The sequence below is a fragment of the Delphinus delphis genome, chromosome 7 (genome assembly GCF_949987515.2).
Source record: "Delphinus delphis chromosome 7, mDelDel1.2, whole genome shotgun sequence".
Lineage (NCBI taxonomy): Eukaryota > Metazoa > Chordata > Mammalia > Artiodactyla > Delphinidae > Delphinus > Delphinus delphis.
Genome location: NC_082689.1, coordinates 23,853,461 through 24,141,818, shown reverse-complemented (window position 1 = coordinate 24,141,818; position 288,358 = coordinate 23,853,461). Strand labels below are relative to the sequence as shown.

At 36.6% G+C, this 288,358-nt stretch overlaps 1 protein-coding gene across 1 annotated transcript; it reads right to left on the bottom strand.

Moving 5' to 3' along the window:
• Positions 1 to 107,763: 107,763 nt before the first annotated feature.
• Positions 107,764 to 278,243, bottom strand: IKZF2 (IKAROS family zinc finger 2). The gene is made up of 8 exons (XM_060016163.1): positions 278,220 to 278,243; positions 275,418 to 275,466; positions 274,514 to 274,618; positions 174,767 to 175,033; positions 168,239 to 168,406; positions 122,712 to 122,849; positions 114,492 to 114,635; positions 107,764 to 108,574 (listed from the first exon to the last, which is right to left on the bottom strand). Exons 2-8 carry the CDS (start codon positions 275,449 to 275,451, stop codon positions 107,850 to 107,852), a joined length of 1,581 nt encoding a protein of 526 aa, XP_059872146.1. The 5' UTR covers positions 275,452 to 275,466; positions 278,220 to 278,243; the 3' UTR covers positions 107,764 to 107,849.
• Between the last annotated feature and the right edge of the window lie 10,115 nt (positions 278,244 to 288,358).

The following is a 288,358-nucleotide window of genomic DNA, read 5'->3' as shown; positions in this document are numbered from 1 at the left end:
ACCACAGAGCTCTTCAAGGATGACAGAGTTCTCCTTATGAATGTATTTCTTTCAGCCTTGGACAGCCTTGGTAGAAGGAATGTCCTCTGGGCCTTCCCAAGTCTAAGGGGTGTGTGAGAAGATCTTACATAAAATCATTCCACTCTGGCATTCTGATCTCCCTAAGCCTTTGGATACCTTTCTCTGAAGTACACCAAGAAAGCTCTAGCATTACAATTTTATTTAATATAAGTTAAATTTGGGTCTAGATTTCAGTCAACCAGTCAACAAAATTGTTGAACTCTTTCCTTGCTGCTCAAGGTGTCACCATGAACCCAGAATTTATACACAGTGCATGCTTATCAACAAATTCAGCTTGATTCAACATTATTTTTTTCCACCCTCACCCAATTTACTTATCTGGGAATTTAAAACTCCAACCACATCATTTTCTTTTTCTAAGTTTTCTAGTGCATTGAAAAGCGAACAATCTACCCCATTATGCACCTTATTTTCACTAAAATGTTCTATAGCAGAAACTTGGTCTTCCCAATCCTTGTCTCCTATAAGCACTAGAATACAGGTGTCAAAAATGAACACTGAAAAAATTGTTTGTCAGCGGATTACCAGTATCCCTTTTACCACTGGCCACAGTAATACAGATGCCTTTAAATCGAATAAGATCAGATACTCATCTTTAAATTTTTGTTGCCCTGGAAACTTAAAGATCCCATTACCAATGACTTCAGCAATCAATGTTTAATCAGGGAAGCAGAACAACTATGATATTATAAAATAAAGAATTTATTATAGAAATTACACCTTGTATAGTTGTGGAAGAAGCTGAGTAAGAAAAGGTCTAAAAAAATCAGAAAGAAGTCATTAACCATCCCTGGCATTAGTAAAACAGTTGAGTTTTCAGGAAGCTAAGCATGGCCATCTGCTGGTGTAGACCATGAAGTAGGCTAGTGGAAAAATCCATTGGAGGTTTGTGGTCCTTTTTGGCTTTTGCTTCTGTGATTTAGCAGCAAAGCATCAGGTGATGGACCTGGCGTAGTTCTTGTTCAGAAGTGCCAGGAGTTGAAAAGAACTGGATGCAGAATTGGAAAAGACAAGAACACATTGAAGGACTTCCCTGGTGGTACAGTAGATAAGAATCCACCTGCCAATGCAGGAGACATGGGTTCGATCCCTGGTTCTGGAAGATCCCACATGCCATGGAGCAACTAAACCCTTGTGCCACAACTACTGAGCCCGCACGCCACAACTACTGAGCCCATGCACCACAACTACTGAAGCCCGCATGCCTAGAGCCCATGTTCTGTAACAAGAGAAGCCACCACGATGAGAAGCCCATGCACTGCAATGAAGAGTAGCCCCCGCTCGCCACAACTAGAGAAAGCCTGCGTGCAGCAATGAAGACCCAATGCGGCCAAAAATAAGTAAAATTAAATCTTTAAAACACACACACACACACACAAAGAACTCACTGAAAGAAGTAGGTGCAAAGGTCCTGAGGCAGGAAATGGTTTGGTTTACTTAAGACAGTGAAGGAGAGCAGTGTGGCAAGAGGTAGCAGAAAAGAAAAGAAGGTTAATTCAAGATGAGGTTGGAAAGATAGAAACGAGTCAAATTATGTAGGGCCTTATAGGAATTTGCAAGTTATTCTAAGTGCATTGGGAAACCATTAAAAAGATTCCTAAAGCTCCTAAGTGTGATCATTATCACTATCATCATATTTACTTATTTTGTGCCAGGGACTATGATACACATTTTACATAATTATTCACCTAACATTTATTGAGCATCTGCTGTGTGCTAGACACTCTGTTGGGTACCAGGACTGTGAACATAGTCACTCTTTTCAAGAAATTTATGATCTAGTAAGCACTGATGCATTTAATCTTTATGATAGCCCTGTGAGAGAAGAAACTGAGGCACGGGAGGAAAGTGGTAAATTAAATTGCCTAAGGATATCCAGCTAGAAATTGACATGGCCAGTGTTTGTATCCTGCTCAGTCGTATTCCCAAAACTTTCCTTTAAGCAGTGGTCTATGTGCTTCCCATGCTGTTATGTAAACACTCAGATAAACCTAAGGAATAAATCACTGGGATATGATTAATTTCTTATCTCTTCATGGTCCTCAGTTCTCTATGCCTCTGTCAATGTGTATATCTTAGGTTATAAATTTCACTTGATCAAGGAAATGAGACAGCCTTGAGTATATGAAGTGTCCTTTACAGAATTCAGAGCGATTAAGTTTACCAGCTCTCTCGGTTTATCATGGGCATGGTATATGCTGAGCAGGTGCTTGGCTGTCCATCATGAGACTTGAAGTTCTGCATCACATTGGACATGTTCACTGGGATGACACATCTAATTTGATGCCTTCTTCTGGGAATCACATCGTTTTGTCATGTTCTCTTTCCTTAAACAGGAAATGTAATCATAAGTATTTTTTTTAAGTTTTAAAAAATAGCTTCCCACTGACTCTAAGAAAAAAGAGTTAATTTAATGCTGAATACATTGAACCAGCATTAGGCAGATAAAAATCTAAATTTGGTTGTCATAACTGTCAGGCCATTTAGAAACCAAATAACTCACATCCTGCTAATTGCTTTTATGTTCATTTATCCAAGAGACATGAGTCATCACTCACAGAATCCTAATTATGAATGACTTACACCTTGTTGATGACAGATCTCTGTGTTATCCTTACAGAAACTTCGCAAGATGTATTTTTTCAAAATAATTTTAACTTTCTCTGATTTAATTTATCTGATAAACTGGATTTTTTTTTTCTCAGAAATATGTGACCTAGGGGCCTACCTTGCCTGCCCTTCTTTCCTGTAGCCAAAGGATTTTTCAGAAACCAGGAAAACTGAGTTTCTGAACTTTTTGCTGTGAAGAGTGTTGATGCTATGATGACAGATTAATCCAGGCATATGATCGCTGAAGCTCTGTTTTAGAAGCACTGATTCTTTTTAGTAGAGAATCCAAAAAACACCATGAAAGACAACATAGACATGAAAATCCATGTACTGCACGTTTGGGTCACCACATTCCAGAGTGATCAAGAAGTTATTACATCATTATTAAGATTCTAGGTATACTTTTCTTAACTGGGTATTAATTATAAGGAATTATTGAAGATTGAGGAGGGAGAATTAATATAAATGTAACTTACAGAATATAACATTTTATATATTCATTGACATAAAAAGTCTGCTGATTCAGATTCAAATGTTATCAACAGGTTTACGTAGTCATATGTTTTGGGTATTTCTTTGGTCTAACTTTCTTTTACACCATCAGCTGTCCATTATAGGGACCATGTTGGATTGTCCATATGAAATATTAGGTACAAGGGTGGCTTTACAAGAACTAGAATATAGGGACTAATTCTTGATTCCTCTGAAATAACTCTCAAAGTCATTGTATCCCACATATCTGAGAATTTCACATTAAGGAAAGATTGACATAATTAAAACAATTTATGTATTTATTCAGCATAGGGAGTGGTAGTACAAACTGTCTGGGACATCATTCCAAATGGGAGGATCCAGCAATAGGGATCAATCTTTCTACTGAGTCAGATGTTGGCTTCTCCTCTGAGAATTCTGATATATGGACATCAAGGAGTATTAAGTATGATGGTAGCTTTTGTTATGTGCAGATCATGCCAGTAGATGCTAGTAAAAAATATTAAATCATTTTTTCTTTAAATCAGCAAACTTTCTGATATTTTTCCATTAATACTTATAAATTAGCATAAACGTGGTACTTCAAAATACCCCGAGTTTTGATAAAATAAATGAAAGGATTTCTGTTTTTCATAGTGGAAATAAGAGCACAGATAGGTAGCTTAAGTTCACATGTTTACCAGCAGGCAGAACCAGTGAAAAAACAACACCTGGCCTATTATTTTAAACTGACCACAATAAATCACACCCTTTTGAAAATAGTCATAAAATAGGACTTGAACTCAAGGCCTGATGTGATTTCTTTATCATAGTAAGAGTTCCTTGGAGTTTAATCAGTTTCTCCCAGTTTAAGCCTCCCTATACTCTGCAACAAATACAAGTTAATTTTTGGTTGATACTACATTTGGACTCCCTGGAATTAAACTATCTCTACAGGGAGAAGGCTAAATTCTCTAAACTTGGAAATTTATCAGAAATATTTTATTAATGGGTCTTATGAGAAGAGAATAATTTCTATCTCTCTCTCCATCTCCCCCCTTCCTCTAACCCTCTTACCCTTCCTCCATCTCTCCCTTCCTTCCTTCCTTTTCTTCTTCTTTTCGGTCTTATTGCTTATTGAGACAGGGAATCTCATTACATTTCTAAAAAGTGGATGTCATATCAAACTACCACATTATTATAAATTGCTCTGTACACCGTAATATAGATCCCTTCCCTCAGATTCCTACTCATCCTCTTCCTGCTTTTCTCTCATTCTTAACCAAGGAAAAAGTACATTACAACACAGATAATAATTCTCCTATAAGTCAGGGATTATCAATGCCAATCTAAGTCACTCGAAGCCAGTGTAAATTCCACACAGAAAAGGGGTGATTATTATGAAAAGACACACAAAATACTGTCTGTTTTACTGATACATATGTCCATTGCCGTAGGAAGAATCCACACTGCAACTCTGGTTGATAGTTTTATTTCTGCATTAATAAGGAAATTAAGATCTTACTCTTGGGATCATCTTATTACAGAAAGTTCACTTCCTAGAGCAAAAGTTTATTCGGAATTTTTCAAAAACCAGTTTGTAGCTAGGATCAGGAACCAGGAAGCATGGGGTAAAGTAGACCACAATCATTAAAGAAGGACTTAGTTACCAAGCAGCGGGGCAGGATCAGACAGGTTGGGACCCTGCTGGGCATTGTGCTTCCCAGTTGAAAGAATACAGGCCAATTGTAGGAGCTCAGAGCTGGGCCCAGAGCAGGATGAAGAGGCAGAAGAGGCAGGAGCTAAGCTGGAAAACTAATGCAGAAAAATAATTTTATTCGTGATTTTGTCAAGAGGCCACAGGTACAAGGAGATCATGAACGTGATAAATTTTGACCACTGTGTATGAAATAGCCTAGATCAATAATTCCAATTAATTAAACATTTTTAAGCATGGGCTGAAAATGTATTGGTGATGATTGACATCAGAGATAATTGTTTTCGTAGATCAAAAAATTACAGAATTGGGGCTTCCCTGGTGGCGCGGTGGCTGGGAGTCCGCCTGCCGATGCAGGGGATGCGGGTTCGTGCCCCGGTCTGGGAGGATCCCACATGCCGCGGAGCGGCTGGGCCCGTGAGCCATGGCTGCTGGGCCTGCGCGTCCGGGGCCTGTGCTCCGCAACGGGAGAGGCCACAGCAGTGAGAGGCCTGCGTACCGCAGGAAAAAAAAAAAAAAATTACAGAATTGGCATGGCACAATATTTATCTATACAGGTACAACTTTGTGTTTCTGAAGCATAAGGATAAAATGGTAGTGTTTTATTATTGCCAATAAAGTAACTTCACCCAGAGAAAGAAGACCATATTTCAGAATCTTATCAACAAATTTGTAACAAGGAAATATTTGCTCTACTTTTTCCTTACATTTAGTAATACTCTTGGTATAACACATAAAGCGATGTATAGAAAAAGTAATTCATTTATTCATCCATCCATGTCGCCAACAAATATCAGGTCTGGAGTGGAGAAGTAGATTTGTGGGTCATCAGCCAATAAGAGGTAGTTGAAGCTGTGGATGCTAGAAATGGTGCATCATAATTTCAAGTCAGATAAATTTTAGATCCAATAGTGTTAAATGATACTAACAGGTGAAGTAAAATACGGATTGAGAATTGACCTTTGGATTTAGCAACATGAGGAACACCAGTGGCCTTGACAAGAGTCGTCATTTCCTTGGAGTGGTGGGAGCAAAAGACTAGTTGGCCTAAGTTCAAGAGAGAGTGACAGAATTTAGAGGCTGTAAATGGACTCATTACTTGCAAAGACTTTGTCTAAAAAGGAAGGAGAGAAAGGGGGTGTTAGTTGGGGGTGCATCAATTCCCAAGAGGACTTTTTAAACAGCATGTTTGTATGTAGATGAGAAAGATCCAGAAGAGAGGGGGAAATTGTTAATGCAAGCAAAAGAGAGAAGAACTGCTGGGACGATATCCCTCAGGAAGCAAGAGGGAATGGGCTCTAGATCCTGAGGGGGGGGAATTAGCCCCTCCTTGGAGACCAGATAGTGATAGCCGAGAAGGTTCTCAATAAATAGTCATGAATGAGTTTTAAAATGCTTAGTATGTTCTTTCTCAAAATTTTATTTCTCATATATATGTGTGTATATGTGTATATATATGTATATATATATATATATATATAATCTGACTTGTCCATTTATAAAAGGGGATATTTAAAATGTAGTTCAGAATTCATGTGGGGGAAAATAATCATCTCAAAAGAATGAACTTTCACCCATTAATGTTTATGGGAAAGATACTGCTGTAGACTATCCTCAAACTAAGACATGGTTAATGAAATATCCTACAACATAAGGATATGGAGAATTAACTCTTTCTTGAGATATTCTTCACAATAGCTCAGGGCATCAAGAAGTAGGTAGTAAAAGCAAGGGCCACAGAAAATACTTTTCCCCCAATATTATACATTCCTTATACCTTTTATCCCATAGACTGCTTGGCTACATGCAGACTGAAAATGTGATGATGATAAGCACGAAGTGCATTATTACCAAAAAAAGATAAGCATCGTGCCATTTCATGAGAGAAAACATCTTACATCTTTGAGCTTTTCAATGAGAAGTGTAGGATCAGTTCCTCCCATGTGAATCACTTTGACATTTAAAGAGTTCTTGGAACCAAGAGAAAGGTAAGGACCATTATTGTAAAAGGAAAATGTTGTAACCCTCATGCAATGTTCCTGGGTTTCTGCCATACAGAGGAAGTGACTTGTAGTGGATGGCAAGAAGGAATAATAGTCATCCAGGTGATGAGTAGCCAATCTAACCACTTGAGGTTTTCAATCATCAAGGCAATAAAGTGTCAGTCTCTGCCCAGGTTGGGCTCCAGTGCTAGTAGCCCTGACTACATTTTATCATCAACCACACAATGTGTGATCCAAAAGTGTTAAGAGACTCAAGCCCTTCCTTTGCTCACTCCTCCAAAGAGTGAAACAGACGTTGGTAAATATTTGTTTAAGAAAGATTCTTTCTGAACCAAACTGGATGCTTTTTCAGAGTAACCACAGAGGTAGGATTAGAATTGTCTGGGTGAGCTAAGAAGAGGTGCTTGGAGAAGGGAAGTTGGGTGTTACCATGAAAAGCTGGAATCCTGCTCTACTGGTGCGTTAGCCTCTGCCACTTTGGAATCTTTTAATTGCCACAAAGCCCCATTTCTGGGTAAACACAATGAGACTCAGTTTGAAAGGAGGAGGGGGAAAGCACAAAGAACAGAGAAGCAGCCTTCCTATTCAGGGAAAATGGTAGGTAACTAGCACTTCATCTGCTGGGAAAAAGAATGAAAATATTGTATCTGAAACCTCCATATGGCATGAAAAAGACCCAATATGTTCAGAATTACCGATTCTAAAGCTCAAGCCCTTGCATTAAGAGAAGAAGGAGGGAGGAGGGAAGGTCTCAAGTTCCTTAGTTACCCAAAAAATCATCAACTTCTCTCCCCTCCATTTTACTGGGATCATATCAGAGAAGGAAACTAACTGTCCACAGGCCAGGCTAGACAGCTTGGGCTTAGCTGAGTGCCACTGGCTAAATTTAACACCGTGGCTTTCTTGTTCTTGAGTGTTAAGGCGAACAGTAATCAGAGGTGCTATGCTCTAGTTCTTTTTAATCCATTTTTAATTATAGCATAAACACAATACACACAGCAATAGAGTGATTTCCATGGATTGTTTTGGCAGGTATTTGCTTGTTTCCAACTGAATGACTAACTTTCTTCCTTTTTTCCTACTACTCTTTTTTTTTTCTTTTTTCCCCTGAAGTAACATCTTATTTGAAAGGCCAATTGTCCATCGTTTTAAATTAATTACTTTTCTAAAGTAGTAAAAAAGTGTGAGATTTAGAGCAAGCAAGGCAAAGCAAGGTCTATCTCTTTCTGTAAAAATGATTCAAAGTTAGAGAAATAAGTAAAAATTTTATACTTTTTCAGAAAATAACTTTTTGAAATAATTTACATCTTGTGTTTGGTAAACTTGTATTTCATAATGAAGGTGAGGAAAAATTAAACTCTAATATTAAACAAGTACAGTAAACGTGTTCAAACTCAATTTCATTTTAGGTAGAGACTTCCTCATTTTCTCTCTATTATTGTAATTGCTATTATTATTTCACATGTGTATAGTAATGACCTCTATAAGTCAAAAGGCTAACAATAAGTGGAAGAGTCCGAATTTGAATGCAAGACTTCCAGCTCCAAATTTAGTCATCTTTATTCTACAAACACTGTAAAATTCTCAGTATTCCTCATTTTCATATTTTTCCCCAAGTCCCATTCTCTTAGTACCATACACAAAAGTAAATAGATTAAACTTGGGTTAGTATTTCTTCGGGGCTAAATTTATTAGCTATCTCGCTTTTACCTGTTTCTCATCAAGTATTTCTAAAGTGTTCCAGGCAAAGTTTAGCTGATTCAGTTAAGATGTGCTTTCACAGCCTACTTAGTCTGTCTGAACCTTGATTTCTAACTCTATTAAATGAGAATAATAATTGCAACTCTTAGTAGAATTATTCAAATATGATTGAAGCAAAAATGTATCTTCCTCATTATGCTTTGTTTTTAATTAGAAATGCATCATAAGCATTTATTAATTTTAAAAAAAAAAAAGAGATGACAAGATTTTATTGCAAATGTCATTAATAGACTAGGCTCTTATCCAGCATAACTTGGTGGTAAATTTAGAGAGACACATAGGCAAACAGTTTTCAAAAATAAAAAGGAACAAAAATGTGAGAGAATAAAGGAATTTCTTATTTTTTTTACCATGTGATAATAAGCAAGAGGGATTAGCAAACATTTAAATTATCTTAGAATAATTACATTTTTGGATGTTGCAAAATTTCAAACTTAGCTTGACCTTTTGGTGACCTTTTGAGTTTGTCTACTTTTGACATAAGATAGTTTCCTGACTTTAAAGGCATCAGGCAGCTCTTACCAATGAAAGTTTTAATTATTCAAGTTGCATAAATGACTTGAAAACATATGGAATCAATTTCCCACACAATATTCCTTGGTTAAAATATTGTGAGAAAAGTGGCTTTACTGTACATGAATTCAATTTTCTTCAACTTCAGATTTCATGGGGTTCAAGGTAGAAAGATTCCTGTTAAATCTCAAGCAAATCAGAATCGACCACAATGCCAGGGCCCTTCTGAACCGTTTCAAGTATTATTAGCTTACATCGCAATCAGTTTTTATCTACACAGTATATTTATCACTGCCCTTCCCCTGCCCCTTAACACACACTCATATTACCCTTTAAAACGATGCCAAACCTCTGCAGGATAAACCTGGCCTGCTACAATCCACGGAATATCAAAGAAAGCCAAAATATATGATTTGTGGCAATATTCATTTTGCATGGACTTTTGATGAAAAAAACAAGCCCATTTAATGACAAAATCATATTGGAAAGGCCATCGTTTATCAACTCAGCAGTGTTTACCGTGCTCCAAACATCTCCATTATATGATTTTCACTACTTGTTTTCTAAGTCTGAATTCCAGGCCATGGGGAGATACAGCTCTGCTGTTCTATTACTTATTTTTCTATCACTTCACTTAACAGCACTGAGCATCATGTGGACTGTGTGGGATTATAACACATGGTATGAAAAACTAGTGGGAGGACATTATAGCAACAGTTATGTTGAATGAAAATCTGGCATACACACAAAACCATCTTCCAATTCTTTCCCATTTCCAATTTTGGCCCTACTATCTTTTATTATTACTAACATTATTTTGTTATCCCTCTGAGTGATTTAATTTTGTGTTACAGTAACTATAAAATTCATTATATTTCAGTTGGTTTATCCTTAAAACTTTAGTACAAAATGCATTATTAGATTTGAAATGGTACAGACTGAAGCAAGGTTGATCATTACCCTAATAACTGGTCCCCAAACTCCCAGTGTGAAAATTAGGTCCATTGATTTCTCAGTGTGGATAGGAATGTAAGTGGCCACAGGTTGAAAACTAGTTTTGTATGGTTTGTTTGCATTTACAGTTGAATGCCTTTGTTCTCAGATTCTGTATTTGTGAGTTCACCTACTCACTAAAACTTATTTGCAACCCCCAAATCGCAGTGCTTTGAGGTCATTCATAGACAAGCCCAGAGCAGCAACGAATTTGTGTCACCCAACAAGCATATGTCCAGCTGAGGTAGAACAAAGGGATGCTCTCATACTGTAAATATGTCCTTTTCACGGTCTCTTTAGTGTCACATTTTTTGCATGTTTTTGCTTTTTGTTGTGATTCGATGTTTAAAATGAACTCCAAGCACAGTGATGAAGTGCTGTCTATTGTTCCTAAGTACAGGACAGCTGTGATGTGTCTTCTGGAGAAAATATGTGTGTTAGATAAAGTTTACTCCAGCAAGAGTTATAGTGCTGTCAGCTGTGAGGTCAGTGTAATGAATCAACAATAATAGTAAATAAAGTGCTTTTAAACAGAAACGTACACAAAACAAGGTTTGTATTAATCAGTTGATGAAAATGTGATGAATTGTAGGAACCTAACCCTTTATGTCCTCTAGGAGCAGTGGTTTAGTATTCAAGGCAATTTTATAGAACAGAACTACCACAAATAAGGAGAATTGACGGTATGTGTGGTATTTTCATCATCTTCAGAAACGGTCAGATGGAGGGTTTAGAGGAAGGTATTAATACGCAGGGTTTATGTTAATGAGATGCTGTGTTTTACCATATGTCTCATGCTCATCATATCCTCTTTTATTATGGCTTTTAATTCCTTTTTTAAAAATCTTGCTCTTAGTTGTTTTTTTTTTTTTCTTAGTATTGTTTGGGTGTCATTGAAGATATTTCCAAATCTAAAGCTCGACAAAGAGTGAGTTGCTCAGAGTTCCCTGGAAGTAACCTGGCGGTTGTGCCCACTTGGCCATGCAGAACGTCTCTGCAGTCTTCCAGGTGGCCCCATCACTTCTTCGACAAGATACATACAGCAGAAAAGAGTACTTCCTTTAAACATAAATGGATCCAAATTCAAGCTTTACCAATGCATGCTTATTTAACCTAGAATGAGCTATTTACCTTTGAGTTTCTTTCTCTCTCCTCCTCTGTAAAATAAAGATAATAATACAGCTAACAAAGAAAACTTTTACTTTACTAAAACCAAACCTAGAAACCCCTAGCCATGGAAGAAGAAGCTTGGTGTTGATTTGGGTGGGGAACCAAGTTGCTTTGGCATTTCCCCCAGTTTTATCTTTCTGTGTGGTTGTCTAGATTTTACTACCCCTGCTAGCATCAGGAGGGACCCTCCCAGGCTTGCTGTTCTCTTTAACTGATCTGAAGGTCATTATAGCCTCCAAGAGACTTTGCTAACTATCAAGGTATACAAGAGCTCTGGGTAAGCATGTGAGGCCTATACTACAGATTGTTCAAAATGGCATTTGGAATCTCATGAGGGCTGAGTTCTAGTTAGCAGTAGCTGAATCAGGAATCTGCACTGTGTAAACTCGGCTTTTTGTCTTTTCTATATTTGTGTCCTTTTAATTTTTTTCTTATTATTTAGTTAAATCCCTTTAAAAAGAGGTGCCTAGAAAAAAGGTTCCAGTTTTGCTAATGAATGCTTTTGGTATTTCTGGCCATGCATTAGCTATAGCTTTAAAAGGGGTATAACTGGAGATGGAAGGTAAACATAGTATGCAGGACAGCAGTCTTATCAAGAAACACCCAAGAGGGCTTCCCTGGTGGCGCAGTGGTTGAGAGTCCGCCTGCCGGTGCAGGGGTCACGGGTTCGTGCCCCGGTCCGGGAAGATCCCACATGCCGCGGAGTGGCTGGGCCCATGAGCCATGGCCGCTGAGCCTGTGCGTCCGGAGCCTGTGCTCCGCAACGGGAGAGGCCACAGCAGTGAGAGGCCCGCGTACCACCAAAAAGAAAAAAAAAAAAAAACACCCAAGAAACTTTAGGGAACAGAGTTGAGTTTATTTGGTTAGGTGTAAGTCCCTACTAGGAAGGTAGCAAAGTGGTTGTCACAAGGACCAAGTGTGACAGTATATGTAAATGTTTAGTACAATAATATGGTACATTCTTCTGAAGTATTTTGACAAGTATAAACACATATGTTAAAATTAGATAATATTTTTAAAACTTTTTCATAAGAAAGCTACCAAAGTTCAACTAGAAAAGGGGAGGGCGATATGATGTTTTAAAAAATTGTAATTCCGTCTATTCAGCTCAAAACATATCATGTAATAAAATCATATAACTTTTTTAATGAAATCTGTGTTAGGGATAATTATCGCTATTTTACCAAAGGTAAAAAGACATTACATACATATTTCCAAATCACGGATAGAGTTTAAATTAGGACTGAAAACCTTTGGCCCCTGTACAAAATCAATGCTCGATAAAATTTGTTGCCTGAGTTAATGTTTTTAGTTGAACTCTACTGCTCTCTAGAATATGTCACATTTCATGATTTTTAAGTCTCAGAAAATCTGTTCGGTGCGCATTGCAAGACAATAAAGAAAAATACTTCTGTAAATAGTGTTAAATGACCCTGCCAGCTGGTAGAATCAGGGAAAAGGGAATCATAGCCACTAATTTATTTCCTGATTCAGAAAATGACTCACAGTGTAACTTTGTGAACATTGTTTAACCTTTCAGCATTCCAGTTTCTACAGCTGAAAAACAAGGGTAATATTTGTCCACCTTACAATGGTAAATGCTCTAGAAATACACACACAAAAAGTAATCTCATATTAAGGGACAGTAAAGCTGGTTTTTCATGTACTTGAGATATCACTGACACATTCACAAAACAGTTTCTGCCACAGTTGTGTGGTTACTGCTTCCAGATCACCTCCCTAAACACCACACTGTGCACTGAACTCTCTTTATCCTGCCCTGAATCAGAATGGTAATCGCCGCGGGGTGTGTTCAACATGACTGATGAGGCAAGACGTGCAGCCTTATCACCCGCTTGTGCCAGAGTGCTTTCTGCATGGTTGTCAAGGAAAACAACACTCAACAGAAGGAAGAAGATCCATACGATGGGAAGAAACTTTCTCCTTGAATTCTCATTCTGTGAAATATGACTAAAATTATGAATGAGCCAATTTCATTTGCAGTCTTCCTGCTACAGTACACAACTGTTCAGTTTCCCTCATATTCTGGATATCACACTTTAAGAAAGATATGTGTGTGTCCTCTCTGGTGCTTGCCTTATTATCTTCTTCCCCTCCTTGCATGCTTTGTTTTCTTTTGTTTTTAAAGAAGAGTTATTTACAAAGGTTAAATCAGAATCTCCAAGATCTGTTGCTTGACGTAGCTAAAGCTTGCCCCATTATTCCCACAGCTGGCAACAATTACAGTTCATTCAACTAAAGTCACTTTAAATGGCTTTCTCCTCAATCATCTATTGCTGACATGGAGCGTTATTTTTAAGTGGCAAATTCAAATATACCTTAACTAGATAGGGTCAAAATGTTATTACCACAAAGAGTTAATGAGCAGGCAGTATCAAAGTACATGGCTACCTTGACCAAAGTTCTTCTGTCACAGAATAGGTACGGGATTGACATCAAAAAGCCCATGGGGTTGTCACATACAACTAGACAAAAGCAGGGCTCCAAACTGAGAAGGAGTGGAGAGAAACTGGGCTGTTTAGAAAATAATTAAGATTTTACATCACGAAAGAAGATTTGTTTTTCAACGTAAACACTTTGGGAGGGAAAAAAAAATAACATGACTCTTCTCAAACACCGTGTTCCCATTGTAAATACAAAAGAACATCTTCTAACTGTATTGAGCTGCAATTTGAAGCCATTGCTTTCAGTGCTCACTGACTGGCCTCCTCTCTAAAACTAAACTTGGATTGTTTTTTTTTTCCTTTGGCTTTAACTATCCACCACTGCACATCAGAATAGGGTCATTAATGTTCACATTTACGTCAAGAAGTATGGATGTCTGAGCATAAATACTAAATCCACACATAACCGGAAGTAAGTAAAATGGACTGCCACTGTGTATTGGGCACGCTATCAAGATGTTTAGATTTGACAACATGATATAACCTAACCAGAAAACTTAGACCAATGTTCAAGTGCTACTTCGTTCTCTGCCAGTATTTTCCAACCTGCTTTCCTTAAAATATGTGAGATATTTTATACTGCCAAAAAGCTTTATGGTTGAGAATTCTTGCTTATCACATACATCCCTCTCTTGAAAATTCATAATATGTATCAGCCTACCAAATACTCCAAAGTTATGTAGAAGGCAATAACTTTCTTTAACTCAGCCTTTCCGAAAATTCTTTAACCAAGGAACACCTTCTGTATTTTAATTTTTGTGGGAGTTATAATAGAAGATCTCAGACCCTCTGCTGGAGTTTGGAAAATAATAGTCTATACTTTCTATACTTTTCAATCCCTTTAATGTGGAATTGAACTTCTGGCTCTACTCTTTCATCCATGATTCCTTCAACATATTCTTAAATGTGTATTTATATTTAAAATACAAATAACTTCCCTATTAGCAGAGACCTATTTTAGGTGTGACCTGGGAAAGGATTAACTACAATTCCTTTTTCTTCTGAATCTTCCTGTAGAGCATTTGTGGGCAAGCAGCTTCCTCATTTTGATGGTGAGCAAGCAGAAAGTATTTGTTTAATTGAATCAGAGTATACCAACATCAGAAAATTCTGTTTCCTACAATAAAAATTATCCCAAAGGGCAAAAAAAGAGAGATTATTTTTTTCCTTCACTTTTGCATATTTAAAGAGCATCTGCCAAGACAAAAAAGACAAAGACAGTGAGACATTTTATGTGTTAATCATTTTTATTTGCAAGTCCCTGTAATTTGAATGCTGAACTGTCCCGACCACACAGGTGTCTCCAGAGACATGAATTAACAGTGAATTTAGGCAACAGACACTGCAATGGGATCTAGCCTTTCTCTTGGGAAAAAAAAGAGAAGTACATGAAGTTCATACATACGTTCCTTGATAAATATTAGCGTTTTTTCTTTTCTTCTCCCCACCTCTTCCTCCATTCCACTGTCTTCCCTTTTCAATGTAACTTGAATTTCTCTTTTAGTTTTGCTGTTAAGTATGATTTTGCTTTCACTTTTTCAGATAGCATCATAGAATCACAGAGTCCCCGAAACGCAGACCTTTCCTTCTAATGATGCATGCACTTTATTACAAGAGTCTCATGTATCTTGAAGATACTTTTTGTTAAGTAGTGACATTCTCAAGTATTCCAGTCTACCTTTTAAAGGTAGAGGACAGAACATGGAGACTAGGTGACATGCATTGTCACCTAGTTGGTGACTCACCCACTTGCCTGGAAGAGGGAACCATTTTCTCTATCCATTCAGACAAACTTTTTTTTCCTTCTGTTTTCGCCCTGAGCCTTGTTTCCACTGTCTAATACATTTAGATGCTTTAGGCATGCGCGCGCGCGCGCGCACACACACACACACACACACACACACACACACACACACCCTTTTACATCATTGCAGCATTATCCTTGACTTTTTTTTTTAACATTTAATTAGCATTTGTACCAGGTCAATGCTAGTTTCCCTGTTATGCAAACCCACACCCATGCTAAGAGTCTCTAAGGTTAGGAACACAGTGATGATATGACTATTTGGTTTCGGTGTTTGTGTACAAGGAGCCCCAGGTCATTTCCAGAGAGAATGAAAGATTCTGAGGACAGCCTCACCATTGAAAATGACAGGTCTTTTTTTCTTTTTTTTTTTGGTGACGAAGAAAAAGAGCAACCATGATAGAGGGTCAAGGTAATATGGAATATCAAAAATAGACAATGAATCAACTCTCCGTTCAGTCAAGAGAGTTGTAAAGCTAACTCTGGAGTGCACTGAAGAAGTGGCCTTATGAGAACTCTAGATGCTTAGGGAGAGGGGGTACACCCAGATGAGGAGACATATGATCTGGATGACAGCTCCTTGAAATTTAGATATTTGTGTAAAACTCCCCCAGTTCCAAGAGCTGCTTCTGTGACTTCTGCAAATTTCCTCAGGGCGAGAGCTCCCATGAGCTCCTCTGCTTCTGGGATCCTGTGTCCCTACTTCTGCCCCTGCTAAGCACAGAGATGATTTTCACCCCTTCCCAGATTCCCACCAAACATCTCCTCCCATCCTAAGAGATGCATGGATGGGACCCAGCGTATGGGTGGGGCTGGGGAATGGTTTAATAGGGTTTACATTGAAGCAGTACAAACACTTCCAAATAAAACTTTAAGAAAGGCCCAACTTAAATACTTAAATATCCTTTATTGTACACAGACAACCTCCTCCTCTGAGCCCCACCCTGCCCCAGAAATCCCAGGGGCATTTTCACTTGCCCTTTCAGCCACGTAGTTCCCGAACACTTACATTGTCACTGTTTCCCTTTTGCACTAGTCTCATCCCACTACCTGCGCTCTCCTCACAAGCAAAAACAACTACTTTTCGCTTTCTCAAGCTGACGGAGAGAGCCCTTTCTTAGATGCCCACGCCCTCACTTTCTATCCCAAGCAGCTGACAGTGGGTTTTCCCTAAACAGTGGGATTCTCGGGCCATCTCATTACAGATAGAATCTCACCCATGTCACAGTTTTGCCCAGGACTACTCACGGCTTCTTCTCCCTCAGAGGCATTGCCGCTTAGAGACCAACTTTGTGAAAAGTTATTATCAAATTCAGGTGCTCAGTTAGAGTGAGTCTTTCTCTATTCTCCTAAAAATTTGAAACTTTATTGAATTAGATGAAAAAATTAGGATATGAAAGCTTGCCCCCTCCTGCCCTCCCCACCCCCAGTGAATCTGTTATCTCCACTGAGACCACTCACTGCCTTGTAGCAGCATAACAAGGGGGTTAAGAGACCAGAAGCTCAGCAGCTACTAGTCCAATTGGCTCCACTCCTTTTTTAAAAAATAAATTTATTTATTTTTGGCTGTGTTGGGTGTTCATTGCTGCACACTGGCTTTCTCTAGTTTCAGCGAATGGGGGCCACTCTTTGTTGTGGTGCATGGGCTTCTCATTGCAGTGGCTTCTCTTGTTGCAGAGCACAGGCTCTAGGCATGCGGGCTTCAGTAGTTGTGGCTTGCGGGCTCTAGAGCACAGGCTCAGCGGGAATGGCTCACGGACTTAGTTGCTCCGCGGCATGTGGGATCTTCCTGGACCAGGGCTCGAACCCGTGTCCCCTGCACTGGCAGGCAGATTCTTAACCACTGTGCCACCAGGGAAGCCCCTGGTTCCACTCAATCTCTGGGTTCCTCAGTTTCCTCATCTGTAAAATAGTAGAACCACCTTGTTATACAGGCAAAATGAGTTAACATGTACAGACCATTTTGAAAAATACTTGACACCTGTAAATGTGAGCTGGTTTTGTTTGAACTTGGCCAGATGACAAAGGCTAGGGAAGGGCTGGGCAGAGCACAGACAGATGGTGGCAACAGAGCTCATTCTGCAGAAGTTTTCCCCACGGGAGGCAGAAGAGATTGTTGATGTTGCTATTGTAAGAGTTTGGAAAACTCTACTCAGGAATTAGTCCTTTTGGCAGGCTTTTGGCTATAAACTTTTGTAGGTGGAAATCCTAAAGAAAAGCTAGGTGTCTCTCTGGCCCCAGTATTTTACAACCATCTGGGCTTTTTTTCTGGAGAAGGCTTTATTTTATGAGCAAATCTGGGTATTTTCACAAGTAGACCCTAGTTTCCATTGAAATGGATTTCTGTTGCTCTCATGTAATATTCCTTCATTTTCTGAACAAAGTGCACTTAAAAGTCTCTGAGGGAAAAAATAAAAAGAATGAATTGCATATGCTTAACATAGGGCTTGCTCACTGTCTCTCTGAAGAATCCCTATCTTATAATCTCATATCCATAAAGTGCCTTGTATATAGCACATGCTCAATAATTACCAGTTGGTTTGATTTTAATCATTAAAGAGAAAAACAACACTGAAAGATCATTTTAAAAGACTGGCAACTTCCACACAGGTTTAGCAGCAGCAACAGCAATTTAGATAAGTTTTCCATCCAATTCTAAAGGGACTTAATCACTTGGGTTTGTATGTTAACTTGCTGCACTTTAACCACATAGGAGTCTTAGATCTGGGAGTAACCAAGGAGAAAAGAATACACTTGTTCTCATTTTCAAGTGTCCTAGGATAAATTGCATTCTACTCACTGGTGCCAGAAAAAATCAATACAGACCAATATTCATTATTCGTGAAGAAGAAAGAAGCAAAAAACAAAAGAAAAAACCCATGATGCCGGGAAACCGCAGAGAGAAATTTTCAAAGCATACCAGTATCATCAAGTGACACAGTTCTAGGAGCTGTATTTGCAAAAACTATGTGAAATGTCACCTGGAATTGCTCAAAAGGTGGCCTTGAAGAACACCTTTGGTGTCTACAATTTTAAGTGACTTGCATTATGGTCACAAATGGGTCATTCGTTTTCTGTTTACATGGGGTGATCACATTTAAAAGGATAAGAACAACATTTTTTGAGTACTTACTATGTGCACAGTATAGCCTAAGTTTACGCATATTAATTCATTTGATTTAAAGATAAAAAACATGAGCTAGGTACTCTTATGTCCATTTTAAAGATGAGAAACCTGAAGCCAGAAATGTAACTCACCCAAGGTTATACAGTTACTAAGTAGTGGAGAAAGGGTTCAAATGTATTTGGTCAGGTTGTTCTAGGGTCTGAGGTTCTGCAATGCTGCCTTATTTATCTGGCCTTAGTGCCTGCCAGGGCACCTTGGTATTCATGGCTATCATGGCTGATGCCAACATTTTCTGGCTGGGTACACTGAGCATGAGCTTTTTTTTTTTTTTTTTTTGTGGTACGCGGGCCTCTCCCGTTGCGGAGCACAGGCTCCGGATGCGCAGGCTCAGCGGCCATGGCTCACGGGCCCAGCCGCTCCGTGGCACGTGGGATCCTCCCGGACCGGGGCACGAACCTGTGTCTCCTGCATGGGCAGGCGGACTCTCAACCACTGCGCCACCAGGGAAGCCCCAGCATGAGCTTTTTGATTAGAATTTTAGAGAGAATATGCAAGAGACTCATCTCTTCCCTAAGACTATGGGGATGTCTGACTGATTACAGAGACCTCCGAAAAAACACTCACTGAACAAATTCAGAAAAATTGGATGTCAAACCTTCTGAACATCCCACTGGGAATTCATGGAAACCAGGGACAAAAAGTCTTCCTACTTAATTGGTGAGAGTGGGGGACTCTCTTAAGGCCTGGAGTGCTTCTTGTCTCCAGCAGGAAGAAAGTGAGCCAATGTCTACATGGTCTTCTCTAAGTAGGAGGACCCAGATGCTTTTGGACTCTAGCAGGAGGCCTCATTCATACCCTGGATTTTAAGACATCATACCTCATGTCTCATCTCCCATGTCTCCTTTGTGGGGAAATTAGAAAAAATCACCATGATTGTTAGGTGCTTTGAGTTTTTAAGTTGGATGCGTCCTTGTGAATGTAAGGCAGTCATTTTCCTTTGAAGTCATTTGATTATTCCCAGATCAGCAATTCTGTCTCATGACAAAATCTTTGATAGTCACTTTTTATCTTTGAAGAGAATAATTTCCAAAAGAAAGTAGGTCAGGGAATTACCATAAGAGGATAGACAGTAGGCCCTCTGTATTCACAGGTTCCCCATCCTTGGATTCAACCAACTGCAGATCAAAAATATTTGGAAAAAAATTCCAGAAGCTTCCAAAAAGCAAATCTTGAACTTGCCGCAATCCAGCAACTATTTACCTAGCATTTACATTGTATTTACAACTATTTACATAGCATTCACATTGTACTAAGTATTATAAGTAATCTAGAGATGATTTTAGTGTATGCAGGAAGATGTACATAGCTTATATGCAAATACTGCACCATTTAATATATAAAGGACTTGAATGCTTGAGCATCTGTGGATTTTAGTATTTAGTAGGGGGGCAGTCCTGGAACCAATTCCCTGCAGATACTGAGGGATGACTACAAAATATTTGGGATTACTAGATGGTTATTTTAGGCAAAAGGAATAGGGAAGTCAAAAGAAAGGGAGATTTTAGTTTTCTCAAAAACTAACAAAGTCCCACCTTAGGCAGTATCAGGTTAGAGCAGTTCTGAAAGGATTACCTGGCCCTCAGCCCTTGGGAATTCTCAGCTCTGTGGTGTTTGCTTTTGTCTCCCAACAGAGGTGTGGTATGAAGGGGTCACACAGAAGGTGAGCAAGACGTGGAATGCTTCGCTTCCCCACAGTAAAGTAACACTCTTCAGTCAAACCAGGTGAGTTGAAATAACTGGATATTCTCCCTGAAGCTAATACATTTCTATCAGATACTTCTTCAACAATTCTTATTCCCTGACTGGAGCATTCTTTGCTGATACTAATTATAGGAGGATGGAAGTAGTCAAAACACCTCCAAAAAGAAAATGGCAAAGAAATAGAATGATATTTTATGTTGTCTACAAAAGAGATAATTCATAGTACACTATCTATACTTGAATGAGTTAGAGATTTGCAGCTTGGTCTAATAAAGAAATAACATGGTAAGCTTTTAGTTTTTCTTTTTAAATCAGATTGGCTTAACAAGCATTGCTGGTATAGAGCCAACTGAGGATATTTGAGGGAAAACAACTGTTTAGGAAATCAGGCAATGAGGCTGACTAGATTCTAAGCCAATCTGAGTCTCAGTTCCCTAGTGTATGAAATAGTAGACTGGACTAAATTATCTCTAAGAACAATTCTTGCTCTGAAAACTCCTTGGCTATTTGTTAATTTATAAACATATGCTACACAGTTAGTCACTGTGAACAAAAGCAATTGAACAGTATTATTTGTATTTCACTGAATCTGCTGTGAGAAACTGTCCTTGGCTTGTAGACAAAATACAGGAATAAGGGACTTTGAACACAAGCAGTACATATAGGCAATGAAAGATAAGACACCAAAACTTTCTTGAAGCTCTCCTACATTGCCTATCTACCTTACTAGAACTTTCTTAATGGCTATTTATCCTTTAGAAGTTCTCATGTGAATTACCAGCTACCTGTAAAAATAAATCATCATTTATTTCCAGTGGAACTTTTATTTCCTCCTTGAAGATGAATGCAGAAACTCAAAGAATCAAGGAAATTGGGACTACTTGGAGTTGCCAATGTAATCAAACTCCCCTCAATAAAAGAAAACCTGTATGTTCTGAAAGGATTATATTAGTGGGCTGACAAGTTCTTGAACATAGGAATCCACTTAAGCAGATCTACGTAGAGTGGAGTCTATTGCTGAAAGGAATTGGCTCACTCAACACTTTCACTCCTACCTAGTACACCTCCTACTCTTGCCGCACGCTTTTACCTTTTTTTTTTTTTTTTGAGGCTTCTCCAGTTCTCGTTAGGTTTCAAATAAAGTTTGGCATCCTCATCCAACAGTTAGTGCTGAGCATAACTAGAAGACAGTCTGTTCCACTGGAAAGAACATGGGCTTTGTAGTAAAATAGATCTCCCTTTGAGCTCTTTGCTAGTTTTATTAGCTAGGTGATTTGGGGCAAATTATGGACCCTCTCTGAGTTCAGTTTCCTCTCTAAATAACTGGAAGGATAGCATCAACTTTTCAGGGTTATTATGAATAATAATAATTTAATGTAAGTGAAGTATTTAGTATCATAATAACATTAAATAAATGAACTAATTTTAACTAAAATTAAGAAAGTAACTTTGATAGGATTTTTGAGTGAACATATAATCTGATCGTGTTGCTTCCTACTTTTAAATTTTAATGAGCCCGTCTTGCTCTGAAAATTCCAAGCTTCTTCATATAGCTTACAATGTCCTTCCTGCTCTGATTCTGACCTCTCTTGTCCTGTTATCTGTCCCCACACCTTTCACTGCACTCTGCTTCAACCCTACTGAGGGCTTTGTTGTGGCTCTTGTATCATGCCCAGAGAAAATTCATTCTTCTGCCTGAAACTCATGTTTCCCTCCTTGACCTACAGCTAACTCTTAGCCAACTCTCAGCTTCGTTTAGTCACTGCTACATCCAATGTCTTCAACAGACTTCCTCAACCAGCCTAAATTATGAGTTGCCATAACAGTCTGCATTTTTTCTGTCTTAGTACTTACCACGCTATCCTTGGATTTCCTAGTCAGGTAACTGTGTCGTCCTTACACTGAGTTCATTGAGAACTGGATTGTGTCTGTCTTGTTATCTCACCATAGCCTAGCAACATGCCTGGCACATACTATGCAATCACTAAGTAAGTCACAGTAGACAAATAAATGAATGTAGTCTTTCAATTTCATTTCTCCCTGTTGCCAGTTACACAACTTTGGACATCCATGAGAAAGATATGAGCTTCCTGTTTCCTGCTTACTACTCCCTGTTCTAATAGGAAAGGAACATGTGGATTAGTCAGAATGCTTAATTGTTAAGGGAAATTCTGCTGATTAGCGCAAAACTGGTTAAGATATTCTGTCTCAAGAGGTCAGTCTTGGAGAAACAGCCTTGATCAGTAGAAAGAGGTGATTTTTTGTAAAGTTAACTATTAAAAATATGTAGTGTACTGCACATATGGTGTGATTCCAATTACATAAATATATGTATTCATACTTATGCAAAGGAAAAATACCAGAAAGAAAAGGAAAGTTTCAGTTAGGCATCTCTAGGTGTTTTTATTTTCTTCCTCATGTTTTTCTGTATAGTCAAATGTGCCGCAATGCCCATGCATTAATGACATAATTTTAAAAGGATTAATGCAGATAAAATCTTTGAAAAGAGACTTGTTTTTATTTGTGCTAGATACAAGAAGAGAATTCTAGGAAACTGCTAATTTTTTTGCTCACCTGTATCTATTACTTGCTTAAGTCACTATTTCTCACGGATGTTAGACTCTCCCAGGCTTTACACTATCCCCTCTACCTAGAACCCCTGTCAGGTAATGTACATTTCACTATGTCTTCAGAATTCACTTCCTTTGCAAAGTCTTTCCAGATAAGACACTTGTCAAATGAGAAAGGTCTTCCTTCCCCTTCAAGGGAAATCCTGTAGCAATTATTCTCAGGTCTATTTTCTCTATTCCTTTACTGTTTTCTTAGTTTTTTTGTTGTTGTGGTTGTTCCCTAATTTCCCAATTATATTTCTCGCTCCCTAAAGTTAGAAGCTTGCTTTTCACAGATTTAATGGTTTTTAGGATGACACTGGTTACACAGAAGATTCTTCCAAAATACTATTGATGTAATGAATATTGCATAAGAAGATGCATTCTGCAACAACTTAGCAAGTAAGAGTGCAGGTCCAGCAGTTCCTGGCATATAGGTGATCGGTTCCTGACATTTTAGGCCATTATGAGATTTGGATCTCTGGTATGTCCTCTTTTAATTTTTAATTTTTCCCCAATATGTTCTTATATCAAGTGCAATGAATGACAAATTTTTAATTAGACAAAGTTTTCCTTTCTTCTAAAAAAACCAAAATTACCTAGCTTTGGAAATCATTGAGAAGTTGTATCTGTAAAGTATGTTGTCTTTAAAGACAAATGAAAAATACAATCAAATGATAATGTTATGTTACTAGATCATTAATCGTTCTTACCTGTCCACTAAAGGAAATTTTAAAAGGATGCATGAATAACTCTGAAATAATCACAGCAAACTTCCTGCTCAATATTATGACAAGAATTGTTTAAAAATGAGAAAGTCAGTAAAGATTTCTTCCTTTTAAGAAACTCCAATTTGTTAGAACTATGAAATTAAGATAGATCTTTTAAAACTGTATGAAGTTTAATATATTAAGGTTTTGTACATCATCAGCTATTGTGCATCATCAGATTGATATGTTTTGCTGATTGGTGTTGCTTGTCAACAATTCCCCTAGTTCATACCAATTGCTCTTGAGAAGAATAAAAATCAATTTTTAGTATTACCAGGAAGAGAAGTTCTCAGTTTTAGGAACCTCTCCCCCTGCCAACCCTGCCCCAAGGAGGAAAGAAAGCATTTCATGGATATCTGAAAATGGTCAACCAGCTACCTCCAGAACCCTTTGGAAATGATCAACATTCCTTGGTGCTGGACCTGGTGTCCTGAATTAACCCAAAAAGACAGGATCATATTTTCTGAGTCTTAATATGCTCTTTTACCTGAGCAAACCTGCAAGAATAGGAAAGGAAGGAAGTTAATGCCAGTACTCTGACCCTCTATAAAACCTCAAGGTTCCGGGACTTGCAAAGATTCAGAGTAAAAGTGCATTGTGCCCTGCACATAGTAGACATATCACTGTTTATTTATGTCATACTTTAATAATTGAAATGCCAGCCACAGGAATCCAGCTAATGCTTACTTCACTGCAGCATGAGGTTACATTCAGCAACACCACTCAGAATAACCAGGAGAAGACAAAGGAAAATGGTATGACAGTAACGTCAAAGGCTCTGATTTCTAGATATAGTTGTGCTCTGAGTTTTTTATGTTTGCCCTTTTCCCACTGAAAAATGGGAATAATACCCTTTTCACTGACCATTGGAATGTTGAGGAGACAATAAGTTAGTAACTGGAAAGAATTTGTGGTGAAAGGTGCTATGTGAGTTCATGGTATTTGTTAATGTTATTACTCAATCAGTTCTGGCCCAATGTGGAACCAGAAGCAACTTCTATTACAAACAATGTAAGTTGCTAAAATAACCTTGGGAAAGAGAGAATAAATGAATCTACAAAGACAAATAGGTACCAGCTGGATTATTGAGACCTCATGTTGAGGCTGCAGGCTTTTAACACTAAAAACAATGTCCTTTTAATTTCAAGGAAGAATCATTTGGGGAAGAAAAGTAGGCAACCTATTAATAAATGAAAGAGTGACATTTCTAGGTGCATATTAACAAATATGTTTATAAAAACAATTTCTATTACAAGACTGTACTAAGCAGAAGTCTCCTTTAGCAGATTTTTAAAAACGGGATATGTAACAATGTGAACTCTGGAAACACTCAGGACTTAACCAGACTTCAGCAGGTTCATTAGGGTCTTAGAAACAGTACAAAGGGAAATATATATATATATATATTTAATTTATTAAAATTTGTATTAAAATTTATAAATATTAATATATATGTAAATTCAAACTGACAACAGCTATGACTTTACCATCTGCCTTTAAGCTTCTTCCAGTCAATTTCTAAAGGATAGAATGCTATTTTTCCTGCCCGTGGATAGCTATTAATCCTGGGGTAGAGCCATCAGAAACGTCTCATCCCCACTCCTAATATTTCCTTCCGTGTAGAGGGATCTACATTAGCATAGTGGTGCTGACGTCTTTGCCCTCGTGGTAAGAAGGAATCAGTTAATTTTATTGAGCCCCTTTATCTCCTCATTCTCCTGGGAGTGGGGTTCCTACAGAAAGCACACATTACACCTTCCTATTTCAGACCCCAAGTTTTTCAGACCCCAAGTTTTAAAGGAGGACTATGTTTTCAATGCTGGGCAGAGGGCAGGTAAGTCTCTCTAAATCTGAGGTTCAGCATTCGTAAACTCATTCTCCAAAATCAGCTTTACTGGTAAGAAAATTGATAATGTTCTCTATCTTACTGTCTTATTTTTCAGGGGTTCAGAATCAGCTAAGGAAAGAGATGCCCCTAGTCTTGAGCTCCCTACTGACCGAACAACCCACATTACAATGGGAGTTACACCTGCCTTTTCTAGGCTAACGGAAAGAAAGACAAACCTAGGTCTCCAGAGGCTTGGGAATAATGATCATAGATATAAACTCACCAAAGTTAAACTCAGCCATTAAAAAATGGACTTTGGGTTTTTTTCCTTTGGCTGTTGTCAAATCACCACAAATTAAGTGACTTAAAAGCACAGAAATGTATCCTCCCACCGATCTAGAGGACAGAAGTCCAAAATCACAGCAGGGCCATGCTCCCTCTCGATGCTCTAAGTGAGAATCTGGTCCTTGGCTCTCCCAGCTTCTGGTGTCTGCCTGCGTTCCCTGGCTGTGGCTGCATCCCTGCAACCTGCCTCTGTGATCACATTGCCTCTCTTCTTTGTGTGTCAAATCTCCCTCTGCCTCCCACTTATAAGGATATATGCAACCGCATTTAGGGCCCACTTTGGTAATCTGGGATAATCTCCTCATCTCAAAATCCTTAATCACACCTACAAAGACCACTTTTCTACTTAAGGTAACATTTATAGACCCTAAGGATTAAGACCTGATAGCTTTGGGAAATGATTTTTTAGCGTACCACACAAATTTAATAGTCACAAACAAGTATCATTTTTCCTCCTTCCTCTATATTCTGAAATTTTGCAATTTAAGACACAAAAGTATGTGGTCTAAAAACACAGCCTTAGAGAATCAAGAAGGTGAATTCATCCTAGACTTAAACCAACCAAATGATATTTATAAGGAATATATCATAAAGTGATCAGCTTTTCTATGCATGTATCACCACATTTTCAAAGACATAGCATATAAGTTTCTACCAGAAATGTGGCAAAGTAGAAATAAAAAACGTAAATAATCCCTACATATGTTATTGATATTAAAAATTCAGGATCACTGTTCCCTATAAAGCTACTGTTTAAAATCTTGGTTGAAGCATTTGCCAAAATAGCTCAGGAATTAAGAATAAAATCTTTTGTTCTTTCTGTATATAAAGCATATGATGGAATTATTCACGTCACTGATATGAACTTGGCATTTTACTATTATAGACAACATTCACCTTTTATCTAAGATCTGTTGCCTTCTTAGGCACACTGAATTTCATTTTACTTTTTAAACCAACAATAGCGGTTTCCTTTGTATTGTCATGTTCCGTCCACATTCAAAAGATATGCCACTTGGCAAGTTACTGCTTACACTAAGGTGAGTTGGAGACAGCAAGTCATGATGAAGGGTAGGCGCTCACCTTCTGCTAAGTACTCTCACTAGCTAAGAATCGTGTACTCAAGACCACACGTGCACTGGTTCAGTTAGGATAGGCTATGCTGTAATAACAAAGAGATCTCCAAATTCAGTGTCTCAGGGAATAAGACATTTATTTCTCTTTCAGATAAAAGTCAGGAGGAGAGTTTCAGGTCAGTGGCAGTCATTCAGTGGGCCAGGATGACAGAGTTCTGTCATCCTGTCAAGGTGGCTATTGGGTCCACGTCAGGAAGCCAGACAGTGAAGAGGCATGTAAGAGCACACCAGCGCCAGAACTCTAGCACCTGGCCACTCTAGCCTTGCCTGACCGCAAGGGAGACCGGGAAATATAGTTCAGCTGTGCTCTCGGGAAAACGAGGAGAAGGGATTTTTGTGAGCAGCTTGCAACCTTTACCACATTCACTATACAAATTTCTGCCTCAGCAAAATAAAAGATACTGTATAAATGGTGATCATGGCATTTGGGGTTGTCACAAGCATTCACACCTGCAAACTGCAAGAATTCATTCTACCCAAGCATCTATTTATACTTAATCTCAGTTAAGGAGGGGAAAAGGAAAGGAATGGTTTATGGGGGGGGCGGTGATAATATAGGAGGTAATATTAGCTTGTATAAATTGTCTCCAATGATGGTAATGCAAGGCTAAAGTCTTTTTTTAAAGTACATTTTAGTATTATATAGTATATGTTGAGAAGCTTTTCTCTCTTCAGTTCTTCAATCTATTGAGGAGGGAAATAGGCCAAGGAAGTTAAACTTCTCTTCTCAGGGGGCCTAACTGTTGGCCCAGGCTGGTTTCCAAGAGCTGAAACAAGGGATGGTAACTGGTGGGGCTGTTCTTTTGCTGAATAAAGAGAAGAAAAGAAGAAGTCCATGTCTGTTTCCCAGGCACAGGGAGGACCAGGAAGCAAGGAAATCTCCAATTTTCAAGTCCACTGAGCAGAATACAAGAACAGGGTCCAAGACAAAGAGTTCTGCACTGAGAACCACCAAGATGGAGCAATCGAGTCCTGTGCGCAGGCTGAGCCTGGAAAGAAGCCCAGAGGCCACAGCTTTCTTGGGAGGGAGGTTTCTCTGGACCCTTAAGGAACTGAGACTTTGACATTCCAACCCTGCCGCTAGTTTGAGGGTGGTCCACTCCCTCCATTTGGAGAAGAAGAATCTTGAAGCTAAATCAGCACGTTATGATCACGCTGATCCATGGCAAATCATGAAGCGAAAACAAAAGTTCACAAACAAAATTAGTAGAACCACCTGTAGGACCTGTGTGGAAAGAGAAACTAGCTTTCGTGGAGAAGAGGTGTTAATAGCATGGGAATTAAACACACTGACTTTGGATTTAAAAGGTTTGATTCAATTCCTGTTCCTGCCACTAAGTAGCCTGTGACTTTGGGTGGGTAGTCTATACTCTTCAAATCTTAGTTTCCTATCTGTAAAATGGGAGATAAAAATAATACCTAACTCATATGTTTTCTTTAAGATTTAAATGAATGTTCAACTGTATTTAATAAGGTATAGGAAGGAACTCAACAAATATTAGCTAAAAGTATTTCCAAAAATGGAGTTTTTCTTTACTTTCTTTCTTGGTATAAAATTTGTCCCTTATATCTAAAAACCAATCAGTCAATCAAACCTCACCCCCATGACCTCATAGGCTCTATTGAGTACAAGGTGAGGGTTAAGTTATGACAGCTGACACATCTAGCAAAAATATATGTTAATTTAAGACATTTCCTTTCAGACATGAGTGTTCCACTGCAAACCTAGGTATATTTCTAAGATCTTAAGGAAATAAATACTATAAAACATGACATAGTTCAAGTAATGTAAAAAAAAATGTCCACAGGGATATCTCTGAGCATTCTTTCATATGAGATGTCCCATATACTAAGAATTCATGATTCTCCGCAATTTATTTAATATTTCCCAAACAGGCCATCTTTCCAATCATTACTCTTTCCAGATCAGTATAAATTCTATTTTCAAGGACTCCCAGTACTTTCGTAGGAACCCATCATCACTGGGCATGCCAGTACATCTGCTGGCAAACTGTGAGAACAGTATTAGTTGACAATTGTGAGAACTAAAGGTTTTTCTAAAGGTGATGAGGCAGAAAGGGAAAGCAGATGCTTCTGAGGAACAGGGAGAAATGTCAAGAGAATTGGTCTATCTTCTTGGCACCCTGAAGCCTGAAGATGAGGGGGGTATGCCAGTTCATGGCCTAATGAAGGCCGAGAGGGAAGGATCCAGCTGACTGCTCACTAAAGGTGACTTGGAAAAGGAACTTGACCACAGTCATAGAGAAGAAGAGTTGCAACATAGATTGGAGGCATAGAAAATTCACTGGTGTGGCATATGTGCTGGAAAAATGAGTGGAATCTTTAGATTATTTCAAAACTGTTTCATAATAGTGATATGAATTAATATTTATTAAGCATCTGTTATGTATCCTATACTGTGCTAAGTACATTACATGCTTTACTAGAGTTAATATCCCACCCCTAAGGGTAACCACCAATATTGTCCCCAGTATCCAGATTGGGAAGCTGAGGTTCACAGAGGTTATGTCCTTAGTCTTAAGTAACTTTAAGGAATGAATGCAAAGTGCAGAGCAAAAATTTACTCAGAACCTAGCTAGGGAAAGAGTTCTGCTCATAAACATACTTTTCAGTGATACTTAAATTCTAAGAAAACTTTGCTCACATCCTCCTGGATGAATTGATAACTAGTTTTTGTGTCAGGAAAGGCATGTTTCTCTGAGGTCATGTTGCAACACTTTCAAAAGGGTTTCCCTCAAAGGTGTTTCATCTATTAGTATCAGCAAAGATCTCATGGAATGACTAATTTTTAGTAGTTGTGGCCGGCAAGTCTTTATTGAGTCATTCTCTTTAGAAATAACATGCTGATTCATCAGATCTTTTTTTAATGTTAATTATATTTAACATCTGACATCTTCTTTACCCTTTATCCAAATCACTGAATACCAGGGAAAAAATAAGCCAAACCCAGATATAGGTTAAAATAATACTCGATTATTAGTGATTTAAAATGAAAATTGAGTAACTTCAACATCCCATTAAAAAGAAAAGCTTACATTTCATAAAGTAAAAAGGAACATTAAGTATTTTTTCTTAATATTTAATGTTAATTTCATCCATAAGTTACATGATACAAATTGTATGCTTTTACATACAAAAGATTTTTTTTAATGCGATCATTCTAAGAAATGCAATAATCAGCAAGAAAGCATCTACTAAAAATTAGCTGCCTTTCTAGATTCTTGTGGAACTGTAAAATGATTTATAATAAATAGCTAAGCCTTCTAAAATTGTCACTAATGTTTGTATAATAAGGTGTGCCCTGGCCTTCAATTGAAAATGGTTAGTATTTGAACTCCCGATGTGCAGAAAGATGTCAGCAACACTGGATCAGATAGACTTAGAGAGAAACTTCTTTTTCCCTTTGATAAAACAAAAGTACCTGTGGTGAACATTTGTTGTTTTTGCCAGTGCAGCATCCCTTCTCCTTGGCTTGATAATGTCCCTCTGACTTTCTGGGGGATCTACCCATCCCCATCATGTACCATTTGGTGGGCTCATTAAATTATGAATCAAAGTGCAGAGGGGTACGTTGGCATTTCTCATCTCTACTCTCACTTTCCAAGACCAATCAGATAGGAGTCCTAGGAATTTGGCCCAAGGACAGAACACAGTCAGAGCTGAGTCTTTTGATTACAACTCCCCAAAGAGATTGTCCTTGTTTCTTCCTGCCACTGTCCTGCTTCTCTCTGGAGGTCTGATTGTGCTTCCATTTCTTAGATCTTAGGAGCTACTCCACATTCTACCACTAAATTCCCCTCTTAAGTTAGTCAGTTTCTGTTGTTTACATTAACTGGTACTGTACATGTTCTTTCTTTTTTTTTACTGAAAATCTTAGTAAACACTTTTGTTGTTTTTAACATCTGAAATGAGATCAAACCTTTCCTGACAGTGTTTCAGTTTTAACAATCGTAGTATTTTCAGTTGGGATGAGCTCTTCTTGATTAAGAGAATCATACCAGAATCTAAACCGTGTCATAACAGATACAAGTAACTACATGTAGTAAAAACAAGAGCTCTCTTTCATTCTTAATTTATTTCTACTAAACACTTACTATTTTGAGTTATCATCACTGGGGGAAACAAACAGAAAATATAACTCTTTTGTTCTTGAGCTTTTTCAAAGCCTGCCTTCTAGTGTGTTGTTAGAGCCAACAAAAGGATGCTGATGGCTCTCTTTTCGGGTATTGAAACAGGTAAGAAACTATCTTTCTGGGTTAGGCTAAATGTCTGTCCAAAGGTATACTATAAAGAATGAAAACAATTTTTTTTAGACATTTCAGGTAAAATTCACTTAGGTCTAAGTTATCTGGCCAATTAGATTTGAAATGGTTAGCAGCTTGAAGTTTGGTTAGATCAGTTGAAGTTTGGTTAGATCAGTTGAAGTTTGGTTAGATCAGTTGAAGTTGGTTAGATCAGTTGAAAATAGATCTATCTGGCCATTCACTGAGGAGTGACAGTTACCAGGCTGGGCATGGGGACGTCCTTCCCCACCAGCCAACATGCCAGCCAGGCTGGGACCACCCTAGATCTCTCATTGTATTCAACACCAACATCCATGATATCTGAGGTTTTTTAATTCATAACATGTACATACAGAGAAGTGCATAAAACATGTAAGTACATGTAAAGAACAATTATAAGGGGAATACATTCAAAACTGTTATTACATTCATTATATTCAGCATTTTATATCTGCCTACTGAAAGCTCCCCTAAACCCCCAAGGCCAAGGTTCCAGGCACCTCATGTGATGACCCTTAGTCCTTGTCTTATCCCTATCAAGGCACTTATCCCACTCTTTCATCTTTTTGTCCAGACATCACCCATACCAGTGTTCACACGTAAAGCTTATTAAAGACACAGATTATGCCTTCTAACCACTGTATTCTCTCAGCTAGGCATGGAGTGCGTCACTTTGTAAATAACTGATAATAAATGAATGAATGAAAATAAATAAATGACCCATCACTGTCTTCAAGTAACGTCAAGGACAGTTGGAGGAGAGAAACCAGTAAAACAAAAATTAAATACAATCTGCTAAGTGTTTTCATAAGAAGAGCCCAAGGGGTGCTGAAATTCAGGAAGTTGGCACCCACTTCAACCAAATCTTCCTGGAAATGGTGTGCTGAGCCTTAGTGGAAGAGCAGGTGTCTCTAGCTGAGACAGCAACAAAGGAGTATGATGCAGGAAGGACAGGAGACCTCATAGCTTGAGATGCTGTTAAGAGACTAAGACACAGCCTAAGTCAAAGTTTCTTAATCCAGAATCTGCAGATCCTGACAGGGTCCATGGATAGAATACGGAAGAGTCATGGACTTGGATGGGAAAAAAAATCTCTGTTTTCATTAACCTCTAACTGAAGTTTAGCATTTTTAAAAAATTAATTAATTTAATTTATTTATTTTGCTGCATTGGGTGTTTGTTGCTCTGCGCAGGCTTTCTCTAGTTGTGACGAGCAGGGGCTACTCTTTGTTGCAGTGCACAGGTTTCTCATTGCAGTGGCTTCTCTTGTTGCAGAGCACGGGCTCTAGGCACATGGGCTTCAGTAGTTGTGGCACACGGGCTCAGTAGTTGTGGCTCTTGGGCTCTAGAGTGCAGGCTCAGTAGTTGTGGTGCACGGGCTTAGTTGCTCTACGGCATGTGGGATCTTCCTGGACCAGGGCTCAAACCCATGTCCCCTGCACTGGCAGGTGGACTCCCAACCACTCTGCCACCAGGGAAGTCCCTCGCATTTCTTTTGATTATAAATGTAGGTGACAACCTATGACCTTTGTTATAAAGACAAATAATAGAAAATTTCATATCATAGTAGCATTGTTGTGGATATCTTGAAATACAGTTTACACTCATTGATAATTTAATATTGTGGCAGTAATTGGATACACTAAAGATCTTTATATTTAATGTTTTAATAAACACAGGTACACATTTACAAATTTGTTTATTAATATTTAGGTGCCTATTTCTCTAAAATTGATTTCCTTTGTTATTCTATATATTGTATTATGTGTTTAAATATTTAAAACTGTTGTTGAGAGGGATCTATAAACTTCTCCAGATTGGCAAAGGGGTCCATTGAAAACAAGAAGGTAAGGAACCCCTGCTCTAAAGTCTTTTCAGGGTGGAAATCATAGAATGGGACTAATGGAAGAATAAAAGGTAACCTTTGAGCCAGTGCTCTCACTAGAGGAACCCACTCAGTCCTAGAGGAATTTTTCCTGCATATCATTATTTTTGTTTTATTCCTTGCATGGGGCTCACACACCATGAAAGCATTATTTGCATTTAATGTTATCCAGAAAAAAAAAATCAAGGCACAAATTTGCTAACTAGTGATTTCATTATACCAAGGACACAGCTTTCAAATTTTGAACCAAGTCAATTTTTTTACAGATTACAAAGAAGAAGGGGCCAAATGTTGAGCTTTAGGAGATGAATACATAAATTATATTTGAAAGTAAATTTATGAAAAGAAAATTATAATTATCATCATCATAATAAATTATCTTGAATTTGTACTTCTTTTCAAAGATGTTTCATATCTACCATGTTTGTCCTCATAAAGTCTTTGAAATAGGTAGAATATGTATACAGGGGAATAAAAAGAGGAAATTGTGGCACGAAGGAAGATGTTAGGGTTGGTTGACTGAAACTTAACAAGTACTTAATGTCTACCATGTACTCTCCATATTGTGTGTGACAGTGGAATGACACAGGGGGTAAAAGACATCATTTCTAACTTCAAAGCATGCCCATTTTATTCCATATATGGAGCCAAACCATGTATCTGTGAAAGAGTATGAGACTGTGTATCAGTATAACTGGGGACAAAACTTCAAAAGTAACCTACCAGAGTAGAGTAATTTTAACACACATAAATTTGGGGATGCTTCATGGAAAAGGCGTTATAAGCTCCACTTTTAAGCTCAAGAGTAGTAGATGAAATAACAATTATTGAGCATTTAGTAAATTCTGGGCACTATGGTAAGCATTTGTCACATTCCTTAGGGTCATACAGTAGGTAGGTGATAGATTCTGCAGTGGAACCCAAGACAATCTGAATTCCAAGTCAGAGCTCTTAAATAATAACCTCCATGGGAACTAGGACTGGGTCTCTTTGTTATGTTGTTTCTGGAGCAGCTAGCACAGTGTTTGGTAGATTTTAGATGTTTGAAAGTTTGCCGTTGAGTGTATTTTAACTAAATCAAGGAGGAATGGCTCCAATCTAGTAAGTGGTTAACACTGAAATTCAACTGAACTGGCTGTTAATTCTTTCCATTAAACCCATTACTCCAAACAACTAACAGCTCAGACATAGACAAAATCACACTTAATCATCCCTTCATTCCTATAGCTCAACACTGGACGACGAAATACATAACTATATATGGAGAGGGAGTGAGGTTGAGCACGTGTATGTGTGTGCGTATATGTGTGTTATTTATGGGAAACTCCTGTTCATCATTCAACTTCTTCTTGGCCTCCATTTCTTTTTATTATCATAAGGCCTATACTTCTTCTTTTCATTATGATGTTCTAACTATTTTAATGTGAGCATACATTGGATTTTAGCCTTATTTATCGTTTCTTTATATTTAATTTTCACTTTGTATCTTATAATATCCCATCTCCACAAATCGTATGGGTAGATGACAAATTGTTTCTTCCTTGTATATATTTCCAAATAGACTATCCTTCCTGAATGTATTACTCACTTGTTCTTTATTCTTTTCTACTGAGGGTCGTGACAGGAAAATCACATGTCTTGATTTTAAAAGGCTTGCCACTCGGTTTCCTTGGAATTCCCACCTCCATGCTACCTCTCCCCATAGAAATCCTAGTTGAACAGTTCTGATTGAATTACCTCAATCCTTTGACACCTTCCTATCAAGGTTTTACACAGGACAATTACCTAAAATGAGCGTTTTATAAATAATTACATCAAATGCTTCTCAGAGTTCAAATTTTAAAATGCCATCTCTTTAAATATTAGCTAAAGAGATGTTCACATTGTCACATTCCTATTTCCAATAACAAACTATATGAATTATTCTGCCGTGCCATAAACACTAGAAATAATCCTTCAGATTTAAATTGAGTCTTTCTTCCAGTAAAAATGCAAAGCATTTCAGGCATATTAAAGGTAATTCTTTCATTTTTTCAGTCTTGAACACGGTTTTCCAAGATCTTCAAGAAAATGCAAACATCTTAAAATAAAATAAGCTCAAAAGTCATTCCTTCCTTACCACCACTATAATATCCTCATTCTCTTTACCTACAAATATGAAGGGAATAGAAAATTACAATATATGTTTGGTCTAGTTCAAGTTTTAAACAAGTCAAGGAGTAGTTTTCTAAAAGGACAACTTTGATTTATGTTGTTGCTCATAATATTAATTCATGTTTAAAGTTATGAGTTTAACATAACCTCCTAAATATTGTCATTCCCATGACAATATTTAGGAGGTCGTATCCACAGAACAATTCAAAAACAGTTCCGGGATGTACTCTCTATTTCCCAGGCTGGACTTCATTTCTTCAGAGGCGAGGTAGTATTTCTTCAGTGGCTCCTTGATTCAAGCAGCAGTAACTAAACACGGGATGTTCCCTACTCGAACTGTGGTCCTTACAGCAGCATCTGCATCACCTGGGACTGCAGAACTCTGGCTCCACCCGGGGCCTGCTGAATCAGAATCTGCATTTTAGACCAGATGCCCAGAAGACGTTTGAAAGGTTTAATCCAGTGCTTCTGCTCTAAAGGATTAGTAGTGAGTATTTAAGGATACAGTATGGAGATGAAATCTTCACTCAAATTTGGGCTCAGTGAGACAGAGTGAGGGAACTGACAAGTGAGAGTATGATTACCTTAGGAGTGGGGTAATTGCATCGCCATTACAAACCCTTCCTAACTCTTCTTCATCTTCTCCTTCTCTACCAAATTTATATCATCTTGAATTTTTTTTTTTTTTTTTTTTTTTTTTTTTTTTGCGGTACGCGGGCCTCTCACTGTTGTGGCCTCTCCCGTTGCGGAGCACAGGCTCCGGACGCGCAGGCTCAGCGGCCGTGGCTCATGGGCCTAACCTCTGGGCGGCATGTGGGATCCTCCCGGACCGGGGCACGGACTCGTGTCCCCTGCATCGGCAGGCGGACTCTCAACCACTGCGCCACCAGGGAAGCCCAGGAAGTGCTTTTTCCTACCCAATGGAGTTTCAAATGCCCATTGGTTGGTTGACTTCAACACACCACAGACTGACCGTGGTAGAAGGGATGAGACTAGGGAGACACGAGGGTCTGCAGGAGCCTCCAGTGCCTCCGCCAGGACAGCCATAGCTCTCTTGAGCACACCTGGAGGTGAGTGATGGCCATGTAGAGGGAGAGGTAGGAGGTAAATGAGGAGGGAAAAGTGGGTCTCTGTCCTTAAGACTGCTGCCATTGATGAGTCTCCCTGCTGGTCTGGGGAGTGATGTGTGTCTTCCCAGCAGCCCCCAGGGCTGAGTTGGCCACATTCTCTCTGGTAATGACACTGGGGCATTAGCTTTCTATTTTTTAATAAACTAATTCCCATGCCTGTGCCTCCTTCCCTAAAATGTTTCCCTCTTAAAAACAGCATCCTTCCTTACCTAGACTGTCTGCACTTAAGGAGGAAAAAAGAATACTTTTCTGTTTACCCTGTGGTTTGGGGGTCCTGCCCTCATATTCACAGGGTCAGGATCAAAAGTACAAACGGGGCTTCCCTGGTGGCGCCGTGGTTGGGAGTCCGCCTGCCGATGCGGGGGACGCGTGGTTCGTGCCCCGGTCCGGGAAGATCCCACATGCCGCGCAGCGGCTGGGCCCGTGAGCCATGGCCGCTAAGCCTGCACGTCCAGAGCCTGTGCTCCGCAACGGGAGAGGCCACAACAGTGAGAGGCCCGCGTACCGCAAAAAAAAAAAAAAAGTACAAACGGAGGTCCATATACTCTATGTCTAAATATTTAAAAGCTTAAGCCAACGAATGCTTACATGAAATATGTTCCAACCTACATTCTTGACCTAGAAAGCTAGGCTCAAATTTAGAATACATCATAGCCCTTAGTTCTGTCCACGACAGAAATAAGGGCTAACAATAGCTGCCCTTTATCACAGTCTTGGGCACAGTCTACCCTTTGGAGGATGGACAAGACATAGATGCCAATGCAGATCCAATACAGTCAGTGTCTTTTGGGTGCGGAGTTCTGGGGTCTCTGAAATGCAGGCAGTGGTCTTAGAACCGGGGTCAGCAGAGGGCTAGAGTCAAATCTCTGACACAGGAGTCCAGAGCAGAGGATTCTCTTCCCCAAGCCTAAGGGCAGTACTGAGGCTGGGGGTGGGAGGCAGACAGGGACTCTTGTACATTAGTACAAAAAATTGTCACCGCACAGCAGAGAAAATGCAGAGAATACAACCCAGTGGAAAACTCACACATATACTACTCAGGTCAGAGAGTTAAATGTTGCAGTCTCGGGAACTTTCCACACAAACAAACAGGCATCTGGTATTTTCAGCTGATACTGGAAAGAATTCAAGTCCTTCACACAGGGCAATTGGAAAAATCTCCATACATAAAAAATGTACTTGGTGTCAACTGCATAAATAAGAAGTCGGGCCTTCCTGAGGCTTTACTAAAGCCCCTGAAGCAAGATGCCGACTCCCAGGACAACCAGGTTAAGATACAGAGAAAAGGATTATTGCCAGAATCTAGAAAAGAAGAATCCAGACCATCCTAGGTCAGAAATTATGTTCTTGGTTACAGATCTATGATATATCCTCATGGTTCACTGGACAGCAACATGTACATAGTTCTTTCAGGGTCAGGGCACGATGACCCTGAATATATCCTGTTGTTATCTATATGAGTTCTCTAAGTCATATTATTTATAGATATTTACACCAGCTCAGGAGAACCAGTTGTGCCCTTTCTTCCCATCCCTGCCTGCAGTGACTTCAGGGTGGTTGCTTGAAATTGGCATTGGTGAGGGTATTTTTTTAACATCATAGAAAGCCACAAACGCTATAAATCAGAGCTGTCTTCCCCTGGAGAGCCTTTTGTGATGAATTTACCAGCACACAACTGTACGTAGGCCCAAAGTGGGCAAAAATATCAGGTAAGTAGTTCTCTTCTTAATCATGCTAATTTCTGAGTAGGCTACCTATTTATGACACACAACCATAATTTACATACTTGTAGCTAAACTTTATTTCAAGATATAATTGTCCAAAAACACTTTAGATTTTGTTTTCAAAGTGTTATGAATCAGAAATATCCATATTTTAAAATTGTCAGGGTTATCTCCCAGATTATTTTATCCAAATGTGATTTGAAAAGAATAATTTATTGCACAAGAAGGTAATAAAAACTAGTTCCATGTTTAGGAAAAAGGAAAAAAAAAGATTCTCCTGCACCTAGTCAGAAAGTGCTACTTAGCTTTTGAGAATAATTTTGAACGGCACAAAGGCATTCTCGTGTTGATGGTCTTACTCTGGGGCTTGTTTTCTGAAACTGCCTAGAGCATCAAATCCAAAATAACAGGTGTGCGTGCATTTCCTATGGGAGTCTGTCATTCCTTTGGTTCCCCTCTCCTGTAAGAAATGAAAAAGTCAAGTTTCCTCCTTCGAGTCACGCTTCAACATGCCAAGGGCGGACATGGCACACCTGCTCCACCTTCGCCACACGTCACTCATCATCAGTGGGAAGAGAGGCATTGAGAGAGAAGAGCGTGAAGATGTTCGTCAGCCACCTGAAGAACTGGGCACGGCTTCCTCAGTTGTTTTCTATGTCTGAAGGCATAAAGTTACAAAATTTGGAAAGGTCAGAACTGCAGGGCAAACTAGCTGCATGACTCCTTTACTGGGAATAGGGATGGAAGAGAGTGTTTACGGTTTGTCAGCTTTCAGCAGTTTGGAGAATACTAAACACAGGTGCCATTACTCCAGCCTTATTCTGATTTATTTGCAACATCTGTGGAGAAAACCACAGCCTAGAAAGAAATCACCTTGACAACTTCTTTTACTCAAAGAGCTGTTGTATTTTCTCAATGTTCTAGTCTAACACTCGCTCCAAAAACACATTTGTAGAGCTGAATTGGAAAGTTTTTCATTTGAATTGACTTTACCAGTTCTGAACTGGCTGGAGTTAATTTGTCTCATGAAAAGTAAATATTTTGATTTCTAACAAAATTTTAAAGAATAAGTATCTTCTTTATTAATTTACTATGGTGGGCTTAATGATGGCCCCCAAAGATGTCCACATCCTAATCTCCAGAACCTGTGAATATGTGATGTTACATGGCTAAAGGGGTTTTACAGGTGTGACTAAGTTAAGATCTTGAGATGGGGAGAGCATTCTGAATTACCCAGGTGGGCACAATGTAGTTACAAGGGACCTTATAAGAGGGAGAGGAGAAAGCAGGGAGGTTTGCCGTTGTGCTGCTGTCTTTGAAGGCTGAACAAGGGGTCTGGAGCCACGGAATATAAGTAGTCTCTGCAAGCCGGGAAAGCAGGGAAGTGAATTTGCCCCTAGAGCTCCCAGAAGAAATGCAGCCCTGTTGACACCTCGACTTCAGCCCAGTGGAAGACATTTTGGACTTCAAAGCTCCAGAACTGTAAGAAAATACATTTTTGCTGTTTTTAAACCACTAATTTGTTATAGCACTGGTAGGAAACTAATACTTTTACAGAGTAAAAGTGAAAACTCTGTTCAACTTTTTTGGGGGAATTTGTATCTGAAGCCCACAACGTTAGAGACCGTACGATTACCTTTCACCACACACTGTTACTTGTCACAATTATATGCAAATAACTATCTAGATTTTATACTCAAGATACTTGTGATTCAACAACATTGTTTTTATTTTAAGGCTAAAGGATAATTTCTAGACTTAAGGAAAAACATACGATAGCATCAGTGGAGAGAAACATATTTAAAATACTAACACAGATTCAGCACTGCTGAAGCAGATAGGTTGCCAGTTAATTATGATAACTTGACTTTTTGATGAATAAAATCTCACATTCTGTGGAAATGGAGTTTGGGTGTGTGCGTGCAGTTAGCTGGAAGGATAGAAGGAAGCAGAATAAACCATTTGAAGAAGGCTATCCAAAACTTCAAGGGAAGTCTGTGTTTTATTCCTCACCTTAAAAAAAAAAAAGGGGTAGATGCCAAGGTTTGTGGCAGAGTGGAGTAACCCAACAGTCACTGGCTTATAAACTCTGAGTGAAGCTGATAGGGCACTGGCAGGACAGTGTCTTTAGGAAATCTGTTAAATGGGGCACAGTCCTACAAATGAACCATAAACCCAAAGAAGAATACAGGTTTTTAACCAATTTTTCTCTGACCTAAGAAACCATGAGACAGAAAAAAAAATTCTATAAGGAAGAAGGCTGCCCTGGAGAGAAGCCAGGGTCAGCCAACTGGAGCAAAGCTTATTGTTACTGTTTTCATAAGGTGGATGGATGTGGGTTCACCGGGTGAATGAGGAAGGAACAGTTAAAGGTGGTGATTCAGTTTGGAAAAAAGTATCTCTGATGTTCCCTTGCTGTGAAATAAGCAGAAATAAGAGAACAGAATTAACTTAGATCTTAGATGTTGGATTGCCATTTATGAAATCTGCTACCTTGATGGGATTTGAGGAAACCATTCAGACTTGGGGGTGGAGCAGCAGAATTTCTTATCCAACAGTTCCTCTTTACTCCGCAAATAGAGGGCTGTGTAAAGGTCTCTGGATGCAAATCTCAGAGCTGTGTGATGAGCCAAGCACAACAGCAAATTGGTCCTGAACCCATTTGCACCTGAGGTGGAATTAGTGAGCGAGACCTTTGGAAAAAGCAGTACTTGCTGGCAGTTTCCAATGAATACCAAAAGCTAGAGACTCCTTTCTAGGTGGATGGGATGAGGGTGTCCTGATGCCTTTTCTTCAAGGGTCTACATTAATTTTCTCTCAACTCAACTGCTCTCAACATATTCTAGTTTTACTTTGCAGCAGTGACCAGGGTTTTCTATCTCTTACTTCCATGACTACCTAGATGACCTTGCTTTTAAAAATTGTGTCGCATGTACTATGCCAGCGTCCTCATTCTGCTTCCCCACCCACTTAACTTAGACCCCAAAGGCATAGTTTGTAAACTGTGTTGTTTCACAGACCCCTTTAAAAATCTAATAAAAGATGCGTAACCCTCCCACTCCACCGAAACAGGAGACTATATATGCACATAATTATACACCAAATGCCACATATATTTGCAGGAGTTCATGAACCCCTGAAAGCCCATTTATGGAAACCCATGTAAAAAAAAGAAAAAGGCCTTTGCCCTAAAGGATTGTTTCACCCTGCTTTAGGGTTGCTAAGAGCTTTAAAAAGTGAGAGAGGAGTGCAGTGATGCATGTGCCTTTTCAGATAGCTTGGATAGTTCCGTGAGCTGTGGAAGAGTCAAAAAGCAAATAAACGTCAACAGTTCTGAATCCCAACATTGTTTAATGACAACCTTCCCGTGTTTGCCAACTTGCTGCTTGACAACAATCCTGTTGACACTGTGGAAAAAGCTTTCCAGGTCCTCCCAGGTAAATAACCCACTGCTACCGATCACCTGGCCGCCCAGCTGAACCCTTTAATACACACAGAATTCATGATGGTGAGTCATTCCTTGCCAAATGCACCTTGACATAGCATAGACTTTACTTTTTCATGAGATCTTTTCATATACTAATCCCAGCAAAGATAATTATAAGAAGGCATCAATTTTAAGCAAAACTGTATAACAAGTAAAATGTGTTGTTTCCATATTTGTGAAAAGTCTAAATGTCTAACTTTTCTGAAGCATTCTAGTTCCTGTTGCTCTAATGCCTAGCATGTGACTTTTGGACAAGTGAAAAGATGTTTTTTAGGTTATTTCACTTGCTGGTGAAGTTAAGTCTCACCAATTTATGTGAAATTCAGTGTGTTACTGGGAACAGGGAGGTAAAATTGACGAAAATTATAACATTCATCAATTCATTATAAACAAATGGGAGAAGTGGTAGGTTTCCTGAGGAAGAAAAACAGTAAGAGTCAAGGGAAGCAGAACTTTTGATGTAGAAAAGACAATTGTGGAGGGAACGGCAGATAAACAGCATTGTGCCCTTGCTGGCTCCACAGCAAAAGTAACTTGATCACTCTGCACAACTTGGCAAGAAGCCTCAGGCAGGAGCAGAGAAGTATCCCAGGCAAGCAGGGGGTGGGGTGTGGAAGTTGTTAGATGGGCTAACCAAGCCCTTCCCTAACAGCCAGGAAGGAAACAGATTACCTATGGCTGTGACTAAGGAACCTATGGCCAACAAGACCAGTTGCCTGCATAGAATTCTGCCAAGAAGTCTAATAGCTTCAGCTTTCACAGTGGTTTTACTCAAGTTTGGAAACAGGTGGGAATATCTGGGGGGAAAAAGTCAAGAGGCACTTTTAACTTTAAACAGTAAATGAAGATAAAAAAGATTTCCCCAGTGCGGGGGGGAGGGATAAATTAGGAGTTTGGGATTAACATATACATACTACAGTATATAAAATAGATAACCAACAAGGACCTACTGTATAGCACAGGGAACTCTACTCAGTATTCTGTAATAGCCTATATGGGAAAAGAATCTGAAAAAGAATAGATATATGTATATGTATAACTGAATCAACTTTGCTGTATACGTGAGACTAACACAACATTGTAAGTCAACTATACTCCAGTATAAAATAAAAATTAAAAAAAAAAGATTTCCCCAAATCAAAAGTGATTAAATTACTAGAAACCACCTTAAATGCTAGAGATCAGATTGGAGGTAGACAGATCAGCTAGGACAGGGTTTCTGGTTTAAGATAAGAGGAGCCTGAGTTGGAATTGTAGTACAATGAAATTCTTGAGGACCAACATGTTAGATATAATTTAATCCCTTTCATGCTCCCATTTTACATATGAGAGTGTTCACAGAGCATCTGTGTCACTATATGATTCTACCTAAGGTACTGTAGTTAGTGGAAAACCTAATAGGCTCCAGAGCCCCTGAGGACGAGTTCAGGGACCCTAGAAATAGGGAATTGGATGCAAGAGATACTACAGTGGAAAACCAATTATAGATTAATAACAACTGAAGAAGTTACAAATTAGTGAGAGAGCATCAAATTTAACCAGGTGTTAGCATGATTTAGAATACATTTTAGTGTTTTAGTTCTTTAACTTCTTGGGTTAGGATTCTTAGTTTTTAAAAAGCACACTCTAATCACTCTGTAACTATGCAGAAAGCCAAAAACAATAGTTAAGGGGTTTTACCATTACAAATGTCAAGAAAATGGAATGATCTACACTGTTCCTCTTATTTGAATAGAAAGTTCTTAGAAATGTCATTCAACAATTTGTCCATGTGGCAAATGATTTAAAATGGAGACTTCTAATTATTTCTAGCCATAAATTGAGAACAAATTTTAAGCTAGGCAAAATTATTAGATTCTAATAGTCACATGAACTTTATCTAAGAAGCCGAAGGTCTAAAAACCTGCAGTAAAAAAGGACACCTTGACTTTATTAATAGTGTTTTAAAACTCTAGTACAATCTTTTCCAGAGAGTTATAATAACACACAAAAGTAGGGCAAAGACTTCCAAGAAGTCTTCCTCAGTTTATTAAGGAACTTCATCTACTGGAATTTATTTTATTATTACCGTTATCATTAGTATTACTTTTACTGTTACTGAATTAGGAAAAATTGATCTTTCTAGGCGTAGCCAAAAAATCTCTGTTCTATACACTCAAAATTCACCTTAAATTATCCCAGATGTCATTTACTTGAAATGTGTAGCAGTAAAACCCCTTCACTGAACTATTGTTTTTAGGGTTCTGGATACAGAGTGAATAAGATATACTTAAAAAAATATGGATCTTAACTCAAGCTAAAGAACCATAAAATTAGTTTTAAATCATGTTAATACACAGTTATAATTTGGTGCCTTTTTTTTTGGCTGCATTGGGTCTTCGCTGCTGCGCACGGGCTTTCTCTAGATGTGGCGAGCAGGGGCTACTCTTTGTTGTGGTGCGTGAGCTTCTCATTGTGGTGGCTTCTCTTGTTGCGCAGCATGGGCTCTAGGCGTGTGGCCTTCAGTAGTTGCAGCACGCGGGCTCAGTAGTTGCGGTGCGTGGGCTCTAGGGCATGTGGGCTTCAGTAGTTGTGGCACACAGGCTTAGTTGCTCCACAGCATGTGGGATCTTCCTGGACCAGGGATCAAACCCATGTCCCCTGCTTTGGCAGGCACATTTTTGACCACCACACAATCAGGGAAGTCCCTGGTGCTCTTTTCACTAATTTGTAGTTTCAATTGTCCTTTAATCTACAATTGATTTTTCTTAGCCTTGGCTTAAGACACAGTGTATCTATTTGGCCACCTAATTGGTGATGGCAAGGCCACGACAGAATTTACTGGGGCCCAAAAGTTAAGCACCAATCAAGTGACTCCAAAGAGAATGTAGGAAAGAAGTGAACCCTATCCTTTTTATTTACACAATTTTCTTTTTATAAGAAATTATTTAAAATTTATGACTATGTAGGTATTTCAATGATGAAAATAAACTAGATTAGAAATAAGCCAGGGGTGATACATGAAAGCATTTTGTCATAAAGAAGGAAATGTCTAAAGTAGTTTGGACTCCTCTGAAGAGAAATATGGTAAACAGCAAGTTCTATACCAATATAATTCGTATTACTATTAATCACCAAAGCCCATGTGATAAAACCTTATCCAAACACTAACCTCATAAGAGATGGAACATGCAGAAATGTCAGTGGAATCTTCATAAGCTAGAATCTCAAGAAACTACAAGAGTATTTTCAGCAAAAGGCAAAGCAACCTCTATCACTTCTCTTTTAGAAATATCGTGAATAGAACATTCTGTAGAATTTGAAATGGGAAGCATAAAGAAGGTGTATTGTGGTGGTAAGGATGATGACAGTGGCTATTTAAGGACCAGACCTTGTTTCTTAGGCATGAAAAGGCAACAGCAATGACCAAGAAAGTGCTGAATTCATTCTGCCAGGATTTAGGAATAAACTGATGAAGTTCCAAGCAGAGTGACTCTGCATATCACTCCCATCTCTGGGAAACTGCCATAGCAAAGCTTCTCAGTTATGTTTCCAGTTGAATTATCAGGAAGTGTTGCTCAGAGCACTAACTTACCCTTCAGAGAACTTCCATATTACTCATGGTATTTAGACAATTCTAATTCCAAACAATCCAGAGAAACCAGGAAGGAATCAGAGTTCACCCTTCAGTCACTGGTTCTTGGAACTTACTTGAGCCAACCTACACATGCCGATACCTTTTCTTTTGTTCCTTTATATTAATCTGCATTAATCCTTTAATCTTGAACAGATTGAGTCATTAAAAATTAACACAAATATTTAGGATTTTTGTTTAATTTAGTTATTGAAATTATCAATTCCCAGCCTATGTGTTGTGTATACATTCTAGTCCTATACATCTTAAGCGCATTTGGGTCTTCTGCTCATGTGCCCGTGGCAGCTGCAGCTCCTGCACTCCTCTGCCATCATGATACTTGATGGCAAATGGTCTAATTGCATGTATTTCCATTGTACCAATAGATTGAAAGAAAAGGGCAAAGCCACTCTGGATTGAAAAGGTAGACTTTAACAGAAGTCTCAGTAATTTTCAGGTATTAATAACTTTAACACCTTATTCAGGTAACCAAATGAATATTAACTATTATAATTCCATTAATCTATAGTATCTTCTTTAAAATTGAAGTATAGTTGATTTACAATGTTGTGTTAATTTCTGGTATACAGCAAAGTGATTCAGTTGTACATATATATATATTCTTTTTCATTATAGTTTATTACAAGATATTGAATACAGTTCCCTGTGCTATACAGTGGGACTTTGTTGTTTACTTTATATAGTAGTTTGCATCTGCTAATCCCAAACTCCTATTTGATCCCCCCATTCACCTGTGGTAACTATAAATTTGTTTTCTATGTCTGAGTCTGCTTCTGTTTTGCGGATGAGTTCATTTGTATCATATTTTAGATTCCACATGTGACAGAAGATGATATTTGCCTTTCTCTGTCTGACTTACTTCACTTAGTGTGATGATAATATAGTGTGATAATGATATAGTATCTTTTTATAATCACAAAAATTAAGAAATATTACAAATTCACAACATAATGTGAATTCTAGATTTGGATGGAGTGCTGTAATTGTTCAAACACACATCCATGAAGAAAATAGTTTGTTGAAAGGAGGGAGAAAAGAGAACTTCTATTTGATCTCTAATCAAGTTGCATCAATATAATCTTAAACATCCCTTTCATCAGAAGACAATAATATAATTAAGGGCACATGTCTTATGAAAAAATCAAACTATCCATTTTATACTTCTTTACGAAAATCCTTTGGGGTAGTTGAGAGAGGTCAGATGGAAGAGAGTAGTAGCCTGAATTGAGTATTCACTTATTCTTTGTCAGGGCTCAGTAAACGAAGAGGAAGGCAGTTGAAGGGAAGAGTTTCCTTTTCCTTTCTCAGACTTCAACCTGTAAATCTAAGACCAGTTTTTAGGTACCCACTTACCTAGACAAATATTTATGTCAACATACACACTGATGTGTGTTTATGCTATTAGTGGTGGTAGGGGTGTTGAGAGGGGTAGTACAAAGGGCAGGCAGTGTGGAGCTGATGCCTACATAAGCTATAGGAGCATTTGGCCAGGTCCACTGAAATATAGCCAGCTCTTGATATGTTCGTTAGTTCATTCATTCGTTGCTTCCTTCTTAGATTTCTTCAATATTTAATTTATTTCCTTTAAAGTATTTACTGAGAACCAATTATATTCTAAGCATGTCCCTTATCATAGCTATTTTCCTTTCAAATAGCTAACTAGCAAGCTAGAAAATAAGTTACTGTAATTCCATAGAGGAAATAACTCAAGTACACTGGAGTCCGCTTCACTAATATCAAAATGGTAACCTATTAAAAAAATAAAATGAGTACTGAAACAAAAATGCCATCTAAATTAGATATTCACCTGGGGGTCTGTTAGTCTTAAATGATTTAAGTCAGTGATTAAATTGTAGCAAATTGAAGAAACAAGCTTCTAGGCGGCAGCGGTGGCACCGTGAAAGGGAATAAAATGAACAGGGTAATTAGTCTATCTTTACATTGAAACTGTATCTAAAAGCAAGCCTGTCTTCTTATACACCTTTCCTTGGTCTCCATGAAATAAGACAGGATCTTTAATGAAGTTCTGAATCTCTGTTCCTATTCAAACTGGGAGCTCAAATTTGAAATTTACGTGTCGGCAGCTGACAGATACTTCCAAAAGAAATTCCGATGTATTTTCTCTTGTGAAGTCAGTTCCCTTTAAGAGACCAGAATTATGCTTTATGTGTAAGTATAATACATACCAAAAAACTTGATAGAAAAATAAATCTTTTATCCAGAGATGACTGACCCTTCTTTGTGAGAAGTAGACTGCAGAGTGCTATCTCTGAATTTTGCTCAGGGGACTGTGACGGTATCTGAGCATGCATGGGTACTCTTCTCCTACCTATATCCCAGCCCGGTACTACTGGAGTATCCCAGGCAAGAGTTGAGGTGCGCCATCATTTTCAGTCTAAGTGGAATGGATTTGAACCTTATCCCACAAGTGATGAGAGCCCCACATTGCTCATAGTTGTTCTAGAAATTCCGGTGCGGAAAAGGAGGGAGAGAGTAAAAGGATGGTGTGTGCTTTTTTTGCAGGGGGTCAGTGCTAGCTCTGAACTACTTGTAAACTTGTTATGTTCTTCCCAAGAATTGTGCCTGTACTGTACCACATCACCCCTGAGGCAGTACTTTCTCCTTGATTTCTCCCCTAAAATACCACACTAGTTATGTGAGTGTATAGAACGTTGTATTAAAAGTTTGGGGATAACAAGGGAATTGATGTAGTTAGCTTTATAGTGACTCTTCAAAGCTTTCCTCCAATTTCTATTCCCTCACTTTATTATGCACAGCAGTTAACACACCCTCCACCCTTGTATAACCAAAGACTCTCAGTGTGCCAGCCTAAACAATGGGCTATTGACTCCTCTTTCCCTCTAGCAGCACCACAGAGATGCATTGAGATTCTAGACTTTCCTTTATTCACCCCCTCCATTAGACCCTCCAGGGAAGGCAATAGCGTTGATCTCTACTGATAAGAGTTTCGTCATCCTGCATATGAGCCAAAGTAGCTATAGTTGGGTTTTAAATAACCATTTGCTTTTTCTCCATTATACTACGTGGTCCTTGGTGTTACAGATTTCACTTTTTCTGCCACAGGATCACAGGCAAAATCCTCCCCATATCAACTGGTTTGTGGACCAGCTGTGGGTTGCCCATAATCTCAAGACCCAAACCCTTACTGGTCATACCAAGACACTCTGATTAGGAAAGGGAAAGAAACTTACAACTTCTTGAGTATCTACTCTGTGCCCAGCGTGGTAGATCTACATTCACAAGGACTGAGCAAACAGGTACTAGTATTCCGAATCTTATAGATAAGGAGGTTGAGATCAGAGAAATAACTCTCATAAAAATCACATGGGTATTGGAGGCAGGGCCAGAGACTGGGCCCAGATCTTCCAGCCAGCAAAGCTATGTGCCCTTTCATCATATTGCAGTGCTGGGAAAAAGATGTTAAACTGTATTTTCCAGTATTTGACACTCCCATCCCCACCCCTGGGGACCTTTGTTTCTGAGACTTTCTCCAACAGCTTCTCAGATTCTTCCAGCAGGTGATAGGGGCAAATAGCCTCATGAGTCCAAAAGAGCACTTCCCTATGCCAAGCAGAGGGAAATTCAGGCCTTAATTTCAGGGGTCAATAAGAAACTACTGAAATAAACTGGAAACTAAAATTTTGGTTTGATGATAGGTTTGGAGGAGGTGAGCGGATTATTGTTTGGAGACAGAGGGCATGATCTGGTGGTAAATGTGTACACACATGTGTTTGTATACAAGTGGATACAGACATTTCCCACTTTTACTGCCTGCCTTTAGAAAACCACTTAACCAAGAATGGAGAAATGTACCATTGTAGCCACCCTACTTTGTGTGTGTGTGTGTGTGTGTGTGTGTGTGTTGTAGTAAAATATATAAACATAAAAATGGTTAAAAAGGTAAATTTTAAATGTATAATTCAGTATCATTAAGTATATTCACACTGTTGTATAACCATCACCATTAGCTAGCCAGGATTTTATTCCAAACTCCATACCCATTAAACAGTAACTCTCCATTCCTCCCATCCACCCTTCAGCCCTTGGTCACCACTATTATACTTCTTATCTCTGTGAGTTAGACTGTTCTAGGTACCAGCATGTAAATGGAATCATACAATATTTGTTCTTTTGTGTTAGGCTTGTCTTCAAGGTGTGCCCTGCTAATCTGATTAAGCTAGTAAGGGTAGTTCTCTGCTGCCACTGAAGAGTGGCAACAACTTCTCTGGGGTGAAATGCTTGGTTTGATCATGTCTAGGGATACCTAAGATAGAGGAACTCGATAAATACACAGATTAACCAAGCAAGAATAATGTCTGTGTTCATATACACTGGCACTTGAGCAGATCAGCAAATTTCAAAATGACAAAAGGAAAGCTTTATGTATGCATTCTGCATATGTACGTAGCAATATGTTGACACTAGGAATGAGTATCAAATTTCTGTTCATTAGTTTAGGAAGGTTTACCAAGTTCCTACTGTATTAAAGATATCAAGAGAATGAGATAAAGATCCTGTTCTCAATAAAAATAATGTGAAAATTGTTTATGCCTATCATCAGCCATTATTATGAACATCACTCTGAAATATTATATACAATAAGATAACTAAAGGGTTAAAAATTGTGGCTTTATTTCCCTACAAATAATATTGTTGGGAAGAAAGTCATTCCTACTAAAGGGAAGGCATTGTGGTTTAATATCATGGAGCATATATTAAGAACAATATAATTCTGGCAAAATAATGCTCAGAACTCAGTCAACAAAACAAACTGGATGGCTGTTAAAAGCTAAAATATTACATTTCATCAATTCTAAGACCCACATTTTTCTCCTTTTAGATCTCTCAAACTGAAAGGCATCTTACAATCTATAGATGGAATTGGGTAAATTGAATAAAATAAAAAGTGTCTTCATTTCTTTCCTGAGATTGTTTGCCTTTCCTTTAAGGAAAGGTTTGTTTGATGTGTGTGTGTGTGTGTGTGTGTGTGTGTGTGTGTGTGTGCGCGCGCACGCGTGCGCTTTAAGAACTTGTTTGACTCTTCCAATTTCTAGTGTTGATAATTTTACAAGCTTAGAATTTAAATGGCACAAAACTCTGACCTTTGTTTTTTATTCTCTGTTCTGACCGTCACTGGGGAGTGCAGAAGCTGAAGCAGATACAAGGTCTGAAATTGGTGATACATAACCTGAGCGTTCTCTGTGCAAGACTCTGTAACATATCTAGCTGTGTTTGAATCGTGCCTCTTCCACTTATCTCGCTTTGTGAGCTGACAGGTTACTAAACCTCTCTGTGCCTCGGTTTCCTCACGAAAGGTATCTACCTCATAGCATTGTGAGGGTTGAGTTTAATGTAAGTAAAGCACCTAGAATAATGCCTGGCACATACTAACCACTCTCCACTGTTAGCTGTTAACCCTTGAGCCTCACTTCCTGGATGTTCTCTCTAGGCTCATGTGTTTAACTACAACCCTTATTTGGGACAATTCCCAAAATTATGTCTTCAGTGTGGGGCTTCCCTCTGAACTCCCAAAGTTTATATCCAACTGTTTACTCCACTAGGATATCTAAAGGTATCTCAAAATTAACAGGTTGACAGAAGAACTCAACTTTTTGACTTTCATCAAATTGTCTCTTCAACTTTCTTAAACCACCCTCTTGATCTATCACATCCCTTATCCCAGCTTTCAGCAAAGCCTGTCCCTTCAGCATTCAAGGTATGTCCAGATTTGACCATTTCTCATGACCTCCCCTGCATTTATTTCTGGTTCAAACTATCAACTCTTCCTTGAACAACTGAAGAAGGTTCCCACTAATTTCTCAGCTTCCTTCCCCCTTGCTTCCTGTATTTTATCCAGAGTGGTTCCTTTAAGTTGTGACCCGTTAACATGTTACTCCTTTGCTGAAGACCCTCCAATCATTTCCCATTTCACTCAGTAAAGTCCTAGCACAGCTTTTCAGGTGATCCCTTATTTGGCTCGACTACCCCTTGCATCACCTCTTTTCCCTCTTCTCTGCTCCAATCACTCATGTCTTCAAATGGCTCATGTATCATCCTGCTCTTGCTAGTCTCTTTCCACAAATATCAGGGTGGCTCACCCTACCTCTTTATTTCTTTCAGGTCTCTCATCAAATAGGCCTTCCTTCCCTGTCCACCATGTAGAAACAGCATCCATTTCCCTCTTCACTGTATACTTTTTCTACTTTACTTTTCTTCCTTGCACTTATCACTACACAACATATTATCTATTTGCCTTTCTCCTTGAGATCAGAGATTTTTCATTCAGGCTGTACCCCAAGGGCCCAGAATAGTGTTTGGCACATATTAGGGGCTCAGTAAACATTGAATAAATGAATAAAATAATGTGTCATTTTCTAAGGATGACTTTGTTGGGACCCTCATTTGAGTGATTGGATTTCCCACTGCAAATGGATTTGCATTTATCTTACCGGTCTGTGAAAGATTGGGTTAAAAGGGGCTTTTTTTTTCTATAATATTTTCCCCCCGAGATTTGGACACTTACTCATTTGTTCAGAGCCAATCAGTGTCAGCCTTTAGTCTGCCAATGTGGTTGCTGAGTGATGAGGCATTTCATCCCTCTGGGAGTTTAAAGTACCACCTGTGCAGCATGTACAGTTGCAGCTGGCTATGAGCAAAACTCTGAGATTGATCAAGTCAGAATCTCCTCGTAGGGAGCATAGGCAAGGAATGTTCAGACTCTGGGTCAGCTCACGAAGGGTCTTTCAAGTTCTCTCTTCACTTGTATAGATTTTTAGTGCTCATGAAAGCAAGGCACCCCAGAGAGTTGGCTGTAGTCTAATACACTGAAAGATCCCCACAGAGCTTCAACCACAGCTCTGCAGAGAGAGATCTGGGTCTCTCTGGTGACTAAACTCATCATATACTTTTATAACTTAATTTCTAATAAAATATTATTTGAACCAAGAGAAAAGTCCCTTGTGGATTTTACTTTTAGAGCTGGAGCAGTAAAGAACTTGGCTTTTTCTCATTAAGATGACTTTTCTTTTCGTGCTGTAGAGCTAATATAATGATTGCTTAACAATGTGGTAGTCTTACTCTGCTTGGCTACTGTAACACTATACCAAAGACTGGATGATTTAAACAAGGGAAGTTTATTTTTCACAGTTCTGGAGACTGGGTAGTCCAAGCTCAAGGTGCTCACAGATTTGCTCCTGGTGAGAGCTCACTTCCTGGCTTGTGGATAGCTAACTTCTGGCAGTGTTCTCCTATGGCCTTTCCTCTGATGCAAGTTTCTGGAGAGAGAGAGAGAGAAAAGGGGGAGGGGGGAGATCTATCTTTCTCTTCTTACAAGAGCACTAATTTCATCATGAGGGCCTGACACGCATGACCAAATCTAAACCTAATTATCTCCCAAAGGCCCCCACCTCCAAATATCATCGCATTGGGGGTTAGGGCTTCAATACCTGACATTCAGTCCAAAACAGTGGTTAAGAGGTTTGCAGTCAGAGTGACCTGGATTCAAATCTTGGTTGAGATAATTACTGGGTGCATTTAGGCAAATTACTCAACTTTTCTAAGCCTCAGTTTTTTAAATCTGTAACATGGACCCTCAGCTACCTCACTGAAGTCCTACAGCAAATTCTGCCATCTCTATAGAGCAAATATTTAGATGGTAGCTGTCGTTATTATCTTTTAAATGCCTCCCTTTACCTTATGTAATCACTGAAAATATTTAGAGGAGTATTCTACTTATAATGATATATGGCAATTTTTATTTCTGACAATGCATTTTACATTTTAATACATATATCCCCAGTGCAGAATAGCTTTATAGGTTCTTGAGCTCTTACTAAGCTGTCAATTTTCATATTATGTATGAAATGTATCAAGTATTATTTTACAATCGTAAAATGAAAAGTATTAGATTGCAAAAATTTTACACTTCAATACTATAGCTTGCTTTTAATCTAATATGAAAGTAGAAAGTAAATGTGTTCTGATAAATATGTATACATATATATTTTATTTATGTGAAGTACCTAGCTAAGTTCTAGGCATACAGTAGATGTTTAAGAAATGTTAACTTCCCTTCACCCCAATACCTACATAAAGTTTAACACAAGTTTTATATAGGAACCCATGACCAAAATGTTAGCATTTTAATTTTTTAAATGTTAGTTTCTATTTTAAACATTTTTTAATATTACCATTTTTTCATCTGCCTGACTTCCACAATTTCTAATGCAGGCAATAAGAGCTGTGAAAATTCTGTTGTCCAGATTGATCCCCTTAAATTGTTAATCATTGTTATGCCATTCTTTTGCTAAAATGTTCACTGCCAGATTCACTCATTTATTAATTGAGCCAAAACGTATGAAGAGCCTGCTGTGTACCAGGCACTGCATTAAGCAGTGGGTATATAGAAGTGAATAAGACAGGTAAGGTCTTTCCCCTGAAGCAAATTAAAGTCTAGTGAGGAATGACAGATAATAAGCAAACTTTAAGATTTTCAAGCATACTAGAAAAAGCCAAAGAATAATGAACAAGGGTAGTATATTCCTTTCTATAGCTGGTCAGGGGAGGTCTCCTGGAGGTAGTGCCATCTGAGCTGAAACCTGAAATTTGAAGTAACCAGCCAAGTAAAAAGCCAATGAAGAGCAATGCATTGAGAGGGGAAAGCAAACCCAAGGCCCCCAAGGCAGATAAGAGTTTAGCACCTTAAAAAACCAGTGAGTAGACCACTGCGAACATAACAAGTAAGTGAATCTGGAAGGAGATGATGGTGAAGTAGGCAGGGGCCAGATCAGATGATGTTATGCAGTACAAAGGAAAATGTTTAGATTTTATCCTGAATTCAATCAGAAGCCAAAGAAGGATTTTAAGGAGGGGAGTGACATAATTTTACTACCTATGAAAATGACACACTTGGCAATTGTGAGCTGAATCCACTGCAGAGGGGAACAAAAGTGAAGGCTAGGAGCCCAGGCTGGTGGCTATTTCCATAATCCAGGCTAGACGTAATGGTGGTTTAGATGAAGGTGGTGGTAGTAGAAAGAAGGAGTAAGGGAGAGATCAGACTCTTAGATTTTAAACTTGAGCACATGAGAAAAATTACTGGAGGGGGGAATCTCAGCACAGCGTTTGACAAGATGGGGAGTTATCAGGAGTTCTGTTTTTGATATGTTAAACTTGACATGTTTATAATATACAAGTAGAAATGTCAAATGTTGTTGGATATGGGTCAAGGATAAAGACATATATTTAGGAGCTGTTGGCATCTAGGTGGTATGTAAATTCACTGGGCTAGGAGAAAGTATAGCTAGAAAAGTAGGCACTTGATCAAGCTCTGTAGCACTACAACATTTAGAGGTCTCATAAGAAGGAAATAGGAAAGAAGAATAGAGACGGAGCACTCAGAAGTAGGAGAAAAAAACAACACAAGAATGTGTTGTTGAATAATATCAATGATTGCTAGTAATTCCTGTGCCAAATACTGTTTTAATTGCCTTAAAATAACTTAATCCTCATAATTTCAAGAGGTAGGTACTATTATTACCCCATTCTACAGGTACAAAAACCAAGGCACAGTGAGTTAACCAATTTGCCTGTTTACACAGCTCATAAGTGGCAGATCTAGGAGTCAAAGCTATCCAATTCCAAAGGCAATATTCTTAGTTAGGACCTGATATTAGCTCTCTAATTTGTAAATGAAAAGTTGCTTTTTTTAAATCCCCTTAAATAACAAATCTCCCTGAGACAAAATAAGATGACAGGAAAATATCCATTGGACTTGGAACATGGAGATAGATTGCTTCAATGGAGAAAACTTTTCAAGTGGAACATTGGTAATAGAAGACAGATAGATGGGAGTTAACGAGTTAGCAGGAAGTAGGCAGTAGAAACCACAGTGTTAGATGGCTCTTGTGCAAAGTTCTGTTGCAGAATGAAACAAAGAAATGGGGCTGCAGCTAAAGAGGGATTTGGGACTCAAGGGAGGTGTGCTGGTTAGGTCATCTGAGAAGCAGACCATAATATGGAGATAGAAGTACAAGAGATTAATTGGGATAATGCCTTTCAAGGATAATGAAGAGGGAGCAGGAGTAGGCAGTGAAAGCCTTGAAATAATACAGAGGTTTGAGACCTGTGAAAGGAGAGGAGGAAGGGAAGGAGGATTAGGTCAGAACAGACTACTGTGCAGCTCTGAGAATGTCTCAGGGAGCTGTGTCATAGATTGCCTGTAGAGGAGCCCTTCATGAGGCAGAATGGCCAGGATTTAGGAGTCTTGCCATGGTCAGTCATTGGCTAGGGTTATCTAGGAAACACCTTGCCTTGGCTTAAACGCCACAGTGGATGCTAAAGGTGCTTAGCTCCTTGAAGCTGATCAGCAAGGCCTGTCTTAAGGCAGACCTGAGTGTTTGTCTCCAAAGCCATCCCAGGAGGGTTGTTTTGTATATTGGCTTTATACACTGATGAGAATCAAGGTAAAACAGAGAGAACACAATTACTTAAAATTCACAAAAGCTAGCACAGGACTTAACTTTGCCTCTAACACCATTTTAGGCAAAAAAATTTCCCATTTCCCATTAAGTGTTCATTTAAATGGTCCCAACAAAAGTATTATGTAAAAATCATTATCTTAGGAACTTATCTTATTGAATATCAAGTCTGGACACTTCAACTCCTACAACTCTATAGAATAAAAATCTCATTTTAAAAAACAGGCAAAGGACTTGAGTAGACATTTCTCCAAAGAGGACATAAATGGCCAACAGGTATATGAAAATGAGTTCAATATCACTAATCATCAGGGGCCTGCAAATCAAAACCACAATGAGACATCACCTCATACCTGTTAGGATGGCTATTATCAAAAAATAAAAGATAAGTGTTGGTGAGGATATGGAGAAATTGTAACCCTTGTACACTGTTGGTGTACAAGAGTCAAGATGTAGAAACAAACTAAATGTCCATTAACAGATGAGTGGATAAAGAAAATTGTATGTGCATACCACAAGGAAAATTACTCAGCCTTAAAGAAGGAAATCAGGCCTTATGGGACAACACAGATTAACTCTGAGGATACAAAACAGGCCTCAACAAATTTAAGTGGGTGCTTAATTTTATCTAAAGAGCTCAGAACACTTGGTAAATGTCATTAAAACCGTTTTCTTACTGTTGAATATGTCTGTGAAATGGTGATATAAAGATACAATTGCAAAGTCTGAGTGATAAGGTACTAAGGTGAATTGTGTAAAAGATCACATGTTTAGTGACCTGAAAACTATATTTTTAAAAATCTAGAAACCCTTTTTGGTACTGAAATGATAAAGCAATCAACAAACATGAGTCAAAACTATTGGAAAACTTAACTATGCAAAACACTAGTCTTGTTGCCTTCTTAACTGGATACAAGGTCAACTGCATAGGTTGCAAAAACGTTAGGGATTCATGCTGTGTATGTTGTTTTCACTGGGCTGGAAGACTGAATGCCTTGATTGATGTTTTGAAAACACGTGCGTGCAGGCGCGCGCGCGCGCGCGCACACACACACACACACACACACACACACACACAGCAAAATTTAAAAACCCTCACAGATTACCAAAAAACAGAAGATTTTTCTATACTAGATCAGAGTACATACACATTTTTAAGTCAATACAGCACTTGTGGAACAATACTTTAATGCACTTTCCCTCAGAGTTAACAGGCTTCCTATTAGAAACAGAGTAATTCCTGAGATATCAGTTGCTTGGGGATTCTTGGTAAAATTACTCTAATAATCCGAGGCAGCATGAAGGCAATAATATAGTAGGCGTATAAAAATATTCACAGCTACTCTCTGTTCCCTGGGAATTTAGATGGGTAATCCCACATGGTTAATAGTACTTGTTATGTATGGTTGAGAATGATTCCAAAACAATAGAAATCACCAAGGAATAATAAGAGGGAGTTAAAAATGAAGGGAACCTTGCCTTTCTGAAGAAAATAAAACTGCTGGCTAATTTTGGCCAGTGGTTGCCAAGACCATGTCTTCTTCAAACCCACTTAGATGCTAATTTTGTTCAACAACAGACTATGGAAGAATTTAATTCATTCAACTACCTGTTTTGTAAAAAGACAGCAATGATCTCAGTGCAGACAACTGACTTCTTACTCTTGCTGGGCTGTAGATTGTTCAGCTACTCTAAGGCTATCTCTATGGGAATTACTATGAGTCGTTTTCACGGGGAGAGAGCAAGGATGAAAACTCCTGGAGTGTCATGGTTGCAGGCACATAACTGCTGCCCCCACACTCCTTAGAGAAAAACGACAGTGCACACAGCAGGAACAATATGTTCTCTCTACTGCTCTGTATTTGTGAGGGGATTTCGTTCCCGGAAGGGCAGGGTACTGGGCTTTATGTCAGCTCTAAGCAAGCCCATGAGGGCTTCCTTTACGTGAGGACTCAAGCAGTGAGATATAATAGGTCTCAGACTCATAAATTAGGAATAATAACTCTGCAGAGCAAAACTGACTTTGTGCACTCAGGCAATGGGATTAAGTTAATGCCACAAGCTCTACTCTTTGTGAAAGGTAAACTTCTGGCTGAAGAGAACAGCAATAATTATTCAAAATTCCTGAAGTAGGCCAACCATTTGTCCAGAGGGCAAAGAAATCCTGCTTAACTGGCTTCCACTCGAAACCAGTGTCAAGTTCCTAACCTTATGAACTCCCCAGAATGATATTAGGTGGCAAAGGAGGAGCCGTTCTCTTTAGCTCCTTTCTTCTTTTTCTCTCCTTTTCTAAAAATCAGAGCACGCAATGTGGTTATGTTTATATTGGCACGCACGTATTGTTTCTCAGAGGATTGTCATATTTGATAATGGACTTCCATCCTTTATAAGCTGGAAGATATTTTTCTTTCTTTCTTAAAATGATAGTGTTCCTTAAGGGAATTCTTTTCCTTCAAGTGGGTGGAGCTAGCAGATGAGCATGTACATTATTGTAGATGTACTGTCTCCCTTTAAGAAAACATTATTGTATTGTTAGTGATCTACTGCCTTTTTTTCTAAGTATTTTCTGAGTGGGGCTGGTGACAATTGGTCCAAGAACTGGAGAAAAGTGAGGAATGAGACGTGGCGGTCTAAAGTAGTGGCTCTTAAAATGTGAGATGTCACAGATCTCCTTGAAAATCGGATAAAAATTAGGAAGGTACACTCTTGGTAGAAAAAAAAAAGTTTCTATGCTCACAAAAATTTATATAGAATCTCAGGAATTTCAGAACCCTTCTGGCAGGCATCAATGAACTCTCACCCCAAAGTTTATGAATATCAGCTGAGTCCTGTATAAAAAAGGGGTGGAAATGTTTACCCCTACCAAGTTGTAGAAGACTGTGAATACCCCACCGTCCTTCAACTTAAGGCTAAAGTCTTTAGGTCATCCTAGTCAGCCCCACTGCTCTGAGCACTGCTATCAAGAAATACAGTTGGGTCATCATTGGCAATGACTGGATTCCTCATAAGTGCTGGATGTGCAACAAATGCTCTACCCTATCTTCCTCTAAATGTTGAGTTCTTAAAACTTTAACCACAAACTGTGTTGCAAAACTCACTTGGAGCACTCAGGAGTTCACTTATGAGAAGACACACATGGTTTCAGAACTGGCTCTAGCTGAGTGACTTTGTAGCTGCCTATATGAAATGATCCGTCCATTTTAGCTTTGATCTTAGGGAAAATAGCCACATCTTGATACATTCTTCATAATAAGCAGCTTGGATAATACTCCTACTTCTGAATTAAAGGTTAAAAGTATCTGGAAAAAGAACTAACCTTTTTCTTCTTGAGACATTCCCTCCAGGGCAGGCCGAAGGTGTACTAGCAAAGAAGGAAAGCTTATAATTTTTCTCTCCATAGTATCCTGAGCTGTCAATTCAGCAGCTTTCAGAAGAACTAAACCTACTTTACAAAAAAAAAAAAGGAGAGCTTGAAAGTGTTGTACCATTAGCTATTCTGATTCTAGTCCATGCCAGGAAGCAACAGTTCTTATACCATGTTCCATTTTTGATCTAATCCATTTCAACAGCCTGAAGTCGCAGCATGGTAATGCTGGGGGAATTCTTTGATGATAATTGGAAACTGCACTGCCTTGCCCCTTAAGTTATACAATCTGACTGTCACTAGGAGTGTCATTTGGGCTTTAAAGAGCCAGGGATAAGAAAAGTGGGCATCTGAAGTCTCCGTGGAAGGTACAGCAGCAAGTCAGAGTCTCTTGTGAAAGTTCTCCTGTTGGTTAGGTTGGGATATAGAAGGAAGATGTGTGTCCCTCCCCTGATATTTTAGAGCCTCAAGACAACTCAGTATATCACCATTCAAATACCCAGACTGCACTACCTTTACTTTGGGGGCACACAGCCATGATATGGGATGAAAAGTCACACTACACAGCAGTTATTGATAACAGTTAAATATAACACCAGGCGTTAAAACCTGGTACCTTCTTGCCATGATAAAGATTGTAACAAGAACAGGAAATGGCACGGCACAAATCCGTTTTCATGATAATGATCTCATGAATGTAAAGATCATAGGAAATGGAACAAATGTAACCCATTCCATTACCACTTTCAAACGGTAACCTCCTTGTCCTAGTCACATGCCCTACTTATGGTCCTGATTAAATCACAAAGGAAATCAAAAGGCTGATTGTGACACCGGGGTAGCAACGCAGCCCCCATTTGTGTGTGTGCATATGTGTGTGTGCACACGTCTTTCCTTCTTTTGAACTCTGCTGCACTGTTACAGCTGATTCCCTAACTTTGACCTGAAGAAAGCAGGTCAGACACAGAAGGAACAAAGAAAACTAAAAACCAGGGAGTCAGCTGGGAATAGGCACTCTCCTTACCATCCTTTATCAAGATTAGGAAACCCTGACCTTCCCCTAAACAGAAGCCGTAAACAAAGAAGATGACTGGCTGCCTTTCTTCCTTCTAGCCCTCATAGCTCCTCAGCTTCTTAAGGAAAATGGAGCTTCTGTCTCATTATGTGTTCTCTTTGTCCTATCTAAAGAGGTTGCAACTTGATTAGGGCTCATCGAAAGTACAAAGAAAGGTCTCAGGAACACAAGGAAGCCAGAATTGGTTGAGGGCGATCAGGCCCATTCAGTGTTGCTGCTTCCATTCCTTCCTCTTTGACCTGGCCATGTTTCCCAGGAGGATCTGTTCTCCATGGAAAGCTCTTTAGGTAATGCAATGTGAAATCTATAATAAATCATCTCACCCCAAGATGACTGCTTCAGATATGAGGGGGTGTAGTGAGGAACGATGGCTGAGTTTGCCAAATAAATACTAGAGAAGATGAGAGCCAGATTGCCTGGAGTACTGTGCCCACACCCTTCCCCAACCAAATGTCACTCACTCCGCTCAGCTGGCTAGTAACTCCTTACATGGCATCCAAGTAGCTGCTTTATACATTTTCTTCCACTGGGGGTTTGTCCAGGCAAGCAGGCCTGAATATGCTTTACATTTCAGGCATCCTGAATGTCTGTCCCTTCCAGATGATATCCCAATTATCAAATGGCCCTGGTTGGTTAATGAGGAATGCAATAGTGTTCCTTGCCCTGGTTATATGTCGCTTGTTAAGGGATGTTGGGAGATTCCCAGATGATTTCACATCTTAAGATAGCAATTGGTAACTGCCTTATCAGACATCATGCAAAAAATTTTCTGTGGGTGCAGCAGTTTCCTAAGTGTCCTATCTTGATTCCCAAAACTGATTACATTGGAATTATCTTTTCAAAGAAAAGGAAGCCCTAAGTTTCAAATGGTCTAAAATTTAAGAATGTTGTAAGCCCTGAAAAATAATCATTTGGGGACAGTACGGTGTCAGAAAAAGAATATATTGGAAAACTGCCTATGTAGTTTTGCATCTCTAATTCCTTCCTAGGAGGTATTAACTGATTGTATATGATTGTGGTGAGTCACAATAATGTGTCCTGTTTACTTAAAATCATTCTATAATACTCTATTAAAAAGTGATGTGATTGGAATAACTAGAATCTAGGTCAGGTTATTGAATAGGCTTCCATCCTCCAATTTTTTTTTAAATTTTATTTATTATTTTTGGCTATGTTGGGAGTTTCTCTAGTTGTGGCGAGTTGGGTCTTTGTTGCCTTGCGTGGCCTTCTCATTGTGCTGGCTTCTCTTGTTGCGGAGCACAGGCTGTAGGTGCGTGCGCTTCAGTAGTTGTGGTGCATGGGCTCTAGGGCACAGGCTCAGTAGTTGTGGCGCACGGGCTTAGTTGCTCCGTAGCACGTAGGGTCTTCCCAGACCAGGGATAGAACCCGTGTCCCCTGCACTGACAGGTGGATTCTTAACCACTATGCCACCAGGGAAGTCCCCCCATTTTTTTCTTTTTTTTTTTTTTTTTTTTACTGTTTTTTTAAATTCTCTTTCACTATTCTATGGGAGACTTTGTGGTTGTTTACAAGGAGAACTGAAGTGATAGCAGGATGCGGAGGCAGATCTCACTAGCTGTATAGCCTGGGGATAATCCCTTGGTATTTCTGAGCCTCAGTTCTTTCATTGGTAAGATGAAGAAATGGGTCAACTTGGTACTGAAGGTCCCTTATAGCTCAGAATTCAAAGAGACATTGGGTTTCTATGAAATTTAAACCAGTGACATACACATTCCCTGCATTTGTTGTTGATGTCGTTCTGTGAAGTTTCGATGAACATCACCTTGAGGAGGGTGTTATCTTCTCTTTCCATGAATTTTAAGTCTGTCGCCTATTTCTTGCCTATCATTCTTTATCTTTACCAGTGAGAGGTACTTTGTTGTTTCCAACAGTATTTGTCTCTTTGTTTCCACAGTATTTATTTTTAAGGAATAAAGACATGAGAATAGGAAACAAAATTATGAAGTGAGTTATATGCAAAGTTTGCAAGGCACAACATGGACCTATGATGGAGACAAGGAGGAGGAAGGGTTTTTTTAGTTAGGACACTGCATGTAAAATCTCCAAAGTAACGGAATTATATTTTAAAGAACTACGACTGACTAAATGAAGGAATGAGTTTGTATACATGAAGTTCTTGAGCTCTATTTGGTGAGAAGGAGACTTTTGACTTTTGCTAAACCCTCAGACCTCAGTTTTATTTAAAAAAAAATTATCTGGATGTATAATTAGAAAGAGAATGTTAGAAGTAATTTTCCAAATCAGAAGTATGAGCCAGACCCAACTTTCCTACTATAGATTAATGCCATCATACATAACCCTGAAACATGCCTAACCAGAGCTACTCAACTGGCAGAGCTGCCACTATCCTCTGCCATCCACTCTGTCCCAGCACCCTCTTGGGTAACCCACGTCTGTTTCAAAGGCTTTCATGCTGTAGAACCAGAGATAAGAATTGTCTCAGGCTTGTGCAGACAATTAATCCTGACCACAGCAAGATGGCATTTCCCACCCCGGAAGTGGTATCCGCTGAAAAGGGAACTTTCTTTGATCTTATTCAGGGACTTCATGCCATTTAAAATTACCCCACTTGAGCATCCTATTTCCCAATTCCACGGTCATCTTGGTTGGCTGTTATTTGAACGTTTGAGTTCACCTTACTTGAAATTACTTCACACCTAGGCTAACTTACCAGGGGTCCAAAGCACTCATCGTGTGGTGTGCAGAGGATATAGAGACGGCCTTGTGTGCAAAGACAAACTGGTAACAAGACGGCATCTGTCAGTAGCTTGTGACTAGCATGCCTCTCCGTGAATCAAGTGATATTTTCTAATAAGACTTTAGACTTGTGGTTTTATCCTAAGTTGGGCTCTGGTGCCAAGATGTCTATGGCCAAGCTAATAAACTGGTGATCAAGCAGATGTGACTTTGTTACCAAAGATTAGAAAGACTATGGAAAAAGTAAACCAAACACTACAAGTGATAATACTACTACCTAGTACAGAAGCAACAATAAAAGCAAACAAAAGAATACAGAAAAATGGGCTTCCCTGGTGACGTAGTGGTTGAGAGTCCGCCTGCCGATGCAGGGGACGCGGGTTCGTGCCCTGGTCTGGGAGGATCCCACATGCCGCGGAGCGGCTGGGCCCGTGAGCCATGGCCGCTGAGCCTGCGCGACCGGAGCCTGTGCTCCGCAGCGGGAGAGACCGCAACGGTGAGAGGCCCGTGTACCGCAAAAAAAAAAGAAAAGAAGAAAGAATACAGAAAAACAATTCTTCCAAAGATTGCATTTTCATTGCCCCCCTTGCCAATGCAGAGTGTCATATTCCTACACATCTGGTAATCCTTACCGGTCCTTTAGAAAGATGGGAGACAGAATTAATGAGGTAATTAGAGAGCTGTAGACAAATAAAAGAAGGCTAGTGTTTGAGATCTCAACTATAGATCTATGCACCTGGTTCTAGATCAACATATGTTTTATTTATGAATCACCTAAAATATGTTTGAGAGTTTGTTGCTTATATCCATGCATTTGTGCTATGGAGAGGAGCCTAAGGTATGTGTTATACGGCAGTCTCTACACTTGAGATAATCTAATGAAAGAGGAGTCAAATACATGTGATCGTGTTCATGTGTTTGTATGTAACATATCTCTAAACTCACTTTAGGTAAGGAAAAGGGTGCACTGGTCAAGTTGGAACCAAGTGTGCAATGTTTCCTCTGAAAATGGCCCAAGGGCTTCATTTGCCTTTACTAAAATGAGAAAAGCTTATGAATAAAGTAGATTTTGAGCTGAGTATTGAAAGTTTAGAAATGAATGTAGATGAGAGTATGGCTAAAGGTTTATAGGCAGGTCATGAAGAAGCAAGTAGGAGAAACAGAAGTAGAGCAATAGCCAGGAATAATAATGGGAATGTTGACGGATGACCTCAAAACCCACTTCAGGCACTTAAGGGATTTTCAGAAAAGAATTATGTGATCCCAGCAATGGAAACCAAGATAGGAATAAAGACAAAGACCTACTAGAGAATGGACTTGAGGTAGTAGCATTTAGATGAACATATCTGCAGGAAAAAAGAGTCTTGAATATTAATGGTGGAGCAAGAAATGGTAGCTAAGACCAAAGATATTCAGAACCCAGATGAAAAATGCAACTAAAACAATATAGAATAACAAAATACAATACATAAAATAAACTGACATTATTAGGGAATTTGCTGGGGCCTGATATCCCTTAATTTTCTGGGAATAGGAAAAGACTGCTTAATTTTCTGGGAATAGGAAAAGAATTTCTAAAATTGTTAAGTGTAATTACAAAAAAAAAAAAAGGGAAAAATCATGTACTCTAGCTATATGATCTTCTGCTGCTAGGGTTCAAAGGCTGGCTTAGTCTACTTAACTAAATGAAATGTTCTACCCTTCTTTTTCCTCTTCTCCCCTGCACCTTTGGAAATGGATTTTATGCTGATTTTGCATAAAGTATAACATAAAAATTTATTTGGAATATAATAATCTTGTCTGTTTCAAGAGGGATTTCAATTTCTTATAATGCCTTAAGTTTATTATTAAATATTTTGACAGGGATGAGTGGGGAGAGTATGGAAGAATAATGCTGAACAATTATTGGGTATCTTCAATTCTGGTTACTATGCAGTGGACTTTCCATATGTTTTCCTATATATTCAATTATTTTTCATTATAGTTATTTCAGTTCATATCTTTTTCTGTTTTAAATAAACTTTACTGCACATTATATATAATATTGTTCATCAGCTTAATTATTTGATGGAAGGAATGATTTAGGGAAAAAACCAGTGTGAAGTAGCAGCCACGTGAGTATGAAGGTCTTAAAGTAAAATTAAGGAATTGAGGGTTTGGGGGACAAGTTTAAAATTAAGATATATAGTTAGATAGCTAGATAGCAATTTTACTTTAAAAAAGGAAGAGGAAGAAAAGGATCCAGGAAAGGCAGAGTCTCATTCTGTTAGAACTAGAAAGTTCTGGAGACATTCATAGTTGGACTTTAGGAGAAATACTAAGACAAAGAAGCTAATATTTTGCATTAGTTGCTATAGTTTTGAGGCATTACTGCAATAATTTTAATCTACTCCTGTTTCCATGGGGGCGATGAGCAAATTTTGTGGGTGATTAGGAATCTTGTGCAATATTAGCATAGATGCAAGATACTCTTAAGCAAGACTCATATTTCTGTACCTAATTGGAAAAGCTAGGCCTTTATCTTAAGATATCTTGACTGGGAGATTCATTAGTTATAAAAGAATTTTAACTTTGAATCCACAAACATGTATTGAGGAAATAGATGTTTAGGTCACTATGCACATTCCGAAAGGAGCATCATGTTGAAAGCCCTGAAGATGCATTTTCTTTAAGATGTTTCCCATTAAGATTGAAGATAGTTACTCCAGAAGAGAAATGCCAATGCATTAATAGCACTATGTTCTTCTTGTGGGATCTGTCTATATACATAGGATCAGATATACGTTAATCGGGTAAGAAATGTTTGCTGTCTTTCAAATAATAGAACCACTGCTGCCAAGCACTATTAGGTGTTGCAGCTGAAAAATATGTACTGAATATATAAACTTCTGCCAAATATTGCATTTTATTCTGTCTTAATAAGTGATAGAGTAAATTGGAATTTCTAAAATTGTTAAGTGTAATTACCAAAAAAAAAAAAAAAGGGAAAAATCATCTACTCTAGCTATATGATCTTCTGGTATTGTATTACTATTTGTAGAGTAGGTTTTCTATGCTGCCATTTTATATAACAGAATGAATAATATGGTAAAAGGTGTGTAAGCAGGAAATTCCCCTAAGAGAAGGCTGCAGAGGGATAGGTGTTTACCAAAGTATTCTACATGTGTATAAGAATCAATGGGACAAAAATACAAGGAAACTTTGTAGTTATTTCCTGTAACATCAAATGATATACTGTGTTGAGAATTACAGGGCATATTTACAACAACCAATATAATTCAGCAAAAATAAATAGAAAACTTCTGAAAACTCCGATCAAGCATTATTAATGCTTAGCAGTTAGATGGACAGTCCTTTAAGTTTTTCTTTACTAAAATGCATCTTACCACCTTTTCCATGATATTTCCCATGGCACTTTCAAGTTTAACTGAGCTTAAATATACCAAATATAAGCATATAATTCATGATTTGGAAATGTAGAGAAACAGATGTTCACAATTTGTGGAGGGAATAGAGTATCACTTGGCATTTGAGAAACGTTCTCCTTCAGTATAGTTTCAAATCCATTACCTTGTTTGATTTTAACAACATTCCTATGATACAGGTAAATTTGGCCTTTAGAAGTATTCACATTTTACTGTAGAAAACGAGCTTGCTACCTGCCCAAGGAGAGTCATGGAATTTCTATTCAGACAACTCTATCGCCTTGGTGTTCTTTCCAATAAAGCTTGCTGCCTTTCAGGACTAGAAACAGGATGGACTTAACAAAAAGTTGGAAATGACCCTGAAAAGGAGGAATTATTTTTAAAAGAGAGACAGACAAGTGACTTGCCACTTGTGAAGATTATGCAGTTTTATAATCCTTCAGGTTGGTTTGGTCAGCATTTGTAATCTAACCCCTTACTTATGCTTTGGAGAAATAACATTTCCTCTTACAGTATTTCTTATACATATTACATGCTTTCAAAACTGTTCTTTACCACACATCTCACAGAGAAGCTTAAAAATATCTGAACTGCAATGGGTCATGATGCAAATTCCTACTGACCCCCATTCCTCATTCTTTTCCCCTAAAAGCACATTTTTTTTTATTGCTTCCAACCTGGAGGTGTATAACATTTGACAAAACGAGGTGAGGTGACTCTATTTGTGATTATCTCCTGTTTCCTGCTTAGAAATATTGTCTATGTCTGCCATGACTTCTATGTGGCTGTGTCATGTGAACATATACCATCTTTTCTTAAAAAGTGATGGCCTTTATGTTAGTTAAGACAGATACTACTGTAAACTAGTCATTTTCTATGAAGCTAAAGTTCACTTTTGTTCTTATTTCTCTAGAGGAAAAAGACTTGTTTATTAATCAAAATTTAGTCTAAAAGATTTGTGAGAAAGTGGTATGTCTTACCAATTTTTAAGAGATTTGTTCTATTTTTGGTTATGGGCATGTCAGCTCCTCTAGTGAGAGTTACAGTAAAATTTTCAGTTGGCAACACTTGTTAGTTGTTTATAAAATATCAACTCATTGTTTGAAGTTCTAAAAAATATTGCTTCTTACGTTGTTTAAAAAAAAAAAAACCCAAATAACCCCAAGTTACTGCCTTACTGAATTTTTCTAAAATTTAAAGCAATCCAGACAAGTTAAAACTAAGCTAAACGAGTAAACTTTATAGTTGAGGTTCTAAACCTCCTTTCAAAATTGCTTCACGAGGGCTTCCCTGGTGGCGCAGTGGTTGAGAGTCCGCCTGCCGATGAAGGGGACGCGGGTTCGTGCCCCGGTCCGGGAAGATCCCACATGCCGCGGAGCGGCTGGGCCCGTGAGCCATGGCCGCTGAGCCTGCGCGTCTGGAGCCTGTGCTCCGCAGCGTGAGAAGCCACAACAGTGAGAGGCCCACATACTGCCAAAAAAAAAAATTGCTTCACATAGTAAGACTTTAGATACAGTTGGCCCTCCATATCCTTGGGCTCTGCATCCACGGATTCAACCGATCACAGCTCAAAAATATTCGGAAAAAAAAATCTAGAGAGTACCAACAAGCAAAACTTGAATTTGCTGTGTTCCAGCAACTATTTACAAAACATTTGCATGGTATTTACAACTACCTACATAGCATTTACATTGCATTAGGTATTATAACATATACGGGAGGATACGCCGTACGTTATATGCAAATACTATGCCATTTTATATAAGGGAATTGAGCATTGGATTTTGGTATTTGAGAGGGCTCCTGGAGCCAATACCCTGTGGCTACTGAGGGGTGACTGTACTTTAAGGATTAGTGGTGGTGATATTTTATATTTCTGTCACACCTCCAACATCATCTATTACAATTCTGGACAAATAATAGATGCTTTACAAATGTCTGATTGTTCAAAACAAATGCTTGTATCATCTGTCTCTTCCTTGCCCTTTTACTGATTTCAGCCAAAGCACACTGATAGGAAGTTATTTCAGTGTTTGTCAATTAGAACATTTAAAGATTAAACACTGAGTTTAATAGGGAAGGAGGATGCTAGACCTGGCCAATAGGAATAAGTGATTAATTCTGAAATAATGAAAGGGTGCAGGAGTAGCCGAAACAGTCAGTTTTATGCTTGCAAGGAAATGATGAGTGGGAAATTTGTGACACCTGACTAAAAATCAATGCTCGTGGAAGGTGATATAATAGCTTTAAGCTGGAAAAAAATAAGTACGGGGAAATCAAAGCTGACACGGTGAAACTGCACAGAAAGAAGTGGGTAGAATAATGACAATGTCAAGCAACTAATGGAGCTAATGAGGCATAACGCGATGGCACTAAAGATCTCATGTCCTCTAAAACAACTAGTTAATTCAGCTGACTAATTTCCTTACCTCTCCTACTAAATCTCTTAAGGACACCCTAGTGTGGTCCCCTTATATGATATTTTGTATCATTTCTCAGAATTTTCAAAACAATAATATTAGAAGGATACATTTCAAAAGAGGAAGTAAATGCTAAAAATAAGCCTTTAACTTATTTATTAAAGTGGTGATTATCTAAATCCAAAACAAATCGCAAAGTTGTTTTTCTGTATGAGAGAACATGAGGGAAAGAGAAACGAAAGTAATATGTACACCTCCATTTTTTTCTGGCTCCAAGAGAAAAGTTAAAATGAAATATTTGTGTTAAGAGAAGAAAGCTTAATACTAGATGTAAAAAGTCTATACTTATGCTACATTTACTTTATGTTAAATTATTCCCAATCTCCTGTTTGCTCCTAAGGAGACTAGTCAATAGCTTCCTGCACATTCCTCTGTCTTAGAAATAGTAAGAGAGGGTTGTAGAAGTGGGCTAAAAGAGAACACTAATTAAAAGGGATTCCAGAGACATTTGGACTCAGCCGAGCAAACTCCTTAAAACTGTAGGAGAGATATTGTCTTCAAGGTAGCAGTCAGTGCCTTTCTCTGACTTAACTTGGCTGGGATAGGCTTCTCTGTTGGTGAGTGAAAGGGTCTCAAACAGCAAGAGATGTTTCATCTTGGTTAAGCTGATAATTTGTCCTACTTAAGCAAATGATGCAAATTTCCTTGCAAAGCTCATTGCTCATTAGCTCATAATTAGGGTAATAAATCTGTAATCACCAAACACATCCATGAAAACATCATAGTGCTGTAAAAATGAAAGTGAGCTTATCCTGTCCTGAAGGAACTAGTAGAGAATTTGCGGAAACCTATTCAAATTCTGAATGCAAAGCTACATGAAATTGTTATAAATGTAACCCCTAGGAAGAAGAGAAGGAAACATTCTGGATGGTGTGAAATCACCTTAACAGTCCATGTGAAAACTGAAAGCTTTAATTGAATTTCTTAAAAATATTTTAGAATTATAAGTATTCTTTATGTTATGCATTATTTTTAAGTGGGTCTTTCACACACATTTTCATACACGAACATTTTTGCAAGTAAGCACTTACTCTGCTGCTGGCGGAAACCAGTGGCCTGAAGGTACCAAGCAATTAGTCAAAATTCACATAGTGAGTCAAAATATCAAGTCAAGAAAAAAGCCCAGTAGAGGACTCAGCAAAGCACAAAGCCCACACTCCACGCTTAATATACAGAATTCTGGGGTGGATGGATAACTTGAACTACTCCTGAGACAAGGGAGAACTGTGAAGGCACGAGAAATCAAGCAATGCTGCTTTCTTTTACGTTTAACAGAAAAATGCTAATTCTATGCTGGTTCCTTGTATACTTATAATACATCTTTCATTCTGCATTGCTTGCAAATTATTTACAACCGTTGGTTTGCAGTTTGTTTACAAATATGACCCCTCCTCCCTCAAAGCTCATATTAACTAATGTCAGTCTAGATCATGCCTGTACATGCTCTGGATCTTCTGTTTACTTCTGAGCTCCACCCAACTTGTTCATTTTCCTCATCACTCAAGATTTAGAAAATGTTGATTCATGTCAGTACCATACCATGTAGACTGACTAAAACTAACTTCAGAATTAGGGTAGACATGTCTTCTTTATAGAAGTACATGGAATTGCCCTCAGACTCCATGTGTTTGTCCTAATCCATGTGACACTTAAATTAACAGAACTGAATTTCTTTGTAGTTTATGTTACTACTGAGAATATGTTTCTTCTTGCTCAAAAAGTGGTATGTTGAGACCCTAAATTGTTCCAGTCTTAGCAGAGGAGAGGCAGGATGAACTTTCCCGTGGTCTATTTACTCCTCTGAAGGGGAAACGTTTCTTCAGTTATCCATTTGGATCTCTTTTAGGACTAAAATGCAGACTTTTAGCTAAGATGAAACTATTAGAAATTTAGAAATTAGAAATACATGTCCTTTATTTGAAAAGAAAAGACAACAAAAAAAGCCATATAAAGTGAATGTGACATCTACTTATATTTTATTCTTAGGAGGTAAGTTTCTGGAGACAAGACCACAGTGGAATCTTAGTGTATGCTAATAGGTAACCAGGAAGATGCTTATCATGTAACATTAGCTAAAAGACCAGATGTGCATGGTAGGCTCAAATATATTTTTATTTTGTATTTAACTCCTTAAAGGTCTTTAGTAGTCTGGCTGCAACTAAAAATATTTAGAATGATATACATAGGTATGAGAATTAAATCCAATCATTGTGAATAAGTCATATTGGAACTTAAATACTCCTCTAGGTTTTACCTTAAAAATTTAAATATTTCTTTGCTCCCTTCCCCTTTAATTTATCAAAGACCTACATATCCACTATCCTATCCCTATATGGGGTATTTAACACTAATTTACATTTCACCAATATATTCAAACTTTGCTCCTTGACCTTTTGGTGAAGTCAAAACTTGCTATAAAATATAAGACGTTCATCTACTGCCTAGAAGTCTCTCAGAAAAACTCCATTTAATTATCAGTTTTTCAAACTAACAGAAGTACTCTGACATTTTCCAAAAAGCAGCTGCAAGCAGCATTTCTCCTGGCAGACCTACAGGCCCCATCCAGTGTAAGGGGCTTTAGTCCAGATCGTAGTCACCTCAACTAGAGTGTGAGGCACAACCAGTTTTTTCCAGAGCTAACATAAAGGAAGAGGGGAACTACCTTTAGGTGCATTTAAATACTGAAGGCCGAATCATACAATAGAAACAAAAATAGAAAGGTGAGAGAAATGGTTGAGAATTTTTGTAGATTGCTAGGGGAAAAGAAAAGGATAACAGGAATAAAGAAGAACAAAGGGCAAATACAGAAGACATCAGATATTCTGAAGCTTCTAACTTTAGCACTTCATCAACATTCCATTTTACCCTCTCCTGGAGAGACCAATTTTTCTTCTTGGTCCATCCTTCCCACGTCTCAGAAGAGCATCCCTGAATTCCAAGGCCACGTTCTGACAATACTCAGTCTCTCATCCCTGTGTGTTTTCAGCACTGCTGCTTGAACAAAATGAGGGGCTAAATCCTCCCATTCCCAAATATTCGCCCCTATCTCAAGTTTTTTTTCCCTATATTTTCCTATGATTTATTGTGTATCATAAAAGGAGTAGATCCTGGGTCTTTTTTTTTTTTTTTGTACTAAATTTAGGTGTTTTACATTTATTGTGGGGAACCTGGACAATGAAGTAAAGAATAACCCCTTGGCTTCATGCAGATTCAATCAATGCCTCCTTTGGCTGCCTCTTTATTGTTATTTAAGACAGAAAATAGTAAATGCATGGAATCTTTTAGTTTATTAAACAAAAATAATTAAGTACACAAAACTTGTCTTTAGATGTCAACACCAATTCTGTCTTTTCTCCTTTTGGGATCTCCACTAGAAAACTCTCAGCCCCCTCCTCCATTTACACGTTTCTATGAGCTGAACTATCTGTGTTTCTTTCTTCAGGGGTATTTACATTTTAACCCTTGCATCTAATTCTGGAATGGAAAACTTTGTTCCTAAGACATTTCAGTTATTACACCATGTTTTTACAGGTGACAGGCTCTGAAAGTTAACTTCCCTCATTAAGTTTAAGATGGAGGAGGTGGTGGTGGTGAGTGATTTTTTGCTCTTATCCCATGTCCTCTTCTGCCCTGGAGGCCATGCAAGAGGCTGCAGCAATGGCAGCTGTTGCATACCATTTGCAGGAGACACAGATAATCGTGGAACTCGAAGCTGGTTGAAATTCTTCTAGTCAAAACCAAGACATGGCGAATAAGCAGGTTTTATTCTGCTTCTAAACTAGGCCTCACGTCGCTTCTGTCCTTGTCATGGTGCCCATACTGCCCCATATACTGAGGTGGCTGGGATATGTAGAATATTCATGTGTCCTACAAGGCTGGTGAGACATAGGTCATAAGCTGGTGCAAGGGGGAGAATTGTCTGTTTTATTTAGACCAATTCAGGAAAAACTGTTTATAGTCCACTTAAAATTTCAACATAAGAATAGCTTCATTTGGTCTTTTGTGAGGGTACATATATTCACTCAAACTTAGATTACCCATTAAATGTCAGTGAAAAAAACTGGAACCACTTCTTATTTACTAACGTGTTAAGGATTGTCATAATACAGGACAACATTCTAAACTGAATCCTAAACATAGGTCCTCTATCACTTGGAAAAGTCGGGAAGACTGAAAATCCGAGCCAGAAGTTGCTCATCACGGACCTGAAATCTAATCCTCTTTAGGTCATTCAAAAACCCAGAATAATTAATGTCAAAATTTCTATGAAGGAAGAATTAATTTCTTTGGTAGTGAGGACAGCGAGCCTCAAACTTGAGTCTTAAGAAAAGAGCAGGAATTGAGGATGTGAACCAAACACTTTTAACATGAGGGCAAATGTCAGGATTATCTAATTCAACCTCCCAGATTTTACTGACAAGGAACCAGATCAATTACATAACTTTTCAAGGCATTTAGTGGGAGTCAGTCAACTTCGGTTTGATAACTGACTCCCTCATTTTTCACTTGTGGGATATTAAGTATGTAACTTTACCATAGTTTTCTGTCTACAGAATTGGGATGATTTGATAGTATTGCCTCATAAGGCTGTTGCAAGGAACAAATGGATCTACTCATATATATATAGACCACCAAATCAGTATATGTAACCAGTCTGCACTCAATTATAAACTTTTCTCCATAACTCTCCTTTCACATGAGGGATTTTAATTTTTCCTCATAGCTTTCAGAATAATTTAAAGAATATAGAGAGATCTTCCATTTACACAAAACTTCTGGAAGAAATAGCATCCTTATGAATTTTAGAATTAAAATATAAAATATATTCAATTTTAGTTCTCATTTGAAATTTAAGTGGGTCTTTAACATGAACTTTGGCCAGACTTGAAAACATGTAATAATTCAACACGTCGGACAAGCATTTCAGGTCTGGCTAAGCCTTGAGGAATGGGAAAAAAGGGAGTGGAAGAGCCTCCCGCATTCAGAGGTAACACCTCCCCACCCTGCTTATAACTCAGACAGCTCTGTACTTTGAAGAGCAGAGGAATAAAAGGAAAAGATAAGAAAATTAAGACTTTCTTGCAGCTCTGTCTTTCTTAGAATTTCTCTTTCCATGAATGTCTTCCTTTCTCTTTCCAGCTCTCAGCCTATCATTCAAGTTCATGAAAATTTCCCAAGATACCCAGCCTACAGCCACCTCTTAGTCTCATAAACTTCTGATACTTATCATTCCATTAATTTGGGTATTAATCCCAAGCCACACTCTGATAACTCCTCTGCTGCTTTAATATTTCGCTATTACTTTTCTGGTGTTAATATTTTGTTTCCCAACTAGATTGTAAGTGACTTGAAGTTCCTGGAAGATATCTTTTTTTTTTTTTTTTTTAAATTGGTTGACCAAAGAAAGAAAAGGCAATGCAGAAAAAGAAAGTAAGCGCTGTAATTCAGAAGAATTTGCCAGAACAACTCAAATACCAGCTTTGCTCCACAAGCCCCACCTCAAAACTAAGCAGGACTGAAATGGCCAAAGCAAAGCCATAGCAAAGCTCAGTCAATATTTAGCTTGTATTGCGTATAGCAATAGATTGCTAACTAATCTTTTTGCCTTCAGTCTCTCCCGTCTAATCCATTCTTCACACGACTTCTTGAGTGATCTTACCTATGTTAGGCACTCAATAATCAGTTGTTTAACTGAATTTATTAAGCATATATTTTCTGCAAGGAAAAAATTACCTTGGTGGTTTGACCAACTGTATCAATGTTGTGCTGTAAGTGAAAAGACAAAACTTTGGCAAATTAAAGTGTAAGAAACTCAACTTAGAAAATAAGGTCTTGGTACAATGTATTCAGGTCCTTTCTAAATTCATAAGGACAGCTGCAAACTAGGGCCCGTTTTTTGTTCACTGCTCTCTTAGCAACTATGGCAAAGTAATAACTCCTTAGCTACATCACTCTATACACAACATGCAATTTGACCATTAATGGTCTTAGTGGAATAATACTGATGTTAGAAACCATAATTCAGGAAATCTTACATATTACATAGATTCATACATTCAATCAACAGGTAGATATTCAGTATCTACTGCAATCCACACACCAAGACTGATAAAATTACCACAGAGGTAAAACAAATACTGGGGTGTTATGAGAACCTTGTTTTATTTAACTATGACAAAATAAATGCATATAGGTAAGATCATACCTTTTGAATCAGTAGGGCTGAAGCAGGAAACAGATGGCACATTCAAATTAAGAAAGCTTGAGAGAGTGTAATGTGAGCTTTCATGAGCTGGGTAGAAAGAAACTACAGGGCCAGTATCCGTTTGAAGGCAGGACTCTTCACAACCCTTGTCCTGAAGGAACGGTTGGGGGGAAGGGGTGGTGACAAGAACTGTAGACAGAATACTTGTGAGGAGGCAGCTGGGCAGAGCTGAAACCTTTGACACCCCACGGGGCTGGGGCCTGAGGTATACACACCCGCCCTCATTCTGGGCACTCCCCCCTATGCCTGTCTGAAGGTCAGAGAGCAAGGAGTCTCCCTGGTGGGGTCCACACGGTTCAGCCACCCAGGCCGCAGGGCAGTGCAGAGAACAGAGCACAGACCCAGAGATGATGTTATTCAGCACCCTTTAAAACTTTATCATAAGTATGGATGCAGTCATTATGGGTTGGTTGAACAGCACCAAACCCTTAATGAATGAGTGATTTAAAGTAGTGCATTTTTAAAACAGCACAATAATATTCTACTGAGATCACTAAGGCAAGGTGTCAGAGCAGCTGTCATTACTGATACTTTTTATAGAAAATGGAAAATTAACGAAGCAAGAAGAAGAAAATCTATTCAAATTTGGTTTAGCTGTATAGAACTACTAATTTCAACCATATATATTAATTGCTTACCATTTATGCCTAATTACCATGTAGCACAATAATGTGTATCATTACACGTGTCATATTCATTTTACAATATTAACTTTGCAATGTTAACTTCACACAATTAGCTCAGTTTAAGTCTGGGCAGTTTTTGTAGTTTTTGACTCATGTAGGATGTTCTCTCTTTCAACTCAGAGAAAGTGATTTGCTTCATTGATACTCTGTCCAATCATATGGTCTCCAGAGACCCAGGAAATGAAAAAAAAATTGTAGCAGATCCTTTCAAGATAATATGACTTAATTTAATAGTGCTCAGAGCCAATCCAAAGCCCAGGATTGGGTTATCAACTCATTCCAGTCATGATATCATGAGCAGGGAAAAGCTCATGCCAGACCCTTTGTAACTCTTAAGTCATAAAACTCAGTATGCAGTGAACTGCCACTAGGAGGATCAAATGGGCAAGGGGTGTGCTATCTTTAGCAAGTATATCCTGGTCACTAAGACCACATTCCATTTTTGCACGTGAACTAATTCTTAACTGTAGCGTAAAACTGGAGACAAGATGACCTACCCTCAAACACCAATGATTAGGGTGATTATGATGTGTTAATACTACATATTTGCATTTTCAGTCATGATTCAGACATCTCATTACTGGGTCTGTGAGTTCATTCCAAGGATTTATCATAAAATTTTTCTTTGACCTTGATAAAGGGAGAATAGATTTAGTCCACAAAGTCTAGATCCTTTAAATTCTCAGAGAATGCCTGAAATATACTACAAGCTGTTCTGAAAAGGTTCAGTTTAACTATATCAAAAGCCATAATTCAGCAGTGGGTATAATACTATAATTAAAGTAGGTTCAAGGTACTATGTGGTATGCATTTAAAGGATTAATTTACTTTAAAGAGATGATCCTTTGATCCCAGTGAATAGTTGAGTTGCTTTGCCTCACATCTGGATGAGGATCTATACCCAGAAATGTAAAAGTGTGAGCATATGTTGGGGCATGGGCCGTATTTCACAGCCTTACAAAATACAAGAGTTTCAGCGATTCCACTCCTCCCTGGGGATTTATCTTCTAGGATCACAGGACCCTTCACAGTTACTGTCTCCTCATGTGTGGTAACAGGGGTGGATGGTTATATTAAGTCCCGCTATGCACCAAGAGAGAAAGCAACATGATGTGGGAAAAGGCCAATTGTTTGCATTTTCACGCCATCCTTGCCTGCTGATGTGTTATCTGACCTTTAGACACTTTGCCACCGTTGTACATAGAGGGCCGCTAAATTAACCACTTAAATGTCAACAGGAATGAATTGACCATCTGCGGTAAGCAAATGATGGAAATATGACAGCTGGGGATATTTTTTATGGGTTAAGAACACTTCCTACATAATCATATAGGAAGTATAGCTACCCTATATTGCTTGCCTATTTTCTACTACATACTTAAATCCATCAGGATTTTAATTCTTTGATCAACCATGTGAGGTATACCATATACCTATACCCATTACGTAGATGAGGCAACAAGATGAATGGAAATAGAAATTTACCTATGGTCACAGAGCACATGTAAGAGGAGGAGCCTGGATTGAGACCAAGTCTGTCTAGTTCTAAAACTCATATCCTTCCCACTATTCGGTAAGTCTTAGCAATGCCTTTTAGCATTCCAGTTATGGTTGTTTTTTCTCCATGGAGATTTCCCAATTACCGTATACACAGAAACCCACAGCCTATCCCTGACTCTCATCCCGTTCTCTGTTCCTTCTAAAACATCTGACTCAGAGTAACCTTCCTGAAGCAGCAAGATACTGAGACTAATGAAGCAGAAGTTACTATTATGTCATTTGGGACAACGACCTATGGGCTGTGGTCAGTAGATTACAGCCTGGAAAGGTCACATTTTGGGGGGTCAGAGGTGATGATTCATATGATATCTTCTGTTATCAAGATTAGTTTTAAGAAATGTCAGAATGTCCAGTCATCCAAGTTCTCTAAGAAATCTGCTGGTAAAATAATTGTTTTTTCTCAAAGTTTAAAAAAATCCACTAAGGTGTTCTATAACTCATCATTTTGGGAGGACTGTCAGGGGTTAACAATTACAGATTTCTCCTTCCCTAGGCTCACTCTGGCACCTGTGCCTTACATCCCATCCCTTCCAAATTCCTCAAGAAACTTGTTACCACATGTTTTGCCTTCATCTCTAGAATCTTCAGTTTCTGCTTCATTCCACATTTATTTTCTTCTGCCTTCATACTTCACCAAAAACTTTTAGTTTGCTCTGCTGTCCCCTCCAGCTACCATTACTCTCCTCGTCATTGCTGAGCTTTTTAAATAAGTGGTCTCAGTATGCCGCCATCATCTCTGCCTCATATAGCCTCCCTTCAGCTCCCACCCCACTACCCTTTCATGGACGTGCAGTGGTTTTTTTCTTTGCCAGATACATCAGACAGTCTTTATTCTTGGTATCTCTGTGTCACGTTAATTTAAACAGCTCACTCCTCCTTGAACCACTAGCTTCTTTCTTGGTTTCCTTTAGTCTCTTCCTACAAATTTCAGTAGCTTTTTCTCCCCTATTTTTCCTTTTGTATTTTTATTTACTTATTTTTCTATTTTAGGGTTTCTGTGTAGTGCTGATGTAATCTTTTTTATTAATCTTCGTTAGCAGCTTTATTGAGATATAATGGACATACAGTAAACAGAACATATTTAAAGTGTACAGCTTGATGTTTTGATATATTTATACACCCATGAAACCATCACTGCAAACAAGGTAACGAATATACCCATCACCCCAAAGTTTCTTCATGACCCTCTATATTCCACTCCTCTAACTGCCCCCCACTTCATCCCTAAGCAACCACTTATCTGGTTCCTGCCACTATATTTTTCATTTTCTAGAAGTTTTATAAATGGTATGATACAGTATTCACCCTCTTTTTTTGACCTGGCTTTTTTCAGTCAGCATAATGATTCTGAATTACTGTCGCACATATCAATAGTTCATTCTTTTTTTATGGTTGACTTTGAATTCATTGTAAAAAATAGTATACTAGAATTGGTCCACTCATGTCAATTCTAACTACTCTTTGATGGACATGTGAATTATTTCCGGTTTTGGGTTATTACATAGAAATCTTCTATGAAAATGTATGTTCAGGTCTTCCTCTGAACATATGCTTTCAGTTCTATGGAGTAAAAAACTTAGAGTGAAATGCATAAATCATAGGTGGTATATTTACCTTTTAAAAAGCTGGTAAACGAATCTCCAAAGTGCTGTACAGTTTACATTCCCACCAGCAGTGTATGAGAGTGTAATTTCCTCTAAATCCTTCCTAACATTTAGTATGGTCCACATTTTAATTTCAGCTATTCTAATAGCTTTATTTCATTCTGTTGCTTTATTTGCTTGTTATTACAATATCAAAATGTCTTCATTACTGTAGCTTTATAATAAAATTTTAATATCTTCCTCACCTTATTTTTAAAATTCCCCAACTGTGGCTATCCCTGTTGGAACTGCCGCTGAACTTGAGCTTTCTCTCTAAACATGACTGGCCTTAGTGAATTCTGGAAACTTTCTCACAATTCCCATAGACACTTATTTTGCTAAAGGTGCTTTAAAAAAAAAAAAAAAAAAAAAAAAAGCAGAACCGCTAGCCCCAGCTTCTCCTTTTCCAAGCCTATAGCTCTGCCAATGTAAAGATGACTATAACTATACTTGGAAATCTCATTTCTTCAAGTTCTGAACTTTTCTGAAATTCTCATCTGACCCTCCCCATTAGTTCTCCCTTCCACTCCATTATGTCAGCACTACCACCATTCTCCTCTCTGTCTCTCAGACTTGAAACTTCATCTGTGATTTAGCTCTGTCCTACTTCCCCTAATCCAATAAATCACCATACCCTGGCCATTTTTTTTCATTCAAAATAATTTTCATATAATGCTTCTTCTCTTTTCCCATTGTTCATTCATATTCTCACTTTTCTCATTCCTGAATGACTGAAAACCTAACAGACCATCCCATTTCCAGACACTCCCTGCCCCAAGCCATTTTCTTGGATTTATCTTTCTAGAGTAAATTTGTTCTCAAGGCAAACCCCTTCCCAGAAGTTTTCCTTTCTAGCTTTGTTTTCTTCTAACTCTCTTTTAACTTGTTTCAGTCTAGCTGGTTTTTTACTTGCATTTACACGTGAAACTAGCTAGTTTTTAAACAAGTATTTTCTAAGTAGAACAGAATTTTAAGTAACATTTACTTAAAGACTTTGTGGAAAGTCTGTGAAATCCAGGAACCATCACAGAATTTGGTTCTCTGTCCTCTCTATTTAAATTATACCTTTAGAGTTTTCTATGAACCGAAAGGCATCCAATCATTTGAGATTGAATGATTTTATTTAAACTTGTCCCTTGTCCTATATTCATACAAGAGCCTACTATAGGTTAAAAGAACAACAAAAACAAAAATAGTCTAGAGTAAGTTCTCTCATGTCTCTAAGATACGAAGTAGACCAACTAGACTGGTGTTCTACAGTAAAGAGAACAAATTCCTGTGACTGTAGGTAACTAAAGGAGAATTTTCAGAAGTGACAGCTTACTAACTATCCCCTTTCTTCAATTAAAAGTTCAATGAGGGGCTTCCCTGGTGGCGCAGTGGTTGAGAGTCCGCCTGCCGATGCAGGGGACGCGGGTTCGTGCCCCGGTCCGAGAAGATCCCACATGCCGCCGAGCGGCTGGGCCCGTGAGCCACGGCCGCTGAGCCTGCGCATCCGGAGCCTGTGCTCTGCAACGGGAGAGGCCACAGCAGTGAGAGGCCCGCGTACCGCAAAAAAAAAAAAAAAAAAAAAAGTTCAATGAATCTACTTAATTTCAACTTAGGTAAATGCCCAATTAATCTTTAGACTTGCCGGCCTAATTGAAAGTCATGGGCAGGTAACATTTGTCAAAATAGAAACAAACTATAAAAGTTTACTTGTGATATTTTGTAGAAGAGATAAGAAATAAAACATTTTCTAATAAGTATAATTGTTCAAGGGAAGTAATATTTGAAGATCAATTACTTGAGAATGGAAGAAAGATTAGAACCATATTTATACATACAGAAGGACATGAACTAGGAAATGTATCTTCTCCTGGTTTTCAAGAATGTGGTATCCTGAACATGGAATCATTAACATGATGAAAATGCCATAGTTAGGGTAAATATCATGGTTGGTTATTCTGGCACAAGATTATTAATTCTTTAAAGGCAGGTATTTATCTTTTCCCCATTAGCACCTGATAAAATGCCTTATACATAGTAAGCACATAAATATGTATTTAAAAATTGAGTTCAGTAATACTATTTTCCCAAAATTAATATCACTGACACAGTTAAACAACTGGCTTCAAAGGGTCAATTAGATTTTAATTTGCAGGAAGAAAATAAATGAAAAAAAGCAGTACAATTCCAGATTCAACTTTTTCTAAGCTAAGAAAATAAAATAGATGACCTGAATCAGAGCAGGGCACCGATGAGATAATTTTCTGATACATAATGTAGATTTATTTATAAATGCTGCTAAACAGTAAACGTTAAGGAAAAAAAAATTAACGCAGCACATTGTATTAGTAGAAAGGCTTTTTTCCCCAAGGAGCGCAAGTTCTTTTGGAAACCTGCATGTTTTTAAGGATGTGCAAGTTCAGGTACATGCACTTGTGTGGGGTAAAGGTGTCATAATCAGAACACGGTGTTTAAAACCCAGGTGCCTGTGCACTCACACAGTTCAACTTCATTTCAAAGTCTAGGAGAATTGAGTTTCCTAGAATTCTCATGAGTAGAAGACAACTAGCTTATTTTTTTTTATCTTCCCACTTCATGTGTGAGGAATGAGCGGCAAAGAAGGGTAGTGGCACTGTTAACCTCACGCAGCAAGCTAGCCTGAGCATTGCCTGATTACCCAAGGTCTGTATTGCATTAACTTTCACCTGCTCAGGAAAGAGCAGGAAAGTGCAATGCTATGTTTGGATGAAAACACAGGAATCCAGGTAAGCCAAACCAAACAGCTTAGCCAAGAAGATGATTCAGCTTATTAGGACTTGGGCAGGCAAATGGGGGAAAAAAAGGAGTGGGGGGAAGGGCGGACGCTCAGCTTTTCCTCAGCAAACCCAATCCCCTTCTCCCAAAAAATAACAGGAAACTTTAATTTTTAGTAAAAGATGTATGTGATGATGCAAAGTAGGTAGAGCAACAGTTTGAAAAGAGACAGCAATAAATCAAATTTACATGTCGTACATGGAATGTGATTTGTGATAATTTTAGAAGGAGAATTTGAACATAGAAAGGTTTGAACAGACTTTAAAAGGCATGGAGAGGGAGGTAAGAGAGTGAACTTGTCCATTTAAGCATGTTTTTTCCCCAGTCCTTACTGCTCATCTGAAAACAAGAAGTAGAGCAGGTCAGGAAAGGGGTTATGGTTAACACTGCAAGATGAAAGATAAGCAGCCAGGCAGTTAGAAGCCAAAGCATTTTATCTAGAAGAGCAGGTCTGGCCTTGTTTCCATCTTGATAAGAATTTGATTGGAGAGCTTGTTTGTCTCTAGGCTAGGATGGGGTGGCAGGGCTGAAGAAAGGGGACAGGGAAGTTGGGGGCTTAGTTATGGAGCTGTGGCAAACCACTAATGTAGTGATAAGTCCTTCTTTTGTATTGTATGTCTACCTGAACTTTCAAATTGTTAGACTTGTCTGTTGAGATAACACGGCTGTGTTTCTTTCAAATGTGCAGACTTAAATATCCAGAGAATTTAAGTGACCTGAACAGGCTTATTATCCTAGTTTAAAATGTTAAAACAATGGCTAACTGGTTAAGCCACTGACTCAAAACTTGAAGGAAATGACATTGACTTTAACTCCTTTTAAATGGTATGTTTATCTTTTTTCTGAAGCATATGCACAACGTACACTGGATTACTTTTTAAAGTTATGTTCTTATTCCACTTCAAATCCTTGTCTTAAAAAAAGGAATACAATTATAGGACCTTCTACTTTCTGATGGTATAACTGCTTCAGAAGTGGTTTTTTAAAATATAATTATTAAAATCAAAAACTTCTAGGGTCATCAAGTTCTGTTCTTGGTGTTCTTGGATAAGAGACATGGTTTCAGGTTTTCCTGGGGTTTTATTTACTATTACTTTAAGTATCTCAGTCTCTCATAGAACCAAGAAATCAAAAGTTCAAAATGAAATGAGTTATTTTTTTAAAATAGGCCTTTAAAATTATTTTAGCAGCTAATTGAAATGATTTTAATGTGGTGAATTCACTGCTCGTGCCATTAATTGCTCAAGTCGGGGTTATTGAATATGTCAGATGATTAGCAGCGGAGGAAGCATCCTAAGATGGATATAACCCATACATTTGCTGGGGTTTATAATCTATGCTATCTGAGAGATCAAGTAGAACATTTGTAGCCCAAAAGGTTAGATCATAAATAAGTTTGTATAAATGACTGGTGGAAAGAAAGATCTTAAAACAACATATTCTTATCTTGGCTACTTTACACATTGTCTGGCACTTTGAGTCTTGTCTTCGCTGGTCCTGAGGCTGTCCCTATAGGTAAGTAGCTCTGGACACTGCCCTGACCACCAGGAAGAGTGTCCAGAACACCCTACGAAGAAAATTATCTTTCTAGAATGCTCCCAAATTAAAATTTTTCTTCTTTTACCTCTTGCCTTTGGCTATTCAGTAACGTTGTACTGGTACTGAAAGTCTGAGGCCAGAAGAAATTTAATGGTAATCGATAACAATTATGATAATATAATAATAATAATAGCATCCCTCATTTACGGGAAGCCTCCCAGGTGACAGGACTTTGTAAGACATTTTATATATGCTGTTTCTCCATTGGTTACAAATGTCTACCTACTAGGCCCTTACTCTATTTCCTTTCACAGACAAGTTTTGCCAAAAAAAATTATATATTTATTCTGTATCCTGACTTCCAGGATGCTTTTAATTTTTTTCTTATAAAACAATGCATGTGTATGTATATATACATATGCATATATATACAATTTAGAAATGTGTGCAAATTTAAAAGTGAAGTAAAACGCATAATCCAACTACCCAGCAATAAACACTTTGATATATATAGCTTTTTAAAAATTGTCCTATATACATATGTACACATTGTTTATTCATAAATGGAGTCATTGTATTCATTTGGTTTATAATTTTTTTCTAATAATAAACTATTAATGCCTTTCCGTAGTGTTCAATAGTTACCATTTTTCATGGTTGCGTGTTATCATAAAGCATGGATACTTTTTTAATCAATCTTACCATTAAATATTTTAATTTTTGTCTATATTAGTTTAACAAACACTCAATATAAATACTTTATAGTATTTATTCACTTAATTCTTGTAAGACTCAATTAGGCTGTAACAACCATTTCTGACAATGGTAATCCTTTTACTATTTTACAAATAAGGGAACTGAAACACAGAAAGGTTAAGTAAATGACCCAAGGTCACAGAACTAGTAAGTGGCAGATTTCAACTCAGGTTGTCTGGTTCTAGAATGAGTGCTCTTAACTACTGTGATATGGTTACTATCATAAATAATGCTGCAATGAATATCCTCTTTTTTTTTTTTTTTGAGAAAATCATTAGAATGAGAATGCTGGCTTTTCAAATGCATTGGCCATTGACCTTCAAAAAGTTGATACTTTTCTTTCCACAAGCTGTATATTTCCAGACCTTAGATAATACTGAGTGTTATAATTTAAAATTAAATCTCCTGATGTTGTATTTCTCATTTCCCAATCCTCTTAATCTAGTGGACTTTTTTCAGTCATCTTTTAGCACTCTGTGGCATTGGGTAATTTTCCCTCATTCCCTTCTCATGCACCTCTTTCCTGCTTTGGTGTGATATCACCCTCTGCTACTCTCCTCTAACTTGTATTAACATTCCTTCTCTGTCTCCTTCACTGATACTTTTCTCTGACCTCTTTTTTAATTTTAGTGTTTCTTAGCTCTCCACTTGATTCTCTTCTCATGTTGCAGTCTCCCTGGGAAGTCTCATCCATCCCCATGACTTTAACAACAATTTAAATGCTAATGCCTCACTAACCTTTATCTCCTCCCAGACATTGCCCCTAAATTCTAGACTTATATATGTAACTATCTATTAGATATCTTCAGCAGGGATATTCTCCAGGCTTTAAAAAACAGAATATATTTAAAATTGAACTCAGTATTTCCCCCCTAAACCTGCTCTTCATCTTGTATGTACTATCTGAATTTGATGTTACCATCACACAACCAAACACCTAATGTGAGACTCACTCTAGGCTTGCACTACAGCATAGGGTAAGGATGAATAGCAATGATTTTGAATCAAGCAAATCTGGATTTAAACCTTACCTCTATGACTTAAAATCTGGATGACCCTGGAAAAGTTGTTTAAACTCTCTAAACTCCAGTTTTATTTTCTGTAAAATGAGGATAAAATTACCTACTCTGCAAGGCTATTGAGAAGATGAAATGGGATGGTGTATGTTACATATGTTCTTATTGGAGTTCCTGATATACTAAAACACTTAATAAAGAGTATTGCTATTTGGGGGATAATGTCTCACCTCTCACATCCAATTGGTTTCTAAATCCTGTTGTTTCTAACTCTGTAACTTCACTCCAACAATCCTTGCTCTTTACCATCACTGCTGACAATGCCTAGTTAGGATCTAGTCATCTCTACCTCAGTGATTGCAATTTTCTTTAACTCAGTGGTCCTCTCCATTTTTTCCTGACATCACACAGGGTGATATTCACATGCGTGATTCATTCCCTCAGTCATAGTCAATGTCAAGTACAGTTCTAGAAGTTTAGGCTATAACTCTACTCCTTTCTTTCCCATGCCATGAGAAAACATACTAGAATAATAGTAAGAGTGGCACTATTAAAGAGGTTAATTTGAATCTGCTCCCATTTATTTCAGTCTGGTGCAAATTTGAGTACTATATTTTCAATAGCAAACTGCTTGCAGCACATATGTGTGCAACTACATCATGGTTGAAAGCTTTGTGTTAACCAGCTTCCTTTACCAGTTTTCTTACCCCACACTAATCCCATCCCCCTCAAGATTGTCAAAGTGAGCTAGTTTCTATTATGTAGATTTTACTACATGTTTTGCATTTTCTATGGTGTAAAATGCAACTCCCTTTGGTCTGGCACAAAAGGCCCTTCAGACCTGGCCCTTTTTAGCTTCTTCAGGCTTTTCTCTTTCTATACCTCACCTTGCATATGACTTTTGAAACAACAAAATAATGACATTCTCATCTCCCTTTCTTCATCCCCCCTCTCGGTCCTCATCCCACTGCAGTCTGACTTAGGCTACAGGTGGTCCCTTGATTGTGCCCTTCATCCTGGGCACTCACGACCTGTGTACAACTGAGTATCTTCACTCAGCGGTAATGGACACTTGGAACACTCCCCTTCCTCCTGATTCTTTGGCTGCCCCTTTATTAATTGCATTTTTGGCTTTTTTTTTTTCCTGCCCATACTTCAATATTCTGCCCCCAGGACTCTTTCCTATGCAGTTTTCTTTTCTTTTCTGTTTTTCTGTTCTTTTTTTATATTCTACTATCTTTGGGAGATCCTCTACACTTCGTAGTTTCAACTACCATCTGTATGCAAATACCAACAAATCCTTTTTTGTTTTTTCCTCTTCTAAGCCTTACCTCTTTCCTGAACCCTATATACCCAATTGCTCATAGGACTTTACGACTTGATGGTCTTATAAGTGACATAATTATTCACAGTGTTTCCAGAAGGGACTTCATTATCCCCCTACCCTCCCAAACCAACCTTTTTCTCATTCAAGTTGCACACTTCTATAAATGGAATCATTCACCCAATTTCTAAGCCAGATATCTAGGAGAATCAGTACTTGACCTCTACAACTCTTTTGAACCCTACATTTCAACCAGTTATCATATCTTGATGATACCTCCCTAATACCTCTAAAACCCCACAACATATTTCCAAATCCACTGCTATGCCTTAATCCAGGCTGCCATCATCTCTTACTTAGATTAATTTATCTTTTTCCTTCAACTCTGCTGCTCACTAACCCATTATCCTCCACACTCAACCAGTTATTTTACCTCAATTCAAATCTGATAGTATAACCCTCAGGACTTAAAAGCCTTCAAGATAAGTTTCAAAGATTTAACATGATTGATATGGCTCTCCAAGACTTGGATCTGGCCCCTCCTTCCAGCCCAGACTACTTGCCATGTTCACTCTCATACCATACAGTCCAGCTATATTGAACTTTTTTCAGTTCCTCATGTGTTTTTTTTTTTTTTTTGTCTCTGTTTTGCCTGCACGGGATACTCTCCTTATTCCTACTTCCTTCCTTTGCCTGGCTTTCTCCTACTTCAGAGCTCCTGTTCTCTAGGATTGATTGTCTTTCCACTGTAGATTTCTAAGGTCCCAGTATTTGCCATATCATTACATCACATTTCTTTACTAAAAATTTTCATCGCATATGACTGCTAATAAAGTAGATTCAAATTGGGGAACTATAAAAATGTTATCTACATACCTTAAATTATTTTTCAGCCTAATACTTTAAATGCACAATCACCACCAGCTTTTTGATGTAGGGCTATCACTTTTAATTTGGAGATGAGTACGTTGAATGAAAGCCATTGTCTTTCTTTACCACAGCGCACCATGTGTAAATTGTAGTTTCACTTTATTTAAAGTGCAGTGATAACTTAAAATAGGGTGAAAAGTTAAAGACATTGACCAACCAATCTGAATGTACAATTTTCTGGATTATTAAGACTTTTTTTCCTCAGTCTTTTCTGGTTTACATCCTTTACCTAATTTTGGTAGAAATGTTTTTAATGGTTCCCTTTTATTGAGTCTTTCCAAAATATTCAACTTAATTTTCAAAGAAACAACTCTTTCATTTTACAGTCTATATCACCAAATTATGCAACCAATGTTTAATTATATTACATGGTTACAATAATAAGTCAACTGTTGTAAATAGTTTGAGCATAAACACCGCTGATTCTTGGCAAGCATGCAACTCAACCAATGAGAGAAGTGTGTAGGCTTACTGGAGTGTAGCCTACTGTCTGAGAGCTTTCACTGAGCCCAGAATATTAATGAGTTTGTTTTGCAAAGGCAATTGATAGTATTAGTTAGTTTGCCAAGTCAGTTAAGTGGAGGTCTGTTAAGAGTGCTCTGTTAACACAGTTGTCTCTCTTCCACATTGACTGTATGCACTGTGAGGACAGGAGAAGCATGCATGTCTTAGAAAGAAACCATCTCTTTTTTTTTCCACCATGATGTTCACCAACATGTGCTGGGCACACAATAAATATTTGCTGAAGAAATGAATATATTAATAAATAGGTGGAATACCTACTCTTCATAGCCTGTCTTTCCTCCAGAATAGCTCAAGTGTCAACATCTTAATTTATAGCCTGACTTCCCTGATTGATCTCTCTATCCTTCAAAGTAAAATGTGTAACTTCCCTCTTTGTCTCCACTGTATTCTAAACCTCTTTAAAATACTCTTACTAACATTTCATTTTGTTTCTATTTCCTTTTAATGTATTACATATTTCTGGAAGTCAGGAAATTTTATTTTTATATCTTATGTTTAATATATAAATAGCACATGTAATATTTCCGAGAAAAATTAATAAATAAATGAATAAATAGCTCTACCATGTAGGTATACTTGTCACTGCTTTAGACGAAGAAACTGAGCCAGAAAGATTAAACAGTGTAAGCAATATTACAAAGCAAATAAATCTTGGGGTCTCCTTGGTCCATGGACCCCAAAGCTCATTCTCTCTTTCAACTCTATTATGTCTCCTTTAACCACCTAGTAAATTAAAACCTCTTCTAGGAATAGAAGTAAAGCATTTCCTGGTCTCGATCAATTTTTACTTTCCAGCTATCCGTGAATATTAATATTCTCTTTGCTTAATTTTTTTTATAGACTCATAGGTGAATAGCAAGGAGGAAGGGCAGATGATGAGTGCGCAGGAAAAACGATCCAAACCTGAGCAATGAGGTGGAGTATGTGGTCTGAATTAGAGGAATGTGGAAACTGAGGTGGGAAAGAGATTATATAAAGCAAACCAGACCCAAAGATATAGATTTGCCCTATGGCATTACTTATCCCATGGAATGAGAACATTTGTATAAATTATCCATGCCACTCTTTCTCTCCATGGAGGATACTGTATTTCCCATATATGGTTTGGGAAGGTTTCCTGGAGTAGATTGATCCCAAGGGGGTATCTTGAATGACAGGAAAAAAGAAAATAGCTTAGTGTTTGGAACAAGGGATCTAATTTGCAGGCTGAAAAGCCAGTGTTATTGAAGGAGCTGACACAAATGAAAAAAGGCGAACCTGGATGATGAATAGAGTGAAGAAAGAGCCATTGCAATGTTGTAAGCAGTAGAGAATCTCTGCACACTCAAGGGAAGAAAGGAACAACATCTTTATATTAAGGATTTTCCTGAACCTCCAACTCCATACCACTGACTCTTGCATTCATCTCTGATTTTGTCCAGATCAGACTTGCCTAATGCTCATCTTAGTTCTTCAGACGTCATATCTAACGCAAAATCTCTTAGTTCTCAAACTCAAAGCTTCATATTTTAGAAAATTCAGACATAAAATCAATCCTCCAGTTTTCTAAACATTTATAACTGATTTACTTTCAGTATACTTAATAATGTAGCTGTTCAACAACTTTTTGTGTTTCACCACAAATTCTTTCATATAATCTGATTAAAACACATCTAGAATATACTACTACCTTTCCTACTCTACTCGTTTTCAGTTTTATTCAGCAAAGATATACATCCCTGTGGTCACTTTCTTCAATATCATTATCTTTGTAACATCATCTCATTTGTTTTTCTTTACTATTTATAAATTCTTAATCCACAAGCAAGGTGGGCGGGTCAAGTGGTCTCTCCCTTTCTACTTTTCACTTCAATCACTTTTCCACACATTTACTTCCCCTAAAATCAAATCGGCTATCTTCACTGAAAATTAAAAGTACAAAATTATCTAAAATATAAAATATATTGAGATATATAATTATATTCATATTTGTATCCCTGGATTATCACAGGTTAACTCCATAGATTTAGGCAAGCCATTAAACTCTTAAGTCTCTCGTTACTCCAACTAGAAAATGGGGTGGACAGTAACATCTACGTCATATGATTCTTTTGAGGATGAAAAAAGAAAAACATGGAAATCACCACAGTGACTGTTACATAACTTAATAAAAGGTAGCTGTGGTCATTACTACAATACAGGATTATTTATACAATTGAGTTTAACTGTTAAGACAGATCAAAGATCTGCTACTGAGTCCTTGGAATGTGGCTAGTGAAATATGTCTAGTCCAAATCGAGATACACTGTAAATGTAAGATAAAAACTGGATTTCAAAGACCATGAAAAACGAAGGTAAAATATAAGATTTTTTATGCTAATATTAGGTATATTAGATATATTGGAATACAAAAACTATTAAATTTAATTTCACTTGCTTATTTTAAATGTGGCTATTAGAAAAATTTTAAGTCACGTATGTAGTTTGTATTTGTGGCACATATTACATTTCTATTGCATAGCACCATGATACATAATAATCACAAACTCATGAGTGGGTTTAGTGTTACCTAGAAGTCCTGTCATAAACTTTCTATTTCAGATGAAATGTTGTCACCCATAATTAACTTTATTAATTTTTATAATATATATGTATAATAGAAGAGGCTCTCTCTTAAGATGATAGATTTTAAATAATCCATATATTATGATGTGAAATTCTTTCTATATTGTATTTGTAAAATGCCCTCCTACATAGCCTGCGAAAATATTGGGCATCGTATATTTTATGTATCCAGTTAATTTATATCTGTGTGCATAGCTGAAGATTTGTATGATAATAAATGGGAAAACATAGTTAATTTTACTACAAAGCACGCAGGTTACCAGAAGACTAGTAACACATTGTGGTTAAAAAGTGGTTCCAGAGAAGCCTATGTAGGTAAAAGAGATTGTCTAAAAGCGCTGTCGGGCTACAGGGTTGTTCTATAACTGTACATCCTGCCTTAGTGTGACCTTGAACACCATCTGACTATGAAACCCCAGTTCCCAGTCATGTGATGAGTTGGTGGTGGAGAAAAAAGGCTTATGTAAATAGATTCACCAGAAGCCTCGTGGTGAGGACCCCTGTTTCTAGCTCTGTAAATTGAGACGAAACCTCTAGCTCAAAATAAGATGATAATGCATGGCACATTTAAATAACTGTAAACATACACCTATTTTTTTTTACACATATGTGCCACATCTATAAAAGAACAATTTTAAATGGTATTCTATTGCATACATCACAAAGAGAAACAAAAAAACTGTTCAAACCTTCTTGAGAGAAGGAGACACATGACTGGACACCACCCACCACCCCAGCTGAGGTATATGGGGATTCACTCTCTGGCCAAGGGGCGGTCTGTGTCTGTGCCTGTTTGAGGTCTCTGGTTGTGCTCTGTGTTTATTTTAGACACATTCAAATTCAGAGGAACTTAAAATTGAGGAAGCTTTCCCTTAAAATTCTTTTGTAACACAATTTCAACTTAACTTTTTAGTTATCTTTCTGAGAACTTCCTAACAGAATTTTCAAAATCTCTTATTTATTTTTTGGCTGCATTGGGTCTTCATTGCTGTGCGTGGGCTTTCTCTATTTGTGGAGAGCAATGGCTACTACTCGTTGCGGTGCGTGGGCTTCTCTTGCTGCAGAGCATGGGCTCTAGGCACAAGGGCTTCAGTAGTTGTGGCACGTGGGCTCAGTAGTTGTGGCTCACGGGCTTAGTTGCTCTGCCGCATGTGAGATCTTCCCAGACCAGGGCTTGAACCCGTGTCCCCTGCATTGACAGGCACATTCTTAACCACTGTGCCACCAGGGAAGCCCCTCAAAATCTCTCTTAAATCCCACCTTTTCTATGAGGCTATTTCTGGCCCCAACACCTTCTCCCGGTACCTGTGTTTTGATTCTTGGTCACAACTTTTCTTTATAATCATTTCTGTACATCTCATTCCTTCTATTGTTTTATGCATTCCTTGATAAAACTCTTCTTACACTTTACACTTTAATCCCTTGAGTTTAACTTTAAAGTTTGCTTTTTTGCTGTACACTCTCCCTAGATGATCTCATCCACTCTGTGATTTCATATTACCATATATATAGTATATGTATGTGTCTATATATAGTATACATACCATATATTTTATATGTCATATTGTGTGAAATACCAGTATGACACCCAAGTGGAGTTTACATGAACTTAAGCTCAGATCTCTCTCCTGATATTAACCTAGTATCTTCGATTTCCTACTAGACATCTCAGTTTGGATGTCACACTGGTATTTCACACTCAACATGTTCAATATGTTCCTCCTCTTTCTACCCCTCAAATCTGTTTCTCCCCACTGTGATTTTGACATCAAAAAATGGCACCACTGTGTACTTACTTTTCTGACTCAGAAACTAGGGTATCATCCTCAATTTATCCTTCTTCTTCGCCACCTACATACAACCAATCACCAGTCCAGCACTTCTACCTTTTAAGTATCTTTGGAGTCTAAGCACATCTGTCCATTTCCAGACCACTCCCATAGCATCAGCCACCATGATCTTTTTCTAGGATTTACTGTAGCAACTTCTACTTCCTGTCTGGCATCCCTCCAACCTAGTCTCATACTGAAGCCCAAGCAATTTTGCAAATCTAACCATGTCACTCCCCAATAGAATCTTCATTCGTTCTTGTTTCCCTTGGTATAGATTCAAATTCCTTGAATTAAAAAAACAAAGCCCTAATATCTGACTCTACTTACTCACCTCTCCAGTTTTATCTCTTGCTATGTTTCTGTTCTCATCATACACTCCAGCCATATTGAGCATGCAATTTCCTGAATGTAACCATTCATATTTATTCTCTTTCTGTCATCTCTTTCTGATTCTCCTTTGTCCTATTCCTCTTGTCCATCTGTCTGTTTTCTCTCTACCCTCCTCTCCAGGAGTTTGTAGATGTCTTCCCTCTGCATAGAACACACTTTCCATCTTCCTCTCTGTTTTCCACATTCATCAAATTTACTTCGATTTATCCTTCTGGACTCAGCTTAGATGTCACTTCTACCAGGATGTTTTTTCTTGCTCCAGTGCTAAATTAGGTTCCCCTTCTATTTATCTTCACAGCATTTTACTTTTACATTTATAGTAATGACTATCATGCTTTATTCCTAATTATTTGTTTTCTTCCTCAGTGTAAGATAATTTCTTTGAGTATACAGACTTTGTCATATTCAATATTATATCCTAAGCACCCAATCTGACACACTGGAAGTACTGAATAAAAGAATGAACTCCCTGTAGTACTTAGCAAAGTGGCTTGCCTGCAGTAGACATTCTAATCCCTTAAATTTTAGATGATTTTACTAGTGAATACTGTAACAGGAACCAAACATGCACAAAAAGAGGAGATGGTATAGAAAGGAGAGGGACAGAGCTTACGGTCTTCTCAAACTTTCAAAGTAGACTCAAAGTTAATTTTGGAAACAAAATCATCTGTGCATTCTATCCTCTTAAAGCCTCATCCTACAGGCTAATTCTGTAGACATTTGCTTAAACTTCAAGGACTCAAAGTGACCTTGTCAAGAATCCCAGAATAAATAATGTTCACTGGGCCAGAATCCTAGAATGAAAGTGTGAATATGTTGCTTCATACTTGTTTTTTGTTCTTCTAGAGCTATTTACCAAGTAATTTCTTCAAGGTTCTCAAAAGGAAAAAAAACCTTTACATCTTCAAATAATTTACTCCCTTCACCTTGACAGAATCAGGTTTAAATCTAGATTTTAAAATGTGTACATGCTTTCATAACTGTATCTCCTAAATATTCTATGTTTAATATTAATAAAATGATCAAGGACTTAGACCCATATGTAGCCTAACTTTATACTTAGAGTAAAATATCAAAAGGCCTTTCTGTGTCATGAATTAGGTGTTACTCCATATAAATCAGGCCTGGGTTTCCCTGGTGGTGCAGTGGTTGAGAGCCCGCCTGCTGCTGCAGGGGACACGGGTTTGTGCCCTGGTCCGGGAAGATCCCACATGCTGCGGAGCGGCTGGCCGCTGAGCCTGCGCGTCCGGAGCTTATGCTCCGCAACGGGAGGTGCCGCGACAGTGAGAGGCCCGCGTACCACACACAGACACACACAGACACACACAGACACACACACACACACACACACACACACACACACACACACACTCTCAGGCCTGTTTTGTACATAGTGATAAATGCAGTGGGGTAGGTCATTCACTCTTACTGTCATTCAGATGGCCAATGATATTGCTGTCCTTGTTTCTCCAAATTAGTTTTATTATGGAGTTCTGCCATAATAGCTGGACAAATGGGATGAATTTAGATCTCACAGACCAAAACAAATTTAGAAGCTAAAGCTCTTTTCCTTTTCCAGACTATTGCATTTGTAATTTACACAGGTTCAAAATAGTGAAAATAAGTCTTACTTAAAAATGAGAAAAGTAGAAAAAGTCTTTGCTTCTGAGAAATACAAGGGTTATTTATAACTCAGCCTCCAGAGAACTAAAGAGCAAACAGCAGATAAATGGAACCCAGAAAGTTTACAAACTTAAAATGTAACAAGTGAACACATTATACTAGTTGTACCTTAACCCTCTGCTGGTGTATTATAGGTGACACTGACTGTCCAAAAGCAGCAGCTGAGAGATCACCAATCATGATGCTTGAATATGCTAGGTTACCATGGAACACTAGCATTACCCAAAGCTACTTATAAACCCCTATGTGGTGACTAATAATTGTAGTTGGGTTATACACACATGGGAAATGCTGGCAAGGCTGGCAAGGCATACGGACATTAATATGAGCCACATGATCACAGAAAAGAAAACACGTGCCCTCCATTTATCTTGGTCATTTGGGGAGGCTTTCTTTAAACTGGGATAATTGTGCCATGTTTTCTGAGTCACATACAGGAGTATAATATAACTGATCCAAGCATATCTAACATACTTCATCTTAAAAAAAAAAACTACATCATTAAGATAATCTATATTGATAGAATGATATGTTAGCAAATTTTTACATGGCCTCAAAGTCACCACACAATATCAAGCTCTTCAGAGTTAAGTTTTCTATAGGTTAGAAACTATGACCAGGATAAATTACTCTAAGAAGAGTTCAAAATATAGCACAAAGGAGAATGTTATTAACGCTGAAAAAGGTCATATTGAATATGGTGGCAGGTATCTCAAGAGGATGTTTAATAATTTTTAAAAAGCCCAAGCCACATTTTTATAATTAAGGCAGAGAGTGTTTTTCAGCATACTCTAGTTTAAAAAGATAATATCGGTATCTATTTTACAGTTTCAATTTTAAAAAAGTGTAAGAGAGATAATAACATAGTGCTAATTCAAAAGAATTAGACAACAACTCATTTCATATCTCAAAGACCCAAGAAAGCTATTTAAATTCTTCTTGGCGAATAAAGTGCTGTTGTCCCTTTACCTGTGCCTGAAGCAGAGTTTTTCCCATGCTCATTATGTGATCAAGTGATCACATTCTTAGCTATAATCAGACTTGTCAAAACATTAAAGAAGAAAGCAGAAGACTCTGGGTTTATACTTGTAACTTGGAAAATATATTAGTGTAATACATTGGTATAGCCAAACTCTACTATTTGTTAGGATGACTACAAAGTAATTTGGCTAAGAGTTTGGAAAAACATGAGTCATTTGCTGTCCCAGTTTTTTTTTTTTCCCTTGAGTGTTATCAAATGATAGTAATATATATACATGTCACAATCTGATGCAAATAAATAAAACAAGAAGGGAGGTGGGGTGAGGTGGGGAGACAAAGGATAGAGTGTTTGAAGGCCAAAATATCAGGTTACTTACTTATATTGTAGAAGACAAGGGAACATGGTGGTAGGCGTAACTACAGCAACCATTCCTGAAGACTGGGGAACTTGTCAGGTCAAAGCCAAGAAATTCCAGATGGTTGTACATGTCTCAATCCTGAGGGTACACGATATCAGGTCGGATTTTATCATAAATATATCACTCACTTCATAATGACTAGAGTTGGAACTGGAGTGAATCTTGGAAACTCCCTTAGGCTACAGAATTAACAAAGTGGTAAATTAGTAGATAGGTTTTAGCACCTAACAAGAATAAGCACAATATCTAGGCCACTTACAGAATTTGGAAGATACCATAAAGTGACAACTTATCATTGCAAACACTTGGATATCATGGCCAGTGCTTCCAGTACAAATCTCTTCATATTACTCATGACAAGTTAGCTCAAGAGTTTTAAATAGAAAGGAGGTGGAAAACAAGCATAAATATTGGAAATTATATTCTGCAGTAAGAAAAAAAAAGGAGTATGAGGATATGGATAGACTGATATGGATAGGCAAAGAATGCCATTAATTATGGAGGAAACTTGGTAAACAAAAGCCCACACTTATTTAAATCAAGCATGAAGGCAGTTTTCAGAAGACCATGTTTAGGATAATTTATCCATCTTTAAAATTTCTGCAGAAAAGTGTTAATTCCAGATTATTTTTGCCCTGCTACTTAATGCTGTTTCTTAGCCTTTCTGACTGTGTCAATGAGTTCATCTGGAACCATTCTGTTTAAAAATCACAATAAGCAAAACATTACTTATAAGGTATGACTGTTGAAACATTTTTTGTTATCACTACCTGATAATATTTGCTGTCTTTGTCCATTCGGGCTGATATAACAAAAGACCACACACTGAGTAGCTTATAGACAACAGAAATTTATTTCTCACAATTCTGGAGGCTGAAAGTCCAAGATCAAGGCACCAGTATGTTCGCATTCTGGTGAAGGTCCTCTTCCCGGTTCATAGCTGGTGGCTTCTTGCTGTGTCCTCACATAGTGGAAGGCACTAGGGAGCTCTGTGAGGTCTCTTTTTTAAGGGAATTAATCCCATTCATGAGGGCTCCACTCTCATGACCTGATCACCTCCCAGAGACACCTCCTCCTAAGACCATCAAATTAACATTGCAATTTCACCATGTGAATTTTGGGTGGACACAAACATTCAGACTATAAATCTGTTATTCCCCTTTATTAGTGGGGCTTATCAATCAAATGCTGAATAAACTTCTTTTGAAATGAAACACTGGACTAAGTATATACAGAATTAAGTTTTAGCTTTTTCACTTATTGGGGGTGTTTATGAACAAAATCACAACAACCTGAACCTGTTATTAATAAAGTATCAGGTAGCCTACAATTTCCATGAGAACTTTGAGAGTAAATTAGATAAATCCAGTTAACAGCTGTGCTAATTTGTAAAGTCCTTGTAAAAAAGCATACTTAAAACTCATATTCTGGTTGCACTAAATTACTTATATTAAAAACGGCTGTATTTCAGATTAATCAGAATTGTGACAGGGTGAAGAAGAACAGATAGCAAATGGTGCAACCGGTTATGTTGAGAAGAGAGGGGAAAGAGAAAAGGTTGGTGCGGAGACAGATGAGGAGGGCGGTGAGAAAGACGCTGGAAAGAGATGTAGATGAACTACATGACATCATGAGAAAAAACAGGGGAAGAAGGAAAAAAATAGGAAAGAAAATAAGGCCACTTACTCCCTAGACTGGGATATTCCGCTTCCAAGATACACAGCCACTTTTATTGCTCTAATAGCCAAATGCCCTAGGTCTCCCCATCCCTACTTCTGAATGGGGAATGTTAGAAACTCCCCCATCATTTGCAAAAGCTGTGTGGGCCATAGTCTCTCAAGCTTTTATATCCACCAAACCAGAACCAATACGTGGGCCCAGGGCTTTGAGATAATAGGGACTTTATTCCCATTCCCTCTTAAATTCCCCTACTTCCCTATCAAGGGATTTCACAAAACCCTCCCAGTGGAGACAGCTGATTCTGATCCCAATCTCCATCAGCTGAGGTAAAATGACAATACTGCATGACTCTTGCCTCTTTAGGCATAGGCTTACCTAAGGCCCAGTAGTGCCCCACACATACACCCTTACCTTCATTTTTACCTTTGGTTTTTCCTGTGCATTTAAAAATCTTGCTTCTTTGCATATGTTCCAATGGGTCAGATGATCAGGTTCATGTAGCTCTTTTAAGGGCTTCTAGAACAAACAACTCAACACTATATGTGCAGCAGCTGTTTTTACTGTTTTTTTTAATCTTTATTGGAGTATAATTGCTTTACAATGTTGTGTTAGTTTCTGCTATATAACAGAGTGAATCAGTTATACATATACATATATCCCCATATCCCCTCCTTCTTGCATCTCCCGCCCACCCTCCCTATCTCACCCCTCTAGGTGGTCACAAAGCACGGAGCTGATCTCCCTGTGCTACGTAGCTGCTTCCCACTAGCTATTTTACATTTGGTAGTGTATATACCAAATGTAATGTCAATGCTCTCTCACTTTGTCCCAGCTTACCCTTCCCCCTCCTTGTGTTTTGAGGGATTTGTCCTGTGCCTGACAAAACTTCAAGTTAGAAGTAGTTGGTCTGATCTAAGACATGTTTGGGGATTGTAGAGCAGCAGTAAGGACAAAAAGAAAAAGGCTAACATTTCTTTTTCTCAGATTGAGCATCTGTTTATTTTCTGGGATCTCCCTTTATTTTCCCCATTTTTATATGGAATTATGGGTACTTTATACTCTTTATCAATTCCTCCCCTCTGCCTGTTAAGCTAGTTTATGGAAGCACCCCCCTCAAGTTTTGTGCCAAACCAGAGAAAAGCAGCAAGATTGTTTTACCAGTTGTTATCCTTGTTGGTATCTCTAGCGAGAAGTTAAAAAAAAAAAAAAAAAATCACATCGGGAACTGTTAGTAGGGCTGTTAACGAAACATGAGGTTTTGTTGAATGTTTAATGGGTCCATCTTAGTACTCCCTAATAGCAAGAGGCAGAGTGGCAGAGTTGCTAAAATGCTAAAAGTGAACTTCCTTCACCAGGTGGCTCACACCCCAGGGAACTCTTGGGCTTGAGCATGTTGATAAAGTCTTACAAGCATATCAAGATTTCAATTATTTATCATTTCTCTGACTCTACTGCAATAGAGAAATCAAGGACATATGGCAGGCTTAAAAAATCTTTTTCATTTTGCTTCTGTCGATACTATAAGTCAGGAGAATTTGATATGTCTTGCTGATCTTGAAGGGATCCTTCATAAACTTAACACTTTTAAACCTACTTCATTGTTTGCACTTTTCCCCCACAAGGTAGGTTAGTATTTTGGATTAAAGGCTGGTCAATGAAGTAACATTTCATTTGAATATGTAGCATTTTTCATTCTCTGTGGCATGTGGAAGTGAAATTATTGGGGAATGTGATAAATATTCATAAAATTCTAATACTTATGGATGAAGGAAAATTCTAACAGCCATCTCAAATGTGATGGGGGACTTTAACTTGGCATGGGGGGTAAAAGATAGCTAAAGCTCAATAAAATGAGTTTATAATCATGTGTTCTTTTACGTTTCCAGTTATGGAGACATTTGTAACAACAAACCTTATGTTAAAACAAACAATATTTGTAAAATTTGAGGAGATTACGACTCACGTGGTGGTATAACCTGAAGTGGTAGTATAACAGAAAACCCATTTTTGCCTATGTGACTGAACAATCTCTATGACTTAACCCTTAATCTAATCTTGGTCTGATTCCTAAGAAATGCTGGTTTCTAATATGGTGATTGACCATTACTTGGACGGCTTGTGTAATTTACTCTACTCTGGAGCAAGTCCCAACTTTCTTCCCTCAGGTCTTACTTTTTTCTTCTATAAATAGGGGATAGGCTCTGACATACATACCTTTAAGATTCGTTTTAAGGGTAAAATAAGATATGTATGAAAACTGCCTGAAGAGAAAAGAGAGGTCATCCTTAACAAAACATAGGTTACTTTGTTCTCTGCTTTGGTGGACTACATAGTAATGATGGAGGTTTCTGATCTCACATGTACCCAAATCTCTGGGTCAGAAAGCAAGACATGTATACACAATGGCAATGATAACTTAAGCCTGATATGATTCAATAGTTCAGTTTTCTGTATTTGAAAGATGTGTTTGTGTACAGAATTTTCGCCAGAAAGTTTTTATAGCAAACTTTTTATGTCAGAAGTTTATTTTATTGGTAAAATATTAAATAATATACAGAATTAAAAACTGCACTTACACTTCTGAGAAGAAATAAATCTTGGACAAATTATATGCTTGTTCCTGAGATTCCCTAAATTTATTCCAGTAGCTGTGCACTCAGACAGTACAAACCTTTATAATATAATCCTTTTCACAAAGTATTACAAAGTTTCTGCAGCTTCTTTAGTTGTACATACATACAGACACACACTCACACATGCATATACAACACTCATACACGTATACACAATACCCACATACATGCACAGAACATGTATGTGTGTGCATTAAAAACAAAGAAAATACAAGTCCCACATTTTAGTCTGCAGTGACAAAACTGTTAGCGGAGGTCTCCAAACTGGTATATAGCAGAGTGACTTGTCACACAGCTGCAAAGACTGTTTCAGTATTTCCGTAGTAAACCTCATTTTCTGAGGTATGGTATTTGAGCCTTAAGAAAACTACATTACACTGAGCAAACCTGACACACAAGGTCTGGAATTTTAATTTTACATATATATTTATATATATATATATCTTTTTTAAACAATAGTTTTTATTTTCCCAAATTATTAGTTTGAAAAAAAATGAGGTTTACTGGTTTGACCTATTTTTTTTTCGCTTCTAAAACTTAAACTGTCAAGCAATTAGTTTTTAAAGTAGTCTAATTACCTTTGGTATTGTTAAAGAAAAAAAATCTAAAATGGCCAAGACATATACTGTACAAATGCAGTAACTGCCTTTAAAAGAAATGCCAAAGAAATGTTATCTTTTAAACCAAACATGTATTTACATTACAGCAGTTTTACTACAGGGACACAGGTATGTATAAAAAAAAGAAAATCAGAATACTACATATAAATATGTATGATATGAAAAATACCTCTTACTTAAGTTTGTATGAAAACAGGAGTGCTCCAAATATTTCTTAAAATTTTTCTCCAATAGGTGATAGGTAAGCGTTTAAAATTGAGCTAAGTGCTTTACTTTTATTTTAAAGTTCATTTCCAAAAGGAGAATAGAGAAATAAAAAAATACTAGGTTCTTAATTTAAAACACTGGGTAAGGGTCTAAGAAAAAAATTCACTCTCTAAGAATTTCAACTTTAGGACACATTTCTCAGGCAAAAGATTACTAATTGCAAAGAAAATTTAGCCTAAATAGAGATACCATGAGATTAGACCAGTAGTTTCCACGTTCTCTAATCTTTTGACTGTGGAGTGTTTTTCTTTTTGCTTGTTGTGTCCTTTAACTAACATACCATAATTTTCAAGGGTTTCTTTTTGTCTTTAACTAAAGAAAGAAGGAGAAAAATAACCATAGTTTTTAAGACTTCAAGAAAAGTATTGCACTTGTACAGAAAGAAAAGAAAACATCTTTTAAACTACATAGCAGAAGCAATCATTCTGGGATTGCAAATAACACATGGTCTAAAAGGTCAACTATTAAGAGCAAAGGTGGAGCCTGGAGAGCCCACTCCAAACCTGGAATATTATTATAGTAATGTTAAAGCATTTTCTCCCAACTGGGAGACAGTTAAGACTTTTTGCTTCAGATTTTTAACATCTTTCTAAATTCTTGCAAAAAAATTGTTTAATCTCTCATAATACACATTTTAGGAAGAAAAGCGAATCAGAACACAAAATCCAGCAAAAAAGGAAGGCAAACATATCATGTTATTATGATTACATAATCTCTGAAGTCATATTTTAGATACCCAATATTTGAAAGTGAAAGTAACACAAGGGTTATATACCTTACTAGTTTTAATCCAACTACCTTTTTAAAAAAATTATAAAACTACACTTGAGTATAAAAAATATGTCAGCAGATTATACAGCCAACAAAAATCATACACAAAAAATTAAGACTTAAGAGACCTGTGAATTGGAAATAAGAGTTGACCTAATCCTCAAACTAGTAGAGGGAGAGAGAGGCAGAGATGTCCAGAGACAATGATGGAGGGAACGTGGACAGCGAAAAGAAAAGAGGTGGGGAGAGTAGACAAAATTTAAGAGATCACAAAGAACTTCACTACGTAGAAGGGGAAGTGATTTATGTTAAAATCTGAGCATGCTTGACAGTCAAAATGTTTTATCACAGTTTCAGAAATTGAACTACTTAAAAAAAAACAAACACAGAAGAATAAAACAACAAAAAACAAAACCCAGAGTCTTTCCCTTGTTACAGTGTATTCATTAAAAAAAAAAAATCCATTTCCAGTAAATTAAGTAGAATCCTGATAAGTGCATAGTTGGGGATTCAGTGACCTCCACCCGTTCAAGAAGCTTTCCTTACTGTGTGTCACTTGAGGTAATTTGAAGGGCCCGATTAACTGCAAACTGGCTTATCTGTACCTATATGAAGTTTTATGCTGTACTTTATGTGGCTTAGCAGAGGGCCTCTAAATTTTATACTTTATTCACAATAAAAAGGACATCTTAGAAAACTAGTCATTCATGTACCACTCTCTGTATGGGATAAAGGTTAATTCACAACAAATTTATACAGAAAATATACAAATGCCATGTTACGGGAGAAAAACCCCATAAACAGAATTAGGAACTTATTTCTAAGAGTGTGTGTGAAAAATATCCACAAACTTACAGTACAGCAAGAGAAAACTGAAAGGCTAAAAATACAATGTTACATAAAAACCTTATGGAAATTCCAAAATTTTAGGTTTCTGCAATAAATGTAAAAATATTCAAGATGTCATTATTTGGCCTAGCAATACACTATGATAAAAAGAAACACTAGATTATCACAGCTTCTTGGTCATATGACATTTGCTTTGAATAACAAGCAGCTCATTTTTAAAAAAGCTGTCATATTTTAACACATCCATTGCAAGTAATACACAACCATGGTAGGGAACCATTTGAGATTATGCTTTGGAGAACAGCAATGTGATATGACTGTTCAGTTTTGTTTTGTTCAAGGAGAATTAATTACCTGCTTCTCTACATCATTCCACAAAACATTAACAGGTTAGAAGACAGAAGTTCTAAGACTAGCAGAACACTAGTCTACAGGTGAAATTCCAAAACAATACTATATTTTATTGACCAAAAACTCCACTAATAAAGCCTTGTATGATATTAGAACTTTTCTTCCTTAAAAACAAAACAAAAACACATACCACAATGCAATTCACAGCTACAATTTCCCTCTACCTCATATTTTACCTGCATAATCTTGTAATGGTATTCAGAAATATTATCAAACTAAAAAGATATTAACATCTGGTTTCAAAGTTTCCTTTTACTTTAAGCAGATAAGCTGAAAGTCTCTGTATTGGAAATTCCTCTAACAGTTTTGACCTAGGAACGCAAAGAAGAATTATATAGTAATCAATTTTAAGTGATTTTTAAAAATACATAATAAAAGTGTGGTAGAGCTACAACGGCTAACCAACACTCTCTCAATGCATTTTAAAAAGGCACCAATATAAATAAATTTTATAAGTATTTAATACATTAAATTCAGGATCTTAAGACCAGTTACTGTATATTTTAATTATTTTGCAGAAACTGGAGGTTTAAAAACATTTCTAAGATAACTTTCATATATACAGACTTTAATTTCACCCCCCCCCATTCTTCTTTACTTTTGCATTTGGGGAATTTTCTGTTTTAGAATAATTTTCACACAGATAGTACTTACTAAAATATATATAAAATATAACTAAAGATGACCACAAATGTAACTTATCCCTTTTTGTAAAATGAACAGTTCAAAGTTAAAAAATAATGTATCCAGTACCTCCTATAATCTAAGTTCTGTCTCGAAACCAGGAGCATATAGTTTTTTATTTGTATTTTTGCAGCCTTTTCTGTTCTTTTTCCACCATAAGGAATCACTTTAAAGATAACATTTGGGAAGTAAGTAAAACATCATTTTCATCTAAATGTCTTCACTGATGTAAGTTTTGTCAAACATTTATAAAATATCATAAAACTTCATGGTTCTGTGAGGTCTACAACTCAGACACAAAAACCATAAATCAAAACAATACCAAGCTCACTAAAACATTCTTGTCTTTCTCCATTTGTCAACAAGTAAAAGTTGAAAATTTTTCTTTTCTGTATCTTCCTATTCAAAAGTAATTTGTGTTTCTTTCACTTTGGAGGTTATATCAAATCAACTTAAAGCCTTTTTTTTTTTTTGATTTGATTTGTTTTGATTTGTTCTGTAAGTACACAGTAAAGCCTCACGTTTTGAGTTGAATAGTTGCAACTAGTCTTAAAGACACACTAGTAACTTTAATATTTCTCAGTACAATCTGGTAAAGTAAACCTACTAAGTTGCTCAGGTATTAACTATAATTTTAACTCTCTATAGGCTCTTGCAACACATCTGATCACTGTGCTTTTTTTCATGAATTTTCTTTAAAAGAATGTGTGTGTATGTGTACTATGATGCATGTATATAGCTGCTTGTATGTATGTAGGAGAGACAATCCCTACTTTTAGCCAAATCTGTATCCTAGTCTCTCGTTCTCCCATTTTGTCCCTCCAGAAAATTCTCAATGGCATGTTTCAACAACTCAAAATCTCTTCCAGTTTGCTTACTGGTCACTTTCACTATTTTAACAAGCCAGATTAGAATGGCTTTTTTAAAGTGATTGACCACTATCAGAGAGAGGTAACACATTTCTCTAACAGGAGCTGGAGATAAAATTCTGGGCAAAATTAGGGCAAAGCAATGTGATGAATTTTTGCCAAACTGGAAAATACAGAAGCTAACCTATTTTCATGCCCCTCAAATAATCTGTAACGTGAAATCTCACCTAAATAAACTGGGCATATAACTGTTATGTAAAACTTGATTTATTTGGTGTCTGACTCTCATATCTATTTTTAGGTGCTACCACCTTGCATATTTCCTTTCATGAAGAAGCATGCAAATATAGCCATCCAGGGTTTCCCAGAAGCACTGTGTCCACAAAAATTCTGTCTAACCTACACATTCGAATTGATCTTGTCCTTATTTGTCCCTGCCATACCCTGAGCCATCTTTACCTCTTTTTGTTCCTTATATAAAGCTAAGAAAGTACAAGTACACACTTGTAGCAAATACACCCTCAAAAGTATTAAGTCCCTTCAATAAAAAAGATTCTCAGAAAGATGAAATCAGAAAAGGAGAGTGCATTAGTACTGTCCTCATGGGGGTACTATGGAACTCTGTAGGTCCACCTAAATTCAGTTTCATCCCAGGGCAGGTAGGTATATGATTGTTCATACACTGAAAATAAAAAATAGTAACCAGGAAAAAAATTCATAGATGATGCCAGCCAAAGTTATGAACATATTGACTGCCATCCAAATATTTCCTTGAATTGTAGTAAACACAAAATCACTAGCCTTAAATTATTTCCCTTCCTCTAAAAGGAAAAAAAAAATAAATTCCAATTATTTATGAGGGGTTGGGGCAGGTGGGTGAGGAAGTCTCAAAGACATGCTTCACCTTTGAACACACTGTATGTTCACGATGCAGTAATGTACCAAAGCATGCAGGAAAAGTGACAGTGGACGTTCTCTCTAAAACAGTTTGCATTTCTGTTTTGGTGCCTTCTCTCAGAGTTAAAGGAACAATTTAGACATTTCTCCAGAAATAATTACCACAGAGGGCTAGTAAAAGAGAGTTGCGTTGTAACCATTTTTGCCTAGCTCTAGCTGTGTCAGTGCTTAGAAGCTGCTTACATAAGCAGATGGTAAACTAGAAAACGAGTGAAGAACAGTACGGGGGCCAGATCTGCCTATCTGTCCACAGTTCTCTAGTCTTGCTAATTCTCACATCATTCTTGCATCATTAAGAAACACAGTTTCAGCATCCCATGTAATGACTTTTTTTTTTTTTTTACAGCGGTTATCAGCTTAATGTAATTTTAGTATTCAGAAATAGTTATCAGATAATCCAGTCATGGTCAGGCCTGTCCTCCGTAAACACAAACAGTAAGTTCCCCCTCCAAGGGTGTCCCCCAAGATGAATTTAATCAGTTTCATTCAGTTCCTCCCCTCTAGTGCTGTTAGACTGCAAAGAAAAAGCAGAGGAGCACCCATATAAAAGAAATTAAAATCTGTACATGAAATATGGCAACGTATGTATGAATTGAAAGAAGAAAAATTCTGTAGTAAGGGATTGAGATTCATTTCTGACAAGAACTTATAAATAGTTGCATGTTTTTGAGACAGAAAAATGTGGACGTGGACACTTAAGCTTGGAGGTTCAGTCACATTCTGGACTCCAAGAAAGGTAAAAATAAGTTTTGCTTTTCTGTCTTATCTATAGTTAATGTACCGGTTACAAAGACGTTCCCTTTTCCTTGTACCAAAAAGTGGTAAATATTATTATTGAAGAAATACTAGAATAAATAGCCCTAGTTCCATAATCTTATGGGGTTCAAGTTACCACATTCAGGTCAAATTAGCAATTGCTCTGAGATTTTGAAAGAAATAGCCTATGGCAAGATTTTTATAGACCTTCCACTAGAAAAGTAAAAGAAGAACAGACTATGGACAAAACACTGGGTGGTCACAGCTTGAGAAAAACCAGTGAAAAGAGAAATACCAGAAAAGGGATTTCTGAGTGGATTTTTTCCCCCCTACTGTTAGTCTAATTATATTTTTCTGCTGACTGGTTAACACTGATTAAATGCTGATAAAGTGACAATCGTAAGCATACTTTTAGAAACAGATACATATACTATGCTGCCATCACATTACAACTTTAAAAGAAAACTTCCCAAGCAAATTTAAGAAAAGCAGAGGTCCCTTCTGGAAACTACTGACTGCCTCTTAGCCGCTCTTAGACCATGTTATTCTGAAAACTAGATAAAAATACTATTCATTAAAGGTGTTAAAAGTAAGGCTGCCAGGGTGTCTATAAAATGCCAGTCATCAAAACTATGGAAAAACAGTGCTTAAGTTTAGAAAAATAAGATCCTAGGACCTCACATGTATTTGTAGCTGTCCTTAACTACCTGTAGTTTAAAAATTTTGCTATATGGTACAGTGTACAACATACCGTATTATAAATTCCATAGGGGAAGTAAACATAGAACCCACAACAACAACTCATCCAAGGAGTTATCACTGAAAATAATGTGTTTGTGTTCCATGATCTCTAGAGGGAAAAAAAAAAGTTTACATTTTGAAACAAATTCTTCTTTGAACAGTAAAATTACTTATCCCATTTTAAACTGTGAAAGTCCTACCCAGAAAACGCTAATCTTTCCTGCCTTCAATCATAATCCTGAACATCAGTGGCAAATTAGAATCCTTAGGTGTGAATCTTTACGAATCAAGTGATTATTTTTTTCTCAAAGCATGATATACCTTAACATCTATGCATGGCAGAAATGAACTGCTCTTTAATTCCCACAAAATAAACAAGCCAAGTTGTCAAGAAACAATATCCCATCCCTTCTCTCTTCTGTTTCTTCCTTCCTTATTGTAATTAGGCAGAGCAAATGACACTGCGTCCACAAAATAAGAATTAATGACAGTAATAATATTAAAAAAAAAAAAAAAAGGTATGTCAACATCTGAAGAAGGTGGGATTGTAAGTGCAGTATTTCTTCATGTGCAGTTCATTACTTCATAGGGGTCCCCTTTGGAATGAAAAGGCCTAGTGGAATGTGTGCTCCCCTCGAACAATGTGTGATGAAAACTCATAACGGTCCTGGCTTCTGTAGCCACAGATGTTGCATTCCAGTGGGTCCCGGTAGCCATGGCAACCCATGTGAATGGTGTACATGACATGGTCTAGGAAAAGGACTCGACAGTGCTCACACTTGAAGGCCCTAATCTGTTCTCCTTCTCCATTAAAGACCTTGTAGATGTCCTTCAGCGAGCCCTTAGGAGCCTTGGTGGTATCCAAAGCCTTGACATCCTCCTTCATGTAAGCTGGGCTTTGTTTCCTCTTGGGATTTAAGGCTGGGTTTCCTTGGTAGGACTGGTGGTCATCATGGCTGCTTTCTGAGTCAGTAGAATCTAGGCAGCTATTGCTGGGAGAGGCCTCTCTTTCCTGGGGTCGACTCTTTGGTCTGATGAGAGAGATAGGGCCATCCATGTTGTTTTCATGACTATCGGAGGTTTCCCTGCTAATGGGTCTTTCTATCCTATTTGGATGATAGACCTGAGAATAAGCTGAGCTTATAACTGGGGCCACCTCAGCGATTGTGCTTGGTGGGTGCTGCATCAGAGGGTGAAGGGCCTCAGCTCCAAGGTAGGTGATTGCATTGTTGATGGCTTGGTCCATCATATGAGACTGCATCAGCTCAGCCTCCTTCTCATATGTTAAGTTCATATCAAAGTGAATGTCTGGGTAGCTGAATCGCATGAGCTTTTCCCCTGAAAGACAGAGGGGAGAAAAGTAAAAAAGAAAAAAAAGAACACAACAAAATAAGTGGTTGGACTAAAAATATAAAAGTACAAAGTTAACTCATCACTTCCATTTTCCATAATATGGTATCTCTTATTCTTTAGATCAAGCATTTAAGCTCTTTAATTCTGCTGAGACTCACAAATACTCTTCACCTACAAAAAGGATTAGTAATAAAAATTTCACAAGCCATTTGCACTTGTTCTAATGCCACCACGAAAATGCATCTAGCCTAAAAGTTATCATTGTGTGTTATCTTATTTTCATTCTCTATTACAATGTCCACTTGTCTAGAGCTCAGCCACTATAGGAGAAAGAAGAAATACCAGGTGAAAGTAAGTCAGAGATTATACTTGTTTTTGCGTACTTTAAACATCAGTGACCAAGCTTCAAAGATCATAAAAGCGAGAGTGATCTGGTTATAACACTTGTTATCTCACAATCGTGTAGGCTTAATTTGGTTGATATAGGTGCTATATTAGAGAAAGATTATAGATCCAATACATGTCATTCTGGAAAATTTTAAAATGCCACAATTAAAATACTGTTAAAAGCTGATATTGTCTGATAAACTGAATGAAATTTAGGGCTATATAAAAATAGAATATTTCCCAAAGCACTTACTTATAAACTTGGAAAATACTATGTTTCATTGTTTTGCTTCTTGAAATGGATAATTATTCATTTTTGCATCAACCTTTTCTTATTTAGACACATGTGCAATGGTGCTGGTATGTATGTATACCCATTGTTAGTTTTCTATACATTTTCTTGACTGAAGGATATTTGTAGTTTTCCCTTTAACATTTACTTCAACTAATTTAATTTTACTTCAGTATTTTACTTCAACATAATATCTAATATTAACTATAAAAGAGTCTGGTGCATGAAATAGTAGTTTAAATTTTTCTCCTTCAACTATTGCCTGCTTTGGACAGAATATTTTATCTTTGAAAACTTCTGCCACTAAAACAATGGGTTCTCCTACTAATACTTAGTTACTTTGATAGGTAAATCTCACAGATAAATGCTTCTTTAAAATATATGTGAAGTTCTTATAAACGTTTAGTATGCTGTTGTAGGTGCCTAACATGTGACGCTGATCCACAGAACTGCATTCTGGAAAAATACTTTCATGTGGCTAGTTATTATTACAGGTTTGAAGAAATGTCCCCCAAATGAGATGAAGGTAATGGTCAGAGTAATGAAAATGGAAGAAAAAATATGATGAGTAATTATCTTGTAGCATACAATTAAGATATTGCAACGTCAAGAGTTTAAAAGTTAAGCTAGACAAACCTAATCTATATTCTCAAAGAGTTTACAGTTTAGAGGGAGTGACAACAATTTAGGGATCATTTATAATACAGTGTGATATGTGGTATGGGGTCAAATAAGAGGAATACGTAACTCATAGTAAAAGAAAACTTCTTGAAGAAAGTGACATCAGAGAGAAGAATGTGATGACAAATATTAGCCAAGTAAAGGAATGGTGGGGGTTGGAGCAGCGGGTAGGAAGGCTCAGAGGCTAGAGGGCATGACACATTCTAGGGATTACTTACACTTTGCATATGGCTGCGAATGGAAATAGATGAGAAAGTTGGCATCACATAATATAAGGCTCATTCAACAATTAAGGAGTTTGAATTTTATCCTGAGAGCAGTAAGAACTGAAAGGGTTAAACAGGGAAGTGACTTAACTAGATATTTATTTAGCAAGATGGTTTAGGAAGTTCTTGCTGTAGAGGTGTAGAGATCATGGTGGCTTCAACTAGTAGAGTGGCAGTGGAAATGGAGAAAATTCGATGGAATGGAGAGAATTTTAGAAAATGTTGCTAGAACTTGGTGATTATCTAGACACAGAGAATGAGAAAAAGAGGTTAAGTATGGAGCCCAGGTTTCTGGACTGGGGAACTTAATGGATAGCAATGGGATAGAAAAGATGGTGAATTCAGATTGGGGAATACTATGAGTAATAAGTCATGTCTAATAAGTACTGAGATATAGTCTCAAACTCAGGAGAGAGATCTGGGCTTGAGATATAGATATGAGAGTCATCAGTTGATTGAAAGTAACTTCTGAAGCCATGGGAATAGATGATATCACCCAGGCATAGGTAAAGTGTGAAAAAGAGAAGGTCAAAAATAGAACCTGGAAGAACATCAAGATTTTTATGCCTGCCCATAAACTAGGGCAAGTGGGATTTGAGCCCCATGCTTAGAGAGCCCTGGGCCGTGCTGCTCATGGAATAAGGAACGTACAGGGACGAGGGAATGTGCTTACCTGGAGCTTACACCCTAGACCATACTCTGGGTACCCAGGACCTCAGAATTCCTTCTCCAAATGGCTGGGAGCTTGCACCAAGTGTCGCACAGTCCTCTTCATAGGGTCCATTGTCCTGAGTACCAACTGTGCTGCCGGTATGTACACTCTTAGGCTTGAAGAACGGTCAATACACTACCCTTGTGTGCTGTGTGTGGGGTGCGATATGAAAAGAACTTGGATGTGCAGACTAAAGTCTACACATAGGTACATAAGACCCCTTTTTGCTACTGGAAAGAATCAGGAGTGGGTTTAAAAGAAGGGCCTGGCTGCAGGTCAGGGAGTGGTGGCTCTGCTCATGCCTCCAAGGTCTGATGTGGAACTCCACGGAATCTGAGAATTCTATATTTATTTGAACTCAGTCTTCCAGATTAGGAGGTTAGAACACAATAGTTTTTAAGCCTGATTGACAATATTAAAATATTTAGGCATATGAATTGAGGCCTCCATTACTACTGTTGTCCCATTTGCATAACTGTTGGGGTAAATCCATACAAAAGACTGAGAAGGAGTGGTCAGAGAAGCTGGAAGAAATGCAAGAGAGATCAATGTCATAGAAACCAAGGAAAGAGAGTGTTTCCAAAGGAACTAACTATTCAGCAGTGCAAATGCTCTCTAGGTTTAAGATGGTCTAAAAAGGTTCCTCTGGACTTGACACTCTGAAGCTAGTGGACACCTCAGTGAGAATAATTTCAGCAGAGCACAAGGAAGAAAACCAGGTTGTACAGACTGGGGAATGAGTAGAAAGAAAGAACTTATAGAAAGCAAGTATAGAGAACTCTTTCAACAACTACATCCTTGAAGAGAAGGAGAAAGTAGGCAGCTGGAAAGAGACCTGGGTTTGGGGTTAGATTTTTTTTTTTAATCATGAGAGTTTATCACATTGAATGCAAAAAGAAAAATGCCAATAGAAGGGAGAGGTTAAAAATATATGTGAGAGGGTTTCCCTGGTGGCGCAGTGGTTGAGAGTCCGCCTGCTGATGCAGGGGACATGGGTTCGTGCCCCGGTCTGGGAAGATCCCACATGCCGCGGAGCGGCTGGGCCCGTGAGCCATGGCCATTGGGCCTGCGCATCTGGAGCCTGTGCTCCACAATGGGAGAGGCCGCAACAGTGAGAGGACCGCATACCGCAAAAAAAAAAAAAAAAAAAAAAAAATATATATATATGTAAGAAAGGGGGGAAATAATAGCGTAAGTTATCTGGGAGCTGGGATAGGAGAATTCCAGAGCACAAGAAGAGGAATTAATCAGAAAGAAGGATGCTTCCTTCATCAATGAAAGAAAGTATTCATGTGAATGCACGTGATCCTACAGGATTAGTGATATTATACTGAAATCATTTCAACTGATTTTATTTCCTATGAATCTAGATGTAATATCACCAAGGAGTGAGATACCATGTTTTGGGAGAGTAGAGAAAGGTCGAAATGCCCAAAGTGGCAAGTAGGAGAGAAAGCTATTCAGGGATGAATTAAAGGAAGGCTGCTATATAGTAGGGATGGGACAACCGGTATTTGAGATCAGTTACTCAAATTTTCTCTAAAATTACTAGCAGCTATGTAGATGTGGAAAAGAGGCTCAGTTGGCTCCATTAGAGAGTGGGGTTTTACCAGGAGAAAGGTAGAAGGACAACAAGACAACAGAGTCATAGAATCTAAACTGAATAAGAAAAGAGAGGAGGAAACATATACAGAAAGTTCAAGGATCACTGGCCTGGAGGGCTTGATAAAATCAAAAAACAATATTTAACTGAGGGACATGATAAAAAGAAATTTACAATAAGTGTGGAATGATGAAATTTCTCACTTCAAAAGACATCATAAAAACAGTTACTATGCAATTGTTTGTTATTCAGTTGACCCTTGAACAACATGGGTTTGAACTGCGCTGGTCCACTTGTAGGAGGACTTTTTCACCAGTAAATACTGTTGAATCCATGGATGCAGAATAGTGGATATGGAGGAACTGTGTATAAGGAGGGCCGACTGTAAATTATATGCAAATTTTCTACTGTATGAGGGTCACTGCCCCTAACCCCTATGTTGTTCAAAGGTCAACTGTGTATTACCACTAGGATAGAATCCAAATAAAGAAAAAATACCATCAAATTCTAATAAAAATCTAATGTCCTTATTTTAGAATCAAAATGTACTTTAAAAAAATCTACCCTTTTCTAAGGAATTTAATCAAATCGAGAGTAGCATCTCTAAGTCAAAGGAAACATGAAAATATTACAAAGAGCAGAACTAAGTAAATTCAGAAAATAGAATAGCAATAAATTTCATATTTTTCCAACTATACTAGTCTCTAGTTGAGACATAGACATTTAATGGACATCCATCAAATTAATTTTAAAAACAGATGAATGATATTTTTAAAAAGTTATTTATAAACAGGAAGAAAGAGACACAGAGAAATAAAAGTAACTTAGGGCCCAAGGCAGATCTGAGTATACTCTCAGAGGCTAGTTTTAAACTGACCTAGTATAAACTATGATCCTTGGGGCTACCCTTCAGCATTCCTTGAATGAACTTTGTCAGTTAATCTCTCCAGCTTGTCTTAAACTGATATTTTGGTGATTTGTTAGTTCTTTAATTTTAGATTGAAAAGAAATCTTCTCTAAGTGTTTATTGGAGTAGGACAATTGTATCACCCTTTCCTCCCTGAAATAACCAAAGAAAAGATTTTCTCTCAGTCACTACTCAACCCTCACAAGGTGTTCTATAATGCGTTTTGACACTAGAATGTGAGAATCTGTTTATTTTTATCTTTTCTAATTTTTACTCTATGTAAGTCTATAAGAATATATATTACATATATAGTGATAATTCTTTATATTGAATCTGTTATTCATTCATTTTTTTAAAAAAAACTAGATGCTTCTGTATCCTCAGAGATACTTTACAACTTACACTCAGAGTTGGCATCATTCTGTATACTGTATCAAAGAATATCTGAGGGCTTGGAAATGAAAAAGGAAAGTCTAACACATCACATTTAATCTTTTCAGTTCAAAACTGTAGGCTACATGAAAACAAAGATCAAAATATGAACTATAGATCCAAATATGAAACATCTTGAATGTAGGCGGCTGCATTATATATTTTAGTGCAGAATTAAAAAAAAAGATTTCTTCATTCTAGATTAAATACTAAAAGCATTAACATTGTGTAAAGAAAACAGCTTAAAAACCTGGCGCTAATGCAAATTTAAAAAGATTACAAAACTGGCTAGTAGGCTACATCATTTCCCTTAAGTATTGTTATTTGTTATTTCACTTTATATAATATTTCATTTTGAGAAAGTAATTGATTACTATCACTCTTTCCTTCATTTCTCTTTCTTAGGCCCATATGCCTAAGGGTGTGTAGTGTGTGTGTGTGTGTGTGTGTGTGTGTGTGTGTGTGTATAAATGCGGTACACACGGAGTGGCATAATGGAGTAAAGAGATGGGCATTTACTTCATGAACTGAAATACACCAATATATATTTCTAGCACATGGGGACATGCCTTTGCTCATTAAAATCAATTTTTACAGAAATAAAACCCTTTGTAATGCTTACCCACAAACTTTTGTGGAGTGGAGCTTTTACGTTTTCCCATATTCCCTGTGAGCTTCTCTATGACAGCAGGTCTCTCAAAAGGCACCAGAGAAATATTGTTGTCCATAATAGGCTCTTGTTCCTTACAATCTTCCATAGGAGGTACTATATAAAACCATACAAAAAATGTAATCTGATAATTTCTTCAACATTTAAAAAGATACAAAGCTGGACTTGCCATCTCAATATGTGTTATACAAACATAAGCTAGTATGCTTGAATAAAAGTTAAGTAGAAAGAATAACCTCTAGTGTTAAAGTATACTTTTAACACTAGTGTGTGTATACTCACACACACACACACACAGAGGATTTGTTTTTATCCGAGTCTCTCTCAGATCAATGACATAAACTGTTGCCACTATTGGTGGCCAACATGTTCTTCTTGTGTCTCATCTTAGTCCTCTGAAAGTGTTTTTAGCATTGATTAAAATCAATACTACTTTAAGACTGCACTGTTCTCAAGGCTTCTGGAGTTTATTTTTCTAAAACAATTTAAGTAAGTCAATTTGTTTTGGAGGAAACCTTACACAGACACACAGAAGAGCAGTATAATATTTAATCAGTTTTTTTTCACCCATGTATTTTCCTGTAACAGATTTTCTACTTGATGAGCTGAGTGAGCTGTGAGCCCTATTGGCAGTAGCTACATACCTGCACAAAGCAGTCTTCATGAAGGAGATCCAGTTCTAAACATGTCCATGCACAGTAAACGGTGACAGCTTTATGATTGTAATTTATTTTAAAAAGAGCTCTTCAGCAGGACAACATAATCCATTTCTAAACTGGCATATTTGCTTACTAAACTACTGCTCTAATTCATTTGACATAAACTCTCCAGTCTAAGTTGCTGTGGGCTAATATATTAATTCATAGATATTGACATTACATATTGACATTTATGGTGTAGACACAGAACTTATAAAAGTTGTTTTTGAATAAAAATACTGTCAAAGGACATTTAAGTAAAGATAGAGGAATATCAGAGACAGACCAGATCAGTTGATTAAAACCAATATTCACAGGAAGGACCATAACTTATTATTTCTTGATTACTGTTGCTTTCTCCAATTGTACTTGTGTCAGCACTGTTTGGAAATCTAAAGGTTTCATATCTTAGGATATCTTTACTTGTTCATCATGCACTGTAAAATGATTTATTCTGCTCCTTTCTTTTGTAAAGGGATAGCCCCACTGTGTGAAACACAATGTATTATCCTTTATAAGGGCAGACACTAAGAGTGAGAAAGCAAGAGATGAAAGTTAAGAAAATCCAGTGCACAATTCAGGTGACCTATTTAATAACCAATACAGGTTGCTGATTTTGAAGAAACGAAAAACGGCATCAGAAAATGTTTTTGTAATTCAAGCATGTTTAAAGACATCGATATTCAACCTAAGTTTTGGGTTAACCTAGTATAGCCAGGTGGATGGGCCAGAAAAATTCAATCTTCAATCTCTATTTTAATGGCAAGGGATTCTGTAATTACTGGATGTTAATTTGGGAAAAAATTCCAAGAGGAGACTTAGAAACAAAGAAACACATAAGTCACTTTCTATACAGGTATAATTCATGATATACAACTGCAAAAAGATGTCCCCAGATATTACACACAACATCATGTCCTCTCTTAGCAACAAGTAAAATAAGAAAAAAAAAAAACTTAAAAAGAAAAGCAAAGAAAGAATGACCACAGAATTCAAATAAGGGGGGCCAGGAGGATGGAATGGCAGTGGTGATGTGGAGGGGGGCCATGCAATTAGATGCAGATTATTGTCAAAATTTTAACTTTTGTTTTAGGTGTTGAATTCACGGGCACTTACTACATTATTAAAAAATAACTATATAACTGAAAAACTGGCCATGAATGGACCAAAGATGAAAATATGTCATGAGCCAAGATCCGAAACGAAAGAAGGAAAGAGAAAAAAGTTTGTTGTTGTCAATCTTGCTAAAAAACAGCAAAACTGGTTAACAGGGTTTGCCCCCAAATTGAATATACTAATTAGTTTTGAAATGAATAGTCTAAAACTTGGCAGTTTTGCTCTAAGTCTCACCTTGAATTTTCATATTTGCACACATTTAACACTCAAAACGAAACCTGGGTGTGGGAACTGTCCCACACCACCTCCACCTCAATTCAAGTGATTTGTCCCAAGTTCAATGAAGCTCATATGAACTGAAAACAATGACTTTGGCAGAGCTCTGATCTAACTTCTACTTCACAACCAACAGTCCTTTACATATCAAACATTAGTCTTGTTTCTACCATATCAGCAATCATAATAACAACAACAGACTCACCCTATGTGCTAAGTACTGTTTGAAGGCTTTCCATCTGATAATTTATTTAAGCTTTCAACAACCCACTGAGATAGGTACAATTACCATCTCTTTTATACAGATGGGGAAACAAAGACCCAAAGATGTAATTTTCTCAGCGTGCTTTTTTAAAAATTGAAGCATAGTTGATTTACAATGCGTTTTTTTTTTCAATTTTTTTTTACTGAAGTATTTTCTCAGTGTTTATATCTAGTTAACAGGGAATATACGAGTAGAACCCAGGTGGTGTGACTCCAGAGCCTGGGCTCTTAGCCACTATTTGAGTGTTGACTTTGTATAAACAAGTTTGAAATATTTTTAAGGTCTCCACTGAGAAAAGATCTGACACATTTTATATATTACATAACTAATCTAAATTATTTGCTTTCATGTGTCTGGGTGCAACTCATCAAAGTGCTTCTAGATATACATTGCTTGAAACACAAAACAAGTTGTCTAGTTAACTCAATAATGCATTAATCGCATTGTGAGACATTCAACTAGGCTAAGAAAATACCAATATGCAAACTCCACTTCTTAGAACAAACTTCATAACCAAATATCTTCCTTATTTTTGAAGTTATAACCATGATAAAAATATTTATCCTTGCATTATTTCATTATCTCACCACACTGATTAATCATAAAGATAGAACCATACAAGTGTTCCCAACATAGCTATTTTGCCAAACAATCCACTCAAATTTCAAATTCCAAGAAGACACAGTCTGAGGGACCTAGATTAGGTCACATGTCCACCCCCCACCAGAAGAGGGCAGGGCACCTAGACTGACAGTCCTGCCATGGCTTCAGCCGATTAGAGAGGACAGCTCTCTAAAGGAAAAGAGAAGTTTTGTTAACTGTAGGAGGATGAGGGCATGTATGACATGTATGACAGGCAAACAAAACAGATGTCTTCTATTTTGTCACAAATTTTCTCCATGTTGTAGAACATAAAAGAAGCTTTTATCTAAATTATATTCTTGACAACATTGGGCAGTGCCCACACTTGAAATCACTCTTTCCATTTTCCCATCCTCTGGTCTTACTCAGCTTCATTCCTCTTTTCTTCCCCTTCCTAATGTGTTCTTGGTCTTCTAGATGTCTTACTCTATGCTCTATATAAGGTTGTACCCATATAACCTTATAAAATCTCTTACTTTAGACTACTACCTATATAGTGATGGCTCCCACATCTTTATTGCCTACTGAGACTTCTCTCAAGAGCTTGAGATCTATATATTCAACTTCCTTCTAGATAGTTTCACTTGGCTGTCTCTCACAGGTGCCTAAAAGATAATGTGTTCAAAAACTGAAATCTCTATTTCCCTCCCCAAGCTTTCTCTTCTTTTCCTAATTTCCCTCTCAGTGAATGACACTACCATCTACCTGGTCATCCATGCTAGACATGTTGGGCAAATCCTAGATTTCTTCCCTTTCACCCAGTCTTCTACCCCTCCTCCCTATCACCTCTCCTTATATATACACATAGAGGTACTATGTGTCTTAGATTCTACATCTATAGTTGCTCTCAAATAACTTCTGCATATTGCCGGCTACTAAGTCCAACTCAACCAATCAGGAGACTGTTGCAATGGACTACTTGGCCCTATCTTGACTCTTCTGATCTATCTCCCACATTTCTAGCAATAAAATGTAAATGTAATAATACTTTTTAGGGTGAAGTACAAAATTCTTTGCTTAGCACAACAGGTCTTTGATGCCCTGTTCATTGCCTCTCTTTCAGGTCTTATCACCTTCCAATTTCTCTCGCCTTTACCAACTGGGCTCTAGTTATACATAAGTACTGGTAGGTCCTTAACCCACCATGCTCTTTTAGACTTCTATTTCTTCACACATGCTGTTGTTCTCTCCACATGAAACACCCTTTTCCATTTATTCAGCTGGCTATTCTGCCTTTCAAAACCCCACTCAAAATTTTCCCTAGAAATTCCTCTTGGACACCCACTGTGATTTAGATATCTGTCCTCTGTGCTTATCATCTGATGCTTATCACTCAGTGCTGTAACTGTTGGTTTACTGGTCTATTTCTTCCAATAGCTGGTAAATGACCTTAGGTAGGGACTGAATTTTATTTGACTCTGTGTCTTTAGTACCCTTTACGATGTGAGACAAATGTAATAGTCAATGGATGTTCACTAAACATCTTAATGAAGGAAATGTTGTCACCCATTGGAAATAGGTTGAACAAGCTTACTAGGAAGTTTATAGGTTCCCAATTGTCTCCATCCTTGCAATAAAGAAATTCCCTTTACCAAATAATTCAAAACATAAACATAAGAATATATATTCTTGCTTTAAAGTTGGCTGTCTTTCTGGGTCACACTTTCATTTTTGTCTTCAGGCAAGGAGGAAAAGCTAATTACATACTTTGCTTTTTAAAGCTTTTACTTGAAGCTGAGAAGACTTGAAAAATGAGCATAAAATAACTTTCAAATAAGATAATCTGCCATAAAACCCAATTCATCATTATTTTTATTTCCAAAACTACAAGTCATCAATTTCCTCCTTTTCCTTCAAACTTGAGGACTTTCGATTCTAACTTGTAAATATGTCTTCAGTGTTTCATCCTTTTCTCCTGCTGCTTCTCTTCATCTTTTCCTTGGCATTCTCAGGCCTAGTCTCTCCTCACACTCCAGTCAGGCATCTATCCTTTATTCTACATTGGTGACACTGTTCTTTAGAAGACAGGAATTTGATTACCCCAATGAAATTCAAACACTGGATTAGCATGTAAAGCTCTATCGTTGCATCACAGCCTACTGTTTTAGTCTCATTTCCTACCACCCCTTTAACTCCCAACTATGTTCTACGTCTAGAAACTTGTTAATGTTCTTTTATACCTCCAAGTCTTAGCCTATGGAAACTTCTCTCCCTGGAATGTGTTTCTGTGAATCTATCAGATCTATGCAATTTTTCTCATCCTCGTGTATGGATCAAACACTTCATTTAAGAAGCTTTTCCAAAAACAAACAAAAAAACCCAAACAAACAAAAAAAGAAGCTTTTCCTTGACTTCTCCAATCAGTTAGGTCACTTCTGCATCTGTGCTTCTGGGGAAGTGTATATGCCTTTATTAGAGCGTTTGCTTCATTTTATTGATCTTTTATGTATTTCCTACCAGACTACAAATATAAGAACAAAATTGTATCCATTTATCTTTATATTCCCAGAACATTCCTTAGAGCTTGGCACATAGCAAGCCCTCGATATATGTTTCCTGAATGAAGTGAAAGAAAGTCTCTTTGACTTCAGATGCTTCCTCACTAGAAGGAGCCAACGTGGGAACATGTTTTGGGAAGGAAAGGTCTAGGAAATATAACAGTGTCAGATATGAAAAAGAAAGAATAGTAATTAATTTCAAAGAGCTAATGGGTGACCACAATAATGGCAACCCCCCTACCTACTCTGAAAGAAAAGACAGAATAACAGATACGATGTAACAGGATACTAAGAGAGGGAAGGTGTAAATATGAATTTCACTGTGGCTCTGTCAAAAACGAGTCACATGCCAAGCCATGTATGTGAGACAAGGTTAATGATGAACTGTAGTAGCATTTTATCCATATTGTCTCTCTTATGGCATTTATCGACTCCTACCTCATAGGGTCAATTCTCTATTAAGCATGTTAACAAAAGTAAGCAGAGATTAAGGATAATCTCAATTTATTATTAACACCACACCTAGAAAAAGTACAGCATGAAATAGTAGTAATATAAACTTATGTGGTTAAAACTCCATCCATTATTGAAGAACAAATATTTGGGTCTATAAATGATACCAAAACCTACCTGCCCCCTCCCGTGCATGCACACACTCCATCTTGGCTTTGTCCCCTGCTCTACCCAGTACCTGAGTGTCTTTCCCACTTTCCTCACTTCCAGTTTCAGAGCCATCTGTAAAGACCTTCGCCTGTCAATGGCTAAGCGATCTGAGGAATGGGGGTTGATGCTGAGGCTGTAGTTGTTTAGAAGTCTTTTTACCCCAAAATACACCTGTTGAAACTTTTTGGCACCACTTATTCTACAGCTGATTAATCTCTCAACAGATAGTTACATGTTGACTATAATTATTTATGTATGCCTTACCTCACTATAACAACATAAGGTCTTTTAGGAGAGATTCTATTTTTCGTATTCACATGTGTTTGCAACACAGTTTCATAAATAACTGTGAATGGAAAAATTAGTTAATAAAACTAATAATCCAGTCAAATGTCAAAATTGCAATGAGAGAATATTATACAGAAAAACTAGTAGTAGTGCCATACGGTGTCTTTGGAAAATTCTGGCATGCCCCATGCCTCCATCAGCTACCCTGCCTCAAGCCACCTCTAAAAGCAGCAATTTGAACAGAAACAATGTGCTCAGTAAGTAAATGAAACCTCAAATGCCTAAGTTAACACTGGTAAGTAACATAACTTTATAGGGGATGCAATATTTATTATTTCTTAATATTTAATGCCCTGAAATAGTAAAAAGAACTTTTTTTTTTTTTTGGTACATCCAATCACTTTTAATTCAAACCAAGCCTATGAGTGACAAACTCAGACATCACATATCTGGACCAGAGTTGTTGGACTCCTAGGTCCACCATTTTAACCTCGATGCTCTGGATCCTATACTACTGTCATAGGCCCCAGCAATGCAAGCTTGCAGTACCAAATTTACAAAGACTTAAAACATGGACAGGGTTTTTAAAATGTTAGTTGATAATAATAATATAAAAACAAATAGACTCAACTCACAACAATGATAGAATTAAATCTGATTCTTTAGATTATATAACCTATCCTCAATACAAAGAAATGCTTCAATTATTCAGGATAACAAAATAAAAGATTCCCAGTTCAACAACAAGTAATCATTAGCTGTCCAATAAACATAGTTCCACAGTACATACTATATAAAACAAACAAAAACCTCACAGATAATTCTTGAGCTGCCTATAAATACAAAACGAATATTTATATTTTAAAAGTGACTACAGGATTTCCCAACTGTACTATTTAATACTGGGCAAATCTTTTTTAAATGAAAGATATAAATGTATCAGTAAGTTAACATTTCTGTATATATTTGTATGAATAATAAAATCAATCAGTGTAAAAATATAGTAGGACCAAAGAGATGCCCCAAATCTAAAGAATTAAAATTCATAACTCTCCTTAAAAAGGATGATTTACTAACATTAACTTTTTAGTTATAGATAATTACTAATTGATAAACCTTAGGGACTGCTTTCCTACCCGCTATTGTAGGAGATCAGGATGTTTTGTTTGGGTTTTTATTTTTGTGGAGGGAAGTGGCACCTAATTTTGGTCTAGATTGTTCCCCATACTTGGAGAAAGCTAAATCAGTAACTTCCAAGATAAATCACAAGACAGATTGGAGACATTTTCAATTATATCACTGATCACTTACCTAAGAGAAGTGAAAATACACAAATGAACGATTACTTCTTTTAGAAAAACCTATAGACTTATGCGAAGCCATCTCAAACTCTTTGGTGCATCCAATGTAAAAGAAGAGTAAAGAGTACCTTACTTTGGTGTATTCAAGGCCAGGTGCCATTATGATGGCAATTCAAACAAATGCTATCAGGAATAATTTGGGTGTATCACAAAAACTCAATATAGCTTGTTTGCAAAGTGTCCCAAAGCTCAACTCATTTAAAGTACTTAAGATAATCCCATACAAAGTGAGTGTGACCTGAAATTGCTCTAAAATAGACTATAATGTTACCTTCATGCTGAAGGGTAGAGAGAACTATTTAACCCATAACAAATGACAAAAACAGTAGGGGAGAATGAAAATGGTGAATGCCATTGCTACCCACCATGGTGACTCATGACCTGCCCGGCAGCCTCCATGCTGACATTCTGGAGATAGTTGTGGCAGCGTTCCTTGTGCTCCTCCAGTGAACTGCGCTGCTTGTAGCTTCGTCCACAGTAGTTGCACTTGTGAGGTTTACCCACTGTGAAGAGAACTCAAGGTTAGTGTGCTGTCAAGTCTCATCCAAAGCAGAATTACCAGCTAACTTTTGATAGTCTGGAGGAAGCATTTATATGCTTTTCAGACTTAAATCTCTTCCTCCACCACACTCCAGTTGAGACAATTAAAGATAATAAACTTCTACCAAGATTAAAAGACAGCAAGAAAAGGCAGATCGTACCTTTGGTGATAGGGGAAATAATGAATCAAATCATGCTCTGACTGTACCCTAGATCATGAGAGGCTGATGATTGATCTTCAAATTATCTGACTCTTAACACTAACATTTACTCTTACACAGTTCTCTCAGCTCTGACTCATTCAAAAGACAAATCAGGAGTGTCCTAGATACATGATGAGAATTATTTTTATTTATTGGGAGGGGGCTAAGAATAGAGAATTTTACTGAAGGAAACTAAAATCCAACAACTTGAAATGTCATTGTCTAATGAAAAGATTATTCATGGGTACCAAGAAGACTAGAAAGAATTCAGGTGATGAGAAAAAGCACAGATAAAGGCAGAGAGTTTCTCTTTTCTTTCCACCTTGGTAAGAACTATTCACACATGCAAAACTTTGCGGCAGATCAGCCTATTCTCCTACATCAGTCAGCACTGTTCTTATATTACCAAGAATTATTAACCTACTAGGTGCTTTGAGTCAGGATTATTAACAATAATCACCAAAGCCCTAACATATTTAGTTATACAACGATAGTGATACTTAATTACATATTTCACATTCAGGAAATGAATTATTTTCTAATAGCCACATCTCATTATACCTGGTAAAATACTTCAATGCTCACATTAAAAAAAAAACTTTAAAAAATTAAAAGAAAAAAAACACATTTAGGGAAAGAGGTGTGTTTTAATGTAAGACTATTCATAAGGGTATCACAGAGCACTTTGATTCTTGGTGTTGAACGGATACAGAAAACCATAAAGCATCAGGTGGTCTGTTGCCAAAGCCCTCAGTTAAGCACATTGTGAATCAGGTCAGCTGCTCTCATTTGACTCCCTTAGGAATCATTTTGTTTTGCCTAGAGGACAAATAGACAACTCTTTTTCATGGTCAAAGATAGCATCCTCAACTCCAGGTCCCTTACAAACCCATGCTAGGATAATGGTCATAAATGAAATTGAAATACTTTAACAAGACAAGGTATTCACACCTGCATAAAGATTTCACTACATCGATTAAAAAACCCAAACAAACCTTTAGATTGTATTTGAGGTGCATATAAATTCAAATCAGTTATTTGACAATCGCAATTTTTTTGTAAACCGTCTTAAAAAACAAAAGCTATCTAAGGCAGGATCAGTCATTTCTAAAAATACGAGGCAAAGTAACTTCTATTTTTCAGAACCAAGAATTTCTGGGAAGTAAAAACTAGGTAGCTTTTTATATTGTGAAGACTCTTACAGCATTGTGTGAGAGCATAAAAAATACAAGAAAATATTCTTTTAGTCAAAAATATTAATGTAAATAGTATAAATATATTTATATGTAATTGCATTCCAAGATATGGGGCTACATATGACAAAAAGCCTTTTATGAATTTTCTCTCAACAAGTCTATTAAGCAGCTAATACTTGTTAAGCATATACATTGTAGTTAACAGCCCACTATAAACTAGTTCCATCATCTCTGTCTTCCCCTTCTTAAGTCCTGTTGCACTGTGTCCTGTGATACCTATGTTTTACTGTGAACATAATATCCTCCTATACTTCTTCCCCTTATTTCTCTAAGCAATTGACACCTTTTTAACTTAATTAAAATATAGTTCTTGTCCACTTCCCTTGGCTCACAACGCTCTATAAACTCCCAAATCCCCAGGTAAGGAAGAAAAGACAGGATACTTTCTACTCCCCTCATTTTAGAATTCAACCCCATCTGCTTTACTTCAGCCTCTCCCATTTTGTCATCTATTTGTTTAAAACGTCACTCTTCCTCTCTTCATCCCATCCTTGTTCTCTGTGAGTATAACAGATATTGGAGTAAATTGCTCTAAAAGTATAACCTCAATTTCCCCAAATCTTCATCTGTATTCTATTCCAGGAATCCACATACTGGGTGACATGCTGGACTCTGACATCTCATAACTATTCTATGTCCAAGAAATTTGTTCTGGAAGTGTTCCACCTTACCCTTCTACATGTCTCATTTAATACATCTTTATTGAAAGCCTACTAGGTACCAACACTGGGACGAGGCTGGAATGTAAAGGGGAGAGCAAATTCTCATGGTGCCTATCCTCATGCAACCAACAGTCTGTTGAGGAAGACAGACATTTAACAAATATACAAGCAATACATTACAAATTGTAAATTCTACAGAGCTAAAGAATGGTAAGCTAGTATAACATGGGGACCCCAATTTAGTGTGAGAAGGTTGGACAGGAAGGTCTACCTGAGGTATGAACATTTAGGCTGATAACTGAAGAAAAAGTAGAAGTTCGTCAGATAATGGGGATGTGGGGGAGGGTGGAGGAGAGACAGTGTTTCCGGGAACTGCCGTCATCTCTTTCTATTTACTCTCAAGTTCTTAGCTCCTTCGAATTCTAGATCATGCCCTTGCTACTCTTTGGAAAATTATTTTCAAGCATCATCAACAGTCCCTTCCAAATCCAATGGCTCTACTACCCCTACAAGACCATTTCCTGTCAGTTCTTTGATATTTCTTTTTTTCTTCCTCCAGTTTTATTGAGATATAATTGACATAAGCACTGTATAAGTTTAAAGGGTACAGTAGAATGATTTGACTTACATACATCATGAAATGATTACCACAATAATTTTAATGGACATGTATTTTTCCTAAAAATCAAGGTCATGAAAATATTGTTTATATTTACTCCCTATATATGATGAGTTTAACTGTATAATAGGTATCAACTATATGAGTTAATATGTATAACATATGTATATATATTCACAGAAAAGGACCAGTCTTTTGCTACTTTTCTTTTTACAAATGTTATTATTTACACAGTCTCACTATCTGAAACACCTTCATTCTGCTACCCCTCCTCAAAGCTCCCTTAACTCCCCAGTGCCATCTTCTCCAGGCTCCGGGTCTCCATGATGTAGTACCTTCAACACAGGGACCTTCTATCGCCCTTCCCCTAATAAAGTTCTATATTGAGGGTTAAAAAAAAAAAATTAAAAAAAAGTCATCGATAGTCTCTGAAGTGCTAAATCCGGTAGACTTTAATCAGTCCAAAATGTTCCTAATTCCTTGCCCCTATCAAACTTTCAGGAGTCTTGAATCTCCTGTTTTAGCTTCTGGGATCAGATTCTGCATCCTCACTCCCTGACTTCTCAATCTTTTCCTACCTGGTAAATATATATGTACCTCCAGGTTTTGCTCTCAGTACAGTTGTCTCCCCCTTTTCCCTCTAGATTAAGCCCTCATTTCTATGAAATGTCCAAATCATGCCTGGAATAATTTCCCATGTTTGGAAGCTCCTATTTGTCACAAACATTTAAAAAGTGATCATGGTGAACCCAAGGACACAGTTTCCCCCCTCTGTGCTCTCACAGCGCTCTGTCCATATTCTGTTGATGCATTACTTATGATAATTGCATTGTAATTACCCATCTGATCTCTGTTTCCCTCGTCCTAAACAACGAGCTCTGTCATGAGGACAGAGGTCATGTTTTATTCAATTTGGAATTGATAGTGCTTACTGTAGTTATTAAACATAGGAGGTACTCAATATGTATTTGCTGAATGACTGTACTTCAACCTCATACTTCCAAATGCCTTTGGAGTATTGCGTTATGCATATTCCTCTGAAATCTAAAATCTAAAATTCAACATATCCAAAATTATCTTCCTCTACAAAACTACTTCTTTATTCTAACTGCTCTTTTGTGCGTTACCACTGTTTTAATAAACTAGACTCGTGATAAGGCAACCACTATTGTTGCCTCCTACCTCATTTCTCACATCCAAATAACTGCTCAAGTTTATCCCTCCTTCTCACTCCCAGAACCAATTTCCTAGTTCAAATGTTCATTACCATGAACCTGGGCAAGCTTAGTATACTTCAAACCAGGTGTTCTCTTCCCTTGTGTAATTTTTTTTTTTTTAACATCTTTATTGGAGTATAATTGCTTTACAATGGTGTGTTAGTTTCTGCTTTATAACAAAGTGAATCAGTTATACATATACATGTATTCTCACATCTCTTCCCTCTTGCGTCTCCCTCCCTCCCACCCTCCCTATCCCACCCCTCGAGGTGGTCACAAAGCACCGAGCCGATATCCCTGTGCCATGCGGCTGCTTCCCACTAGCTATCTACCTTACGTTTGTTAGTGTATATATGTCCATGCCTCTCTCTCGCCCTGTCACAGCTCACCCTTCCCCCTCCCCATATCCTCAAGTCCGTTCTCCAGTAGGTCTGTGTCTTTTTTTTTTTTTTAACATCTTTATTGGGGTATAATTGCTTTACAATGGTGTGTTAGTTTCTGCTTTATAACAAAGTGAATCAATCATACATAAACATATGTTCCCATACGTCTTCCCTCTTGTGTCTCCCTCCCTCCCACCCTCCCTATCCCACCCCTCCAGGCTGTCACAAAGCACCGAGCCAATATCCCTGTGCCATGCAGCTGCTTCCCACTAGCTATCTACCTTACTACGTTTGTTAGTGTGTATATGCCCATGACTCTCTCTCGCCCTGTCACAGCTCACCCTTCCCCCTCCCCATAACCTCAAGTCCGTTCTCTAGGAGGTCTGCGTCTTTATTTCTGCCTTACCCCTAGGTTCTTCATGACATTTTTTTTTTTCTTGTGTAATTATTTTACTCCTCTCCTCAACAACCTTCAATGACTTTTCACTTCTACTGAACAAAGTCCAAATCCCTGTACTTGGCATTCAGCATCCTACACTGTCTGGTCCCAAGGGATACATCCCATCTTCTACCCCAGGATTCAGCCAGGATTACCTTCCGCTTTTACACTTCTGAGTCTTAGTTCTTTCTGGAATGGCTTCACACAATTTCTGCCCCTTGAAATTCTACACATCCTTCCAATCTCCCTAACCATGTTCCATCCAAAAGCGATCTTTCCTACTAAAGAACTGTAACTGTATTGGTCCTCACACTTAGGAAACTTGTAACATTCTGTCTCTTGAGTTATTTGTGATTACATCTGACCCATGAACAACTTGGGTTTGTACTGCATGGATCCACTTATAATGTGAATATTTTTCGACAAATACATACTACAGTACTGCATGATCTGCAGTTGGTTGAATCCACTAATGTGGAACCGTGGATGTGGAGGGCTGACTGTGAAGTTATATGTGGATTTTCCACTGCAAGGGAGGGGGTGTTGGTGCCCCTAACCCCTGTGTTGTTCAAGAATCAACTGTATGTATACATTCATTTTGATCTCCCATGTTAGATTATGAGCTTCTTGAGAGACTGAAATAATGTCTTATATATCTTTGTAACCTCCAAAGAGTTTAGCATGGTGATTTGTTCACAGCAAGAACTAATAAGTGGTGTTTTCATGAATGACATCATTTCCTAACTCTAAATATTTTCCTTTCACTGGTTTTCCCTGAATCTTTTACAAACTTTAAAAGCAATGCATCCATATAGAAAATTTTTTAATTCACTAAAAATTATTTATAATTATATCATTTAGAGATAAGTACCTTTAACATTTTTATCTCATGTATTTTTTCTATGCATGCAAAGATCTTTTTTGTTATGAAATTGGGTCATTTTATATGCTGTATTTTATAATCTGCTTATTTTACTGAACAATATATCTTGAAATTTCCCCATGATATAAAATAATAGTTTTGTTACTACTGTTAGGTAACAATTTTTTCCTGAATTCTAAAATTATGATATGCTGATTTAGTTTGCCTTAGCATTCTTAGTCCTTTTCTTATTTACTTTAATAATTATTTTTCTTTTTACCATAGTTACTATGCCCATACTTGAAAAAGAAAAAATCAAATAGCCCTAAAGGGCACTTAATGAAATAGTCTTCCCCTCACCCCGTGCGCATCTAAACATAATCTATTTCTCTGTCCTCTCTTTTTGGAATTTCTATTAGTTTGATGTTAGACCTTCCAGATGGAGTCTTGAAATTTTTTTCCCTCATATTAATTATCCTTTTACCCTGTTTACTTACAGAAAAATTCCTCACCTTTTTCTTTGAATCTTTCTGTGAAATATTTTCTGGTGAATATAAATTTCTCTGACCTCTTTCCTTTTTCTTAAAAATAGTATTCTGTTTTTTCATAGGTACAATAACATTTATCTGGGCATAATTTTTTCTTTTTAAAAAAGTTCTTTTTATATTGTCTTCTCTGGCTTTTTTTCTTTTTTACATTGGTGTCTGTATTGGAGGCTTTCCTTAAATGCCTGGTGCCTGAATATTTATTGTCCATTTATATTTAACAGTAAGGCACTAAAAAGCTAATTGGAAGTTCAGGAAACACAGGTGAGGTTTGTGAACTACTGGTGAACTACTGCAGAGTGACCAGGTAATGAAGCAGCCTTTTCATTGTCAGACCCCCAAATATAAATATATATGTCTTTTCTCTAGGACCTCTCAATTCCCTTAGAAAAGATACCTCCAATTTCCAGCCCTGGAGATATGGGGGGATATGAAGCTAGATATTAGTATTCCGGAAGTAAGGCAAGATACGGGGCCAGAAATCTAAATGTTCAACTGTAGTCTTTTATATACTGTCCCTGCTTTAAGTCCTTTGTTTTCCCCCTACTCTCTACTTTTCCTGGAGTCTCTAAGCTAGAACCTTTCCAATTCAGTATCGCCAGAGAATAAATGTTATTTTCCTGTAGTTGGTTGGCTGTAGTGAGAGTGGTTCTGTGGCCTGTTTTGTATTCAGATTTTGAAATCCTTTTATATTCAATCCAGAATTTCATCCCTACCATCAACAGTAATGTTTCTTCCAAGTCCAGAGACTTTTCAGGATTCTCTAAGGCCAAATGGCTTTGCTACTCATCCTTTATTCCCTTCTATAATCACTATAAGTTCCCGAGTCTTCTGTTTTGGGAAGTCTATTACCACCCCTCCCTCTATCTTCTTTCCATCTTCCTCTTGCTGCTATTCTGTCCTTTCCCATTGTCTTTGATCTTAATGCGTTTATACTTCTATAAACGTCTACTGTGATTTTAGTGTAGTTTTAAAGAGCAGAGACAGATGTAGCTTTTCATTTCATCATGTTTAGACAGCAACAGACAGCATCACTTTTAATGTTGGTATGCTATGGCTCTGGAAGGGTGTGCCATAACTCTGTATTTAGATAAACAGGAGCATGACATGTTAGTAAAGATTAGCCACCAAAAAAGGAATCACATATTTGTAAGACAAGGGGAATTTGTGGAAATGTAAAACTAAATATTTCCTCTATTCTACTCTAATCTGCTATGTATTTGTCTGTTATAATACAACATTCCTACCTATATTCAAATATGTTTTAGTGTAACCATTTGCAGTGGTTCTCAAAATATGAGCTGCATGCCTCCTATGTTAGAATTACCTGGAGTGCTCTTAAAATGCAGATTCTTGGGCACCATGCTAGGGCCTAGAATTTCTGAGGTACTCTGATCTCCCCATGTTTAACAAGCCTGCCAGGTAGTTGCTTATGTACTGAAGTTGAAAAACAATGGTCTATAGAAGCTCATAAATCATCATGTTCTCTAAGTCTGGTATTGAGTTAAAATTTCTTATCAAAGTGAAGAATACTTTTCTTAACTCCACCATAATGATCTTAGTTATATTATGGAAGGAGTTAAAATTAATTTTCTTTTACAAGAAATGTTGGGACGAAAATCTGAAAAGCCTATGGGTGAAGTATCATTTATTATTGGTAAAAAATTTTTTTAAATATTTATTTTGGTATGGGAGTTTACTCCTGTACGTTGATAACATCTTTTGAGGACAGTGATCCACTTTAAACTTTACATCAATTCTACTTCAAACTGACCTGTGTGTCTGGATTTTAAAATTCAAGTGGATCAGAGTCAGTTTGGGGCCATCCCGACTGGTTAGGAGAAACCCTAGAAGTTACCCCTTGCTCCTGGGAGACCCCAGTGGGGTCCAAATGCTGGGTGAGCCCAACATGTCCACAGTAGGTTCCCGAGGATACAGACCCAAGCATGGAGATAGTGTGTGAGATGCCACCCACAGCATCGCCATCTGGGAGAACAGGAGGGGAGAGAAGACTTTAACAATCTGCCATTACCCCAAAGAGGCCTCACTTAGCCGGAAGTTACCATTTTACCCTGGAATTGTGTGTTACAACTGGAGGAAAAGGAATAATGTTAATGGACCCATTTACTTCTCAATTCTACTGATAGTGCAAACTTGAGCCACACATTACTTGAATTATATGGTCAAGAAAGGAGCCGCATTTTCACGAAACGCATGGGTTCATGTTTATTTCATTAAAAATTTGGGCCGCACCAGAAAGACAAGATCCAGCCTCATCCACCAGAACACAGGCACTAGTCCCCTCCACCAGGAAGCCTACACAACCCACTGAACCAACCTTAGCCACGGGGGGCAGACATCAAAAACAACGGGAACTACGAACCTGCAGCCTACGAAAAGGAGACCCCAAACACAGTAAGTTAAGCAAAATGAGAAGACAGAAAAACACACGGCAGATGAAGGAACAAGGTAAAAACACACCAGACCAAACAAATGAAGAGGAAATAGGAAGTCTGCCTGAAAAAAACTTCAGAGTAATGATAGTAAAGATGATCCAAAATCTAGGAAATAGTATGGAGAAAATACAAGAAGCGTTTAACAAGGAACTAGAAGAACTAAAGAGCAAACAAACAATGATGAACACCACAATAAATGAAATTAAAAATTCTCCAGAAGGAATAAATGAGGCAGAAGAAAGGATAAGTGACCTGGAAGATAAAGTAGTGGAAATAACTACTGCAGAGCAGATAAAGAAAAAAGAATGAAAAGAATTGAGGACAGTCTCAGAGACCTCTGGGACAACATTAAACGCACCAACATTCAAATTATAGGGGTCCCAGAAACAGAGAAAAAGAAAGGGACTGAGAAAATATTTGAAGAGATTATAGTTGAAAACTTCCCTAATATGGGAAAGGAAATAGCAAATCAAGTCCAGGAAGTCCAGAGTTTCTCATACAGGATAAATCCAAGGAGAAACACACCAAGACACATATTAATCAAACTATCAAAAATTAAATACAAAAAAAAATACTAGAAGCAGCAAGAGTAAAAAAACAAATAACATGCAAGGGAGTCCCCATAAGGTTAACAGCTGATCATTCAGCAGAAACTCTGCAAGCCAGAAGGGAGTGGCAGGACATAGGTAAAGTGATGAAAGGGAAAAACCTACAAACAAGCTTACTCTACCCAGCAAGGATCTCATTCAGATTCAATGGAAAAATTAAAACCTTTACAGAGAAGCAAAAAGTAAGAGAATTCAGCACCATCAAACCAGCTTTACAACAAATGCTAAAGGAACTTCTCTAGGCAGGAAACACAAGAGAAAGAAAAGACCTACAGTAACAAACCCAAAGCAATTAAGAAAAAGGTAATAGAAACATACATATTGATAACAACCTTAAATGTAAAATGGATTAAATGCTCCCACCAAAAGATATAGACTGGCTGAGTGGATACAAAAACAAGACCTGTATATATGCTGTCTACAAGAGACCCACTTCAGACTTAGGGACACATACAGACTGAAAGTGAGGGAATGGAAAAAGATATTCCATGAAAATGGAAAGCAAAAGAAAGCTGGAGTAGCAATTCTCATATCAGACAAAATAGACTTTAAAATAAAGACTATTACAAGAGACAAAGAAGGACACTACATAATGATCAAGGGATAAATCCAAGAAGAAGATATAACAATTGTAAATATTTATGCACCCAACATAGGAGCACCTCAATACATAAGGCAAATGCTAATAGCCATAAAAGGGGAAATCAACAGTAACACAATCATAGTAGGGGACTTTAACACTCCACTTTCACCAATGGACAGATCATCCAAAATGAAAATAAATAAGGAAATACAAGCTTTAAATGACACATTAAACAAGATGGACTTAATTGATATTTATAGGACATTCCACGCAAAAACAGCAGAATATGCTTTCTTCTCAAGTGCTCATGGAACATACTCTAGGATAGATCATATCTTGGGTCACAAATCAAGCCTTGGTAAATTTAAGAAAATTGAAATCATATCAAGTATCTTTTCTGACCACAGTGCTATGAGACTAGATATCAATTACAGGAAAAAAATCTGTAAAAAATACAAACACATGGAGGCTAAATAATACACTACTTAATAACCAAGAGATCACTGAAAAAATCAAAGAGGAAATCAAAAAACACCAAGAAACAAATGACAATGAAAACACGATGACCCAAAACCTATGGTATGCTGCAAAAGCAGTTCTAAGAGGGAAGTTTATAGCACTACGATCCTACCTCAAGAAACAAGGAACATCTCAAATAAACAACCTAACCTTACAACTAAAGCAATTAGATAAAGAAGAACAAAAAAACCCCAAAGTTAGCAGAAGGAAAGAAATCATAAAGATTAGATCAGAAATAAATGAAAAAGAAATGAAGGAAATGATAGATCAATAAAACTATAAGCTGTTTTTTTGAGAAGATAAACAAAATTGATAAACCATTAGCCAGACTCATCAAGAAAAAAACGGGGGAAGACGCAAATCAATACAGTTAGAAATGAAAAAGGAGAAGTAACAACTGACACTGCAGAAATCCAAAGGATCATGAGAGGTTACTACAAGCAACTGTATGCCAATAAAATGGAAAACCTGGAAGAAATGGACACATTCTTAGAAAAGCCCAACCTTTCTAGACTGGACCAGGAGGAAATAGAAAATATACACAGACCAATCATAAGCACTGAAATTGAGACTGTGATCAAAAATCTTCCAACAAACAAAAGCCCAGGACCAGATGGATTCATAGGTGAATTCTAACATTTAGAGAAGAACTAACACCTATCATTCTCAAACTCTTGCAGAGTATAGCAGAGGGGGGGACACTCCCAAACTCATTCAATGAGGCCACCATCACCCTGATACCAAAACCAGACAAAGATGTCACAAAAAAAGAAAACTATAGAACAATATCACTGATGAACATACATGCAAAAATCCTCAACAAAATACTAGCAAACAGAATCCAACAGCACATTAAAGGATCATACACCATGATCAAGTGGGGTTTATCCCAGGAATTCAAGGATTCTTCAATATATGCAAATCAATCAATGTGATAAGCCATATTAAAAAATTGAAGGAGAAAAACCATATGACTATCTCAATAGATGCAGAAAAAGCTTTTGACAAAATTCAACACCCATTTATGATAAAACCCTCCAGAAAGTAGGCATAGAGGGAACTTACCTCAACATAATAAAGGACATATATGACCAATCCACAGCTAACATCGTTCTCAATGGTGAAAAACTGAAAACATTTCCTCTAAGATCAGGAACAAGACAAGGATGTCCCCTCTCACCACTATTATTCAACATAATTTTGGAAGTTTTAGCCACAGCAATCAGAGAAGAAAAAGAAATAAAAGGAATCCAAATCGGAAAAGAAGTAAAGCTGTCACTGTTTGCAGATGATATGATACTATACATAGAGAATCCTAAATATGCTACCAGAAAACTACTAGAGGTAATCAATGAATTTGGTGAAGTAGCAGGATAGAAAATTTATGCACAGAAATCTCTTGCATTCCTGCACACTAATGATGAAAAATCTGAAAGAGAAATTAAGGAAACATTCCCATTTTCCATTGCAACAAAAAGAATAAAATACCTCGGAATAAGCCTACCTAAGGAGACTAAAAGACCTGCATGCAGAAAACTATAAGACACTGATAAAAGAAATTAAAGATTATACAAACAGATGGAGAGATATACCATGTTCTTGCATTGGAAGAATCAACATTGCGAAAATGACTCTACTATACAAAGCAATCTACAGATTCAATGCAATCCCTATCAAACTACCACTGGCATTTTTTCACAGAACTAGAACAAAAAATTTCTCAATTTGCATGGAAACACAAAAGAACCCGAATAGCCAAAGCAGTCTTGAGGAAGAAAAACGGAGCTGGAGGAATCAGGCTCCCTGACTTCAGACTATACTACAAAGCTACAGTGATCAAGACAGTATGGTACTGGCACAAAAACAGTAATGTAGATCAATGGAACAGGGTAGAAAGCCCAGAGATAAAGCGACGCACTTATGGTCACCTTATTTTTGATAAAGGAGGCAAGAATATACAATGGGGAAAAGACAGCTTCTTTATTAAGTGGTGCTGGGAAAACTGGACAGCTACATGTAAAAGAATGAAACTAGAACACTCCCTAACACCATACACAAAAATAAACCCCAAATGGTTTAAAGACCTAAATGTAAGGGCTGACACTATATGACTCTTAGAAGAAAACATAGGCAGAACACTCTGTGACATAAATCACAGCAAGTTCCTTTTTGACGCACCTCCTAGAGAAATGGAAATAAAATCAAAAATAAACAAATGGGACCTAATGAAACTTAAAAGCTTTTGCAAGCAAAGGAAACCGTAACAAGATGAAAAGACAGCCCTCAGAATGGGAGAGAATATTTGCAAAAGAAGCAACTGATAAAGGACTAATCTCCAAAATATACAAGAAGCTCATACAGCTCAGTATCAGAAAAAACAAACAACCCAATCCAAAAATGGGCAGAAAACCTAAATAGACATTTCTCCAAAGACGATATACAAATTGCCAATAAACACATGAAAGGATGCTCAATATCAGTAATCATTAGAGAAATGCAAATCAAAACTACAATGAGGTATCACTTCACACCAGTCAGAGTGGCCATCATCAAAAAATCTACAAACAATAAATGCTAGAGAGGATGTGGAGAAAAGGGAACTCTCTTGCACTGCTGTGGGAATGTAAAGTGATACAGCCACTATGGAGAACAGTATGGAGGTTCCTTAAAAGACTAAAAATAGAACTACCATATGACCCAGCCATCCCACTACTGGGCATATACCCTGAGAAAACCATAATTCATATACCACAATGTTCATTGCAGCTCTACAACAGCCAGGATATGGAAGCAACCTATAAGTGTCCACTGACAGATGAATGCATAAAGAAGATGTGGCACATATACACAATGGAATATTACTCAGCCATAAAAAGAAAGGAAATTGATTTATTTGTAGTGAGGTGGTTGGACCTACAGTCTGTCATACAGAGTGAAGTAAGTCAGAAAGAGAAAAACAAATACCGTATGCTAACACATATATATGGAACCAAAAAAAAAAAAAAAGAAAAGGTTCTGAAGAACCTAGGGTCAGGACAGGAATAAACACACAGATGTAGAGAATGGACTTGAGGAGACAGGGAGGAGGAAGGGTAAGCTGGGATGAAGTGAGAGAGTGGCATGCACATATATACACTACCAAATGTAAAATAGATAGCTAGTGGGAAGCAGCTGCATAGCAGAGGGAGATCAGCTTGGTGCTTTGTGACCACTAGAGTGGTGGGATAGGGAGGGTGGGAGGGAGATGCAAGAGGGAGGAGATATGGGGACATATCTGATTCATATTCATAACAAAGCTGATTCACTTTGTTATAAAGCAGAAACTAACACCATTGTAAAGCAATTATACTCCAGTAAAGGTGTAAAAACAAAATTGAAGTAGAAAAACTTACATTGACCAATTTCTCTTACATTGCTGGTTGTGCTGTTGCAGTCTTTTAAGAGGGCTATATAGTGTTATTTCACATAAGAAAGGACAGCATGGAAATTAATCCTTTCCACTAGCAAAAGATAAATGGTTTGCCCGGGTGTTGATTGTGGGAGTCTATCTTTCCCACTTCCCACAACACCACGTTAAAAGCCAACTGGAATATGTTGTCAGAACATAGCTAAAGCCTTTAAGTCATTTATTTTTCAACAAAATTACTTTGAGAACTCATGGGGAAAAAGATAAAAGGAGAGGTTGGGAAGAGAGAACCATTTTAGAGTTGCCAATTTCCTTACTTGATAAGCTAAAGTAGGGCTCATTCACATGATCATAGCTTTACATGGGCACTTCCAACCATCTTCCTCAAATATCTGTTGCCTCTGAAATCTGAGTTATAGTACATATAGATTTTTACTTTGTTAAGTCAGTTTTATTGAGGTATAATTTACATTAAATAAAATCCACTCACTTTAAGTATATAATTCAAGGAATTTTGAAGTGTATATGGTTGTGTAACCACCATCACAATTACAATATTTTAATTTCCATCACCTTAAACCAAAGTTTGGGACTGACATGTACACACTGCTATATTTAAAAATAGACAACCAACAGGACCTACTGTAAAAAATAAATAGATAAATAGAAACTTGGAAAAACTGAAATGTATGAAGAATACAAATTAAAATCATCTGCAATAAACATTATTATAAATCTAAAAAAAGTAGGTCTTACTAATAGAGTTAGTCTTTAAATTGGGTAGTGTAAGTCATCCAATCTTGATTTTTCAAAATTATTTTGGCTATTTTAGGTGTTTTATATTTCCAAAGAAATCTGCAATCAATTTGTCAATTTCTATAAAAAAATCCTGCTAAGATATTGATTGGGATTGTATTGAATTGATAGGCTACATTTCAGGAGAATTAACATCTTAACAATACTGAATTGTTCAAAATATGATCATACTATCTCCATTTACTTAGGTCTTCTTTAATATCTCTTGGCAGTGTTTTATAATATTTCTTGCACATAATTACATAAACCTAAGTATTTCACATTAAATTTATCTCTATTTTTCATATATTTTGGATGCTATAATACATGGCATTGCTTTCTAATTTTCAGTTTCCAATTGTCCATTGCTAGCATGTAGAAATAAACTTGATTTCTTTTTATTAACTTTGCATCTTACAACCTTAATGAAATCACACATTAATTTTAGTTGTTTGGTAAATTCCTTGTTATTTTCTATGCTATAGGTGATCATGTCACCTAAAAGAAAACATAGTTTTATTTATTCATTTCCAATTTGTATTCTTTCCCTTGCCATACTGCATTGACAAGACTCCCAAGAAAAGAAGTACAGAGAGCAGACATTCTTGCCTTGTTCCTACTCTTAAGGGTAAACTTTCATTCATTTATTGTTAGTGTGATGTTAGTTGAAAGTCTTTCAAGGATGGTTTTTATCCTGTTGATAAAGTACCTTTCTATTCTATTGCTGAGAATTGATAAACCCCACTTTGTCGTGATATATTATCCTTTTTTATATATTTCTGGATTCTACTTGCTAAAATTTTGTTAAGGATTTTTGCATTTATGTTAAGGAGGGATATTGCTATACAGTTTTCTCATGTTATAATGTCTTTGGTTTTGGCATCAGGGTAATGCTGAACTCATAGAATTAATTTGGAAGTATCACTCCCCCTTCTATTCTCTGGAAGAATTTTCTCCTTACATTATTTCTACCTTAAATGTTTGACAGAGTTTAAAAGTGAAGTCATCTGGCATTTTCTTTGTGGGAATGTTTTTAAATATTGGGTGGGCCAAAAAGTGCCTTTGGTTTTTTAAATAAAAATAAAAGACATTTTTCAATTTCACCAAGAACTTTATTGAACAACATATTCACCCTTTTGTTCCACTACCTTCTGCCATTTTTCAGGCAACTTCATATTCCATCTTCCCAAAACTTTTTATTTTTTTGAGCAAAGAACTGTTTCAGGTGCCTTTTACAGTCTTCCAGGGAACTGAAATTTTTTCCAGTAAGAGAAGTTTGTAAAGACCGAAATAAATGGAAATCCGAAGGTGCAATGCCTGGCGGATGAATCAGAACTTCCCAGCCAAGCTGTTAACAGTTTTTGCCTGGTCATTGAAGAAACATGCAGTCTTGCGTTATCCTGATGGAAGATTATATGTTTTCTATTGACTAATTCTGGACACTTTTCATTGAGTGCCACTTTCAGTTGGTCTAATTGGGAGCAGTACTTGTTGGAATTTAATTGTTTGGTTTTCCAGAAGGAGCTCATAATAGAGGACTCCCTTCCAATCCCACCATATATACAACATCACCTTCTTTGGATGAAGACTGGCCTTTGGTGTGGTTGATGGTGGTTCATTTCACTTGCCTCAGGATCTCTTCCGTTCCACGTTGTTGTACAGTATACACTTTTCATTGCCCATCACAATTTGTTTTAAAAAAGGAACGATGTTTTCATTACGTTTAAGTAGAGAATTGCATGGGGAAATATGGTCAAGAAGGTTTTTTCGCTTAACTTACATGGAACCCAGCAAAGCAATTCACATAACCAAACTGGTGCAAATTATTTTCAACGCTTGATTTGGATATTTTGAGTATGTCAGCTATTGCCCACGTGGTAGAACGTTGATTGTTCTCAGTTAATGTCTCAATTTGATCGCTATCAACTTCAAATGATCTACTCGACCATGGAGCATTGTCCGAAGAGAAATCTCCAGCACGAAACTTCACAAACCACTTTTGACACATTTGATCAGTCACAGCACCTTCTCCATATACTGCACAAATCTTTTTGTGTGTTTCAGTTGTGTTTTTACCTTTCTTGATATAATGAGGCATAATATGCCAAAAAGTTTGCTTTCTTCTTCCATCTTCAATATTAAAATGGGTACACAAAAATTGACCAATTTTGATGTCTATTTTTTAAATGCATGCTGTTATGACAGCTGTCACATACAATCTAACAAAACTGTTTCAAATAAAGTTAGAGACAACTAAGTGCTACTAGAGCCATCTTACGGAAAAAACCAAACGAACCTTTTGGCCCATCCAATATAATTTCAATTCCTGGAAAGAATATTAACTTATTAAGAATATCTATTTCTTCTTGAGTGAGCTTCAATAATTTCTATGTTTCAAGAAATTTATTTCATCTGCTCGAATTTGTTTATTTCAAGTTTACTGACATAAACTTGTTCATAATATTTCCATATTGTATTTCCAATGGCTATAGGAGTTTTAGTGATGTATCATTTTCATTTCTGATGTTGGTAAATTGAATATTCACTCTTTGTACTGGTTGATCTTGGCTAGAGGCTTACGCATTTTATTAATCTCTTCACAGAATCAGCCTTTGATTTCATTGGTTTTTCTCTATTATTTGTCTGTTTTCTCTTTCATTATTATTTCCCTACTTTAGATACTCTAGATTTAATTTACTCCTCTCTCATAATCTCTTTAGAAGCAAGCTTAATTGGTTTGAGACCTTTCTTCTTTCCTAATACAAGCACTTAATTATATACGTTTTTCTCCAAGTACCACTTTCATTCTCATCATGTTCATGTTTCCTTTATATTCTTGAACATAAGGAACATATTTATTATAACTGTTTAATCAACCCTATCTGCTAATTCCACCATTTGATCATTTCCGGGTCTGTTTCTACCGACTGAGTTTTCTACTGATTGTGGGTAATCCTTTCCACCTTCTCTGCATATCTGTTAATTTTTTAATAGGTGCTGGCTATTGTGAATTTTACATTAGTGGGTCCTAGATTTTGTTGCATTTCTTTGAAGTATGGGTTACTTGTTCTGCTATGCAGTTATATTACTTGGAATCAGTTCAATCCTTCTGGTATTTGCTTTTATGCTTTAAGGCAGATCCAGAGAACATTTTAATCTCAAGGCTTATTTAGCCCCAGTACTATGGCAATACCACTGAGGTCTTAACTCAATGCCCTGCATATGACAAAGTCTTTCTATACTGGTTTGTGAGAATGAACTCTTCCCAGCCCTAAATGAGCTCCAGGAATTGTTTGGCCTTCTGCTTTCTGGTGTTCTTTCCCCAGCTTCAGGTAGTTTCCTCATACATGTAAAGAGATCAGTAACCAAAGAGTAAAGAAGGCCCTCTGAAAAACTTGAGTTTTTTCTGTGCAGTTTCCTCCTATCTGATACTCTGCCTTGCATATCTAAGCACATAGGTCTCCCTGGACTCTGATCTCTGTCTCCTCACAGTGAGACTGCCTGGCTCTGTTTGGGTTTGCTGTTCCTGCACTGTGGGCTGGAAACTGCTTCTAGGAAGTAAGCTGGGGTAATCATAGACCTCACTGCCTTTGTTCTCTTCTCTCAGGGATCACAGTCCTACAGTGCCTCTTGTTCAATGTCTAAAAGCCATCTAATATTTTGTCTGGTATTCTAGTTGTTCAAGGTGGGAGGGTAAATCTAGTCCCTAATACTTCATCATGATTGGAAGCAAAAGTTATGTTAGTAATTGGGTTAAATACCAAGAAATTAAATACCACTAACTTTGGAGGTTTTACTATCAATACAATTCAGGTAACTGAAATAAAGTTTCTTTTAAATATAATTCTAAGAATATTCATTATAATACCAAGAGTCCTAAAACACAGAAGATAGTTGTGTCAGTGTTCCCAAACACTCGAAAGTTAACACCTAGTCTCTTCTTTGGCATACTGTCCCTCATAAAAATCCTACACTAACCAAAAAAGGGAAGAATTATCAGTATAATCTGTCAGAGATATAGATAGAGACTACTGACCTGAACAATAAAGTACAAATTGAAGATGCAGTAAAGAAAACTTGACAATCCTGACAACTATTCAATTACTAGAAAATTCTAGCAAATTTTTTTGTTTTCTCCATCTGTCATTATGAGGAATTAGAAATAAGAAATACCTGCACCTATACTTCTAAGAATCCCACATACCTACCCAGAAGTAAGAGCAAATCAAATAGCCATAAAGAATTGTGAAGTAGAAATGTTTACCATAAATTCATAGGGTGTTATGAAGTTATATAGCACAACTAAGACCTGTTCACTTATATTTTCTTGAAATATGTCACTTCAAGAGTTATCCTAGTGAAACCTATAAAACCAATTACAATAGCACTAATTCACATGGTAAATGTTTTATTCTTTATATAGATATATGTTTGCACATACAGAAACACGCAAAGAAGTATATACAGAAAATATATTTGTCATGACACATATAAAATCAGGAACAGAGCATTATGCATATATCACATTCATTTTTCCTTAATGAAATTAAATATACCCACTTTCCTATAAATATATAAATAAATGCACAAATTTGATACCTGATTTTCTTAGTGATTGCTTAAAGAATTATAAATTAATCTGAAGAAAGATTAGCCCTGAAATATGGCACAACTGTCATTATTTCTGTAATTATATTACTAATTGGGTTAAATACCAAGTTATACTTTATCTGAATTAGTGATTGGTTTTATTGTATCAACCCTGTACATAAAAAAATTCTAATATTCTTGATCCCTAGTGCTATATTGCTGCATCAAAAAAGGTTTTGCCAATTCATATTCAGACTAGTAGTATATAAGAGAGCCATTTCACAATACTCTCAACAATGAGTACTCTCATTAAAATAATAAATTCTCCACTATTGTGCTAGGCCTGGTGACCCTCCAGTTGTAGCAAGGCACTCTGGGGACACAGAAGCACACTCTTGGGCAGGTTATTTTAAAGCAAGATAAGCACAGGATATTTTAAAATTTGAGGAAAATAATAAAACTACACCCCTCAGGTGCCATGTGAACTACCTGCTCACAGTTTCAACATTACAACACAATACATTCCTTTAAATGATGTCATCTTTGTGAAGCTAGGTTTCAGCAGTTGCTGCAACACAAGGCAAGTACCTTGTGAAAATCAGTGTAGAACAGGAAATGAGAGGGACGGTGTCCAATCTGATTCCCGAGTTGGGGAAGTTGTGCAGTTCCCAACAGGGTGTACAATCCCATTAGTAAGTATGACTGTTTTAAGAATGAAATGAAAACATTTTTTGTATTTCAATTTAGGTATACTATTTTTCACATGGCTATGAAGTGGTTGGGACAGAGATACTTAAGTCGTTTAGACTTGACTACTTAATAAATGAAACTGTTAGGTATATTTCTTTTAGGTCTAAAGGCACTGGAAAAACTTACTGAGACACCAATGGCACTGTGAACCAAGAAAGTTTGGGAATCTCTGTGCTAAACAAAATATAATCATATTTCTTTTTATCTCTGTATCTATTAAGGCTAATAAACCTTTGACTTCTCATCAATACTTAATTTATGGCTTTTTGATGTTTAGATGTTTTGAATTTTCATGGAGTTAAAACTGTTGGTAATTTTCCTCTTTGTGATTTATTTTACTGTTCTAAGTTTCAAAATTCTGCCTGATACAGAATTTCTGAGAAATATCTACATCTATTTTTTTCCCTAAATCTTTAGAAGTCTTAATGACTAGTTGTTTTTTTTTTTTTTTTGATTAGGTAGAAAGAGTATTTTAGAACGAAAACAAATTCTTACCTGAAAGTGAGCTATTTTTCAAACAGAACCTCTGTTATGCTAAATTATTTCAGTATAATTAGGTGTCCGTAAAAAATTATTACAGTAAAATAACTTTTATCTCTCTAGGCAGAGTTTATCAATGGCAAGGAAGGAGAATGTTAAATGTTCAAATATGTCTGTGATCTAGGACAGTTAGGTGGATTTCAGAGAGAGTCACAATGTACATGAGCATACCAGGGTTCTTTTTGATGTTTAGATTCAATAACAAAACAAGCAAATAAAATCTGTTTAACCCAATGTTTTCCCAAAATTATTTTAAATATAAAAGTATTTTATAACAAGTATTAATTTCCTAAGTAACTATTTTTCTATGGATGTACACTGAAAAAACTAAACTATGATAATAAAATAGGTACACACTGCCAGCTTTAATGTACTTTACTGTTTGTTCTTTATAGGATTTGCTAAGTGTTCAGCAAGGCCATATAATTCTTTTATCACTCATTTAACATACATTTATTGAGAGTCTTCAAGTGCAGTGGATACAACCCTGAACAAGACAGACATTAGCATTGAATTCACAGAGCTGACATTACTTTATTTTTTTTTTAGTTTTATTGTTTTGAATTTTATTTATTCTTTTACACAGCAGGTTCTTACTAGGTATCCATTTAATACATATTTTGTATATATGTCAATCCCAATCTCCAAATTCATCACACCACCACCACCCCCGCCGCTTTGCCCCCTTGGTGTCCATATGTCTGTTGTCTACATCTGTGTCTCAATTTCTGCCCTGCAAACCAGTTCATCTGTACCATTTATCTAGGTTCCACATATATACATTAATATATGATACTTGTTTTTCTCTTTCTGACTTACTTCACTCTATATGACAGACTCTACATCCATCCACGTCTCTAATGACCCAATTTCGTTCCATTTTATGGCTGAGTAATATTCCATTGTATATATGTACCACATCTTCTTTATCCATTCATCTGTCAATGGGCATTTAGGTTGCTTCCATAACCTGGCTATTGTAAACAGTGCTGCGATGAACATTGGGGTGCATGTGTCTTTTTGAATTATGGTTTTCTCTGGGTGTATGCCCAGTAGTGGGATTGCTGGGTCATATGGTAATTCTATTTTTAGTTTTTTAAGGAACCTCCATACTGTTCTCCATAGTGGCTGTATCAATTTACATTCCCACCAACAGTGCAAGAGGGTTCTCTCTTCACACACTCTCCAGCATTTGTTGTTTGTAGATTTTCTGATGATGGCCATTCTGACTGGTATGAGGTGATACCTCATTGTAGTTTTGATTTGCATTTCTCTAATAATTAGTGATGTTAAGCAGCTTTTCGTGTGCTTCTTGGCCATCTGTATGTCTTCTTTGGAGAAATATCTATTTAGATCTTCTGTCCATATTTGGATTGGGTTGTTTGTTTTTTTAATATTGAGCTGCATGAGCTGTTTATATATTTTGGAGACTAAACCTTTGTCCGTTGATTTGTTTGCAAATACTGTCTCCCATTCTGAGGGTTGTCTTTTCATCTTGTTTTGGTTTCCTTTGCTTTGCAAAAGCTTTTGTTTCATTAGGTCCCATTTGCTTATTTTTGTTTTTATTTCCAATACTCTAGGAGGTGGATCAAAACATATAGTGTTTTGATTTATGTCATAGAGTGTTCTTCCTATGTTTTCCTGTAAGAGTTTTATACTGTCCAGTCTTACATGTAGGTCTCTAATCCATTTTGAGTTAATTTTTGTGTATGGTGTTAGGGAGTGTTCTAATTTCATTCTTTTACATGTAGCTGTCCAGTTTTCCCAGCACCACTTATTGAAGAGACTGTCTTTTCTCCACTGTATATCCATGCCTCCTTTGTCATAGATTAGTTGACCATAGGTGTGTGGGTTTATTTCTGGGCTTTCTATCCTATTCCATTGATCTATATTTGTTTTTGTGCCAGTACCATAGTCTTGATTAATGTAGCTTTGTAGTATAGTCTGAAGTCAGGGAGTCTGATTCCTCCAGCTCTGTTTTTTTCCCTCAAGACTGCTTTGGCTATTCAGGGTCTTTTGTGTCTCCATACAAATTTTAAGATTTTTTGTTCTAGTTCTGTAAAAAAATGCCATTGGTAATTTGATAGAAATTGCATTGACTCTGTAGATTGCTTTGGGTAGTATAGTCATTTTCACAATGTTGATTCTTCCAATCCAAGAACATGGTGTATCCCTCCATCTGTTTGTATCATCTTTAATTTTTTTCATCAGTGTCTTATAGTTTTCTGCACACAGATCTTTTGTCTCCCTAGGTAGCTTTATTCCTAGCTATTTTATTCTGTTTGTTGCAATGGTAAATGGGAGTGTTTCCTTAATTTCTCTTTCAGAGTTTTCATCATTAGTGTATAGGAATGAAAGAGATTTCTGTGCATTAATTTTGTATCCTGCAACTTTACCAAAATCATTGATTAGCTCTAGTCGTTTTCTGGTGGCATCTTTATGAATCTCTATGTATAGTATATGTCATCTGCAAATGGTGACAGTTTTTCTTCTTCTTTCCTAATTTATATTCCTTTTATTTCTTTTTCTTCTCTGATTGCCATGGCTAGGACTTCCAAAACTATGTTGAATAATAGTGGCGAGAGTTGACGTCCTTGTCTTGTTCCTGATCTTAGAGGAAATGCTTTCAGTTTTTCACCATTGAGAATGATGTTTGCTGTGGGTTTGTTGTATATGGCCTTTATTATGTTGAGGTAGGTCCCCTCTATGCCCACTTTCTGGAGAGGTTTTATCATAAATGGGTGTTGAATTTTGTCAAAAGCTTTTTCTGCATCTATTGAAAATGATCATATGGTTTTTATTCTTCAGTTTGTTAATATGGTGTATCACATTGATTGATTTGCATATATTGAAGAACCCTTGCATCCCTGGGATAAATCGCACTTGATCATGGTTTATGATCCTTTTAATGTGTTGTTGGATTCTGTTTGCTAGTATGTTGTTGAGGATTTTTGCATCTATATTCATCAGTGATATTGGTCTGTAATTTTCTTTCTTTGTTGTATCTTTGTCTGGTTTTGGTATCAGGGTGATGGTGGCCTCACTGAATGAGTTTGGGAGTGTTCTTTCCTCTGCAGTGTTTTGGAAGAGTTTGGGAAGGTTGGGTGTTAGCTCTTCTCTAAATGTTTGATGGAATTCACCTGTGTAGCCCTCTGGTCCTGGACTTTTGTTTGTTGGGAGATTTTTAATCACAGTTTCAATTTCATTACTTGTGGTTGGTCTGTTCATATTTTCTATTTCTTCCTTGTTCAGTCTTGGAAGGTTATAACTTTCTAAGAATTTGTCCATTTCTTCCAGGTTGTCCATTTTATTGGCATAGAGTTGCTTGTAGTAGTCTCTTAGGATGCTTTGTATTTCTGTGGTGTCTGTTGTAACTTCTCCTTTTTCATTTCTAATTTTATTGATTTGAATCCTCCCCCTCTTTTTCTTAAAGAGTCTGGCTAATGGTTTATAAATTTTGTTTATCTTCTCAAAGAACCAGCTTTTCATTTTATTGATTTTTGCTACTGTTTTCTTTGTTTCCATTTCATTTATTTCTGCTCTGAACTTTATGATTTCTTTCCTTCTACTAACTTTGGGTTTTGTTTGTTCTACTTTCTCTAGCTGCTTTAGGTGTAAGTTTAGATTGTTTATTTGAGATTTTTCTTGTTTCTTGAGGTAGACTTGTATAGCTATAAACTTCCCTCTTAGAATTGCTTTTGCTGCATCCCACAGGTTTTGGATCATCATGTTTTCATTGTAATTTTTCTCTAGGTATTTTTTGATTTCCTCTTTGATTTCTTCAGTGATCTCTTGATTATTTAGTAACGTATTGTTTAGCCTCCATGTGTTTGTGTTTTTTACGTGTCTTTCCCTGTAATTGATTTCTAATCTCATAGCATTGTGGTCAGAAAAGATGCTCGATATGATTTCAATTTTCTTAAATTTACTGAGGCTTGATTTGTGACCCAAGATGTGATCTATCCTGGAGAACGTTCCATGAGCACTTGAGAAGAAAGTGTAATCTGCTGTTTTTGGATGGCATGTCCTATAAATATCAATTAAATCTATCTGGTCTATTGTGTCATTTAAAGCTTGTGTTTCCTTATTAATTTTCTGTTTGGATGATCTTTCCATTGGAGTAATTGAAGTGTTAAAGTCCTCCATTATTACTGTGTTACTGTCAATTTCCTCTTTTACAGCTATAGCCTTATGTATTGAGGTGCTCCTATGTTGGGTGCATAAATATTTACAATTGTTATATCTTCTTCGTGGATTGATCCCTTGATCATTATGTAGTGTCCTTCTTTGTCTCTTGTAATAGTCTTTATTTTAAAGTCTATTTTATCTGATATGAGTATTGCTACTCCAGCTTTCTTTTGCTTTCCATTTTCATGGAATATCTTTTTCCATTCCCTCACTTTCAGTTTGTATGTGTCCCTGGGTCTGAAGCGGGTCTCTCATAGACAGCATATATATGGGTCTTGTTTTTGTATCCATTCAGAAAGCCTGTATCTTTTGGTTGGAGCATTTAATCCATTCACGTTTAAGGTAATTTTCGATATATATGTTCCTAATACCATTTTCTTAATTGTTATGGGTTTGTTTTTGTAGGTCCTTTTCTTCTCTTGTGTTTCCCACTTAGAGAAGTTCCTTTAGCATTTGTTGTAGAGCTGGTTTGGTGATGCTGAATTCCCTTAGCTTTTGCTTGTCTCTAAAGCTTGTGATTTCTCCGTAAAATCTGAAGGAGATCCTTGCGGTGTAGAGTAATCTTGGTTGTAGGTTCTTTCCTTTCATCACTTTAAATATATCATGCCACTCCCTTCTGGCTTGTAGAGTTTCTGCTGAGAAATCAGCTGTTAGCCTTATGGGCGTTCCCTTGTATGTTATTTGTCATTTTTCCCTTGTTGCTTTCCATAAATTTTCTTTGTCTTTAATTTTTGTCAATTTGATTACTATGTGTCTTGGCGTGTTTCTCCTTGAGTTTATCCTACCTGGGACTCTCTGTGCTTCCTGGACTTGGGTGGCTATTTATTTTCCCATGTTAGCGAAGTTTTCAACTATAATCTCTTCAAATATTTTCTCAGGTCCTTTCTCTCTCTCTTCTCCTTCTGGGACCCCTGTAATGCAAATGTTGTTGCGTTTGATGTTGTCCCTGAGGTCTCTTATGCTGTCTTCAATTCTTTTCATTCTTTTTTCTTTATTCTGTTCCCCAGCAGTGAATTCCACCATTCTGTCTTCCAGGTCATTTATCCATTCTTCTGCCTCAATTATTCTGCTATTGATTCCTTCTAGTGTATTTTTCATTTCAGTTATTTTATTGTTCATCTCTGTTTGTCTGTTCTTTAATTCTTCTAGGCATTTGTTCTTTAATTCTTCTAGGTCTTTGTTAAACATGTCTTGCATCTTCTCGATCTTTGCCTCCATTCTTTTTCCGAGGTCCTGGATCATCTTCACTGTCATTATTCTGAATTCTTTTTCTGGAAGGTTGCCTATCTCCAGTTCATTTAGTTGTTTTTCTGGGGTTTTGTCTTGTTCCTTCATCTGGTACATAGCCCTCTGCCTTTTCATGTTGTCTATCTTTCTGTGAATGTGGTTTTTGTTCCAGAGGCTGCATGACTGTAATTCTTCTTGCTTCTGCTGTCTGCCGTCTGGTAGAGGTGGCTATATAATAGGCTTGTGTAAGTTTCCTGATGCGAGGGACTGCTGGTGGGTAGAGCTGGGTGTTGCTGTGGTGGGCAGAGCTCACTACAACTTTAATCCACTTGTCTGAAGATGGGTGGGGCTGGGTTCCCTCCCTGTTGGTTGTTTGGCCTGAGGTGACCGAACCAGGCTCTTTGGTGGGGCTAATGGTGGACTCTGGGAGGACTCACGCCAAGGAGTACTTTCCAGAACTTCTGCTGCCAGTGTCCTTGTCCTCATGGTGAGCCACAGCCACCCTCCACCTCTGAGGAGACTCTCCAACACTAGTAGGTAGGTCTGGTTCAGTCTCCTATGGGGTCACTGCTCCTTCCCCTGGGTCCCGATGCGCACACTACTTTGTGTGTGTCCTCCAAGAGTGGAGTCTCTGTTTCCCCCAGTCCTGTGAAGTCCTACAATCAAATTCCACTAGCCTTCAAAGTCTGATTCTCTAGGAATTCCTCCTCCTGTTGCCAGACCACCCAGGTTTGGAAGCCTGATGCGGGGCTCAGAACCTTCACTCCAGTGGGTGGACTTCTGTGGTATAAGTGTTCTCCAGTTTGTGAGTCACCCACCTAGCAGTTATGGGATTTGATTTTGTTGTGATCGCACCCTTCCTACCATCTCATTGTGGCTTCTCCTTTGTCTTTGGATGTGGGGTATCTTTTTTGATGAGTTCCAGTATCTTCCTGTCGATGATTGTTCAGCAGTTAGTTGTGATTCCGGTGCTCTCGCAAGAGAGAGTGAGCGTACGTCCTTCTACTCTGCCATCTTGAACCAGTCTCTGAGCTGACATTACTTAACCATTCAAATATTTCCATTTGCTTTATAATGTAGAATGATTAATTTTTGAATTAAATTAAAAACTTAGTATAAAGACACAAACACCAGGAAAAACAGTACATAAGTGTGGATGAGCATTTTAAATGAAAACTATCACAGACAATTGAAAGCAAAAGAATCTACTTTTTATTTTTAGCTCAGTGTGGAAGAAAATAGGCACAGTTGTAAAAAGAAGAAGTCTCATGCAAGATTACTTTCATAAGAATGTATATTGCTGACATCTACTTTTCTATCATTCTTTTTAAGTAACAAGTTCACAAGATTTCTTCAACTGAACACCTGAAAAAAGGAAGCTAAATGCAACTGAATGATATACACATTGTAAAATATTTTGGCAGTGTAACAATTATGCTTTCCAGGATCTTCTTTATCATAGAGAGTGTAATTATTTCTTCTTTCTATATTTGTCTATAAATTAATTACTTAAAAAACAAAGATGCTGAAATCTCAGAATTTTTGCAGCTGTTAAAAGTATATACAAGTCAGTTGTTTTTCATACCACAGATATTTACCAACTACCTCAAGTGTGGTATGTATAATCATAATAAACATAATATTCATAAACCATTGAACTTAGAGGTATGCCCACCTCTCTCATAGCAAATGTAACAATAATTATTTAACTGATTGATTGATGAATATAAGAAAAGGAGTCACTGAAATTACAAATGTGAAAAAAATTTATAATACAGCAAGGAGATGGTGAAGTAGAAATCTAAGACACAAGACAAACAGATGTATTTGATACTGTTTCATTATTATAAATGTGCAAAACATTTATCATGGGGGATAAAAAGTATAAAGTCAAGGAAGAACTTTCTAGGCTTATAGAATAAATAAATTAATAATCCCATCACAGAAATTTTCCTTTTTGATATGATTTCTATTCTTGCTTTAAACTACTTTTCTCATCTGACTTTCCAATGTTATAATAACTCAGGGAAGTAAGCAAGGCTTTCAGATATTGTAACAATGCAAGTAAGAAAGAAATTTGGATATCAAAGGGGTCCAAGTAAATTGGAAGTAGATAATCTCTAATTTATGGAGTATTCACATAAGGTAAAGAATGATATATATACATATATCCATACTACGGTTTCATACTTAGTTTTCAAATAAGAGCCCTAATGCTTACTGTCTATGTGTGAACCCTAGGTTAAGTTAAATAAGGAACTATTTATACCTAACTCATAGGATTTTTGTGAGAAATATAAAAATATGCACATAGAAAACTTAACAAGGTACTTGACACAGTAAATGCTCAATAAATGGCAACTTTTTTCCTGCCTGTAGCTTTCATCACCTAACACATTATATAGTTGACTTATTTATTACATTTACTGTTGGGTGCCTATCTCTCTTCATTAAAATGTTAAGTCACATAGGGCAAGATCTTTTTTCTTCACTGCTGTATCTCAAGTGCTAGAAAAATGCCTGGCACATAGCTAAGAAATATGTGTTGAGTGAATAAATGTGGTTTCATTATTAGAGCTTTTTAAAGCTTCTTCACATAACACAAAGGATTTTCAACTGAAAGAGGCCATCGCTCATGTGTGTTATGTTTACTATCCAGGAGTGAGTAAAAAGAGCACTCTTGAGCTACATCTAATTTCACAAGAAAAAATCTAAATGTATATACACTGAAAAACATTAAAAATATGCATTAGCTGACTCTACAGAAATTAGAATAGGTCAGTGTTTTCTTCCCTTTCCTTTTTTTTTTTTTTTTTTTTTGCGGTACGCGGGCCCCTCACCGCTGTGGCCTCTCCCGTTGCGGAGCACAGGCTCCGGACGCGCAGGCTCAGCGGCCATGGCTCACAGGCGCAGCCGCTCCGTGGCATGTGGGATCTTCCCGGGCCGGGGCACGAACCCGCGTCCCCTGCATTGGCAGGCGGACTCTCAACCACTGCGCCACCAGGGAAGCCCCTCCCTTTCCTTTTTATGGGGATTTTTTTTAGAACAACTACATTATACCATAAGGCCCTCATCATTCAATTAATCAACAAGTACTTTTTGATCACCTATTATGTGCCGAGCACCATTCAGGGAGCTGGGAATACCTTAATAAATAAGGCAGAGGAGACAGACAGTCTCACAAACTTACATTCAGCTGGAGGGAGACAGGTAACATATGCATAAACAAACAAAAAAGATAACCACAGATTCTGGTTCAAGCTTTATAAGACTTTATGATAGAGACAGCAAGATAGAGAGGACCTAGGAGGATGCTTTAGATAGGGTGCTTATAGAAGGGCATTATCTCCAAGGAGATGACATTGAAGCAAATATCTGAAGGATAATGAAGCAACCATTTCAAGAACTGGGGAAAAAGCTGAAGGTAGAGACTTCTAGAATCATTAGTGCAAAATCCAAAAGGGTAGGGAAAAACTTAAGGAACCTCACATGGCAAAGAACACAGCATGAGGGGTAGAGTGGTATATGCTCAAACAGAAGAGGTGGGCAGAACTTCCGCTGGCCATGATTAACAGTTTAATTTATTATAAGAACAATGGAAAGCCATTAAAAGATTTTAAGTAGAGGAATAGCATGATTTAAACTAGTTTTTAAAATAATGTTCTGGCTGCTATATGAAGAGCAGATTGGAAAATAGGAGTGTGGTAGCTGAGAGCATGGGCTCTGGAGTCAGGAAAAGCAGTTTATACCCCAGCTTTTCCTGAATATATTGGAAATTGTATGAAATATGCATATGTAGTTATAATGGTAAGATTTTGACTATATCATAGCATAATTTTGAAAAGCACTCTCACATAGATGAGTTATTCTATTCTTAGATTTATTTATTTTATTCTAAATTTTTATATGTCCTCAAGCATTATGGAACATTTTTGTTTATTTAAGCATGATATGTTTCTTTAGTTTCATTATGTCAAACACTTTTGTGTGCTTGTGTGTAAGTTTAAAATCTAATCCAAATAATACATTGTTGGCAAAATATAAATTTAAAATATAAGGTAAAAGAACAATAACCTTAATAAGATAAAGCTTGACATAAGGACCATACACATAATATTCAAAACTATAGATTGTGGGGATATTAGCGTCTCTCTCTCTCTCTCTTTGACTCTACTTATCTGTAAAATAAGGCATTTAAAATAGTGCTTGTCACAAAATAAGAGCCCATTAAATGTTAGCCATTAACTTTAATTTTTACAATGGACTGACATTTATCATCTGCTAGGAAACACATATAACCACAACTGATCTCCAGTAATCTTAAAAAACTAACTTTCTAGTTAATATAAGAATGTTCAACTGAAAGCATCCATAGATTCTTTCATTCATTCAATCGATACAGTATAAGGGATACAGATGCAAAGGAGAATATAGTAAGATCTTTTATTTTGAGATGCAGAATTTAGGATCTTTCGTTTTTATCTATATGCTTATTATATTTTTGTACAATTTAGAGAGAAACCACGCTGACTGATGATTTATGATACCTTAAATAAAATTTTAATTATATTCTAAGTATATTTTATATGCTTATAATGAATGGTACTGGGTTTTATTTACCTCATTTGTATGGTTTTCTAACATTTGGGAGTTTTCTTACAAGATTGGCAAGACAGTACAGGCTGTGGATGAACAGGTTTCTTTGACTCACATGCACGGATCAAGTAGGAAAAATAAAAGGAGAGGGTGGAGGTTAGCTTGCAAAAAAAAAAAACCTCAACAAAACAAAACAGAAAACAGTGTGATGTTCATTTTTGGACACTGGGTAAGTAAAGAAGTTGGCATGCTGCCCTCCTGTTTCTGCCATGGAGTTCCAAACATGCCAGGCCTGCAGACTCAGCACTGTGGAAAGGAAAATGTGAAACAGCCACAAGCTCAGGCTGTCCACAGTAACATCCAGGTAGGATGCAAAACTGTACTACTCAACTTGTCTACAGAAAACTGAGAAGAATAAGAAATACGTCCATGGTTCCTGCTTATTTCTTTAGAACTCCTGAGAATAGAAAAAGGTAAGGAGGAAAGGTTCCAGAAGTAAACTAATCTGATTTGGTCTTTGAGCCAACGTGGAGAGCCACATCAGATGAGTATGTGTTAGAGAAGAAAGACTGCTTTTCCATTACTCCTTCTAGAAATAAGTGTCAAAAATTTAAAGAAGCATGAATACCACTATTTGAAACAGATGAGACCGTATATGCTATTAAAAACTTAATTTCTTTTATAAGGCCCAGATAAGGTAGAGTATATAATGATTATTTGTGTTCTACTGGGTAGAAATCACATGGATGGTCACAGCAGCTGGCCTGACTGAAAGTGGCTTTCCCTCCTGGTCAGCTTTCAATGGGCAGGGCCTTGCATGTGTGTTGTGTGTGTCTGAGTCAGGAATGAAGACACTAATCCCATCCCCTCTCTTCAGTGTTTATTGCAAAGCATACAGAGAGGCACCACCGGCATAAGTGTCAGGACTTGATAGGTGAAATCAGCACAGCACAGTTATGCAAATCACATGTGCAACTGACACTGCTTGTGTAATTATCAATGTAATCCTCCTCTATCTACCACCTCCAGGAAGGAAAGGAGGGGTGAAGGGTGGGCAAAGTTCACACTTGGGAGATCACCCAGAGAGTGGGCCAGGTGCCAGGTCTACAATCAGGTGAAAACAGTTCCTTCTCAAGGGAAGTCTGCAGGGCAAATTATACTACATTAAATGCACCATCACTGCTATGAATGAGCTACACTAAATTCAATTTCTATAACCAGAATCATTTAATCCAATATGTCTATCATTATACTGGTCTATGGCTTAGTATTGTTTGAATGGATCTCTTTAGCAAATCTGTTAGAAAAGTCATGGTGATCTGGTTTTAAAATAATGTCAATATGGAAATAACTGATAATGATAATCTTTTAGCCACATACCTAATTTTCAGACATTTTAAACTCTTATTTCACAAAATGATCAGTACTATTAATATCCAAAGGTCTATAACCTACAGCAAATCCATGTTATAAAAAGATTTCATATGTAATAGAAACTTAAGGTACTTATTTATGTACTTTTTGTTTACCTCAGAAAAATAAAGCAAAGTAATATTGAAGCAAACATTGAAGGATTAGGGGGAAAACAGCCTATGAGAAAAACAAAGAGTAGAAGGCAGAAGGAGAGACAAGAACAGGAAGATAACTTAAATGAAACAAGATGAAAAGGGTGTATTAGACAAGAAAGTTAGTGATTACAAATGCCACATGTGCTTTGAAGTACCTTTTAGTTTATGGAATTCCTGAACAGTCAGTAATTTAAGGAAATGATGCGACAGTAGTAGTGAGTCCCTTAGTAAGAAATGACAGTAAATCTGAGGGCATATCATCCTCATGGCAAAGTAACAGACTGTCCCATATGAGAAGACTTAAAACTAGAGCATTTGACATGAACTTGTTTCTTTAACAGTATGGTTAAAGGTCAGCATTAGCTCAAACCAAGTCAGATGCTACTTTTCAACTTTATTTTCAAGAAATTTGAAGAGGAGGAAAAAACTATCTTTTCTTAACAGCTTCTCTAAGAGCATGTAGTTTATACCTTGAAAATGCCTGTTAGCTGGTTTAATAGTCCACTAAATGTGAACATCCAAATATATTCAAAAGCAGGGTGAGTCATAATATTCTATAGGTATATTCTCATGATAGTTAAAGGAATAACTGAACAAAATATAAAATAGAGTTAAAAATAAAAGGCAAACTTTTGAGTTTGCCGCAGTACACTATTGAACTGATACATTTTTTAAAAAAATTAGTATTAGGAAAACTAATACAAGTATTCCATATTTCTGAGCTATTTTTATGGATAAAATATAGTACATGGAATTATAGGGTCTTAAAAAAACAAAAAGACAGTCCTTATATAAAAGAACTAAAAATGTACAATGAGGCGGATGTTGTTTTAACAGATGGATATTATATGGTACATCTGGTCCAGTTGCTTTTTATAGGACAAAATAGCTTTAACTTGACAACCAGACATAAAGAAAAAACTTCTTAAGTGAAATTTGTCAAACATTGAATAGATTACAAAATCATGTTGTAAAAATTAACATAACTGAGGTGTTTGGAAATAAACTAGACATATGCTCAGAATAATGTAGGCTTATTGATCCTAAGTCAAAAGACTATGACACTGAAAGGTTTCTCAAATAGATATATTCTAGGGTTATATGCTATAGATATATCACATAAACTAATTTTAAAAAGTGTTTATTTTTAGGTGATATATCCAAATAATTATATAATAAATACTGATTTAACTGAAAGCTAATAAGGTTTTCCTCTGACTTTTATAACAGGTCTTACTAAAAACACAAAGTAATTCTTATTTTCTTAAAATGAGATGAACAAAAAAAAAAATCAGAAAAAATTCCTACACTTATCTGCTTATTCAAGGATATTTTATTTATATGTCTCTGAACAGTACCTTAATGTTATAATAAGTAATGTAAAAATACAGTAGTGTTAAGGAATACAAGAGACAGTGGATAAGTTTCCTTGGGACATAGGATTGTTCATTTTCAAGTGAAAAGATTCCATTTTTAAGCAAAGAATATTTTTTTGTAAGAATGTAAGTCCAGTACAATTCCATGGCCAAAACTGAATTTTACATATGGCATAAAAACATTTGAGACTGCGCAAGAGGCATTCTTACTTACTTTTTTCTCTTTACAATTTATACAAAGGAATGTATAATGCATATATATTACATAAGTTTCCATACATTAAAAATACATACTCTTCTATTGTGTTTTAAATATTTGGGCACTGCGTTAGAGTATGTGAGAAATATACCTGAAGTGCTAATTAGGAAAAAATATGTAATTCTAGTTCCTCCTAGATTTAAAAAATAACAAGTATGCTAAGTATTGTTTTGATTAATAGGGGTTCAGGGCTTAATTGTAACACTATTTCCCCAGTGTACTGGCTATAATAAAGACAATTAAAAGGAGTAACACCTAACGTATGAAGCATACTAATCAAATTTCTAAGAATGAAAGGACTATAATCACTTGCTAAACTAAAAATCTGACAAAACTAATAAAACATTTTTTATAGCAGGAGCACTGATTCAGCACAAAAAACTGACATAAATACTATGTTATGTTATAAATTTACATAAAGGAAATTAGATGATTTGTGTGGTAAATCTCAGATTAATGGATAGAGTTTAAAATATAAACCAGTATCTTTTATTTTCCTACAACCTTATATATTAATATAAGGTTGGGATATGTTTATAAAGTGTAGTTTACTTTCTCAATGGACTAGAAATTTGACTGTGGTCTCCAGCTGATATATTGTTGATGATACAATTCTTTATTTCTCTCTCCTTTCCTTCTCGTCATTTAAATTTCACATGTAAAAGGATCTGGGTTTTTTTTTTCCTTCCTCAGTCATTCTTTCTTTTTGAGTGTTCCAAAGAGGCAAAAGTAGAAAGAGGGTTGCAATTGCTAGATGTCTTAAATTTAGCCAACATACTGCAATAAAATAAAGCAATTCTAATGAAATATCCAGCATCAATATCAGCAGAATAGCTCTAACCCATAATACATGAAAATAGTTTTAAAAAAATTAAACACTGATGACTGTTGTACAAACAAAACTTAGATTGTATTATTTCACTTTTTTTTCCCTAAATGGACAATATTTCACAAATAGGATATAGCACTGCCATAACAAAAGTAAGAAAGGTTCTGATTTCTCCTGTTATTATCTTAAGAAGTTGGGAATAAAATCTAAGAGTTGTTGACAGGAATTATCTGCTATTGAAAAAAGATGATCATATTAATCTATTTCCAGAAATAATATTATACTGTTTAAAATTATTGTTAGAGGGCTTCCCTGGTGGCGCAGTGGTTGAGAGTCCGCCTGCCGATGCAGGGGACGCGGGTTTGTGCCCTGGTCCGGGAAGATCCCACATGCCGCGGAGCGGCTGAGCCCATGAGCCATGGCCGCTGAGCCTGCGCGTCCAGAGCCTGTGCTCCGCAACGGGAGAGGCCACAACAGTGAGAGGCCCGCGTACCACAAAAAATAAATAAATAAATAAATAATAAAATTATTGTTAGAAAACAAACTTTTCCATAGCAAATACTGGCAAACACTACCAAAATATTTTTGCTCTTTAAGGAGCCCTGATTTATTAATTATTTATAAAATTGGGCATCCTTTCAAAATTAAAAAAATGTTATCAAGGACCGTAATCAAAATTTAAAACATGCAATCAAATGTGTGACTGCATCTTCCATCCCAGTGTGAAAAATATCATTCAAGTACTAAGTGGCAAAGGTGGGGGAGGGAAAAGTCAACATTGTTTCACACTTCTGCTGGCATTCAGCAACACAGAGCTTTTTCAAAAATATTCTTTAAAAGGGAATGCATTTTAAATGAACAAACTATATCTGGAACTAGAAGTGCAAAATCAGAAACTGTCTATATCAAGGTTCTGAGATTTATGTTAGCAGATGGTAGCAGAGAAGTAATGTTGGTGCCATGAAGGTCATCTGAAAATCTTAAGACCTATTCCATTTTATGCAAATCTGTTTTGAAAGTTAAAACAAACAATAGAAAACTAAAAAAAAAAAAAACTGGGGAGTGGGGACTACCCTTTTACTCTTTAAGGTTTGATCTTAGTGACTGATGGGCAGCAAAATCCCAGGAGAAAAGATAACAGATTGTTATTAGCATCACATAATGTGAACAGCATAAGATTAAAAGATTAAATTAAGTGATCTGACAAAGTCACACAGCTAATTTGCAATGAGCCCATTCGAAAACCCATTTGTCTTGACCTCTTGACTTCCAGACAGTACTCTTTTTTGCTTTATCATTGAGTTAAAAGAGTTCAGCAAGACAGAGGATGCAATAAACATATGGGGCTGTATCATTTATTCCGTAGCATGTAGTACAGATTTAGGAGTTTGACTGTCTTGGTTTGAATTCAGGCTCTGCCCGTGTGACCTCTCTGTGCCTCAGTCTCCTCACCTGTAAACTAGGAATAATATTAGCAAGAGGCTTTCTGTCTCTCCATTCCCTTTGAAAAGCATACTGAAATTCTGGTGCTCCCAGGCCCTTCTTTGGTATGCCGACATAAACACTTCTAGCAGTTGAACTGGATACTCACGTTCAGTCAATTATTATTCTAGCCAAACCTATTTATGCCAGCTGTACCTGTTATCATAATTAAGTAAATTATTCAAATATACATATTCCAATAAAATAAGTACAGAAAGAAAGTTCTTTCTATAAAAACTAATTTTACCACTCTGGAAAAATTCAATAAAGGTGAGTTTAAAAAAACTACTAATGAATTGGAGGTAGGCAAAGGTAATCTTAAAAATTAGTGAGAAAAATCTTTTTTTTTTTTTTTTGCGGTACGCGGGCCTCTCACTGTTGTGGCCTCTCCCATTGTGGAGCACAGGCTCCGGACGCACAGGCTCAGCGGCCATGGCTCATGGGCCCAGCCGCTCCGCAGCATGTGGGACCTTCCCGGACCGGGGCACGAACCCGTGTCCCCTGCATCAGCAGGCGGACTCTCAACCACTAAGCCACCAGGGAAGCCCAAGAAAAATCTTTAAAAACTTTAATAGAAGTCTGATTGTTTCACAAGTTCTTTAAGTTCTTAAAGAAACTGAAAATGGAATTAGAGATGATGTGATATGAGTGTGGTTTAGGCCAGGAAAATTACTTGGAATTCCATAACTAAATTCCTCACTGAAAGGAAAGGGCCTGGCCTTATATATATATATATTAAAAAAAAAAGATTAAATGCATATTTTATATTGGGTTGGCCAATAACATACATCTGACGGAAAAACCCAAACAAACTTTTGGCCACCCCAATGTTTATATTTTTAAATGTTAAGGACCTTTTTATGAAAAGAATTTCCCATATTGCTAGATGTACTGTTTTTAATTGATAAACTACCTGATTTTGCTCATGTCAGGTAAAGGAGTGTTAATTAAATGAATAATCCATAGGAAGTGCTTAGCACAGTGCCTCATGCCTATGGAGAGTTCAAGAAATGCCAGACATTACCTGTCAATAACCTAACTATTGGCGCTATGCAACCAAAATCAAGACACTACCCGGTGTCCTCTAGAGTATGCAAGAGAGTTCCAAATAGAAACTTTCAGCTTATATGGGATCTTACAAGGGAGGGAAGGAAGAAAGAAAGGAAGGAAGAAAGAAAGAAAGAAGGAAAGAAAGAGCAAGCTAGCATTTATTGAATGTATACTGTATTCCAGATATTTTTCTTAAACTGATTGATAGATATAAAATCTCACAGAAATATGTAAGTGCACATCAATACTGGGCTCATTGTTACCAACCTACTACATGGAAAATTTTCAAATCTAAAACACAGGAAGCAAAGATGCAGTATTAATACTGTAGAACACAATAGCTAACTAGATAAAATAAAACAATGAGCACTCATTACCCAAAGTAGGGGTTGGGATGGAAGAGAAGGAAGCAAGATACTTCATATTAATAATAGTATTTATAAAAAAACAGAAATTAGAATTAAAAATCATTACATTACACTTAATACCCTATACTAGTAAGTTTAAGCACTAGTTCTTAAATTTAATCAATCTGTGGCATATTTTCTTTCACCTCTACAGCCATTTTCACTCGCTCTACTCCTGCAGAAAGCTAATTTCTATTGGCTTCATCAATAGGCTCCTTTTTCCTCTGGCTTCTGGTTATGCTCATTTAATGTAAGGCATCAGCAAGACAGGAGGGGTGGAAAGAGTGAGGCCAAGGTGTTTATTCCTCAGTCACAGGTTAGCAGGGGTACATTCCTCTACTGAAGGTCAGTTTCAAGACTGTCTCCTACATCTCCTAATTCCAGTGACCTCTTCAGACATGGGATTGCAACCATCCCCTGTTGGTTTTCTTTATGCCTACCCCTTCTCTTGTAAATATTAGTGCTTTCATGAATGTCTCCACATTTTCCCCATTTGAGTGTCTTACTGCTTTCCTATCAGGGCTCTGATTGATAGTTATTGGTAGCACGAGTGGCCCAAGGCCTCAGACAAAATGGCATTCTGGCATTGAGTGTCTCATGTTTGAATAGAATAGCATGGCCTCCTTATCAGGAAGTTACTGAAATCCTGGTAATTCTAGACATGTGCTAGCAACATGATTATTCAAATTGTCACTGATGGTAGTATGAAGTGCAGATGCAAGGCAAAGCTTTAGGAGTTGTGGTCTTTACTTGCTGAAGGAACAATGGTGGTGTCTAATGTGAAGACTGTAGTGTTACATGGCTACTTCTGATGGCCTGAAGGATTATACAAAGGAGAAAGGACAAATCGAAGGTCCTGAATGCTCAAGTCAGAACAGCGGTGAAATATCAAAGTTCTCTGTTAGCTTTAAGAGAGTCCTTATTTACTTACGGCTCAGGGCAAATAAGGCTGAAGACCAACTGCAGAATCTGATTTGAAGGGTTATGAAATTGCCATATTAAAAAAAATGGGCAAAGCCAATACCATTTGGTCTTGGTAACAGGGTAATGATAGGGAAAGAGTGAAACAAGGGTTGTTACGATCTAATCAAATACTGAGGTTCAGAATGTTGAACCCCTAAACCCTCCCGAACCATCCTTGCCAGAAGACACATTTGTCTTCACTCCCCACCATTCCATTTAAGGAAACCAACAGTCCCGTAAATCAGCCTTTCCATATAGTAAGAGGACTTCCAACTGCTTCAGCTGAGGCGGGAACCCAATCAGAGAATGGCGATTCTTTTCAGGACTCATTTCTGTTACCACTCATGGCCCTCCAGGCTCATACCAAGTTAGATATTAATATAGCCAAAATCGAGGGATATTTAGGAGGTGACAGCCTGTACACTGAAAGAATTGCAAAACTTTACCAATTTGTATCAGTAAGGAGTCCAGATAGCATGTAAGGAAATGGATTGATTCTAAGGGTTTTATACCAAGAAGATGAATTAAAATGCTAGCTCAGGCCAAATTTATCAATATAGGTGCATTCATCTGGAATTTGGGATTTAATATATTGCCTTGAGCAGGTGGGAGTGACTGGTTTATTGAATCCTTGATTCAATGATGGCTTACACAGTGAAAAGTTGAAAGGGCAGAATTTTCTTGGCACACCAAAGTAGAAGTCCAAAAGCTCAAGTAAGAATATTGGAAAAGGGCTTCCCTGGTGGCGCAGTGGTTGAGAGTCTGCCTGCCGATGCAGGGGACACGGGGTCATGCCCTGGTCCGGGAAGATCCCACATGCCGCGAAGCGGCTGGGCCCATGAGCCATGGCCACTGAGCCTGCGCGTCTGGAGCCTGTGCTCCACAACGGGAGAGGCCACAGCAGTGAGAGGCCCGCGTACTGCAAAAACAAAAACAAAAACAAACAAACAACAACAGAAAAAGAATATTGGAAAGGATCTATTATGAATGACCCTGTTCAGTCCTCCCCTAACCATACCCTTGGAAGGGCCTCACCAAAGAATTACATTGGTGAGGAAAGAACCAGCGTGCTTGGAAAGCTTCCTGGTAACTGTCTTCTCTAGGCTGGAGAGAACAATGATAGATGTTACCAACAGATCTGGGCTCCCTAATTTAAATGTATCCAATGTGATCTTCTGAGATGGCAGAGGCTTTGTGGTAGAAATTAATTTCAGGAAGTGCAATTATCTTAATAAGCCACGGGGACGGGATAACAATGTGTTTTGCGCCACAGGGTTCTATGGAAATGGCTAATGGATTACAGATCCTCCAAGAATGAAAACGATGGTTAGACTGCCAAGCTGCTAACTATCTTACATGGACAGAAAAAGTCTAGGTCTTGTGGGCAAAAACCCAACTTTAGTCGCCGTAGTGGGATTCATGATCTCTTATCCACTGCCCAGACCTAAGTCTATTTACATATCCAGAGTCACATAATTTTAGGTGGAGCCAGAGTCCCTTTCAGAAGGGCCCTGAAACCTGGCCACCGCTGTATGCTATGAATTTTCCTCTAAGCCATTCCAGAATCACCTGTGGCCATTTATGAGGGTGACTGTGAATTGGGAGAAGGAAAATACCAAATCCTTCTGCAGGTTATTAGACAATTGTATTAGATTAGCTCTGAATTGACATTAATCCCTGGAACCCAAAATACCACTGTGGCCCACCAGTCAAACTGGGAGCTTATGGAGGTCAAGATATATATGGAGACTTCACCCAAGTCCATCTTATAGTATCATAGGAATAAATGCATTTAGTAATGGGAAGAACCCTTACACTGGTTCCCTGACCCATGGCAGGAGGTCTATTATAAAAAGCCAAGAACAGTGCTGTCCAATGAAAATATGAATCACATATATAATTTAAACTTTTCTAATAGCCACATTTTAAACAGGTGGAATTAATTTTCGTAATATATTTAATAAATATAATTTCAACATGTGGCGTTAACCATATGAAGGTACTTAACAGCCACATGTGACTAGTGGCTACCATATAAGAGATTGCAGCCCTAGAACTATCATTTTTTCCAAGATAATAAACTAAAACTGAAGGATGCTAGGGTGGTCACTCCTACTACATACCCGTTTAAGCTGTTTGTTAGGCTAATGCAAGACCTAGATGGTTCTATGGATGAATGACAGTTTAATCACATAATGCCAACTACAGAAGCAGTTCTAGTAGTAGTATCTCTGCTGGAGCATATTAACATAGTACCTGATACCATGTATGGAGCTACTGACTTAATTTCTTTTAAAAGTAATTCCTTATCAACAAAGATAATCAGAGGCAGTTTGTCTTCACAATGCAGGGTCAACATACTTTCACTACCTTACCTTAAGGCTAGGTCAACTCTTCTCTCTTTGTCATAATATAGTCCAAAGAAATCTTGTTCATCTTGACATCTCACATAACATCAAGCTGGAAGATTACATTCATAGTATCATACTAATTGGATTTGGTGATGGGTCAGGAAGTAGTAAACACTTAAGATGCCTCAGTAAGACATATATTAGGGCATAGGAGATAATCTCTATGAAAAGTTGAGATTTGCAGCATTGGTGAAATTTTAGGGGCCTAGCGATATAGGCATGTTGAAATAAGAGCCTCTATAGTAAATGATAAGTTGTTGCACCTTGTACCTTTCATTATGAAGAAGGAGACAGAAAATGTGGTGTCCTCTTTGAATTTTAGAAGCAAGATATACCACGTTTGGGTGTTCTGCTCTGATGCATGTACTAGATAATCAACGAGGCTGCCAACGTTGAGAGGGGACTGGGGCAAGAAATGAATCTGCAGTGTACCTCTGCTGTAATGAAAGCTGCTATTTAGACCTTTGGTTCTAAGATCCAGAAATGTAATGATTTTTGGAAATATCTGTGGTAAGCAAAGATGGTGTATGACATCTGCCTCTGAAGCATGAGAATGCAAATCCCTAGTGGAGTAAAGATATGTGATCTTCTCAGTAATGATTTGCCATTTGAAAAGCAGCTCTTAATTTGTTATTGGACTCTTGTTAAGACTGAGTATTAGGCCATGCGACTCCAAAAGACTACGTGGCCCAAACTAGACAAAATGAACTATGTGTTAATCCGATTCAACATATCATACAATAAGACGTGCACAAGAGCATTTCATTATTAAATGAAACTTGGATCACACAGGTTTGGGAAGCCCAAGTATACATCATGAGCAAGTAGCTCACGTGTTTCTGATACCTGCTACTACTGCTTCACAGTCTCTCACAATCTGGCCTCATGGGGTGTTCTCAATGACCAATTAATGTAGGATAAAACCACATGAACCCAGCTTGTAAATGGATTGTATGGTATTTAGTATTAGCTGCAACTACTGTGTTATAGGCCCAATGAAGGGGGCTGCCCCTGGAATATAGTAGCGAAAGATAACCCCCTAGCAGAATTTCAGATTGTATGGTTTGCATGGAAGAAGAGATAGCTGAGGTAATGATACATGGCATGGCCATATGGTCAAGGACTTGGAAGAACAAGACTGGAAGATTGGAGATTGAAGGTTTGGGAGAGTTATGCAGATGTGCCTCTCAGAATTGGTACAAAGTGTGACAACATGGTTACTACGTGAATTCCCTCTGGAGGGCTTCCATTGTGGAGAACCCTCTTAGTAATCTGGGCAAGATTATGTGATGGGTGACCCAAGCCAATAACACAATCTGTTTTATGGATGACAGATTCTTTATCTAGCTACCCTGGTGCTTGCTCAAGTGGCCCATGTACAAAGTGACAATGGGAACAAGGGTGGAAACTATGTATGGCTTCAACAACATAGATTTCCCCCTCTCTATGGCTGATTTAACTACCACAACTGCTGAGTTCACCACTTTCCAATGCTGAGACACTGATACAGCACTATTCTCCGAGGTGATCGACCAGTCAATTAATGGGTGGCAGGTTACAATGAACTTCTTTCAACCTGAAGGAGGGAGAAATTTATTCTCATAGGAATTGATAGATATTTGGTATATAGATTTACCTCCCCTTCCTTCAGTACTTTTGGATGTGCCTCTACGCCTGGATTTAACAGAATGCCTTAACAATTATCATAGTATTCCTTAAAATATTGACTTTAACCAGGAAATTCTTTTCACGGAAAAGGAAATGTAGAAATGGGCTCAAACCTATAGATTTCGCTGGCCATACCTCATGCCACGTCATCCAGAATCATTTGGCCAAATAGAGTGGTAAATTGGCCTACCAGTGGAGTGGTTCATGTATAGTTGCTAGCTGGGAGAAGTTTGGGTGTGTTCTATAGGATGTGATAAATGCCAGAAGTCATCTATCTCCTCCATTGCCAGAATGCATAAGTTTGAGAAAAAAGAGGTTAAGGTAGTAGTGGACACAACACAAATACCTCAAATAACTCATTTAAGGGATTTTCACTTCCTGTGCTGAAATCTTGGGATTGGTGGTTTTGGAGATCTCAGTGCCCAAAGGAAGAATGTTTCCACCAGGGATCAGAGTTCTGTTACCATTGTATTGGAAGCTGAGACTACTCCCGGCTATTTGGGGCATTTTAAGCTGCTGAATTAACAGGAAGAGGAGTGGGCTATTGGCTGGTAATTTTTCCAGACTACCAAAATGATCTGGGGTTGTTGTTATATGATATGGGCAAGGCCAACTATGTTTGAAACTCAGGAGATTTAGTGGGGCATCTCTAACAAAAACTTCTCCAATAATGCTGGTTATTGAAAAACTACAGTAATCCAAGGAAGGAAGGGCCACCAAATACTCAATGTTGTAGGAATTCAGGATCACCCATAAAGAACCCTGTCCAGACCAGGGGCTAAAAAGAGGGTGAAAGTAAGGGGAAGATGAAATTGGCAGTGGAAGAAGAAAGCCATATATATTGTGAAAAGCATTGGTGATGGTTAGTGTTGGAAGTAGGTCTGAACTGACTTCACCCCTTGATGATGCAGTAAGTAGATGATACCCCTCTCCCCCTCTCATCCCTCCATTAAACTCCCCTTATTAGCCAATTTGAGCATATCTGTTTATATATCTGCAAAAGTCATGACTTAGTATACCAAAATGCAAAATCAGCATAATAGCAGTTAAAGGGACCATGTCTTTTTTTTTGAACCTCAAAGTAGAAATGTATTTATTTACAAAATTTACAGTTTCATAGAAACAGCTTTGCTTTATGCACATAAACTTTATAATTATATAGAACCATGTAAATTATAGGGTCCGGCCTTGCAAAGCCAGTGGAAGGGGCTTACTTTGGGTGACATCTTTCCCTCCCCTCATTCCACTAGCCACCAACCAGGAGCCCCTATATGGGCCATGCCTAATCTGCATAACGAAACCAATTGTAGCCGTCCAGCTTAGTCTAACACAAAAACCAAGGTGTCTTGACTTCTTAGACACTACCCACAGGGATAAATCTCTTGAAAGAACAAAAAGGAAATCAAGGAAACAAATTGAGATGACTGTCAAATGCCTTCCAGAGGTGTCAACAGGCAGTGAACCTTCTAAGAGCAATCTAGCAATCACCAGGCAAAATTACATGTATACACTAAACCGTGATAGTAAAAACAACACAGTTTTGTAAATTTTGTGACCAGTGGAAATAGATGTTTAAAGTTATATTTCTGCCTCAACTTCATCCTCATGAAAAGCTATGTTTTATATAATCCTTGGTCAACTGAATAATACTTTAATAAGCCAGAGTGCATGGCTACCTAAAGGAAATAACTGTCAGGTCTTAAAAATATCTTTCAATAAAGAATACTTTTTATAATAAAACAATACCACTTTAAGATATAATTTTCACAGCATAATTTTTAAATAAAATATAATGTGTGATAGTTGGAAATGAGTGAACTGCTTTAAGTCAGGGATGAATATAAAATATATACTTAAAACAGTTTAATATTTGCTTTAATTTCATTTTTCTGTAACAGCCCCAAATTTAAGAGTTAATGTCTAGAATAGTTTTACATTATTTCACATTCACGTTAAAAAACTGTGTAAAGCCTTAAGGATTAACAGGAAAAATGTAAAGAAAGATAGTATGAGCATTACCTCACAACCCACAGCACTCTCTAATATAATTTGTCAATGTAGATGAAGATATCACTTCCATCATACCTTCATATTAAAATTAAATTTTAATACATCATTATGAACAGAAGGAGCATATAAAACTGGCTTGAAGAGTATTCTATATTAATGTTCCACCTTTAACTTCTTAGTTATGGCAATTCATGCTAAAGCCAAATGAAATTCATTCGGTATCTAATCATTCTTTTGCTTGTATGCACTATATTCTGGCATTTAAAATAAAATCAAACTTGTTCTAGATTTTTAAATGATGATTTATGAAGCAGAGAAGAGTTTCAGAGAGCATCCAATGACTATAGTTTGAGAGTTAAAGAAACAAGGAGGGTTAAAATTAAACATAAAACACTCTCACCGCCAATTTTCTAATGAGCATAATATTTTCAAGTTTAAAAATAGTGATATTTGACTTCCCACTGAGGTCCCAGCCCAGGTACCATATCAGTCAAAATAATATCACAGCTTTCCTCTCCTCTATGGTAACAACAGCACGTAACGATGATATTTTACTAGATTTTCCGTTATTCTGGATTAACCACAATTACTGCATTAATAATTGTAAAATTTAAAAATCATAGAAAATTTATGTAACAGCTGTTTTCTTCAATGGCTTGAAACTCTTCAGTTGACAGTACTCCTTTCTGCCAAGTCTGTAAGCCTAAAAAAGAAGGGCCATATGCATCCTGCAAGATTTGTCAGTTATTCAGTGTACACAAATAAAAATACTGTCTAGCTCATTCCCAGCGACGCACCAAAGTTAGAAGTTACTTTGTGTTATGCTATAGCAGTCTCCTGAGTTCTCATATTTTACTTTCTACTCAAAGAGTTGGTGGCACTTACCAGAGTGGGTCCTGAGGTGTCCTGTGAGGGCGTCCCTCCTTCTACAGGCATAGCTACAGAAAGGACATTTGAACGGCTTCTCTCCAGAGTGTAACTTTATGTGTCTCAAAAGGTTGCCCTTCTGAGTAAAAGAAGCTCCACACTGGTTACAATGGAAGGGACGTTCACCTGCAGAAGGGGAAAGAGGTGGGGACGATCAAGTAGGTTATGTGCAAGTGACTGATTTGCTGTACAATGTTAACTACAGCCAGTTCTCTGTGCTGAGAATGTCCATCTCCCTCCTAAGTCTTCCAAACCTTTATCTTCCTAGAATTTGCTTTGCTAATACCAAAGTCCCAAACTTTAGGTCAAGTGCCGTTTCAGCTCTTCATGTAAATTTTACAGGATTCCTGTCATTGACTGTAAAGAGTAACAATCATAGCATTGACCACTGGTTGAACAACTAGGTGCCATCACTTTACTGACTTTATTGGTTGCTTTACATACAATATTTCAAACCTCACGATGGCATTACTAATTTGGTATTAATAATTTCAATTTACAAATGAAGGAATGGAAGTTCAAGTATCAAAGTTTCTGATTATAGTCACAGCTAATAGGTAATTGAGCTGATCATGACTCTTGGTCAATTTCACTACAAAATCTTGCTCTCTTTATTGTACCATGTTATCTCTTAAAATAAATCACAGAAACTTTGAGCTGAAAGGGACCTTTAGTCTAACTCTCCAATTTAGCTGATAATTTTGTTATCAGGGAGCCAAAAAGGTTCAATGAATGAACTAGGTTGCAAAGCTCATTACCACAAAATCTCAAAATATAGCTCAGGTCTCTGGATTCTCCTAGTTACTAACAATAAAACCTGTGGCAAAATTTCCTGATATAATCAGAGAAAATCAAAAGAAAATTATTCATCCAGACATTTCCTGTACATATATTCTCTGTTTCTTGTGAAAATCATTTATTTGATAGGAACCTTTTCTCCTACTACTCATATTGCCCTAAAATTGTTTAAGCCAGAATTATCTGCTGTCTGTTGCCATCAACTGGCTGTTGACAATGTCACTGAAGGTAAAAACGTAGTTTGATGAGGGAGTAAAATTAGCAAGTAGGATCATACGGATAACATCATTAAACCATGATGAAATACTCCCTTTAAACATGTCTATCTCTAAAGATAGACATAAAATATAAATTAATATATAAATAATACAAATATATTAAAACTCAACATTAGGATAAAAATTAAATGAAAAAACAATTCCCTTTTGGTTGAACTGGACCATTTCTGTACTTGAGGTTAGATAATGACTGTAATTTTAATAGTTTTCAAAAAATTTTATACTGAATTGTCATGTTTCATATCTTTAACTGAAACATTCATAATAATAGTGAATAATGAAACCACACTGTATTGGGGGGGCCTTTAAAATAATGCAAACTCAGTGATTCTTTTTATTAAAGAAAGCTAGGAGGCATAAATAAGATAAACTTTGGTCACCTTCTGGCAGCTACCACTGCACATTCTATCATATAGATTATAAAGCCCAAGGAAATTGAAAAACTGACAGATCAGGTGTATCTTGAATTCTGTAGTTCTTGCTCATTTTGGAACTTAATGAGATATACACCAAAAAAGAGTAATCTGTGTGTGTGTAGCAAGGGTTAAGGTTTTTTTCTTAAGAAATTTGGAGAGGAAACTTAGAACCTAAGTTTACAAAAAGTCCTATATTGATGGTTGAAAAAGAATTATTCATAATGTTAAAGTTACCTTAAGTTTTATCTAATTTAACTTGGTTGATTCATTTGGTAAAACTGACAAATCAATACTAAATACAGCTTAAAAAAGAGGCACAACCTAAAACCTCCCATATGATATCTTATAAAGTAATCAAAGTTTAAAAATAAACTTAATTTTGGTAATTTTTTTTTTAATCTTACGCACACAGACACACACACATATACAACTTAATTCTTTTACTTGTTTCAATGGAACAGCAGTCTAAAACTTTAAAATCAGAATTTTCTTCTCCCCACCTGTGTCATGAAATTAGTAATAAAAAGGCAGGAGGATTTTATTAATGAAATTTTCTTACTCTCTAAAAGGTTAATAGCAAATGTAAATTACACATTTTACTAAAAACATTTGATTTTACTTTTGAAATCTATGTAGGGTTTCCCAGGCAATAACAAATTAGTACTCAATAACTTAAAAACAAATTAATGTGGTGAACAAAAATATTTGAAATCATGTTTTGCCTTTGGAAAATACTCCTGTAGCATGCTAACTTTGATTTTCTTTAAGCCTCCTAAAGTCTTTGAGCTGAAATATTTAAAAATTCCTAATTTAGGTTTCTGAATTCATCATTCAGAATAATGCTAATCTAAAAAAATTATAATAAGGATCATTTTAAAAAAATAATTTTTAATTTACTTAATTGAGTTTTATGAGACTAATGACAGGGTAATTTAGTTGTTAGGTTACATTTATAAAATATTCCAGATATCCTCAAATATTTTTTAATAAGAATTACTTCTGAATTTATATGATCATCTTTAAAGGGGTAGGAGAAATGTCTAGTTATATCCAGAGACACTGCCGTGTTGCTGAGTGAATAAGTCTTAGTGTGAAGGCGTTTGCTAATTCTGTTCCCATGGCCATGGGAAGTAAAGAAAGAAGCATGATGAAGGTAATCAGTCATGTGCCCATTTTTGATAAGAGGAAAGAGACTATGATAATAATGCACTTTGATTTCAATCAGATGAAGCTTTAAGAAATACTGATTTTCCTGGCCTATTAATTTCAGAGGTATGTGTAAAATCTGATAACTAACTGAAGGGTACAGTTGACTACCCATAATGTCTATGTAACTTGAAACAACACATCTTGGTTATTTCTTTTATAATAATTTGTTTTTTCTTTAATAAATAGACTGAATCAATTGGTCCTTTTCAGGTTGGTTTAGACCTTGTCTAAAATATATATATATATATATATATATTAATCACTTTCTTCAGATGTAAATAAAAGCAAATTTCAGGAGAAACCCACAAATTTACTAAATACATTAGTGACATTAAAGAGTAAGTCCAATTCAGAAACATCAAGTAGGCTATTGTATCTGTGATAACTAATCCTCCCATGGGTGGGCACCAAAGTCTGGATTAACAACTCTGGATCCAGGAGAACAATTAAGATGTAGTCACGTAGCCATGCTATTCTTTATTTCCATTCTCAATCTGTTTTTTTTTTAAATCTTCTAATCTACTCAAGGACCGTTTTATTCACTGGGTGAAGTTATCTACCTATTATGGAATAAATTATATTTCAATATTTTATATACTTTCATAAACATATTTGTAGATCTGTGTTTATTCAACTGAAATGCAAGTATACATGCATCAATTTGCTTTGGTGAATCAAAGACAGAGGGTGTGCCTGTGTTGCATGGAACAACCACCTACAAATATGAAAAATCCCAACCATGTGTAGAGAGGGCCTTAGAGCAAGAGAATGGCTCTACAAAGCTGCAATGGACAAAATATTATGCTGAAAATTTAGTTACAAAGATAACAGTACTCTACCCCAAAGAGATGCAAAATTAAGTATATTCTACATTTATAGTGTTTGTATCAATTTGTGTTTATGCATGAATTGATTTACTACCCCTATTTCTTTTCTTCTCCCTGTATTCCCAGTGAAGAGTGCCTGGAGTATCCGATGACAATATTACCTGATTACCTACTAAAGTAGCAATACCAAAGAAATAGCACCAAGCCATTAAAAAAGACGCTGGAATTGGCACTTTAGTAGAGTATGAAAGAGAAAGAAGAAGAAGTGAATTAGATATGATACTCCATGTCAGTTTAATGAATGGGTGGTTATGTATCTTTTTCCACTATCAATTTTATATTAGACATTATATTATATTATAATTTTATATTAGACATTATATTAGACATTCCATGAGCTAAACGCTCATAGAAACAAGCATATGTTTCTCAAAGGTTTTTAAGGATTTAAGACGAAGTCTTTTATACTAGCAAGGTATAAATAGTTGGTGAGAGGGGGAAGTTCTAAAATGAAGACAGTTCATCAAATTAAGGAGAAAACATTTGGTTAATGACTATATTCTGACTATATATATATATTTTCCAATCTATAGAAATACAAGTAGACTTTCTATTCTCATATTGCTAAAATGGGGTTGAAAATGTCATGACCCACTCAGATGTATAAACTGGGTCATCAGAAATACATATAAAAATGGCTAATTTAAAGACACATCATCACAATTTCACGGTTAACAATGTATGGCAGGTATCCCAAGCTCCTCTACGAATGGCTAGTAACTTTAAGAAAAACCTCCCAGATCTGAGGAAAGTGTAATAATTTTGCCAGTACTCTAATAAATATTTATTAACAATAAAAGTTCATAGAGTTCCAAGAGTACTTTAAATAGTTGTTCAGTCTATTTTCCTTGCCTTTACTAGCTGAGTGAATCCCATACTCCTAGGACTTGTGGAAATCTGTATAACTATTTAGAAACACTTTCCATGTTAGTTAGATGGTTTTCAACTCTACTAGAGTAAAAAATATGAAGTGGACAGTACAGTGGGTATGCAATTGTTAACTGTGTTTACAAACCAACAATCCTCATGAAAATCACTGCAGTTACAGTAAAACATCAATTAACCTAAATTTTCAACAGAGTATATTCAGATTCTTTGAATATTCTTAACTCAGACCATAAAAGGTTTATTAAATATCTTACAAAATTTTTTAAAATATATTTTTCAGACTTAAAATGAACACTATATGCAATTCAACTGAAAAGTCATTAGACTAATTTTGTTTAGTTTCTACATTGCTAGATGGGAGAAGTTAGACATCTGAGTGTTATCTTCCTCAATATAATCACTCTGAGATGATGAATACATCGTAACTTTGTGGAACTCTTCTTTTAGAACTGCAGTTGGAATTACTTCATGAGCATAGAAGAAAAGTAGCCTCACTACTTTACAGCCTTTTCCTTTTTTTCTTATCAAATATGGTACCAAGCTTGATCTTTTAATTTTTCCATGAGACATTTTTAAAAATTAAAAAAAAATTTCATTAGTAATACAAATATTACTATAAACTTAAAAATATTTTAAAATCATGATGCTATTTAAAAAGGAAATTCAAAACAAAAAAGTAAAAATGTAACTGACTATATGGTTGGATAAGAGTGTAAGCCCTAAAGCTGATGATTTTGTTTAAGATAACACTGATTTTAATGTGTAATTTCTCACTATAATTAAAATATCAGCCTTATAGTAATACCTCATCATAAAATATTGATATATTGATATACCAAGCATAGAAAATTGGAACAAAACCACTCTGGACATCAGGAAACCTTGATCCTAGCCTCACAATTCCCTTAACCACATAAGGGATCATGGATAAATCACTTGACTGCTTTGGGCTTCAGTTTCTTGATGTGTAAATGAGAGGTTTGGACTAAGAAGACATCAATGTCCCTGGTATCTCTCATGTTTTAAGCATCTACTTATGAAATTGATTATCTAGAAGTCAATCTTTTAAATCAATGTCTTTACTGTGATTTCTCTCTCTTCCAAAAGAGTGTCATATTTTAAAACTCTGAGTGTATGAGTTATTACTATTTTGCTGTATAATACTACTCTGCATTATAGTTTAAGCTATCATTACCTTTAAATCGAATTTCATATAAATTTGAATTTTTCTGGGTCAATGATCTGCCTACCTTGCCACAATCTCATTTCTTGTGTTTTACATTAAAAAGAAATTTTAAAAAAATTTTACCAAAGGATTTGAAGAGGTTTAAATAAGGCCTACTCACTGAGTTGGTTTTTCACATTACTCAAAGGTCTAAAAGTGTATATTAAATTAACCTGAGGTCTCTTTCCTCACCTGATTCTGTGATTTCACATTCCTACCACCCTTTGCTGTATTCTACCCTACGTATCTCCTTGCAGGAGTTATAGTTAAAATTACAGGAAGATGGTGACATCCTGGAACTGGGGGAGATAAATATCTGCCTCCTACAGAGACCCATGGTAGGCAAAGATTGATTGGAAATTGTATTCCAAGAAGTTAACTAGACAAGATGAAAATGATCAACCCTTACATAAATGCATGAGTACCATGTTATAGCAAACTCTATTACCTGCCCATGGGTATGGTAAAATATGTATAGGAATACAAAAAGATCAAGTTACACAATGAAATTCTCCTATACCTTTTGAACCCTTATCATATTTTTGCTATATTAAGAACTGTGGAAACTGAATCCCAAACTTCTTTTTGATATGCTATTCAGATTTGAAGGCTGGAAGTCAAGACCCAGGCTACTCTCTGCTTTTCAGCAATCCAATACTAGCAGAATTCTGAAAAGGTAGTTTCACCATTGCCACCCCTGAATAAAAAGGAAAGAGAATAGATGTCAGGTAATATCAACATCAGATGTCACAGGCAGTCATCAGGTTATTCTTTCAGCTGCTTACCAGTGTGACTCCTTTTATGTACCATAAGCACATTGGGCCCAATGCAAACCATGCCACAGACGTCACATTTCAGTTTACCATTCGGAAGCCGGATTCCTCCCTCGCCTTGAAGCTCCTGGACTTTCCTGTTGTCTGCCACCTCGCTGCTTTCAATTAGGGGTTCTTCTAGGCTGCTACCCTCATCATGGCCCCTGATCTCGTCTTCGCGGCTCAGGGGTTTCCTGTCACACTCTTCATCACTCTGCATTTCTAGCTTTACTGAATTTGCTGTAATTTAAAAAGAAGAAAGGAAGACATTTTAAATGCATGTTATGTGTTGTCACCTACATCTCTTTTCCACCCACTGCCATTCTATTAACATGGTTGAGAATGCTATACTAAGTAGAATATAGTCCATCCCCCATGCAATGTTAGTACATACTGTGTTCTATGATATTTCCGTGAAGCTCTGGCATGAAAGTGAAGATGGCTTAGGAAAGCTCAGTATCAACTGGTATTGTTATACTTTTGAGTTTGTCACTAAGGCTACTAGACTGAGGTAGGATTATGAAAAAGACAAGATTAGATACTACTTAACTCATTGAGCTACACCTCTTCTGAATGTAACAATCATTATATATACACTTCATAGTCTCTGTTTTCCATTAGGGTACTTGCATAAACCTGTTTTTTTTTTCTTTAACATCTTTATTCGAGTATAATTGCTTTACAGTGTTGTGTTAGTTTCTGCTGTATAACAAAGTGAATCACCTATCTGTATACATATATCCCCATATCCCCTCCCTCTTGCCTCTCCCTCCCACCCTCCCTATTCCACCCCTCTAGGTGGTCACAAAGCACTGAGCTGATCTCCCTGTGTGATGCAGCTGCTTCCCGCTAGCTATCTATTTTACATTTGGTAGTGTATATATGTCAACGCTCCTCTCTCACTTCGTCCCAGCTTACCCTACCCCCTCTCTGTGTCCTCAAGTCCATTCTCTACGTCTGCGTCTTTATTCCTATCCTGTCCCTAGGTTCATCAGAACCATATTTTCTTTTTATTCTATCAAGAGAAACAACTCGGGATCTTAATCCAGCAAATAGCTTAGACGTATGAAGGCACACTGTCAAGGCAAATATCCTAAAATCAGACTAAACACATACATTCAGTTGAGAGCTGTATAAATGAAGGGCAGAATGCACAGACCTCACGTGCTCTTAAGCTACTCTTTTTTTTCCTATGTGAAAAAAGTTCTCTATGGAACATATTAGTCTGCAAATCAAAGTATTCCAACGTTAATCTATGCACACCAAAAAGCAGTGAATGACAGGAATGGCAGAGCATGCATGCACGCACTTGTGACTGTTAAGAAATTCAATGCCTTCTGTTTGCTGTTTTTGGATCATCCCACAGAAAAGTTGGAATTTTGTTAGCACAGCCCTCATTATGGATTGCTGACAGAGTCCTTTCACAAGAGAAACAAGCTTTAAATGAATACCAGTTTTTTATCCAGTGATCTTGAAAATGCCTCCAGAAACCATATCAAAGTTACTAAGCAAAACAAATTATTTGGTATTTCTTGAACAGAGGAACTATTTTCATAAAAAGGAAGTAAGTTCTTTTTACTGCAATTGTTTTCTGAGAGAAACCACCCCTTCTGTGATTTGTCCTTAGTACTCATGATAGGTAGTATATATTATCAAAATGACTCTTCCCTTTCTCCCTCTTTGGAACTCCCCTGTGAACTACAGGCAGTGTGGTACAATGTGGGGATCACTGGATTTAGTCAGGAGAACTGGCTTTGACATTTACTGCAGTATAATCTTGAACTAAGTATTTAACCTCTGAATCTTATGTCTTTCATTTGTGGAGATGAATTCAGATTACAGAATAAAGTTTAAGCAGAATAGTTTAGCTATTAAGAGTGAAGATCCTAGCAGTGGCACTTAGTAAGCAGTGTCACCTTCTGCAAGTTACTTAAGTTCTCTATGTCCTCTACAACACTGGGACGATAACGGTACCCACTTCCTAGGGCAGATGTAAGCATTAAATGAGTAAATATAAAAAATGGGCTTACTATTATTTTTCTTTGGACATACAGTGCTCTTTTTATTCCATAAGGTTTTTGTAAAGATCAATTAACTTATAGCATGTAAACTATCCCAAGATCTGCAAAGGGATAGACAGTCTTCTTGCCTGATCTCTAATAAAATATCTACTCCCTTGAGTTTTACCCTATGTACAAATTAGGACTGCTTTACTGGGTTTTGAGAAGAGTAAAGACAATATTTTTCCATCTTAATATCCCCAGTATGCTAAAGAAATCTGTGGCATATAGGAGGTATTTCAGGCAGTAGTCCCTGAGGTATTTTACTTGATTTAGAATCTTCTTTCTTTAAGCTTTTTAAAAATATGTTTAAAGTATCCATTAACATAGCAACGAAAAATTAATCGTCATAAAGGATAAAAAGTGAAAATTAAGTCCTTTTCTACCCAAAGTTCACCCATTCTTCAGTTCTGGTCTCAAAAACAACCCCTATCCTTGTCTTCTCTTTAGAACTGTGTGTGGTATATGTATGTGTGTACATGTGTGTATATATAGTCTCTCTTTTTACACAAATTGGACTGTACAATTTATCTGACTTTAACTTTCCTTTCTTCAATTAACATCTGTTCAATATTTTCCATACATAGGAATCTACACTGTTCTTTCTAATACCTGCATAAAATCGACTTTACAAATATAACTCATTCATCCAGGCTTTTAAGATTACTTCTTGTTTAGTGCTATTATAGACACTATTGTATAATACCACACAGAACTGTTAATCTGATAAACACTGGTTATTGTACTTCAGATTTTTAATATGAATTTTTTTATTGTGAATGAAGTTGGGCATCTTTTTCTATGTTTAAATGTGTGTGGTTTTTTTTTTTGTAGAACTGCCTATCAAAGTTCTTTGCCCATTTTTCTACTAGGTTGTCAGCCTTTCTCACTGAATTTAAATGCTTGATATACTAAGGAACTTAGCGCTGTGATATGTTTTGCAAAAATTTCGGTTTATCTTTTTACTCTAGGGTATTTTTTGGCATGTATGCTAATTTTAAATTTTGAATTTTTAACATTTTCAATTATGGCTTCTGGATTCTGTGTCTTGCTTCAATAGATTTTTCCATATTCCAAGAAATTTTTCCATATTTTTTCGGAGAAGGAAAATTTTTCTAATTAATGTAAAATACTATTGGTTACCCTATGTAGTCCCACATTTCATCCACAATTGTCAGTCATTTAAAAGAAATATTAAGAAGAAAACAAATGAAAAGTATGACTTTATGCGGCATGACTTCATATACCAGCCTGTGAGCAAATTTTCCCACACATTTAAGTGATGTCCTAAAGATCACAAACTTTGCAGCAATGCCATCATTTACATTCCTGAACTAGTCAATATCTGATAAGCTACCTTTAATGAGTATAAGGTCTACTAAGATTTCATTTCGAGAACTGAAGAAATGTATACCTAAAAGAGTGGGTTTTGGGTCTGAAACTATAGGCCTCTTAAATTTCAAAACTACCAAATTATGAAGGATATGACTTGATATTACACTAAAGTATCATCTTTTCCCTAGTGAGAATATTATAATATGGACATCAAAACATAGTCTCAAACATGGGTAAATATGTCATTTAACAATGTATTGGATATTAAAATTATACTTAGTTTCTATCCACAGAAGAATATACTTGAAATGAATATCCAAAAAAAAAAAATGTTTATTAGCACTGAAATACAGAAAAAGTGGAAAATTATAGTCATCTTTTCTAACAATATTATACTCTAAGGAATTATATGTTTGCCATGTATGGATGTGTACACACTATTACTGTAGTAAACAGTATATTTATTGATATAGTAAATCAATAAAATGAAACACATTTTAATACATACATAGCATAGATTAAGTTTTGCATTAATATGATGGCCTATGTACAAACAAAATTCCATTCTAATTAATTTTTAACCCATCCTACTAAAATTAAGTTGAAATTCTAGGACAAAAAGTGATTACTTAAAGTGGTCTGAATTTTAACTGTTAAATAGAAAAAATTTCTCTACTCAAAGAACATAAAAGAAATTCTCCTATGATTTATTTTTACTGTTTAGGATGTTTCTAATTAACACAGAGCACCTAATATTTTAACTCATTAATGATTAAATTAAAATGTCTGGTAAATTTATACTCTATAATTTATATATTAATAAATGACTTATATCATAATTATTTGTAGTTACAATATATAAAGCTATTATAATTATTAATCATTGTATAATAATCATAGTACATAAGTTACCAAATCTTTGAATTTTAACTCTTCATATAATACTTCTTTTACAATTTGGTTAACAGAAAGGCATCCTCATAAATGGCTAATTTCTATGAAGATAAGAACTTGCTAGTGTGAGTGAAAAGAAATCTTGTTATTATAAATCTCAATACCAACAATTATTTTTCAAGCTTATTTTCTTGCTACGAAATGAAGAATGTAAAATTTAAACATATCTGTGGGAATTTACATATACTTTTATATACTGACAAGCAGTAACAGTTTAATAAAAACAATATTTTGTCAGAATGAATGATTAGCAACGAAAAGATGTGAAATAAGATTTTAATTGATCAATCTTTTCTTTGTTATTTGATATTGTAGTCACAAATAACTATAATATATAGATATTTGAATATTTTTAATAAATAAATATGCTTAACATAGGTATCTTTTTTTCTCAAAGGAGATGATATAGTTCACAGTTTAAAACAAAGAAAAGTCAAATTTTAAAGCATCAAGAAAAAGTTAATTGTTATAGTGATTTTTTTTTTTTTAGTAGACTTGGAGGTTTGTGAACATGGTTCAAGGATAACAACATTTAATCAAAAAGACTTTCATAATCAATTTTACATAGACAAAGCTTTGAATATATTTCATGTTAAAACATTCCACATATATATTTATGCAAAAAATTGCTTCATAATGCAAATATGTTTATGAATTAAAGCTTTATCCCCCTCTTCTTTATGCTTTCAAACTACTGTTTTTGAACTTTAGGATATAGTTTATAGATGCTATAAAAACGCATGGTGGGAGCTTCCCTGGTGGCGCAGTGGTTGGGGGTCTGCCGGCCGATGCAGGGGACACGGGTTCGTGCCCCGGTCCGGGAGGATCCCACGTGCCGCGGAGGGGCTGGGCCCGTGAGCCATGGCCTCTGGGCCTGCGCGTCCGGAGCCTGTGCTCCGCAGCGGGAGGGGCCGCGACAGTGAGAGGCCCGCGTACCGCAAAAAAACAAAACAAAACAAAACAAAAAAACCGCATGGTTTAATCACCTCCCATTTACATGTAATCATCCCAATGCTGAGAAGTAAAGAGACTCACACAAGAGCTCGTATAAATGACTCCCAGGCCAAACAAATTTCAATTGTAGAAGTTTCTTCAGTAACCATACTGTGCTCTCTACACTCAAAGCCTTCATAATTATCACTGTTTCGAGATACATAATACTGAGTGGATAAAGTTACACTAGACTTGCCTTAAATTCAGTAACATGGTATTAAATAAAAGGATAACTGAATAAGGGTATTTACACAGCTAAACATATATAGATGACTGTTTTTTTTTTTTAAAAAAAGGCAGAAAACCAAATGGGGAAAAAATTATGTTATTTTGTGAAGCTGTTAAAACAACATTATTTTGGTTGTCTATTTCATACTGAAATTTTCTTTACTACTCATTATACTTCGAAAATTAAAGACAATTCAAAACCCAAATGTATACCACTTAAAAATAAAATGGAAAATGAAATGTACAATGTTGTTACATACACTAATAGACCTCACAAAATAGATCTCACCCACCTCAACCAATAAGACACAAGGACCAAAATGGAATTCTCTCTAAAACTCATTGAACCAGCAAATATTTATTGCTTGCCTAATACTTTGCTAAAAGTGATTCATTATGAAGATTTAAGACTAAAAGCTGAAGAATATTTTTCACTTAAATAAGAAACCTATATTAGCAGGATGGTATATACCCAGGTCATGAAAGAGTTTATGAGTAAAAGTACAGGAAATATTTTACTAACCTGTAATTTGAATTTATTGAACAATACATAAATGTGAAGAAGCTTTTCCTTAGAAACTGGACATTTCCTATTTTTTACACCCTAACTTCACCAAATTACCCACTTATGCAAGGTGGCATATGATTTTGCAATGTCTGGCACCTGATGGCTTCAAATAATACAAAATTCTCAATTTTTAAAATTTGGGGGAAAAGATCATTTTTTACACATATGGTGAAGTATATCCAGTTAATTTTGAATTACCAAATTGAAGGAATAAATTCTATCCTCATCCTTAGAATGAGGTTTTCACAGATAATCCTATCTTTTTTAAAATGTCAAGTTTTGAAAAATCATAGTAACCAGAACCTAAAATATCATTATTAAAATATTTTTTAAAATCTAAATTAAACTGTATACAACTTAAAACTTTATTATTAGTATGAGTTGATTCTACTAATCCACGAACAGATTATTGAAATTCCCTAGCCAGGAAAATAATCCAAAGGGATTATGATTTATTTGCTGTATTTGAAAGGATATAATATTTATTGTGATTTATTCTGTTTAATTTCCAAATTATATTTTTCAACTCTTAATTTTTAAAGGAAGCAAATACTACGGGAGTTCAATATTTCTTTCACAGGGCTAATAATAAAAGAGAGCTAAAATGCCATTCTTATCAAACTGGGAAAAAAAATCTTTCAGGTGTGATGTATAAGTGGACTTTCATATGCTTGGTTTCTGTTGTGTGGACATTCAAGAGGACACTTAAGGGGTGTTATTACTTATAAGCATTAATTTCTCCAGGGCTATGCCAGATACTTGAAACGGTGTTATACACACTAATTGAATCAATATGTCTATCTAATAATCTGTTGAAGTTGCTTCTGAGCTAATACAACTCTCTCTCATTTAAACTTTCAAAAAAGAAACACCAAACATGATTAAATCCATGTTAACAGCCCAGCAGCTGTTTAAATAATGTGTTAAAAAAACAAACTGCTTTCAAAACTCTGATGTAAAGCACAATTATTTACTAATGAACTTACAACCGTCTAAACAATGAAAGTAAAATCCTCACAACAAAAATTATATTAAGGTATGTGCAATCATTTTTCAACAAATTTCCTCAACAAAATTTCACACAATATAAAAACTTTGTTCCTTTTAACTGTGAGTAAATAAATGCATAAGTCTTGCAAAACAGCTGCCTCATAACATCCTTAAAGTATTCGTTTTAGAAAAGGTTGGACAAGTCTAGACACTGGTGTCAGTGAACTGCAGCTGAGCCATTTGTAGGTAGCATTCTGTCTGCACATCACATCACCTCATTTTCTCGTCCTCCCCCCACTCTCTCCTTTCCCCAATATAGTTAGACTATGTATTTCTTAAACCTAGTAGGGTAATAGATCAAGACAGTGCTGGTTTCTGAAATATGACTACTATTCTAAAAACAGTGTGGAAGAAAGTTACTCTGCACCTGATTGCAGGAAATCAGGGTCTTTACCTCCCTTTCTGCCACTTAACTAGTTCTGGGACCTTTTGGGAATTTTTTTTATTTTGACTCAGCCACCTGCGTCACCTGAAATATGGGAAAAATAACACTTGATACTCCTGAAAACAGCAGGCTAGATAAAACAGTCTCTTTACACTAAGGGTTTAGAATCCTTTTAATAATAATAATAATAGAAAAATAACAACATTATAATTCTTCATGATTTAAAAAATTCATATTGTCTCATTTGATACTCAGAACCACAGTGGATTGTACGTAGGGCAAACGCAGATAAACAAATGGAGGCATGGTTGTTAAATAACCTTCCCAAGGATGCAAAGGTAGTAAATGTGAGCCTGATTATCAACTCAAGATCTTCTGTCTCTTAGCTTCGCATCTTCCTATGACATGATACTGCCTCTCCAATTAAACAAGCAACTAATATTAGTATTATATTTAGGACAAATACCAGTCCTAGGCAAATAGATCTTTCAGATGTTGTAAAACTGTGTCCATCAGTTAAAGAGGATACCAGGAATTCAAGACCACATCAGTCAGATAAAATAAAAAGAAGTTTCCACAAACTGAACTACAGAATTAATACTTTCTAGCAAGTCTGGGATGCATATGCCCACTCAAAAGAACTACTTTCTAATTTTTAGATTTGTTTTGGTCTTAAGGCAGGGGTAGGTCCATGTAGTACAACTAATTCCTGAAGAATCTGCCAATATTCAATCATTTTCCTGATCCTTGCTTTTTCTATATTCCTTGTCATGCTATGACTTATCAGTGGTAGGTAAAGACAGCCATTTGAGAAAAAAATCAATATAATCAACTTTAATCTCTAAACCAACAGTTACGGAGGATGGCATTTTAGGACTTCCTTTGCCACATTTTGACAGTCTTGTGTCAATGTTTTTTACCAAGATAAATCGTACCTATGAGTAGCTCATGCAGTATTTCATTTACATTTAAAGAGATCTTCACAACAAAATAAATACCAAAAAAGTATCCTCTCTACCTCCTTGGAAAAAAAAGTAAAACTAAGGAGCCTAGACATCTCACTCCCTAATGGTCTCCCACAGTGCATGCAACCATAAACAGCATGCCCATCATCAGACTACCCATCTTTATTGACCAGCACAGTGGCACCACTGTAGCCCAAGGGTGAAGTTTCTGTTTTCTGGCAGACAACTAGTTCATGAGATGTACAACGTGGAGAAAATAAGCCTAGTTTAAATAGAAATGCCACAGGCAAACAACAGTCTATCCCTTTATCCATGCTTTAAATGAATGATTGCATTTGCCAAGTCCTAGAGATTCAATATGTGCCATGTCTTGCATATCCAACTCCTTTTTGTGCATTTTCGTGGGCAACACAGAGCTTCTTTAAGATTCCCCATGCCTTCTCACCTGGAACAATTTCAACAACTTTCTAGCTGGGTCTCTTTTCAGTTTTTTGCCACACTCTACTCCCCCAATTCATCGTATGTTCAGTTTTTAGATTAATTTTCCTAAAGCAGAGCTCATATTGCTCTTCTAAATGTCTTCCATGACTGCTCACTGCCTACAAATTAAATACAAAGGTACTGGTATGGACTTTAAGGACCACCACAGCATAGTTCCATCATTGCTCTTGGCCATATGTCCTATTAGTCCCTTAGTTATTCATACTTTTTCCAGTCATTTTCTAGTCATTCTTCCTGGAACTTATCCTATACATCTCTACTTATTCCCCCCCCCCGGCCCCTATTATTATTTTCTGGAATCTTTCCCCTACTTCTGTCAATATCAGCATACCTTCGAAGCTGACTTATCTTCCACCCTTTTTCATGAAGTGTTTCCTGAGCACAAAGACACATTACAGTGATTTCATCAGTATATTTGCCTTAACTCTATGCTCCCTATGGTGTGAGATTTTTGAAAAGAAATGCTGTCTTTATTCACAATTGTAAAACCATCTTCCCCTTACACGTACCAGGCATTCAATAAATGTTTGTTGAACTGCTGTTGCTGATTTACCTATCATACTTCTTTTTTAAGTTACATAGGCTATGCATAAATTAACCACAAGTGACAAATAATTATCATAGAATTAGGTTTTAAACACAAAACATCATCAACATAACATTAAACTGAAGGACCACTGTATAAAAGGAAAGACTTTCAGTGCATTACATGCATCACCTGATATTAATCATGACAGCTGCTCTGTGAAGTATACAATATTACCCTCATTTTACAGATGAGAAAACTAAAGCTCAGAATGGGTGAGGTAACATGTCCAAGTCACACATCTATTCAGAGCCAGATCTGAAATTAGAACCAAGAACTGATGACCAAATTCTTGCTATGTCCCCTATGTCACCAAAAGCAAAACAGTTACTAGTTACCAGTAAAGAAAAAAGGATGTCAGTATGTTAAAGAAGAGTAACTTTGAATCGATGTGTGCCATCTGACATTTTCTTTACTGCATGTTGAATACAGGTGTAGTAGTTTGCCAGCTTTGAGTAAAGAGAAATTTGTCTGAAAGCCTGTTTTGGAGGAAGACCAGCTTCCACTGCCAGATTTTCTGAGCATGGATTTTATTTCATATAAGAGCAATCTAGTTTGAACTGGTGTTTGGCAACCATCTGCTTAACATAACTGTGGGAGGTTTGTGAAGCAAATTACATTGTGAAATTCTCTCTTTAATAAGGGGAGTACAAAATTGTTAACCAAACTTCTGTAAGAAGTAAAATCGTTACTATAAAATCCAGCTGAGTGGGCATATTCCCGAAGGGACCCAAACATTAGATTGCCAGAGGTCACTGAGGACGTTTAAACCAGGTCAGAAGGCAGTGCTGCCGGCTCGCTAAAGAGAAAGAGATAAGAAATGGAGCAGGGTTTCTATTACGGAGCAAGGGCAACAGAGGGAAGAACCAAAGCCAGGCGATGCACTTCAACAGCTTTACTGAGCCTCTGAACTGAAGTGACAGAGGAACCCAACAGCTTTCCATACCCTGGGTTCAAATATCCCTGGTTGCCAAAATCTGGAACAAACATCAAGGCTACAGAAGTTCTTTCCCCGATGTTCTTCCATAAACCCTTCACTATTTGTGTGAAATAAAGAGAGTCAACATTTGGCCCCAAGATGCAGGATTGTTTGGTTAAAAATGTATAATCAAGAAAGCGTATCAAGTAGTAGCAAAAAAGAGAAAATTTGTAGTTGTGATTAAGAAAAATGAATCTAAACAACCACCCAGCAAATTTTATTTTCTGCAGTGTAGCAGCGGCAATTTTTTTTGCAATGTTCATACCTGTTTCCTACCCCTAATGAATAGTCAGTCATATAGAATGCATTTGTTAAAAGGTAAAAAAAATAATTACAAAGCAACATAGGAGGTACTAGGTGAATAATGGAAATGCTGGATTAGAATACCTGTGTTTAAGTACTTTACATATGTGGACATTAAGAAGTAATTTAAGACGCCCCTGTTTCCTACCATGTAAACTGGGGATAATATCCTCTATATAAAAGTCATAAAATTGGGGAAGCATAGTCAGTTAGTGCAAGCAGTTAGAGCCTATGGCTAAGAGACTCAGTACCCTCGGGTTTAAGGCCAGGCCCTTTAATTTATTAGCCACATGACCTTAAGAAACCTCTCTCAGTCTCATTTTTCTCATCTATAAAATCAAGAAAATGATTACCTGTCTCCTAGGGCTGTTCTGAGTATTAAGTACAATTGTATATACAACACCCTTACAGCTATTTTACTTCTTATTAATAGAGCTCCCATATGAAAGCATATCATAAAATGTAGGACATCAAACAAATGTAACTGGGGGGGGTGTGTGTTTACTCCAGGGAAGCACGGGGATGACAGAGAAGGCTTCACGAAGTGGCATTTAAGATAGTACTTACAGGTTGGATATGCTTTATATAATAAAGAGAGGACAGATGGCACTCAAAAGGGGGGCGAGCATGAAGAGAAAAGAAAGATGCATGAATACATGTTGGTTTTGAGTGACACCGTTTTTTTCTGGAATGCATATATTCAATGGGTAACATAAATAGAAAATATTTTAAAATCAAAGTTTAAAATAGAGTAAGGCACAAGGGAATTAATGCTTGTAGGTAGTAATTTCAAAGATGAGTGCTGTCAACTTATTAACAGACTGTTTCAACAACCACAGTACAGAAGAGGGATCTCCTTAGAATTTATTCGTTCATCCATTCAAAATTACTTACTGAGCACCTGCTCTGTGCCAGGTACCACAACACAGTAGTGAATAGGACAGATATGGTCCCTGCTTTCATGGCACTTGTGAAATTTATGCATATATGTATCTATGTATGTATATGTATTTTTCTGCATTTATATATGGGCAACCGTGCACAGTAAAATATTATGATGTGAAATACAATGACTTGAAAGCCCTTCCCCCAGCATATGCTACTACTATAAAATCTCAGTGCAAAATGCAGAGCATAAGTAATCAAGAAATACTCTCACAAGATCACTATTTCAAAAAGACAGCTTTTTCTGAATTGTAAGTAGTTACTTTAAGCAGTCATTGATCTGTGAAACAAAGTTTTGATTATTCAATGCGTTGTCTTTCTCCATTTCTAGAACATCATTTAACCAGCTTTCTAAAGCTCACAGTTCAAGTATATGAAACATAATTAAAATGATGACATAGTTCTATGTATCATAGGAAGCAAATTAAACAGATATGTCTGATATCATTAAGGGGCATACAAATAGCTTGTCTTAGCTTGTAAAAGTAAGCTAATACACTTATTAGATGCAAAGGAGCCCCTTACTCATTTAAAAAATACTTTCTTTAAAATACTTGATATTTTCTAATCATATCATAAGTAGACTAAAACTTATACAAACTGAGTTTTATTTCTCCTTAAGTTATGATTTTGTGCTGATCTCACATCTCTGTCACCTGTAATTGGATGGGTTACCTTCTAAGAGACTTAGTTTCCTCATCTGTGAAACCTAGATAATGCTACTTATTTGTGCAGCTAAAATAATTAAAAGCCTACCTGCCTGAGGCCATGATTCTTGAGGTCCCTTCAGTCTGTGGTATATGTGATTCCAGGATACAAGCAAACTATACTTGAAATTTTATATAAAAAACGATTTGTGTAATCAGTAATAATAATCAGCTACTTAGTATCTAAATATAATTTTCTTTATACAAAAAATCATTGCCAAAACTGATGTCAAAGAACTTACCCCCAATGTTTTCTTTTAGGAATCTTACAGTTTGAGGTTTTAAATTTAAGTCTGTAATCCATTTTGAATGCATTTCTGTACAGGGAGTAAGACAGTGGTCCAGCTTCATTCTTTTGCATGTGGCTGTCCAGTTTTCCTTATTGAAGGACTATCTTTGACCTACCTGTCTGTTCTTGGCTCCTCTGTTGTAAATTAACTGACCATATATGAATGGGCTTTTTTTTGGACTATTTTACTTTCATCTGTGTCTATTTTTATGTCAATATCATACTGTTTGGATCACTATAGCTTTGTAATATAGTTTGAAATCAGGAATTGTAATGTCTCCAACTTTGCTGTTCTTTCTCAAAGATTGCTTTAGCTATTCAGGGTCTTTTGTGGCTCAATACAAATTTTAGGATCTGTTTTCTCTTTCTGTGAAAAGTGTCATTGGAATTTTGATAGGGATTGAATTGAATCTGTAGAATCCTTTGGGTTGTATGAATATTTTAACAATATTATTCTTCCAATCCATGAACACAAAATATCTTTCCATTTATTTGTGTCTTCTTCAATTTCTTTCATCAGTGTTTTATAGTTTTCAGCGTACAGATCTTTCACCTCCTTGGTTAAATTTATTCCTAAGTATTTCCTTTTTTTGATGTTGTTATAAATGGTATTGTTTTCTTAACTTCTCTAATAGTTCATTGTTAGTGTATACAAATCCAACTGATTCTTATATACTGATTTTGTACCCTGCAACTTTACTAAATTTGTTTGTTAGTTCTAACAGTTTTTAGGTGAGTCTTTAGGGTGTTCTATATATAATATCATGTCATCTGCAAATAGAGACAATTTTACTTCTTTCTTTCTGATTTGGATGCCTTTTACTTCTTTCTCTTGCACAATAGCCAAGATATGGAAACAACTTAAGGTTTCAATGAATGAATGGATAAAGAAGACATGGAATATAAATACAACGGAATATTATTCAGCTATAATAAAGAAGAAAATCCTATGTTTGTGATAACATGGATGAACCTTGAGGGCTTTATGCTAAATGAAATAAGCCAGAAAGAGAACAACAAATACTGCATGGTATCACTTATATGTGGAATCTAAAATAAGTCAAACTCATAGAAATAGAGAGTAGAAATGTGTGTTGCCAGGGGCTGGAAGGAGGGGAAAATAGGGAAAGGTTAGTAAAAGGGTACAAACTTTCAGCTATAAGATAAATAAGGTCTGAGCATCTAATGTGTAACATAGTAACTATAGTTGATAACACCGTTTTGTTTAATTAAATTTTTCAAAGAGTGTAGAACTTAAATGTTCTCACACACTCACAGAATGATAAATATATGAGGCATGGACTGTTTATTAACTACATGGAAGGAATCCTTTCACAATGTATACACATATCAATTCATCACAATGTATACTTTAAATATCTTACAGTTTTGTCAATTATATTTCAATAAAGCTGAAAGAAATTCAGGAAGCTTTTAAAAATAAATAAATTTCTTTATACAAAATACGTTCCTAGGTTTGGGGTTCATACAAAAATCTTACTTTTAGATCACATATTTAAAACCTCTGGGTTTAAAACAGCATCCCTAAATCTACCCATTAATGAATTTCTGAAGGTCACAGGTAAGAGTATGTTGAAATGTGAATATATGTATTTATACATATACATAGTATATATACTGAAAACCTTGTTGGTATGTGTGCAGGATGTTCTTTATTAAGCAATAAATGTTAGCTACTTAAGCAGAAGATAGTGCAATGTGATGCGTGTGCCATCCCCATGTGTTTCCTTCAGGTGAATACTTGGCTGGCATCCAGAAGGGAAAAAAAAAGCAAAACAAACACAACATATTCAAAACTTTTAAAAAAAGAGTGCTACAACCTTCACAGAAAGCACGAGGTCCTTGATTCAAATAATGCTATAAAGACTCTTGAAATTTTCCTCTTTTCTACCGCGTCCCTGTCAGGATGTGAACCCTGCCATTATGTATGGCTTGCGGCTATTTGCAAGTTTCCTCCCCAACTGGGACTAAGGGGGAAATGTGTGACAGTAGGGATCGCCTCAGCATTTCACAGGGAAGCGCAGTGAGACCAGCTACCTTGCTCCCTGTGACAACCGGCCACCAGGTTTCATAGGTTAAATTTCTGAAAGTAATACAAGTTGTTAGTTTTAGAAGCCTAGAGTTTTTCTTTGCTTGAAACATTACAAGGCATTTTACCTCTTTTCCACCTTCAAAATGGGTGAAATTATTTCAGGGGCACAAGATTACCCAAATCTATGATTTCTGTCACATGCATCTCACAGCTTACTGTCCTCTTCCACATTCCTAGTAGGCTGCCTCTGTGTAAGGCAGCACATGCTTACCAAAAGCACCTCATTCTGTGGAAGCTGTCAGCAATTACTGCGATGAACTTTAAATCTTTTTCCTCTAACTACTGGAGTATTCCAGAAATAATGACACAACTTCTCCCTGTTTTAAAATGTCAAGCTGACCACTCAGAAATTCAAGCTACGTTTCTCCAGGAAGGCCCAAATGATAAGACATTTTATGAGCCTTCCGTTTCATCTCCTGTTCCATTACTACGCTGCCTTAACACCTTCATGGTGTAGCAACACCTTCTGAGACAAGCTGAAACTCAAACAAACCACAAAAGCTGACACCTGAACAAAGTTAACAATATGTGCCTGGCAAGTATAAGTTATATATATATTTTTCCTTTCCTTGATCTGATACTATCATTTGAATTAATTTTATTTTCTTCCTTTAGTGCTATCTCTAACAGTTTGAATCTGTTGCATGATTAATTTAATTGTGCAATAATATTTAAAAATATATATACCCAGTATACTCTGTTATTTTCATGTATTTCAGGATCAAATGTATTTTTAAATGTCTGGTTCAACATTCACACTCAGAGAGAAAAAAAATCTCTCCAAAATTTGAACTACCTTCCTTAAACTCATGAAGCTTTAAACTCCCAGCTGACACCAGAATTAGAGATTTTCAAGGTTAATGGGAATGCAATAAAATCTTGATGTAGTTTTTCAGATAATATAGAAAGCATATGACTTATAATTTTAACTATGCTCAATTTTGGCAAAGAGAGGTACATTATTAAGTAAGAGATATATAAAGATCAAGTAAGGTTTAAATGGCATATCTTTAACCATACAAAGGAAACACAAATTAAGGTATAGGATCCTGATGAATAGCTTTTACAGACAATATACTTCTCTTTTCAGATATTAAAAATCTTGTTATTGCTGACATCTTATATAAAGTGTGTGTTTGGGAAGGCACTGGCTTGTATTCCAAGATCAGGGAATTCACGGGCTTTCCTGATGCTGCCTTCACATCATCCCTTTCCCATAAAAATAAATAAGCAAACCCCTTCATTCATTCAGTGCATATTTATAGAGTGCAATCTATACACTAGACACTGCTAAGTATTGGAGATACAAGGGCAAACAAGACCAGCATGGCTTATAATACGATTGAGACAGAGACGATCGCAACAATGTAGGTTGTCCTCTGAGAGGAACAGAGTGCCAGGGGAATACAGGTCTCAGTGACAAGATACAGAATTTGAGAGGAGGAAAAGAAAGACAGGAGAGCCAATGATGATGTCCAGGTCGCTCAAAACATTACTACTGAAAAAGAAAAATACAAGGATCTCTAAGGTTAAATCTAGTTCCAGTGGCGCCATACGAATTCATTCATTATGTGGGCCAGTTTGAAATGGCTACTAGCAATGGAAGGAGTAGGTGAAAAGACAGGGAGAAGTACTAACATTTAGAGAAGGCCCATTTTGTTGCATGTCCTTCAACATTAGCCATTTAATTCTCAAACTTTGTGGTAGTTATTGGCTTCATTTTATAGAAAAGGAAGCTGACGATCAGGACCACATCATAAGGCTGAAAAATACTGTGTCTCTGAAACCAGCCAAATACCCTCATGATGTATTTCACTGGGTACAAAGGGAACCAAATGGGGGGAGGTACCCAACGTCCACAGATACAGGAACCAAATGGGGGAAAAAACCAACTTCCACAAATATGGGAATTCAAGGTTCATTCTCTATTGATACTGCCATCTTAAGACGTATTTTACTGAGTACTATACAGACACATGTTTGTTAGTAACTGACCTTAGAAGAGTACAGAATAAAGATATACAACACTAAGCAAAACACAAACTCATTTACTGAGTAACATGCATATGAATGAAATGCAACAAACATAAAAGTGCAAAGAATTTGCAGAGAAAAGAAACTGAATGCAATGAATGGGTCTAAGAATTGGAATTTTATGCCTGATTTTAAGGTGGCAAGAGTGTGAGTGTTCATTTACTCTGCAGGTATGTCTGGGTATAACTTTTCCACCAGGTACTCTGCTAAGCACTAAAGACAGAGTGACAAAAATCAGAGATAGTCTTTGCCTTCATATTCTGCTCATATCAGGTGAAGGCAAAGGAAGACAGCAATCATTCAAGAGTTTGTTTGGAAGAAGGGAGTTAGTATAAAGGCAAAGAATTTGGAACAAGAAAGGCTCAGAACAATTCACTAAAATTCCTGGAACTGAGGCCTTGCAGCCCTACCATATACACCTTTATCAGAAATAACTTCACTTCATTACTGTTTTAATGATGTGAATTTTTGTTTTCAGTATGTAAACAACTAACAAAGCAGAATATTTACCATTGAAAATATATATTTAAGTATCAGTTGGCAGGTCTCAATAATTCCTAGAGTTCCTTTACCACATATACAAACAAATTATCAAATTGCCTTTTCCCATTTCCCACCATGAAGGTAGCCCCACAATTTGAGCAAACCCTAAAAAACTAAAGCGCACACACACACACACACACACACGATTTGAATGAAAACCTAAAATAAAATGTCTTCAACCCATTATACTAACCATCATTAGATACAAGATCGCTCTGACATGTAATAGAACATTTGGTCAAAAAGTAATAGCTGGGCTAAAATATCTACATGCTGATAAGAGTTGCAAGCTTTCACTATGCTGCCATATTATCAGTCTTAATGAAATTCACTTGTCAGTTCCATTCTGAAACAGTGAATTCTGGCCTTGCATGACAAGGGTAAAATTAAAATCTCTTTTCTTTTCCTAATCAAATCAGCTAAAAATGAAAAAGAAGAAACTCCTCTCACTAATTGGTCAAAAAAAGATTAGTTTTGAGATTCCTTTCCTTTGCTTTATTTCTGCTTCCACTGTTGAACTTTTCAAATAGTACCATCAGCTGCTTTTTTTAAAAAACTCACTCTGTTGCCAACAAGTATATTGAGTAAAACTAGCCAAAATATGTGGTACTATAAGGAATAATGGGGTAGATAGTCTAGAATTTACTTCTACACCAGCTGCAGGCTTTATTATCATTATCTTTTACTGGGTATTGAACCCATCCTATTGTGGAATATGTCACAAAGCAGCTCAATCTAAAACAGAGAAAGCAAAGAAACCTGTCTACTTATCTTGACTTTAATTACAAACTTCTATAAAACCTTAGTGAATTTCAGCACTCTTAAAAGTAAGCCTGATAAGAGAAGGGGTCATATTTATTTATCTTTTTATCCCTATTTACAGAGCACCTTTTCAAGCCTAGTGTATTAGACACATTAGACTTCATTTTCTCTTGTTATTATTTTGTGCTTTTGTTTAAGTGTTAAGCATGGCAACCCAATAAAAATTAAGTATGGCCTAGAAGATGATATGAAAATTCAACTCAAATGACACATGAACCTGATAAAGTCTAATGCAATTAGTCTAATGTAATTAGACTAAAAACGAATGTAGTTATTATGGTACTAGGTAATGATATACAATAAACCTACCACAGAACTAGAAGTAGATTCTACTCCTACTTGTTAGTGAGGGACTTCAGTGAGTAAAAATGAAGGTAAACATTTTGTATCTCAGTTTCCCAATGAGTCAATGGAAATAAACTAACTCCATATTTCCCACAGAAGAATTTTACAAAAGTCAAACAGAAAACACTTCCAGGGAAGTATTCTACAGATGTTTTCTCATAATCATAAAAATGTCTTACAGTTGTGGCAAGAGAATTATTCAATGCTTGATGGGCAAATTGATATAGAGCATATTACACCTCTGAAGGATGTACCTCTTGTACCACAAGAAAATCAGCAGAAAACCAACATACACGTTTACCTTTCCAAACTGCAAAGCTGATATTAAATACATAATATTCAAATCAGGAAACTGAGAACCACATTGACATCTAAAGAGCCAGACGTATGCACAAATTTATAAATAATGTAAGTTATTCAGAATGATGTGAAGAACTGTCTCTAAAACAAACAAAATCTAGAGGCTGAGAAAAAGTGAATTTTAATTACACTTATTAATCCCGAGAGTAGAGAAACACAACTATTTAATCCAGTTTCTATAATCATATTTCTCCAGTTCCATAATTGTTTTTTAACATCCTCTCAAACTTAAAAAATAACAGTAATTTTCATTATTTTGTTGCAAATGTCCAGAGCACTGATCTAAATATCAGACTAATTAACAGTATAATAAAAGAGCAAAAAGTAAGAAAAAAAGAACTTTGATGAGGTAGATCAATCTCTTACTAAAAACATGAACAAAATAAGTAGTATTTGTTTCCCAAGCTTTCCCTTCACTAGTAACCTAATATAAAACTAAATACAAAGAAATAAAATTATTCTGACATGTTTATAAGTATTATATACAAATATTTATATCAAAGATTAAAGTCCAGACAGAACATTAGTTAGAATTTACAAAAACACAACAAAACTCTTAAATCCAATTGACTGGAGATGTTTACTTTTTTTTTTTTTTTAAGACTAACATAGCATTAATTACTGCATAGAAGTTATGGTTTAAATTTCACATGGAATCTAGACTCTGTGCTGTATTTCAATATTTACCAAGTTTTGCTAGAGTAATAATATATCAAATTTTCATAAATGATTCCAATTAGAAAGAAATCCTTTCCTTACATATTCTGTAAAAATTTTACTCATCAAGCTTTTTAGCATATTAATGTGGTAATATAGAAAATCATTATTACAATTTTATTTAAAGGTTCACAAAATGTACTCAGGCCAGAGAGACAGGCATGGATCCTCATCATAAAACAGCAGTGTGTTTTCTTAAAACTAACTTTTAGGGATTTCAGATCTGAACTATTTGTATACTTTTCTAGGAAACAATTCTAAAATGGCATACAAATTGTTTCTCAGCCATCTTCCATACTGATGCCCTATTATTAACATGATTGAGATAGTCTCACCTAAAGAGAAATGCTGAAATCCACTGCCTTATTTTGCTCAGTTTAAAAAGTTTTATTTTGTTCTTCTGGTTTAAAACAGCCTTATCAGTATTTTAATGTACGTTTAATTCCCATTCATTAACATTAAATATAAAATAGTAGATCTCACTGGGAAAGGTTTCCTAAAAGTTATGCCACGTATTAGTGAAATAATCCATTGGAACATGCTATATATGTTTATGTTCATTAGCAAAATGTTCATTTAAATACTTAAAATTAGCATATCAGCAGTAATATTTAAAATTAACCAAGAAATAAGTAAAAAGGCCACTCAGTAGAAAATAAATATCTTTTATGCCCTATGTGACTTCAAATGTAGGTAGATGTTCTGATAATGTCATTAGTAGAAGTTTATTATTTTTTTTAACATGACACCCAATTTGCTCTGGATTTCACCTAAATATATATTATTTATCAACTGCCATTTGAGAATCCTAGTACAAATACTGCTTTTCTGAGGTAGTATAAAAACCTTCTTTAAAAATGAAACTAGTATCCTCAAAGGAAATATTTGATTAATTTTTCATTAACTGATATATATTGACATAACCATTAGGTAGTTTATATTAAAAACTGTAAACATATTTTAATCATCCTCACTTGGGTAAAAAATACAGATAAGGGCTTCCCTGGTGGCGCAGTGGTTGAGAGTCCTCCTGCCGATGCAGGGGACATGGGTTCGTGCCCCGGGCCGGGAAGATCCCACATGCCGCGGAGCGGCTGGGCCCGTGAGCCATGGCCGCTGAGCCTGCGCATCCGGAGCCTGTGCTCCGCAACGGGAGAGGCCACAACAGTGAGAGGCCCGCGTACCGCAAAAAAAAATACAGATAAAACGTTTTCATGTGACCTCTATCTTGGTATAATTCAAGCACTGAAATACAACCTGAAGAATATGGAAAGAAAATTTATGATCCTTCTTCACCTGGGATGAAAACTGTCAAATGACTCATGGGCATAAAATAATTAAAAGCAAACCCTAAATATACACCACCATCCAGGCACGGGACTTTACCAAATTTTGGTAAAAAACACAGCAAAAAGCAAAGGGGATGTGGCATCACAGCCATTCATATACATATATTAACCCACATAGAGACACAAAAACTATGTTTTTAAAATTGCTATTTGTAAAAAATAATACAGATTTTTTTCCCCAAACCTTTTCTGCAAATGAAAATATTAAAACTAAATTTTTATAAACAGGGAGAAAAAAATGAATTAAGCTTCAAAAAACCCTACTACAAAACTTACAAATCTGCCAGGGATGAAGGTTCAGTTGTATAGAAAAACCCATTTGCATATGTTCTATATGTTCCAAAACACAGAAACATGAAAGGGTTCCAACTATATAATGTCATTTCTAAAATAATATTAATAGAATTCCTAAATATAAGATATACATAAGACATAAATGAGACACAGAACTATTTGGAGACAGTGTGTATTAAGCATATAATGCTAATATGAAAATTAAATATGACAGCTTGCAATTTAGTTTCACTGACATAGCATCTACCAATCTATTCAGCACTTGTACACTACAGCCTTTTTTTTTTTTTTTTTTTGCAGTATGCGGACCTCTCACTGCTGTGGCCTCTCCTGTTGCGGAGTACAGGCTCCGGACGCGCAGGCTCAGCAGCCATGGCTCACAGGCCCAGCAGCTCCGCGGCACGTGGGATCTTCCTGAACCGGGGCACGAACCCGTGTCCCCTGTATCGGTAGGCAGACTCTCAACCACTGCGCCACCAGGGAAGCCCCAGCCTTTTAATTAAATCAAATGAGATAATGTATGTGAAGTGCTTTTCGGCTCTAAAGACAAATGTATTAACTACAGTTATTACAATTTTTTGTAATTAAATATTTAATATATAATTGGGGAGAAATAGAATACTATCATTTCCTTTCCTCAATACTAAGGAATGGTTATTCATTTTCAAATGTTCAGAAAAATTTCTATATGTTATTTTAAATTAGGAAAAGCCTGAGATATGGCTCACTTCCACATCCAAATTCTACAATTCACTATAAAAAATCAAGTGTATGAATTTACAAAACCAGGAGGCATATAACTAAAATAAAAATCATTTCAAGGAAAATTCTGGTTACCTTAGACTAAAAGATGGTTACATATTGGCAGGAATTTACCAAAAGGACTGTGGAATATCTTTATGTAGGTTACTTAATAATGGTAGAAATATCCATCTTACATGATGTGAGATTCACCAAATCTGGTATAGAGAAGGCTTATTTTAATAACTTCCTAGTGATATAATTCTCCATTTCCAGAATTCTAACACCAAATGAACACCAGAATGGAGGACTAATATGTATACTAATTTGTCATTTGTTTGTATTAGTAGTTCTTAAAAGGTACTCTTGAAAACCATAAGTGTTTCATATGCTAATTTGCAGTACTGCATTGTTAAAGTAAAATAATACTGGTCTTTTCCCATCACAAAACGTCAATTTCTAGAACTTGCCAAATTTAAATTTTTTGTAAGAATTTATATTAAATCACTGTTACTAACTACCTCTTAAAATACTGAATGCTGGCAAACAACAAAATGAATGAAAATAGCAAATGAATATGAATGACAAAAATGGAAAACAGTCTAACATCTTTAGTTTGTCAGTTTATTTTAACTAACCCTTGGGGTTCTAGTTGTGACTTTATTCTGTGTATTTACATTAAAAAAATCATGTTCACAGCTGGTTTGAGTGATGAAATTATATCTTTATTTCTCTTTGAAATCTAGATTTTGCTTTTGTTTTAAAATCTATAACACCAGTGGGTTAGGTTAGGAGATCTTATATTCCTTTCCAGCTCTAAAGCTTTATGATCCTATTAGGGATCCCCCTGATAAATCTACATATTCTAATCCTCAAATCTTCAACTGTAAACAGATTACCCATGTGTCCTTTGAAAAGACAATTCATAAATACATGAACTTATGTTTAGTTATGTGGATTTTACAAGGGTAAAAAACAAACTGAAATTGTTAAGGAAATTTGAAAATATGCATAGCAATATTCTAATTTCTGTTTAAAATGTTTAAAGAAAAATACACAATTTTTTAAAAAGGGGGAATTTTCCCCCTTTATGTTACATTAGTTCTTTGGTCCATATAAAGAATTAAGTTATTTTCAGAAACAAAATCTGTCTTATACAGATTATGAGACTATTTTGTCTGTTTATATTGTAATGGAACTTATACTTAGTTCCATATAGTTCACAGAAATTTTCAAATCTGCCATCTCATTAGATCTCACACTACAATATGAGGTATAAATATTTCCAAAATACATAAAAAGAAACTGAATCCCGGGCTTCCCTGGTGGCACAGTGGTTGAGAGTCCGCCTGCCGATGCAGGGGACGTGGGTTCGTGCCCCGGTCCAGGAGGATTCCACATGCCGTGGAGTGGCTGGGCCCGTGAGCCATGGCCGCTGAGCCTGCGTGCCCGGAGCCTGTGCTCCGCAATGGGAGAGGCCACAGCAGTGAGAGGCCCGTGTACCACACACACACAAAAAAAGACACTGAATCCCACAAAATTCAATTGATTTTAGTAAAATCACAAAGTAAGTTGAAGATCCATGGCTTAAATTTTATTAGTTGTTTGTTTGTTTTTGATCCAAATACTGTGCTTTATCTTCCCTTTGAAAAGTAACGCCAGAAAGGAAATTTTACATTTTGGTGAAATAAAGTGAGTTGCTACCTACTTTTGACCATTAAGTCAATTATCTGCCTCATAAAAGTAAAAATTAATAAAGGAAACCTCAACTAAAATTAAAGTCAGGAAGACCTGCAGAGAGAGCTCTCAAGCCCTATCACTCATCATCAATTACCCCAACAGGAAGAGGTAGAATCCAAAGATCTCTTGCATCTCTAACAGGAAGGTGCCTCTACTTTACTTGCATCTCTAACAGGAAGGTGCCTCTACTACCCCAGCAGGAGGAAGGAAGATTTTCTTCTTGGCCAGTAACAAGCCCAACCAATGGAAAATGCCACAGCTCAGCCAATAAGAAACCATCACCACCCTGAACTCTTACTTTACCCCACGGAACTTTAATTTAGAACAGCCCCTGCCAAGTCCCTCTTTTCCTTATAAAAGCAAGCTCCCCTCCCTTGTTCTCCGGATTTCCTGTGGTCCACCACAGCTTCCATTTCTCAAGTTGCAATTCCTCTGGCCATTCTCAAAAAAAATTCATTTTGCTAGTGAGATAACTGGCTATCTTAAAGTTGACATTACTTGGTGTCAAAAGTGGGATGGGAAAGCAGTGACCACCCCCCACCCCACCCAAGGGATAATGATCCCCAAACTGAGCAAGGTATGCACATTGAGCCATCTGTGTTCATCGTTTGCATGAGTAAATGCCTACTTTCAGTTTGGTAAGTCTCCTCTTGGATTCCAAGCTCCACTCACTGCATTTTGAGCTCTCCAACTTTATTCAGGATTATGAAAGAGTTGGCCCTTGGTGTCAAGACTTCATCCTTGGTGAATATTGATTATTTTCCTTTCAAAAGCACACTAGTGCATTGGCACAGTTCCTCTTGGAATTGAGCTAGCTAGGAAGTTTCTTTTGTTCTTGGGAAAATTTGAGAAGTAGGATCCCAATCACCTGAATGCTCTAAGGGCAACCCTCCTTCAGGGGCCCTGGCCAAGTTTATGTTTGGCCAAGTTTATGTTTAAGAACTATGGGCCCTCCATGTGCACATTTTAGCTAAATGGAGCAACCTGACCAAGGGTAATCTAGAACACCATTGGCCATTATGGGGAACTTTTCACCTCACCAAACTTGGGTTTCTTAGGACTAAATTAGAAAGCCATGGTTCTTAAATAAAACAAACTAAAATGGAATCTCTATTTTAATTGCTGCCTGGAGGCTTCCAAACGTATCCAAGACCCCAAAATCACCTCTTAGAAAAATAGAATTTCTAAGTTAACCAAGACAAACAAACAATTGAAGGAAGACAAAATGGCTCCTGAGTCTTTCTTTTCCCTTCACCCATCTTCTTTGTCCCTGGGTAGGTGACAGCTATCTGTACTCAGGTTCTGCCCCTGGTGCCATATTCCTCTCTTCTCCTCTGCAAAAACTTCCCCCTTTAAAATCAAACCCTCTGAGAATTCAAGTTCTAAAACCCTAATTACTGTTTCTAAGTTAACTGGAGCAAAGAAACAACTAGAAGGAAAAATTTAAATAGCCATTGCCCTAAATTTTTGATAATAGACAAATATACTCCAAAATTCCTAGGAGAAAACTTGCTTCTTGTTACTGTCTCTTTGTTGAAGTTCCTTGATAAATCACTCACCTCATTCAAAATGGGGAAACTTTGTTTTAAGAAAGTCCACCTTAAAGAGCACCATTAAAGAGAAGTTTCCAAATCTCTCTGGAGACAATGAAATGCATTCTTTGATTTATATGCAGAAGTCTCTCAAGAAGACAAATTGGCTCCAAAAGTATCCTCTAAGGGGATACTTACAGTATGCAAAAAATAAAATCTTTAATTAAAAAAAAAACAAACTTTGGACAACTGAGCAAGTAACCTTAACTTAGTCCATCGGCCAGGAACACACTTTGGATCCGACTATTCTACTGAGTTTTATACCTGAGACAAGGCTAAAATTTAAAACAAAACTATAAGGTCTCTGGTCTGCATCTGTCTGTATTTTCATGTGTGTCTATATATATGTGTATATATGTGTTGTAGATGTGTGGTATTTTTTTCCCCTTTTCTGAATGGTACTTCTGAATGGTGCTGCTAGAATTAATTTGTAAAAGGACTCTATTTAACTACCTTAAAAATGAACACATGCCTTATATGAACTAAAATATAACAGAGACTGGCCCAGATGCTTTTTGTGTTTACATGATCTGGGATAAATTTTAGTAAGTGAAAGCTAGCTTAAGGCTGTTAGTTTAATTAACATGCATGTTTTCATTTAGAGTTATCCATGCTGAAAATGAAGATATTTAACTTTCATTCTACCTGAATTTATTGGTCAGATGAGTTCATGTTACATCCATTACAAAATCTGTCAGCAAGAAAAATCACTTGGTGTGATAAAACTTTCATAAGTAATCTAAACATAATTGTTGAAAAGAAGAACATTAAGGGGATGCAAATGAGATAGTAGCTTCCCCAAATCTTTCTGGTAACCTAAAACCTTACAGTTTTGCTAACTTAAAATAACTGATGGTTAGTCATTAAATATCTAGATCATTTCCAAATAAGATAAAATACTGAAACATTACTAAAAATAGGTTCATCCACGTTTGGCTCCCTTTTCAAATAAACTATAGATATTTGGTTCTATTGGTAAACATGTTTTGTGTCACATTAGAAAATTTACTATGAGGAAAATATATATTTAGAAATTATGAAATGTATTCATAAAATTTGCCAGTAACAAACCATTCACAATTGTTTAAAGCTAGAAATAATAAGGGAAACAATTCTGTATGCAAAGAAAGCAGGATGTGTGTTTTTGGTAAGAAAAGATATAAAGAATGGAAATGCATCTTTTGTTGAGGGAAAAGAAAGTAATTTTGTTCTAAAGTGAGGCTGGTTGTTTCAGAATAGGAAAGAGAAAAACAAACAAACAAGCAAACAACAACAACAACAAAGACAGGACAAAGGCTAAATGAAAACAGTAAGTTGTAGAATGTTTGTGAAAAAGTAATCTTTAAAAAAGTAACTATTTGTGTGGTCAAGCTGGGTAAAACTGAATTATTACAAGAGGTTTAAAATTAAGAGGTTTAAAATACACTACTGATTTTATTAAAAGTAAAATGCAATTTTCTTTCATTTGCTAAAAGGACAAGGTTTACTGAACTTTTGGTCTGTGCCTGATAAGAGATTGTGAAAGGTTTTTCCTTCCTTACCTTTAAATATTTGCTTAGAAAACAAGATTTGTATTTTATCAAAATTATTTCCCATGCTTCACGATGTCTTAATCAGGTCTCTAATTATTTAAGAAATTTGAGTCTTCTCAATATTAAAAGAACTAAGTTTTGCTTACCACTATGTAATCTGTGTATTTGTCTTTGAAATCTTTTACTGTTACTTTGGTCATATAGATAATTATGATTTCATAAGAATCTGAAATACTATTTGGTCATAGGTCCGAAATCTTTTGATATTTTTTGACAAAATTCCTAAAAATCAGATTCTAAATGAAGTCTTTTTGACCTTGAACTAACTTTGAGCTCTTCCAGAGGGCGCCTGAAAAATCTCAAAGGATTTGTCTCACCTGGTAAATTTCTAATCTAATCAGGCTTACTTGATATGCTAAATTACATGGGAAGCTTGTCAAATAAGAAGGAATACTAAACTTTTAACTTTGTATCTGTTAATTAACACATGTTAATATGTGTCCCAAAACTGCATGAAACTCCTGAAATTCTGCAATATCCTGATATGTGCTATCAAGTCGTAATTTTAACATGTATGTCACAGAAATAAGCAGATCCTCTTGTCAATTCCATTATAATGAACTCTCATCAGATCTTTAATAATGGGCATTTAAAATCTTTTTTTTTTTCATTTACAAACAGTTATGCTTTACTCTGATACTTTTGCAAATGTGTTTCCTCTTCAGAGAAATTCAGGAAAATACTTTGATAGGTACTCTAGAATACAGGGTTTTGTTACATTTAAGATCTTAATAACAAACTGGGTAAGAATTTCTTAAACTCTAACAGAAAACCAATTGCTTTAATGTTTTGTTTTCCAGATTTAAAGGGCTCCTTTTTCTCCTCTCCCTTAAGCTATCTATAACTTAGCGCAATTTGGTAAAATGTATCTTCACGACAAACGTTGAAGCATTAATCCTTTTCTCCCTCCATGATCCCTCAAAGGTTCTGAAACTCTTATTAAATGTTCTTGTTTTTCAGGACAGTATGTATTTGCATAGGTCCGATGGGAATCTGTTCCCCTGGTAACAGGATGCCTAATGCACCTGGTTTCTGCTTCCTGTGACACACGGCTGAAAAAAGGGGTATAGAATTCAATATTGTAAAGACCTAATTGCTTCTATTGAAAATAACCACACTTCAGTGGAACAATCCTGCTCACAGTGTATTCCCGGAAGATGAAGACCCCAAACACCACACTCTGCAACCTGGAGATTTGTTTACTGGAAAAGACACCTCCAAAAGGACTCTCTCCAGCTTTGCTGGAAGAGCCCCCTATCACGTACTGCTAACTAAGCCTTGTGCCACCAAACTCCAGAGAATGGATTCTTGGATTCACATATCACACCTAAAGTAAACACAAGACCCCAACTGGACCTGTATGTCAATTGATGACCTGAAAGTAAAGACTTCCAGGAACTGAAGCAGATGACACCTGACAGAGACAGCTTTCCCAAGATGTCTGGCCCAGGCCTGTAAATCTTTTCACCTCTGCTCGCTCTTGCTCCTTCTCCCTCTCTCTTGGCAAGACAATGCCCTTATTTGCATCTCTCAACCTATTGAGAAAGGGGGAACCCCTCCAATGGTTGGATCCATCATCAGAAACCTAGATCTGTCCAAGACAGTAATGATCCTATGAGTAATTCCCTTGAATTTTAAATGCCACTGTATGCTTGAATTGTTCCCCAGGCCCATTTTAGAAAGTGAGGGTACTAAGCCCACTAACCTCATTCCTCCCTTGTTTCAATCTAACCCAACCTTGGGATGGGAAAATAAGAGCTCTCAAATATCTACATAAAAACTCTGTGGAACGGCCAATGTAAATTGGGCCATTTGTAAGCTTGCTGACATACCCATATGTTTAGACAGCCTTTTGATATGTAATAATATAATGTCTGAGCCTTGGCTAAATGATGCTAATGTCTCTATACCAGTGAATGGGTCCAGAGACACTGTCAGTTTTGCAAACCTCCTGGCTACATCTTTAAATGTGGAGGTTTTGGTAATGGCCTTTATGCTTAGGCAACTCACTGCCTTGACAGCAGGAGGAAAAAAGGACAGTGTGCCTTGCTGTATTTATTGTCCTATTCTCTCTCCATAACAAAATAGAAACTTCCCACTGGTCCCTCTCATTAAACCTCTATAATCAAATCACCCTAAAGGAGAACTTCCAAGAAGTATATGTGGTTCTGTGTCTGCCACCATAGCTAGAGCTTTCTTTGCATAGATGGGAGTATGTGCCAATGGAATAAATGATCAGAAATCTCTCCCTAACATTAGGAAAGCTGGTCAGTTTCACAGCCAAAGCAGTTTTAGCTCAGCAAAGACTGTTTGACTCAATGGCTAAAATACTTTTGGATAATCATATAGTGCTTGATTATCTACTTGCTGAGCAAGAAAGTGTCTGTGTGATAGCCAACACCTCCTGTTGCACATGGATAAATGCCTCTTGAGAGGTAAAAACACAATAAAATTAGGAAACAAGCACATTGGCTACAATAAAGTTCACCTACCAATTCATGGTCTTTTGATCTATTTAGCTTGTTACCTTCAGATCTGGGCTCCTGGTTTAGAACCATCATGCAAACTACATTTGCTATATTGTTTTTAATTCTGCTCTGCATACTTGTTAAGTTCTGTACCTGCTGTTTGATGAACCTTTGTAAAAATGACATACCTAATAAGGTGATGCTAGTTTAGCACTTTGAGATGATTCAACACTTATGACCTTGACGAAATATAGACTGGATAAGAAATGCCTCAGAGTTCTCCCAACTTGTTACTCAAATGTGGCCTCAAGCGGTTTCCAGTCCGTGTACATTACCTCCGATGTGGGACAGGACAAGCAGGAAAGGCTGTTTCTGGGACCAAGGGACAAACCACTAGATGTAGAGAACCTGACACTTGATCAGCAATGCTTTCAATAAAAGTTCTTGATCAAAAGGGGGAAATGTGAAAATAATAAAGGCAATCTCAACTAAAATTAGAGGAATACCTGTAGAGGGAGCTCTCATTGCCTACTACTTGTCATCAGTTACGCCAAACAGGAAGAGTTGTACCTTGTATCTCCAACAGGAAGGTGCCTCTACTTTACTACCCCAGCAGGAGGAAAGAAAATTTTCTTCTTGTCCAGAAACAAGCCCAGCCAATGGAAAATGCCATATCTCAGCCAATGAGAGGCCATCACCATGCTGAACTCTTGCTTTCCTCCAAAGAACTTTTATTTATAACATGCCTCCAACTCCCCCCGCCCACATTTCCTTATAAAGGCAAGCTCCCCTCCTTTGTTCTCTGCATTTGCCTATGGCCCACCATAGCTTGCATTTCCTGAACTGCAATTCCTATGGCTATTTCTGAATAAACTCATTTTTCTGGTGAGATAACTGGCTATCTTATGTTTTCAAAGTTGACATAAGCATGGGCCAGAGAGAAAACCCACCAAACAGAATGGGACTCTATTGTAATTTCCTGCTATACGAAGGTCATCCTTCTCTCCCATGTCAACCTCACAGCCAAACTGTATTCTCTAAGAGTTTTCTGTTTTCTGTATCCCAATCTATGAAGGACAGCAGCTGCATGGTGGGTACTAACTTATGAAATATCAGGTTGATAAAAAAGGACTAGTCCATCATCATGAGGTTAAGTCTATTGAAAAACTGAAACTATTGCATTTGTTGGTTTTTGTTTTCTTTGATTTCCTTTATTTGAAGGGTGAGGTGAAGGAATATCTATGAGCAACAGGCTCCATCCATAAACCTCCATCATAAATTTCTTGTACGTTACCAAGAGAGGATGTTCATACTGTCCCACCAATTGGGCAGGATATGTTTGCCAGTCCCACTAAAACTGTGTAAAATATGAGTGAAATAGCCAGAGTCTTTTTCCTTTGGCAGTTACTTCCATTTTCCCCCAAATACTAGGGCCTTTAAAGCACCTAATTAATGCGCATATGTTTATCCACTCTCCACTCTGATGTGCACTTTGTCCTTTCCACACACATCCTAAATGAACAAGATTCTGTATATGGTTTCCCATCACCTGCCCCAATCAAAATTCACCTATCATTGCTTCTATTCCCTGGAATCCTGCCAAAAGCTTTTACGAAACCAATTACCTAATCTGATAAACTGATGAGCTATTTCTAGCAAAAAAAATTGATTAATACTTAAAAACCACTTGTGCCCCAATTTCACTTCCTATAACTTTCAACTAGAAAGTTCAAAGGAACAAAAGGAATAAAGATACTCTTAAGAGAGGAAAAAAGAACCAAGCTTCAGCTACTCTATACCCTGAAGTATCTATAAAGCGTAAGTATAAATATATCTGGTATATTCAGTTCTGATGTGGTAACAGGTAAAGAAGAGTCTTTTTTTGCTTACCCAGTAATTTACAAACATTTTATTAGTGAACTTCCAAAGAAGTTGAAGATTTACTTTAATTTGTGGAATAGCTGAAAAAAAGACTATGAATTGATAACTATTGAAGCTAGGTGATGAATGCAAGAAGGTTCATTAAACATCTACTTCTCTATATATTCAAATTTTCCATATTAAAAGTAAAGAGAAAATAGGTAAGAAAATCAATCAGTTGATCAATCAGTCCAGGAGCAACAGTTATAAAAATACAGCAAGCAAATTTAATTCAGAAAGAATCTTGAAAATTGTTGGAATAGAAAATAAGTGATCAAAAAGAAGAAAACTTTAACAACGTATGACAATAAGAGATATGGGTAAAATACAAGTGATTAAAACTATATGTAAAATAAGTGAGAACTACTAAGTGTTTAGAAAATACTTTCAAATAATTTCTTAAATCTAGTAAAATTTCATAAACCTGATAAATACTTTTAAAAGCCCAACTTAATTAACTTTCAGAACAGTGACAAATCTAAGATAAAGTATCTGAGTTAGCCATGGTAAGAAATGGTTTGATGGTAATTTAACAAAAACTATATGCTGTATATCACTGACTCAAAATCCTAGCTAATTCTGACCACCTTGATAATTGCAACACACATGGGGGGAAAATAAGACCATTTACTAAGTTCTGTCTAGAATCCTAAATTTAATCGAAGATGGAATGTTTGGCATAGTCTTGACCTATTCTTAAATTAGTCCTAATCATTAAAAATCCCTTTTATAAAGCGTTTTTTTTTAGTGTTAGGCTGGATTTTTTAAATGTAAATTTATTAAAACTGATAAAAAGGAATTAGAGCTCTTATTCATTTGTGCAACATTTATTAAGTTAGGTAGAGTCGTAAGCCCAGAGACTAGAAAGATGAATGAGGCAGAACCACTGCCCACAAACTCAAGAGCAGACATATCAGGCCTGGGAAAAGCATAAGAGGTAGTTCAGGAAGACTCACAACACAGTGTTATCCTAGCAATCAACAAACTGGAACATGGCCCAAAGGTACACTGAAATCAAGATATTAGCCAGAATAGAAGGAAAAAATAACAATTCTATGAGTGTATCATTATTAGATTCAATTCCACTCCAGTATCCATAATACCCATGAAGCAGATGCAAAGCAGGTGACTGGCAATGATCCCAAATGAAGTAGCAGAAGTCATTCATTCTTTTAAATATTTACTGAACTACAATGAGCTCAAAGTCTAGTAGAGACAGAAAGTCAACAAATAATGAGAATATGGTGTGATGATTGCAAATAGATGAGTGGACTTGGGTATAGAAGGAAGTGTAAAGGAAGGGATGACCAAGGAAGTGTGGGTGGGTTAAGGAAGGCTTCCCAAAGAATATGACAAAACTTCATCTTATAACATGAAGTCTGCCAAACTGTGGGAGGACACCCAGGCACAAGGAATAATGTGTATGAATGCAGTAGAGTACGGAAAAATGGAGTGCAAACAATTGGTGGTCTGCAACTAGCCATGGGGAAGGTGGGGTTTAAGGCCAAGAAAATCAAAACCCTGGAAGCAAACCACAAACTCAGGCCCTAAGGAACTGAGGTACCAAGGTCAGACCAGGACTAACAAATATAATTCTGCATTCAGTTAGTGGGCCACCACACAGCTCCTAATGTCCTCCCTGTTAGGGTCCAGAATCTGAGTCTATTAAGGATATTCAGCTGTTAAGGTCAGAGGTCAGGCTGAAAAGTCAGGCAGATCATTAAATATACTTTAATAAGAACTAAACTAGAGCTAAACCATAGACCTAATAAGGCCTCTAAAGAAGTAGTGGAACACCAGATCAAGTTAAATGTAAGTGAAGCTGACTGCAAGTTATCCAGTAATTATGAAAAATCTAGGATTTTTAGTAACATGTCCAATGGAGATTCATTTTTCTAGTTTTGTTCTACTCAGTGTTGTGCACTACATGTTGAAACAATTTGCCATGAACTCCAGCAGCAATTAATATATACGTTATTGCGCTAAGTTCGAGTAATAAAAGTAATGATAAAGAATGATCCTTATACTCAGGAATCTTATAGCCAAATTAACGAAATAAAACAGCTACCTAAATATATGAACAAATATACAAAGTACAAGTGTCAGATCATTGCTTTCTTTTATTTACCATTGTACTTTTTTCACTAGCTTATCCTGTAATGTTATATTCATGCCAGAAGTGAAGAGATTATAATAAGAAGAAAGCTGATAAAAGTAGCAAAAGCCCACTATGGTATCAGTGCCAATGATGGCAATGAAGCAAATCCTTGGACCAAGTCAATTCTAAAACTCTAAGGCTATAGGGTTTGGCTCTTATATTCATAGTCAGTATTCCAGATTATTCGAAGTACTCAAAGCCCTCAATAGGTGAAGGAATATTTAGATCACATAAATTTACCTCTTATGAGGCAAGAGTTAAAAATGTCCTTTTTCAAAATTTGGTGAGTATGTGAACAAGAAATATCTGCTGTCACCTTTACACAAATACTAAAAGGACTCATACATTTTAGTGACAATTGTTTTGGATGGGATTTTCAGCAAAGTAACTTACTATATTCATAAAAGCTGGGGACATTTTCACTACCTTTGACTGTTCAAGAATTCCTTTTTCATTCTGAAATATGTTTGCAAAATATACTTTCAAAGGAGAGGTTTTGCTTTGCAGAGTTAGCAAGTCATTTAAGTCTCCCCAAACCATTTTATATTTATTTTCCTTCATGTGTCTGTTTATCTGATGGTAATTTTATACTTTTGATACAAAATAATACATTTTCAAACCCTCAGTTAAAATGAGTCATATAAGTGAAACAATATCAAAAACTATAGCAAAGAAAGCAAGAAATATTAAAATTAAGTATTGAAAACACTCTACTTTTACAATACTTGAAGTTTAAGTAACCTGCACAAGCTCTAGTGGAAAGAGCAGATTTTGAAGTAAGTCAGGCCTTGGTTTAAATACCAAAACTGATGCTTATCATTTACCAATTATTCAAATACCCCTGTCTAAGCCATGGTAAACTGAGAACATGCTGTGGAATCAAACCGTCTTGATTTCAAATCCCAAAGCTGTCACTTACCAGCTGTGTATCATAGAGCAAGTTAGTTCACTTGTTTCTCTCCCCTAGAATGTTTCACTGATTTAAAAAAATTGAAATAATGACAGCTACTTCTCAGAGATACTTTCAGGATTAAATGGTATAAAGTATATGAAATCATCTCACATAGGGCCTTACACACAATAGTACTCAGGAAATGTTAGTTCTCTGTTCCTCTCCTTCTCCAAAGCATTCCCCTAAACTTCCATTTGCTCACCCATTATTAGTTTGGTTCCTATAGTCAGTGTTAGAAAAGTATTTAGTAATTATTTTTTTATAGCTTGGTACACGAAAATGAACATATATGAGATCTTGTAGAAGTAACAAAGTAAACAAAAATATTTTGAAACTATCTTAAAATGATAAAATATATGAATAAAAAACCATCTGTCACTCTAAAACAGAAGTATACTTGAGAAGAGAAAAATCGTGACTTCCCCCAACCTTAAAGTTCTATGATGGCAGGTATCACATCTATCTTAGTCACCTGATGTTTTCTCAACACCAAGGACAGTACTAGGTATACAGCAGATAGTCCATTAACATTGTTGTACATATAAATGAATGAATGAACGAATGTGTAAATGACATAGGTTTGAAAACCTCTGCAGTCTATAGCATTTGAGAAAAACAGGTCCCCTCACCATCTCTTCTTTAAGTATTTTCTAAGTTGCCACAAAGCCCCAAGATTTTGTTGGGATGGGCATTACTTGAATGCCTTTCATACATGAAGAAACATCGGTACGACTTCTCTAAACTGAAAAATAGTAATAACATGAACCTTTGTGGAAGTCATATTTTGCAACTTTTGCAGCTCCTCCCTGTTTCCCCACCACACACTGGTACAACGCTCTTTGCTAACGTAGTATTCTTTTTCATTGGATGTCCTTGTTTGTCCTCATTTTCCTGCTTTCATCATTCCAGGTACAGGCCCAATGTTATTTCCTGAGAGAATATCCCTTTCTGATGAATTCTGGCAAAATTAATGGCTGCTATCAGAATAGTGAATCTATACCCCGACTGTAAGGGGAGTGATATGATTTGACTGTCTCTTCTATTAAACTCTGACCTGAGAACAATCTTATTCACCTCTGCATTCCAGACACTTAACACAGTGGCTGACACATACTAACATGCAGAAAATGCTTCCTGAATCAAATTGAATCCTTTCCCAACTTATCTTTCTGATTTGTTATAGTAACACTTAGAAACAGGTGATAAAAGCAATTTTAAGAAGCATTTTTTAAAAGAAGAAGTTTAACTCCTTTTATTAAAAGGTGCTAAAGAACAACTAAATATTTTCTGGATTACATATATTATCAAATAGAAAGGCTTTTGGACACATAACTCATGTTACCAGCCAAATCTGCCGACGAGGTAAGTGACACCACTGATATCTTAGAGGATGAATGGCATGTATATTAACATATTTACATCAAATATTAACATATTTCAGTGTGATTTCATTTAAGTGAGGCTTAGTTTTAAAAAAAAAACGATTAAGGACTTTATTCACCATATTCTGATTCTAGAAACTATTTTTAAGTCTTATTTACAAAAGCCAGTAAAACTGGAGTTTATTCATCAACCCATGAGAGTTTTAGCGTGCTGGTTTCACTGTGGTGTAATAAAAGAATGAGAGAGTGGATATCTACTCTGTAAAGGTGTTGCAGCATTAATGATAGGGAAACTGACCTGAGAAAAACATTTGAAACCCACAACATAATCTGTAGAATGAAAGAGGCAAGATGATGTAGGGTTAGCCTGCTGGTCAATACAATGCACTCTGTTTAAAAATTATCTTATCCTGATGTATAACCTCTATGTTTTGCTGTGTATACAGAAGAGCAGGTCTCTATTCTCAATTATCCTGAAGGAGGTTGCACCTTGTTAATGATAGGTGTCAAGATCTCCAAAAGAGATGGACTTTACTCACTGGAAAATGTTGAGACTTTCCGGGATCACTCTGGCCAAGCTCTTAAACTTGAGAAGGTGGTGATTAAAAGTTAGCAAGTAGCTCTGTAGTGGTGAGATGTGGAGTAAAGAATAATTGCTAACCCAAACTGCAAGCAACACCAAATATTAACTTCACTGAATTGTAGACCTCAAGACTGATTAGTATAGGCATCATCACCCCATTAAGAACAGGAATTACCTGGACTTAGAAAAAACTTTTGAATTTTCACCTAAACACTATACTAATAAATCTTATGTTCTTCAATATTCAGCAATACTTCTCAGTGTTTAAATATAACTCTGAATGTAAGCATGTAGAATCCAGGGAAAGAATCTCTGGAATGCTGTAACTGTTTGAATAGTTCCTATCCTGCAAATACCTGCGTCCAAACAGAAAAAAAAGGCTGGAAGAAAGCTGCAAATGTTACTAATTTAGTAGTACTAAACTCTCTGAAAATACTGTTTTGAACAGTGCAAAATAATATAGGACATGAGGTACGATTCACAAAAAAAATAGACTAAAACAGCTCTAATTTTCCATAGACACGAATGTCACCTGTGGCTGCCGGGAAGCAGAAGTGATCTCTGTGTGGTATTAAGCTAGTTCACGTGAGTGACAGGAGTCTGCTTATTTTTCACACAAAAACACTAGCCACAGCAGGGGCAGCTCACCTTTCCTCCATATCCTTACAGATGTTTGGAGACTTCTGGACTTCCTCAGCAGGAACTACAGGGACTAACAACTCTTTCAGAGAGACACCCTCCACCCCTTATACAATCAGGCACCGGTCCAGCAGCCCCTGGCTGTGCTGGAGCAAAGAATTTTAGGAATGGGGAAAGGAATGGCATATTCCTTAGAGAGGTTAGCCTGGAATGGGGGTGGAGGAGGGAGGAAAAGAGGGCACCCTTCACATCCCTGTCAGTCAATTATTATTAACTATTATGCTGATGGAATGGAATCTAACATTATACTGGCCATGTCTGGCTCTCTTCCATGTTCAAGATGATTGCCAAAGAAGGGGCTGTGGTTTTACTAAGTGATCTAGCCTTTGCTAGATCCTTAAAGATCTCTCTGTTAATGTAATAGGAAGAGTTTCAACATAATATTCTCTAGTATACATTTACTCTGTTCTGAAAAAAGTTTCCATAATCTAGTACACTTAAAATAGTAATCTGAGGTTTAAAACAAAGGTTAGAGGCAGTCAAATGAATGGAAAACCTAAGCACATCAAAGGTCTTGATACACAACGTACGGTGAGATTAACTGTAGAGCAGTGAAAAAATTGTGATCTAAATACTGCCTGCTGCTGTATTTGACTCATTATTTCTGTGGGAATTTGATTTGCATAAATGTATGCCAGACTATATGAGGCAACAAATACCAACTTACATCACTGACCATATTTCCAATTCAGAAACCACCCCCCCATGTGCTTACAAAATTCAAAATACTGATTTTAACACTTTGCAGTTCTAGGAGGTACAAAAACACAACTAATTTAAATAAGAAAAGACCACTTTCAATCTATATATGTGCAATAAACACCCATCATTATTTGTTCATTCATACCTTAGCTCATTCCAAAATATTTAAAATCAGTTTAAAAAATAATATTGCTTTTGTCCAAAATAATAACAATAACTGAAGATATTTATATCTACTAATTCATTCCAGGCACTGTACTAAGACTTCTGCAAACACTATTTAATGTAGTCATCAAAACAACCCAGTCAAATAAGTATTATCCCCATTTATAGATGAGGACACCATGTCTTAAAAAACTAAATAACAGGCGTATCTTATAATTAGTCAGCAGCAAAATCTTTGGATAAGACCCTTTGTTCAAGAGTCAAGGCTTCTATCTTCACGTCTCATAGAAATGAAGCTCAAACTTCCCCTGTTCAAAACAGAGCTCTTCACTTCAGTCCCCAAACCCAACCCTCCTCCCAGCCTTCCTGTACCAGTAAATGACATCACTATTCACCAGTTGCTTAGGTCAAAACTAGCAGTCACTCCTGACACCTCCTTTCCCCCCACATACCACCTCCAATCCATCAGCAAGTCTGAAAGCTTCTACTTACACAACACATCTGACATTTCCCACCATCTCCACTGCTCCTGCTTGAGTTGGTCCACCACCATCTTGCACAAAGATCACTTCCCCCCAGGCCTCCTTAAGGTTGCCTTGCTTGCACTACTGCTCCCTTTGTCCACTCTCCACAGAGTATCCAGAATGGTCTTTTGGAAATATTTATCACCCGCTACTTTCCTTCTCCTCATTTACACCATTATATCCTCACTGGTCTTGCTGTTCCTCAAATACACAAAATATGCAAAGTTTTATAATTCCCAAGAATAATCCTAATGCATCTTCATTTAGTAAATCTAATGCTTTATGTAATAGAACATTTTTGGCTGACAGATCTGGGGGCCAAAAAGTAATCTCTACTCTCTCGCCCCAATTCTGTCTATAACCATTCATGGGCATGAACACCTTCATCCCATAAAGGAAAGAAGAGGGAGGAAACTGAATTAAGGGTTAGTAACAGAGAAGTACCGAGGACAAAGTACAGCCTCATATCTCTTCTCCGTGGGACTCCTTGCCTGAGAGTAAATGCTTATAGTAGAAGAATAAGGGCCAAAAAAATGATAGAACTTTGTTCCATGAGAAATGAAATTCGGAAAAGAGATTATGACCGGAAACCAATCAAGAGGCACTTCGTGATATTCTGGATACTAGCAGCATTTGTTGAAGGCCAGATGACATAGTAGGGCACAGAGTTAGGGAGAGGGCTCCTACAAACAAATCTCAGAAGCCACCTATGGCATCCTTGATATAAGCACTGGCTTTGTCCTCATGACAGCAAAGGGTCTTTGTCAATGAACTTCTTGTGTTTTGGATGTACACCTTTGAGAGTCAGAGGAGAGATGGCAGGAAGTCTATGGTAGTGACAGCTGAGAGAATGATTTCCAGCCATCTGTGAAGTGATAGTTGACTCCTGGAAGTAACTGGTAACTAAGAACACTATGAAGAAGGTTAATTTCCACGAACCAGGCGAGTGGGGCTGGCATTGGGAACCCCAAGCCACCTTAATCTGCTCACTAAAGTATACGTGTCTCTATGTGGAAGTCACGGGCTGGTGATATCTGTAACATTTAGATTCTGCCTATAGGTGAAGCACAATTTTTTTCTTTTCTTTTTAAAGCTTTCTAATGGAGAGTAAACAAACATGGTCTTTTGTGTCACTAGCTCCAGGCTGGTTTTCGTTGGCATTCACACTTTTATTTGATGTCCTGGCCATACACAGAATTATACAATGAAATGTTTTTATATCGTACTTCACTTTCACCAAGAAATAAACCAATTTTAAAATTCAAGATTTTTAAAAATTACAGATGTAATTGGTTAAGATGAAGTACTGATATGACTAGGATCCTTAGAAAGAGGGGAAATTTGAATACATGTGCATGTAGGGAGAATGCCATGTAAAAACAAAGGCAAAAATAGGGGTGATATATCTACAAGCCAAGGAAAGCCAAAGATTTCCAGCAAACCACCAGGAGCTAGGAGAGCGGCGTGGAACAGATTCTGTCTCACAGCCCTCAAAAGGAATCAGCACTGCTAATATACTTTGATCTCAGACTTCTAGCCTGCAGACTGTGAAACACTAGATTTCCACTATTTAAGCCACCCAGTTTGTAGTACGGTACTTTGTTACAGCAGCCTTAGAAGATTAATACAAGCTCAGATGAGGTCAAGGAAATGCAGAAGTGATCAAGAAACTACTGCAAAAATCTTCTGAAAGATTCTAGAGAAGAGGAAAGATGCCAAAGCACCACAGGTGGGGTAATTTTATAACTTTTAAAGGCAAAGGACATGAATTCTGCAAATCAGATAAGCTTATGATGAACCCATTAAAATTAGTAGGCAAATGTTTGTGTAACAACTTTTAAAAAGTTCCAATATGGGTTCACTAAGAACAACACTTTTATTTTGATTCACTTATTATGCTGGTAGATTAAAATGTGTGGACTTTGTTCATCCTGAACTTACACATCTGAAGAAACCTCTCTCAATATTCTTAAGGTCAAAATGGAGAAATATGCAGGAAATAACATGAGAGTTAGGTACTTTCATAACAGGTTGAACAACCACACCCAAAAAGTGTTGATTAATGAAAAGATGTTAACTTGAAGAGAAGTCTCAAGTTGTATGCCATGGGGCTACTTTAACCTGATTGAAAAGAAATATGCAAAGCATGTTTGTCAAACCTGTGGATGACACGAAGCTGACAAGGATACCTGATCCTCTGAATGGCTGAGTCTGGATTCCAGAAATCTAACTGAGGAATCACTGAAGGAACTAGAGATGTTTAACCAAGAGATAAGGAACAAGGGAAGGTAGATATGAAAGCTCAAGGGTAGAAATATGTAAGATGTAGGAGCAATGAAGTTCTTGCAGGAAAAATTTGACATCTTAATGAAAGAAAGAATATTTCACTTCTCTCTACTGCTATCACTCTAGTTCTAATTAATATATTTTACTTAACTATTATTGCTGGTTTCCTCATATCCACTATTTTTCCCATTTCTTCTCTTGCATTTTCCAATTTTCTCAAAAACTAGTTAAGCCATCTCTTATAAACTGTAACCAAAACGACCTTCTGTACCATTTCAAGGTATGATTATGGTCATACTTAAATTTTTACTTTAAATATAACAGGCTAGGGCTCTCGCTTGCTCTAGAAGTGCAGTCTACATGCCATACTGCAAGGAGGAGTAGGAAGTATTAATCAGTTTGCTACTCTCAAGACTACTGGTCTTTTATCACCCATCAATGCTGGTCTCATCTGTCATGGCATCCATCATCCTGGCTCCCTATTCAAGCCACAGTGGCTTGATGATCTGGTTTCACTTGCTGACCAGCTCAGCCATGATTTACACTTACCATAATTGGCTGCTCTTCCTCAGCATACGAACTACCCTGATGACATCTACACAACTTTCCAGCATCAGCCCCATGAGCTCAAAAGCTCTTCTCAGTGTTGGTCCCCAGCCTGTGTTCTTCCTTTCTGTCCTCAAGTAAATTTTTCCTCAAGGTAATTTTATATCACGATTTTCACTGCCCTTTCCTGAGACTGGGTTTTTGTCAGGGCCACACAGCTCCATCCCAACAGAGACCAGGTATTAGTTCTTTCTCTTCCAGAAAGCCCTGAGCATCTTATGTAAATTGACCGCCTCCTCTCCAGGAACCAGCTTTACAGAGCAGAACACACCTGTATTCTCAGGGAGTGGTGGCCTTTTATTAATGAAGTCAGAAAGCTTTCTGTTCTAAGACAATGGCTGTGTTCTTGCTCTACATTCATTTAACTAAAAAAGTCATTTAAGTAATACAGAAAATCAGCCTTTCTAAATTTAAATACTTGCTACTCCCCCCGCAAAATCTATAAATCAAATCCTGCCAACTCAGTGTTCAAAATCTTTCAATAGCTGCTCATTTGCATTAGAAGAAAAATCCACACTTCCTCCCATGATCTACAAGAAAGTATTTATCATATGGGTCCTTCCTACCTCTCCAGCCACAACATGTCTCATCCTTCATCTCGCTCACAAATACTAGTTCCAACTGCGTTCTTTCATTGCTTTGATGAACAAAAACATTATCTCCCTCCTTAGGGCCTTGCACACATATATACTCCACTGCTCTGTGAGGATCCCCTCCTTACCTACTCTTTAGCTAAAATTTTCACCTCTTCTAAATATTTAATATAAACTAAAGCCCTAATGCTCTTTTTCACAGGCCTCTTATACTTTTTTTTTCATATCACCTATCATAAACCATCATTAGGTATTTCTGTGTATGCTTACATTTTTGATGTAAGGCCAGAGCCATGTTTGTTCTGTTCATTACTAGAGAATAAGTTCAGTGCCTGGCACATAGAAAACAGCAGGAAATATTGTATTAAATAACTAAATAATAACTAGAAGTGGCCCAAAACAGAACCACCAGTTTTGCAATCTTGGAAAACATCTTCATTGCATATCAAAGGTTTTGCAGAAAGGATTGCTGAGTTAGAAACATCAACTACGTGAACGCTAACTTTCTAGTTCTGGAATTAATGCTTTATAAGACGTAGGCTGATACGGATTATAAGACATGAAGGTCATTATAAATCTGAGAAGTAAGTAAAACTTTCAAAGAGGAATTACCTGAGATAGGACTAAGATAGAACTTAAAGGAAATGTTTGACTTGGAATAGCACAAGATAGAGAATTTCCGAGGTATGAAAAAGAACACAGGGGAACATAAAAAGGGAAATGAGAACATCTTGTGTTAAAAGATCAATCTGACTTCTTTTAAGAGAGGCATGAAATAACAAGTTAAGCAGAAATGGTAAGGTCAGTTGATAAAGGGTTTGAACTGAGTTCTAATTTCCACCTCTTGGTCAGAGGAGTGATGAAATTAGGAAGAGTCATCTGCCTATAATTAATATGTTAGAGGGGAAAGTAGCTAAAGGTAAAGGGCCACTAAGAGGCTACTAACCTACCATAATACTTATGAAGTAAAGACCAGAGTGATAGTCTCGATATCTAGCAATTACATACATTGGTACACTGCAGAGAGGCTGCAGTTCCCACAAGCATCAGCAGGAAAGAACTGGCAAGGGACTATCATAGCTTCAGGAGTCCACATGGGTACTTGGCGTTTGCTAGGAGTGGCAGGTGGATTACCAGCACTGCCACCACAGGTACCATCTTTTTTGAGGCAGTCTGTGCCCCCACTGGCCTGGGAGAGGAGTTTCATAGGAAGACGGAAGATGCTATACATAAGCTGAGACAGGCCGGCTGGCTAGCTGATAGCATGTTAGTCAACAGGGTACTCATGAAGCTTTCTTCATGGATAGAATCTAGATACTCATGGAACTTGGGGCTAAAAGCTATTCATCAAACCTGCACAAAAGCATTTTAGTATTTTAGCAACCAGCATAACTGTACCTGCAAGTGCTTGCTGAATGTCAGCCCCAGGTAAAGAAAGCTAGAATGAGAGAAGGAGAAGTAGGATGAGAAAGGTCAGGATCAAACCAAGAGGTATCTTACAGGAAAAGAATAAGAAACTAGAGGACAGGCTAAGTATGAGAAACAACATTTAGTAATCAGTGATTCCAAGATTTCAAGCCTAAAGAACCATATGGAGCACAGGGCTATACTAATGACAGATAAGATATTTTGGAAAGAGAATTTGAGTGAAGTGGTATATAAGAATTCTGAGTTTTTAGTATTTTGAGCTTAAAATGTTATTTATAGTTATTTCTAAATATCCTAAATATAGCTAGAAATATTCATCTTAAGTTCAGACCTGAACTCAAAGTTTCAGACTTTGGGAAAAGCTAAGGAAAACTAAGGATAAATGTGATAATTGTAGATAAGCTCTTTAAGTACTGAACACTACAAAGAATGATTGATAGAGAAATAGCTTTTAGAATAAAATAAATTAAAATCAACCAAAATATACCATTAAATTAAAAATTATGGTGTTACACAAGTACTGAATAAATCATTCAGTAAACCCAACATTCATTCAAAACAGTGATGCTTAATCCAGGAGGCACACCAGAATCATGTGGGTAAATCATTTAAATACACTGATTGCTATGGACTAAATTGTATCCACCACCCCCCTCCAAATTCATATGATGAAGTTCTAACCCTCAATTTCATGATACTTAGAAATGGGGCCTTTGTAAGATCATTAGGTTTAGATGAGGTCATTAGGGTGGGGCCCTCATAATGGGATCAGTGTCCTTTTAAGAAGAGATACCAGAGGGTTTTCCCTCTCCTTCTCCCTCTCTCTCTGCCACATGACGACACAGTGAGATGGCCGCTATGGGCAAGTTGGGAAGATTCCCTCACCACTAGACCCAACAGACCCAACTATGCTGGTATCCTGATCTCAGACTTCCAGCCTCCAGAAATGTGAGAAAATAAATTTCTGTTGTTTAAGCCACCCAGCCTAAAGTATTTTGTTATGGCAGCCTGAGCAGACTAATATACTGATATTTGACCAATTAAATGAGAACCACTGACTTAAATCATATTCAAAGATTACAGAAATAACTATATCTAATTTAGTCACCCAACTAATTTAACTGAAATATTTTAGTAGGAAGATCTGTGACCTAGCAGAAAAGTATCCAGCACACAGTTAGCACTCTAGAAATGCTTGTTACATGAACAGATATATGAATGAATGAGAAATGCATACATGCATGACTAAATAAAATGATCTTGTGAGAGAACATATATAAAGTAAAATATCACAAGCTGAAAAATTATAGAAAATTCTTATAATTCTATAGAATTATAGAAAATTATTCAATGAAGAGATATACAACAATAAAGATTTATCTGATAATGAAAACAGTTTTAAACACTGAGGAGTCAGAAATTTAAAACCATGTATATATTACTCATTTTAATTATACAACAACCTCTTTAATTATTCAATGATACACAATAAACATTTTAAAGATTAATTCTTTAAAAGTATTTTTTTATTAAAATTAGCATAACCTTGAGATTGCTTTTTATCTAGTTTTGCTGAAGTTTCTTACGGTGGAAAAGTCTGACATTTCAATTTGGGCTAAGCAGCACACTTTGCTGTTTCACTAAACCTAAATAAAAATAAGTTATAGCATGTATTTCAGCAGAAGCAAAACTCAGGAAAAATTCTTAATTTAGTATTTCTAGCTCATCTAAGGATATTGTTTCCATTTACTAAAGGGAGAATTATAGATATTTAAAGTAAAATGTAAATACTATGCCTTGGAGTATAAGAATCCCATTTGCAGTTTCCTTAGTATCAACTGATATTCATAAGTAACCCACCTCTGAGTTACAATGACTACTAAATATAATGCAGCCTACGGGAGGATAACCTGGAACATATGCCCAGAATTGTGCAGAAAAGGTACTGGAGAAGAAGGTATAGCTGAAATTTCAAAAAACAGCACCCATTCTCTGAGGACGAGGCGCTTGATCAAGAGAGCATTATACGCCAAACTTGATGTAAATTTCACAAACTCAATTGCCAAAATATTGACCATAAAAACACTTAAGAATATCTAAAAACGTCTCTAAGAATTGTGACTCAAGCCTGGGCCCCCTAAATAAAACTGCTGATAATTACATGTAAACTACGATTTTTTTTCTCATTGATTATCAAAGCAACAAGTTCTCATTATATAAAATCAGTATATACAGAGATAGATAAGCCAGCATCCACAAATCTACCCCTACTTTTAACATTTTATCATATCTCTTTTTGTTGCTTCTTCTCAAAGAAAGTTGAGAGCACAAATGGATAGATAAATAAATTATGTATTATTATTCTTTTCAAGGAGTTGAGACTATATGTAAATTATATACATATGTAATATGCATTATATATTATTTACTCCTCTGAAATGGTCTAATCATTTCCCATTTCATTACGAAAATCATCACATAATTTTCTAACGTTGCATAATACTTCCCTTTATGTAGCAACTATAATCTACTAAGCATTGTTTCCAAAAATAATGCTTCAGTGACCATATCTATGCATAAACTTCTGTCTGTACTTCTGATTAGTTTCTTAATATTAGAATATTAAAAGAGGCATTAGTAGATCAAAAACCAGTGAGGACATTATAAGGGTCCTGATATATACTACAAAATTTCCTTCCAAAATGAAGCACCAATTTATATTCCTACTAGTATTGTGTGAAAACTACAATGTTACCAATAATGTTGTCAATCAAACCAACACAACATTAGCAATGTAAAATAATCTCAGTAATTTTAATCTTCTTTTAATATCCTGGGTGAAGCATGATATTTCACTTTTTAATGTGTATTTCATGCTCACAAATAGGGACGAACATTTTTTTTCTTCTTGTAATTTTTAAAACATTATAAAGATGAGTTTGTCATACAAGCTATTAACTCCTAAGATTAAAAAATTTTTGACAACTGCCAACTTAATGTCAGTCACTGAACGGCTGAATTATTATTGTCTTTATATTTTAAGACTGAGATAATACAGTGAAGATGTAGTAAAATCAAGGTTGATGGTATACTTTATAATAAGATGGTTTATTTTGCTGATTTAATACAACTGTGGAATCATTTTAGATGTTCAAGTTAAATATGGGGGTTCTAGAAATATTCAGTAGTTGGAAATAATCAGACTTGTAATATAAATTGACATGCAACATTTTAAAACATTTTATTAGTGAATAATCATATCTAAAAAATTAAAGTTCCATCTCTGCTATAATTACCAAATAGATAAGAAAAAAATTAAACTCTGCACAGTTAAGCAAATAGTTATACTGTATAATATATATAATACCAATTCTCTTTCTCAGGACTTTTTTAATCACAATTACTTTTGCTGACAAATATTTTAAATCCCAAGGTTCATAACTGATTTAATATTTTTCAAGTACCCAGAAACCTCCACATTTAGCCTTTCTGTGCAGCACATGAGTTACTTAGGTGACTTTTATGAGCAATCATATCCATGAGATTCTATGACTTAATAAGATATAATTAAATTTAATTAACAAACTCTCCCATCCTTATTTTTTCGGGTATAAGGGGAAATAGTGATTCTTATACTAGAGAGTAGTGTATTCTGGACCTGGCACATAGAGCACAGAGATGCTCAATAAATGTTAATCCCTTCCCTTCACTCCTTACTCTCCCACCCTTCCCTCTTTATCAGTATATACTTGCTGACAAATCAATTATTTACATTTAATTAAATGTGTGATAAAATATGATATAATTACACGATACATCACCAAGTATCTTTATACCCTATTAATGTTAGATACAATCTGCCAAAGTACAGGATCATATCAAAGGACACTTTTCTGACTCAATATTGAAAAACGAAAGATGCTGTGACTTACACATTTTTGCAGTTAACATGTAGTAATTAACCTCAGAAAATCCCAGAAGTTAGGTCAGCTATATCATACTGTATTGTTGGTTCTAGACCTTCACTGTGCATCAGAATTATCCAGGGAAATTAAAGGATCATTACAGATGCCTGAACCCACCCCTGAAGATTTTGATTAAATTGGTCTGGGGTACGGCCAAGCATTAGTATTTTTTAAATATCCCCAGATGATTCTAATGTTCAGCCACTGATCTCAAGGCAAAAGGAGATAAGCTACAGAGGAGTAAAGTGACTTGCAAAGGAAGCCAGTGAAGAAGCTGAGCCTAAGAATCCAAATCGTCACTTTTAGGAACAGTAAGAAAAATCTCACTCTAGAGTTAAAAGGGGTTTGAGTCTGATGTTACATAACCTGAAAAGATTTCAACACATTCAGGCAGGTACCACATTTAATCCGCATTTAACCTTAAACAAAATGCTGATGGTCAACAGTCATCCTTGCTGTTGTCGCAAATAGTCTTCCCATCACACTACCTTAATTACATAACTAATATTCCCTTTGCATCTTAAAGAAAAAAAAACTTTAAAGACTAACATAAAAATGAGCGCTTTTTGCTACGTAAGAAGAAATGTCTTCACAACTAATCTACTCTATACAAAAATGAACAGTAAAATATGGCAGAATCACTCCAAAGCAAAGCGCTCTCTCACTCTGTCCTGGTTAAAACCTGTTTGTCTGGGGATTGGCTCAGCTGCTCTAGTTCCAGCTTCCCAGCCTTCCAAGGCACTGACGTGACCTCAGTCATCTCTTTGCTGCAGCTGTATCCAACTAACAAAATCCAACACATGCAGGCACTTGTTTCTCCATTATCCAGTGCCTTCAAGGGCAGCAGAGAATCAGGAGCCAGTCACCCCTTCTAGCCTTGCCCTAGATAGTTTTTATCCTCAATATTTAAACACTCTCCAAAGGTGATCAGGCAGATAGACACACAAATGATCAGTAGTAGAATGACCAAATGGAGACAAACAAAATATAATATTAGCTAGTTGGATTATAGAGTTTTAGGGAAGAAAAGCATCTGGAAAACCAACTGAGTTTACCTATCACTGATGAAGGTCCAGAGGCTTATTTGGTTGGGGATTCTACATACGGGAAGTCACCTTTGCTCCCTCTCTCCCACCCTCTCTCCCTCCCTCCCTCCACTCTTTCTTTCTTTTCATTTGCAAAGATAAAGAGAAAATAGATTACTAAAGAGGTTGGAGAAGGAGAAAAATACTTTAAGTGCTACTTTATGAGATGCAAATATTATATACATGCTTCTTGAGAGCTGGGTAACTGTGTCCACATGAAGAGTTGGGATGCCTTTCAAAAATCCCATCTCATCTCCTTTTTGAGAAGAGGGACCCTACCTTATGAACAGTATCAACTATAATCTGAACACATTATCCCTAAAATTTTGCATTTATCAATAACTGGTAGTAACAGACTCTGAGGTCAACATGTATGATGAATACTCATCTTACTGTGCTGTACCAACTTACCACTGGAGGAAACGCTTGAGTTTTCCTTTTCTATCTCTAACTAGCTCCTGATTTTAGAGCACGACACACACACAAAAAAGCTACTAAAACTAACATGATCTCTTTCCTCCATTGCTAAAAAAAAGAATGTCCTAAAAATCTGGGATATAAATTAGAAAACACCATCTCCTAACCTAACATACAAAATGTATGTGTTTAACAATCCCTCCCCCAACCAGTACTCATCTTTAAAATGAGGGTAACATGAAACCCACCCCACTGTGATTTTATAGCATTAAATGAGATAAAGCAAACCCTTTGTACTTGGCACATTGTAAGCCCTTAATAAATGATACTTATCAGGCATATAGTAAAAGCTCTGCTCCTTTAAATGCAATGAAGAGTTGGCTTTCATTTTCATTTTTGTTTCATTTATAAAAATTATGTGGTATTCTACTTAGTAATCTAGGTTGGTTTAGGGTATATTTATATTTTAATGCATAGCATTCAAGGTAACTGACACAGAGCACATAGGTGACTCTCCTTATGTTATGTCCTCTAAAGTAATGCTTCTCAAAGGACCTGTGAAGGATCACCTTTTTTAAAAATTCCCAATTTGTCACAGACAAATACCTTTGTTTAATACAATAAAAGTAAAAGTTGAAAAATACAAGCTCCAAATTTTTATTACTCTGTCAATTTTTTCCAAAAGTTTTAAACACTTAACTTCTATGTTTATCTCAAGGCCAACTAGTAACAAACACTTCCTGGTCCATAGACTGCACATTAAGTAGAACTGTTATAAAGAATATCTGATGTTAGGAATGATGGATAGGGACTGTTTTATAATAAAACCAACTAAAATTAAAAAATAAAAATCCTTCTCTTACTGATGATGTTTCATTTACATGGACCACAATAATTCAAATGAGATATAAAAAAAACAATAAAGTAGCCAGTATACCATTTTGAGCCCTTCGTAAAAACATCTTTAATCTACTACCTTGAAAGGCTATTGAATGAAGGAACTGGATTTTAACTTAATATTGATTTAGTACAGAGCAGTACAGAATAACACCTATACTGTAGAATTGTCACTAAATAAACTATGATAAACAACCAGTAAGAGTAACCTCACGAGTTTACATTTAAATTATTAAATGAAGTCCCTCATACTAATCTAACTACAATATATTTTGGAACATTTGGCGACTTTAACAGAACCTGTTGCTCCTCCAGACAGTACTAAAAAAAAGTGCTATGTACCCGTATAGAGTTAAAGAGAAACCCCAACGGTATAAAGACAATAAAGTCAATAATATATTAAGATTTTTAGTTTTTCTTATAGAATATATAATGTTTATTATGCCTTGTCTTTTCTCTTCTTTTATGGTTTCAACACAACCTCTTACCAGTTTTGGCATTAATGCAAATAACAGTATAGACTCTACCTACACAATTGAACTTTATTAGGGCTGTCCTTCTATACATATATATATATTTTACATATATTTAAATACATTTATATATTTTTATATGTGTATAAAGGGATGTATATATCCCTTTATTAACGAAAAAAAATCTCCTATATCCCTCTCTCTAAGAAGACAATAATACAATGAAACAATGCAAGGCGGAGAAAGAACATTCTTGTGTCTATAATGATAAAGCTTGGTTTAATCAGTAAATCACTTCATACCTTTCAAGCCTATCTAAAAAAAATCTCAGAAACCATGAAATGTTTTCAATGGTTGTTTAGAAGTCCAACACGCTATCCATTGAGCAACAGAGCCACCTTTGCTGGTTATTTAAAACACCATATAGTGCTTGGGATTGGAAAGGAAGGTAAGAGATAGTCTCTAAACCAGCATTACTGGGACTTCCCTGGTGGTCCAGTGGCTACGACTCAGCACTTCCACTGGAGGCGCAGTTTTGATCTAAGGGGAACTAAGATGCCACATGCCATGGCATGGCCAAAAATAAATAAATAAATAAGTAAATAAATAAATAAAACAGCATTACTCATTATTTCTCCCATCCAAAAGAGCTTTTCTCTTTGGACAAAATTCAACACCCACTTATGATAAAAAACCCTCCAGAAAGTAGGCATAGAGGGAACTTACCTCAACATAATAAAGCCCATATATGACAAACACACAGCCAACATCTTTTTCAATGGTGAAAAACTGAAACCATTTCCTCTAAGATCAGGAACAAGACAAGGTTGCCCACTCTCACCACTATTATTCAACATAGTTTTGGAAGTTTTAGCCACAGCAATCAGAGAAGAAAAGGAAATAAAAGGAATCCAAATCGGAAAAGATGTAAAACTATCACTGTTTGCAGATGACATGATACTATACATAGAGAATCCTAAAGATGCTACCAGAAAACTACTAGAGCTAATCAATGAATTTGGTAAAGTAGCAGGATACAAAATTAATGCACAGAAATCTCTTGCATTCCTATACACTACTGATGAAAACTCTTAAAGTGAAATTAAGGAAACACTCCCATTTACCACTGCAACATAAAGAATAAAATACCTAGGAATAAACCTACATAAGGAGACAAAAGACCTGTATGCAGAAAACTATAAGACACTGACGAAAGAAATTAAAGATGATACAAACAGATGGAGAGATATACCATGTTCTTGGATTGGAAGAATCAACATTGTGAAAATGACTATACTACCCAAAGCAATCTACAGATTCAGTGCAATCCCTATCAAACTACCACTGGCATTTTTCACAGAACTAGAACCAAAAATTTCATAATTTGTATGGAAACACAAAAGACCCCGAATAGCCAAAGCAATCTTGAGAAAGTAAAACAGAGCTGGAGGAATCAGCCACCCAGACTTCAGAATATACTACAAAGATACAGTAATCAAGACAGTGTAGTACTGGCACAAAAACAGAAATACAGATCACTGGAACAGGATAGAAAGCCCAGAGATAAACCCACGCACCTATGGTCACTTATTTTTGATAAAGGAGGCAAGAATATACAATGGAGAAAAGACACCTCTTCAATAAGTGGTGCTGGGAAAACTGGACAGCTACATGTAAAAGAATGAAATTAGAGCACTCCCTAACACCATACACAAAAATAAACTCAAAATGGATTAAACACCTAAATGTAAGGCCAGACACTATAAAACTCTTAGAGGAAAACATAGAACACTCTATGACATAAATCACAGCAAGATCCTTTTTGACCCACCTCCTAGAGAAATGGAAACTAAAAAAAAAAATAAACAAATGGGATCTAATGAAACTTAAAAGCTTTTGTGCAGCAAAGGAAACCATAAACAAGATGAAAAGACAACCCTCAGGATGGGAGAAAATACTTGCAAATGAAGCAACTGACAAAGGATTAATTTTGAAAATTTACAAGCAGCTCATGCAGCTCAATATCAAAAAAACAAACAACCCAATCCAAAAATGGGCAGACGACCTAAATAGACATTTCTCCAAAGAAGACATACAGATTGCCAACAAACATATGAAAGGATGCTCAACATCACTAATCATTATAGAAATGCAAATCAAAACTACAATGAGGTATCACCTCACACCAGTCAGAATGGCCATCATCAAAAAATCTAGAAACAATAAATGCTGGAGAGGGTGCGGAGAAAAGGAAACCCTCTTGCACTGTTGGTGGAAATGTAAATTGATACAGCCACTATGGAGAACAGTATGGAGTTTCCTTAGAAGACTAAAAATAGAACTACCATGTGACACAGCAATCCCACTACTGGGCATATACCCTTAGAAAACCATAATTCAAAAAGAGTCATGCACCACAATGTTCATTGCAGCTCTGTTTACAACAGCCAGGACATGGAAGCAACCTCAGTGTCCATCGACAGATGAATGGATAAAGAAGATGTGGGACATATATACAATGGAATATTACTCAACCAGAAAAAGAAATGAAATTGAGTTATTTCTAGAGAAGTCGATGGACCTAGAGTCTGTCATACAGAGTAAAGTAAGTCAGAAAGAGAAAAACAAACACCGTATGCTAACACATATATGGAATCTAAAAAAAAAAAAAAAATGATTCCAAAGAATCTAGGGGCAGGACAGGAATAAAGACACAGATGTAGAGAATGGACTTGAGAACACGGTGAGGGGAAAGGGTAAGCTGGGATGAAGTGAAAGAGTGGCATGGACATATATACACTACCGAATGTAAAACAGATAGCTAGTGGGAAGCAGCTGCATAGCACAGGGAGATCAGCTCGGTGCTTTGTGACCACCTAGAGGGGTGGGATAAGGAGGATGGGAGGGAGATGCAAGAGGGAGGAGATATGGGGATATATGTATATGTATAGCTGATTCACTTTGTTATAAAGCAGAAACTTAACACATCATTGTAAAGCAATTATACTCCAATAAAGATGTTAAAAAAAAGAGATTTTCTTCTTCCAGATGTCAAATTAAAAGCTTCCTTACCTAAAGTAGTCCAGAAAAGACATCAGAAATGAAATGGAATAGATACCTTCACTCCAATCTGCCTTAAGAATGCCCTAGGAAAAGGACTTATACTAGCTTTCTTCACCGTGAGGTTTTTCTGGTGACTGACACTACCTACTCTGAAGATGATTCTGAGGTTACAAAAACAAATGAGTTTCAAATGGAGAAGAGCCTTCCCTAGGTCCAAATTTAATTTATATTTCATTTCAGGAAGCAATGATTAAAAATGTTTAACATCCGCAAATGAAAGTAACTTTAAGACCCCATGTATAAGCTCACCGTCAGCTATCAAAAAATAACCCAGTGCCTTTCAAAGTACTTTTAATCAGTCTCTGTATTCCACCATACATGGAATAGAGTACAGCTTGTTCCATGTTTGGTCCAAGATGCTAATGATAGTAGCTGTGGCAATCAAATCAGTAGCACAAATGATAGCACATTAACACCTAAAGTGCAAAGGAACATTCTTACCACTTTATTCTCACTTTAGTTCTGTCCAAAGGACAGGAAATAATGTCATTCCTCCCTTAACAAATGAACCTACCATTTCAGATAACTGATCCGTAACCAGTTACCAGTATCCAAAATTGGCACTTAGAAGAACACTGTCACCATGGAAGCCAACAGGAAGTGAATTCCGGGCTGTAAACCTGAATCTGCTACATAGTATTCATATTTTTGGTAAAACCAAGATAGAAGCACATATAATGCGTAGTTTTAGGGGCTTCCCCGGTGGCGCAGTGGTTAAGAATCCACCTGCCAATGCAGGGGACACGGGTTCAAGCCCTGGTCCGGGAAGATCCCACATGCCACGGAGCAACTAAGCCCGTGCGCCACAACTACTGAGCCTGCGCTCTAGAGCCCGTGAGCCACAACTACTGAAGCCTGCACGCCTAGAGCCCATGCTCCGCAACAAGAGAAGCCACCGCAATGAGAAGCCCTCACACCGCAACAAAGAATAGCCCCCACTTGCCGCAACTAGAGAAATGCAGCAATGAAGCCCAACGCAGCCAAAAATAATAAATAAATAAAATAAATATAATGCACAGTTTTAAAGTTGTGGCAATTTTCATTTTTTCAATTATATTATAATTTGTGACTGGCATCTTTCAGATGGCACAGATGTACTATCCTAGAAATAACTGACTATTTTCTGTACCCAGGAAAGCCAAGACATGATTAGAAGCTGTCAAGGTATCTGTTTGCCCAACTTTTCTCCAGCTGGAGCAAAGGTAATAAGCTCTTGAAGAATACAGAGAAAGTGGAGAAAGAAAAAATTTTCAGATTGAATCTTCAATGCTGAATTAAAATGCACAGTGCAGTACAGTACTTGACCATAAAATGCAGTTCAAACAAAAATAAACCAGAGCACTTCACAATTCACCAAGACAAGTCTGGAGGTTGTTTTTGAACCTCTTCTTTGTTTCCAACATAAAAGCATTATGGCATTTTAAACAGAAATAACATGTCAATCTCTGAAGATACTAATAACTCATTATCAGAAATTAACAAAAAGTATACATAAAGACCCACAGCATAGAGCTAAAAGTTTTGATAGGACCATATATATTATTTAAAAGAAGGAGGCCTCAGTTATATTGAGTTTGTAGAAAAATATACTGTTGACTTTACTAATAATGAAGTATTCCACTCTTTCTGTCACATTCCCAGTTGTACCAGAGGAAGAAAAAAAAAGCAGTGCTTCCTCAGCATTCCTGTTACTCGACAACAGCATGCATGAAGGCACCAGGATGGAAGCAAGTATGATCAACAGGGCAGCTGAAAACAGATTTTTTTTCTACTCTAGAATATTGTGGAGTAGGCAGTAATGGAAAAATACGAGAGTAAGACAGCAGGGAGGCAAGAAAATAATTGGAGGCTCAAGCCCATAGAGTAGTCATGCTAATGAGAATATAAACAATAACAATAATAAGTAACTGAGCTCCTATACTATTCCAAATACTATAGAGGAGGCTTCATTACATACCTCATCTAATTCTGACAAAGTCAACAAATGTAAGTATTATCGCTTGTCCTTATATAGGTATATCAACTGAAACTCAGAGGTATTAATTTATTCACACAAGGTCACTTAGTAGCTAGCAAGTTTTTGGAGTAAATGATGATAGATTGTGATCAATGATGATAGACAGACAGACATGTATACATGTTTATCACAGCTAACAGAGACACTTGGACTTTAACCTATGACTGACTGTCTCCAGAGCCTGGACTGCCTATAAAAATATCTTATTAACGCTTACAAAAGGTAAACTGATTTATCAAGTCAACACACTAAAAACGAGAGGCTTAATATAAGTTTAGCAGGCACCTGATGAACGTACATTGAATGAAAGAATAAATGAAGGAGTGCGTGAGGACAAAAGATGAATAGGCGTTTTTTTTTTTAAGGAAAGAGTAGGAACTCTCTTTAAACTTTCTTATTGTTACCTTCATTCCCTGAAAGAAAAGGTCTTCTTAAAACTACAACTTGATCTTCAATAAATGTTTGTTTTATAAACTTTGGATAATTAATACAATATTTGAAGGGAAGTTAACAAATAACTATTATAAAGTGTATATAGATTTCTAACATGTTGTTATAACTTAGAACAATTATTACAGAAAACACACTGTAAATTTTTTTAATAGTCACAAATAAAGTCATCAGATTTATAAGGAAAATGTTAAAATTATAAAAAGAATAGTATATTTTGAAATGTACTGAATAAAAGGAATGCTAATTATGTCCTATAAAGGGCACATTCAGAATACGTATATATTTTCTGCATAAAACTGTGTTTTGTTTCCTTTATTTTAGTTCTCACTTCAGATTCTATTTGCACTATAGGTGAAGTATAGGAGTAAAATATAGGAGAAAAAGAGGGTTAACTATTCCATGCCCTGCAAAAACCCTCAGGAGAAAAAAAATTATCTTGGTGGTGTGATGAATTGGGAGATTGGGATTGACATATATACACTAATGTGTATAAAATGGATAACTAATAAGAACCTGCTGTATAAAAAAATAAAAATTCAAAAAAACATAAAATTCAATTTAAAATAATTAAAAAAATAAAATAAAATATTCTAAATCAATTTTTTAAAAAATTCTCAGCATGGTTAAAACAGAACCTGTTAGTCTATCTCTTAAGCTACCCCACACGTGTTTTAAAGTTTTGTTTTGCTGTGGTTTTGAACCTTATTGTAATCTCTCTACCTCTGCTTCCAACAGACAAAAAAACAAAGAGTTAAAAGGCAAATACAACAGTAAACCACGGGGCAGAGATAGAGCTCTCTCAGCCCATTCCTTAACAAACTTGTTGCCAGGCCTGTCCGCACCATCCTAACTCCTATGTTTCTCTGGCCTTGAGCCAAGAGTATCATTTTACTCCGAGTGAAGAAAAAGAGTTTCATTCTTCCAATCTTGTACTACTTTCACCCCGACCTTGTAATCTTGTTTTTCCACATTTTCTAACTACTCAAACAAAAGCCTTCCCCCTTAAAATATGCACAAAGCATAGGGAAAAGAAGAGAAGGAGAAGGAGGTGTTCTCTCGATAGATAGTACTCATAGTACTGGGTGCTATTTTAAACACTGATAAGAACAAGCATGGAAGCAGGGTCTCTGCCTACACCCAGTGAATTCAGGTAATGTATCCATTGTTCCACGTTGCTATGGTCTGGTGACAGGAACCACAACTAGAACAAGCTTGCCCAGCATTTTCCTTTGCATTTAGATGCCAACTTTGATAAGGTCACACCTTAAAAGATCCACATAGCATGCAACACACAGATAGCAATAAAGCCTTCAGCCATTCCCAGACTCAGATAAGATGGTAAAAAGAAGAGGAAATCAGAACAACATTCACAAACGCAAACAGATTTACACAGCCAACCAATTTGTAACTACCACTTTCTAGATCCTTCCTCACACCAGGCATCTAAGTGGAGCCAACAACAAAAGTAGTGGAGAGATTTCAATCCTCCCCCCTCCCTGCTTCTATCCCAGAATTTTCTCAGAGGAGCTCACTGCCTTCCCTCACTGGTCTCCTTTGAGGAGAATCCAAAAGAAGTCCTTCATGGCTGTGTTTCTTTCAATTCCAATGACTCCCTGAAGTGAGTCATTCCTGACCCTTTATTCCCCTGAACCTCCCTGAAGACCTGGCGCCTCTCCTAGAGCAGAGCTCTCCTCCATAAGCTACCCATGGAAAGCAATTCCCCAACTGCCTTCCCTCCCAATCATTCCCCGAAGATCCAATCCTCTCCTCCCCTGCTGTTTTCCTTTCCAACCGCTCTCTTAAAGAACCTGACATCACTATTAGTGAAAATACACAAGAGGTTTGGGAAGGAAGGGGTAGAATACCACTGAAGTGAGGGAAAACACGTGCGCGCGGGTGCGCGCGCGCACACACACACACACACACACACACACACACACACACACAATGAAGGAATATTCTAATTTCTGAACTGTTTTTTTTCTTACCTGAAAGTTTTGTTCATACATAATACATTATATCACCTCTGATATACTCAAACTTTCCCAAATCACTTGATGAAATGATTTTATCTAAAACATTTCAATAAGTGTAATACATGTGTGTGTATTTCCCTAACAAAAACAACACAATTTACAGAAAGCTTAGCAACTTATAAAATTGTGACCGAAATCCAAAGACAGAAGTGCAAAGATCCTTTTTTACCTCCTATCAAGCACTGAAAATCAGAATTCTGGGGGAAAAAGAAACTTCTTCAGTAAAAACTACTGATAGATTGGCACCATGCTCAAAATCTCTGTAGTTAAACTGCTGAACTGCTGTGCTGTAGCTTACAGTTTAACCAAACTCTATCACAAAACTCTATTTCATTGTAATGTTGGCACTAAGATTTAAGAGTTTTGAAACAACTTCTTTTACACTATTTAACTTTTGCCTGTTTCAGATAATATAACATCTCTGGGGCAAAAGATAAATGTATAATCTGTTTGAGAACATTTTCTCCAATCTATATATTTTCATAATCAGAAATATAGTGATAAGAATTCAGTGATTCTATTTTTTTCCTTTTAAAGGTATAAATTTACCTAAACTTACTTTATTTAAATTGTTAAACTTCATCATTGACCACTTCTTTTTAAAAACAGCGTACTACTATAATGACTGATGATAATAAATCAAATAATTAGTATTTAAATATTTTAACATTGATCCTATTTTAAAATTTTCTTCTGTAGTTTCTAAAATAGTAACTTATGGAAAGAGGGATCCAAACTCTTTTTCTAAATGAAAAGGTGGTCTAACCACTCTTAAGGAAATATGTTTGTTTTTAGTAGGTTTTCCATTCTGATACCAAATATCTAAAAGCCCTTTGCCACTTGGAAAATCTAAAAGTAAAGTATCTTAAGTCTCACTGTCACATATCTTGTTCATATTCAGTACTATGAGAACACATTAAATAATCCATATATTTAATATGTGGTTAATATATAATACTTGCGCAATAGTGCTAAAAAGTATCTAATTTTTAAATACTTTTCAGCTAAAAGGTTTTTCTAAATTATAATGTAATTTTCATTTGAAATATCTCCGTCATTGCACTCATCAGGTCATAAGGTAAAGAAGAGATATATCATGTGGTTGATAAATGGGAAAAAATTATGAATTTAGAAATAATTATATCATATGGGGGGGCCAAATTAGCCTGCTCAGATTCAGAAACACTTTAGGGTTCTCTCAGATACATATGGAAAGGGGGTCATCACAAAGCACTTGGACTGTTAGTAAAAGACAACCAAAATAATGGTCCTCTGAAGATACTTTGTAATCCCTTGCCCTTGAGAACTTTAAGGCTTAGCAGAGCAAGAACATGAAGAATTACTTCTTACTTGGGTGCGATTCACTATATTTATGTCAAGAGATGATAATTATAAGGTCTCATGGCTTCAAGGCTGTAGCTTTTGAGAGAGGGGAATCTTTGAATCCAAATATATTTCATGCTTCATTTTAAGTATGAATGCATACATGCATTTATCCAGTTTCCATTAGAATCTCAAAATTCTAATTGTAGAATTGTCTCTATTTCTCTCACTATAGAAAGAGCAGATTTGGTCATCTGTTGTGAGACTCTGACTAGAACTTAATAGGTACATAAGTGAATTGTGAATCAAGTTCAGTTATTATGAGAACTATATTCCTACTTTCATGTGCCAGAGTTTTCAGGTTTTCAGTGATAATTTGGATAATTTTCCATGAGAGATATATATATATATATATATCTTTCTCAGGAATATTTATGGGAGGAAAAACAATTATACATCACACATACATATTTCTATACTCCTACGCCTTTCTTGACAATATTTTTGAGAATTTTCAAAAATAACTGGAATATGGTAGAGCATACTACAGCCTGAATTAGAAGTCAGAAGACTTAAAGTTTATCTGTTTACTAACTACAGCCTTGGACAATTCCCTAACTTTTCTAGGTCTCAGTTTTTACACCTCTAAAATGAAGGGGGTTGAAATATGTCTCAAAAGCTATGATTAAATGAAATGAAAAGATTCAGGGGCATGATCCTCAATTAGGCAAAAGGTAACATAAAGACAACAGGGACACCAACTTGAACTGTCAGAAGGATGAAGTGAATATAAATTGAGGAAAAATGATTGAAATTACTAAATAGAAACCCACAAGATATCCCTTTTCAGTGTGTAGCTCACTGAATATTCCCCGAAGTATTCATAATGAGTATTATGTCTGATGCCAACTAGAACAACACTAGCTGCTAAGAAATTAAATAATGAAGACTATATAAGATGTGAAATTATTCCATTGGAAAGTAGGGGATTTGTTTAAATTCAGCAGAATGCTGGCAGAACTTTACATATTTCTTTTAAATTTTACCTGCATTTACATAGCACAAAATAACTTTCCTTACATTAGCTTAATGTACTACATTTACCATCCCCAATGTCCTGTGATCCGTATTTGGTCTCCATAAGCAGATTTAGATGCATGAAAAGACACAGGGATCACCTTCTAAAAACACTTAGTGTGGCCCACAATTTCAGAGAGCTGAGCTACATGCTGAGCTACTGAACTGATGTGACCTGAGATCTGATCCCACTTCAGTAGTCATCAGGCTACAGTGCTAGTGTTACTTTACCAAAATAAACCCCTCCTCAATAAGAAAACGTGCCAAGAGTGCTTCCAGGTGCCAACTTCTACTCTTCTGGAATAAGATTCCACTAACAAAGTTAATAAAAGCTTTGAACTGTTTTTCTTTAGGAGGTATGTGATTAGATTCTACTCATCCTGAAATTAAGTCTCAAAGTAGATGTAAAAACACACTGCTTTTTAAATATTATACGTATATGCAATACATGTTTATTGTGTAAAATTCAGAAATCTAGAAAAGAATATAAAACAAACAAATATCACAATTCCAATACTCAAAGATAACCATTATTAACATTTGATGTATATTCTTCCTATTTTTAAGAAGTATACATACACTTATATATAAGTGGGGTTTTATTTACAAATTTGAGATCCTGCTAAACTTGTGCAGGCTTTTAAATTTCTGTATTTTGAAGAATTCCTATGCCATAATTATCTTTATAGCACATTATTTTTAATAGCTGTATCTTATTCTCTCCAGTGGATATGCTGTTTTTTAAAACAATCAACCATTATTTAAAATCTTTCAAAGAATTTAAATGGAACAGCTAATTCTCCATATGAAATATTCTATTTGAGGAAATGATTTTAAAAGTGATTTTAATAATTGATCCTATCAAACTTTCAGTAAATGAAGAATGAATTTAAACCAAACTTACAACAGTAAAAATTTTTGTAATCAACTTCCCTTTTTCATTCAAATAAATCAAATATTATAGGTAGGGGCAAACTGTGCATACTGCCTTATTAAAATTCATCTTGGAATTTTAGGGTTGCATATCATGATTAATATAACCACAAAACTAATAAATGCTTATAGTCAGCAGTCTTTTTCGAAGACATTCACTCTAATCTTGACCACAACCCTATGAGGCAAGTATATATTGGTACCTTTTTTACAAATTAAGAAACCAGCTTTCTGAAAGGTTAAATAATTCTCACAGCTAATAAATGAATCCTACTAAAACGTTAAGATGTAGCTCTTGAATCCCATGTTGAATAATGTTCGATGTTCTCATTTATATTTATGTCTTGTAAATTCACATTTATTAACTGAATTTTTAACCCTAATGAAAACAAACTCCTAACACTAGCACTATTACCATCATGTTACAGCATGGCAATTTGACAATGTTATACTTCAAGGAGATAAGCATAATAAGGTAAAATATATTCAGAGATTTTTAATAATATTATAATTTTCAGAGTTGCATGTTGTATAGTAACGTCCAGGAATTTTTAAGATGAATTCCAGTCCTGATTTTTGTTTAACTGGTTTTTTAAACTACCACTTACACATATTTTTGGATAATAATTGCTTGATGGTTTTAAAGTGTGGAAGCCAAGACAAAATGCAATTAAAATTTTTGAATATATACAATAAATAAAACTATCAACAAATGATTTGAGTGTGAGGAATTTAAATCTATGCTGGGGGGAGGGAAAGCAAATGGATGGATTATGCTAGTCTCTTACAGTTACACTTGCATGGAACCATGGGGATGACATTTTTAGTCCCACTTCCGAGGAAAATTACTGAGTAATAAGTTTTTTTTTAAATTTTCAGTGCTTATTTTTTCTTTTTTTTTTGTTGACTACACACACACACACACACACACACACACACACACATATATATAATGTAATATATATTTGCAGGGCTCTAAAAAAGTTTTAAGGTATATATATACAGTGAAAAGTCTTGCTTTAACAAAGTATATAGTGAAGAGTCTTACTTCCAATCCATTCCTCTATCTGCTCAGCTCTCAACCCTTAACCCTCTACCAAAATACCCTCAAAACACATTTTTTGGCTTTCTTACACATCTTTTCCAATATTTTTAATATAGTGATCAGCAATTTATCTCTCTTTTTTTGTACAAATGTAGCTTATATTTTCTGTCCTTGCTTTTTTTTTTAACTTAGCAATATATTTTGGAAATCTTTCCATATTCATAATATTCCTCATTTTACACACCACATAATACCCCCTTGTTGAGGTACCTAATTTATTTAACCAGTACTCTACTGATGGACATTATTTGCAAACTGTTTCCCATTTTTACTATTAAAAACAATGCTGCAATGAATAAATCTGTACATTTAACATTTTACAAATATATTGTTAGATAAATTTATAGAAATAGGAATACTAAATCAAAACTTATATGCATTTGTTCTAACTTATACTCATACCAACTTATACTCTCATCAACAATGTATGAGTCCTATTTCCTGATAGCCTTGCCAATAGAGTATGCTATTACACATTTGGATTTTTGCTAATATACTGGATTATAAATGCTGTCAAGTGTAGTGATAGATTTTTTTCTATTTTGAAACTCTTTATATGTATAAAAGTCACTGGTATTTTCCTTTGAACTATGTGTTAGGATAATTTGACCAGATGTCCATTAGGTGTTCTTTGTCAATTATTAGGTTTTGTTATATAATAGGGAGATCAGATCTTTATTCATAATGAGTTGCAATTTTTACCTTTAACTTGTTATTTATGGTTTTGCTGATTTTTTTGCCATGTTGAAGTTTTACATTTTTATAAATTCAAACATATTAATCTCTTTAATTGACTTTTAGATTTTGAATTTTATTAAAAAGGCCTTCTCCATACTAAGACCATAAGAAATTTATATTTTCTTATACTGCTTTTATGGTTTCATCTTTCAAATTTAAATCTTTGTTCCAAATCAGAGCTTATCCTGATGTTCAGTATGAGATATGGATGCGCTGTATGTTCAGTATGAGATACAGACTATATGATGTACCAATCAAAGAAAACAGTAGTTCTTCCCATTTTTAAGTATTCTTTTTCATGTTATTTAATATAAATACTATGCCATTAAATAACAGGTATATTAATTTTGAACTTCCCTATTACGGAGTTATTGTTTGTGATCATTTTTCAACTGATTCTCTGAGGTTTGTGAGCATAAAATCTTATAATCTGTAAATAGTGATTATTTTACCTCTTCCTTGCACAGTTTTATAACCGCTTTTCTTTCTTTTATCTAACTGCATTGGCAGTTTCCTCCAGCACAATATTAAATAATGGTAAAGAGAGTGAATCAAATTTTTCCTTGCTTCCGATGTTAGTAAGCATGCCTCATGTGTTCCTATCAATCATGACTTTTGGGCTGATATATTTTATCACATTGACGAAGTCTCCTTTCAATCCTATTTTACTGAGTATGAAGAATGGTCATTAATTGTCAATTTTTTTCATATGTCTTTTCAGTGTCTATAGAGATACATGCATATGATTTTTCTCCTTAGTTTAATATGATAAATAGATTTCCTAGCATTGAAATATTCTTGCATTGCTGAAATAAACCCCTCTTGTTGACAATATTATTACTTTAATGGAACCTAGACTGCTGTGATTTTTTAGGAACCGCCACTTATTTTGGACCATTTTATTTGACAGCATTAAAGTATGAGGCCAAGTCTTAAAGTAATAAAAAATTACCAACCAGAAAGATTTAGGGAAAAGGACTTGAATTTAGATTTGGGACTGGATATAAATTAATTGATTACACTAGACTGTTATAGGTCCATTGGTTAGGAACTCTAGGACTAACATTTTCAGTTCTACTCCTCAGGGGAATTACAGGCTCAGCAGAAGCCTTTTACCCTAATATTGTGTATGGGTTTTTAAAAATGTAATAATACATTAATTTAACTTTATAAAGATTTACTGAACGCCTACTTCTTTTTTCAAGGCATTGACTGGCTCTATAGTGTAGTTCAGTGGCTTGCAGTTTTTGACCTAGATACACAATAAGAAATACATTTTTTATTGTAACTCAATATATATGCATATCTATGTGTGTCTAAATATATATGCATGTTTATGAAAAATGGTTTCATAAAACAATATTTATACCTACTACATATAATGTACATTTACTACACACAAATATATCTTATATTCTTATCTTTTTTATTCCATATCATTTTTATTAAACTGCTAGTTGCAAAACACTATACTGATTTTGCAACCCATTAATAAATTGCAATCTGTAGTTTTGGAAATATTGTCATACTAGCTAAGAACATGGATTCTGGAGCAAGACAAACTAGGTTTGAATCACAGTTATACCTGTTGATGGCTTTTAACTGTAGCTATGTATCTCATCTTTAAGATGAGGGCAACAGTACCTACCTATGAAGATTAAAAGAGCTAATACTTGTAAATGCATGTTTCAATAATATATTTGACTGGTTTGATAAAATATTTCCCTTAACCCTACAGTTGCCAAAAGAAAAACATCATCCATAATATAGAAACTGAGGAAAAATCATTCAAAATACAGACTTCCTAAGATCTATTAGAAACAATGATGAACAGCAAATATGATCTAAACATCTCATCTGGACTGTGTCTTTCCTTCCAAGGCCTTGGATATAATCAATAAATATTTGCTGAATTAAATAAGCATTACGGTCTCCTTTTTATTCTCCCTTTTATATACAGATACACATAAGTCCTTTTTAAGGACTTTATAAACCAGTAACCATGCTAAGTAATTATAATTTACCAGTACACTATAAAGAAGTTACCATACATTGTGACTCAAATATATATTTTTGACTATTTCATAGAACCATACTAATATCTCTAGTAGATGTAGTCTTTTACTCCAGATTTTCAAATCTGTAAACTTGATAAAGAAACACTTCTATGCTATGTTTCTTAAAGATACTTATGAGAACGTTCTGGCTTATTGTCTATCCCCTAACTCCTTACTACTTCTGATTGAGTAGTAAAAGAGGTAACAAGACCCTCGACATAATTACAGGTATTCAGAAGGAACTCGGTGACCTAGTTCCTAAAATACATGGGTTCAATGTCTCTTACCCAAAACTCCTACTGGAGAAGTTGGTGGCACTAAAAGAGGTGGTAGGAACAAATATCCTTCTTTCTTCAGATTTACATGCTAATCCTTAGGGGAGTCAAAACGAAATGGAAATAAGCATATAGTAAACATCTGTATGAAAGTATGTAGGTATCTAGTGGTCATTCTCAGAATAACAGAAAAATGTGAGTCTTTCTATTTTATCCAGCAAGACTAATAATGCACACCCATGCTGGCTCTTGGCACGGCTGTAGCAAGGGACAATTCAGGAGACATACAATGGTGTAACTCTAACTCAGTCTGAAATGGTAGGCCAAAAGTAACCTAATTTTTACAGTATGTAGGTATAAAAACACCTTAAATCCAGCCTGGAGGAAAGTTACCATATTTCCTCCTCAACTCCCAGCATTCCAGGGCCTCTCCAGAGTGAACTTTGAAGGCAATGGATAAAAGGTATTTATTAGACAAAATTTCGTATTTCCATCAACTTGCTGGAATTTGACCACTATACATATCAAGTGATATTAATAGTTAGGCTACCTCTGGTAAATATGCTACATTAATTTCAAGTACAATCTCAAGAAACCCTTTAACTATACAAGTGTCTGTTTCTCAACAAAAGAAAGCCATGTTTGAAAGTCAATTAATATATTTTTAATAAATTTATTTATTTTATTTATTTATTTTTGGCTGCATTGGGTCTTCATTGCCGCACACGGGCTTTCTCTAGTTGCGGTGGGCTTCTCGTTGAAGTGTTCTCTCTTGTTGCGGAGCACAGGCTCTAGGCACGCGGGCTTCAGTAGTTGTGGCACACAGGCTCAGTAGTTGTGGCTCACGGGCTCCAGAGTGCAGGCTCAGTAGTTGTGGCACACAGGCTTAGCTGCTCCATGGCATGTGGGATCTTCCTGGACCAGGGCTCGAACCCATGTCCCTTACACTGGCAGGTGGACCCCCAACCACTGCACCACCAGGGAAGCCCATAAAGTCAATTACCTTTTGAAGTAAAAAGTTTTGTTTTTTCTATTCTCTCTCTCTCTCTTTTTTTTTTCCAGTTGTAACTCTGGATATTTTGGAACATTTTTTCCTAATTGGGTGAAGGGGTGAAGGGAGGTATTTGTTTTATTTAGTTTTAGCACGTTCCTAAATCTGACTGGGATTGTGTTCTTAAATTGGGCATCTGTTTGACAAGGAGGGGCAAGGGGTAACCAAGTTTGAAAGAAATAAAGGTAAATGGATATTTTTACACTTATCGCAAGGACGGCAAGCACTAGCCGGCTGGCAGAACCCCAGTCTCTCACTGAAACTGCAGCACCGCCTTCTCCCTAATACACCTATAACAATCAGTCCTGCCTAATACATCCGCTGGAGACATGCTCTCTATCCTTCAATGTCTTCTTGAATTCCTTCAACATTGATACTCAACTCCAAAATTCAGGTTCAAATAACAGCTGACTGAAATTTTTCAACATATTTTCAGTGCTCCTATTTGCTAATGATAACAATAGGTTTTACTGAAAAAATGGCATCTTCTTCAGAGAAATCTAAAATTTAATCTGCCTCTAAAATAAAAGGGTGTACCTATGTGTGTGTGTTGTAGGGAAATAGGATGTTTTTTTTTTACTCTGCCAAGAACTCTGATCATTTTAATTTGATAGATCCTAAACGTAAACTGCGATAGAAAAATTAAATAGCATTTTGATTAAATAAAATATTAAGTAAGAAAGACCTATTTTTTTCTTTGCCTTTCATGTTTTACCCCTTGATTTACTGTTACATGGACTTGAGAGATGTAATTATTAGTGATCATATTAATTGACTATGTGATATACAACATCGTATGAACCAAATGTATGAACTGTCACAAAATAAAGTATATGAAAAAGAATGTGAAAATCAAATTATAAGATTCCTTAAAAAGTCTCCTGAAAGGTGTAAAGATTTGATTTTCCACAGTGTCTGATTTAATATGACTTTGATCGAAGAATAAACCGCTGAAGAGGTTTATAAACAAAAGCATAAACCCTCTTAGGGAAAGCTTTTTAGAATTAAAGCAAAAACATATTAACTCTTAAAAGTTGCAAAACAGTAGATTCAATTGAGCACTAAGAAGGCAAAATCACAGCTAAATTAGGTAATGCCAGGGCATGGTAGCTATGAAAAAGCTGGAGGATAAATATATACAATCACATATACTATTATAAATCATATTTCACCTTGCTACATAGTTCTTAAATTAATTTTATTCATTCATTATTCAGTAAGTTTACTGAACTTTTAGTTTATGCAAGGCACTGGCCTAAGAAAATAAAATTATACATTTGTATGCCTTACAGATGAACTGGTCTTAATTTGAGGTAGGAAGAAGGGAAACAGTGACTGGAGAGGAAAATAAGACATTAGCCCTCTCGTGAATAAACACGCTATCCTATTAGTTAGATGCAATTCTATAGGCTTGAAACGATGAAGGAATTAAACCTTGGATGGAATATTTCCTTTTATTTCTCCGCCACCTTGGGAAAATGTCTGTTTTCATAGTGAGGTCTCTCAAAATGATAGCAGGCTAATCGGCACAGGTTCTTGAGATAATGGAAGCTCGCCTGGCTAAGCAGGCAGCCTGCCCATCAACTTCAGATCCACATATCTCCCGAATTACAATCAGAGACTGGTGTTCACACCCTGAAACCAATCCATTACTCTCATCTCCTGCCTTAAAAATAAATTAAACGGATAGGTGAAGGCATTGCATAACTCAAACTATGTGGATCTCAACAAATATGTCCCATTAACTACCACGGAATAGTCATATTAGCATTAGACCAAGTGTTTCCTTATCAAAACCAAAAGATAATAGAAATGTTACCTGCCAAATGTGAGTAAACCCAGAAAGTCTAATTATTTACATGGCATAATAAATACTTAGGTCTTATTTAAATTTACAACATTTTAGAAATGAATAGCTATCTCAGAATCACAATGCTTGGGTGTATGACAGAAAAAAATACCTGTGTAACAACAGAGCTTTCTCACTTTGTACACAAAAAATAGGGTGAAACTCTTAGATATACCAGAATACCACCTGAACCTCTTTTAATAAGAATAATAGATGATACTTCGTTGACTTTCTGGTAAACACTTATAGTAGGAAAAACAAAGTCATATTATCAACATCTTAAGTGGTAAACTTTCCCTTGGTTACAGGAGCACAAAAATGATGTACTAGTAGGTTCATTACCACAGCATGAAATACTCAGTAGCTGTTAAAAATCATGAGATATATATATATATGCTTAATAACATGAAAACAGTGTTTAAAATGCATACTGTTAAGGGAAAAACAATCATACAATAAGCAATTTTTATTATATGATCCTAGCCATTTCTATGTTTACAAAGGCATAGAAAATGACCTGGATATACTTTAAGTTGTTAAATAAATTACATACAAAGCAATTAGAACAGTGCCTAATACACAGTAAATGCTATATAAGAATTTCTGCTATTATTATTTTGCAGCAATTGTGAGATTATGAGTGCTTCACCCCTTTTTTTACTTACACATATTTTCTTTTTCTCCTTATTAAACTATACTCATTCTATAATATATATTTACAATAAAATGCATATCATTAAAATATACGTAATTAAAACCAGGATTTTCACATCTAATAATCACAATCCAGGAAAACTAACCCATATTATAAATCCTCCACAGAACTGGTATACCTAATAATTTTTGCTCAGTGGCGTTTAAAGTTCAGTATGAAAAAAGCTCAGAATTAATGGTATATAGGAAAGAGAAGAAACAAACATCACAATTTTAGACATCTGAGTATTCTGTGCTGTACTAAGAAAGAAATTAATTTCACAAAAGCTCCTGACCTCAATCAACAAGCCTACACGTAAAGGAGCCGTCATTATTCAACACCACCTCCCCAACTCAGAAAGCCACAGGAGCCACTGCCATTCATCCAACAGTTATTTAATAATAGCGTTTCACGTTCACAGGATCACTTTCTAGGTGCCCCAAATGCTGCTAACGTTTCATGCATCATCTCACGTAATCCTCCCAACGGCCTCATAATAGAAGTGTAGGGCAGAGGGCAATGAAGCCCAGAGAGGTTAAGTAACTTATCCGTGGTTGCACAGCTCATAAGTGGAGCCACGATTTCAACCGAGGCAGAAGCTAGGCCCCAGCATCTAGTCACTAGTTCAGCATCTGCTATGAGCAAAATGTTAGGCATATCAACACCCTTGCCCTGCTAAGGCCAGGGTCTTGAACAATTACTCTGTCAATCCTCTTTCAACTCTCAATCCGAACCCCTACCTCTAGCACCACAGTCACTGTAAGTGCATTTATCGCCACTATCACCAGAACTCCTGACTATATGGGGAGAAATGTATCCCTCAAGTTCTGATTTGTGATTTGAAAAGTATTTCCTCAGAAATGGCTAGCCTGCATAATTCTATTGATAAGATAAATGTCACATTAACTAAGCTTTTTCATTGGTTATTCTGGAAATTTAACACCATTTTACCATGTTTTCAAATGAAAAGTGCATTCTTTTATTCCAACATTTTACTTTTAAATTATCAAACAAAAAAATTTTTTACAACATGTATTGATTCATAATCAAAACCACCATAATCAGGATATGGAGCAAAAAAGACATTTTAAGTAAAAAAGAAAAGCGACTTATAAACAGACAAAGACAATCCCTGTTATATCTCGTTCTGTGTCTGCCAACTAACTGACTAGGTTTTCCCTCCTTCCTAGGGAAAACGCATTGGATACCAAAATAGAAAAGTTCTGTATACTTTTGCAAAATATATGTTTATACCTATGGCATTTTTATCTTTATGGATATTTATTTAAAAGCTGTAGTTTTACGGAGGCTTTACCAAAACAGTTGCAATTCTTTTCCATGGCAGTGTTTTGACAAGTGTGGAAATTATTAAATCAAGCACACCTTTTCCACACCACACATGACAGAGCACTGCTTATCCATAGGGAAGGGTCTCTGGTGTAAGATTATCAAGCGTATATTTATGCAGTATTCAAAGACATTTGTAAATGTGTCCTGAATTTATCAAACTATAACCAGAAGTTCCTTATGTTGAAACAAAACAAACAAAAGTAAATTATACCAAGTCCAACAAACTGACAAAGGTAGTTTCAAATCTTACTATTAGCTCAAGGTCTCATCGGCCTTATAGATATCACCTGAGACCTCCTCACCCACAAAAATTATTTGGCACAGGGTGAAAAGAATGGCCAAGGAGTCACTTCCAGATCCTAATATTCTCCAACTTTTTTAACCACAAAGTTAGTCTTTATTCCTGATATTCTGCACTCATGAAACAAAAAGTCTCAACACAGGTCAAATACCACTTTGGAGCTGGAAAAAGTTACCTCAATGTTATTAATTTGATCGAAAACAAAAGGAAAATATTCATGGGCCCCAAACATTTCCTCCATACCTTCCCATATGATCTGGTGCCTGAAATTCCCATTATTAAAACTGTATTACAGGGCTTCCCTGGTGGCGCAGTGGTTGAGAGTTCGCCTGCCGATGCAGGGGACACGGGTTCATGCCCCAGTCCGGTAAGATCCCACATGCCGCAGAGCGGCTGGGCCCGTGAGCCATGGCCGCTGAGCCTGCGCGTCTGGAGCCTGTGCTCCGCAATGGGAGAGGCCACAACAGTGAGAGGCCCGTGTACCGCAAAAAAAAAAAACTGTATTACAACAACTTGAGACCGAATTTCTAGAAAAGCCTCTACTAAAGCACACAGGCTACTCTAATACAACTGTAATCTATTAAACTAAGTCACTCTCTAAAATCTCGGCTTGAATGACTTTACCCAATTGTTCTATGACAGGACAGAAAGCTGAGAAAAGCATTCCTACTGCCATAGACAGGTTCTGATTTGGATAGAGAGGGATTGTGGAGACCAGTATCAGCATCATGCAACCCTGCAAGGAAGGCAGTGGGGCAGTGAAGCAACAAGAAAGTACCACAAGGGAAGTGGGTTTCTAAAAGGAGTGCTAAGAAAGAAGAAAGAATAGCAAAAGGCCCAAAGACAATTCATATGCTTCACTAAAACTAGCCTGATCTACATAACCTTTGCTGGGGCACCCGTGGCATGCCCCTTCCTGCAGCGTTCTAAGTACTCTTCCCACCACAACCTCATTTATTTTTTAATGAAATAGGTCAGCTTGACAAAGGGCAAATGCCTGAGCTGAAACAAATTTCCCTAGGGTTAGTCAGAGGAAGTTTCATTACAAGTCTAAAACTATGAGCCAGCACAAACAGGACAGATGCAAGTGTGGGAGAGAAGAAATATGAGAGGGACAAAGAATAAAGGGTGTACCACTGTTATTATTGTTACAGATGACACATAGAAGGAAGTCCATAGGAATTTTGCTTATTAATACTCTAGCCTACTGTGAGGCCCAGCAACAGACGTATCCATACTCGCTACCTCCAAACTACAAGAATAAGCAGGAAGCAAGGCCTGAAGAGGTTTGAGTGCTGAGGGCAAGACTATCCATACAGATCTGGCTTCGGAGGTCACCATCCTTTATGGATTCCTACTGTATCCTGTTCACATAAGGAGAGGTGGAGTCAGATCAAAATTGGCCTTTACTATTTGATTCCCACCCCCAGCTAAAGGGGATTCCATCTGTCTTCCCCTAAGGGCAGTCCCCGCTACAGCCCACTTCATGAAAGCCCATTCACTCTCCCTTAGTCATTGGTTCACAAAACATTGGAGAGGAGTGCACCTATTCTGTACCTGGTGCAGTTGCAAGATCACAGGTACAGAGATGAACAAGACATAGTCTATGCAGCAGAGGATCTCAAAGGCTAATATGGGAGACAGACATAAAACAGTAACAATAGAATGCGATAGATACTATAATAGAAATATGTACACACTCAATGCTACAGGATTACAGGGGAATAATTAAGCTTTAAAGAAGCAGTAACATACATCTGCTCTTTAAGGACTGGGAGTTTCTTGGGAGTCAAGAAAAAGGGACAGAAATTCAAGGAAAAGGGAAGGGCTCAGGCAAAGATAAGGTAATTTGAAAGAAGTTGTTATGTTCAACACAAATGTGGGAAGTGTCTGTGGTTGAATCATGGTATATGTGAACGGGAATTTCAGGAAATGAAGATTAATAGATTATGTTGTTTAACAAAGGGTGTAGTATAAAATACAAAAGAGCTTATTAGTTCTTTATAGGTAATATAGCTCTTTTTAACTCCCTGTAGGTAAGGGGAGTCATGAAGGTTTTAAGGCAGGGAAATGATAAACAGATTTGTACTACAGAAAGAAATGTGACAAGGCCAGAGAAAGAAAATGATTAATTTTATGAATCGAACTAGAATTGCAGACAACCTCCAATTCTTCCCAAAAAATCACTGGATCCTTTTCCTTAATTATATGGATATAATTGGGAAACTGTTACGCTTGCTGTCTCAAACTCACATCTAAAATATTCAACTGACATTTAATTTTTTACTTATTTATGATTTCTATCTGTGAAATTTCATTTTTTAAAGTAAGAATGAATTCTTCTCTGTTCAATTACCATTTTTCATAAAGCATTCAATAAGTACTCACTGATTATGGGGCATAATAACCTATAGGATCTATTCTATAAATAAATTTTATGCTTTCTGATTCTGTTTCTATCTTTTCCATTATTTCTATCAATTCTCTTATGTTCTCTGATTCTATTTCTAGTGTATTGCTACAGGCTATTAGAGAAATATAAGGTCAAGTAGGTAAATATTCACACAAGTGCATTTAAAGCATGCCTCTCCTCTTTCCTTCTGGCTGCAGCTCATGGGGATATGGCTCCCTATCTTACGCACATCAGTACTTGGGTGCCACAGTGATACCATTAGGTATATTTCTTACATTCAGTAGTAACTCAGTGTGGAAGTTGGAGTCTCTGTGAAACTGTTTAGCAGATCATATAGGATATTACTGGAATTCCATCAGTATTTTTTCTAACATTCAGAGTTGCTGTAAGTGAAAGGACCCTAATGAAATTTTTGCGATTAGCCTTGGAAGAACTGCTCTTTACAGACTAGTCAGCTTCTTTGAGGTACAATAAAGGAAAATATCATTGTAGCAAAGGCCTTTTATAACCACAGCATTGCTTTAAAAAGACCATTATTATATTTTCCTACAGACAACTAAGTAGCAAAATGGAAACATTCTTAAGAGTTCCTTCTCAGTTTGGTTAGAAACTGCACAGCGCTAATCAGCTGTTGAAATCTAAACTGATTATTTCTGAAGTGTCAACAGATGCACAAGCTCCAGAGCTGAAACAGGAACATGTGTCTGGTTTTTTGTAAACAGGCTGAAGGAATACAACTGACAGAAGTATTGTCTCTTCTCTAAAGAGAGAAAATATTGTCTCAGAAAATGCAGTGTGAAAATGTTGCACATGGTTTTATTAAATGTCCCAAACAAAGTAACCTAGAAGGCCAAGAAAAAGGGAAGTGACCAAAGGCAGGTAGAGAACAGGAAAAAACAAGAGAAAAAGAGTAAAGACATTCTACCTGCTGCAATAATGCAATGTAATATATCTTTACATTTTTAGCATTTTCTTGAAAAGGGCAACCTCCACCCCCTGAAAACCCTAAGGACGCAGTCAGGCATATTCTTCTTGTACCATCACAGAAAAGTAAGGGACATTTTAGTGTTTGATAGTAACATGCTGTAATCCTCTGGCTCCTTGGAGCAACCAGTGTCTTCAAAGTAGTCCTTTCCAATTTCCTGCATAGATATTATTTGATAGCATTTCTGAAACTTGCCTGACATGGGTTCCTTCCTTGCTGATTCTGATTCAGTACACCTGGAGTGAAGTGTAGGCCTCTAGTTTTATAAGCATCCCAGATGATTCTTATGATCAAACAAGTTTGGGAAACAGGCTGCATAACACAACTATTTTTAAAACAACTTGGGTATGAGGATTATCCCTCCCCCAGAATTTCACAATATTCCTTGAAATGAAGGGAGACCCAACAGTGCTATGTGAACTTGCTGAAGCACTCTTACCAAATCGGCAGTGGCATAATTAAATGGGCTAACAAATTTCCTAAACATATACCCAATTGTATTTCAGCTAGGGAATCCCCTAATCAGATAATTCTCCAAAATAAAGGAAAGATGTGTCTGACAAAGCCTCGCCTGGTTAATCAAGAGAAATTCCCATGGCTAGATTTTGCCACAGGTGATCTGGAGCGCTGCTATGTCTCCGAAGCTAGGGTCAGCTCCTCCCCAAATGTTCACACACAGACAAAGCCAGCTAATTTCCCTGTTAACTGTGAGTGAGTCACCATCCTAACAATTTAGATTGCTAAGGTGCACATATTGAAATATATGCTTCCCGGCACAATTCCATATCCAATTACCATAGTAAATCCAATAAAGGCACAGTAAAACTGCCACTCAGCCAGGGGAGAAATACGAAGTCATAAGCCAATTCAAATATTGCTAATGCCCGTGGAGGAACAACTGTGGATGCCTAGAACCCCTGTCAGGAAACCCCGTCTTATCTTTTTCACCTAGGAATTTTTCATAATAAATTTCAGCTGGAAAATTTTGGTAAGTTTCTACATCCTAAGCTAAATGAATGCCTGAAAGAGATTCCCATTTTTTATTTGAGTTTTGCAACATCTCTCTATATGCCTCTTCCCTTTTAAGTCTTAGAGCAACAAGCTTTCAGGTAAATATAACTGCTAAAACATCTATGTATGAAGTCAAAATTTTGCATTCCCTTTGAAATGGAAACATAATCAGTGAATTTGTGTCTTCAAAATATGTCCAGTTTTCAGGCAAAATATCATCTTAAATATAATTTAATCTGAACTGTCAAAAGACTTAAAAGTTATTTAAGGTTTAAAAGAGAAATTCCTTAAATTTATTTAAATAACTTAAAAGTTATTTATAGTTTTATTAAGAGGTAACTTACTGAAAATAAAGTCAGGGTTTTTTATTTTGTTTTGTTTTTGTTTGTTACTTAACCATACTTAGATGGTTTACTTGTAGCTGTCTGGGCAAAGATGGAAAGAGACAGGACATACATATGCTAACTATGGCATTCTTTCTCAGAATAAATTATGACAGTCTTTTAAACATAGGGCCAATGCAAAACTCTAAAAATGTACAGGAAAACCTAGGACTACGAGCACTAATACAGAACAAAGCATCTAAAATTCCCCTGAGATATTTAGTTTGTGTCTTAGTAAAAGGCAGTAACATTCCAGAGAGGCAGATGAAGGCTCAGCATAAAGGACTTTCTAAGAATCAGAGCTGACCAACAATACAACAGCTTCTCTCGCACAGAAGTGGTCAAGGAAAATCCCAGAGACCACCTGTCACACGTGCTGCCAAGAATATTCTTGCTTTGTTTAGGAAGTTGTTCTAAATGACCTCTGGGGTCACTTCCAAGTAAGTGTTTGATTCATCAAGGTTATTTTCAGTGGTGAAATAAATGACACGAGTGTACACACAAACAAACACACACACACACACACACACACACACACACACACACACACACACTTGTAGTCCCAGAAGAGAACGTAGAAGCCTGATATTTTTAAATGTGATTTTATAGGCAAAAAGCAGAGATTGAATCAGCTACATCCTCAAACCACCATTCTGCAGAAGGGAATAAGGTACAAATTTGTTCTCCCTCAGCATGCTCTTTGAGTCAAAGAACAAGCCCAGGTCCCTAGTGGCCTCTAGCATATTCTTTAACAGGCTGCCATCAATCTAGTTCTTGGGACAGACTGGGAGCTACAAAACTACAGAACACATTTGGATGTATAATTGTATAAAAAAACACAGATGTCATGAAATGAACTTTCTCTGCTCTCCAGCATATTTCAGTTTCCCGTGCGAGAAAAACCTAGTAGTTTCCTGAAAAAGCGCACCAGAAAGTAAACAAACAAAAGGAGTACTAGACTTCAGTCTTTTTCAGGAGTAGGCTTAGCCTGTGAGTTCTGAGACAAATCAACTTGCTTATGAACTGAAAGCCTTGGAGAGCTCCATTAGTCTTGAAATAGGAAAGAAGGAGAAATCGGGTCCTATGGAGACAGCTCTTTATCCCCTTGCATAACCTCATGAAAAGCATCCCCCTTATTCAAAAACTAGAGACTCCAATGTAATTAATCAAATAGTTTTTAAGTAACACCTTATTTTTCTTTCTGTATCCTCTGCTTGCTACTTCTACTTTTTAGATATGCACTCTTTTCTCCTAAAAGAATTGCTGCTACACAGATAGCCAGGTTCCATGGTATAACAATTAAGATTTTGTTAACCTTAGAACTTTATTGAAGCGCTATGCTAAATACCTTGGAAGAGTTTCTTATGTGATTTACCAAGATGAACCAATGAAATGAAAGCAGAAACAGGAATAAAAGCTACATTTTCTGCCATATTTAACTTTTGGAAGTTTTTGTTTAACATCAAACAATCAGTATCTTCCCATTAAATCTGCCTTGAGACATGGACCCCAAATAAAACCTTTTTCCTCCTTTCTCCTAGTTCTTAATAGAGTTTTTAATTATAGTTTCTTCTGGATGCTAAAGTAGAAATGTTCTTCATGGACAGCAATTAAACACAGACATTCCAACCAACAAACATACAAAATACTGTTTAAGTAACCATAATTAAGAAATGTCAAATAACCTTAGATACTATTTTCCCCTATCACATTAACCAACACTGATAAAATTCAGTGCTGTCAAAGGTGACAAAACAAGGACCCAAAGATTACTTGTAGTGTAAACTGGTAACCTTTTCACAGGGCAATCTGCCCATGCTTTATCCACCAAAATGGTCATTGCACATACTTCATGACAGCAATTCTGCAGCCAAGTTATCCTAAGGCCGCTGTGCAAAGGTAAATGGATGGACAGGCCATTCACTGTAACACTGTTTATGTAATAGCAAACACCTAGAAACAAAGTAAATGCTCATCGTTGAAGGACTATCTAAGTAAATCACAGTGTATCCTCGGGGTATAACGTATAATGGAATTATATGCACCCAAGAACAAAAAAAAAGTCCAAAAAAAAATTCCTAACTGCAAAATCAAGTCATAAGTCAGTATGCACAGTGTAATCCTACTGGTAGTAAAAAGAAAAATATATAGATGTGGTAGTCTATATTCTAGCTGAACTAGCACTAGACTTAACATGCTAGAATATACCAAAACTTATGGAAGGATAATTAAGAAATTAGTAACATGAGAAACGGAGGGCTGGGATTACCTGTGCAGTGGGGCTTTTACTTTTCATTTTATATCTTTCTCCACTGTTTTAACTTCCTACTCTGTCCCTATGCCACTTTTATTTAGAATCTTTATTTAGACTACTCTCCAGTCCCAGACCATGGCAGAATTTTGTAACACTGGCCACATCCCCTGTGGGATGCAGCTCACTACCCACACCTCATCATCCCCAGCACTATCACACCATAACACCAAAGTTCCAGTTCGGAACTTACGTAATGAATGGTTTCAGAGCTGACATTTCCCCCACCACTTTTCTTCTTTCTTCACATCCTTATGTTATTTGTGCTGATTTTGGCCTCCCTTTCTCTAAAATGTAAGCTTGTCTGAGAGCAAGGTCAATGTTGTTTTAATCCTTGCTTCCGCCAAAAGCATCTAGCACAGTACTTAACAGGTATGAGTAATAAATAAATGTTAGGTTTGCTTTTTATGAGATTATAGCTTTGAGGTTAAAATTTTATTTTAAAGGGAAGAAACTACCACACTTTCCTGATCATGTATGTTTGCTAATAAATCACCTCCACATTACAAAAAGAAACACTGAGGTACTTTAAACTTAGATTTGCCATTATTAAACAATTAAGTAAAAGATGGAGAAAAGGAGACCGAAACATTAAAAGAGGTCTAAATAAATTTTGTAAATGGTATGAAAATATGCAGTCTTTCATTAGGTATGCCATATGGGGCAAGAGAACATAGGCAAAGAAAAAGGAACTGATTGAAGAAAAAAGTGTTATAATAATCCCCTCATTTCCAACAGCATCAACTACAATTTCAAAAAAAAAAGGCACTGGTTTCAGCTCCAAGTACACATTTATAACAGTGAATAGGAACTACCCATCAGAATGGAATGATTATTGATTTCTTAATGGATTACTGCTGTACGAATTTATACTCACCAAAAAACCATCAATCTTTGTGTAATAATTATAAACCTATCACCGTACATACAGCATTCTGACTGAATTGAAACTTACTGCTATCTGCCAGGAAATGACCAGTTTTCTATTTCTCCAGCTCCAACCACAATACAGAATGGCGAGCAGATACTTACATCAAATGTTATTACAGGACATGGCTTTGTGACAGCCACAACATGCACCATCTGTAAATGGCTATTAGAGAGGTAAACAGTCAGGTCCTGGTGAACGTTTTCTTATTATTCATTAGCTATGAAAACTGTAAATAAAATGAGCATTAGGTAGTTACACTTGTCAAATGCCTATCATTACTGCCAGGTAGTGGAGAAGGGGTCAAGGGCAAACAGTACATTAGCTGAAGTCATGCTGTTCTGATTTTATATCCTAATTTCAAACCTCTCCCCAAATCTGCATCAGAAGTGCCAAACCACTAAGCTACAGAGGTTAGGTCTCTGTCTAAACCCTAAGTGTATTCTTAGTGAACTGCATTTTTACTAAATACGAAGTGGAACACCATTATAATTCAAATATTATTTTCCAAAAAGAAAGCCCCATTATGTCAGTTCCACCAAGCAGTCTTTAATCATTGGATAATTATGTGATCCAGCATTAATCAAATAATTTCTAATTCTTGTATTTTCCAGCTGTAGGTTTTAGATAACACCACTTCCTTCCAGATAGTTAATCCCATTCTGAACACCTTATTGATCTATAGTATGCACATATAGTCATAGAATGAAGATAGTTAATCCAACCTAAATAAAAGTAATTTGCAATCAATGGTATACTTGTCATTTTCTCTTTAGCTTCTAATCTATTGAATATTATCAGAATTTTTGGTTAGATATATCAATTTTCTTTTCTGAAAATTATAACATGTAATTTTTCCACCCAATTAACTCACTTTAAAAAATGTATTTCCAAAACATCCTAGGAACTAAAGAAATGAGATTTGATTGTTTTTAATAAAGGATTCCCTTTCCTAAGTACTAAGAGACTATTAAATTATCATGATAATCAACCATAATAATTAAAATACTATTAAGTATAATATAAAATCAAATAGAAAAGCTAAATAAAGTTACCATAATAAAATAAAATAAATTTGTGAAACACCACAATGGATTTGTGAAACAGTGGAATTTGTGGATGGCAAACTTGTCTGTTTTTTTAATGGAAAAGAATATTCTAAACGTTATAACAATCAAGTAAGAAAAATACTCATTCTCTAGAAGGCAAGAGATGACTTTAGACTGAGTTGATACTACTTATAGTTCAAGTAATATCTTAGGAACCATATCTAATAAGTATAAAAATAATATGCAAATATTTATAAACTACAAAGAATAACAGTTAATTGCACCAGAAAATGAGCTACGTGCTTTATGTAAGTTAATGCATTTATTTCTTAAAACCTTATGACAGGTATTATTATTTACAGCTGAAGGAAATGAATGTAGAATATCCAAGAAACACTCCCAAGGTCACATAGTAGAACAATCAAATATCGGCAATTCCCCACATTTACCTTAAAGTAAGGAGCAGAGCAAGGACTTGACCCCAGGTCTATGTTACTTGAAAATCTTAACCACTTCCATTGGGCCCCACCCCAAAGCATAACAACAGCTGCACCCACAGAAACTGCTATGTTCCAGAGCAAACAGGTACCCAGTATTTATTGTGAATGAAGCAAATGAACACATGAATGAAAAGAAGGAAAGAGCAAATTATGTAAGGGAAGCAACACCAGGCCAAGAGCAAGAACATAAGGCTTTAAATCACTCTTCTACTCTTTCCCCATGTGGGCCTCAATGTGCAGGTTTCTAAAGTACAGGTTTTGGAATAGATATTACAGTATAAAATACTGTGTTTAACATACTGGTGCATGTGCACGCACAGGCATGCATGCACACACACACACATAAACACACGCATGCAGAATTCTATTTATGGAAGGGAAAGGACAGTCATTTAGTGAGACCTTGAGCCCATATGTATCATCTACTATGTTTTCCTGGCCCAATTCTGAGTGTTGGGGTTACATCAGTGACCAAGACAAATGTTCTTCAAGCGTGTGTTGAGAGAAGAGACAAATAAATAAACTAGATAATTTCAGATACTATTAAGTACCACAAAATATAATAGGGTAATGTCATAGAATGCCTGAGAGGGGCTTATTTATCTAGGGTGCTCAGGAAAAGCCTCTCCAAAGGGGCAACAGTTGAGTGACAGCAGAAAAGAAGGAGGCTTCATTCAAAGTTATGATGGAAGAGTGTTCCAAACCCTCAGATGGGAATGAACTTGCCCTGTCCAAGGAGAAGAAAGAGGGAGATATTTTGAGAGTTTAGTGAAGAAGAAGAAGAATGGAGGAGGACTCAGACAGAGGCAGGAGCTACATGTCCTACAGGATCTTGCAGACTGTGGAAAGGAATTTCAACTCTATTCTGTTTTTAATAGAAAAGTTTTGTGTTTAAAGCAATGGATGATTATTATCTGGTTTCAGTTTTAGAAAGTGCAGGTCTGACTATCGGGTGGATTATGGGGCAAAGAGAAAAAAGAATGGAGGCAGAAAGACCAGCTACAAATTTTTGTAATATTTTATGTTTAGAAGACTAGGAAATGATGGCAGCTCAGACGAGAGATGTAGGAGTGAACATTATATAAATTCAAGATATATTTTGGGGGACTTCCCTGGTGGCACAGTGGTTAAGAATCTGCCTGTCCATGCCGGGGACACGGGTTTGAGCCCTAGTCCGGGAAGATCCCACATGCCGCGGAGCAACGAAGTCCGTGCGCCACAACTACTAAGCCCACGCACTGCAACTACTGAAACCCTAGAGCCCGTGCTCCACAACAAGAGAAGCCACCGCAATGAGAAGCCCACACACTGCAACGAAGAGTAGCCCCCTCTCATCGCAACTAGAGAACGCCCAGGTGCAGCAGCGAAGACCCAACACAGCCAAAAATAATAAATTTTTTAAAAAAATTTTTTAAAAAGATATATTTTCGAAGTGAAGCCAACTATTTCTGATGGACTACATGTAGAGTTTGAGGAAAGGACCAGTACCAGATACAGATCGGAAAGTCAAAGCATTGCAGTATTTAAAAAAAGAAACTGAGAAAGAGACAATGACCTGCAGATGGAAACATAAGGGCTGCTAATAGATGTAGGTGAATACCAGATGTTTTCTGTTCACTGAGTAATTGGCAGCCACTGATTATGACACTTCTAATGAAGCCACTCCCTCTCTGTTTCTTTCTCTCAGACAGGGGCAGCACATTTTTCTCACTTTTCTATGGAAAGCTTCTAGCTTGGGCTTCCCTAGTGGCCCAGTGGTTGAGGGTCCACCTGCCGATGCAGGGGACACGGGTTCGTGCCCCGGTCCGGGAAGATCCCACATGCCGCGGAGCAGCTAGGCCCGTGAGCCATGGCCGCTAGGCCTGCGCGTCCGGAGCCTGTGCTCCGCAACGGGAGAGGCCACAACAGTGAGAGGCCGCATACCGCAAAAAAAAAAAAAAAAAGCTTCTAGCTTTGTGATTGCAACTAACTGGACCATTTCCTTTATCTCAATAGTCAGTAACCTAGAAAATCAAAACACATGGTAAAAGTAGAAACTTGGAAATAAGTACTAATGACCAAGCCCAGGGTCTCTCAGGGGAAGCAAAGAAGTAAAACACCAAATTCAAAGCATGAGTGCACTTTAAAGCAAAAAAAAACAAAAAAAGGCTTTATTATAAAGTGATAAATACAACTTAATAGGCCTTAATCGCCAGAGGTGTGCGCATCCAGATACATGATTCTGAAAATATATCAGTATCCAAAATGTATCCAAGAACTCCACACTTGCAAAGCAAGCATTTGGGGGAGTGCTGAAGTTCCCCACCATCCTGAAGAGCCACCCAAGTAGGTAACAATGCACTTTAATTTATTAAAAACAACTTGCTAGCAGCAAAAGTATTTTACAGTAATTCAACTCCAACTGCTCACACAATAGAGAAAAAGATGGCGGGCTTCCCTGGTGGCGCAGTGGTTGAGAGTCCGCCTGCCGATGCAGGGGACACGGGTTCGTGCCCCGGTCCGGGAAAATCCCACATGCGCTGAGCGTCTGGGCCCGTGAGCCATGGCTGCTGAGCCTGCGCGTCCAGAGCCTGTGCTCCGCAACGGGAGAGGCCACAACAATGAGAGGCCCGCGTAACGCAAAAAAAAAGAAGAAAAAAAAAATGGCAAACAAAATTACGGATTTATTACCACAAAGGGTTCTTTTCAGCATAAAAATGCAGATGACCTGTTATCATTAAATTGCTACCGTAGAGATATAAGCACTTTCAGTTCAGTTAGGATTAAGTACATTGCTTTCCAATATATGCCAGTTAAATATTATAGGCTTAATTTACAGAACCTATACCAAGCAAACTACATTTCATGAACTTCCAAATAACATACAATTTTGTTGTAACAATAAAGAAAGGAAAAAGAAAAGAAAAAGAAAAACCAAAGCTAGAGAAGCAATAAAATGATTAGTTCTTAAGAAGATGTTACAATGTGAACAATGAGAAGACTTGGCATTCTCCAAGCTATTAAATACACCACCTGATTTTTTGTAGCTATAGGCATGATTACAGATGTCTGTAAAACTAGGTAACGATTGGTTGCTCTTTTAAAATTGCTCAGACACATTTAACCAACTATTTCAAGAAAGGATTCAGATAAAAACTGGAAAAAGAAACTTTCCTAAAGGTTGGGTATCTGATCCTAGGTACTGTTATAACAATTATATCATGGACAAAGGTGATAAGTATCACGATTGCTCTAAGAAAATTAAGGTCTGGCCTCACAATCTAGCATAAGCAGAAATGTGTACAGTTTCAAGGAAGAGGCATTTGATTCATGGGTTTTTTTGGTTTTGGGGGGGTTTTTTTTGCAGTACGCAGGCCTCTCACTGCTGTGGCCTGCCCCGCCGCGGAGCACAGGCCCCGGACGCGCAGGCCCAGCGGCCATGGCTCACGGGCCCAGCCGCTCCGCGGCATGCTGGATCCTCCCGGACCGGGGCACGAACCCACCTCCCCTGCATCGGCAGGCGGACCCTCAACCACTGCGCCACCAGGGAAGCCCGATTCATGGGTTTTTAAACGATCTTTGGGATTTAGCTACTGGGTAAGAGTTCCCTAAAAAAAGCAGCAGTATTACTCCCATTTTCATGTGTGTCTACTAAATGGCTAGGTTATGATTTGAGAGATCTTGGATCGTGGAAATTAGAAACCTTCATTAGACAAAATAATAATAATAACTTTATTTTTTTATTGAAGTATAGTTGATTTACAATGTTGTGTTAATTTCTCCTGTACAGCAAAGTGATTCAGAAATATGTGTGTATACATATATATATATATGTATATCAACACACACGTACACATTCTTTCCAAAATTCTTTTCCATTATGGCTTATCACAGGATATTGAATAATAATAACTTTAAAACTATAAACTTTCTCAACAATCTCTCTTACTTCACACTTCTTAAAAACAAATAACCAAAATGTCTTGGGGTGAATTTATATATATGTATATAAAGATTGTCTACAGATCTTCTAGAATCTTTATAAAATCTATCTCTGTACTGTAGAGCAACATTGGCCTAAAAAGATGCATTTTATGAAGTCATGTGAGGCCTCTAAGCACTTGAAGCTTTTAGTCTAACAGAGTATTTTGCTTGAGTGAGTGTTGCAAAGAGAGTTCAAGAGCCTAAGCTAGTGTTAACTTGAGACCATTTATTTTAAAACTGCCTTGTGGGTAAAAAGACTAGCTGGGTGATGTATCCTTAGTACACACAGTGCTGAAGTGACCAAACCTGTGGGGTTAATCTGACTAATAACTTATAGAAATAACTGAGTTACATCTCTAAGGTGTCTAGCCAAATAAGCAATTCATATTAACTCATAATGTAGTTAAAAATTAATAGGCAGCCTTCCTGATGGAGACACATACGTATAAGGCAACATGCTAGCTAACTTCTGTGGAAAAGAGAAACTAATATTTCTTGAAATGTGTTAGGCACTGTGATAGAAGCTTTACTGAAGTGTTTTATTAATCCTCACAACAACCCCAAGAGACAAGCACTAACTTTGCCTATTTGACAAAGGAGGAATTGGAGATTAACACATAGCACAGCCCAAGTCATAAACCCAAGTCTGATCAGCACTGAAGTCAGGCTCTGACGGCTACCCTCAGGCTGTAGAGATTATAGTCATTTTGCCTGCGCTCAAGGAGATTCCAGTCTTACAGGGGCGATAAGATGTACACAAGCAATGGAGTAATGGTAAAACAAGATAGGAAGTGATAAAGGCTTCCTAGTTTTTAGAGAGGAAACTATTCCTGGATAAAAGGATCATTTTGTTTTAAGGACTGACTGCACTGACACTATGCTCATAGTAACCCAGACCCAGGAAAAGTTACACTTCAGACATGAAGAGCAAAATGTGTAACTTTAAATGATCTCATTGGGATTTACAAAGATTTCTGCATCTTTTAACCAATGACCTATGAGTAGCCTGTTTATTATGTATTCTGCTATAAAATCTTCTCAAAAGAATATCCACTTTTCTTCTTGATTGTTCACAGAGGAAAAAAATGGACATTACTGGGGACTGATATATAGTTCTGAGAATTCCAGATATGCAACAGAGAGATGGGTAATGATGTAGGACACACAGCTCCATGAGTATGGAAATTCATGGAATTTCAGAACCATACTTGGAATTCACTCACCAACATATCTAGTAAATAAGTAAACAAGACCCCTCTCTGGGCCAGGTCAGGAGAGAGTCACACTGTGCAGTCAAATCCTGCCACCAAACACGTCTTCTGAACTGCCATCTTCAAATGAAGTGCATTCCTACCGCATAATTACCATTTCAATTACATCCCTCACAAACAGAGCAGGTTTATTTGTGATTCGCATTCATTAGGTAATTTTAGCTTCATTTCTTTAGTAATTGATTTGAATACAACAGAATTAATAATTGCCTCATATCTGCACACACATTTCTTTTCAAACAAGGACGATCTGACAGCACTCAGACAGATGAAGAGCAAAAATATCCACTCAGGGATGCAGATATCTTGAGTTTTATCAGCAATGCTTTGGACTACTTTTTTTTTTTTAATTGTTGTTGCTTAAAAGCAGAGTAAAAGCACATCCTTTCTAGAAGACTAGTTGATACCACATGTATGTGGAATCTTTTTCTCGGTTATTTGATTCAAGTTTTTTCTCATACTCTTTTCATCTAACAATAAAATAATAGCTACCATTCTGGTTAACTTACACCATGCCAGTCACCATGCTGGAGCCTTTACATGTATTATTTCTAACACTTGCCACTCTGACAAAGCAGATTATTAATATCCCTGTTTTACAAACTGAGATTCTAAGAGATGAAATATCTGTCTAGAGGTCTCACATTTGATATATATCAGGGCTCACTTTTTTTTTACCACATAGGGAGGGGAAGAGGAAAATTCATTCAGTTCTGTATTTTTTAAAAATATATGTTTATTATTTTCTAGTAACAAATAAAAGGCTTAAGTAATGCCAGGAAGAACAGATTCCTCTGAGACTGCTTAAATAAATATTAAGATCAAGTTTTAATGAGCACATTGTATGTTAGATGTGAAAGCATTTCGAATAGTCTAAAATATTTTACAAATAAAATATATGACTTTTAATAGGCTTAAAAACTGTTTTTTCTTAAGCCAGTTAAACATATACCCTGATCTTGTTTTTATTATTTATGGGCTTAGTAAACCTTCCCTTCAACAATAATACATGTGTAAACTTCATCTCACGTCTGATAAATTTTTATTGCAGTATTATCACAAGGTTAATTTTAGAAGAGTATTCCAGTAGGTAACAGCCAACCTGGGAATTCTAAATCTCTGACAGGGTATGATCTGAAGAAAGTCTTTTGAAACACTCAGTGCTTGTGTCTTAGATACTTCAGGAGGAAAATGGAAAAACAAGAGATCAGAGAACAAAAACTGGATGCAAAAGCCCATCTCATCTGCTCAATATCAAATTCCTTCTTCATTGCCGCCTCCCATGAGGGAAAAAAAAAAAAAAAGAAAGAAAGCAGAGAAAGTTCTTACTGTTTCTGGCAGGCTTATGGTCTCCCTAACTCCCCAACGGCCTTTCCCACTGAAATGAAGTAAAAAGGCAATTGAGGGACAAGATCAAAGTTGACTGCATCCGTTATAATTTAGGAACACAACCAATTAGGATACCTCTCAGACACAGCACATATTTCAGTCACTTTTGCAAAAGATAAAAGCAATAGGTGAGTCCAAGATGGCCATCAGTAACACCACTGGGTTATGACAGCAAACAATCTATTTTATACTACCGACTTCTACTGCTTCAATCTTCCAATCTTTCTAGGCTGAAACCCTTAGGACTCCAGTTCTTCTAACCAGTCAACCCCCATCTTTCACTCCCTGGCTTTCAGATATCTGAAAAAGTACACTTCTTTCTATTGACTATCAATATTTATCATTTATCTTCTACCAGAAACCACTTTAATCTTATGGCCACATTCTTCATCACTCAAGCAGGAGGTAACTTCTTTAATTAACTTATAAATTCAGATATTTATTTATGCTTTCTGAAAGAAGAAAAAAGGAAGGGAAAGGTCCTATTTTTCATTTGCCTATTCCTCTCTCCAGTAGATCTGCTAACTCAAGTGGGTTCTGTGGCTTATCCCTCACTTCTGGATTCGCCATTTGTTTCTCTCTTCTTGAGCTAGCTCTCTTCTCTGTTCTCTATACTCCATACCTCTACTCTTTCCTTTCAATGAGCAACATTCAATGGAATTTTAAATTGATGAACATGAAAAAGAGACTAAGGGTCTTTTAAAAAAGTAAACTTGGGCTTCCCTGGTGGCGCAGTGGTTGAGAGTCCGCCTGCCGATGCAGGGGACATGGGTTCGTGCCCTGGTCCGGGAGGATCCCACATGCCGCGGAGCGGCTAGGCCCGTGAGCCACAGCCGCTGGGCCTCTGCGTCCAGAGCCTGTGGACGCAACGGGAGAGGCCACAACAGTGAGAGGCCTGCGTACCGCAAAAAAAAAAAAAAAAAAAAAAAAAAAGTAAACTTTATTATCATATACAAGGTAGAACGGAAAACCTAAGGATAAGTTTTAACTTATTCTACTCAGATTTCTTTTGGCATCGGAATGCTACATGTCTCCTTACTATTGCCAGAAGTACACTTATATGAACATTATTTACTTTACAGCATCTCATGCTATGAATCAATATCACTCAAAAAACTTTCCAGAGTATGTAACTTTATTTGGAAATTCCACTGTATTACAGCCATTAAGAAAACACCTTATATTCAGAATAAATTTAAAATAATATTCAATGAGTCTGTTGACAGCATTTGTATATGAGAATACCCCTGACTTCAGTATTTATCATCAACGGCAGTAGTCCAATTTCACGAGTCTATTATATCACTGAAATTTCAAGGTTAGACCTTTCTTATCAGCGATATCATTGTCTCTCTTACAAAACAGCTCCGTGCTTTGAGAAGATGGTTCACTGAATTCGTTTTTTTTTAATTATACAAGTAAAAGATCTTTTATAAAAGATCCAAATAATGCAGAACTATTTAGAATAAATGATAAAACACCCTATTTACCTTCACATAAGCCAAAGTGAACACTACCAATAGTCTGGTCTTTCCTTCCTTCTTTCCTTCCTTATTCTTTGCTTTCACTCTCTCTCTCTCTCTCTCTCTCTCTCTCTCTCTCTCACACACACACACACACACACACACACTTTTAAAACATAAATGGCGCTCTCTTGTACATACAGTTGTATGAAAGCAATTGTTTAGTTAACTATAATTTCTCTGATTTGCTTAAAAAATAACAGATCTTTAAATCTGTTACCAGTTATTGTACTCAAACTGTGGGACCAACTAAAACTACCCAAATTCATCAAAAGATAACCTTATTGTTAGCACAATATATGTAAAAATAATTTATTTTAAATTGTTTTCTTGGGGAGCAGGGATGTTTCTTTTTGTTCCCAAAAAACTGAATCCCAAAACTGTAATTAGGTCATTAATCTGTCATAGTTCAGACAGATGGCAGTGTGTAATTCATATTTTGAGTAAAAAACAGAAGACTTACAGAAAAATATCTCGTATTTCTTTTTCTAGTTCTCAATTATGTTCAAACAAAATCTATTACCACTTTCAAATATTTTGCAACATTCAGCAATATAATAGAATTTGTTTTATATTTCAAAATACTATATTAGAATCAGTGTTCTTAAAGTACTTATAATTTTAAAACAGTCTAAAAATGATTAAGTACTACTTACCTATTTTCAATACCTAAAAATTCTTAAACAGCCCAATGTCCAAGCTCTAAGTGATATATGAATAATCTAAGCAATCATTTCTAGTAAAAATAAATGAACCTACTTCAATCAGGAGTTAAATGTAAATCCTCAGCTCGAAAAGGTATACCAATGCTACTTTTCCATCAAGAAGGTAACAAATGTAATGAAAATAATGCAATCTACCTCAGACCATCTGGATAATAAAGATACTGACATAAGTCTGATTAAAAGGCTTGAAAGACATGTCTTACAAAAGAAATATATTTCCATATGTAAATACTACTTGCTAAAATGTTTGTTTTGAACAACAAGGCTCTTCATGAAAATGACATAACAGGAAATGTTTTATATAGTTGCAGAAGGAATAATTCCTCTTTAGAACTCAGCCAGAAATTCTTAGTTAATTCAACAGAAACAGAGCAATGCAGCTTCCCAGCACTTCAAAATATGGCCAAGCCCTGCATACTGATGTCTTAGTAAGTAGTAGGTAAAGTTGACACCGTCAGGTGTAAGGAGAGCTACAGCTTCCATGATAATAAGAGAGCAATGACAAAAATGTCAAAGGTGTAGACACCAGAATGTTAATTTATTAGAACGTGACTTTACACTGATTAATTATATGCTCCTCAAAATATCTGGAGAGCATAAGAAAAGTTAATTGAAGCATTCCATTTTGTACATGCAGTTTTAAATAAGTGATAGAAAAACTGATTTTAAAATTATACGTGGTGTGAAATCTGTAAACACTAAATGTGTCATATAAAGATATTAGTAATGAAGACGATGATGATGACTATAACATATTCACTGAAACATTTACACTAACTTGAATTCCACTGACTATGTTAGTATGGAATCAGAAAACTAAAGAGACGTTTAGAATCTTGAAGATCATCTGTTTGGGGCTGATCTGAAGATTACAAAATCCTTTTGAGACTGAGACATGGTTGAAATAAATACATACCCTAACAAAGAAAATCACAAGTAAAATGGGATTTCAGAATTATTTCAACATCTAAGAAATCAACTTTCCAAATTTCCTCAAATAGATCAGAAATACATTATTTAAATACACATATGCAATATGTGAATATAAGCAAGTTCCTTAATTCAATAAATAATTACTGGGCTCCTACAATGACCCAGTATGACACTGTATACTGGGAACGAAGAAATATTCTGTAACATCTTAAGGAAAAACCCGAACTTTGGGGCCAACCCAATAGATAAGGCATAGCCATTTTCTTCAAAGATTCACATCTGGAAAATCTCTAATTTCTTTATAATCAACATGTGGCCCCAAAATAAAGCTGTGTGCTTTGAAAAAATAGTTTTAAATTCACACTCAGTAATTAAGATAGCCTTCCCTATTAACTAACCTAAAATACTATACTTGTCTATAAAGTCTCATTTGCTGTGGCCGGACTACTTCAGAGATTTCATGAAACTAGTGTGATGTTTATTCCTCCTGACCTATTAATTAGAAGCTCTCCTAGATCCCCAGCTAACGTAAGGTGCCTTTCTCAGGTGGCAGTGCTATTTTCCATCTTCATCTAAAATAGATACTAAGACCTCTTAAACTGCTGGCCACATCACCCATCAACATTTCTGCGAATGGAAGTTTGAATTTATGGTAATAGTAGTTGGGGTATCCTTTATAGGTATTATAAGATAGCTTTCATAGAGTTAGGCTATAAAATCAACACTTAACAAATCTAAGCAGAAATGTAAAATTACATTAAAGAAAATGAATGGATCCTAGGCTGACAAGAATTGGTTATAACCTGATTATATGTATAAGTTAAAAACTGAATCTGCGGGATTTAGCCAAGGAAGCCAAGGAAAAAAAAATGACTCTCAGAAGTATTTTGGCTGAGGCTATATCTAGGGAATCTAAATCCATGTCCATTCAGGGAAGAAGGAATTGGACAAAAGACTTCAACCATACTGATGCAAATGGCACTGCTATTTCTATTGTGATGCTGAACATATTAGGGTCTCTTAGTCTGATGCCATTAAACATTTGAATTATGTAACTAACTCCCTTTGTTTGTATTCCTTGCTAACCAGATGACCTTTGTTGCTTTACCCATATAGGTCAGTACACACACAAAAACAGATCTGGTCAAGCCAACTGAGGTGATCCAGATCCTATGTTAGTTGGTTCAGGTTTTGTTCGTTTGTTTTATTTTTAATGAAAGTACAGACATAAATTGGTATTCCAACTTTAAACATCAATTTTGTAAACTTGTTTAATGCGAGTCAACCTTGAGATACGGTGCCGCTCTGTGCATGCTGCCAGTCAAGTTTCGGAACTTGTAAGGCTGAGAACAAAATCCTACATTATAGAAAATTTCTTGGGGAAATGTTCTCCTGTGGGAACCTATTTTAGAAGCTGGCTGTATTTTTGTCTCTGTTTCATTGTGTGTCTTCAAATTTATACACTTTTGAAGAATTCTCAGAGGTAAAAGGTGAGAAGCAGTTCATTTCTCTACAATGGATAGAAACTATGGTGAGCACAACACACTTATTTGCTTCTAAATGCAACGGGATTATTAACATCTCAAATAAAATATGAATTCTCTTGGACCTTGAAAGATAACATCCACTCCAAAAAAAAATCCCTAACACAGTTTTTGTGCCCCAGCATCAGCAGTGCATCACACAAAGAAAATGCTTAATAAATGTTTGCTGGATCAGTGATTAAAAGATAAAAATATCTCCACAGCAAGTTCTGAATCTCCACATACAGGAAATCTCAGATGAAGTTATTTTCATCATTAACATTCATTTGAAATTTCATGGTGTCTTGGGTAATCAGGGCTTAATTTCTAAGATGGTGTTCTATAATATATGTTTTAAGGAAATAGATTGAGATGTTTTCTATACCACACTTTTCCCCTTACATTATTTTATCCCAAGGGGCACAGTATTATAAACTTAAAAAAAAATTATGTACCGAATAATTTCCAAATGATATATATCATGTTGTATATTTATCTCAAAGTTTTCAAAAAGGCTCTGCATAAAATTATTAAATTCTTTGGCTATTAATGTAGCAGAACTGGCTAGTACTTAGTTAACAAATCATTCCTCATATGTTTTAAGCTATGTATTTATAGATGAGAAATAGGTTACAGAATAAAGACAAATCATTACAGTAGAGGTCTTGGAGTGTATGGCATATGATTTTTTTTTAATATGTAACCATCAAAGTTATGATATTAAATAGACCACAGAATTTTAAGGAGAGGGCTAGCATGTTTTGTTTAAAAATCAGTGAGTCAATCACATCAACTAATCCAACTTCTGAGACTAGCATAAAAGGACTCCATTAAGCAAAAAGAGTTCATTAAAACCTGTGATCGTACATTTCCATATAGAATTTTGATTCAATGGGGGCAGTTGGGGAAATATGGTCACTGATCAAATGCTGAGAATTACTTAGGGAAGAATTTTTTAAAGAAATACTAAACTATTGTTAAAGTAATACAGGAGGGAAAGTAACAAAACCACAAGCTACATATTAGATTTCACTAATTAGGAAAATTCACACTTAGTCTAAACTATCCTCCTGCCTGATTGCTATCCTCTCCCAAATTCCACAGGTGCTTCAAACTCTCTGTATACAGAATTAAACTAAACTAAATCTTTTCCTGGAAACCTGCTCCAGTATTTCCTATCTTCCCTGATGGAACCTATTGCCATCTATCCAATAATCTAATAATCATCATGAACTTTCTCCTATCCTTAACCCTACGATCCAAGTCCTGTCCACTTTAAGCTATTATTTCCCAAATCCTTCTCTTCCTTATTATCTTCACTACCACTGGCTCTCATGACTTTTCACTCTGTCATTGCAACAGCCTGTTAAAGAACCCCCTGCCCCTAGAGTGTTCCCCAGCCACAATCATTTTACTCCTATTGTAGCTGGTATGATTCATGTCAATAAAAAGACTGAAGTAATCTTATTTGTTAAAATCCTGTGCTCCCTTGAAAATGAAATCCAAGTTTCCTCTTATAAAAGATATTCCATTATCTTGCCCTGGTTAATTCTCCAGAGTCATCTCTGGCTTCAAATTCTAAGACTCCAACTTTGCACTCCAGAAATACCAATCTGTTTGTATTTCCCAGAACATATCATATTATTTCTCAGCTCCCACTGTGGGTTTGTTTGGTGAACAAGCCTTCTGCTTCTCCTAAATCCTATTCATTTAATAAGTCTCAGCTTAAGCAGCATCTCCCTCCAGGAAGTCTTCTCAAACTAGTACCACCCCTCACTCCCCATAATAATAAGAACACTGAGGTTATCATAGTATAATGCCCTGTTCAGAAGTCTCTTTCAAACCAGAGTATGAGCTACAGGAGGACCAGAGCATGAGCTACCAGAGGACAAAAATAGTGTACTATTCACCTTTGGATTCACCTTACTGTGCCTGACACATAAAAGAGAGCCTACAAATATTTGTTGAATTAATCAACTAGAACAATATAGCAACATGTCAAATGCTTGTGATAATTTTATTTTAAGTTTACTTCAAATTTAAAACACCTAAACTATTACCGCCAAAATGCATAATTAGCAACAATCAGGCCTACAACTTGATTAAGTATCATCAAATGAGAATTGACGGTACTACCAGAAGCAACAAATACGGTGAAATTTTAGATACAGATTTTCAAAGAAAGAATTGATTCTAGATATGGCTAGGTTACTCTACTAAGAGGACTTTTTCCATTCTTAAAGACTGGTGGCTTTAGAGCACCAATGATAAGCAATGATTTTCTTTACATGTAACCAAAAACATAAAACTTAGCTCAGGAACACTGAAACCCAATAAAAAGAATCTCTGGCACATAGACAAACTCTACTTCTTTCTTAACCAAAATCTTCACAGATACTTTAAATAATAGAGGGGGGTTTTCTTTCACTTTTACTCTAAATTATTAGAAATGCCTATCTCCATTCCATGGACCTATGTAGTAAAGTGGAAAGAGCAAAAGATCTGAATTTCAAACAGATATTGATTTGAAAAAAAAAAAAGAAAACATTCTTATGAATCATGGTTTGGTGCAAAAGAAACTTACCTACTCTGAGTGATAGCAGCAGTGATTATTTATTGGATCTTAGCATGTGTCAGGAACTGCGCTAAGTATTTTGCATAATATTGCCTCATTTAAACCTCACAACATGGACTTCCCTGGTGGTCCAGTGGTTAAGACTCTGCACTTCCACTGCAGGGGGCACGGGTTCCATCCCTGGCCTAGGAACTAACATCCCACGTGTCACGCAGCAGAGTGAAAAAGAAGAAAAATAAAGATAAAAAAATAAACCTCACAACAGCCCACTGACTTAGGTATTGCTTATCCCAATTCTACAGATAAGAATACTGGAGCTCAGAGATGTGAAGTAACATGACTAAGATCATACAGCAAGCTAGTGGCAAAGCAAGAATTCTAACACAGGCCTGTATAACTCCAAAGCCCATATTTTTAACCACCTGCAATCTACTGCTTCTGAGCCTCAGTTTTCTGTAGTATAAACAGAGTAACTTCACAGAGCTGTTGTGGAGACTAAGTGAAATAATATGGATCACTTAGTATAGTGTTGGGCATCCTATATATATTCAATAAATTATGCCCCCCTTCTTTCTCTCACTCCAGTTGTGATTACACATTTATAATAAGGGAAAATAGTTCCTAAATACTCTTTACCTATTTCAGCAGAGATATCCTGAGTCTTGATTAATTCACAAAAGGAAAATACTAACAGGTCAATAAATATATATTATATAAACAGATATAAAGGAAAAAAGCAAAGAAAAACAACATAGTCTACCTCATCTTAGGACTGTGACCCTGCTATTGATCTTTCAGAACATCATAAAATCAAAATGTATCGATATTCAAAGTCAGGAGAGAAGAGGATGGGACCCAGGGATCTCAATTCCTTACGGCTCAAAGGAAGACTCCCAAAAGAACCTAACCAATCACATTACATCATTTTTAATGTATTTCCAGTGGGGAAGACAAATTTGGACAAAGATAGAGGCAATATAAACAACACTTCTACAGTAAGCTGTTTTGTTTCTCCAAGACAGACATTTATTCTTACTTCAAAGCAGACTTAAAAGATGGGGGGTGGGGGGTGGGGGCGGAATGAGCTGCAAAGTAAAAAATACAGAAATTTTGCTGTTAATTCCCTGCTCATACGTACTTCCTTTAGTTCCTTTTTTTTTTTTTTCCTTTTGGTACATGTCCATGACGCTTACCTCTGATGGGTGTAAAGAAATCAAGTCAAACTTATATTTTTTAATTTCCCGACAAGTAAAAACTAAATGTAAGGTATGTTGGGTATATATACAAAACTAAGTACTACAACTGAAAACAGAGCAAGCTTTTACATCAAGTCCATCTGGTGTTATATTAGGGTGTGTCCTATGGAAATCCAGCCAAGGGTGACTGCCAAACTAAGATACAGAAGACAACTCAGAAAGCTGGTGAGTCCCAAAACATAAGCTATATTTTTAAAAGTGCAGTAGAGCATCTGCTTAACAAGATTATCTGTTATCATTCCACCCTCATAATAACCCTATTCTACTTCTGTAATACTGTTTTTGTCACTAAAACATGGGTCAGTACTGGACATGGTGGGCACCCTGAGATAATGACATTTTCAAGAGTTATCAATAAAGTGATCTAACTAACCCACAAGGTAATATCAGTTTTACATCCCAATCCTGACAACTTTATCCTTCTGCTAAGGGACCTAAGAGGCCAACTGGTTTCTTCAAACCTCCATTTCCTCACAAGAAAAATAGAAATCATACTATACTTATGCTTCACTAGGTTCTAAAAATGGAAACTAGCTAAGAAAAAAAATGAATGTGAAGCACTCTAAAAAGAATAAACTAGATTCCCTGACCTGATTATTGGTCAGAGTCTTGTAAAACTAGAATTACTACTTCTTCCAATTCCATACATGCCACCTGGCCATCAAACTGACTGATAAATGGTATTGACTGCAAAGTTGATCCATGTAAAGGTTTTAAAGTAATAGAAACAAAATTTATGTCACAATGTATTTTCACACCATTAGCTCTCTCCAAAGAAAATTTACTTGTTAGCATTATAAAAGTAAATGATAATGAGAAAAATAAGATTAATGACAATTTTTTGAACCTTAAAAATCTTTCAAAATACTCAGCAGCAGGTATAGCACAGTTTGAAACCGATACTGAAGCAACTATATAAGAATTGGGAATGAGCTAACCCAGAAACATAAGGAATCACAAAGTAAGTCTCATCTGATGGACCGAAATACAATATGGATTATTTTTGTATTGTTCTGTCTGAGTTGTCTGTCTCAGATCCTTAACTTCCAGATTCTATTTTTAAAATCACTTAACACTGTGTATTTCCAGTAGCCATCAAGGCATATACTGTCATCCCTGACACCGAAGATTGTCAGCAGACTCAATATGTACACTAATGATCTTGGGCAACAATGCCCATCTTCTTATCAAAGAGATCCTTATTCTAGAAGAAAAAGTCTAAATTTCTCTAAGGAAATCCACTTGAAAATATAGGATGTAGTCATTACAAAATGTTAAGTTCACTAATACCTCTTACTTCTTTTTATCTTACATGCTGAATTTTAAAACCAAAGACTGCCAGGCACTGTAACATTTTTAGTTCTCTCCCAAGTCACCGATGCTCTCTTCTAGCACTGTCAAATAATGATAGCTACTGTCATTATTTTTTATACAATAGCTGGCAGCAAGTTATACAGACACCCTTCATCTTAGAATAGTCATCGAATAACCTAAACAAATGACTATGACCTTAGAATAAAACTGACCACTTTCCTAAAGCCAAAATAAGTGGGCTATCACATGGTAGTGTTACTTTACTGCTAGAACGTCAGTTATTTCATAAAATCAAAGGCTTTATTCCTTTTATTTTTTTTCTAACTGTTTTAAAATAACTTTTTTACCTCTTACACATATACGCTTGTCCTCCTTGCTGCTATGGAACCTATCTTATTCTATCATAAAGGTTTTCACATTTACTTTCAGCTCTAATACTTTCAACCAAAACTGCAATTCTGTTTTTGGAAGTCACAGCCCTTTAGGAATATTATTTGAAGATATTAAAAAATGTGGGAAATAAATAAGTTCTTTTCATATAATAAAGTCAGCAATGCATATAAAGGGATTTAGAAAAACCAGTAATCTCAGACACAAGTGATTTGACAAGTCACACACGCACAAAAAATTATTCCAAGTCATAGAAAAACATCTGAGCGACCGATTGTAGGTCTCTTATTCTAATTAACAGACAAGAGTCCCTCTCTAGCACTATTTGCTTTGGCAATCTAAAATGCTGATATTCTCCTAGATCTAACAGAGAGGAAAAATGGGTATCTTCTCCATCTAACACCTAAGTGGGTAACCTAGATACTGTAAATAGAGGCTACGTAAAGGATGCAACAGACAGCTCTGAAGTGAGAGCCAAAATATTTAACCTGCAACTCTTTGGAAAAGAACATGAAAACACATGCAGCTTAGCTAAAAACTATACTAACATGGAATTGCCACAGGCTAGTAAGTTAAAAAAAAGAAACAAGAACAAAACCTCTTTACCAAACATAATTTTACTGCTGTTGGGTGAGAAAAACTCAAATATCAAAAGCACAGTTCTTATTTGTCCAAACTGATCATGCCCATACTCTGCAATGTTTATTTAAAATAAATGAGTGAACTGCCTTTTAGAAAGGACTACTTGCAAAACCAAAATCAAATTCACAAATAGAGGAGCTAATTAAACAATTACCAAGTATTTTCCAGCTGATATTCTAGCAGTGGCTGGGGGATGACAGTCAAAGTCTGATTACCCAATATTACGTACCCCTTATATTCAATGTTTCTAAAGACAATAGCTAAATATTAAGCTAACAGAAATTGTATATCAATCTATCTTTACTCTTTAGGAAATTAAATGAAAATTATCTGAAAAATAAAATATCTATCCTGCCAAGGACCTAGTAATGTTAAAATGTAAAAATTGTACTCCCTACATTGCAATAGTAGTATAACTTTTATCAAATCAATAGCCAACTAGCAGAAAAATTAAATTAATCCTACAAGATCCATTACAAGAGATTAGCACTATAATTTAATATACATTCCATCACTATTAATTTTCTTCCTACATGATAAAGGAATTTCAATGACTGCTTCTAGAATGAAGTCTTCCTAGGAAGTGCTTCCCATTAATAAAAATAAAGAAAACTTTTAAATAAGTAAAGTAAGTTCACACAGTTCAGTCGAAATTTCAAGTCAATAACTAGAACCACTTAAAGTTAACAAATTGCAAAATGTATTCAATAGTATTCTATATACTCTTGCTTATAATTCAGAAGTCTTAACTACTTATGAAGCTAGTAGTTTCACAATAACATCAAGTTTTGAAACTGTAAGAGGGAAGTGGAAAGAAAATTTGTTCTCTCAGGATAATCAGAATTAATATATTAAGAATATGCTCATAATTCACTCGATGATTCAGTTTTCTTTAGTTATTAAATCTTCATTTGAAAAGGAAAGAAAATGCTTTTCCTTCACATGTCACCCAAATAGAAAGCTTTTAAATTAAATTATATTTACATGTAAATCAGATGGCCTTTCTGTATAAGAATATAACACATATCAAAAGTATAAACACACGATTTCAAATTAAGTTTAAGTAGGAGTAACAGAGCATTTGCACTTGATAACTTATGAAACATTATAATTAAGAGAAAATAAACCAAATTCTTAATAAAGTATTTTGTCTTCTGTCACTGACAGCATGTAAGTTGCTTTTCTATTACACAAAAACAATGTTTCGTATATCAATGAATGACCCTTTATCAAAAACAGTAGCCAAAACTGTCTATTCCTGCAAGTTCAAAACACCCTTCCAAATTTTCTCAATTCTTCTCTGGACAGTCTAAAACAAAATGCTTTCACTTTGTCAGAGAAATGGATGTAAATGAGTTCCACAAATTTTCAATTACATTTCACTTCCAATGCTTTGGACACGAAACTTTCACACGTTTAAAAAAAAAAAAAAAGCAACTAACACTGCAATTCTACCACTGATGGATTAGCTTTGTGCCAAGGTAATAGAAAATAATTTCTTTTCCTTTTTTTTTACTTCGAAGAGTCCTTTGGAAATAACGTGTTTCCATACTTTTTTACCCAGCAACAAAAACAAAACTAAAACCTGGCAAGACAAAAGAATAACCAGAAAAGCCTAACATTTCTTACCTGATACAGGTAAGCACCAGCTCCCAAATGCCACCTTGGGATAGTTCAGACTAGTAAGCAGGCTCATGTTTTACGATACCAAAATGAACAGGGATAAATCTGTGTTGTTCTTTCTTTAACAAAATCTATAGCAGCAGCTACACCACAATGTGAGAGGACCCTACAGACCTAACAAATTCAAGTCTATCGCTAGAGAAATAGGAAAAAAAAAAATCATAAAATGAAGACTTACTGCTTGTCATGTGACTTGGTGAGGCATGCTGTCCATTGGGTGTGCTTGAGGTGAGGTCAATTGCCATACTGGAGTGTTCCCTTTCAGGTGAAAGCTCATTGTCACCTGTTTTCACAAAATAAAATCTTTTGGTCTCTGTTCATTGTCATCTAAAATCTAATTACCAACTTTGTAATCATATATGCAGGGGTATGCATATATGATTTTAATGAAATACATTTTTCCCTTAAAAAGAAACTATAAGGAAATGTTATTTAGAAATACATAATAAATGAACGAAATGACGAAAAGCAACAACCAGCCCACGATTAAAAAATTACAAAATTTCATTATCACATTCATCTAAACTGTAAAATAATGGAGACTGGAATAGTTGATTTCTAAAGTATCTTCTAGTTGAAAAAACTGTTTTCTTTTAACATCTAATTTAATCCTTAAACACACAGTATTTTTAATGAGCATTTCCAAAATGCTGGCTATCAGAGAGTTAGATGTTTGAAAGGAGAGTTTGCTAAAAAAAAATGTCAACTTGAGTGAGCTAATTCTCTTTCACATTATGTGTCTGAAAAATAGGTTACAGAGTACTAAGTATTTAGTACATGCCATATTAGTAGACATATATGTAACCCGACCTATTCTAGACTTAAAGTAAATGAAAAAACAATAAAGTAGTAAATTGTTGATCTGCTAAGCTACTATTCTTAATATAGCAGGTATATATCTATAGTTCCTTCTTATTTCACTTCAGTGCTATTTTCTCAAACTCATTTACAAGGTGAAATTGTGAACAGATAGGAGGTAAGAGTTTACAGTTCTTGACAAAAACTTCCAATTCAGAAATTACGATACAGGTAGCAAACATAATTTTATTACCAATAACAGATTAATGAAAATGAATACTTACACGTTATATAGCCATCAATAGCCTCTGTTTCCATAGTCAAAGTGCAGTGCTGCAATACAAAAGATTATACCCTTAACACAATGATTCCTTTCAGTATCTGCCATTAAATGCTTAACTTATTTGAAGCTCCAAGCAGTTAGCCCATGTTGCTGCTGCTGCAACCTGTGCCCAAGAAACATACTACAGTGTACTGTATGTGCTCATTTGCAAGTCACTGAACTCTTTCTGCAAATGATCTGATTCCTGCTGGAGATAGGATAGGAAAGATAAGTGTGCTATGAGATGGGCTGCAGCAAGAAATGAATGACTCTTTTAATCAGAATTTACTCGGTTTAGAGAAAAAAATAGGAAGGGGGTACACCTCCAAAGTGCCAGCTTTAACTGGGATTGAAGTATTTTACCATTCACTACTTCCTACAATCAAGCTGCAGTTTGAGGACTTCCCGAGTATACAGATAGCTCTATTCACAATTGTTGCAAGTTGGTTCATCATGTTCTAATAGGGAGGGGGGAGGACAAACAAACAGAAGAAATACAAAACAAAACAAAAAAACTTCGTGCCCAAGTATGTCTCGAAGGTTTCTGCAGCAGTTACCCAACTACCAGGCTTGTATTGACATTTTAGCCAACCCCAAGTTCTGTGTAAGCACCTGTTCAATGTAACCTTAATTTCCTGCCAGACCATGGTTGGATACCATGCCGAGCCTACTTAATACACTCCAATTTTGAAAAATTCATACACTTTTTGAAGAGGGTAAGGGGATCACTTTTTCAAAGTTTGGGGAATTATTTTCGTGCACCAATGACACAAAACAGGAACTTAATTCTCAGAAACAAAAGTAAATTGTATGAGATGACACCCCCTAGCTTTGATTTCACATAACGAAAAGATCGATAAGCTAACTGTATACTTTGAAGAAAAAAGTTTAAAGAATTGACATGTCCTGAGAAGATTTTTACTTATTTTTTTTTCCTTTGGCCCTAGTCCTTTTTGCCTTTAGTTTCAAAACTCTCACTGCACCAGCAGCTAAATTATTCACAATGAGCCATTTCTGTATTGATCGCCAAGTATATTTAGCCCTGGCTCCTGGAATTTCTCCATTACTTACTGGAAAACAGGCAGCTTCACTTCTTGTCTCCAAAACCACTTCCCTTCTCCCTCCCCTCCCCTTCTTCACCACCACCCTCCCTACCCCCCCCAAAAAAAAACTTTTCTTTCTTCCTTTATGGAATAATCAGATCAAATTCCCAACTCAGTCACTACATAACGCTTAAATTTCAACCTGCTGTACTGTTATCAAATTCTTTCAAATTATGATTACATAAGGCTTTAAAGAAAGGCATCCGTAAAGTTTAAAGGGGAGCAATTTCTTCGGATATTTTACAAATGAGTTTATCTCTTTAAAAATGTACACATTTAACACACACATATTAAGAAAGAAACGTCAGGGAGAAGCGAAAGAAGTCTGCCCCATCAATGAAATGGTTATTAACCCTCAGAGAAGGAAAGAAAGAAAAGGAGAAAGAGAAACGAAATGTACATACAAAAGAAATTGTCCTTTGATTAAAAAAGATTCATCACCATTTCCAGCTCTGTCGGGAGATCTCAGCTTCTTCTAACCCCTCAAAGAGGAGGTGACAATGTCGGGCTGAAGATAAACGGAGAGAGAAAGAAAGAAGTTTTTTGTGTTTCCCCCTTCTCTTTCCCTCCCTTGCCCCTTCCAAGCCAAGCCCCCTGCAGAGTTCAAGGCAAGGAGGAAGGAAAAGCACTTTACAGGTGGGTCATTCCGAGCCCAAATCCAGCAAACAGATCGGCTGATAAACAAAACCAAGAAATGAGAGAGAAGGAACACCCCCCTTCTCCTCCTCCTTCTACCCCTCCCCCTCGTCCCTTTGGGATGGTCTAGTAGGAAAAGTCACTCAGGAATGGCACCACGTACTTTCAGGAAAGAGGAAAAAAAAAAAGAGAGAGAGAGAGGTCAGTCAGTGCTACAGCAATGCGATTAACAAGAAGAGAAAAAACTTGATCCACCGGTTCCTTAAGAATCGACCAAAAGCTAAGACAAGAAAACTGAAAGAAAAGGCGGGGGGTGGGGGGGGTGGAGGGGTGTTGAGAGGGGAGGGACAGTTAGGGAGAACCCAGCAAAGAACCTAGGCCAACTTCACAGGACTGCTTTTCGCCCTTGGCAAAAAAAAAATGATAATAATAATAAATTAAATCTTAATTCCATCTCTTTTGCCCATACCAGAACCTGTCAAAGTGATTTAACGGCTGCCTTTTTACATGTCATACCAGGTTGTTGTTGTTTAATTCCAACAGGATCTGGATATTACCTTCTATCTGGACAGCTGTAATTTATTCCAGGCTACCCAACCTTTCTTGGAATTCAAGTTAAAACAAAGCAAAACAAGTCCAAATCCATGACAGCTATAGAGATGAGAACTGATTAATCGATTAACATCCCAGAAACAGATTACAAGGAGGGGACGATAAATTAAGGCAGAAGACATCATCTTCAACCCGATTCCCTGAGCGTCCTTTACAGAAATCATTACCCTAATCATAACCACAATCCATCCCTCCCAGAGAAAAATATCTATAGTATTATTATTATTACTGGTTAATAGCAACAAGTCATTTGATCACATAACAGTGCAAAACGAGATACTATATAATTACACTTAACTTTGAAAACACTCCCCCCCTTTGCAAATCAGATACACATATTTATATATAACCTATGAATCAGAAGACAAAACAAGAGCTGTTCTTCACCACGCAAAAGGCAAGCGGAGATTTACCTCAGCAGTGCATGCAGTAAAATAATCCCATCACCCTTTTGTTTGTGTTTACTGTTAGTGTGTCCTCTCTCTTTCTTTCTTTCCTGTGCCTAACGTGTGTTTGTGCACTGCAGTTGGTGGTGGAAACTAAGGCAGTGGATCTGTAGCTAAGGGTAATCCTGTTTTTACTTCCTCCATCTTCAGCGAGGAGCAGGGTTAGCCCGGGACAGCTGGTCAAACCCCGAGAAACCGATCCGCCGGAGCCCGAGCACATCTCCCCCGCCGGCCGGGCTCGCGCAGACGCCCGCGGGCGGAGGGCCGGCTGGCGGCGGCGGCGGATGGCGGGCGGCGGGGCCCGGGGCGCGGGCGGGAGGACGTGCGTGCGCGCGCGCGCGTGTGCGGGCCCTGGGCTCCTGTGCGTGTGTGCGTGTGTGTGTGTATGTGTGTGCGCGCGGGCTGGCGAGGGCGCGTGTGCGCGTGTCTGCGCGCTGCGCCGCTCGGCGCGCTCGGCAATCGATTACAGGACAAGTGCTGCCCCGGCGGCTCCGCGACGCGCGCCCTCCCTCGCGCCCACCCGCGCCGCCCCTGACCCGGTGCCCCCAGACGGCGGACCCCGCCCCCAAAGGGGGGGGGTACCAGGTAACCCGCTTCCGAGAGTGCTTCGGCAGCCCCCATCGAGTCCCCAAGTGTCGTAGTAAATCTCACGTTTTCTGTCGGCTCGGAAGGAAGAATTGCAACGGCGAGGGGAGGTTCATTTCGGCCTCGAGAAGTTTTCTTTCAAACTGGGATTTGTGGTGAGGCCGGACGAAGGGAGCGGGACCGCGATCCAGGCGCGCGACGCGGAGCTTTGGGATCGGCGTCCTGGCCGGAGTCTGGGTGTGCGCGTGGACCCACCCACTCAGCTTCGCAATAAACTGTGCTTTGCGATTTCAGAAAACGGCCCCCGATAGACCAGGACACGAATAAGCAGAGAGGGGTCCTGGGGAATGGATTGAGAAGGAAAGTCAGGTCTGAAATGAAGCTCAACTATTACTATTTTGAAAGTGCTTTACAGTGCAAGTTTAAAATTAGAGTGTCTACTTGTTTTATCTACACCGGGCACGTGGCACATCCACCAAAGTCAAAGGAACGGGGGAGAGTCCAAAAACTTATTAGGAGTAAAGTGTTGTCCATCAATATCATCAGTTAGTTATAGCACAGCTTTTGTATTTGGGAAGAACTTATGTGGATCGTCATGAGAAAAACAAATGCACGTTCCTTCTACAAACAGTCGCATTTAGCATCTTTCTTGACCGCATTTGCAAAAAGAGGGAATAGAGACTTCTATAATTAAAGGGAAAAGGAAAATGAAAGGAGCTGAAAATACTGCACTGTGTAGTCTGGGTGGCTTAAGTTTGAAAACACATGAAATTATCAGGACTGCCAAACAGCATTTCTGAGAAACCATATCACAGATTGTGAAGAAAATCAATGCTGAAAGAGTAGGAGCAGTCACTGTACTCCTTTCAAGAATCCCAGAAATAGTTGCTGAGGTTTTTTTTTCTGCTGAGGAAAGGGAAATGATACGTTGACAATAAAATCATCACCTATATCTTAAGCATCACTCTGTATATCTGGGAAATTTTGGATAATGTCTTTAGATTTCGGGACTGGGAAGGAATTTATTCACGCTAATAGACACTAAATCATGAACATCATGTGACTTGTGTAATCCTGTATTTAAATTTTTTAATGAATTACTTTTTAAAGGTTTACTTCCTATGTTGGATTTATTAAACAACAGTTGTACCAATAGGTTTGTTTTTTAAATTATGGAAAATGATAGTTGGTGCCGTGCTGCAAACAAGATTAACCAACTTTCATTGGAGAGCAAATCATTTGGGCTCAGGCTAGCAACAATTTTATGACGATTTTAAGAACACCTGTGAGTTACACGTTAGTAAAGCAGGGGTTGTTTTTTAACCTGTCAATTATCCAAATAAAAGTAATTTTCCTAAAGTCATATTTGGGAAAAACCAAACATAGAACTCCACAAATCATTCTAATCATCCCAATAGATAGCAAAGATTTTAATCTTAAATTACTATAGAAAATTGGAATGTTCATAATATATAATTTCCCAATATACAAAGGGTAACATAACTTCTCTAAATTGCCACAAATCCCCCCTAAAAAGTAAGCCAAAGTGTTTAAGTATCTGCAAAGTTATGGAGGCTCTTAGAAAAGATGAATTAAAACATATGCAAATTTAAGATGAAGTATCTGGATAGTTTAAGCAATTTAATTCTTTAGTAGAAGTGGATCCATTGTGAAGTCTTAAGGAATCATCAAGTTCCCGAAAGCTAGCACAGCTGATAGATAGTCTTTGCCCCTAGCTGATTAGAGCTTAATTTAGCTCCCTTGAAAGCCTATCCTTTTCATGAGTTACTTTCATTGGCTCCCTAATCACCAAAGGTACACTCTCTCCCTCTAGTGGCTAAGTGTTCAGACACTTGACATTTGGTGGCCCTGTCTCCCCCAAAATGGGGGACTTGGGCAGGGAGCAATGGTGCCCAGATTTTAGAATGGCGAAGATCTCATGACTACTTGTGAGAATTAGACCATTTGGGGAAACTTTTCCCTCTTCTTAACATCCTATGTTCCTTTCTAATTTGCAGATCATGGTATATCCAATTTACCCCAAAGAAGTCAAGATTATGTTTACATACAAAGACTGGGGGTTCTGTTTCATCCTCTGTGGTCAAATAATCCTGGCTCTGAAACTCACAATTCCACTTTGGGGAAGGAACCTTTGTATAAACTGTAGAAATTCACTTTGCTAACAGTTTTTCTCAACAGTATTTTTATAGTGGTCAGAGCATATCTGTACTTCCAGCCTTTGCCATAACTGTCCACACTTTTATAGTTATACTATGCATAAAAAAAAATATCCCCAGCAAGTGCAGTAGCATATCCTTTGGCTACTATATGCAGTTGGAGAGTTAAATTTTCACTTTGGGGGCTGGGTGAGGAGGCAGGGAGAAAACGTACCCCACCCCCACCATTTGTCATATCACTGGTTCTTCCTCCCCCTTTCTGTCCCATCCTACAGAAACCATTCCTTCCCAGCACCAACCCCTACCTTAGCACTTGCACATTTCCTTCATTATGCAGTGTGTAAATATGTTATTCATTTGTTGAGTTTTTAAAAGAAAATCTGTCTCCCTCACTAGAATGTCATCTTTTTTAAGGACAGAGATTATGTCTGCTAACTGTTGTTTTCTCAGAACTGGCACAGTATTTGGCAGGAGTTGGTACTCAGTAAACATTTTACTGAATGGAGGAATATGGAGCAAGTCCCATACTCACCTAGCCTCCATGTGTCAAAACTATTTTCCAGGGCCAAAAAGTATAGGACATCCAAGATACACTCTAATTCCGTAAAGAATTTGGTCAAATCTTGGCTCATAAGTCGTGTTACAAATAACCTTAACAGGTCAACTCTGTCTTATGATCCACGTGAAGAACATGAATGCCTTGGTAGATAATATAAAGTTTTATAAGTATGAATAGTAAAAGTGGGTAAAATAATTTTGAGTAAAATACACTTATGTGACCCCTCTGTTTCATAAACAGATTATTTCATGTTAATACCTGATAGTTCATGAACCAGACTATCAAAGAATGCAACAGATTTAATTCTATAACTACTAAGTGCAATTAGCAAAAGAACATTTTTAAAAGGCAGTGTAGCTGAAAGATATAAGGTATTAGTCTTGTTTTCTTCGGATACTTTATCTGTTTTAGATTTAAAAGCCCTAGTACCCTTTAAAAGAATTTGAATAAAAGTTCCTTTTTTTTATTCAAGCAATTAATTTTATGTTTTTAAGTTTGGGTTTTGTTTTTAGCAGAGGGTAGGAAGGGACAGTTTGTAACATTGTAGTACTTTCCTAATATCAAAGAAGAAATTTTTGGAAACTAATTATGTACTTATTATTTAGATGGCTTTATTGTGCTAGATATAGACCATAATTAACCAGAGTAGGTGCCCTAAAATAACGTGAATCCCTGAAAAAGTTAAGTTTACCAAGCACACATAGGCACAGTGTTTTAAAACTGATTACTTGTTTTATTTTTGTCAGGTGGTGGTGTTCTCTTTGAAGTGGTGTTCTCTTTTTAAGCAGGATATGGAACAATGGTCTCACTTTCTCCTGGCGACCTAGATTGGCACTATGAAGAAGCAAGGAAGTCATAAATGGAACCATAGTTTCAAAAAAAGCATTCTAAGATACCCCATCCATTTCATAAGTAAGGTGTATTAATACCTCCTAACTATGCCTCTGTGACTACATTGATAGTCTGGGGTCTGTCCAGCTGGCATTCGAGTCCCACGTGGTAGGGGTCTTCTCATTCCATCCACCTTGAACAATAGTTTCTTTTAACAGTTCTTAAGAGTGTCACTTTGCAATTATATAAGGCTCTTGTGCAAATACCCATGTCCCTAGAAAAGGTAACATTATGACTTAAATTCACACTTTGAAAGAATAATATCACATTTCTTCTAGAAAGCACATTTTGATATAGAGCAGATGATAAGCTATCTCTATCCCAAATGAGAATTATAAGTTGTGGGAGTTAGACTGAAGGGGTGAGGACTGGAGAGATTTCTGGGAAAAAAAATGAAAGCACATATTTTTAAAGATGTCATTGAAATCTTTCATAGTTGCTTTAAAATGCAGATGTGTTCAGCATTTGAGGAAATGAGTGCTATTAGTGCAAAAATGAAGGAACTTTGAGTTGGGTCAAGTGCAGATAGATGATGCTCGAAAAACAACTCTAAAAGGCATGAGGAAGAAGATTCTTCTAGGAAATCCTGAAATCATCAAACACAAAAAGTATAATGAGGTTATTGGAAAGTGTTAGTACAAGAAAAAAAAAGATGATTCAAATTTTTGAAGACACAGCTCACAAATGGAGGATAACAGTAAAAGGAGAACACGTTAACTGGTGAGCATTAGTTTAGGTACAGAATAATAAACACTCTCTGGGAGTAGAAGGAAAATCAAAAGTGATCATTTGACTTTGGAACTGGGAGGTGAACATAGGGCCAACTAGCTTCAAGATCTATAACACCGATGGTTGGATTCTGCTGGAGATGTCCATAGTCTAAAGCAGAGTGATGGCAGGTTGCATCTCAAGAGAAGTATTTGGTAGTCAAACCAGTGCCAACAGGCATGTGATCCTGATTTTTTTTTAGCCTGTGAAAAGCTCATGGAATTACATGCCCAGTGTTTGTGAGAAGCCTCAACTCTTTGTAAACCAAAATTCTTTCACAGTCCAGCAAAGTCTAATCACATATTTAAACAATCCTATATAAACTGAAGAAAATAGAACTCATTAACAACAGAAAGCGAAGGAAAGAATCCAGGGATTCAACTTTCCTCTTTTTTATAGCCAGATGGTGGCAACGTAGGGAATTAAAAGCCATACAGGGATAGAAATGGGGAGCCCTTTCCTGCTTGATGACTCTGAAAGAGGGCATGAGGTGTGGAAGGAGGGAAATGAATCAAAGAAAGGTCATTTACAGGTAGTCAAGTCAAAGGTCAACTCTCCTAATTTTCATGACTTGTGATTTAAAGAAAGGTTAGCTTAAAATAGAGGTTAGTTTGGCATTCTGAGCTGTCCCAAGATATGATATATGAAGATGAGAATAACACCAACAGTATCTCTCCCCCAGCAGCTATGTTCAAGCTTCATAAAGGTACTGAAAACTTGACATCATGGAGAAGTACTGGACACCAAGGGAAGTCCCACTTAGTAGACTAAGGATATCATCAAAAGTCCTATAAACCATATTCCAGAAACTGCTTCATTGGAAGACTGTGTCTTTCAAGTGTACTCTTTTTGAGAAGCAAATCCTCATGCATAATCTACAGCACTTTAATTTTTTTATTATGTTTTTATTTATATTCTACCTTGTTCTAGACTGGTTTAAGTTACCTTATAAGGATATGTATTTACATTTATATAATTATTATATATGGTATTAAATTACATTTACATATATGGTATTAAATTAAATTTAGAGGTGCAAGAAGAAAGCAAAACATAAATGAAAACATGAAATGAGAATAGTACTAAAACTACATATCATGATTCCCACCTAAACATTTCTTTAAGTCAGGCCACAAAATTTGTAGCTTTCTAGCAGCCAACCCAAAACCAAACCAAAACAAAACAAAGCAAACAAGTAAACCCTACTCAGGTACATTCTCCACGGCACCCATAAGATAAAAACTGAGCAGTTATTCAATAGCAATACAATTCTTTTAGGTTCTAATGAAAAGAATGCTGTGTAATGTAATGCGGCACTTTAGATTGATGATACAACTAACTTCAACAAAGTTGAGATATCGGTGGGATTAGGAAAGCTGTATGTACTGTTATTATCATCACTATACGCATTTATTTTATGTCAGGCATCATAACCCGCACAGTCATTTTTAAAGAGAGGTAATATTAGCCCCATCTTTCACATGAAGAAATTGAAGGTTGGAGACATTATTATCTAGTCCAGAGTCCCACAATGTCAGAGCTGGATTTAAAGATGTGTTTTAAGTTGTAGAAACCCTATGGTAATTACCACTAAACTATACTGTCTCCTTAATAACCAAATATGTTTATCAATCATACAAGCCTGTTGCTGTAGTTAAATCCAGCCCTTTTAGTGACATACCGTCTGATATTGAAACACTTGAAAGGAAAACCGAATGTCCACAGTGTTCTCAGGAGGTTATTCAAATGTGGTATCAGCGTAGGAGTCTACCAAATCCAGTGCCTATTTGTGTGTGAAACTCGACCTGTTGGACATCTAATACTTTAACATCAGATATTCATCTGTACCTACCTTGAGCCCTTCTGAACAAGCGAATGACAAGAGAACCACTGAAGGTGAATTAAAAGATAACTGCCCTCTAAAGAATTAAGTAAAGAGATATAGACAAGAACTTTAAATTCTGGATCACCAAGCGTATTTGCACATTTTGTTTCAAAGGGGATCATTTCTGATATATTGCTCTAAGAAACATAAGCGTCAAACTCCTCCCTTTCGTAGACTTTTGTACTTCACCTATATGTGCAAAGAATGAATGACTGACTTTCTGTTGTGAACATTGTGATTTTCAATAGTTATGGTATTCTTAAATGACATTTTGTATTTCAAGAAACAGGTTTTATTTTAGCAGAGAGCAGCTCTCAGTTTATAGTAAAGGTCAGTTTGGACATTTTGCTAGGACTCATTAAGTGAAGCCTGTGAGATTAGAATTTTTGTCTCAGTTTTAATTTACAAATACAGTGATTATTGGAGTAGACGAATAAAACTATATTAATTAGTTTTTTCCATCCCAGTTTGCTAATAGGTGTAGAAGTTGCATATTTGTTCTCTCAATAGCAGGGGTTTTTTTTTTTTTTCCAAAAAAAAAAGAAAGAATACTTTTATTGGCGGAAATTTGCTTTAGGGCATTTTGAATAACCTGCTCTGATCCAGAAGAGCTTCCCCAAACATTATGGAATAGCCAACAAATGAGATGAACAAGGGGTCTGGTATATTCATAATATATGCTTAAAAATAATTTAACATTTCCTAATATTTATTTTAGAGAATGAATGCTTAACAGAAAACTAGTTAAATATTTAAACAGGAATCATCTTTCTTCACAATGTAATATGAATTAGAGAGGGGTACCCTACTCTCAAGTCTTTGGGAATATTGCCTTCAGAGATCATTCCTGATGTGGAGGTGAACACTGCAGGCTCTGAGACCTGGTACCATTAGGCAGATTAGCATACACAGAACCCTTGATCAATTCCAAACCCAACATTAGCAACTTTGTAATATTTTCACTCTCCATGTCGTTTTTTGTGTGGGGAAGGAATAGACTTGGCAATTATGTTTTTGTTTACAAATAAATGATGTTTTGGGGATTTGTATAGCCATGTCTTATGAGTTTAGACATTTTCAGTTATTCTTTCTAAGAACAATAGTGCACCTATGAATTTGAATTTCTGCAATCCCACATGGCTAAAGGCCAGACCCTGAAGAGTGAAGCTCCCTAAGGTCTTGTTATTGTGCACATGACCCTTATCCTCTAACCAGACTTCTCTCCTGACCCTTCAGAACATTATGGACTCACCTTTTTGCCTGCTTTAGGACCTCAGTGGATATTTAGCCTCAAACAGGCCAACTTGCTTATGGAGATTCACGAGGGACAGCAGCATTTTTGAGATAAGCTGTCTAAATGAAACCATTCAGAGATCTGAGAGGGAAACCAGGAGACCTAAGAAAGAGAGAATGAAATTAACCACAACAAATGCTGCCTGTAGTGATGACAATAAAAAACAGATGAGCACTGAGAGAATAAGAAGTGAGGGAGGAGAGGCTGTGAGTATGGAGCAAAAATGTCCATGAGTTTGGCTATAAAAGGAAAGGCAGAGGCTAGTAGCTGGAGGAGAATGCGGAGATGAGGGAAGTTTTGTTTTGTTTTATTTTGTTCTTTATGTAAGACTTAGGCATTCCTCAATGCTGATGAGAAACTGTCAATAGCAATTTAGAGACTGAAGATAGAAGCAAACTGGAGAAGTGAGGTCCCTGAGGGGATAAGAAAAAATATCTAGAGCACAAGTGAAATAATTAGCTCCAGAGAGGAAAGAGATAACCCCTTGTACTTAAGAGAAGCAAGAAAGGATGGATGCAGGTGCAAGTAAGTTGGTTAGTTGACATGATGGGAAGTTGGGGAGGGTTTGAAGAAGATATCAATGCTATTTACTGAGAGTGAAAGAAAAAGTGACTGGATTCAAAGTTTAAAAAGAGTGAATAAGCTTGAAATAGTTGCTATGAAGGATATGGGAGAGGCTAACTAAAAAAGTATGGAAAATTGATGGGCAGAATAGAGGAACCAGTTGAGGCTGGTGACCACAAATAAGCCAGCAATATGCTCCATGCTGTAACTATAGCTGGGCTCACAGCCCAGGTATAATATGGAAACAAAATGAACCACAGACATATCCAGTGTAGAAATTTCACCAAGTAGGGAGCTGGAAGACACTGGATCAAAGAAGTTGAATTTAATTAAAAGAAATAGATTGAAGCAATGAATGACTGAGTAAGCTATACAGAGAAGGATACTAATAGATTGGGTACTGACCAATAGGGCAAAGTAGAGTGATACACGGACCTAGGATTCCAGTGGGGTTGAATAACTTGTATAAGAGGGAATACTGAGTGAGACATATATAAGTACAGAAGACTGTGAAGAGAAATTTGATATCTCTGATGGAGAACAAGATACCAGGATCCAGACTGGAGGTTGAGAAGTCCTGGCCTTTAGGGGTTGGATTATCAGAAAAGTGATAGGATAATCAGGAGATTATCTTGGGTTTTGGGAGAATAGAGCAAGATTCTGAACTAGGTGCTGAAGTCTTTGAAGACTGAGTCACTGAGAGGCGGCTGATGAATAACAACAAGAAGGAAAGGCAGTGAAGTGGTAGCAGGAAAGAAGGAGCATCAGAGGAAATGCAGTTTCATACAGAAGTGTAAATATTCTTTAAAAATGGCTTTGGATTGTATGCAGGATGCTGACCCCATTTTCTAATCCTGACCTAGGTAGATAATAGGAAAATGAGTGCCCTTCACTTGAGAGGACTATGGTTAGGGTGACCATATCATCTGGTTTGCCAATAACAACCCTAATTTACACCTGTGATCCTGACACAATTATTAATAGTGCCATCTTTTACTCTTTTAAAAGTGGCCTGGTTTCTATGTTAAGTAGCATGTTCACCCTGCCTTAAAGAGGAGTAGTGGCCCCAAGGAAAAGCTCCTTCATTTAGGAAATAAATTATTTTTAAATAAGTGAGAAAATATAGTATGGATTTGCTTATTTGTTTGTTTTTTGTTTTGTTTTGCTTGAGAGAAGAGTTCCAAGGGCCATAATAAGAAAAGTTTGGGAGGGGATGGGGCAGTGGGATATTGAATCAGAGGACAGGAGATACCAAGTAGTATTTGAACTGAGAATACAAAAGAGGAGTTGATCATGGGAGCTCTCATCTCCATTTAAATTTTCTCATCAACTTTCTGACTCCTTTAATCAGGAGTCACATGAACAATCAGGCCTTCAGAAGTT

Bases quoted from the DNA above. Each gene is read 5' to 3' on its own strand.
- IKZF2 (XM_060016163.1), bottom strand. From the start codon at position 275,451: ATGGAAACAGAGGCTATTGATGGCTATATAACGT. The intron at 274,619-275,417 runs GTAAGTATTCAT...TTGTGAAAACAG, and splicing joins TATTGATGGCTATATAACGT to GTGACAATGAGCTTTCACCT. The intron at 168,407-174,766 runs GTAAGCAGCTGA...CCCCTTCTGCAG, and splicing joins ACATAAAAGGAGTCACACTG to GTGAACGTCCCTTCCATTGT.